The sequence below is a fragment of the Schistocerca cancellata genome, chromosome 4, assembly GCF_023864275.1.
Source record: "Schistocerca cancellata isolate TAMUIC-IGC-003103 chromosome 4, iqSchCanc2.1, whole genome shotgun sequence".
In the NCBI taxonomy this organism is placed as follows: Eukaryota; Metazoa; Arthropoda; class Insecta; order Orthoptera; family Acrididae; genus Schistocerca; species Schistocerca cancellata.
The window spans coordinates 826,455,439-826,743,796 of NC_064629.1; the positions used below are offsets into that span (position 1 = coordinate 826,455,439).

The 288,358-nt window shown below is 43.5% G+C and overlaps 1 protein-coding gene across 1 annotated transcript; it reads left to right on the plus strand.

The window, feature by feature from the left end:
* The first annotated feature begins 1,331 nt into the window (after window positions 1-1,331).
* Window positions 1,332-198,889, plus strand: LOC126183615 (uncharacterized). Its single transcript, XM_049925731.1, has 3 exons — window positions 1,332-1,507; window positions 193,011-193,148; window positions 197,887-198,889. The coding sequence occupies exons 1-3, from the start codon at window positions 1,351-1,353 to the stop codon at window positions 197,913-197,915; spliced, it is 324 nt and encodes a 107-aa protein (XP_049781688.1). The 5' UTR covers window positions 1,332-1,350; the 3' UTR covers window positions 197,916-198,889.
* The last annotated feature ends 89,469 nt before the right edge of the window (window positions 198,890-288,358 follow it).

The following is a 288,358-nucleotide window of genomic DNA, read 5'->3' on the forward strand; positions in this document are numbered from 1 at the left end:
TATGTAGGACGACGTAGAACGTTTACGACTCTTACCGAAAAGTACTCTCTTGTAATTTGAGTAGCAAATCTCGCCGTGATGGACAATGGCTCTCGTGCAGCGCCTACCATTGCAGTCTTTTGAGCATCTCTTTAATGGTCTCCGGCCGACCAAGCGACCCGTGGTGAAACGCGCGTCACTCTTCGTCGCATCTTCTGTATCTCTTCTATGTCCTACCTTGTAAGATTTCCAGATTGATGAACGATACTCAGGAATAGATCGAACAAGCACCTTGTAAACCAATTCTTTTGTGGAAGAATTACGTTTCCTTAAGATTTTTCCTGTGAATCTCCGTCACATATCTGCTTTTCCTACTATATGTTTTATATGGTCATTCCACTTAACGCAGCTCCGGATAGATTCTCCTAGACATTTTACGGTGGTTACTGCTTCCAACAGTTTGTCATCAATAGCATAGTCGTAGAGTAGTTTTTTTCCTGTGTATTCGCAATATGTTACATTTATTTACGTTCAGGGTCAACTGCCAGTTCCTGCACCATTATCTATCCTCTGTAGGTCCTTCCGCAAATCGTTAATGTCTTCTGGCGTTGCTACCTTCTTATAGACAACTGCATCATCTGCGAACAGCCTTAAAGAGCTTCCGACGCTTTCTGCTATATCATTTATATACACTGTAAACAGTATTAGACTCTATAACAAGTATTTACTTTGTTACCAAGGTGGGCCCTCCTAAAAAACATATAAATAACACTAGCAGTATTCTAAAGGTGATGCCGACCGGTGTTAGGCGAGCAGTGGTAGTTCCATCTGGTGACTTCAGTTTCATATTTTGTGGAAAGAACAACCATGAGAGCAGTTTTTTATTTTTTTTATTGGTTGTGACAATGATTTTTATCAGATGGTCTGCCTCATGTGCCATGATGTCCATATGGTTTTATAAATGTTAATCCACGTTTCAGGTATTTGGTTCCATAATAGTTGTATATAGCCCTCCCTCAAACCTGTTATGTTATACTTTCAATGATCCGATGATGGCACCTTCAGAGTGCTGAAACCGGTCATCTAGTAAACGATATTGAAGCGATCGTGGCTTTTCAATTATTTTAACTCCTGCCTGGGCTCATTCGCATAAAGAAATATTCTTTTTGATGGCGAGTGCCATCGTACGTACAGATCGACGTGTCGGTATGGGCTGGCGACTCGATTTGCGCGCTGTGAGAGGCGCTCGACGTGTTTGGTGACGGTGGCCATTATCTCGTCTGGCGCGTAATGCAAGACTTCCTCGTAAGTGGCGCGGGCGTTGTTGCATCAGGCAGGCGGCAGAGCGCGGCCGACCCCCATGCAGGCAACATGAGGCGCGCCTGGCTCGTCGTGTCGGCTGCTCTCTGGCTGTGCCTCTGGGCGCCCGCGCCTGCCCTCTCGCAGGAAGCCGAAGCCGACACCGAAGCTGAAACCGAAGCCGAAGCCGAAGCGGAAGCCGAAGCCGACGCCGAAGTCGACACCACAGGTGAGCCGGCGAAAGCGGCGCACCTGCTCTGTACCCCGTATTATGTTGCTCCATTACTCTGCAGTCAATCTTGTTAACTCTCCATCTGGATCTTTTACCAGCTAACTTCATTTCGGCACAGTTATTCACATCAGTTTATCAATAATAGTAGTGGCTGAACTCCGTGACTGTATTAAATTACGTGAAGAAGTTATTTGACCTCATACACGTGTAGAGGCGTTTTGTTTTCACTCAACTTCAGTTGGTGTAAAACACTTATATCTTCATCATTAGTAAGTTCGTGCCAACAGCATTTTGCACACTGCACCTCTTCTGTAAAAAATAAAAATTTCTTTAGTTGCTACCTTTGTCAAGTAGTATATTTACATCTAATTTACAGCTGGGTGCACTTACTTTTATTCTTCACCTTACAACTGCCTTAAATTGACTAGTATACTACAGCGCCACATTCGCTTTTGTTTGCGTTAGAAAGTACATCCAAACCAGTGATTCCTAACGTTCCTGGGAACATTATCCCTGAGCTCGTAGCCTCCTCTCCCCATCACTAACAATATTAGTACCTAACCAAACTTAACAACGATAAAGAATTTTCTTTGAACACTTCCATTTTTTAAAGTGACGAATGATAAATGATAATTTTTGCGAGGGTTTTTATTAAACTACGAACTAATCAGTCAACGTGACAATTGATACTATTCCTTTCTAATAACCTTCTGTAAAGGATGATGAAGTTGTCCTCAGGGAATCACGAGTCCTCTCTACAACTCCCTCTCAGAAGCTAAGTATCCATACTGAGGGTAGACAAATGGTTCAAATGGCTCTGAGCACTATGGGACTTAACTTCTAAGGTCATCAGTCCCCTAGAACTTAGAACTACTTAAACCTAACTAACCTAAGGACATCACACACATCCATGCCCGAGGCAGGATTCGAACCTGCGACCGTAGCGGTCGCGCGGTTCCAGACTGTAGCGCCTAGAACCGCTCGGCCACTACCGCCGGGAGGGTAGACACTTGTTACAAAATGTGCTTTCTCTGTACCACACCTACCCCTAGCGATACTTGCTTGACCCAATCCCTGCAATCCCGTTTAAAATCAACCAACTTAAAATGGGTGCACTGTAGTTATTGTCTGTAGATCGCTTGATTGCTGGATTACTTAACTGCGAAATGGCTGAAATTGGAAGACTTCAGGCTGACAATGCTTTGTGTCTGACCACTGCCAATAATAACAATAATAATAATGTGTGGGCCATACAGCACTGTAGTACTCATTACTTAGTTACTGTTGTGTAGTGCTGTCAATTTCTTTATTGTTGCGAAATGAGTAATGAAGCAATTTCCAGTCGATTGCGGGAACTACCTCCAACTCTGAGAACACATCTTCATGAGATATTTAATCATATTTGATGTATATGTCTCAGTTTTACTGTCATGGATGCATGGTACAAAGTACAAAGTATGTATGTAGTCGGTGGTCTGTGTGAGGAATATGTTCATCAGTTCGTTTCACAAGCTATTGCTATTATTATTGCTATTAGTTGAAGCCGAATCTAATGACCTCGACGTCGACGGGACATTAAACACTAATCTTCCTTCCTTACTGTTTATTATTTGAAAAACTTGGCTCAAATGGCTCTGAGCACTATGGGACTCAACTGCTGTGGTCATAAGTCCCCTAGAACTTAGAACTACTTAAACCTAACTAACCTAAGGACATCACACACATTCATGCCCGAGGCAGGATTCGAACCTGCGACCGTAGCGGTCGTGCGGTTCCAGACTGTAGCGCCTTTAACCGCTCGGCCACTTCGGCCGGCTTGAAAAACTTAATCAGGTTTACAATCCTACGAAATGTTAATAGTAGTAATGATCTTCCAAAAATAATTCAGTTTCGTTACTGAAGCACAGTTGAATCCTTTTGTTTTTACCCCTCAGAAAATTTCATTTTATCCCTCAGCTGGTAATTACCCTCAGGTTGGGAATCACTGATCTAAAATAAAGATATAATTTTGTTAAAAGAAATCGTACTGCACACCATGAGCTGCATGTAAAAATGTTTAACTGCCACACCGATTACGGGCATATATCCCATCGTCAGTGGCCTCTGATACAGGTGACCAACAAATAAATGTATACACATCGATGTCTACAACACAAGAACATTTTGTATACCTCACAGTAGAAATATAAAGCTACTTACATTTTGTGTTCGTCTGTATCAGACGACGTGTGTGTCAAGTATGAAACAGTTGTGATGTTAAAACTGATGTGGATTTACAGCGCATAGAACCCACTTGATATTTAAAATCTAATTATAACCATTTCTTTGTTATTACGATAGGGTTCCTTATCTGTCTTACCTCTGTGGTGCATAGGCTGTTGTGTATACATGTTTTCGCTCTCAAACGCTAATCGGCCACACTTCTTGGTCGTTCTGGACACTGTAATCACGAGATGAAAACATGGAAATGGTGGTCAGTACAAAGAGTCTTATACTACAGGTCTCATGTTATCTCTGAAATATTATATACCGGGTGATCAAAAAGTCGGTATAAATTTGAAAACTGGATAAATCACGGAATAATGTAGATAGACAGGTACAAATTGACACACATGCTTGGAATGACATGGGTTTTTATTAGAACCAAAAAAATACAAAAGTTCAAAAAATGTCCGACAGATGGCGCTTCATCTGATCAGAATAGCAATAATTAGCATAATAAAGTAAGACAAAGCAAAGATGATGTTCTTTGCAGGATGTGCTCAATATGTCCACCAGCATTCCTCAACAATAGCTGTAGTCGAGGAATAATGTTGTGAACAGCACTGTAAAGCATGTCGGAGTTATGGTGAGGCATTGGCGTCGGATGTTGTCTTTCAACATCCCTAGACATGTGGGTCGATCACGATACACTTGCGACTTCAGGTAACTCCAAAGCCAATAATCGCACGGACTGAGGTCTGGGGATCCGGGAGGCCAAGCATGGCGAAAGTGGCGGGTGAGCACACGATTATCACCAAACGACGCGCGCAAGAAATCTTTCACGCGTCTAGCAATATGGGGTGGAGCCCCATCCTGCGTAGACATCGTACCTTCCAGCAGGTGTTTATCAGCCAGGCTGGGGATGATGCGATTCTGTAGCATATCGGCGTACCTCTCACCCGTCACGGTAGTAGTTTTGCGTCCAGCGCCATCTGTCGGACATTTTGTGAACTTTGTTTTTTTTATGCTTCAAATAAAACCCCATGTCATTCCAAGCATGTGTGTCAATTTTTATCTCTCTATCTACATTATTCCGTGGTTTATCAAGTTTTCAAATTTATACTGACTTTTTGATCACCCAGTATATATACATGTTTTCATCTCGTGACACTAGTGTACAATACGAACAAGAAGTGTCGCCATTTAGCGTCTGACAGAGGTAAGAGACATAACAAACTCTGTCATGATAACAAACACACGGTTATAATTAGAATTTAAATATCGACTGGCTTCTGTATTTCCCAGAGCCACATCAATTTTAACACCATAACGATTCCATACCTGACACGCACGTTATTTGATATACACGTACACAATATGTAAGGAACCTTATATTGCTACTGTGATGTATGAAAAATGCTCTTGTGTTACAGACATCGATTCAATAAATTTATTTGTTTGTTATCTGTATCACATGCCACTGACGATGGTATATGTTCCTGAATACCGGTGTGCCAATTAAATATTTTTACACGTAGCTCATGATGTGCAGGAAGACGTCTTTTAATAATATTTACAAGATATAGACCAATAAGCATACAAGATTTTCTGGTTACAATTTTCGTGTCTATTCGGAAATTACTTTTGAAGCCAGTTACGTCTGTAGATTTAATACTGCCAACTATCGAATCTGATACAAATTTTATAAAAAGTGGCTGGTTGTTGTAAGTCCTCAAGCGATACTTACTGACTCGGCATTATTTGTGGTTTGTTCACAACATAACACTTGGCGTCTTTCTTGTCGTTTCTCTCCTCGAGCTGTAAATTTTAGAATGTTTACGAGGGACGGATTGTGGTGTTTTATTTGACCTATAAAGTCATGTCTTCGTTCGATTGTTTTGCTTAATGTTCCTTCCTCACCAACGTACTAGCGCAATAAGCTAAATCGTTTTAACGCTTAAAACGTTTGAGTCTGTCCACAGCAAGCAGAGGTGTAAACAGAAAATTTAAGGTACTGTCATTCAGTGTCGCCAGTCAACATGATGCACAGAAGGATTTCTATATTTCGGTTTGATGTCAGGAACATAAAGCTTTATCCGCACCAACAATATCTTATACGCATAAGAATTGTGTACCGCAGTTTGCAGAAAAGTTTTTGCTTTAACGTAGCTGAAGACAAATAAATCGTTCATTCCACGAAATGGTACTTCCGCCTTGATACCTTGTCTGTTTACACGTTACAACCAACGACAGAAACTAGTGTGTACATAAAGAACGTGCTCAACGCGAAAATAAGAACAGTAGAAAATCGAAGGGATGTTGGCAGTTGTGGTTGACACGTGAAGTTTGGGCTAAGTAGGAAAGAAATTTGCGTTCAGAAATTGTAATTGCTAATTTATTTCCTGATTCACATATTCGTTATATAATTTTTGCAAGAAATAAAAGAAAGGACATTAGAACTGAACGTTCGGTTATTAGGACAGAGCACCACCTCGAACTAAGAAGCCGTGGAAAAATTTGCAGTGCAATTTTTGATCCATCATTCATGTCAGTGATTAGGAAATCCTAAGTCTGGATGCACAGGCGGGGATTTGAATCACACCAAATACGACGTATCGTCTAAACTACCACACCAACGCGCTGGGTACGAGAGAAGGAAATAAATAAATAGGATTCAGAGATTTTTCACTGTTTTATTCATCCAGGTACCATTTATACTCAGCTATAGCGTAGGAACGTTTATTGATGGAAAGATGAACAGAATTCTGGATCGGCGAAACTAGCCAAGCAAATTGGTTAGAAAAAACACCCATAGCTACACAAGAGTAAAATTTTTAACATATATGTTGCAGCTCTAATTAAAAAACATTCACGGCATGCAATTACAAAAAATAGCTACGTTTAGTAGGGGAGAAAGTTATAATGTAGTCTGATTCACAAAGAAAAAGAATTGAGTAACATTATTTATTATGTTATTTGTCTGTTTGCTGTTTTACTTTAATAAATAGTAAAATACTATTAATCATTTTCTAATGTTGATAATTGAATTTTTCAATTCTACTTCAAAATAGCAGTATAAACGCAACTATGTAAGTTGTGCAAAATAACAACAAAAATCCTGCATCCAGTCACAAGATTGTCAATTTATTTACAGTTGAAGGGATTATCTTAAGATATTTTACGTTAATTTTACATAAAATGCTTGCATATACCTTTCGAGTGCTCAATCTCATATAAGCAGGATATAGGACGATGGAGTTAGCACCATAATAATTCTTTTTGTTTAAAGCAGGAACTTGGCAGTCTACTTGCTGCTTAAATAAGATGTAGCGGAAGAATGACTAGGCAATGACTTTGATACTTTTGAAAATACACTGTATAAGATGAAAAGAGCTGTGGCGTACTGGCGATAGCGAACTTCCCGGGCGGATTTCTTGTGTAGCGCACATTTCTTTTTATTTTACCATATTTATCAGAAACCAATAACAAACGTTTTACTTTTCAGTGTGTTACTCAAGATTAAACTTAATAATACATGTCAATACTTTGTTCAGCATGATAGACACATCTTATCATGAACATGTTGTACATTCAACCGTAACTTAATTTTAGATAGCTACTGCGTGCGTGCGTGTGTGTGTGTGTGTGTGTGTGTGTGTGTGTGTGTGTGAATGAGACAGATAGATAGACAGATAGATAGATAGAGAGAGAGAGAGAGAGAGAGAGAGAGCCTGTCACTACAGTCGAAATGAATAGTTGAGCGTGTAATGTGACTGGGACGTTCTCAGACCTTGTACTAGTCGTCGGCATTACAGCCCAGCACAGCATGAGCAAGACGCACAATACCACCAAACATGATCGTAGCAAGAGCGGGCATGCTCGTACCATGGGGCATTCCCCGTTATAGGTAGGGAGACGCTGGCCATTTCATCTGTCAACGTGTTAAGGATGTACCGTGAGCGCCTTTATTCAGGGGTAACAGCCACTGTCGGGGCCAGCTGACGTGAGAAACAACGTCGACTTCAGCAGATTGTGACAGCGGATAGCCTGTGGTCAGATAGATAGAACATTCGGCGTTAGCAGGGGAAGACCGTGCATGTTGGGTATGCATCCTATAACTGTAACTGATGACACAGTACAGATTCGTGATAGGTGGTTTGAGATAACACCTAGCTTAATGAATCTTATTTTCCTAAGACCTACCAAAAAGCCTATAAATTATTCAGTTAATGATAGGGGAACGTTCCGTGAAATACTGCACACGACTGATGTACATATGATCGCGAAAAGCCTGAGCAACATGAAATATAAAACCAATACTTGATGGCGAAAACACCACCAACAACAACATCAGCAGCAGCAGCGGTGATTGTATTGACATTGAGCATAAAGCAGTGAACAATCGAATCCCGCAGTATATATGCAGGGTTATTACAAATGATTGAAGCGATTTCACAGCTCTACAATAACTTTATTATTTGAGATATTTTCACAATGCTTTGCACACACATACAAAACCTCAAAAAGTTTTTTTAGGCATTCACAAATGTTCGATATGTGCCCCTTTAGTGATTCGGCAGACATCAAGCCGATAATCAAGTTCATCTCACTCTCGGCGCAGCATGTCCCCATCAATGAGTTCGAAAGCATTGTTGATGCGAGCTCGCAGTTCTGGCACGTTTCTTGGTAGAGGAGGTTTAAAGACTGAATCTTTCACATCACTATGCGTGAAACTTCCCCGCACGCGTTCAACCGTTTCTTCGCTCACTGCAGACCGACCCGTTGATTTCCCGTTACAGAGGCAACCAGAAGCTTTAAACTGCGCATACCATCGCCGAATGGAGTTAGCATTTGGTGGACCTTTGTTGAACTTCGTCCTGAAGTGTCGTTGCACTGTTATGACTGACTGATGTGAGTGCATTTCAAGCACGACATACACTTTCTCGGCTCCTGTCGCCATTTTGTCTCACTGCGCTCTCGAGCGCTCTGGCGGCAGAAACCTGAAGTGCGGCTTCAGTCGAACAAAACTTTATGAGTTTTTCTACGTATCTGTAGTGTGTCGTGACCATATGTCAATGAATGGAGCTACAGTGAATTTATGAAATCGCTTCAATCATTTGTAATAGCCCTGTATGTATTATGACGACCCCAACGAGCTAATAGATCGACTATGGCTGCTCACGGCATCAGCTGCTGCGGGTAATTCGAATGAGGCTGCTTCAATAATCTCTGAGTTTAGAGAGAGAGGTATCATCGAATAATTATGGAGACAGTAGTTCGAGAACTGCACATACGAGTACGCAGAACATACCCTCGTAAGCACGTTATGATTAAAGGTTTGGATGACTTATGGCAAGCTGATCTTGTAGATATGAGGGAATATTCACATGAGAATAATGGATTCAAATATATTGTAATGGTTATTGATACATACTCCAAATTTGCCTGGGCATTACCCGTCAAAACAAAAACGGGTAAAAAAGTCGCGGATGTTTTTGAGCGTTTGCTACAGACAGGGACGAATCGATGCCCAGACAACCTCCAAACTGATCACGGCGGGGAGTTACAATAGGTATTTCAAGACCGTGATGCAGTGGTATGGAATTCATCACTACTGAAGATTCACTCACCTGAAGGCAAGTAATGTGGAGCGTCTGAACAGAACAATAAAAGGTAGAATGTGGATGCGTTTTAGCCTTCGCGGCTCATACAAATGGACAGATATCCTCCCAGAAATAATTGCTTAGTGTAATCGAACCAAACATACCACAATAAAAATGAGACCAATCGACGTTCGTGATAATGGAGTCATGGATACGGTGTACTATCGGATTAAAATGCTGAATCCACGCAGACAGAAATTTAATCTAGGTGATTTGGTACGTATCTCAAAACACAAGAGAGCATTTGAGAAATCATACCTACCGAACTGGTCAACAGAGATATTTACAGTTTCAAAGGTGCAAAGAACGAATCCTAGAACTTATATATTGAAGGATAGTAAAGGTGAAGAAACTGCAGGCTGCTTCTAGACCGAGGAGTTGCAGAAAAGCTCAGAACCGGATGTGTTTTTCGTGGAGAGAGTCACAAGACGTAGTGGAAATAAAGCACTAGTCAAATCGCTTGTTTTCCTACTACACAAAACAGTTGAATTGATGCCGACGATTTGCTATATAACGGGGGCGCGCAGTCCACAACCACCGCAGTAGCATAACATGCGTGCTAGGAGACGCATTAGAGGAGGTGGTGGTTTTCTAGACAAACTGCCAGTGGAATTACACATCCCTGGGTATAACTACTGTGGACCTGGGACAAAGCTTCAGAAACGCTTGGCACGAGGTGATAAGGGGGTTAATCTGCTCGACAAAGCGTGTATGGAACATGGCATTGCATACGCTGCAAATAAAGATCTATCAAGTCGCCACATTGCAGATAGGATCTTAGCTGATGAGGGTAAGGCGATATGGAGAAGAAAGGATATTGGTATAGGTCAACGCAATGCAGCATTTGCAGTTGATAAAACCATGCGAGGAAAAATTAAGTTGGGTTTCGGAATGATGAATTTCAAGCGAGTTATGAATGCTGCACGTTGTGCACTAAACAAGAAGAGGGACAAGGGCGGGAAGCAGAGCTGTTGAAGAACTGTATCCTGACAGCGATGTATGCACTTAAAAACGCACTGAAGCAGAAAGGTGCGGGAAGAAGAGGAAGAGGATCGGTTAAAGCACCTCGAGTTCTACCAATACCCAAGACATCTGGCGGTTTTCTTCTATTTCTCATCCCTGCCCTCTCCGCTCTCTCGGCGGTGGGGTCCGTTGCTGGTGGTGCTGCTGCAGCTATTGCTCGAACGGTCAAGAACGCGCAAAACTCCCAATCGCAGTTAGAAGAAGCAAGAAGACATAACCGCCTGATGGAAGCCACAGCCATCGGAAAAGGACTATACTTGAAACGGTACAGGAAAGGGCTTGGTCTATTCATAAATAAAAAAGAAAGCCCATTAGCGGTCCTGCCAGATGGACCACTCACAAATACTGATCTTCTTAAGTTTGTCAGAAAGAAATTCAACGTTCCAAGGTTCCGTGGTGTGTTTATGAGGGATACATTACCGAAGACTATGTGGAAAACTGGTGAATGTGGCATTGTGAATTCAGATGTTGCTGGAGGCTCCGGCACCCACTGAGTATCAGATGTTATGAAAAATGCGGATACAGTCTACTGTTTCGACTCATTTGGTGACCTGCAACCGACAGAAGAATTACAGCCATACTTCACTCACAGAAGACTTGTGTTCTAAAATTATCGGCGGTATCAGGATTTTAATACATACCTGTGTGGATATCTATGCATCATGTTTCTCTTGGCGTTTACATAGAAGAAGAAGCATGCTATAAAGGGAGGAGCGTTAAACATACCTCCATCAGTTGAGGTTCAGATGCAATGTCGTACACTTTGAGGTTAAAAGAACGATCATCTGTATTACGTGCAAATTACTTCCCGCCAATTGATTTGAGCATTGGTGAATGGAGTATTGCATTGATTGGACTGGAGACGTACAACAGCATCCCAAATATCACTGCGAGTAACAACAAACTGCATCTGGATATTAATGGTGAAAAAGACATTGTGGAAATAGAACCGGGTGCATACGAGATCAGTGATTTAAACGAAGTCTTAAAATAGTCTGGAAAAGGTATTGAGCTACGTGCTAACATCAATACACTTAAATCTGAAATAAGGACTGTAAATGCAACGATTGGACTTAACAAGAGAGGTTCAATAGGACGCCTACTGGGTTTCACAAAAGGACAGGTTTTGAAGAAGGATCCAAGTAAATTTTACACGTCAGATCAGACTGTGGACATACTTCCCGTGAGCACGATCCGAGTCGAGTGTAACATTGCAACGAACTCCTATCTCAACGACAGTCTGATTCATACTGTTTACGGATTCTTCCCCTCAGTTGCAAAGGGGTAGAAGATTGTTGAGACCCCTGCCAATGCAATGTACCTTCCAGTGACAGCTCAGACATTGGACTAATTTGGAGCTGCGTATTCTGGATCAGAATAATCAACTTGACTTTCGTGGTGAGGAAATCATTGTACAATTACATCTAAGGCAGAATGGGCGTACAGTATAAAACAAGTGCACGCACTCCACAGCACGCCACTTCGCTACCGAACAACAAAGTGATAACACGTGCGAGCTACGAGTTTCTTAAATCAGTTGGTCTGAAGCCGCGCAATGACGTCCTCACTCAATATAACCAGTCCAGTAGAGTATGATGAGAGAATTATATGTCAGGAATACTTCTCTCATAAACCTTACGCTTCAACCACATTTAACAAGAACGATGAAATTAGGATTGTCATCCAGCACCAAGACGCACTGACGCTTCCGTGCAAGAATTTCATATATCTAGAGGGGTCATTCAAGAAATCCGACGGCAGCTATAAGTGGGATCAAAGCTTACACTTAACGCTTTAGCATTCCTGTTCCAAGAGATACGCAATGAACTCAATGGGTCTGAAAACGACCGTACACGCAATGTCGGCATAACATCAACCCTTAAAACATATGTCTCTGCATCATCACCTGCGGATTTGCATAGTTTAGAAAATGCGGAGTGGTTATTAGACGATCCGGAGGATAGAACAGTTGCAGAGTAAAATCGATTTACCGCATGCATACCTCTAAAAATGCTTATGGCCTAGGAGGTGCATTCAAGTTCTAAGGCCTCCGATTTTTTTTTTCTAATTAACTACTCACCCGAAATCGATGAAACTGGCGTTCTCGACGTAATCGCCCTGCAGACGTACACATTTTTCACAACGCTGACGCCATGATTCCATGGCAGCGGCGAAGGCTTCTTTAGGAGTCTATTTTGACAACTGGAAAATCGCTGAGGCAATAGCAGCACGGCTGGTGAATGTGCGGCCACGGAGTGTCTTTCATTGTTGGAAAAAGCCAAAAGTCACTAGGAGCCAGGTCAGGTGAGTAGGGAGCATGAGGAATCACTTCAAAGTTGTTATCACAAAGAAACTGTTGCGTAACGTTAGCTCGATGTGCGGGTGCGTTGTCTTGGTGAAACAGCACACGCGCAGCCCTTCCCGGGCGTTTTTGTTGCAGTGCAGGAAGGAATTTGTTCTTCAAAACATTTTCGTAGGATGCACCTGTTACCGTAGTGCCCTTTGGAACGCAATGGGTAAGGATTACGCCCTCGCTGTCCCAGAACATGGACACCATCATTTTTTCAGCACTGGCGGTTACCCGAAATTTTTTTGGTGGCGGTGAATCTGTGTGCTTCCATTGAGCTGACTGGCGCTTTGTTTCTGGATTGAAAAATGGCATCCACGTCTCATCCATTGTCACAACCGACGAAAAGAAAGTCCCATTCATGCTGTCGTTGCGCGTCAACATTGCTTGGCAACATGCCACACGGGCAGCCATGTGGTCGTCCGTCAGCATTCGTGGCACCCACCTGGATGATACTTTTCGCATTTTCAGGTCGTCATGCAGGATTGTGTGCACAGAACCCACAGAAATGCCAACTCTGGAGGCGATCTGTTCAACAGTCATTCGGCGATCCCCCAAAACAATTCTCTCCGCTTTCTCGATCATGTCGTCAGACCGACTTGTGCGAGCCCGAGGTTGTTTCGGTTTGTTGTCACACGATGTTCTGCATTCATTAAACTGTCGCACCCACGAACGCACTTTCGACACATCCATAACTCCATCACCACATGTCTCCTTCAACTGTCGATGAATTTCAATTGGTTTCACACCACGCAAATTCAGAAAACGAATGATTGCACGCTGTTCAAGTAAGGAAAACGTCGTCATTTTAAGTATTTAAAACAGTTCTCATTCTCGCTGCTGGCGGTAAAATTCCATCTGCCGTACGGTGCTGCTATCTCTGGGACGTATTGACAATGAACGCGGCCTCATTTTAAAACAATGCGCATGTTTCTATCTCTTTCCAGTCCGGAGAAAAAAAATCGCAGGTCTTAGAACTTGAATGCACCTCGTACTTTGAGGACGTGAGACAGACTATTGTGAAGGCTAAACAAGAACTCATTTTGGTACGGAGTGCGACGGACAATAACTCATACATTCAGGGAGCTCAAGAAGAGAATGTGATCACAATCAGCAATATAATATGAAAATGCCTCACATCAGTGTATCAGATGAGGAGCATTTGAAGCTTTTAAAAGTTCTGAATTCCGATACATTTCTATCGCTGACATTTCGCTTGTAGGAGGTTTTCGAGTACCCAGTGTTACCGACTGCGAGGAGACAAACATGGGCTATTAAAACCTCGTTGCAGCTGGAGACGCCTAGATGGGTCATACTTGCATTTCAGACTAATAGAAGAAGTAACATAGCAAATGAGTCCACCGTGTTCGACAACTGCAAGTTAAGTAATGCCAAAGTCTACCTGAATTCAGAATTCTACCCATATGGCCGGCCGCGGTGGTCTAGCGGTTCTGGCGCTGCAGGCCGGAACCGCGGGACTGCTACGGTCGCAGGTTCGAATCCTGCCTCGGGCATGGGTGTGTGTGATGTCCTTAGGTTAGTTAGGTTTAAGTAGTTCTAAGTTCTAGGGGACTTATGACCTAAGATGTTGAGTCCCATAGTGCTCAGAGCCATTTGAACCATTTCTACCCATATGACAATTTACACCTGCAGTGGAATGAAAATGTATAAAGTCTAGCATATGACATGTATGCAAGATTTCGTGCTTCTTACTATGAAATTGCTGAAGGAGGGGGAGGAGGGTGTCTACTCAGTCCACGGAAGTTCAAGTAGCTTTCACCGATCATCGTAATAGACTACTCGAAACAGAATGAGATAATTAAGTCTGGACCTATAGATGTGCAAATTGAATTTCAATCTTCGACAAATTTCCTAGGACACACTGCTGCATATGCTCTAGTTCTACATGACCGTGTGCTCAACTACTGCCCGCTCACCGGTGTTGTGCAACAAGCTGTATAAATGAACGAGTGCTGCTACATACCTAGTGCATTTCACAATGGAATCTCAAGGCTTGAACATCATTGCAGACGCTCAGGGTTTCTATGGTGGTGACCATAGACAGTTCATATTTAAAGATGTTGCATTCGTAATGTACACACAAGATTTGGGAGCAATAGAGACACTCTCAGCAAACATTGCTTCACCGAGGTCTTTCAAGTATGTGAAGTGTGCTAAGACACGGAACAGTGCAAAGTGGTTAACACATTTCTGCCATGGAATTCCCTGGGATGATCCTGGCATACGCTATAAAGATATGATGACTGAACCTAAATTATTCGTCATCTACGTGAAGGGACAGGAGACGATCTCATGGATATGTCGAATCTTTAAGTTTGCTGCTATTGAAGACCTGGAATTCTACGGGTGTCCTTCTCTCCTTCGACTCAAGAAGAAGAAGAAGAAGAAGTGTGAAAGTAGTGTTGCTGTGTCTGCTTATGAAAATGTAAAATTACTTTTAAGTTGGATGAGAAATTAATGAATTTTTGCCTCGCAACTTCTGTGTTCTTGTTTTCAAACCTGTTCCCGCTTTACAGTGTACAGTTTTAACCACAAGTTATGTCTGTGGTTTTCTTCAAGCACAGGAGATATAATTTTAGACATGTGTATTTCTGAAGCACTTTACTATTTCCGAGAGGTAGACTTGGCTCCTCTTTGCATAGACATGTGACGGCAGTATAACATTGAGTAGCTGTGCCTGTGAGGGTGAGCCATTATGCAGACATCTCGCTGGATGCGCAGATATGAAAGCTATGCGTCATCGCGCTGCAACGGTGCCTAGGTGAACACGCATTTCGACAGGTATTTCTCAAAAAAATGGTTCTGAGCACGATGGGACTTAACATCTATGGTCATCAGTCCCCTAGAACTTAGAACTACTTAAACCAAACTAACCTAAGGACATCACACAACACCCACAGGTATTTCTCAGATGTCAAATAAGAAATGGATGTCGCTGCCTCATGCTTGCAGGACCCTAACTGACACTTGCGCGTGGTTCGGCAGCTGACAGCCATGTCGTCAGATCGCGGGGGCCACCGGTGCATCCTGACCTGATTCTACATCTACATCTACATCCATACTCCGCAAGCCACCTGACGGTGTGTGGCGGAGGGTACCTTCAGTACCTCTATCGGTTCTCCCTTCTATTCCAGTCTCGTATTGTTCGTGGAAAGAAGAATTGTCGGTATGCTTCTGTGTGGGCTCTAATCTCTCTGATTTTATACTCATGGTCTCTTCGCGAGATATACGTAGGAGGGAGCAATATACTGCTTGACTCTTCGGTGAAGGTATGTTCTCGAAACTTCGACAAAAGCCCGTACCGAGCTACTGAGCGTCTCTCCTGCAGAGTCTTCCACTGGAGTTTATCTATCATCTCCGTAACGCTTTCGCGATTACTAAATGATCCTGTAACGAAGCGCGCTGCTCTCCGTTGGATCTTCTCTATGTCTTGTATCAACCCTATCTGGTACGGATCCCACACTGCTGAGCAGTATTCAAGCAGTGGGCGAACAAGCGTACCGTAACCTACTTCCTTTGTTTTCGGATTGCATTTCCTTAGGATTCTTCCAATGAATCTCAGTCTGGCATCTGCTTTACCGACAATCAACATTATATGATCATTCCATTTTAAATCACTCCTAATGCGTACTCCCAGATAATTTATGGTATTAACTGCTTCCAGTTGCTGACCTGCTATTTTGTAGCTAAATGATAAAGGATCTATCTTTCTGTGTATTCCAGCACATTACACTTGTCTACATTGAGATTCAATTGCCATTCCCTGCACCATGCGTCAATTCGCTGCAGATCCTCCTGCATTTCAGTACAATTTTCCATTGTTACAACCTCTCGATACACCACAGCATCATCTGCAAAAAGCCTCAGTGAACTTCCGATGTCATCCACCAGGTCATTTATGTATATTGTGAATAGCAACGGTCCTATGACACTCCCCTGCGGCACACCTGAAATCACTCTTACTTCGGAAGACTTCTCTCCATTGAGAATAACGGTGATTTCGTGAGCGTGCGCAGACATGATGAAGCGGTGAGAACGTTTTACGTTTCTGAGACGTATGTTGACAGCAGGACGAACATTTTGTGATGATGCGTCAGCTACGCTGCGCAGGTAAGCACGCGTGCACGGCTACACGCAGTTCGCATGTCCCATTAGGATCGCTAGGTAGAAAGCAGTCGATGTTATTCTGGAACAGATTTCTATAGCGCGTCCAGAGGGGAGACTTGGCTGTTATTTACATAGATATATGACGCTGGTATAACACCGAGAATATTTTAGCTGCTATGCACACATTTCTCTGCGCTGGACCTGCACCGCAGTTGTCATCGCGCCAGCAATGTTGTTTAGGTGAACACGTATTTCGACAGCTATTTCTCAGGTGTCAAGTACGAAAGGGATGTCGCAGCCTCATGCTTGCGGGACCCGAACCCGACAGCTGACTGTCACGTCGTCACTTCGCAGGGGCCGCTGGTGCATCCAGACTCCTGGGAGCGTGCGCGGTAGCGTCCTGTGCGGCCCAGTGGACAGGGGACGGCGGGAGGTGCGTGCTTCGCGATCGAAAGATTTTTAACTGTGTGTAATTACGTGTGATATGTGTTTCATGACCGTATTCCTTGCGCAATCCGAATAAAAAAGAAATTCGATCGATGTAATTCCTTCTCACAAGACCTGCATCTTTCCAAACAGCATAGACTGATGAGCAAGAGAAATCCAACCCCTGCAAACAGACTTTTTTATATAAATAAACAATATACCCTTGAGTTTCCCCTTCACGAGATCCTTCCTCTCCACCACAGAGCCGCCAATTTACAGGTGGGGGAAGGTGCGAGGGGGGCGGGGGTGGGGTTGGTGATCGATTTCCTGAAAAATTCTTTAGATAAATAAATAAACTGTATTCCATACACTGCCTTGAATCCCCTAAATTGTTTAAATAAACAATATTCCACACATTGTCTAAATTGTTTAAACAACATTCCATACACTACAATCGAATTCCCTCCAAATGACCGATCGACTGAGTCTTTTTCCCGCCAATTTCCGGGAGGGAGAGTAGGAGGGGAGGGGGTTTACGAGAGGGGGATAGGTTAATTAACTGATTAATTTAATTAGGTAGTCAATCAAATTGGTAAGAGTTAGAGGGGCTATTCTAATAACTCAGACCTGAAAGTGTACCTGTAGCAGCGAGGGAGAGGTTTCCTGAGGGGTGGGGGGGGGGAGTAGGAGGGGGGGGGAGAATACATAAGGGCCTGTCAATCAAAAGGAAGGAATCTTTTAGCAGAACAATAGGGTAAGGACCTGTCAATCAAAGGAGAACAATAGGTTTGCCCCTGAGTGCATACCCTTTCCTGATGTAGACAACCTGCACCAAGAAAATGGGCTCGTCATATTTGGTCCACTACTGATCGGATTACATTTTTACCATTTACTGTTAGGTGTGTAAGAAAACATGGTACATCGATCACCGTACTACATGCCAAATGATATGTGGATGCTCCCTCTCAATAGGAATCGTATGTTGTCCATTCGTTAGCGCCCGATAGACGTCGCGCGCCGTTGTAGGTCTGGTTTCCAGCAGAGCCATCTGAATGTTGCTGCACTCGATAAAACAAGCACGTATATGGTGAAGTGACTGGGAAATGTGCTGACTGGACCACCACTGGTGCCATTCGAGAAACTGGCACTAGTTCTTCTATTAAGATTCCTGTCAGATATGTCTGATGTCGTCTCCACAGTTTCAACATCGTGTTGATATACACTGATTAGCCAAAACATTGTGACCGCCTGCTTAACAACTTGGTTCAAATGACTCTGAGCACTATGGGACTTAACATCTGAAGTCATCAGTCCCCTAGAACTTAGAGCTACTTAAACCTAACTAACCTAAGGACATCACACTCATCCATGCCCGAGAAAGGATTCGAACCTGCGACCGTAGCGGTCGCGCGGTTCCAGACTGAATGAACAGCTTGTTTGTCCGTCTTTGGAACGAAATACACCACTGACTTTGTGTATCAGGGATCCGACACTTTGTTGGTAGGTCTGTGGAGATATGTGGCATTAGATGTCTACGCGCAGGTCATCCAATTTGTGTAAATAAAGAGCTGCTGATTTGCGTACGCCGCGATGACTGCAGATAGCGACCCATATGGGTGTCATAGGATTTACATCAGGTGATTTGGTCACCGAGACATCAACGAGAGTTCACAATAATGCTCGTCAAACCACGTTAGCGTGGTTCTGGCTCCGAGATGTAGGCAATTATACTGCTGAAAGATGACATCGCCATCGGGGGAGAAATCAAGTATGAAGGGATACAGGTGATTCGCAGCTGTCAGCGTGTCTTCGATTACTACCACATGTACCATGCAAGAGCTGGACTGCATCTGTGGCGCGCTGCACGCTTCGAGCCGCCGTTCACCTCGATGACGGCATTTGTGGAGACGACCATTGACCTAGTATAGCAAAACTGCGATTCACCCAAAGAGCCGACACGTTTCCAATGATTGACAGTCGAATCCCGACGGTCCCTTGCCCACTGCAATCGTAGTTGACGATATCATTGGATCAACATGTGAACACGTAAGGATGGTCTGCTGCAGCGCTCCACATCCAACAATGTACGATAAATGGTGTGCTCCGAAACACTTGTTCGTGCACCAGCATTGTGCCCTTTCGGCAGAGATGTCACAGATCACATTCATCGTACTTCACGGAGCAGCGGCCTCCGAACCCCCAAGTTCTGTGAAGAGTCGTGGACGACCAACCATTTAGCGCCTAGTGGTAGTTTTACTGTCATTCTACCTCCTCTACCTCTTTCCGTAGCTGCTCACGTCAGTAGCGCGTGAACATTCGACCACGTTCGCAGTTTTCGAGATACTCATGCACAGGCGCTGCGTAATAACAATATGCCCTTTGTGAAAATCGCTTATCTCAATGGATTTTCCCATTTGCAGCCCATATTTTCTCTACGGTGATCCCCCGTCCGTGTTTGCTCCGCTTATATACTTTTGTTACCGCGTCACGTGCCCGCAACGCCACCAGGTATCATCCAATGTCGCGGTGACCAGTGGCCATAATACACTATTGGCCATTAAAATTGCTACACCACGAAGATGACGTGCTACAGACGCGAAATTTAACCGACAGGAAGAAGATGCTGTGATATGCAAATGATTAGCTTTTCAGAACATTCACGCAAGGTCGGCGCCGGTGGCGACACCTACAACGTGCTGACATGAGGAAAGTTTCCAACCGATTTCTCATACACAAACAGAGGCTGACCGGCGTTGCCTGGTGAAACGTTGTTGTGATGCCTCGTGTAAGGAGGAGAAATGCGTTGGTCGAGATCCAATGACTGTTAGCAGAATATGGAATCGGTGGCTTCAGTAGGGTAATACGGAACGCCGTGCTGGATCTCAAAGGCCTCGTATCATTAGCAGTCGAGATGACAGGCATCTTATCCGCATGGCTGTAATGCATCGTGCAGCCACGTCTCGATGCCTGAGTCAACACATGGGGACGTTTGCATGACAACAACCATCTGCACGAACAGTTCGACGACGTTTGCAGCAGCATGGACTATCAGCTCGGATACCATGGCTGCGGTTACCCTTGACGCTGCATCACAGACAGGAGCGCCTGCGATTGTGTGCTCAACGACGAACCTGGGTGCACGAATGGCGAAACGTCATTTTTTTCGGATGAATCCAGGTTCTGTTGTCAGCATCGTGACGGTCGCATCCGTGTTTGGCCGCATCGCGGTGAACGCACATTGGAAGCGTGTATTCGCCATCGCCATACTGGCGTGTCACCCGGCTTGATGGTATGGGGTGCCATTGGTTATACGTCTCGGTCACCTCTTGTTCGCATTGACGGCATTTTGAATAGTGCACGTTACATTTCATATGTGGCTCTACCCTTCATTCGACCCCTGCGAAACTCTACATTTCAGGAGGATAATGCACGACCGCATGTAGATACTGTACGGGCCTTTCTGGATACAGAAAATGTTCGACTGCTGCCCTGGCCAGCACATTCTTCAGATCTCTCACCAACTGAAAACGTCTGGTCAATGGTGGCCGAGCAACTGGCTTGTCACATTATGCCAGTCACTACTCTTGATGAACTGTGGTATCGTGTTGAAGCTGCATGGGCAGCTGTACCTGTACACGCCATCCAAGCTCTGTTTGACTCAATGCCCAGGCGTATCAAGGCCGTTATTACGGCCAGAGGTGGTTGTTCTGGGTACTGATTTCTCAGTATCTATGCACCCAAATTGCGTGAAAATGTAATCACACGTCAGTTCTAGTATAATATATTTGTCCAATGAATACCCGTTTATCATCTGCATTTCTTCTTGGTGTAGCAATTTTAATGGCCAGTAGTGTATTTCGGCTTATCAGTATACAGCGTCGCCGCTCTATCGTCAAGATGCTCAATACCCAGTCCACCCCTATCAAGAGGGAGCGTAAGGGCATTGTATCGTATTTTAAATAGTAGACCTGAACTCACGAAGGAACCGAACGCCGACAGTACCCGTCGTGCTTTCATCACTGGCAACCGGGGTACTTGGGCAAAGTGCGGAATTCGTGTCGCTAGGGAGATGTTCAAATGGTTCAAATGGCTCTGAGCACTATGCGACTTAGCTTCTGAGGTCATCAGTCGCCTAGAACCTAGAACTAATTAAACCTAACTAACCTAAGGACATCACACACATCCATACCCGAGGCAGGATTCGAACCTGCGACCGTAGCGGTCACGCGGTTTCAGACTGAAGCGCCTTGAACCGCACGGCCACACCGGCCTGCTAGGGAGATGTTATCATACGTGACTGGCTGGATCATGTCTGATGTCCGTGTGATGTTCCGTTTGAAGCCCGTCCGGACTTACTTTAGTAGTCTCATAATTGTACGCTGCTGTGCGACGTATGTCGTTGGTAAAAACAATCCCCAGGCATTTTAAGGTATCCATGACCCGTAAAGGTGTTACACATTCTTCCGTTAGTCCAACATCAATATTCATCGCTACAGACTTGTCCACATTTATGCGGCTGCCAGTGGCCGTTCCATATTTGTGGATCCAATCTAAAGCCATATGCATATCATCTTCTTTCCGCTCTCCCAGCATCATGTCATCTGCATAAGCTTTGCACTTAAATGCGTATGCTCGCAAAGTCAATCCTGTCAAATGGTGGCGAAGGCCGCAAAGTAACGAGTAGAGGGCCAGTGCACATAATATCATACATAACGGACGTCATTGTCTGACCGATTTCGCTACGATGAGAGATTTTGTCGTACGATCATTGACTAGCGGAGTAGCCGCATCACGACAGTGACGAATGGTCGTGGAAACTACATGTGTGTCAGGACTTCTGCAAGACGTATGGCTCACATCTATCAAAGGCTTGTTCAAAATCTATTGACGCTAGTGTTCCACAGAGGAGGCACGTCTTTGCTAGAGCAATCCAACAGCGATATCTACCAATTGGTGCAATACTCTTTGGAGGCGTGCTGCTAATAGTCTGGCGAATGTTTTAAACTGGCAGTTACGGAGCGTCAGTAGGCGGTAGTTCCGCATTCGCCATTATGTGACGTTTAAGCGTAACAAATCATACCAAGAATGACGTGTTTTTATAACCCTTGCCATTGGCCTGAAACGGCATACTTCCATAAGTTGGGATACGAAATTGTGGAATCCAGTACGGTGTTTCCCAAGCGCCCAGCATCGAACATTAACGAAAGTCGATAGCAGTTCCTGCCGTCTTCGATCAGGGCCTCTGCTGTTCCTTATCTATGTAAACGATTCAGGAGACAATATGAGCAGCCGTCTTAGGCTGTTTGCAGATGATGCTGTCGTTTATCGTCTAGTAAAGTCATCAGAAGATCAAAACAAATTGCAAAACTATTTAGAAAAGCTATCTATATGGGTCGAAAACTTGGCAATTGGTCCTAAATACTGGAAATTGTGAGGTCATCCGCATGTGTGCTAAAAGCATTCCGTTAAACTTCGGTTACATGATAAATCAGACAAGTCTAAAGACCGTAAATTCAACTAAATACCTTGGAATTACAATTACAAACAACTTAAATTGGAAAGAAAACATAGAAAATGTTGTGGGGAAGGTAAACAAAAGACTGCGTTTTACTGGCAGAACACTTAAAAAATGTAACAGACCTACTAAAGAGACTGCCTACACTATGCTTGTCCGACCTCCTTTGGAGTACTGCAGCGTGGTCTGAGATCTTACCAGATAAGATTAACGGAATACATCGAGAAAGTTCAAAGAAGAGCAGCACGTTTTATATTGTCGCGAAATAGGGCAGAGTGTCTAATATGATACAGGATATTGTGTGGACATAATTGAAACAAAGGCGTTTCTCGATGTTACGGGATCTTCTCACGAAATTTCAAGCGCCAGTTTTCTCCTCCTAATGCGAAAATATTTTGTTGACGCCGACCAACATAGGGAGAAGCAATCAGGCCTCGCACTGAAAGCTATAGGTACTCTACTGGTTTTTTTTCCGCGCGCTGTTCGAGAGTGGAATAATAGAGAATTATTGTGAAGGTGGTTCTATGAACACTCTGGTAGGCATTTAAGTGTGATTTGCGAAGTATCCATGAAGATACAGATGTATATGTAGAGCTTGTGACGTCAAAATTATGTCATGTTTGCAGAAAGTGTTGTGAATTGCAGGTTACCCATGCAAAAGTCGATCAATGTGCCACAGATGAAATAGCAAAGATTGATCGCAAGATGAATATTCATAAAAACAGAACATACGCAAGATGGCCGATTATAATAGATACCTTTCAAGGCGAGCAAGTTGAGTACATAATGGTACCCCACGCCATCACTCCAGGTGCTGGACCCGTCTGACGATGAACAGTGCAATCTGTTGCGAATTGGCAGGAGCCAATTCACGGGGTTTGGAGGAAGCCGAAAGGCACGCGTTTAAGCTCACGCAGGCTGGCGTGAGGTCTGGAACAGGTCAGAGAAATAAGACTAGCAAAACAGGAGGTAACTGGTAGAATACTTAACTTTAATCCAAAATTGGTGAACATCTCTCTTCACTGTACATGCTTCACAAGATAAATAACAAAGGATATGGCGCCTTGCTAGGTCGTAGCAAATGACGTAGCTGAAGGCTATGCTAACTATCGTCTCGGCAAATGAGAGCGTAATTTGTCAGTGAACCATTGCTATGAACGTCGGCTGTACAACTGGGGCGAGTGCTAGGACGTCTCTCTAGACCTGCCGTGTGGCGGCGCTCGGTCTGCAATCACTGACAGTGGCGACACGCGGGTCCGACGTATACTAACGGACCGCGGCCGATTTAAAGGCTACCACCTAGCAAGTGTGGTGTCTGGCGGTGACACCACACAATCTGCCAACATTCACTCTCCTGGGAAACTCCACACACATGTACGTCTTCGTAATGCCGTAGGCAGAACAACGACTCACTCAAAACACGTCGTTCTGGCTCCCCTGCGTGCAGTGTTTTCTGCACTACTGTGGGCGCACCACTCTCTGCAGCCGCGTCAATGAAGACTGCAATAATGGTCGCTGTACTGGAAGTCTGCGGTGCTCAAGATGTGGTCACAGGGTCCTGGTCTTGCTACAGAGAAACCCATTTCTGTGAAGTGCATTTGCATTCGGAAAGGAATTTTTGGTTGTTGTTCGCTAAGGAGAGAGAGAGGTAAACATTTGAGGGAGCAAGAGCGGAAGAATGAGTGCATGAGAGACGACTTGCTAGAAAAAACCTCTTAGAGAGTTTTTTGTGAAATCAGCAGAGTTTAGGATGGGATTATCGTGCTGTAGCAACAATTGTTGCAGTTTTTGGTCGTTTTTCTTACACTGCGACTAAAAGGCATCTCAGCTGTTGGCAACAAATTCCGACACATACCTAGGGAGCAATTCGTAGGGCACAGTATCCTTTTCTGGTGTTACCAGGTGCAAAATATTATCTGTTCAAACTGACCTTTGCTCAAGAAGACGTCTTTCGTTGGGAGCAGGCATTAATTTCGCCTTAAGAAGTTAACACTCGGGCAGCCTAAGTTGTCACCTGTAAAATGAGCGAACTGATACATTCAAACCAAAATGGTGTAATAGTCACCACTCTGATTTCTGTCGCTTTGCACTTCAGCATACAGTACTCCTACCGCGACCTCTGAACCTTTCCTATTGAATACAGATGGAACACGACAGCTATACAAATGTTTCAAGCCCCCTCTGCTGCCTTCATCCATCTATTATACCTTAGACGAATAATATGTCAGAAATGTTAGCCCTTTTTCCACTTGCGACTGCATTTCATAAAACTTAATCCATTTCTTCCCAGTGCGGAGTACACGTAAAACGAAGTTTAACTTCACAAAATATAGCCGAAATTAACTTATTATATAAAACTCATCATGCATGTGTTAAAAGGCAGTCACAAGGTCTCTGATAATTTTTTTTTATATTTCACAATTTCTGAAAAAATAAATAACTGAAAACTTCGTATTAATACGCGCAACACGGGGAATAAATAGGTTAAACAACATTTGTAAAAGTCAAGTATGCAAAATCCAAATCGTAACTGGAAGGCAAGTACTAGAACTTCAAATAAAAAAGTGACAGTAGATATAAAAGTATTATTTTCTGTACCACTAACCAGTTTTCAAACGACTGTATGCTAATAATCAGATGGAAGTGTTACAGGAATATTTTAGATCATGTGCAGCGAACATCACGACATCTAGCTGCAGATGGTCCAGACAGTGTTTCTGTAACACGTCCATCTGACATTGAGCCTGCAGTGGCTTGAAAAGTAGTTAATGGTGCAGAAAATAAATCGCATCAAAATGCAAAAAAAGGGCTTGTCGCATATTATAACTACATAAATAAACTGCAAAACCACATGTGTCCTGTTACTGCGCATTGTTCAATGGATTATCGAAGCTGTTTTACACAGAAAAACAAACCACACCAATAAACAATTTTATGCTGGCCAATGCGAGAGCAGAGATGTGCCCACAGTCGCGTGAGATGGCCGGCGGTCGGAGGACACTGTATGTCGAGGAAACTCCCGAAGATAAACGGTTCTGATCTTGACACAGCCACGAGCCCTTTCGCGGGAGGTTTTGCTTTTACTGGTGGGTTAGATAGTGAAGTAAATTATTGTTGGCGTTCTACTGACCGATACTTTTAGCAGACATCCGAAATGCGATTTAATAAAGTTAAGGAAGGAGAGGGCTACAACTTGCGACTTTGCGCCTACACTGCGCAACGTTTAGCACTAGACCACAAGAAGATACTGCACTACAGCAACTCGAGTGGAAGACAACACTTCACACACTTCTGCACCTTAGTGTTCCCAGCTTATGCAGATGGTTGGACTTAGAATTGTGAGGGGCAGCCAATTTTATTGAGACCTTAAGTGAACGGCTCGGGCTTTGTCTCTGAGGTGGTTGGCCGGTGGCCAGGTTTTACGTCAAAGAGTGTATGTGAGGTCGCATTAGGGCTCTGCACAGTCGAATGAACAATAAATATGTCCTCTCGGGCAAGAGTCGCGAGTAGCCACAGATATCTTGCATGGCATTGAGTATGACTTCCTTAAACGGTGCGAGTTCGGGTAGCACATGTGCTATACTCACCGTGCAGTATCTTTAATATTGAATGCCAGTGCTAGCGAGAAAGCTGTTGGAACAAGGAATATCACGATGTATTTCGTATTATACCCACTTGAGAGAACTGGGGATTTTACTGAGCTCGATTTATAAACTGCAGAAAACCACACAGTGTTTCCATAAATTACACGGCTTATGTACGAATAGTCACGAGTGACAATACCGTTACATAATACGAGTACTTATAGACTAATATTCGGATTGTACAAGAATCAAATGATGTCTCTCATGCTATTCCATACTCAGTGAAGCGTCACTTCACGAATTACCACATGTGCAGACCCACCTTAATGTTAGTGATAGGAATTTCTTACAATGAGTGAGATTTACAACTTGCTGTTGCCCTGAATAGAACGTATTGAATTATCTGAGAGAATTAAAACCCCCGATCCTTTCACAGAATTCGTCCATTACGCCTTTCACAAATAATATTATATGCGAGTAATATTTCGACGTTTTCTTGCTCTCTAGAAGGTCCTAATCTGCTTGGATATTTCTTGAAAAAATAGCGAAACCTGCGATTATAGGTACCGGAAATAAATTCAAGTCCACGTACGTGTGGTGCAGTTAGACGGTCACGCTGCTTTGCTTTCGCACGGAATGCAAATGGGTGTGTCGGCCGCCGGCTTCCCTTTATTAGCTACTGACTGGACTCCGTTGCACAAGATGGAATAGCGTATTCGTGTCGTGTGCCTGCCTTTGACCAGAGATTGGAAATTAACCGTTACCCGCTTTCTGGTTTGCCATCAACCTTTTAACCGTCGTTCGTCTGGAGAGCGATTATACACTAACTGCTTAATGAATTAATCCATTAGAAAAACCACGATTAACGCCGTCAGGCACTGAATGAAAACCTCAAACCTACTGGTGATTAACTGGTTTTTGCGAACAACTTGAGCGAGTGGGTTTTGGGTATTGTGTTTTGTCCCATATTTGTTTGATCGGGAAGATTTGCTTGCTTTAATGCCGATAAAGTGGGACAAATTTGTCACTACCAATTCCGCTGCGCTCGTGACGGCATGCGGATCTATGTGCGGTTCAAACGTCACCTATCGCCCTTGTTATCTAGTACAAAGTGACGTTAAATATCTAATGTATTCAGCAGGAGATAGTTGTCCACATGTTTGAACTTTAAATGACATGTCGAAATATGACCACGTAGTTTTCGTGGCGAAATATTTGAGTAAATGCCTCACGGATGTCTTACCGAGTCAGATGTGTCAGTCTCTAGCATTCGACGACTCCATACTGCGTCATCTTAAGATGATTGGATTTTAGTAGGCCATTAAGTACTTAAGTTGACCGAACTATGTCATGGAGACATGGGACTTCTATATGCTACCACAGATTATGGCGATGACTATGACTGGAAAACATTGATAGCAATGTTGATTTCGTTTGATGGTCGAGACTTGATTGTTTTTCCTATTGCCTTTCAGCATCAAGCGCCTGTTTTCTGTTCTGGGTCAGTATTCAAACGCAACACCTATAGTCATTCCTAGCTAAGCTTAAACAGACATTAAACTTATTATTTTACACCATTACCGACATTTTCAGGTGTCTAAACAGAACGAGACTCGACCACATTACTGACAATGCATAAAGCGACGTGAAGTATCGAACTTTTCACTTGTATCAAAGTGTTAGCAAGTCTGAACCGAGTGACAACGCGTGACAAGTGAATGTGTGATAGCCTCACCACAGAGGTAAGGACAGCAGAGCCATATCGCCTCAAGCAGCCAGATATGTGAAACATGCAAACCGCGGAAACACCGTTGGCAACGTGCCACTCAGTAATTCTTCAAGCGCATCCTAAGTAGCCAGCAATGCACTGCCACAGAATGCGGAAACAAAGCTCAATAAAAATTTGTATTACACGTATTGACGACCTAAAACTCCTACCCTTCATGTAAGGAAGGTGGCTCGTTATAAGTAATAAAGAAATTGAATTATTCGATTTTTTACTCCAGTTACCTCTGTTTCTGTGAAAACGTCTTCACGACCGTTAGGACAACGAAGTGAGGTGCAGCGAGTACAACTACGTTGTTTGCTGCTGAGACACCGTTACACTACCAGGGATCGAAATGGCGCAGCGATTAAGGCAGTGGACCCGCACTTACGAAGAGCGGGGTTCAAACTCCGTCGGGCCATCGGGATTTAGGTTTTCCGTGGTATCATTAAATCGATTAAGGCTGACGCCATGATGACTATTTTGAAAAGAATGGGCCAATTGCCTTCCTCTTCTTTGTCCGAGTTACTGTTCTGTTTCTAATAATCTCGTCGTCATCCACGGGACATCAGTCCTAATCTCCCTTTCTTTGCATTTACCGTTATGCTAACGCTCATCCAGCCAGCCCCTTGGATAGGAGTGACCACATGAAAGATGGTCCAGCTGTACGTGCCCGGATTCCGAGTAACAATTATATTTCTATTGCTTCTGGATAGCGACGCGTGAGCTGTTGGATCGCTTATTTCGTCCGGGCTGGCGTCAGTCCCCCCCTCCCCCTCCCCCTCCCCCAGTCAACGATAACCAACTATTCAAGCTAAAAATTCGCATACCCGTTGGTCTAAGCAACGTTAGCTTCAGCACGGCCCGTTTTCCTTCAGGGAGTTCAGCAGTGAGGCACGGACGAACGTTGTGCAGATAATGAGGTGCTGTAGACGAGTTTATCATTGTTTTGTTACTTTTAAAGCCAAGTCTGAAGGACGTCCTGATACTGATGTTAAGTGACTGACCATTTTATGAACTGGAAGTCCATACGCCTTTTGTTTTTGAATATTTAAGCACGCAGAAGATTTCTCACTCTGTGACGTACGTATGGTCTATCTTTGCTGACCTAATGGCACTGTATGGAAACGTCCATTAATTACGTGAAGCCAACTTTTTAAAATTTGAATCACCCCTTACCACCCTTGGTAAGATTTGGTGAAGTGTGGTGTGACCCTCCTCCCTTCACGTGAGGGTTACCAGGTAGTCGGGTAAAAATATGCTAAAATGAAAAAAAATTTGTATGTTTTAAACGCTGATTGAAACACTTTAATAAAAGCATGCTATATTTAGAAAGTGTATTAAAAAGTGTTGTTAATACTTGATTAAAAACACTATTTCAAACGTGCCAACCCTCAGTAGTATTCAGCTGGACAGACAGACAGAGACAAAAATTGGTTCAAATGTCTCTGAGCACTATGGGACTTAACATCTATGGTCATCAGTCCCCTAGAACTTAGAACTACTTAAACCTAACTAACCTAAGAACATCACACAACACCCAGCCATCACGAGGCAGAGAAAATCCCTGACCCCGCCGGGAATCGAACCCAGGAACCCGGGCGTGGGAAGCGAGAACGCTACCGCACAACCACGAGATGCGGGCAGACAGACGAGACAGACGGACTGAAAGAATCCACAAAAATATTATTAATCCTTTTGATGGATCCGTAGAAAACAGACCTGTCATTGATACACTGATCAGCCAGATTATTATGACCACCGACCTACTGTCGATTAAACCTGTCGCGTGGCGAGGAATGACTGCTAGTCAGGCACACGTATTGTGCTGTCCGTGCGTAGAACGGGGAAGGCGAGCGATCTATCTGAGTTTGGCCGAGGCAAATTGTGATGGCACGGGGCCTCAGCACGAGCGTTTCGGAAACCGCAGGACTTGTCGCGTGTTCGAGGAGTGCTATGGTGAGTGTCTTCAATACATGGCGAAACCAAGTCCAGACGTAGTGGGGTTGGACGTCGTAGGCTGTGCTGACAGGTAAAACAGGACAGGCGGCGAACTGTGGCGGAACTAACATTAGACTTTAATGCTGGGCAGAGTGCAACTGTGTCTGAACACACAGTGCAGAAAACTCTCCTATGGATGGGCCTCCGCAGCCGAAGGCACTTGTATCTGCCAACGTTATCACCACGACTGAAATGGGCACGTGGGCATCGGCACTGGACGTTGGCGATATGGCAGAGCGTTACAGGGTCTGATGAAACCCGATACCTTCTTCATCATGCCGACGGGAGGAGGCGAATCCGTCGTCTTCCAGGACAATAGCTGCTTTACACCTCTACTGCAGGACAGAGAAAAGCTGGCAACGGCTCCATTATGCTCTGAGCAACATTCACTCTCGCATCCACGGGTCCAGTGGAGCTCGTGCAAGGCACCACGACGCCCAAGGAGAATCGTCCACTGGTTGCAGACCACGTACACCTCTTCATGACGATGGTGTTTCCCGACGACAGTGGCATTTTTCAGCAAGATAATGCGGCATGTCACAAGGCCAGGAGTGTGATGGAGTGGTTCGAGGAACACAGTGGCGAGTTTCAGTTGATGTGCTGGCCTCCCAAGTCGCTATATCTGAGCCAGATCGAACACAAGCTCATCTCCCGCCTCCCCGGAATTTATTGGAATTAGGTGAAGTGTGTGCAAATGTGGAGCCAACTCCCTCCAGCGCCCTACCGAGGCCTCATTGCTTCCATCCCATGACGCTTCGTCGCTGTTATCTGTGCCAAAGGTGGACATACCGGCTATTAGATAGATGGTCATAATGTTCTGACTGATCAGTGTATACAGGGTGTCCACCATAAAACCGGTAGACCTCACGCCCTAAATTCAAGTAACATTGAACTAACTAAAAAGGAATAGATAATAGTAACGTTAAAAACACGTAATCATCTGTTTATAAGAGATGCAGGAAGTGGCGACCATGGGCTTCCAGTCATTGCCGCCTTTATGTTACATTACCAGCAACACGGTGTAATTCTGCAGGCATGATGTAATTCCTCTAGTAATGTTTCGTTCAACATCGTCTATTTGTAAGTAGGCTGTTTAGGTTTTTATGTTGGTAACGCCAACTCTGTATGAAAATCACTGGCTGTGCTGTGTGCAGTCTGTGGCTGATTGGCATTGTTGGCATATTCGCTATTGTAGTGTTGGGCAGTTGGATGTGAACAGCGCGTAGCGTTGCGCAGTTGGAGGTGAGCCACCAGCAGTGGTGGATGTGGGGAGAGAGATGGCGGAGTTTTGAGAGAGGATGATCTGGACGTGTGTCCATCAGAGAGAGTAAATTTGTAAGACTGGATGGCATGAACTGATATATATATGTATATATAATTACTTTTGAACGCTATTGAGGTAAATACATTGTTTGTTCTCTATCAAAATCTCTCATTTGCTAAGATGTCTATCAGTAATTAGTGCCTTCAGTAGTTAGAGTCTTTTATTTAGATGGCAGTATTGGCGCTCGCTGTATTGCAGTAGTTCGAGTAACGAAGATTTTTGTGAGGTAAGTGATTCATGAAAGGTATAGGTTATTGTTAGTCAGGGTCATTCTTTTGTAGAGATTGTTGAAAGTCAGATTGCGTTGCGCTAAAAATATTGTGTGTCAGTTTAGTGTTGATCAGAAAAAGTAAAGAGAGAAATGTCTGAGTACGTTCATTTCTGTTCAGCTGTTTGAAAATCAAATAATGTAAGAGGTTTATCAGCACAGTAATTCATAAATATTTCTAAGGGGACGTTTCATATTGTGCGAGAATTGTCAGCATACACTTGACTTTTTTGTGTGCTCCATAAATAAAAATCACACGATGTTAAGTCCAGGGATCTTGAGAGCCAGGGGTCTCTACTTACAAGTCTGTCTTCAGGGAACACATTCGCGATGTGGGCCATACATTGGCTGAATGTGTCAACGGTTGCTCCATCTTGTTGGAATAATGTATACAGCTTCTCCGCGTCTGTTAACTGTGCGTAGAAAGAGACAAAGATCTCTAGATATCTGGCCCTGTTTATGGTGTAATTGAAAAATATGGGGCCAAAAATACACATGCCGGACAACGAACAATAAACACATATCTTCTCTGAGTGGAGAGGTTCTTCCTGCAGAATATGTGGGTTGTCCTGCGCCCAGTATCTGCAGTTCTGGGAATTTACATAATATGACAAATAAAATCAGGACTTATTTGACATGAAGTAATTCAAGAGGTCCAAGTAACCGTTAGCAGTTGATGTTAATATCCAGTTCCAATAATGAACTCTTTTATCCTGTTCCTAAGATTTCAATTCTTGCACCATGCTCACGCGATAGGCTTTTAATTTCATATCTTTCAGTAAGCGATGACGTGATGTACGAGAGACACCAACCTGCTCTGATAACCTCATTCCCGACTTGCGACAACTTCTCGTAAGGTCCATGCGAATTCTGTCTATAGTTTCATGGGTCATCACTGGCGGTTGCCTTCTCCTCAGCACATTCTGAACGGGTCCTACAGCCCTTAATTTCTTGTACAGATCTTGAGTAATGCTGGTCATGGGGAGTTTCCTACCAGGATACTTTGCTCGAAACATTTCTTTACATTCCTTGATGGAACCTGTGCTTATGTAACACTCAACAATATCAATTCGCTGTTCAAATGAAAACTGCCCCATTCCTGTAACAACTCAGCAATACGAGCTTCTCACAACTGACACACGAACACACAGCTACACTCAGATTTCTGAGAAAAAGAAGTGTGGCCAACATTCGAGACAGTGCTGCCACTTCATAAGCAATACGACTGCAGATGAAAAACCGTTACGTGAGGCGTACCGGTTTTATGTGGGACACCCTGTATTATATACAATAAATGTCATTGAACCTTTACTTACTTGGCAAGTGAAAGACTACATTCTCTTCCTTGGAACTGTGTGATTACGTAGAATTCTTGTCAGTGAACTTCAGCTTAACTTCCTTCAACAAACAATTAACTTCTTGCTCGCATATGTGTTTCGACTTGTCGACATGTTGCTTAACATACATATTATAAACGTTTTGATATAACTTCATGTTGAAATCAATAACATTAGCTGCTTTGCAGAATATCAAGAGTGACTCACTGAATGACACGCAGTGATTTGGACCAGCACGGCAGAGAACTCCCGGAATGAAATCTGACACTTACGCGACACTTGCTTCAGATCGGGGAATGCCGGGCATAAACACTTATAAACCATACAGTTCAGTTCAGAGAGGCCCTAGAGATTGGTAGGCACTTTAATGTTCTCTATACTCGAGATTAATTTTATAAAACAATATATTACCCGTTATAATAATATATAATCTGAATTAAAAAGTTGATGTGAGATTTTCATTACCCTTCTCCCCCTCATTAAATGAGATTTGATGAGATTTGGCGAACTCCCTCCCCTCCCCCCTTTTTTTGTGCTCACATAATTAATAGACATCCCCTAACATACTAACGGAGGAGCTGCAAATCTTTAATCTGTCCTTACTTAATTTTCACTTCCACATTTTCAGTAACGAAATAACATTTTTTTAAAGTTATGTATATAGAGTCGATCAAATTGCAATTACTGCGCTGTATAACCGGTTGCTTCTCGGTGTATCCATTTTCCTTAAAAACAGCCATCATGGCTGTTTTTAAGGAAAATGGATACATCGAGAAGCAGATTCGTCGGGCTATGGAGTTTGGACCATCTCCGGAGGTGTATGAAGAGGAACATAGATCTGTGGCCCTTCTTCCTTATGCTGGAGGCTTATCGTTTAAGATTGGACGGATTTTAAGGAATTTTAACATTAAGAGTGTGTTCCGTCCACCTTCTAAGATTAGGGCTCTGCTTGGCTCGGTGAAAGATGATTTGGGGCTTAGGAAACCCGGTGTGTACAAAATTCCGTGTCAATGTGGGAAAGCTTACATTGGCCGTTCGATTCGCACAGTGCATGACAGGTGTGTGGAACATCGCCGTCATACGAGGCTACAACAGCGGTAGCAGAACACTGCCTAAATGAGGGACACAGTATGAAATTTGATGAAACTGTGATAGTTGCCAACATTTCCGGTTTTTGGAATAGTGTCTATAAAGAGGCGATTGAAATTAGGTTGGCTGATAATCTAATCAACAGAGACAATGGGTTTCCTCTTAGCAAGACGTGGAATCCTGTATTATCTCGCATCAAAACTGAACGTTCTTCGGTGCGGCCTTGATTGCGATATATCGTTGCCAGCAGTGTTTCACTAAGGGCGGCGCCACCTCCCTGTCTGTGGAAGGCAGAAACCGTGATGGGCGGCGCATGCGCCGTGTACTGAACGGTGGCCTATATAGGACGTCGATTTGCAACCTGGCGTCAGTTCTCAGCGGGACTCATCAGCAGAAACAGCATTTTCCTGAAGATGGCGACCAGCTGGATCGCCGAAATATCGAGTCAAGTTGATTTTAGGATCCGGCAGCAAACCCGAAGAGACTTTCAAGTTCTAGGCCCTTCAGTCCGCGTTCCTTCGAAAGAATGGACACCGCGCAGATTCCGCAGCTGTGAAACACAGTACGTAAACTGAAGGGAGATCACTGCTATCAGCTGCAGCGGGACATTAAGCGGAATCAGCGGTGACATAGTCCGTGCAGTTACGATAACGCTGTGTCCGAGATGACGCAGTGGCTACAGCACCTGCCTAGTAAGCAGGCGATCCCGGGTTCGAATCCCGGTCCGGTGCACATTTTCGCTCGTTTCCGCTGGTTCCGCTTAATGTCCCGCCGCAGCTGGCACCAGTGATCCTCCTTCAATTTACATACAGAGTTTTACAGCTGCGGGATCTGCGCGGTGTCTGTTCTTTCGAAGGAACAGGCGCCGCGCATTCAAATAAGTTCTGTGAGACACGTGCCGTGTGTGGCTGAGCGCCGTCCTATTGTAAAATGGCACAAAGGCTCTGTCGCATGAGAGGTAACACCTGAGGACGCAGGATGTCTGTGACGCATCGTTGTGCTGTCAGAGTTCCCTCAATAAATATCAACTGTGGCTTGAATTCACAGGCGATGGCTCCCTACACCATGACTTCAGGAGTAACACCGCCGTGCCTCTGCAAAACATTAGAACAGGGGCGGGCAGGAATCCTGCACGTGTGCGGTGCACTTGCACGCGTGCAGTTAACAGGTGTTCTGCGTGCACACAGGGGCAAGCTGGTCACCCGCTTATCTCCCCTCCACACCATACCTTCTGTCCGCTCCTTCCTCTGCAATGCGTTTTGTTTCCTAGCTTGCTTTATTGAATGTAGGAATAAGACTAGTAGTAGTAGTGCTTGAAAGATATCGTGGTTTGAAAGAGTACCTATTACCTAAGATACGTTTTATTTAATTATCACAGGTGGAGTGGAACAAAATAAGGTTAGTAGGAGTGCTTGAAAGATGTCGTGTTTTGAAAGAGTACCTATTACCTACGATACGTTTTATTTAATTATCACAGGTGGAGTGGAACAAAATAAGGTTAGTAGGAATGCTTGAAAGATGTCGAGTGCTTGAAAGATGTCGTGTTTTGAAAGAGTACCTATTACCTACGATACGTTTTATTTAATTATCACAGGTGGAGTGGAACAAAATTTCTACATACAGACAAACGCAAGCAGTTACTTAAATTTTCGTCACTGATGTTTGCTCTTAACCGACACTTACTAATTCAGCAAATGGTTTTCCAGCTCTCGCTATATTAAGCTCGTACCGCTGGGCTATTATTGTTGTCGTCCTGAAAAATTGAAAACGGTGCTCCATAAAATGTTAAATCAGTTGCATGAGAGACATGACGAAAGGAAGTCGCAGATCTCTCGTGACCACAGCAACTACGACAGATTCATCTAGTATCGTCAGATCGCTCTTCTTAAGCTCAGTCAATTTCCCCATCCGCTCAGAATCCGACAATAAATTGTAGTCGTCCTTGTGAAATTTGTTATAATGGCCTTCAATACTAAACTTCCGCTGACCAGCGAGAATACTGCCACATATTAAACATTTTGAATTTTCACGTTTTTACACAAAGAAAAAATGATTCTCCCATTACTTTTTAAAAGATAGCAAATCTCCACTTCTCCATTTCCTTGTTTCACTCTGCATTTTCCGGTTCTTGAAATACAACGTTGACTACGTAGTGGTCGCTACGCATCAACTTAGCCTGGTACTACACTGCCGCAACCTGCCGGCTGTCGCCACTGCCCCAGTCGACGATTGCACGCGAGCAGCACACGTGCAGCGCTGTGTGCTCATGAGCAGCGTGCAACGTTTGCCCGCCCCTGCATTAGAAGAATGTGGCCGTCATATTCGCCGACGATGGTCATCCGGGGTAGTGCAGATCTACGATTCATCGCTAAACACAATGTGAGGCTATTCATCAGAAGTTCGTGCCTACCACTCACGACAGCACTCGAAACGCAGCCGTTCGTGTTGTGATGTTAACAGCAGCGTACATAACGGACGGTACAGGATGACTCAAAATATTTCTGGGAGTCCGTTACTGACTCTCCGATGGCAGGCGCAGATGTGAAGGAATTACGACGTGCTCGATGCACATTACGGCGATCCTCCCTTTTGGCGATCAGACGTGCTCGAGCGAAACCTTGACCACGTGTATGTCCGCCTCCATGTTCCCACGAAGTCCAACATAAGGCCACTGTCACAAAAATCTACATATTGCACATTCGACCAGACGGCCAAATGGAGACTCACAAGTTGGCCCGTTTGAAACTTTTTCAGCTGCTGATAACGCTGCCTTACATGATTACACGGCCATTAACAGTGGTCACACAACATATGTCACTGTTCACGCCCTTTATATACCCTACCAGTCTGGTAACAACATTAAACACGAACAACACCCACACACTTTGGTGGCCGTTCTAATTCTCACAGACAATTGTAGCTCTAATCATCTGAACACCCTCCGACCTCGTGTGTGTGTGTGTGTGTGTGTGTGTGTGTGTGTGTGTGTGTGCGGGTACGAAGTGACACTGACATTCGACCAGGTCTTCTCGGTGCTTCACTTCTTTTGTCGGGCAGCGTATAAACTTCCAAAATATAGCACGTATAAACCTTTTTGGTAGTAGGGATGATATTTATTTCCGTTGATAACAGGTGCACAGTACAAATAAAAATAAGAGTGTCAGTAATGGCAGTTCCCCCTTGTAATGCGATCTACAACTACACTACGGCGCACATTACGAATCTAAATTTGGAGATCTGCTCCATCTACTGATATGTCTGTTTTCTGTACGTCTTGCAGTTTTCGCGCAGTTGTCTTCTGAAACCCAGGAAGTACTTACGAATAACCATGTGTAGATTCTCGAAGTGCAACGCAAAGGTAACCAGTTATAACACTAGCCTCGTTATACGCCACTCTTCCGTAACATCCTAACCTCAAGCCATGTCACTGGAAAAGCCACGTATAACACTCGTTTGCTGTGACACAAACTAGTGTTACCCTCTGGGAGGATTTTGAGTTTTGACCGTGCGTGTTTCTAATGGATGAAGCTATCGGACAATAATTTGGAATATATTGTAATTAACAGAAAAACTTAACAGGCTTTAACTTTGGGGTTCCATGAAAGTAGAAAAGTTCATACGAATGAAACAATAAACGGTCGCCAGTCCAATTAGGCACATTAATTTGAAATATTATGTTCAAGAAAATTGAATATTAGTTGTTGTAGTGAGTTTCATTAAGACTCCTTTGAATAGCGCACTGGATACACACGAATACAAGGCAATCTAAGTCGTGGGTAGCAATAGTTACCATTAACGCACAAACCAGTAATCATAGAAAGTAAATTGTACCCAACTCATAATAATAACAGTTACAATCACTATCATTACGTGACTCAGTATTGAGATGTTACTTCAGGAAGCACCGAACTAAAGTTGGACATGGAGGGGCTTCTGACTTAACTGACATGTAAATACCACAAATAAAATTAAATAATACTACAATTACACTGTTTATACTCCCATCTATAGAAATATGTCAGATTTACTTAGTAGCAATAATATTCCAATTATCTTTCTAATATGAGAAGAATATGGTGGGGATCCATAAACTGATACTGTATCACTAGTCAAACTCTATTATTATTTCAGTAGTAAGATTGAGGTCAACTAAATTTAATTCTTAGCATCACCTGGAATAGATCATGTTTCTATTTTTTTAAAGCAAATTATTCAACACTGAGCTCGATTGACTTCAAAAGAATCGTTCATGATAGTAATCAAGGCTAAATTATGTTTCAAATAAGTTTAACTTATCTGCCTTTTCCATCACCTGTGAAGCAGGTATTTTAGTCAGCAACATTTACACAGTCTGGCACTGAATTATTGCACATTTAATTCACAGAAATAAATTACTAGTTTGTTTGAAACAGAATACTCGGTTTTCTGAACACTTGGGAGGGGATCCTGCATAGGTTCATGATTAGGATAGAAGTTATGGTTCTAAACACAGGTTTATAGCACTTAGATTACTATTGAAAACACTCACACAAATTAACTGGTCCGTACTCTTATACATATCTGTATGCATGAAGTTGGTGGAGCAGTGGCGAAGTACGGTTAGCCGACACATCGCGGCTCTTGATGTCTGAATGCTCTTTACAGTTTCTTCTTGGCGAGGGATTTTTAACGTGTTAGAGACATTCCTGATTGCCGACAGTACCATGCAGCAGCCAAATCCACATCCGAGGCAAAATTCCTTGCAAAACGGCTTCCAATTGCCTCCCTTGGTACCCTCGATGTGTACTGTGCAATGGCTAGCCACTGACTGCGTACCATTGCCACCAAGGAGCCGCCCAGTTCGACGGCCAAAACCACCTTTTTCATCGCTCCAAGCCACTTCCGTTGCGGAGGGACTTCCCTACATCTTTTACGTTATATAATACAAGTGTCCTAAGCATGAACCAGCTTCCAATATACAATGTTTTCTTTAGAAGCATACATATAAAATTTCATTATTTTAAACATTATTTAGTTTTCTCCACACATACATTACAAACTTTAGATTTCCTGTCACAAATCAATGACCTTAAGTACCAAAGAACAAACACTTCATAATTATAGATACACAGTTACATACACTCCTGGAAATTGAAATAAGAACACCGTGAATTCATTGTCCCAGGAAGGGGAAACTTTATTGACACATTCCTGGGGTCAGATACATCACATGATCACACTGACAGAACCACAGGCACATAGACACAGGCAACAGAGCATGCACAATGTCGGCACTAGTACAGTGTATATCCACCTTTCGCAGCAATGCAGGCTGCTATTCTCCCATGGAGACGATCATAGAGATGCTGGATGTAGTCCTGTGGAACGGCTTGCCATGCCATTTCCACCTGGCGCCTCAGTTGGACCAGCGTTCGTGCTGGACGTGCAGACCGCGTGAGACGACGCTTCATCCAGTCCCAAACATACTCAATGGGGGACAGATCCGGAGATCTTGCTGGCCAGGGTAGTTGACTTACACCTTCTAGAGCACGTTGGGTGGCACGGGATACATGCGGACGTGCATTGTCCTGTTGGAACAGCAAGTTCCCTTGCCGGTCTAGGAATGGTAGAACGATGGGTTCGATGACGGTTTGGATGTACCGTGCACTATTCAGTGTCCCCTCGACGATCACCAGTGGTGTACGGCCAGTGTAGGAGATCGCTCCCCACACCATGATGCCGGGTGTTGGCCCTGTGTGCCTCGGTCGTATGCAGTCCTGATTGTGGCGCTCACCTGCACGGCGCCAAACACGCATACGACCATCATTGGCACCAAGGCAGAAGCGACTCTCATCGCTGAAGACGACACGTCTCCATTCGTCCCTCCATTCACGCCTGTCGCGACACCACTGGAGGCGGGCTGCACGATGTTGGGGCGTGAGCGGAAGACGGCCTAACGGTGTGCGGGACCGTAGCCCAGCTTCATGGAGACGGTTGCGAATGGTCCTCGCCGATACCCCAGGAGCAACAGTGTCCCTAATTTGCTGGGAAGTGGCGGTGCGGTCCCCTACGGCACTGCGTAGGATCCTACGGTCTTGGCGTGCATCCGTGCGTCGCTGCGGTCCGGTCCCAGGTCGACGGGCACGTGCACCTTCCGCCGACCACTGGCGACAACATCGATGTACTGTGGAGACCTCACGCCCCACGTGTTGAGCAATTCGGCGGTACGTCCACCCGGCCTCCCGCATGCCCACTATACGCCCTCGCTCAAAGTCCGTCAACTGCACATACGGTTCACGTCCACGCTGTCGCGGCATGTTACCAGTGTTAAAGACTGCGATGGAGCTCCGTATGCCACGGCAAACTGGCTGACACTGACGGCGGCGGTGCACAAATGCTGCGCAGCTAGCGCCATTCGACGGCCAACACCGCGGTTCCTGGTGTGTCCGCTGTGCCGTGCGTGTGATCATTGCTTGTACAGCCCTCTCGCAGTGTCCGGAGCAAGTATGGTGGGTCTGACACACCGGTGTCAATGTGTTCTTTTTTCCATTTCCAGGAGTGTAGTATAAACATACTTCTGATCGATATAGGTGTTACACGGTGTCTGGCCTATACGAGATATTTTTAAGCTGAATAAACACTAACATGTGTCATTTCGTGCTCATTCCCAGATAAAATGCTATAGCCTTTGTTGTTGAACCTGAAGATGCATTAAGCATTGAAACTAATCTCTCACTCAAACTACAGCACAAAACGTTTCGAGAGATACTTGTAAATGCAAGGAAACTGGTACTGTGTGTCATACTAATTCAAGTTCAATGCCCTTACTCCTAGCAGAGGTCGAAGTTCTTTCCCCAGATGAAAATGTCGGCATACTCCCTCAAAAGTTTCTTGCTCACCAATGTAGTGTCCCTTTCATGTTGTTGTGAATGTAAGGGTGGTTACCGGTATTTCGGTTAACAACCTGTGTGAGCTGGGAAATTAACAGTTAACATATATGTGAAGAAAGATGCACCTGGCCATGAGGTGTGAAGACTCGAAATCTATCATACAATAAAACAGCGTAACTGCAGCCTGAGACTATTTCGTTTATTGTTATTTCAATAACTTCTTTTTATATTTTTCCTGCCGGCCGGAGTGGCCGTGTGGTTCTAGGCGCTACAGTCTGTAGCCGAGCGACCGCTACGGTCGCAGGTTCGAATCCTGCCTCGGGCATCGATGTGTGTGATCTCCTTAGGTTAGTTGGGTTTAATTAGTTTTAAGTTCTAGGCGACTGATGACCTCAGAAGTTTAGTCGCATAGTGCTCAGAGCCATTTGAACCATTTATATTTTACCATGCGAGAAGAAGCTGTTGTAATACAATGGATATAGATTTGGAAGGATGTGGTTCAAATCACCGTCCGGCCATGCATATTTAGGTGTCCTTTGGTCTCCCTAAATCTCTATAGTCGAATGAAAATACGGCTCTCTTGAAAAGGAGCATCTGCTCCAACTCTAGTGACCTCATCCACACACATTACGAGGGCGTGCTGAAAAGTAATGCCTCACCAATTTTTTTCTGTATTCAACACCGGTTGAGGTACTACATGTTATGCATATTAATCGGTCGAATTTCTCGCTTTGCTGACGCAAGTTGCAGCCGTTTGCTACTAGAGGGCTCTGAACTGTAGTGTGTAACATGATGGTGTATATCGTATCTATGTCGGTGCGAGAGAAACAACGCCTTGGGTTAACTGTCATCGATCATCCTCTATGCAGTCCCGACTTGGCCCCACCCGAATTTCACATGCTACCAAAACTTAAAGAACACCTTCAAGGACTTTGATAGTGATGAAGCGGTGCAAGTAGAAGTGAGGTTGTGGCTCCGTCAATAAGGTCCAACACTGTACAGTAACGGTAACAACAAACTAGTCTCTCACTATAAGAAATGTGTTCGTCGCCAGGGTGGCTATGTTGAGACATAAATAGGTAAACATGAAGTATAAAGAAGTGGAACGTCAGTAAAGTTTGTTTCATTTTAAAAGCTTTCACATAAAAAATTCGGAGGCATTATTTTTCAGTACACCCTCTCCTGCAGTGGTCCCTGAGTGTATATTTGATCTAATCTCAGGAACTACCACAGAGATTTTGATACAGTTTTCACTAATGTGTGTGTGAAATCTTATGGGACTTAACTGCTATGGTCATCAGTCCCTAAGCTTACACACTACTTAACCTAAATTATCCTAAGGACAAACACACACACCCATGTCCGAGGGAGGACTCGAACCTCCGCCAGAACCAGCCGCACAGTCCATGACTGCAGCGCCCAGACCGCTCGGCTAATCCCGCGCGGCTTTCACTAATAGATAGACTGATTCATGAGGAAGGATTGTGTATATAAGTCAAAAATGTTTCTTGCACAATTGCTAAACTATGAGGAATTAAATTCCTCCACCGCTGTAAAAACGATGCCATTAGCATATAGCGGTGAATGTCAGAAGTACTTGGAATCACGTAAGTGTCAGGCTGGCATAAGCTGGAACTACCGGAAGACTGGCGCGAGCTACCGTCGACTTTATGCACGACCTACGATGCAGGATGTATCAGATATTAACCTGATAAGAATATATTTGTAGGTATAGTGTTAATGTTTAAGGGAGAGAATGGAAATGCTGGAAAAGGTCACACAGAAGATGTAGCTCGCACTCGACTGGTGCTGGGTTGACTGGGTAGCGCCGTAGCTCGCAGCTCCCCGTCATCGCCACGAGATGTCTCCCCAAACGCCAATAAAATTTGAAACAGATAACATTCCTGCCACCTGAGAACTTTCCTGTCGTGCACTGCTTAAATCGTTTGAGTTATATGAAAATGATGATATTAACTTACCTAACGTTCTTTGCTGACTATTAATTATAGCTCTACACAGTGATCCATAACAAAATTACTGCCACACCAGGCAAGTTGTCTGGCCATAGGTACTTAGTGTTACCTGTGCAAATCCGGGGATGACGACTTGACCTGATTCCTTTCCTCCATCTGCTCCTTTTCCTAGAACATATCTGCGTCCTCTACAGCTCCTGCCAACTTGATCCCCCCCCATCTTTTGTTGGTCCTCTCCTCTCCAATCCCTCTTCTGCGCCTTCACCGTTGTGTCCCCCCTACCCTCCACCTCTACACCCTTCATCTCCTTTCCCAAAATGGCTTCCATCGACTCCCCTTCCCGGATGATGCCCTTTCTCCCTCCATTTATCCCTCCTATCTGATCCTCACCTTCCCCTCCCTTCCTCTGTCCTTTTCCCGGGCTGCCTCTCCCCCCTTCCATCCTGTTCTTCCCCTGAATACCTTCTCTCTGACTTCCTTCTCTCCCCCGAGTCCTTTGGCTCTCCCCTCCACTGCCTTACTCACTCCTTCTCGCGTCTGCCCAACCCCCCCCCTTTCTCTATCGGTCCGCCCCCCCCCCCCCCATCTGCCACTGTGTCACCTCTGTAGTGCTGTTTTAAGTGAGTGTTCAGTGTTGTGCGTCCCCTCTCAGTGTTACGAACAGCCACCATACTGTCGCTAGTTGTGTTTTTTATCTCGTGCGAACAGAAACCAGACTGTCGCAGAGTTTTTTAATTGTGCCTGTCTATTTACTATGTTTTTTAATCAGCATCACCGACCATTTGTTTTTATATTTTCTTCGCATCTTTTTCTCCATGTTTCAGCTTTTAACAGTCACCGTTTTATCGCCTGCTTTTAATGTTCTCATATCTCCTCATTCTGTTTTTTAACTTTTCTGTAGGCTGCAGAGCGGCGTATTGTGCTGCTACCAGCCCGCGCTCCTCTGGGGGAGGGGATCGAAATCCAATAAAGAAAGACAAAAACCGGGGCTGAACTCTAGTATTCATATAAAACAGCCAGCGGTCAAACAAAATTTGATTTACTATAACCAGTTACGCTAGTCATATCCGAACATTATTAGATAATCATTGTCCCAATGGCAACACGTTAAGTATTGAAGGTACCCACAGTCAATCACGATGTGACGTGTGTTTGACTGTGCTGCCGAGCGGTATTATTAATCCCCTGACGTGTAGCTACCAGGGCAATAATTATCTGATGCTCGACTCTGACGAGCGAAACTGGTTGCAGTAATCAAACTGTGTGCGACCTACGGCTGCTTTATGTGAACCTCTGTGTCCCCAGCAGGCCCTGACTAGATTTTCTAGTGACCTCATCGTCGACAAGGTATTAAGCTCTTATCTCCCTCTCCTCGTTTTTTATTTTGTTTCCTAAAATGAAGCTTGGCCCATCAACGTGCTTTAATTAACGCAGGAGTAGTAATATCACATTATGTAGGAAATAAGATTCAGTGTTAAACACTGAAATTACACCAAAATCTGCTGTTCGACGATGAAAAAAGGCAGTCTGTCATTTTAACCTTACATGTAATTTTAAATCATTTTCCCCTAGAGCTACAAAGAGGTTCTGGTTCCTACTCGTAGAACCGGAAGTTCATCCAGCCTCAGTCGTCAGTGAAACATCATGAAACTGTTTACTATCACGTCTGTTGTTAGAGAAATATACCATTTAATTGAGAACTTTTAGGTTAGGGCTGAGCGTGACAGTTATGGATATCAGTATAAAATACAAATTACTTTAACCAGTCACATTTGCTGTTCATCCTATAACGAGTTTCGGAGGAATTATCTTTGCTTATTTCAATTTATAGAAAATGTATGTCATGTAAATGATACTGGAAAATCGGCCTGTGACCACAGACCACACTGCCCAAAATAAGTCGTACATACAAATCGTTTACGCTTTATACTTACTTACTTACTTCAAGAATCATAAAAGAAGGTTGTATACCTGGAGGAATCCTGGAGATACTAAAAGGTATCAGATAGATTATATAATGGTAAGACAGAGATTTAGGAACCAGGTTTTAAATTGTAAGACATTTCCAGGGGCAGATGTGGACTCTGACCACAATCTCTTGGTCATAAACTGCAGACTGAAACTGAAGAAACTGCAAAAAGGTGGGAATTTAAGGAGATGGGACCTGGATAAACTGAAAGAACGAGAGGTTGTAGAGAGTTTCAGGGAGAGCATAAGGGAACAATTGACAGGAATGGGGGAAAGAAATACAGTAGAAGAAGAATGGGTAGCTCTGAGGGATGAAGTAGTGAAAGCAGCAGACGATCAAGTAGGTAAAAAGACGAGGGCTAATAGAAATCCTTGGGTAACAGAAGAAATATTGAATTTAATTGATGAAAGGAGAAAATATAAAAATGCAGTAAGTGAAGCAGGCAAAAAGGAATACAAACGTCTCAAAAATGAGATCGACAGGAAGTGCAAAATGGCTAAGCAGGCATGGCTAGAGGACAAATGTAAGGATGTAGAGGCTTGTCTCACTAGGGGTAAGATAGATACTGCCTACAGGAAAATTAAAGAGACCTTTGGAGATAAGAGAACCACTTGTATGAACATCAAGAGCTCAGATGGAAACCCAGTTCTAAGCAAAGAAGGGAAAGCAGAAAGGTGGAAGGAGTATATAGAGGGTCTATACAAGGGCGATGCACTTGAGGACAATATTATGGAAATGGAAGAGGATGTAGATGAAGATGAAATGGGAGATACGATACTGCGTGAAGAGTTTGACAGAGCACTGAAAGACCTGAGTCGAAACAAGGCCCCGGGAGTAGACAACATTCCATTAGAACTACTGACGGCCTTGGGAGAGCCAGTCCTGACAAAACTCTACCATCTGGTGAGCAAGATGTATGAGACAGGTGAAATACCCTCAGACTTCAAGAAGAATATAATAATTCCAATCCCAAAGAAAGCAGGTGTTGACAGATGTGAAAATTACCGAACTATCAGTTTAATAAGTCACAGCTGCAAAATACTAACGCGAATTCTTTACAGACGAATGGAAAAACTGGTAGAAGCGGACCTCGGGGAAGATCAGTTTGGATTCCGTAGAAATGTTGGAACACGTGAGGCAATGCTAACCTTACGACTTATCTTAGAAGAAAGATTAAGAAAAGGCAAACCTACGTTTCTAGCATTTGTAGACTTAGAGAAAGCTTTTGACAATGTTGACTGGAATACTCTCTTCCACATTCTAAAGGTGGCAAGGGTAAAATACAGGGAGCGAAAGGCTATTTACAATTTGTACAGAAACCAGATGGCAGTTATAAGAGTCGAGGGACATGAAAGGGAAGCAGTGGTTGGGAAAGGAGTGAGACAGGGTTGTAGCCTATCCCCGATGTTATTCAATCTGTATATTGAGCAAGCAGTAAAGGAAACAAAAGAAAAATTCGGAGTAGGTATTAAAATTCATGGAGAAGAAGTAAAAACTTTGAGGTTCGCCGATGACATTGTAATTCTGTCAGAGACAGCAAAGGACTTGGAAGAACAGTTGAATGGAATGGACAGTGTCTTGAAAGGAGGATATAAGATGAACATCAACAAAAGTAAAACAAGGATAATGGAATGTAGTCGAATTAAGTCGGGTGATGCTGAGGAAATTAGATTAGGAAATGAGACACTTAAAGTAGTAAAGGAGTTTTGCTATTTAGGGAGCAAAATAACTGATGATGGTCGAAGTAGAGAGGATATAAAATGTAGACTGGCAATGGCAAGGAAATCGTTTCTGAAGAAGAGAAATTTGTTAACATCGAGTATAGACTTAAGTGTCAGGAAGTCGTTTCTGAAAGTATTTGTATGGAGTGTAGCCATGTATGGAAGTGAAACATGGACGATAACTAGTATGGACAAGAAGAGAATAGAAGCTTTCGAAATGTGGTGCTACAGAAGAATGCTGAAGATAAGGTGGGTAGATCACGTAACTAATGAGGAGGTATTGAATAGGATTGGGGAGAAGAGAAGTTTGTGGCACAACTTGACTAGAAGAAGGGATCGGTTGGTAGGACATGTTCTGAGGCATCAAGGGATCACCAATTTAGTATTGGAGGGCAGCGTGGAGGGTAAAAATCGTAGAGGGAGACCAAGAGATGAATACACTAAACAGATTCAGAAGGATGTAGGTTGCAGTAGGTACTGGGAGATGAAGAAGCTTGCACAGGATAGAGTAGCATGGAGAGCTGCATCAAACCAGTCTCAGGACTGAAGACCACAACAACAACAACAACTTACTTACTTCGTCTTACAGGATTCTGTTAGCCTGTTCCGACCTCAATTTTCCTGCCTAGGAATTCTAATATTCTCCATCCTAAAAATTTGGTTTTTCCCACTTTTTCTTATTTTGGGAAAATCAATCACTGAACGATAATATGTTGTTACATGACTACTATTATCACCACAACGCAAATGGCTACGTTTGGAGTAGTGTCTTGATTGGGAAGCACGCACTGCTGATGAATGGCATCGTATTGTGTTTTCTACTATCCCGGATGACCATCTGATCTTTTCATAGCCGTTTCTTTATCTTTTAGGTAGCATCCTTTCGCCGCATTTCAGACGACTGTATTTTGTTTCGATAATGTGTTTTATTCACACAAGTCTCGCTTCCGATCATCAGTGTTGCCACAGCCACAGTCTTATAAGCTTTGAGTCTCTTCTCTCGTCTTACCTCCGACGTTCGCTACATTGTTCCACACATATACTGAAATCGATGAAGTTTTTTCTTCACTTCATCCTCATCGTTAAAAAAAAATCACAACCAGGATCAGCGAAGCTTGATGGTGGAGGTACAGTACTTCGGAACGTGTAGAGGGAAGAATAATAAATGTGGATTGTATTTTCAACTGATGTCAGTATAAACTTCCAAAAAGACGTGCTGTAACATGGTCGTCGACCAAAGCCGACCGAGGTTACAATGGACATGTGAACATTTCAATGGATTTTGGAACAGCAACAAATTGCTTTACTAAACAACTCTTGCCAATTTTTGGTTAACATGATGACTGTATACGCACTAGGTGACAGTTCCTGTGTAAGTATTGGAACACCATTAACCCACAAGGAATGTCATTCGTAGGGGTACAGTATGCTTTGGATGTTATCGGTAATAATGGAAACTACGACTTACATGTGTACCTATCACTATTTTGTGCATTTGGTAAGTTGTAAGGTGTGAAGTTTAGCACCTTTTTCAAATCCTGGATCTATAATTTAATACGAAAACCTCAGATGTATATTTGTAGTGTATATCGCTAAACAATAAATAGCTATCTTTCTATTACATGTCTGTTAGAGTAACATTCGTCCTAAAGGTATCATGTAGGAAATAATATATGTTTTCTTGTCTTGACATGATGAAAGTCTTACGACAGATATCACTGGCATTGCAAAATATCCGCTTTGCATTAGAGTAGGTGTAATCTTAACTTGGCTGCAAGATGTATCACATTGATACACAAGGTGACTTTACTGACGGGCCAAGTACAACAAATTCATACACATATTGAATTCATACACATATTGAATTCAAATGGATATATAGTTGCTCTGGTCTCCTGGAGAGGCCGTGCACTATACGACTATAGTGCACTATACGACTATAGTGTGACAGTTGACTCTTGTAGTCTGCCCTGCAGTCAACTGTTTCCTTGCGTTTGCGGCCTCTGTTACACTCGCGGTTAACTCGAGCAGCTAGAGGTTATGTGTGTTTTAAGTCTTTTTTCTGTGAATATTTGAGCTTGTTTTCTTGTGAGTTTGTGACAACGTCCGACACGAAGGCAGTTGCGGGTTGGTTGGACGAGGAAAGCGATTTCAGTGAGAGTGAGGTCAGTTTTTTTGCCGAATTATCTGACAGCGATGATGCTGAAGACATTTCTGAGAGTTCTGATCGTGATTCCAATTACTCTGATGCAGGCGGGCAGGGAAAAAAACGACCAGCTGTTGTGGAATCAGAAAATGTGCCTCCCAGAGACATCTCCGAAGTTACTTGACATAACGTAACTACAAATATAAATGATTTTACCACAGCCTGTAATGAAGGAATTGCTGATCATGTGAAGACGAAAGTTGCTGGATGATCTGATGAATTGGATTTTTACTAGTTGTTTTTTGATGACCCAGTTTTGGAAATTATTGTCACTGTGACGAATCGTTACGCTGAGCAACGAATTACTGACACTATTTTCAATGAAAAATGTAATGGAGAAATTATACGTTTTTTTTTTTTTCGTTTTGTGAATTCATTTGGATCGAAAACCTAACACACCAAAACTATTAGTCAAAGAATGGAATGTACAAAAATTAAGAAAGGAATTGCCCCACAACGTGGTTGAGGCTCTTGTGAGTACGCTACATTTTTCTGGCGCCGCGCGGGATTAGCCGAGCGATCTAAGGCGCTACGGTCATGGACTGTGCGGCTGGTCCCGGCGGAGGTTCGAGTCCTCCCTCGGGCATGGGTGTGTGTGTTTGTCCTTAGGATAATTTAGGTTAAGTAATGTGTAAGCTTAAGGACTGATGACCTTAGCAGTTAATCCCCATAAGATTTCACACACTTTTTTTCTGACGGTTCTGACACAAACAAAGCCAATCTATACAAAATTTCACGATTAGTTGACCTACTAAACGGTAAATTTTACGAAGTGTATTGTCCTCGTGAGAAAGTTTGCATACTATCACACTGTGTAGAGGAAGGCTGGGGTTTCGTCAGTATGTTCCGCGGAAATGTAAATATGATCTCAAGCTATTCAAACTATTTGTTGAGGGAGGCTGTACCTGGCACATGAAAGAGTATACTGAGAAGGAGATTGCTCCCACAGATCATAAAGTGTCTTTCCGTGTAGTGATGGAGTTGATGGATCCATTGTTGAATTTCGGACTCACTCTGTACGTCGACAAATACTACACAAGTACTGCTTTAGCCCAAAAGTTGAACGAACATTCAACCCCCCTTGTAGGTACATTGAGGAATAACAGGAAGTACAATCTAACGACCCTAATGAAGGGGAAGGCCAAGAAAGATGAACTGTCACGCATGCAAAGTAACGCAAATTTTAGTGTAGGAAAATGGAAGGACAAGAGAGATGTCTCGTTTCTGATCACTAAAAAGTTCCAGAAATGTTAGCAACCACCTCAAGGAAACGAGCAACTAAAAAACGATCCACAACGTTGGAATATAATGCCACAAAATCCTCCATAGACGTGTCAGATCAAATGGCGTCTTATGCCACTATTTTACGAGGAGTGAAGTGATACCGAATGTTGGATTAGAGCTGCTCACAAATACGGCAGCTGTCAATGCTCAGTGGTATCTACAAGCAAATAATTGACAAAAATGTGCGCTGAACCGAATTTCGAGCGTAAGTTGCACTTGCATTAATGAACATTGGACACCCAACAGATGTACCATGATCACCAGGAACGTCAAGTTCACGGAACCATGTCTTGCAAGAAACCTGCAGCAAGAGAAACAGGTGCACATCATGTTATCGAGGATATTCTCATAAGTTTGATCGAGCTGAAGCAATAAAGAAATCAAAGCAATTCATCACAAACTGTAAGGGTTGTCCAAATGTAAAGTTGATGTCCTTGAAATGTTTTTTCATTACTGATACTTGTAAATTAAGGCATACAACCCATTAATTAATTCACATATGTTGTTACATTTGCAGTCAATTTGTAAAGAAACCTACTGAGGCACTGAATATACAAAATTAGCATTATTTTTTCTCTAGTCTTAAAAAAATAAATGTCATTCGTCTGAAATGTCGAAAGAAGTCTTGGTTTGTTATGAAAGGGTGAGCATAATTTGTACACCGGGTGATCAAAAAGTCGGTATAAATTTGAAAACTTAATAAACCACGGAATAATGTAGATAGAGAGGCAAAAATTGACACACATGCTTGGAATGACATGGGGTTTTATTAGAACAAAAAAAACGCCTCATATTGCTAGACGCGTGAAAGATCTCTTGCGCTCGTCGTTTGGTGATGATTGTGTGCTCAGCCGCCACTTTCGTCATGTTTGGCCTCCCAGGTCCCCAGAGCTCAGTCCGTGCGATTATTGGCTTTGGGGTTACCTGAAGTCGCAAGTGTATCGTGATCGACCGACATCTCTAGGGATGCTGAAAGACAGCATCCGGCGCCAATGCCTCACCATAACTCCGGACAAGCTTTACAGTGCTGTTCACAACATTATTCCTCGACTACAGCTATTGTTGAGGAATGATGGTGGACATAGTGAGCATTTCCTGTAAAGAACATCATCTTTGCTTTGTCTTACTTTGTTATGCTAATTATTGCTATTCTGATCAGATGAAGCGCCATCTGTCGGACATTTTTTGAACTTTTGTATTTTTTTGGTTCTAATAAAACCCCATGTCATTCCAAGCATGTGTGTCAATTTGTACCTCTCTATCTACATTATTCCGTGATTTATTCAGTTTTCAAATTTATACTGACTTTTTGATCACCCGGTACACATGGCCTAGCAGGAATTGTATTGAAGAAATCAAGTTCACAGGCCATGTGTCTAACAGTTATGCACACCAGCAGCCAATGTGTTAAACTTCAATCATTTATTTGCATTATCGTCCGTCATTTGTCATATGCAGGGTGTTAAAAACAAAGTATTCCATATTTCCAGGGGTGTTAGTATGGACCAAAACAAGACAAAACTACCCAGTTAATACAGGCTCTAAAATGCATACCTCGAGAGCTTAGCACGTGTTTATCTTCGCTACTGTGAAACACGTCACTCCTGCTGCAAGCTCTTTATTTGTACGAAAGGAATGCAATAAAAGAATGAGGACATGTTCCTCTGATTTTGTCCATTGACACAGCATGCCATAAGCACGTGTTAGTGTTGTTGCTGTAAAAGTTATTCACAATTCTGGACCGTGCGGTCTAGGGCGCCTTGCCACGGTTCGCGCGGCTCACCCCGCCGGGGGTTCGAGTCCTCCCTTGGGCATGGGTGAGTGTGTTGTCCTCAGCGTAAATTAGTTTAAGTTAGATTAAGCAGTGTGTAAGCGTAGAGACCGATGACCATAGCAGTTTGGTCCCATAGAACACACGACAGATTTCTTCTACAATTCTGGCTGAGTGCAGCACATGCATTAATTCCAATGCAATTACGAGGGCGTGCTGAAAACTAATGCCTCAGAATTTTTTATTCTGTTCTCAACACCCGTTGAAGTATTACACGTCACGCATATTAGTTGCTCGACTTTCTCGCTTTGTTGATGTAAGTTGCAACCCTCTGCCGCCAGTGGGTTCCGAATTGTAGCGTGTAACATGGCGGCTTGTAGCGTAACTATGCCGTTGCGCGAGAGAGTCTCACAAAACTGAAGGCACGAAATGGAAGAGTTCGTCCACACAGGGAGCATCCTCTCCTTCAGCACGACAATGCCAGACCACACACGAGCGCTGCGACATCTGCAACAATCCAACGCCTCGGGATCACTGTCATTGATGATGATGATGTTTGGTTTGTGGGGCGCTCAACTGCGCGGTCATCAGCGCCCGTACAAAGTCCCGATTTTTACACAGTCCATTTTTTTTTATCCAATCCAATCTAGCAACTGTCACAAATGATGATGATGTTTAAACAATAAGGACAACACAAACACCCAGTCCCCGGGCAGAGAAAATCCCCAACCCGGCCAGGAATAGAACCCAGGACCCCGTGATCCCGAGGCAGCAACGCTCGCCACTAGACCACGAGCTGCGGACCCTGTCATTGGTCATCCTTCATACAGTCCCGACTCGTCCCCCTCCGATTTTCATCTGTTTCCAAAACTTATACAACACCTTCAAGGAATTCGCTTTGATAGTGATGAAGCGGTGCTAGCAAAGGTAAGGCTGTGGCTCCTTCAACAAAAGTCAAACATTCTGCATCTAAATCTACATGGTTACTCTGCAGTTCACACTTAAGTGCCTGCAGAGGGTTCATCGAACCATTTTCATACTACTTCTCCACTATTCCACTCTCAAATGGCGCGTGGGAAAAAGGAGCACCTAAATCTTTCCGTTCGAGCTCTATTTTCTATTATTTTACTATGATGATCATTTCTCCCTACGCTAGCCGGAGTGGCCGTGCGGTTCTAGGCGCTACAGTCTGGAACCGAGCGACCGCTACGGTCGCAGGTTCGAATCCCGCCTCGGGCATGGATGTGTGTGATGTCCTTAGGTTAGTTAGGTTTAATTAGTTCTAAGTTCTAGGCGACTGATGACCTCAGAAGTTAAGTCGCATAGTGCTCAGAGCCATTTTTCTCCCTACGTAGGTGGGTGCTAACAAAATATTTTCACATTCAGAAGAGAAAGTTGGTGATTGAAATTTCGTAAATACATCTCACCTCAAAGGAAACCGCCTTTGTTTCAGTGACTGCCACCACAACACGCGTATCATATCAGTGACACTCTCACCCCTATTGCGCGATAACACGACACGGGCTGCCCTTCTTTGCACTTTTTCGATGTCCTCCGTCAATCCTACCTGGTAAGGATCCCACACCGCGCAGCAATATTCCAGCAGAGGACGGACAAGTGTAATGTAGGCTGTCTCTTTAGTGGGTTTGTCGTGTCTCCTAAGTGTTCTGCCAACAAATCGCAGTCTTTGTTTCGCCTTCCCCACAATAATATCTTTCTGGTCTTTCCAATTTAAGTTGCTCGTAATTGCAATTCCTAGGTATTTAGTCGAATTGACAGCCCTTAGATTTGTGCGATTTATCTTATACCCAAAATTTATCGGATTTCTTTTAGTACCCATGTGGATGACCTCGCACTTTTCTTTGTTTAGTGCCAATTGCCACTTTTCGCACCGTACAGAAATTCTCTCTAGGTCATTTTGTAATTGGAATTGATCGTCTGATGATTTTACTAGGCTGTAAATTACAGCATCATCTGCAAACAATCTAAGGGGGATGCTCAGATTATGACCTAGATCATTTATGTAAATCAGGAACAACAGAGGACCTATGCACTACCTTGCGGAACGCCAGATATCACTTCCGTTCTACTCGATGATTTACCGTCTATTTACAGTGACGGTACCAATAAACTGGTCTCTCGTTCAGAGAAATGTGTCCGTCGTCAGGGTGACTATGTTGAGAAACAAATATGTAGACACGAAGACTAAGATGCAGAATCTTAATAAAGTTTGTTTTATTGAAAAAGCTTTGAGAGTTTTCATATAAAAAATTCGTGGCGTTACTTTTCAGCATGCGATCATCGTTTGTGTTTTGATAAGTTTGTGAAATGTTTAAACATTATTGTTTAGTGTTTGCACTTGCCAGCATAATCGAAGCCTATTATTACACACGGGAAATTGCTGACGCGATCCTCTGTTATTGTCTGTCAAACGGAACAGCCGTCGAGCCCGTGTCCATATGAAATTAATCCTGTCTGGTAAGGTTCAAAAACAATACTAATGTAACAGTCGAACGAGTGTTTTCTAAGGCATTTCATATGTGAATGAATCTGAGTTTCCTCTTCTTTTCCTACAAATAATTTCATCTGGTCATTCATTTTAGATCGCTCTGCATGGTTACTACGCACTAGGTATTTTACGGTTGTTACAGTTTCCAATGATTTGCCGCCGATAGTGTAATGTAACTGTCATTAAATTTTCACCTATTCATACTCAATACGCTATATGTTCAGAATCAACAGTCAGTTCCTGTACTAATTGAAGATCCTCTGCAGTACCTCCTGCAGGCTGCTAATTTTCTTGTGCTGTTACTTTTCTATAAATATTACTACCGTTCGCGTGCAGCCTTAGGAGCTTTCGTCTTTGTCCATTAGATCATTTATATTGGGTGAAGACTTGGAGGTCGGTATGCGAGTCCTCATCCAGAATCAAGACAAAAGTTTATCTAGCAAAATCACATCGGGTGCATTTTGAAAATACGAAAACGAGGAGGTGACTACACTGTCACCTTATGCTGCCAATTGGAATGTGTAAAGGAACGTGTATCTCTCACACTACCGTACCAGCCATTGTAGCTCACGGAGTAGGCTACTGGGACATCAGACCCACATCCACCATGGAATCCTCGTTAGGTTCCTTTTCTATATTTTAGACGTCTGTTTCCTAGTTCTCGTCGTTTATAAACAGGTCATAATTTTGTCACATGACAATAGCGCATCACATGGCAGTGGGAGCCATTAAACTGCATGTAAGTGTCTACTAATCGCGCACAACGATGGCTGGTCCTGTCAACTTCATGTAGGGCTGCTTCCCATTGGGTACACAAAAGATGAATAACTCGATATGCTTTTGGTGCTGAGTGCATCCGATAATCAAGCAGCTGCCGCTGCTTGTGTGTATGCTGCACGGTACCCCCAAAGGCGCCATTCCGATGAGAATGTTTTTCGTCGACTAGGGCAACGCCTTGGAGAAACCAGTAATCTTGGTCCACCAGTAATGGACAGAGGTCGTCCAAGGACTAGACGTACTCCACAAACAAAGAACACGATTCTTGAAACCGTTCACCAATCACGTCGGCGAAGTACTCGTGGTATTGCACGACAGTTCCAGATAACTTGAAGATTGGTTGTTAAAGTGTTGCGCGATGAAAAACAGCATCCATATCATATCACGTTAATTGAACACCAGCGGCCAGAAGACCGTATTCGACGAGTACAGTTTTGCGGATGGTTTTTTGCACAAAGTGGAAGATAACGAACATTTTACAAATAACGTGATATGGGCTGACGAATCTAGCTTCACTCGTTAGGGTATTTTCAATCCCCACAATATCTGTTACTGGTGGGAACACAATCCTAGTATCACCCGTGAACATGGCTTTCAGGCACGCTTTGGCGTAAACCTGTGGGATTGAATCGAGGGAGGAGTGCTTTTGGACCCTTACCTATTGCCGGACAAGTTGAATGCACCGTTTTATCGTGCGTTTCTTTGCAATACTTTGCCTGACTCATTAGAAAACCTTCCACTTGGTGTTCGGTGATAGCTATGGTTTCAGCACTATTGTGCACAGTCACACTTTGGAAAGAATGTATGTAACTATTTCAGTGAAGCGTTTCCAGGGAATAGGATTGTCTTGGAGATCCAGTGTTCAGTCCTCCACTTTCCCCAGATCTTAATCTACTAGATTTCTACTCGTGGGCCGCGCGGGATTAGCCGAGAGGTCCAAGGACGCTGCAGTCATGGACTGTGTGGCTGGTTCGGCCGAGGTTCGAGTCCTCCCTCGGGCATGGGTGTGTGTGTGTTTGTCCTTAGGATAATTTAGGATAAGTAGTGTGTAAGCTTAGGGACTGATGACCTTAGCAGTTAAGTCCCATAAGATTTCACACACATTTGAACATTTTTTTCTGCTCGTGGGGACATTCAAAGGAAGAAGTTTATAGTACTTCACCAATGGATGCATACGACCTAATAGCTCTCGTCCATAACGCATCGGCAATGGTGGATGCAGGTGTGCTGGGTACGGTCCAGCAAAGTATGATCCAGTGAGAGGTGAAGTGTTTGTAAATGCAAGGCGGTCGCTTTGTACATCTTCTCTAAGGAAATAAGCCTGGATTTCAAATGTACAGAAAGTTATTATAGTGCCTAACATAATGTGCGATCTGGTGTAGCCTACCTATTGTGTTTTCTGTACCTCATTGACTACATATAGACGATGTAACTGTGTCCGCTATTACTTTCTGTGACTTTATTTGTGTCATGGACGAAACAAAGTGGCCGCTACGTGTGTAAGAAGTTAAAGTTATGCCTTTATGTTTAAATAAAGGTAACAGTAAAATAGAAAGAAATACACAAGATACTGCATTGTGGAGTTGTAAATTGGTTACAATTTGACGCTTTAAGTGAAAAAAAGAAACATTTGTTGTGAACGCGACTCTGACATCGGCGAGACTGCATATTCCTTCCCCACACATTGCCTCGTTTCACGATCTAATGGGACAGCTGCGGCACAGCGCAGAGTTTAGGCTATCCGTTCTTGGCCGCACTGCGCGCAGTTACAGCATTGCAAGAGCCTCGTTTTTTAAATCGCAATGCTATTAAATCTATAGGTGGGGCTAGGTTTCGCTAGATACACTTTTGTCTTGAACTGAGATTAGGAACCGCAAGCCGATCGTCAAGTGCGGCATTTTTTCTTCGCCCAGTGTGTGTTGTAAAGAGTAACGCTCTACAACACTGTTTAGGTTACTCCCAACATTACTCGCATAGCTTGCTAATTCGTGCCTTTAAGAACGTGTGTTGAGTTTTATCTGCCAGGAGGTCCTGAATCCAAATCACAAATCTCGCAGGACACTCTGTTCGCTCTTTTCCTGCCGACTCCCGGCGGCATCAACCAAGGCGCTGTCGTTTATAGCACTCAGGATATCAACCAAATACAGAGCTTGGTGCGTTTCAGAAGATAAATGTTTGTGGAATCCATGCTGATTCACACAGAGGAGATATAAGTTTCCCAAAATATCACAATAGACGACCATCAATCGTGTTCCAGTTCTACAGCAGATTTACGTCAGCTGTAAAGGTATATGATTATCATCTTGGTGTTCCATTTGGCAGTATTGTTAGCACTTGGCCGATTTGACCCTGTGTGGCTTGTTACTGCTAGATAGGGAAGTACCAAGTGGTGAGACCTCAAGATGCTGGATAGTATAAATGAAAGTGAAGCCCGGCGTGAAACTCGCTTTTTCTCAGCCGCGGTTCATTTCCATAACAATAAACATGTTTATCTCTAGCATTGTGTGTTCCACGACCTCGATGACTCATCTCCTCTACTGGCTGAGAACGATTCTTGTATGGTAATACTGAAACCGAACAGCGACTTGCGTTTGAAAAATAGGGCTCACATTTCCTCCAGCCACATCAGTTGGCGTCTACGCACAAGCGAGTGAGCAGTTATTTATCATGGCATACAATGTAATCGTGTGTATTCCATACATGAGAATTTTATAAAATTTAGAGGAACTGTGAAATTATAAGGTATTAAAATAGAAATATAGACGAAATGACATGTACATTGGATTAATTATTACTTTTTTGGAATTACTTTTTCGAAATTAAGTAAGTACTATACAGTGGATTTCAGTACGATGTCGAAGAAGACATCACAAGATATCGGAATTTCTCAGACTAAGCTATCAAATGTATTTAGAAAGAAGGGGTCTAAATAGACATATCAGAAAAAGTGTTGCATCACCCCAGTTCCTAGAACTCCTGAAGATAGACGTTGACTTTGGATATTGTTTCACAGACACAGTCCCTTTGACTGTTCAGAGATGTCACTATACCCGCCCAAAGATCTAAAGAACCATGCATGAGCAGCACCTATTAATTGGGCGGGCAAACGTTGCACGCGGCTCATGAGCACACGGCGCTGCACGTGTGCTGCTCGCGTGCAATCGTCAAACGGGACAGTGACGACAGCCGGCAGGTTACGGCAGTGTAGTACCAGGCTAGCTGCGGACGTTGGAGCGAAGCGACCACTACGTAGTGAACGTTGTATTTCAAGAACCGGAAAATGCAGAGTGAATCAAGGAAACGGAGAAGTGGAGATTTGCTATCTTTTAAAAAGGAATGGGAGAATCGTTTTTTCTTTGTGCAAAAACGTGAAAATTCGGAATGTATAGTATGTGACAGTATTCTCGCTGGTCAACGGAAGTTTAATATTGAACGTCATTATAATAAATTTCAATATGTTCCCGTACTAAGTGCAATAAAGAGGAATTTCTCAAGCGATTTGGGGATATATCATACTTATCCCAAGGTTATGAATAGTTCTCGAGACAATTTGCTGTTTCTGTAGATGACATTCATCCCAGTTTGCAAATGGAACTAATAGATCTGCACTGTAGATTCTACAGCATAATTCTCGTTCATCCCAGTTTGCAAATGGAATTAATAGATCTGCACTGTAGATTCTACAGCATAATTCTCGTCTGAGAGAAAAGTTCCTTTCGGCAAGACGTTTAATAGATATTTATCACGACTTTCCACAGCAAAAGTTTCCTCGTCTCCATCGTGAAACCGCGAAGATAATGTCAATGTTTGGCTCGACATACGTTTGTGAGAGATTTTTTCTGTTATGAAAATTAATAAGACTCGGTTAAGAGCAAGCATCAGTAATGAAAATTTACGTAACTGTTTGCGTTTGTCTTATGTAGAAATTTTGTTCCAGACATTAAACGTATTGTAAACTCCACCTGTGATAATTAAATAAAACGTATCGTAGGTAATAGGTACTCTTTCAAATCACGATTTCTTTCAAGCAGCCGGTCGTGGTGGCCGTGCGGTTCTAGGCACTGCAGTCCGGAACCGCGTGACTGCTACGGTCGCAGGTTCGAATCCTGCCTCGGGCATGCATGTATGTGATGTCCTTCGGTTACTTAGGTTTAAGTAGTTCTAAGTTCTAGGGGACTGATGACCTCAGATGTTAAGTCCCATAGTGCTCAGAGCCATTTGAACCATTTCTTTCAAGCACTCCTACTAACCTTATTCCTTCATTCAATAAAGCAGGCCAAGAAACAAAACGCATTACAGAGGAAGAAGCAGAGCGACGGTATGGTGGGGAGTGGAGAGAATCGGGTGCCAACTTGCCCCTGTGTGCACGCAGAACACCTGTTAACTGCACACGTGCAAGTGCATCGCACACGTGCAGGATTCCTGCCCGCCCCTTAGACAGAGGGGGTCCGACAGCCGATCAGTTCTAGTCATTCCACCAGGAAGGAGGGACATGGCTCGTGTTGTCTGTAGTTCAATTATGCGTAGACAGTCAGCCAGGAAGGGCGCTCAACAAGGGAAGTGTCCAGGCGTCTCGGAGTGAACCAAAGCGATGTTGTTCGGATATGGAGGAGACACAGAGAGACAAGAAATATGGATGACATACTCCACTCAGGCCGCCCAAGGGACACTACTGCAGTGGATGACCGCTACCTGCGGATTATGACTCGGAGGAACCCTGACAGCAATGACACCATGTTGAATAATGCTTTTCGTGCAGCTACAGGACGTCGTGTTACAACTCAAACTGAGCGCAATAGGTTGCTTGATGTGCAACTTCACTCCCGACGTTCATGGCGAGGTCCATCTTTGCAACCACGACATCATGCAGCGCGGTACAGATGGACCCAACAACATGACGAATGGACCGCTCAGGATTGGCATCACGTTGTCTTCAACGATGAGTGTCGCATATGCCTTTAACCAGACAATGGTCGGACACATGTTTCGAGGCAATCTGGTCACGCTGAACGCCTTAGACACACTGTCCAGCAAGTGCAGCAAGGCGGAGGCTCCCCGCTGTTTTGGGGTGGCACTAGATGGGGCCGACGTAAGCCGCTGGTGGTCATGGTAGGCGCCGTAGTGGCTGTGCGATACGTGAACGCCATCCTCCGACCGATAGTGCAACTGTATCGGCAGGATATTGGCGAGGCATTCGTCTTCATGGATGACAATTCGCGCCCCCATCGTCTACATCTTGTGAATGACTTCCTTCAGGATAACGACATCGCTCGACTGTAGTGGCCAGCATATTCTCCAGACATGAACCCTATCGAACATGCCAGGGATAGACTCAAAAGGGCTGTTTGTGGACGACGTGACCCACCAACCATTCTGAGGGATCTACGCCGAATCGCCGTTGAGGAGTGGTACAATCTGGACCTACAATGCCTTGATGAACTTCTAGATAGTATGCCACGACGAATACTGGCATGCATCAATGCAAGAGGACGTGCTACTGGGTCTTAGAGGTGCTGGTGTGTTTAGCAGTCTGGACCATCACGTCTGAAGGTCTCACTGTATGGTGGTACAATGTGCAATGTGTGGTTTTCATAAGCAATAAAACGGGCGGAAATGATGTTTATGTTGATCTCTATTCCAATTTTCTATACAGGTTCCGGAACTCTCGCAACCGAGGTGATGCAAAACTTTTTGTAATGTGTGTAGAAGATAAAGTGTCTCGTTGGATCAAAGTTCTCACGACTTTCATTGTGCTTGATACAGGCAAGAACAAAAGGTAAAAACGCGGTACACGCCCCCCAACCCCTCTTTCCCTATGATAGATAGGTAGCCGACACCTCATAACCTCATTGGACAAAATGTTAGTCACTCCCTTAAAAGAGAACACTGCACGCTTTGGAGCACTGTGGCTTTGGAGCCCTGTGTATGGCGTAAATCTGGTACCAGCCCTTCATATAACTCTTCAATACTGATATAGTCAGGGCAGTGAGCCGGCCGCGGTGGTCTCGCGGTTCTAGGCGCGCAGTCCGGAACCGCGCGACTGCTACGGTCGCAGGTTCGAATCCTGCCTCGGGCATGGATGTGTGTGATGTCCTTAGGTTAGTTAGGTTTAAGTAGTTCTAAGTTCTAGGGGACTGATGACCACAGCTGTTAAATCCCATAGTGCTCAGAGCCATTTGAACCAACCAGGGCAGTGAAGGGACCCAAAGGAAATACGGGCCTCACAATGACCTTGTGACGTCATACTAGTTGGATACCCCAACACACATTCCGAACGCTCGGCTACATCTGGGACCACACGGGAAATCAGAATGTCAATGAAAAGGTACACAATAAACTCCTTAAATTTGTCATATGTCATCGAGAGCGTAAGTCTGTTTAAATGCGTAGCTGAAATCGAACCTCGCTCCCCGCTAGAGAAGGTCGCTGATCGCTACAACTCGTAAGACCTGTAGTGTGACGTACTGTGACACAGGGCCCGTATATCTCCGTGGCCCCGGGGCAGTGAAGTGCCATCTGGGGTTGTATGGAATCAACGTAGTAGTGTGGGTCGACGTGGAGTCGTGGCAGGTCGGGAGATAGGGGCAATAATGTTAGGACGTGTCTATGACCACACCGTGAATAAAGTTGCCCGATTCGTTAACCTGTCAAAGCAGACTGTCCAGGGCGTACCACTCGTAGTCATTAACACGGCGTAATAACAGTGGTCGTAAGCAGAATCTCACCGACATGGACCAGAGATGCAGCGAGTGCAGTGGACAGTCGATGTGTGCACGTTCTCGCTCTGTCCTCATGTGTTTGTGTGCGTCCACGTCCCATTAGAGGCGAGTTTGGGGCCTCAACGCTCTTATAGGGAGTAGCCTTCTTCCGCATTCAATGACGTTTTGTTACATTCAGTGGTATTAATCTTACTGGCTTCGGCTCGTTTGTTTTTGAATGCACGTTATAAGATCATCCTTGGTTCCTCAGGTAACGTCTGACAAGCGACGTACACTTAGGTACAGGTCAAAGTAGCGTCTTATTTTATGATAGCCCGATCTACCACAATGGTGTAAAAATCCATACTAGGTCACGTGAGATGTAATTAACACGTTGGTATCCCGCGTTATAAATTTCACGGTCCTTATCCTGGGTGTCATGAAACGTCTTGCACCTAGTAGTAGTACACGGAAGAGCCAAAGAAACTGCTACACATGCGTGATATCGTGTAAGGCCCCCGCGAGCACGCAGAAGTTCCGCAAAACGACGTGGCAAGGACTCAACTAATGTCTGAAGTAATGCTGGAGGGAATTGACACCATGAATCCTGCAGGGTTGTCCATAAATACGTGTATGACGGGGTGGAAATCCCTTCTGAACAGCATGTTGCCGGGCATCCCAGATATACACAATAATGTTCATGTCTGGGGTGTTTGGTGGCCCGCGGAAGTGTTGAAACTCAGAAGAGTGTTCCTGGAGCCACTCTGTAGCAGTTCTGGACTTGTAGGGTGTTCCAACTTCGTCGGGATGCACAATGGACATAAATGGATGTAGGTGATCGGACAGGATGCTTATGTACGTGCCACCTGTCAGAGTCGTATTATCTGGAAGTATCAGGGGTCCCATATCACTCCAACGGCACACACCCCACATCATTTCGGAGCCTCCACCAGCTTGAACAGACCCCTGCTGACATGCAGGATCCAGGAATTCGTGAGGTTGTCTCCATACCCGTACACGTCCATCCGCTCGATACAATTTGAAACGAGACTCGACCGACGGAGCAACATGCTTCCAGTCATCTACAGTCCAATAGCGGTGTTGACGGGCCAATGCGAGACGTAAAGCTTTGTGTCGTGCAATCATCAAGGCTACACGAGTGGGCCTTCGGCTCCGAAAGCCCATATCGATGATGTTTCGTTGAATGGTTCGCACGCTGAGACTTGTTGATGGCCCAGCATTGAAACCTGCAGCAATTTGCGCAAGGGTTGCACTTCTGTCACGCTGAGCGATTCTCTTCAGTCGTCGTTGGTCCCGTTCTTGCAGGATCTTTTACCAGCCGCAGCGATGTCGGAGATTTGATGTTTTACCGGATTCCTGACATTCACGGTACACTCGTGAAATGGTCGTACGGGGAAATCCCCTCTTCATCGCTACCTTGGAGATGCTGTGTCCCAGGGCTCGTCTAGATGTGTGTGTGAGAGAGAGAGAGAGAGAGAGAGAGAGAGAGAGAGAATTTCTAAGGCACCAAACTGCTGAAATGATCGGTCCCTAGACTTACACACAAACTCATTTAAATCTTGATAACCTGCCATTGTTGCAGCAGTAACCGATCTAACAACCGCGCCAGACACTTGTTGTCTTATATAGGCGTTTCCGACCGCAGCGCCGTATTCTGCCTGTTTACGTATCTCTGTATTTGAATACGCATCCCTATACCAGTTTCTTTAGTGCTTCAGTGTGATAGTAGTAGTAGTTGTAGTAGTAGTTGTTGTTGTTGTTTTACTCATGTGTAGATTTTTTTACAAGGATATCGGATATGTCTTGGTCTAAACATTTAAGAACAACAAAAATTAAGTTCTTCACATATACAGACATTTACATACATGCAGGTCTAGTATGACAAGGCTGGGGCAAGTATTCGGCCGTGGCCTTATATTAGGAACAATCCCGTCATTTGCCTGGAGTAATTTAGGGGAACTACGTAAAACCTAAATCAGGGATGGCTAGATTGGAGCCCCAGCCCTCTAACACAAGGCCACTATGTGTAAAATAGTGCTACCTCCATCGGTTTAATCCTAGTGTACAATACTGTTTTACAAATAAGTTCTTTCGTAATATAAAAGCCTAATGCTACACCATTCATTCATTTCTCACTCCCAATCAGTGCGCACATTCCAGACACTATACAGGGTGGTCCATTGATCGTGACCGGGCCAAATATCTCACGAAATAAGCATCAAACGAAAAAAACTACAAAGAACGAAGCTTGTCTAGCACCGAACGAGGTGGCGCAGTGGTTAGACACTGGACTCGCATTCGGGAGGACGACGGTTCAATCCCGTGTCCGGCCATCATGATTTAGGTTTTCCGTGATTTCCCTTAATCACTCCAGGCAAATGCCGGGATGGTTCCTTTCAAAGGGCACGGCTGACTTCCTTCCCCGTCCTTCCCTTATCGGATGAGACCGATGACCTCGCTGTCTGGCCTCCTTCCCCAAAACAACCAACCTTGTCTAGCTTGAAGGGGGAAACCAGATGGCGCTATGGTTGGCCCGCTAGATGGCACTGCCGTAGGTCAAACGGGTATCAACTGCGTTTTTTTATAGGAACCCCCACTTTTTATTTCTTATTCGTGTAGTACGTAAAGAAATATGAATGTTTTAGTTGGACCACTTTTTTCGCTTTGTGACAGATTGCGCCGTAATAGTCACAAACATATAGCTCACAATTTTAGACGAACAGTTGGTAACAGGTAGGTTTTTTTAAAATTACAATACAGAACGTAGGTACGTTTGAAAATTTTATTGCGGTTGTTCCAATGTGATACATGTACCTTTGTGAACTTATCATTTCTGAGAACGCATGCTGTTACAGCGTCATTACCTGTAAATACCACATTAATGCAATAAATGCCCAAAATGATGTCCGTCAACCACAATGCATTTGGCAATACGTGTAACGACATTCCTCTTAACAGCGAAAGGTTCGCCTTCCATAATGTTCGCACATGCATTGACAATGCGCTGATGCATGTTGTCAGGCTTTGTCGGTGGATCACGATAGCAAATATGTTGTGTCTAGACAAGACAGCCTAGACACAATGAGTGGAAGCCGAAAGGCACGCGCTTAAACTCACGCAGGCTGGCGTGAGGTCTGAAACAGGATACATAATGAATGCTATAAAGAAAAGTACGTAGCTTCTGGAATACTTAACTTTAATCCACATTTGTAGAACATCGCTCTTGATGATACATTAATAGAATCTCAATATCTATACTGGTAATGGCGCCTTGCTAGGTCGTAGCAAATGTAGCTGAAGGCTATGCTAACTATCGTCTCGGCAAATGAGAGCGTAATTCTCAGTGAACCATGGCTAGCAACGTCGGCTGTACAACTGGGGAGAGTGCTAGTAAGTGTCTCTCTAGACCTGCCGTGTGGTGGCGCTCGGTCTGCAATTACTGACAGTGGCGACACGCGGGTCAGTCGTATACTAGCGGACCGCGGCCGATTTAAAAGGCTACCACCTAGCAAGTGTGGTGTCTGGCGGTGACACCACAAAATATCCTTCATTTTTCCCCACAGAAAGAAATCCGGGGACGTCAAATCCGGTGAACGTGTGGGCCATGGTATGGTGCTTCGACGACCAATCCACCTGTCATGAAATATGCTGTTCAATACCGCTTCAATCGCACGCGAGCTATGTGCCGGACATCCATCATGTTGGAAGTACATCGCCATTCTGTCATGCAGTGAAACATCTTGTAGTAACATCGGTAGAACATTTCGTAGGAAATTAGCATACATTGCACCATTTAGATTGCCATCGATAAAATGGGGACCAATTATCCATCCTCCCATAACGCCGCACCATACATTAACCCGCCAAGGTTGCTGATGTTCCACTTGTCGCAGCCATCGTGGATTTTCCGTTGCCCAATAGTGCATATTATGCCGGTTTACGTTACCGCTGTTCGTGAATGACGCTTCGTCGCTAAATAGAACGCGTGCAAAAAATCTGTCTTGAGCCCAGTGGCAGAACTGAACACGACGTTCAAAGCCGTCGCCATGCAATTCCTGGTTCATAGAAATATGGTACGGGTGCAATAGATGTTGATGTAGCATTTTCAACACCGACGTATTGAGATACCCGATTCTCGCGCAATTTGTCTGCTACTGATGTGCGGATTAGCCGCGACAGCAGCTAAAACACCTACTTGGGCATCATCATTTGTTACAGGTCGTGGTTGACGTTTCACATGTGGCTGAACACTTCCTGTTTCCTTAAATAACGTAACTATCCGGCGAACGGTCCGGACACTTGGATGATGTCATTCAGGATACCGAGCAGCATACATAGCACACGCCCGTTGGGTAGTTTGATCACAATAGCCATACATCAACTTGATAACGACCTTTTCCGCAATTAGTAAACGGTCCATTTTAACACGGGTAATGTATCACGAAGCAAACACCGTCCGCACTGGCGGAATGTTACGTGATACCACGTACTTATACGTTTGTGACTATTATACAAAGCGAAAAAAGTGGTCCAGCTAAAACATTCGTATTTCTTTTCGTACTGCACGAATGTGTAATACAAACTGGGGGTTCCTATTTTAAAAAGCGCAGTTGGTATCCGTTTGACCGATGGCAACGCTATCTAGCGGGCCAACCATAGCACCATTTGGTTTCCCTCTTCAAGCTAGACGAGTTTTGTTCTTTTTAGTTTTTTCGTTTGATGCTTATTTCGTGAGATATTTGGCCCGGCCACTATGAATGGATCACCCTGTATACACATTGTTTCATAGCGCTACACACACTATTAGCTGATGTCAAGACCATTTTGTGTACCACAAGTTCCGATTTGCCAGCCTGAAAAACTCAGTCAGCATGCTTCTATAATGAGTGAGATGTTGAGCTCAGAAAGAAGATAAGGTGTTAGTAGTATATACTACATAGCTTTGGGAATAGGTATTTTCAGAAAAGGAAAAATAAAGAAAAATATAGTGTTTAAGTGTTATGTGGAATGATAGATATTTTGTGATAGCTATTTTTTTCAGAAAAGAAAGTGAGATTTCGGTAGCAAACCGGTGTCGACATTAAAATAAGCTTTAAAAAAATGTAGCACGTTAATGATCGTAAAGTAATGCTTCCAGCATGCAGAAAAGTGATCCAAATATACCGCAACGAAAGTGTACGGAGAAATGGATACCTAACGTAGAAGCATGTATTCATAAAGTAGACAGTTTAGTGTTACTTCATCATTCAGATATTTTTTTAGTTTTCTCTCGGACTGGGAGTTTCAGAACTGTTCAGTACATATATTTGCAACATTACCGAAATTTTAAAGTTTTTCACAGTCGTAATCATACAATGTAAGCATTCACGGTCGGTATTGTCCTCACTTAAAACTTCCGGGCTGATAAGCCGTGGTCGACGTATAAAACTCTCCCCTGACGTTTCGTCACCGACTGCGGGAGACAACCTCCGAGGTAAAGCGGCGGACTGTTCACCGCTTTACCTTCTAACATCTTTCCCGCAGTCGGAGACGAAATGTCAGGGGAGAGTTTTATACATCGACCACGGCCTATCAGCCCGGTTTTCACAGTCGTGTAAGATCACTGCCTCTGCTGCCAGAAATAGGTACCCTCCGCACTCATGCGCTAGATTTACTGACACAGGGCAGCTCCCCTGTGTTCGGTGCTCGTCTCTACGAGGACTTAGTTCCCTATTAAGAACTCCCTCTGCGCCTGCTGACGAGGAACGTTTCTTCTCCTGCGCTCCAATTGCCTCCTGTTCTTTGTTGATTAGACCTTCACGCTGCTAATAAGCGGAAAGTGCCTCTTGGCCACTGAAATTCCTACCGATATTTCTCGAGGAGTTATATTACGTGGCGTCTGATGGATACTCGAATGTTCATTGGCCGTTAACAAGTAGTGACCAACCGTTCGAGGGACAGTTCCTCCCCTTCTATATTTATGCTTTTTTTCTCAGGGCTGTTCAATCAACTCTAGAGGGCCCCATCAGCATTATATAGGACGCACCTTGCCATCATATCGTTTCAAGCGTCGGCCTCAACCCACATCACTCAGTATCATTTAGTTAAAGTGGTGTTCAGGAGTCTTCTGACGACTATTTCGTCAACTGTTTTATTGGAAGTGTTGTTCAGCCTATTGCACATACATAAAATAAACAATAAACTACAAATATAATCGCGATTGTATCGGAAAATTAAAAAAAGGACAATTTAAGTATTTTTGTAACCTCTATTGCCTCCAGACGATTTCTAAAAATATCATCACACTTTGTAAATGTATGACACTTTTACAGCAAAATGATGATTCTATTAACAATAAACAGGATGTATCAATTATATGAACGCGTGGTGACTGTCCTTTCAGACATGTCCGAAAGAACAGACACCACGCTTTCATGTAATTAATGTAGCTCACAAATGTTTTAAGAAACTGTTTTTGTAAGATAAAGTTGGCAGCATGTTAGCAGACTGGTGAAGTCGAGGACATGAGGGTAAACGGGTCTCAGTGTTTGTTCCACTCTACAGCAGAGTCAACATAGTAAGTAAGTACGTTCAATACTAGACGAAAACATAACTGGAGGTCGAAAACGTTTTGACACAACATTTTAGTCTCCTTTCCTTAAATGTGAACGGTTATCTAGTCCAGACAAATCCAAAGACATTGCTACAGAATTACTCCACCACAGAAACGTAAAGAATGTCCCATGAATTTGGAGGAGGCTGTAAAACATGTTTTCAAAGAAGACAAATGGTTCAAATGGCTCTGAGCACTATGGGACTTAACATCTTAGGTCATCAGTCCCCTAGAACTTAGAACTACTTAAACCTAACTAACCTAAGGACATCACACACATCCATGCCCGAGGCAGGATTCGAACCTGCGACCGTACCAGTCCCGCGGTTCCGGACTGAGCGCCTAGAACCGCTAGACCACCGCGGCCGGCCAAAGAAGACAAAATGCAGGCAGAGGTACTTCTGGAGTATCTAGATATCTGGTGTCTGTTTAGAACAACAATTATAGTATCGGCAGTCACATGAGCAACAAACCACAAGGTCACCACGAAAAATTGCTATTAGAGTCAACAGAATTATTAGAAAACAGTCTGTAGCAGATCTTCGGAACACTGCACGACAAATTATTGATTATATGAAAAATATAGTATAGTAGAAGCTAATGTTTCTGCTGTAAAATGTCAACTTTGCTTGCCAGAGCGCCACCATTACAAGTAACCATTCGTCACTTCGGTAATTAGGAAGAAGAGAATTGTCTTTCCTAAATAACACAGCAAGTTGACAGCAAAAACTTCGTACAAGATGTTATGGGGCGGCGCAAGTAAATTTAATTTGATATTTTCCGACGGGATTAAGTACGTTCGTCATCCTCCAGGTGAATGATACAATCCAAGCTCTCGGATTCCAGTCATCAAGCCTTGAGAAGGAACCAATGTGGTTTGAGAATGCTTCTCCGCCACAAGTGTGGGTCCTTTACTGCACGTGGGGGATATCTTGAAAGCTCCTGACTATAGAATATTTTGAGCAAATATATGCTGCCATATACTAGAATGCATATGCCACGAAGCTGGATTTTGAAACGACAATCCAAATCAAGGTTTAGTATGTATCCAGGAATATCTTAGGAGGAAAAAGATAAAGGTTTTGACATGTGACCAGTCAAAGTATGTATTTAAACCCGAAAGAGCATAATTGGGAAGTACTGGACAGATTCGACAAAGAGATTACCAAAATAAAGCATATTTCTATTATATTTTGCAGTCTGACAGTCTGAAAGTGAAATATTTGCTCAGGGCACACACAATACTACGTCTAACTGCATCTATGCCTGCAAGATGCCAGTTTCCTTAAAGACTCTCCCAATAAGAACTTATTTGAGTTAGTAACACTATCATTCAACTTAATTCCCACAGTAAAGTTCCCCACTAGGATAGCCACTTGCTCACAAACAGCCATTGATAATATCTTTATAGAAAAGTCCAATGAACAAAATTATATTACAAAACCAATAGTCAATGGCCTCTCAGACCATGACATGCAGTTCCTTCTGTTAAATGTTAATACTGAACAGGATATAAAATCTGTTAAATCTGAGCTCAAGAGGGTAATCAGTAAGCCAAAAATTGATTATTTTAGGACACTCCTCAGAGACATTCACTGGACTGATGTTTACAGTGCTCATGGCATGAATGAAAAATATAACATTTTTGCTAATAAAGTGCTTACCTTATTTGAACACTGCTTTCCCCCAAAACTTACCAAGGTTAGAGCAAAGTCTACAAAGAAGCCATGGATTACTCGAGGAATAGGGGTATCTTGTAAAACAAAAAGAAAACTGTATCTGTCAATCCGAAACATTTCCAATGTTGATGCAATAGCACATTATAAGAAATACTGCAAAATATTAAAGACTGTAATACGGATGTCAAAGCAAATATATTACAAGGAAAAGATAGTCATATCAGATAACAAAATAAAGACAATATGGGATATAGTGAAGGAGGAGACCGGTAGAACCAGACATGAAGAGGAACAAATAGCATTAAGAGTAGATGATACATTGGTGACAGATGTGTATAGTGTTGCAGAACTTTTTAACAAACATTTTATAACTGTTACTGAAAAGATGGGGTTGTCAGGTTCGGTAGATGCTGCTATGGATTACCTTAGACCAGACATTTCAAGTAACTTCCATAATATGAATTTGACCCTCACTACTCCAACAGAAATAATGTCCATCATAAAATCTTTAATATCAAAAACATCTAGTGGGTATGATGAAATATCAACAAAGTTAATTAAAGAATGTGATTCTGAGCTAAGTAACATATTAAGCTATCTATGTAACCGGTCGTTTATCAGTGGAATATTTCCTGAATGGCTGAAATATGCTGAAGTTAAGCCACTGTTTGAGAAGGGAGATAAAGAAATAGCATCAAATTTCCGTCCAATTTCACTGTTGCCAGCATTCTCAAAAATTTTCGAAAAAGTAATGTACAGTCGTCTTTATAACCATCTTATCTCAAATAACATACTGTCAAAGTCACAGTTTGGATTTCTAAAAGGTTCTGATATTGAGAAGGCTATCTTCACTTACAGTGAAAATGTGCTTAATTCATTAGACAAAAAATTGCAGGCAACTGGTATATTTTGTGATCTGTCAAAGGCATTTGACTGTGTAAATCACAATATCCTTTTAAGTAAACTAGAATATTATAGTGTAACAGGAAATGCTGCAAAATGGTTCAAATCTTATATCTCTGGCAGGAAACAAAGGGTGTTATTAGGAAAGAGACATGTATCAAGCTATCAGGCATCATCCAACTGGGAACTAATTACATGTGGGGTCCCACAAGGTTCCATTTTGGGCCCCTTACTTTTCCTTGTGTATATCAATGACCTTTCATCAGTAACATTACCAGATGCCAAGTTTGTTTTGCTTGCCGATGATACAAACATTGCAATAAATAGCAAATCAAGTGTAGTCTTAGAAAGATCAGCCAATAAAATATTTGTGGACATTAATCACTGGTTCCTAGCCAATTCTTTGTCACTAAACTTTGAAAAAACACACTACATGCAGTTCAGAACTTGTAAGGGGTGTCCCAAGAGTATATGTCTAACATACGATGACAAGAAGATAGAAGAAGTGGACAGTGTTAAATTCTTGGGATTACAGCTTGATAATAAATTCAACTGGGAGGAGCACACCACAGAACTGCTGAAGCGTCTTAACAAATCTCTGTTTGCAATGCGAATTTTGTCAGACATAGGGGATATAGAAATGAAAAAGCTGGCATACTATGCTTACTTTCATTCCATAATGTCATATGGGATTATTTTTTGGGGTAATTCATCAAGCCAAGCTAAAGTTTTCCAGGCACAAAAACGTGCAGTAAGAATTACATGTGGTGTGAACTCAAGAACATCCTGCAGAAGCCTGTTTAGGGAACTAGGGATACTAACTACAGCTTCCCAATATATTTATTCCTTAATGAAATTTGTCATTAAAAATATATCACTTTTTCAAACCAACAGCTCAATTCATGGAATCAATACTAGAAATAAGAATAATCTTCAAAAGGATTTAAAGTCACTTAGTCTTGTACAAAAAGGTGTGCATTATTCAGGAACACACATTTTCAATAACTTGCCAGCAGCCATAAAAAGCTTAACAACCAATGAAATTCAGTTTAAGAGAAGCCTAAAGGATTTACTGGTGGCCAACTCCTTCTACTCCATTGATGAATTTCTTAGTAAAACCAACTGATTTGTATATAAGTACAACATAACTTCTGCACAATTTCAGTGCAGTAATGTGTTCACTGAAAATTTGTGTGTCTGTGTCTGTGTGTGTGTGTGTGTGGTTGTGTGTAAGTATAATCTAACTTCTGCACCATTTCAGTGCAGTAATGTGTTCATTGTAAATAAGTATTTCAGTAGTTGTATTACATGTTTATTACCTTATAAATAAATAAAAAACTTTTTTATTTTAAATTCAATGCATTAGTATTTGTAAAATGACTCTTAGTGTTCATTAAAAAATGACGATCATTCCACTTGGGACCTGTGGAATGGTACATTAGCTTATTTGTTTTAGTTGTAAATATTTGTCATGTATTGTTGTTTTTCTGACATGTTCCACATCCTGGAGGACCTCCTCATTACGGATCAATTGGAATGAAAGTAAATCTAATCTAAAAAAAAAAAATAATAGCAATAAAGGGTCATGCAACGCAGTATGAACATTACTTATCATAGAAAGGTGTATTTATTTTATTTATTTTCACTGTATGAATGATTTGATTTGCTGTACAGACACTTATCAATTTTTAAACCTTATTTTCTGACACAAAACACAGGGTGTATCAAAAATAATCATCTGCTTTAAAAAAATTTATTTGAAATATGTGCGTGAACAACGTACTGTTGGAAAGAGCAAACCCTCGAGTTTTACATGGTTCCCGCTAGGTAGCAGCAGTGTGCGCCCACTTCAGTTCTAGTAAAATGGTGTCGGGACAACAGAAAGCCTTTTGTGTTCTACGTTTTGCGCAGTGCGGGTCAGTAATAACTGTTCAGCGTGACTTTCATACTAGGTATCGTGTGGATCCTCCTACAGCACAGAGCATTAGACGATCACATGAATATCCGAAAAACAGGTTGTTTGTGTACAGGCAAATCGCCGGGCCATCTCCGAGTGTATGAGACACAGACATCGAACGCATCCGCCGTAGTACCACAAAGAGTCCGCAGAAATCCGTTCGCCATGCAGCTCGACAGCTCAACATGCCCCCAATGTCCATGTGGCATATGTTGCATCGACGTGACACGAAACCATACGAAATTCAGCTACCGCAAGCTCTTCGTAAAGATGATAAACAACAACGTGTGGAGTTCTATAATTTCGTTCTTGGCAAGATGGAGGATGATAGTTTTCTTCCACGCTTAATGTTTAGTGATAAGGCAATATTCCATTTAAATGGAAAGGTGAACCGTCATAAGGTGCGAATATGGGGCACGGACCAAGCGCATGAAGTTGTACAACATGAAAGAGAATCTCAAAAATTTAATGCGTTTTTTGCAGTTTCACGGGAGAAGGGGTACGGTCCATTTTTCTTTGCCGAGAACTCTGTTGCAGGAAGCACATGCCTCGATGTGCTCGAGAATTTTCTTTTCCCACAGTTGGAGACTGATTCGAACGACTTAATTTACTAACAGGATGGGGCACCGTGACACTAGCATCTGGAAGTCCGGGAATTTTTGCACCAAAGGATTACTGAGCGATGGATCGGTCGCTCAGGACCAAATGGTTCAGCCATAAGTTACTGGTCTCTAAGGTCACTAGACCTGACTGTATGTGATTAATTATTCTGGGGTCTATAAAAGACTGTGTTTATGTATCTCCATTATCAACAACAATGAGTGAACAGAGCCGGCCGCTGTTGCCGAGCGGTTCTAGGCGCTTCAGTCCGGAACCGCGCTGCTGCTACAGTCGCAGGTTCGAATCCTGCTTCGGGCATGGATGTGTGTGATGTCCTTAGGTTAGTTAGGTTTAAGTAGTTCTAAGTTCTAGGGGACTGATGACCTCAGAAGTTAAGTCGCATAGTGCTCAGAGCATTTGAACCATTTTTGAATGAACTGAGACATCGCATAACAGCAGCTGTGGAAGCTGTAACTCAAGACATGCTTGCGGCAGCGTGGGAACAATTTGACCATTGAATTGACATACGAGGGTTGGAACTTTAAAAGTGGCAACTATTTATTTACAGCTCGTACAAAATAGATACGTGGTTCAAAGTTTTACTGACCTTCAAAGTAGTCACCAGCATTGTGTATAATCCGTTGTCAGCTATGTGGAAGTCGCAGGATACTGTTAGCAGTGCCAGTTGTGTTGACAGTTCGAGCGATGCTATCTATTGCCCGACGAATTTGTAGCAGTTCTGAAGCGAATGCCGTGAAGTGTTTCCTTCAGTTTAGAAATCGAGTTGAACTTACGAGGGCTTGAGTCAGGGGAGTGCAGTAGGTGGTATAGCACTAGTCATAGCAGCTAGTCGTAGGTTGTATTCCAAAACTGAAGAGCATAGAGACAGAAGTGATGACACTTTCTGCAGGACCTGACCATCATTTTGCAGGACAAGGCTCAAGCACGTATAGTGCAAGCTGTTATTTGTTTGACTGATGGAGCTGCTACGTGCTATACCACCTACTGCACTTCCCTAACTTAAGCTCTCCTGAGCTCAACTCGATTTATAAACTGTAGGAAATACTTCACGGCATTCACTTCCGAACTGCTACAAATTCGACGGGCAATAGACCGCGCCACTCGAGCTGTCAACACAACTGGCACTGCTAAGAGTATCCTACGACTTCCACATCGCTGACAACGGGTTATACACAATGCTGGTGGCTACTTTGAAGGTCAGTAAAACTTTGAAACGCATATCTATTTTGTACGAACTGTAAATAAATAGTTCCCACTGTTAAAGTTCCAACCTTCATATGTCGTGCATCCCAAGGGGGGCATATTGAATACCTATGAAAAGGTATGAAAAAACTTTTTGAGTTTTCTGTTCATCAATCTCAGAGTAGCGAACAGTGAATAAAATGGACGGGGAGTGCGGATAAAGTGGCGCTCGGTGAGAGTGTGGATCGGCCGTGAGGCGAGACGAGATAGTCCGTGCAGTTGTGATAACACTGTGTCCCTGAAGGCGCAGTGATTAACACACCTGCCTTGTACGCAAGAGATCCTGGGTTAGAGTCCCTGTCCGGTACCCATTTTCGCTCGTCGCCGCTAGTTCCGCGTAATGTACCGCTGCAGCTGACAACAGTGATCAGCTTTAATTCACACATTTGTGAGAGTCACTGTAAATCAACAGGCATAAGCGAGATACGAGGATGTATAAAACGGAAAATGATACGGGGAAACATTCTTAAAGCACTAAAATTTTCACACACAGTCGTGAGCAATCGAATTAGACATAGGTGTTCTGTCGGAAAGAGATTGGTATGTCACCGGAGTCGATATTGCCCGCCAACAATAATGTCAAGGCAAGGTTGGTAAGACGAACGATGTATCGATTTCATCGCGACCAAATTGCGGTAACTACAGTTTTTTGTTTATAACAATAAGCACACAAGAGATACAACCGTGGTAAACATGACACCAGAATTAAACAAGCACGTGAGAACATTAACTGAAAGACAGCATTCCACGCCGAGTCCCATAACATGCAGTGTTCGTCATACAAAATCATGGAACAGTCTTTGTCGGTAAGCGGAACCGTCACTAAGGGAAGGCTAACAGATTCGACTCATATTTGGTAGGTTGATTGTGTATAACGTGAAATGAAAGATTCTAGTATATTTTGGCTCAATATTCCCAAGTTTTTGAGAAAACCACCCCTAAAGCTCCTGACACGCAATTGACTCAAAATCGAAGAAGAGACCGATAGATAATTCAAAAATGAGCATTTTTCATCATCATACACACATCAAAAAAGAAGACAGACGTTGACTGTGGATATTGTATCACAGACACAGTTCCTTTGACTGTTCAGAGAGCCAGCCGGAGTGGCAGTGCGGTTCTAGGCGCTACAGTCTGGAACCGAGCGACCGCTCCGGTCGCAGGTTCGAATCCTGCCTCGGGCATCGATGTGTGTGATGTCCTTAGGTTAGTTCGGTTTAATTAGTTCTAAGTTCTAGGCGACTGATGACCTCAGAAGTTAAGTCGCATAGTGCTCAGAGCCATTTGAACCATTTGAACTGTTCAGAGATGTCACTAAACCCGCCCTAAGATGTAAACAATCACGCATGAGCAGCGCCTATTAGACGGAGGGGGTCCGACAGCCGATCAGTTCCAGTCATTCCACCAGGAAGGAAGTACATGGCTCGTGTTGTCTGTAGTTCAACCATGCGTGGAAGACAATACCGCGGTTCGGTCGTCCGCATTGTTACTTTTTGTAAGGAAGGGCTCTCAACAAGGGAAATGTCCAGGCATGTCGGAGTGAACCAAAGCGATGTTGTTCAGACATGTAGGAGATACAGAGAGACAGGAACTGTCGATGATATGCCCCGTTCAGGCCACCCAAGAGCTATTACTGCAGTGGGAGACCCCTACCTGCGGACTATGGCTCGGAGAAACCCTGACAGCAACGCCACCGTGTTGAACAATGTTTTTCGTGCAGCCACAGGACTTCGTGTTACGACTCAAACTGTGCGCATGATGCGCGATTTCACTTCCGATGTCATGGGGAGGTCCATCTTTGCAACCACGACAGCATGAAGCGCGGTACAGATGGGCCCAGCAACATGCCGAATGGACCGCTCAGGAATGACATCACGTTCTCTTCACCGATTAGTGTCGCATATGTTTTCAACCAGACAATCGTCGGAGACGTGTTTGGAGGCAACCCGGTCAGGCTGAACGCCTTAGAGACACTGTCCAGCGAGTGCAGCAAGGTGCTACTGTTTTGGGATGGCATTAGGTGGACACTAGACGACTGAAGACCGTAACGTGGTTAGATGAGTCCTGATTTCAGTTGGTAAGAGCTGCTGGTAGGGTCAGAGTGTGGTGCAGGCGCTACGAAATCACGGAGCCAAGATGTCAACAAGCCACTGTGTAAACTGATGGTAGTTCCATAATGGTGTGGGCTGTGTTAACGTGGAATGGACTAGGTCCTCTGGTCTAACTGAAGCGATCATTGATTGGAAATGGTTATGTTCGGCTACTTGGAGACCATCTGCAGCATTCATGGTCGAAAACCACGCTGTCATGCACCGGGTCACAGTTATTTGCGACTTATTTGGATAATTCGAGTGAAAGACTTGCCCATCCATACCGCTCAACATGAATTCCACTGATCGTTTATGGTATATAATCGAGGCGTCAGTTCTACATCTACATCCATACTTCGCAAGCCACCTGACGCTGTGTGGCGGAGGATACTTTGAGTACCTCTATCGGTTCTCCCTTCTATTGCAGTCTCATAATGTTCGTGGAAAGAAAGATTGTCGGTATGCCTCTGTGTGGGCTCTAACCTCTCTGATTTTATCCTCATGGTCTCTTCGCGAAATATACGTAGGAGGGAGCAATATACTGCTTGACTCCTCGGTGAAGGTATGTTTTCAAAACTTCAACAAAAGCCCGTACCGAGCTACTGAGCGTCTCTCCTGCAGAGTCTTATACTGGAGTTTATGAATCATCTCCGTAACGCTTTCGCGATTACTAAATGATCCTGTAACGAAGCACGCTGTTTCCGTTGGATCTTCTCTATCTCTTCTATCAACCCTATCTGGTACGGATCTCACACTGGTGAGCAGTATTCAAGCAGTGGGCAAACAAGTGTACTGTAACCTACTTCCTTTGTTTTCGGATTGCATTTCCTTAGGATTCTTCCAATGAATCTCAGTCTGGCATCTGCTTTGCCGACAATCAACTTTATATGATCATTCCATTTTAAATCACTCCTAATGCCTACTCCCAGATAATTTATGGAATTAACTGCTTCCAGTAGCTGACCTGCTATATGGAAGCTAAATGATAAGGGATCTTTCTTTCTATGTATTCGCAGCACATTACACTTGTCTACATTGAGATTCAATTGCCATTCCCTGCACCATGTGTCAGTTCACTGCAGATCCTTCTGCATTTCAGTACAATTTTCCGATGTTACAACCTCTCGATATACCGCAGCATCATCTGCAAAAAGCCTCAGTGAACTTCCGATGTTATCCACAAGGTCATTTATGTATATTGTGAATAGCAACGGTCCTACGACACTCCCCTGTGGCACACCTGAAATCATTTTTACTTCGGAAGACTTCTCTCCATTGAGAATGACATGCTGCATTCTGTTATCTAGGAACTCTTCAATCCAATCACACAATTGGTCTGATAGTCCATATGTTCTTACTTTGTTCATTAAACGACTGTGGGGAACTGTATCAAATGCCTTGCGGAAGTTCGTGTAGAAAATAGTGCCCCGGCAACACTTTCACAATTATGGACGGCTGTAGAGGCAGCATGGTTCAATATTTCTGCAGTAGACTTCCAACGATTTGTTGAGTCGATGCCACGTCAAGCTGCTGTACTCCACCGGAGAAAAACGGCCCGACACGATATTACGATGTATCCCATGACTTTTGATACCTCAGATGATGAGAAATGCTCATTTTTCGATTCTCTGTCGATCCTATCAATTTTGAGTCGATTGTGCGTCATGAACTTTAGGGTTGGTTTTCTCAAAAATGGGGAAATTTGAGTCAAAACGTCATAGAGTTTTTCGTGTTACATTGTATACAAGCGACGTGCCAAATATGAGCCCAATCCGTTGGTCGTGGCTGAGACCTTGCACAACTGAAGCGAGGGAGACCGAGGCCCCGGGGTCGGTGACGGCGTCGGCAGCGAGAGAAGCCCGCAGCCTCGTTTCGATCTCCCTGCGGCAACGCCGAATACGAATTCTGCGGTCACAGTGGGAGTGTACGTGGGCGCGCAGCCTCACAGATACTGGCCACCCAGGGCATGTGACATTCCATCTATCTACATCTACATGGATACTCTGCAAATCACATTTAAGTGCCTGACAGAGGGTTCGTCGAACCACCTTCACAATTCTCTATTACACTACTGGCCATTAAAATTGCTACACCACGAATATGACGTGCTGCAGACGCGAAATTTAACCGACAGGAAGAAGATGCTGTGATATGCAATAGCTCTTCAGAGCATTCACACAAGGTTGGCGCCGGTGGCGACACCTACAACGTGCTGACATGAGGAAAGTTTCCAACCGATTTCTCATACACAAACGGCAGTTGACCGGCGTTGCCTGGTGAAACCTTGTTGTGATGCCTCGTGTAAGGAGGAGAAATGCATACCATCACGTTTCCGACTTTGATAAAGGTCGGATTGTAGCCTATCGCGATTGTGGTTTATCGTATCGCGACATTGCTGCTCGCGTTGGTCGAGATGCAATGACTGTTAGCAGAATAAGGAATCGGCGGGTTCAGGAGGGTAATACGGAACGCCGTGCTGGATCCCAACGGCCTCGTATCAACATGCTATGTATGAAACTTGCAGGAAATTTAATGCACTTTACAGCTGATAATGGTATACTTTTACTTAAAATGTACTGGAAGCGTGTTACTGAGCAAAAATGAAAAAAAAGTTTCATCTCTTAATGAATTTTTCATGATGGTGGGTAAGACACAAGGTGAAGAAGGTCTAAAACTTGAATTTTTCACAAGAGGGGTTGTACATACAACATACCTGAAAATCATAATTACTCCACCTTTTGCAGTTCAAAATGCTATCTCTACTGGGTTAATAACACAGCAGCAAGAACTCCATTGACGAATATTAGAGAGCTGTGTATACTTCAGCTGTGTGAACCAGATGCACTGTTGCCACATAAGCCATCTTACCGTTAGGCGTCTATTCAGAAGTAGTAGTTTCTTTATGATGCTATTTGAATGAAATGACAATGTGCGATAACAATCATGTGCCGAAAGAAAACCCTGTTGTCATAGGTATGAGGAGCGTTCGAAAATGATTTACAATTGTGTTGTTTTTTCAAATACCGTTCACACTATGGGCGCGTTCTCTCGTAGGACAATGAACTGATTGTAGTACACCATGCAGACGCTAGATAGCTGTTGTTAACTCTATATACAGTAAAAGCACAGTGCTTGTTTGTTGTTACGTAGAAAAAGCTATGGACGTGATAAAAGGCGACTATCATGCGCAAAGCTGGACCACATAGTTTTTGTGCAGAGAAGGAGTCAAAAGAAGACAGGGAAGGAAGTCCAATCCATGGAGTGGAAACATCCTGGAAGTCCTCGACGCAGGAAATTTCATGCTGCTCCACCTACAGGTTAGCAAATGATCGTCTTTTGGGATGTTTTGGGGTGCTGCTAATGGGCTGGCTTCCAAAAGGAAATACTGTCAACAACAGGGTGCACTGTGGCACCCTTAGAGGACTTAGACGCAGGTTTCAGCAAAAGTGACAGGGAAAGTGGTCGAAAGGAGTGCTCCTTCGGCAAGACAATGGTCATTCCCTTTGCAGCAATGCCACGACTGGAAAGTTGACAGCACTGGGGTTGATAGCCATGCCTCACCCACCATATTCACTGGCTCTCGCTCCAGTCGATTATGCTTTATTCGATAACATAAAGGTGGTAAGAGGTAAGAGGTTTGGCAACAACGAAGAACTACAGGCAGCTGTCCACAAGTGGATGCGTATTAACGGTGGTTCTGTGACGCAATAATGAAGTTTCCAAGAAGGTGGCAGCGGTTTTCTTGACGTTGGGTGCGAGTACGCTGAGGTGACAAAAATCATGGGACAGCGGTGTAGACATATGCAGATGCCGTTAGCAGCACGTATTCAAGGTATAAAAGGACAGTGCATTGGCGAAGCAATTATTTGTACTCAGATTGTTCATGTGAAACGGTTTCCGACATAATTACAGCCGCACGACGAGAATTAACAGACTTTGAACGCAGAATGGTAGTTGGAGCTAGACGCATAGGATATTTCATTTCGGAAATCGTTAGGGAATTCAGTATTCCGACATCCACAGTGTCTAGGTGAGCCGAGAATACCAAATTTCAGGCATTACCTCTCATCGCGGACAACACAGTAGCCAACGGCCTTCACTTAACGACCGAGAGCAGCGGCGTTTGAACAGAGTTGTCATTGCTAACAGACAAGCAACGCTGCGTGAAATGGCAACAGAAATCGATGTGGGACGTACGACGAACGTATCCGTTAGGACAGTGCGGCGAAATATGGCGTTAATGGGCTATGGCAGCAGATGACCGACGTGAGTACCTTTGCTAACAGCACATCAACTGCAGCTCCTCTTCTCATCTCGTGACCGCATCGATTGCATCCTAGACGACTGGAAAACCGTGGCCTGGCCAGATAAGTACCGATTTCATTTGGTAAGAGCAGACGCCACGAAGCTATGGATCCAAGTTGTCAGCAAGGCTCTATGCAAGCTGGTGGTGGTTCTATAATGGTGAGGGCTGTTTTTACATGGAATGGACTGGGACCTCATTTATGTTCAGCTACTTGGAGACCATTTACAGCCATTCGTGGACCTCATGTTCCCAAATAACAGTGGAATTTTGAACGATGACAATGCGCAATGTCATCGGGCCACAATTGTTCGCGATTGGTTTGAAGAACATTCTGGACAATTCAAGGGAATCATTTCGTCACCCAGGTCGCCCGACATGAATCTCATCTAACAATAATGGGACATTATCGAGAGGTCTGTGTGTGCACAAAACCCAGCACCGGCAACACTTTTGCATTTATGGACGGCAGCATGGGTCAATATTTCTGCAGGGGACTTCCATCGACTTGTTGAGTTCATGCCACGTCCAGTTTCTGCACTATGCCAGCAAAAGGAGGTCAGACATGATATTAGCAGGTATTCCGTGACTTTTATCTCCTCAGTGTATACTGAGAAATCCCATGTACATTGACTCACGTTTATTAACAGATGAGATTAAAAAAACTACTATTGTAAACAATTTCCGAACGCCTACGTAGAAGATAGTAAAACGAGGGGTAGGAGAGCTCACATACCTCTCCCAGTTAATTCTTAAACTGTCTAGCTTTTTTGTATTCTGTTTCAAGTCAGTTTTTCTGCCCCCCCCCCCCTCCCCCGCCGCCACACTCATCCCGTGCCTGTGCCCTTGGCGGAGTCCTATCTCTTCACTCCCTCGCTACGGCACTGGGCTTATTAGTTTCAAAGAAGGACCCATGCTTTTTGTCACAGATCTGTTTAATCAGCATGCCTGCGTGACCAAACTGCTCAAATAAATTCTGTGAACGCACGTTACAAGATAAGTCAACCAATGTATTACTTCTGACACGAACATATCAGGAAATGATGAAGACTTTAAAACTGGAAGAATTCGAGCTGATACAGAGATTTACCGGCGAACGTTCTCTTCTGCACATAATTCGTGAATATAATCGGAATTGTGAGGAGCATGGGGATAATCAAGTCACACTAAGTGCCATGTGCGACACATCGGCAGGCGGCTTGTGGAATTACAAATTAGCTGTAGATGAAGACGTAGTCGTCGACACTTTAGTATTAGCACTTCTTCCTAGGAAAGACGTCTCCATAGACGAAAATAATTTGTTTTATTTTATTTTTTGCACTAGGTCCTGCTAGGGAGCAAGTTCCAATTACTTTTTCTTATCTATCACTGTTATTTTCTCTTTTTCCAGTACGGTTTCATTGTTTCACTGTGTTTCTTTTTCATCCCTTCAAATGGTTCAAATGGCTCTGAGCACCATGTGACTTAACATCTGAGGTCATCAGTCCCCTAGTCTTAGAACTACTTAAACCTAACTAACCTAAGGACATCACACACATCCATGCCCGGGGCAGGATTCGAACCTGCTACCGTAGCAGTTACGCGGTTCCGGACTGAAGCGCCTAGAACCTCTCGGCCACAGAGGCCGGCAATCTCTTCATACGACTTTGTGCCTTTCTGTTGTCATTCCTCCCTTGGACAACATTCACTTTTAGAAATTTCCTCCCAACAGCTTCTCTTTTGTTCTTTCTGTCCAACTCTTCCTTAATCTCTTGAACGCAAATGGTTGTTGCCTTTTATTCCTAAGATATTTGAAGATACTTTTGTTTAGCCTTGTCATCCATTCTATAAATTTGTCAAATGCGTTGCAATCTCCTCTTCCTCATCATTTCTTCCATGTTAAGATAAATTTCAGTGTTACTTCCAAATTCTGAATTTTTCATGGGATCTAATATAGGGCAATCAAAAAGTGACGCACAATAAAAAGTAATGGTTATGTGACAAACAACAGCAAATTTCATCTGCCTCAAGAAGTGAAATAAGATGCCTTGGTACACAACACTGTTCACTGTAGTTTCAAATAAAATAGGACCCACTGTTAGACAACACGATCTATATTTTCTGACACTACAAGGTGGTTTCATGAAAGACTTACGGATTTTAAGTTAACCAAATTCTTGTGTTTTGACTATTCGAGTATCTGCTAAGGTGAAGGTACACCTCATCAGTGAAGAAAATGTGGTCCACTTCTGCAAACCCATAGGTTTCAACAAATGACTGAAACAATGTTTTTCATTATCTGACGCCTTCAGATCTTGTACACTACGAACGTGATATGGGCGAAATTTTAACTTGTGTATTCCATAGTGAACACTGGCATTCGAAATCTGAGATTGGGCAGATTTTCTTCTCAAGCTCTTCGATGGTGGACGCAACATCATATCGCTCACCGTGGCCAGTTTCTCGTCCATCAAAATGGTCGGTTCTAGTCTTGTGTGCAACAGATACATATTCTCTAAATTGGGCGATTAATCTCATTGTTTAATTTTTCAGTGCTACGGCATCTAGATATTTCCTATGAAATGCGTCCACAACATGTGCATACGAACAACTGGCAAAATATTGTTCGATATGAAAACTCGTTGGTCATGGGAAAACGACATGTTTACCAAGCAATGAATTGTGTAATACTACAGACTTCATGTGATCTGTACCCATTAAATTGCCATCTCCGTTTGTTGTTTGTTAACGCTTGTGTGGGGTGACCATGCGATTAATCGGGGCTGTCCCGTTCTTGAGCCTCAAAAATTTGTCTCCACTTACTTTTAAACTAACAATTTATCCCGGTATTCAAAAGTTTATTTTCAAAAATTTCCAAACCGGTTAAAATAGTCTCTTGTTATCGCTTTTATAGAATAACAATCGAAATTGGCGATCCTTATGTTGGTACCCCCTGATACGTGTACAGATTAAGCGCTGTAACCGTTGCATAGGGGAACATGGCCTAAAATAACACACCCCAAGCAAAACTGACTCTGTACTCGATATTTATTTATATTTGTTTGTACAAAGTTGCAGACACGAAGATAACTAACAAACACATGTTTTAGTACACAAGATATTTTAAAAAAGAAAATATTTTTTGCAGAAAATTAGCATTGCAAAATTACTTCAGTGTTTCATTTTACCCTAGTTACTGGGGGTTAAATGAAACACGTGTAGGTCATTTTACCGTAGTAAAAATATCTACATCTACATCTACATCTACATGACTACTCTGTATTTCACATTTAAGTGCTTGGCAGAGGGTTCATCGAACCACAATCATACTATCTCTCTACCATTCCACTCCCGAACAGCGCGCGGGAAAAACGAACACCTAAAAATTTCTGTTCGAGCTCTGATTTCTCTTATTTTATTTTGATGATCATTCCTACCTATGTAGGTTGGGCTCAACAAAATATTTTCGCATTCGGAAGAGAAAGTTGGTGACTGAAATTTCGTAAATAGATCTCGCCGCGACGAAAAACGTCTTTGCTTTAATGACTTCCATCCCAATTCGCGTATCATATCTGCCACACTCTCTCCCCTATTACGTGATAATACAAAACGAGCTGCCCTTTGTTGCACCCTTTCGATGTCCTCCGTCAATCCCACCTGGTAAGGATCCCACACCGCGCAGCAATATTCTAACAGAGAACGAACAAGTGTAGTGTAAACTGTCTCTTTAGTGGACTTGTTGCATCTTCTAAGTGTCCTGCCAATGAAACGCAACCTTGGGTCGCCTTCCCCACAATATTATCTATGTGGTCTTTCCAACTGAAGTTGTTCGTAATTTTAACACCCAGGTACTTAGTTGAATTGACAGCCTTGAGAATTGTACTATTTATCGAGTAATCGAATTCCAACGGATTTCTTTTGGAACTCATGTGGATCACCTCACACTTTTCGTTATTTAGCGTCAACTGCCACCTGCCACACCATACAGCAATCTTTTCTAAATCGCTTTGCAACTGATACTGGTCTTCGGATGACCTTACTAGACGGTAACTTACAGCATCATCTGCGAACAACCTAAGAGAACTGCTCAGATTGTCACCCAGGTCATTTATATAGATCAGGAACAGCAGAGGTCCCAGGGCGCTTCCCTGGGGAACACCTGATATCACTTCAGTTTCACTCGATGATTTGTCGTCTATTACTACGAACTGCGACCTTCCTGACAGGAAATCACGAATCCCGTCGAACAACTGAGATGATACCCCATAGGCCCGCAGCTTGATTAGAAGTCGCTTGTGAGGAACGGTGTCAAAAGCTTTCCGGAAATCTAGAAATACGGAATCAACTTGAGATCCCCTGTCGATAGCGGCCATTACTTCGTGCGAATAAAGAGCTAGCTGCGTTGCACAAGAACGATGTTTTCTGAAACCATGCTGATATATCATGTTATAAAGTATTCAGTCTTTGCATATGTCACATACAAATCTCTTAGCTGTCCTACGAAGACCTGCGCATTCAGCATGTGCCCACATGGCACATTTTGCACACCGCAGCCAAGTCTCCCTACGCTTAGAACGACTAAAAAGTAAATACAAGGAGCATCGTCCTCGTCAGCATCTCCACCCAAAATATCTGCTTCGTCTTCACTTTCATCCCTGAATGTCAGCTGTCTTTTTGCATTTCTTTCCGCTTTTCTCTCTTCTAATGCTCTCTTTCCCGCAACCTTTGCTTGTAAATTTAATCGATATGGACTAATGATTAAAATTTGGGAACCATCCCGTTTTCTTTTGCTTCGAACATAAGATCCAGAAGCTGATGGGACTGGTAATATATCCTGTGGTGGAACTCGGATACGTTGGGTCGCGGAACAGTATGTTTCCCTTAGATCTGGTAGAGGGGTATATGGACTATTTTCACTATTTTCATTATAGAACCGTATGGAAGTGTAACGTCTTCTTTTGAATTCGAGTCATTCTGGATATGTTGTTCTTCTGAATGTGTTGGCTCAACTATATTCTCCACTGTAACTTCTCCATTGCCCGTCTCTTCGCGCTCTTCATCAGTGTTTGTTACTAAAGAAGGCAAAAATTCGTGCTCCGAAAATATTTTTGGGTTGAACGGCCAAATTCCGGTTTTCCTGAAACCACTTAAGGCATTTATTATAGTAGCAGCTTTCCCATATGCCTCACAAAATATTTCAGCTACCTGAAATTGAGTTATGACTCTTCCAGGATGATTTTTTAACCACATTGTGGTGGACTGATCATAGTAAGTCTTCAGGGGACCATAGGAACATACGTCTAGAGGTTGCAGCTTTTGTGTGCAATGAAGAGGAAAAGAAATCATAATTATGCCGTTTTCTCTCGCGTAAGTGACTACGTCTAAGCCTTTACGCGTACTATGTCCATCTAATAGTACTAAAACCTTGTTATCTTTGCTTCCATTTGCATACTTTTGAAAATGTTTGAACCAAGTGAGAAATGAATCTCCCGTCATCCAGCCAGACTCACTAGGCAGCCCTAGTGATCCTTTAGGTGCGCCATCTAAACGCTCGTGCTTCCATCTTTTCCTTGGAAAAAGTAGAGTTGGCGGGATAAAGTTTCCTGATGAACTCATGCAGCATACAACAGTAACATGCTGTCCTCTCTCTGCACTGGTGATTGTCCCAACTTGTTTTTTTACCAGTTGCCGCAAACACTTTTTGAGGTTTCTGCACTGTTGAAAGTGCTGATTCGTCAACATTCCGTACTCTAGCGGGCTCAATATTATTTTTCTGTAATGTTTGATCAAGAATGTTAAAAAACTTTTCTACTTGCGGTTTGTTAAAAGACTGGGCTCTAGTTGCTGAAGTGGGCTCTGGTTTTCTGAGAGAAATGTCTGGATTTCTCTTTCGAAATCCCCCAAGCCAATCCCAGCCTACCATTTCAGCTTTTTTGCTCAATCTGTGAGGTATTCTATTTCTCTCTGCTAACTGAAAAGCTAATTTTCGTTTATCGTTACATGTAAGACCAAACATTCGGGATTCTAAATCTTTTATGTGATCGACTAGCAATGTTTCAAGTCTCTTAGAAAATGTAGGGATGAATCGTCCCAAGCCTTTGTCTGCTCCAGTGATACGTTTGTTTTTTCCCATAACTCTTCGACGTAACGTAGCTTTTGGAACACCAAATGTCTTTGAAGCTTTTAGCCATCCCATATCTTTTCTTTTAATAGCTTGAATAGCTTGTTTCATTGAGACTTCGCTGTATGACTGACGATCTGCCTCTCTCTTGTAGGTCCCAACCATTTATGCTGAAAAGAAGCTGAGTATTTCGCATCTATTGTTTTATGACCCTGTATAGACAGCATACTTAAAGTTAGGCATATGATATTATTATATTGCATCAATTACTATCAGCCAGCAGTTATAGCCCAAGCCTACAAATATTTCTGTATATAAAACGTTTACGATGTATAATTTCATTATCTTATTAACACTGTTTTGTTGTTTTTAGTATTATGATTAATTTTAATACGCAAACACAACAATAAACATTCAAAATAAACGATTTATTTGACAGGGTAAAATGGCACACTATATATGGGTAAAATGCCCCACTGTTTCATTATACCCAAGTAACTGGTGCATCATTTTACCCTGGACAGCGATTTTGTACTCGGAACAACAGACGCATGACCAGCTTATGACTATCAACAAAACTTTGTAGTCAACAAAGAAAAGATTACGGTTTCATGACCTTAAGTTACATTTTTTATAACAATATAATAAAGCACGTGTTTAGAGCATTATGTGACTTACCCATATTAGATCAGCACCTGTAGATTACGACTTTGAGCTCTAGCGCGGAAAATAAACACAAGAGGCGCACGCCATTAACACAGTACCACTACTACCGATTCATGAATTGCGCACTACACTAGATTTAAGGCTGAGTATCATAGTACTCGAGAAACAAGTGGTTTGTTATTTTATCCTAGTATTTTATTTTAGACCAGGTTCCCCTACTCGATTTTCTTTGCTTTTGCTTGGAATTTGCGTCAGCATCAATTTCGTGATGTGCTAGCACTCCCTACCCTCACTGAAAATGTTGGAAGAGTATTCACCTTACTATCGCAACAATGAACAGACGAGAGGAAGAGATCTTCTGTGAAGAGTGTTACGTGTATTTTACTGGCGTGTTACATCTTTAGTACATACATTAGTACTGAATTCTATTCATACCTAAAAGGCAAACGTGAACTGATGAATGAAATTTCATCTTCAAATAAATAGCCTATGATTGCAGTATGGAATCCACAAGGACATAAATTTCTTGTGTGCATTAAAAAAAAATTTCTGTCCTCATTCTCACTGTTTGTGTTTCTGCACTCTTTGTTATGATTGTCACATTTCTTAACGAATAAATATTCTTCTTTACAGCTTTTCCAGTGTTTATTTTGTTACATGTATATATACAACCACACCCTGGAATTACCATTACTCACATCAGTAAAGCCTATAAATGAAGAGGAAATGTTGGAATTAAAAGTGATATTTACGAGAGATTAAAAGTTGTCCCACCTTTTGGACAAGGAAAGGTATGAAAAATGCCACTTTTGTCCTGGCACCTATGGTGCCATCTTGCTGTGGCTGAGCTAACGAATGCAGTAGAACTCCAGTTTACGGACACATTTATTTTCTTCATTTTTTTCCCATTTTTTCCCTGTTTCTTAGTATCTTCAAAATTCATGGATATGTGCTTCGTGTTAGCAACCAAATCAAAAACAATTTTTTTTGCCACACGCGTTTCGCTCATTTATTTATGAAGCATCTTCATTGGTGATTTCCAGTGTTGTTAGTCCATGTGTGTCATCCTGGAGATGTGTTTACTCGGGCTTCGTACTCCAGATACCGGTTTTCGGCGTTTTCTCGCCCACTTCATTACAGCACTTCACTTGCACTTTTCACTGTGTGTTGAATGTGTGTGTGTGTTTAGTTTCACCTGCGCTACATTGCGATCGCGCTGTTTTTTATATATTTTTGTATGTAATACTTCTACCTTTTCAAGCCAATAATTCAGTAATAAGAATTCGCTGGCATATACAGTCATGCAAAAAAGTATACTATTGTTGATGTAGAATAACTTTATTTATTGGAACTACAGATCATAACCAGAGATCTTATCTGGTAAACTAACAGTATGGTGTTTCTTTCCTAATCTGTACATATTAAAGGGTTAGCTAAATTGGTCTTCTGCAAAAAGTAAATAAAAATTCTATACCAGCTGCTTTCACACAGTGGAGAAAAATTGTTAATCTAGAAACAGAAACGACTAAAGAAACGCGTGGAGCAAGGAACGCCTTCAGTGGAGAGCTGCAATTCATGAATATTGGTTCTGATACGCGGTGAATACCGTGCAACAGCAAAATGGGAAGGAAACAACTGTAGAGGAAAGGCAAATAGTTATCTCCAAATTTGAAAAGGGAAAATCATTTTCAGGAATAGCTGATATTGTTGGAGGAAGTCAGCCATAAAGTGATGGAGAACATATTGACCAAAATTTCCAGTCTGCAAGTCCACATTACTCTTGATACTCACTGTAAGATAATGTTTTTACTTACTATTTAATCAGCGAGATCAGGAACTGTGACAATAAATAAAAGTTTTGAGTTGTAACTGATTAATATTTTCAGTAAATGTTCACAAGCGTAATAATATTCCTGATAGTAATAATAATGTCCCTATTGCAAACAGCACTGTTAGCAGTTCAGAGGTGACCTCCACGGCAAGTTCCAAGTAGAATGGTCTACCGCGCTGACTTCTAACCGTGAAAAGTTAATTGCTCGCCTTAAAAGTGGAAAATAATCTCTCCACTTGCCACGCGGTTTTGTCAACATTACAGGCGGCACACGAACAGTTACTCCTGTGAAAGATAAGCGATCCAGGATGGTGTACAGTCCTCATGACTTCACTTCATACTTTTACCAAAATCGCTTTTGGTAGCTATCCGGCTGTGACGTCATGCGAGGGACAGCGCTCCTAGCCGTTTGTCTGACATGCACAGATTGCTATATCGGCGCGAAGTATCTCACTCTACTGCCTACTCACTGTATACATGGGCGCAGCGGACTGCCGAACGGAACATATGCTACCAACCGCTCCAGGCACAGGTAGCAGCATCTAAATGGTCCCTTTAATTAATATCTCCTTCCTTTAATAGTTCACAATCTTCATAATGTTTATATGAATGGAGTTAAGTTGGCTTTAGTTACTGAACAAGTCTTAGCTCGGCTGCATTTAAACTTTGCCGGCTAGAATTTTGAGAACGGAACATGACCTCTCAATTGCTTCTTTTATATTCTTTATAATGACTGTTATTTACACTAAAATCTTGAAACTTAGTACAGCTATATAATTTCATCAGTGTAATCGAGTGCTGTGATTAGAACTTCCTATAAAAAATATAAATCGTACTCAATATTATGAATAGAGACGATTTCGAGCCAAACTGGTTTTTAGTAAGTAACTTGCAAATTAATAGATGTAGCGTAATGCAGTCACATAGATAATGTTTGTAAATCAAGTTTTCATCTTTCTGAGTCCAATATTTAGCGCCTTCAGTTTTTCGTAAAAACGCCAGTTGACCAAAATCAAATTGAGACTTGTTACTTTTGATTGTTACATACATTTGCACATTCTGAACAATTTTTGGCTTTCTAACTTCATTATTAAGTGCCACTTTCTTTTTAATAATATATGCAGCAAAACGTATTCATCTGATCATTCTGAGATTTAACAATTTTAACATTAGTATATTGCAGCGTACCCTGACAGAGTTTAGAAAAGTTATTTTGATCTTTAATTTAATTCTTAGATTATGGCGCAATACTTTGTATGCTACGCACCGGCGCGTTATGATGACGTGGCGCAAGTAGTAGTGAACTGGGGTAAGTCCCGGCACAGTCACTCACCTCTGTATCTCTCATTAGATACAGCGCTTGTTTCGCTACATAGTCCATAATATTGTAATTTAGAGAAAGAAATTCTCTAACGCAAAGAGAACGGAATTTGCTAATAAGAATGTTCAAAAAAGATCTTAAATTGACAGCTTCTGTATTGTCTGCGCATGTTAATGATCAGTTCTAAGAGGTAATCACAACAAGGGCTGTTCACTATATTTTAAGTATTGCAGGTTATGGTGCTGGGGCAGCGAGAAGAAAACCATACATTGACAAGAAGAACAAGAAATTGAGACTTGTATTTGCTCGAGAGCGTATGAGCATGAACACAAGTTTCTGGAACAAGGTACTGTTCACAGGTGAAAGTAAATTAAATATATTTGTAAATGAAGGCATAATCTTAGTGCGTAGACGACCAAATACTGAGCTGGATCCCAAACACGTTCAATCCACAACAAAGCACGACGATGGAGGATTTATCGTAGGGGGATGTATGGCTACATCTGGTATTTGACAACTTGTTTTTATTGAAGGTAACATGGATAGATTGCAGTATCTAAATATCCCAAAGGAAAAACTGCAAAAACTGAGTTTATAGCTTGGGTATAGACACAGATTATTACTTTCAACAAGACAATTACCCTGAGCGTACTGCTGAAATTGTTAGCCTGCGATTGTTGCACCATACTCAGCACAGAGCACAGATCGTAATCCGACTGATCATATTTGGAATACGATTGAAAGAATGGGCAGAAAACATTAATTACTAAGTAAGACTGCTCTGAAACAATGTCTACAACAAGAATGGCAAAATATTACCTCAGAGACTATCAAAAGCCGGCCACTGTGGCCGAGCGGTTCTAATTGCTTCAGTCTGGACCCGCGCTGCTGCTACGGTCGCAGGTTCGAATCCTGCCTCGGACATGGATGTGTGTGATGTCCTTACGTTAGTTAGGTTTACGTAGTTCTAAGTCTAGGGGACTGATGACCTCAGATGTTAAGTCCCATAGTGCTTAGAGCCATTTGAACCAGTTTTGACTACCAAAAGATTGGTCCATTCCATGCCAAACAGGTTAATAGAAATGAGACAGACAAGAGGAATGCTTGCAGAGTATTTACATTGTCATTATATTTAAGTACACTGTAATTTTCTTTGTATGTATGAACACTTTTTTCCCCACCGTGTGAAGCCAATTGGTACAGGATTTTTATTCATTTTCTGCAGAAGGCTAATTCAGATAATCACTTTATATGTACAGAATAGGAAGGAAACCCCGTTCTGTAAGTTTACCAATCAACATCTCTGGCTGCGATCTTTCGTTCTAACAAATAAAGTTATTCTGCATGAACAACGATGTATGAATACATCTTGCCATGCCTGTAGGCATTCTTTGTTGTAATGCTTTAAGGTTATTAGACAACATTTTTGTTGTAGCTTTCCTTAAAAATACCGTAAGCTCTTTCCATTTTGTGTATCGTAATGTACAATAATGCTAAAATAGTGAAAACATTAGTTCCCTAAGGATTTACTTCGTACGCTATTATCGTATCAAAACAACAACCGTGGACTACGAAGCATTGTGCTGGTTAGTAGTGTCAAGGCCAGAGCCGTGTGCAAAGTGTGCGGACACGCGCGTTGCTAATGATAACTGAGTCCGGCCCTAACCAGCGCTGTCCGCCTGCCCCAGTCGACAGCCCAATTACACAATTAAATGCCCACAGCGCTGAATTACGGCGATGGAATCATCGCGTAATCTGACCGCAGGCGTGTTTGTGAGACGCGCCGGCAACCTCACCTCTTCTAAAACGTTCCTATGCATTCGCAATTATTCCCATGTTTATTTGGATACCTGGCGTCCACAGGAATCGCTGAGGTCCGTTTGCCACGCAGAGCACTGTGGAAAACGAATTTTTGGTGTTGTTCCGGAATCGAATATGCCGTACAGCTGAAGATTTTATGGGACAGGATTTGCAACAACCACTATCTGTTTACGTTATGAAATTATTTTACTACCCACAAAGGATAAACGGTTTCCATCTATGGGAGTTGTATATTAAATCCATACAAATTATAAAAATGTATGTACGTATGCATGTACGCTCCACATCTCCTAAACCACTGGACCTGTTTCAGCCATCTTGATACACATATCATTTACTGTCTGGAAAGAATCACTGTGGTGTTAAGACTACCCACCTATCAAAGTGGTAGGGGTGGGAGTGGGGGCAGAAAAGCAACATAGCCCACGGCGCGAGAACACCCATAGTTTATCATTCAGTATTTGAGAATGAGAGCACATAGAGACTTGCAGCACAGTTTGAGCATAATTTCAAACCTTTACGGAACTTTTTCACGGTGACAACGCCCACAAAATAATGAAAGGAAAACGTTTATCGCTTACTACATTTTTGTCCTTCATTCAGTAAAACTGGTACATGAAGCATGCCTTTTTAATTTACTACTTCTTTTCTACCAACTGTATTCGTGACACATTTTGCAGACAGTATTTACATATACCACAAAACTTATATCATTGTACGACACTTGGCTCAGAAGATATGGCGTCATAAACACTGAATATGTGAAAAACTATCGCATAATGCAAGATGTTTAAATTTATTATTTCGTGTCTACTAACTCTATTCACAACACGTTTCGCAGACAGCATCCACATTTGCTGCTGAATGTACCTACAAATATATATCATTCCACAACACTTCGTTCAGGAGATATGACGTCATAAACACAGATGCGTGTGAAACGAATCTTGCATGACTCTTTAATTTATTACTTCCTTACCATTAACTCTATCAACAACACATTACGCAGACAGTAGGCACATATACCACTGGATGTAACTGCAAATTATATCACTGTACGGCACATAGTTCACGAGATACGATGCCATAAACATTGAGGTGCGTCAAAATATAACTGCAGGGCGGAATTTGCTAGACATACAGGTGAAATATGTATACAAATGCGCGTTAAATGTGTTAAATATGCGTGAAATATATGCAATAGCGTATGCGAGCAAAGCCACGGCTAAAAAGCTCATCTGAAACTTCTGGAACGATTTCAATCACATTTCACATAATAGTTGCAGTCTGGTAAGAAATACTGTAGGTATAAGAACCACCAGCTTCCTATTGAGTTGTGCATTATAACGTGGACAGCGAAGGGCGGACGAGGAGATGGATGTACAGTGAGGGGAAGGAGGAGACAGATAGGAGGAGGAGGAGATGGACGGAGGTAGGGAAGGGGGAAATAGCCAGAGAGAGGGGTGAGGAGGAGATGAACAGAGACAGGAGGAGGAGGAGATAGGTGGAGAGATGGGGAGGAGATGAACAGACAGAGGAGGTGGAGGAAATGGACAGAGAAAGGGAAGAGGAGAAGATGGACACATAGAGGAGAGAGAATGAGATGGACACAGAAAACAAAGGGGAGGAATGAACAGGGAGAGGAGGACATGGATAGAGAGAGGAAGGAGGAGGAGATAGACAGAGGGAAGAGGGGAGGAGCAGATTGACAGAGAGAGGGGGCAGGAGCAGATTGACAGAGAGAGAGGAGGAGCAAATTGACGGAGAGAAGGGTAGGAGGAAATGGACAGGCATTGGGAGGGGGAGGGGTGGAAGATATGGAATAGAGAGGAAGTGGTGGAGATGGTCAGAGGGAGGGGGAACGAGGAGATGGACTGACAGAAGCTTGGAATAAATACATAGCTGGGCAACGCCGGGTACTCACGCTAGTTCATTACATAAAACAAGTAGCAGGCTAATTTAGTTTTTTAACACACGCACTATCTTCATCTACCGTGGCTACCGAAATAACACAACATATTGTAGACATAGCTTGCATGCCTTTTACGTGGGATGTAGTACAGTAACATGCACCTATCACAAGCCAGAAGGTATTTTTATCTCTAAAGTGAACTGGTTTAGCGCAATATTGTTTCTGGGACTCAGTACCGTTGCAGATTTACCATACGTTAAAATCCACGTATACACTGCCTGACAAAAGAAGTGAATCACCCAGATGGCGAGGAGGAAGCAAAATGAAACATCACAACTTGAAAGGGTTTGTAGTGTTATCGAGTCAAGTTTACAAAGAACTTGTCAATATGGGCCCACTTCTCAGTATGACGCCACCCACACCTCCTCTGGCCAGGAGGTATGCACTGATTCGCTTGGGCATGATGTCGTAAAGCCGCGGTATCCCCTTCTCAGGCAAGCTGCCACACAGCTGTTGTAACTGACACAGGGACGTAGTTGACGTCCGAGCTGGTGCCACACATTTTCTATTGGGGACACTGATAGTCACGGGAATGCCTCAACATCACGCAGACAGTTCACAGAGACACGTACCATGTGTGGACGAACATTGTCCAGTTGCCAAATGGCATCACGATACTGTCGCGTGAGAGGTAACACATGAGAATAGAGGATATTTGTGACATACCGTTGTGCAGTCAGAGTTCCCCCAGTCAATTACCACATGTGACCTTAAGTCATACCCGATGGCCCCACAAACCATGACGACATGAGTAATACCATTGCGCCTCTCCAAAACATTGGGCGAATCAAATCTCTCCCTACACCGCCGCCATACTCACCGACGGTTCTTTTCCTAGGTAGTGCAGAACCGAGATTCATCGCTAAATACAGTACTACTCCTTTTATCAGCAGTTCACGCTTCTTGGTCGCGGTACCAATCCTAAAGCAGCCGTTTATGTTGATTAACTGCAGCCTACGCATAGGACGGTAGTTCCACACTGCGGCTGCTGCTAGTCTCCGGCCAATGGCGCGGGATGACACAGAATCTTGCCTGTTCTCCAATAGCAGGCGCGGATTTGAATGCATTACTTTGTGTCTGGTGCGCAATACGGCGATCCTCTCTTGTGGTGGTCAGACCTGGTCGACCGAAACCTTAACGACGAGTATGCGTACCCTCATGTCCCCATGAGGTCCAACATTGGGCTACTGTCCAATCGGAATGCCCCACAGATCTAAATATTGCTCAACTACATCAGTCGAACATGTGGAGACCCACAATGAGGCCCCTTTCAAACTGTGTCAGGTGCTGATAACGCTGTTCGCAACATCTCTGTGTCTTTCACAGTGATCGTTCAAGATCTGCTGCTGTTCACGCCACTTATATGAAATACCAAGCCTAGTAACAACACTGAACACAGACAACATTAATACACGCGGTGGCAGATGTCGCTGTCACAGAAAACTGTAACTCTTATCATTTACGTACCTCCCGATAGTATGTACGTATACGCAGTCACATTGACAGCCGACCATAACTTCTGGTTGTTTCACTTCTTTTTTTCCTGTCATGCAGCGTACATTGCACATTTTATTTAAATTGGTTTTGGCAAATACTGATATCTTTAATAGCTGTTACGATATTACTGACAGATATCTTCTTTGGGCACTATTTTTGTAAGCCATGGTATATAAAATATTTTAATAGTTATTATATGCTCAATATGCAGATAAACTGCCACAGGCCACTCGTTATTTGATTTATACTTCCGTCTGCTGAGATAAACCAATTAATAAATCAAATTACACGTGGCTGTGGTGGTTTTTCTGTGCATCAATCACAGCAATCGCCGCCGTCCCTGTAGGCAATACCTGCGTTTCCTATTATTGTGAAATCAGGTACCTGTTTATTAGTTTGTATATTTTATATGGGAGTAATAACTATTTTAAATGTGTCAGTCCTTCTACAGAGATATACGACATAGTCACGATGTTCCTTAAACCATTAAATAAAAAGATCATCTAAAGATATTCTCTCCAAATTTTAAGTCAAGATAAATCCGAGGAGACGCTCGTGGCTGTTTTCAAATCCGTATCGCAGATGTGGTAGAGTAGTTTCTTGCAACGAGTGAGTGTTAATTTTATGTTGCTTTTCCCACATTCATAGGTACACGCTTATACACAAAAAAATGGCTCTGAGCACTATGGGACTCAACTGCTGTGGTCATAAGTCCCCTAGAACTTAGAACTACTTAAACCTAACTAACCTAAGGACATCACACACATCCATGCCCGAGGCAGGATTCGAACCTGCGACCGTAGCGGTCGTGCGGTTCCAGACTGTAGCGCCTTTAACCGCTCGGCCACTCCGGCCGGCCGCTTATACACTACTGGCCATTAAAATTGCTACACCAACAAGAAATGCAGATGATAAACGGGTATTCATTGCACAAATATATTATACTAGAACTGACATGTGATTACGTTTTCACTCACTTTGGGTGCTTTCGAATTAGCTGAACTGTACTGAGGGCGACTTGGGTCGGCTGAGGGTGCATTGATGTAAAATGGCTATTTTGTACCGCATAGGAAAATGAATTTTATCTTTATTACAAGGACAAGGTGCGAGTCGGAATATTGTTATCATTGGTCTGTGTTTAAGTATATAATATTAAAGGCCCTATCCTCGGTGAGAGGGGTGTGTATGTAGGTAAAAGTATTTGCTTATTTGACTACATGTATGCGTAATTTAGTACGTTTAATTGTTCACCGATTATTACTATCTGTGGAAAAAGGAATTATTATGTTCTATTGAGCTGGGTTGTATGTGGGGGGCATAATGCTTGTACAAAATTATTATAGTGGGGTGGGTGGCAAATAAGTAGAACAAGTTCTGTAAAAGTGTGTGTTGAAGGGCTGAGCGAGTGGATGACGTGCTCATCTACGACTTTATCATTAGGACATGTAAATAAATGTCAGATAACCTAAATTGAGGTCTTTTTTTCTTTTCAATCATATGTATGACTTCTGCTTGGAGTTATGTTTGTCTATTTGTTCTAAATGCATACTAATATATGCTTAGAAAGGGAGACTGTTTTTTTATTATTAAGTGAGTTTTGGCAGGAGTGAATAGGCTTTTATATATGAGAGTGTTTAAGATTTGTGAGTGGAAATTGTCAGCGCAGCGTGAATGAAGTCGGGTTCGCTGGCTGGGGGAGAGACAGTGTTTACATGTCGAACTGGAGATACAGGGGAGGATAGAATTCTGCGCTATTCAGGAATCCATTTGTGCAGTGTATGTGGTTAGACAATAGCTGGAGAGCAGGTATAGAGAGAGCCCACTTCAGCAGGCTGGTCCTGGGGCTGAGTGGACGACTGTTTAGATGGAGAGCTATGTGACTTTGACATGCCGCCGCCGGTGCTCGGACGCTCGCTTTGTACGGGGCTATGGGATTAGTTTGAGCATTTAGTACTTGTTTCGGTGGTTATTGGATTAAGAACTGTAATATTGAAGGTCATGTCCTCAGCGGGAACGCTGTGTAATTGAGTAAGAGTGTTTACGTATCTGAAGATATGTTTCGCGATTGGTGATGTTAAGTTGATGGCGCAATTTAGCTACCACTGTAAAAAATAGCCGTCTGCTGCTGAAAGAAAGAAAGGGGTGACCTTGCTCCCAGACCTGATGGATGAGTTATTAGATAAGAGCAAGTGATAGTTGTTGAATGATGCTATGTGTTCGGATATAGGAGTCTCTAAACGGCGGCACAAGATTTTTTTTATGTGGAAATTTATGCAATAGTGATGGTGATAGTGATAGTGATAGTGATAGTGATATTCAACCGTTAGTGACAACAGTTAAGAGTGGAAAAATAGGTCCAAATCGAGCGCTGGCAGAATGTTGCGGCAATGGTAATAATATTTAATTCAATGTGGAGGTGGTAAATATGGACCAGGCTTTGAATATTGGTGTGAGTGTCGTATGTGCCTGATGCTCTGTATAAAAGGTTGACTCTTTAATTGCGTTTGGTATTTCGGGGTGTGCGTAAAATTAATTTTTCTGTTGGAAGTGCGAGAAAGATGAGTTGATTGGTGTTTAGATAGAGGCTACGTTTGTAATTGGAAAAGAGGGGATCAGAATAGTAAATTGATTGATGGGCATGGTTTGTAGGGTGGTATATGAGCTAAATTAGATCTTATTTTTTTAAAAAAAATGTTGTAAAGTAAGAATAATTTGAGAAGGTTTTAGATGGCTGGTCACGCGACGAGGCGAGAGCAGGGATGTGTAGTTATGTTTAGTTAAGGGGCTGTCTAATGTCATGTCAGGAGCAATGCACAGTGTACTACTGTGTCGTACGAGGTAAAGACATGTGCTGCTATGATGTGTCTAGCGTATGGAGGCTGCGCTTTGTAATTATGCTATGTTGATATAAAGTTGACTTTCACCCACGTTCGGTGGTTGCGGCTTCGGGTTATGACGGATCGCGGTCCTGGACGGACGTCTGTGTGTGCTTTGACAGCTGACGAGCGCGTCAACCGCAACTCACGCTTGTGGAAGCTGAGCAGGGGATGTGCGAGGTCTGAAATCAGACGGATGCCTGACTTCACGTTCCTGTGGACAGGGTGCGGAGGGGGGTACATGTGCACGTCTGCTGAGTTATTTTGCGAGCGGATCTGTAGGCTCTGCTTTACGTTATTTGGATAGTTTACGAGTACTGAGCGTATCTACACATCTGTGCGAAGAATTATTTAGTAGCAGTTTGCTATAGTGTGTACTGAAATTATGATTCACTAGACACGGCCTGCACCTCAACAGGTATGGGAAGGGGAGGTTGGCAAAGCTTATAGGTGACAGCATAGGTGGGGTTGGTGGGATCACTCATGGGAAAATTCCTGCAGTAGTGGGTGTTAGAGCTGCACCTTTTTTAGATTGAAGTCAGCTGATAGGTATTCCTGCTTAAGGGAAGTCTCTCTAACAAGGGAATCACTTTTGACAAAGCTTAGGTATCCGAGTAATGAAGGAATTAGTATATTTCATCAAAATATACAAGGTATTAGTGATAAAGTTAGTGAACTGCTTATAGATGTTGACTCTGAAATTATTGGTATATCTGAACACTTCTTAAATAAGGAGATAATTCAGAGGCTTCCTTTACCAGGATACAGGTTGGCTGGCTGCTTTTCGAGGAGCTCTTTGCGGTGTGGGGGAGTAGCCATGTATGTGAAAAACGGCATCCCATTTGAGTCAATTGATGTTTCAAAGTACTGCACTGAAAAGGTGTTTGAATGTTGTGCAGGTGTGGTTAAACTTAACGGAGCTAAACTTGTAACTGTTGTTATTTATAGATCCCCAGACTCCGATTTCACAACATTTTTGCTAAAGCTAGAGGAGGTTCTTGGTTCACTTTATAGGAAATACAAAAAGTTAGTTATATGTGGTGACTTCAATATTAATTGTATAAGTGATTGTGCAAGGAAGAGGATGCTGGTAGACCTCTTTAATTCATATAATCTTATGCAAACCGTATTCTTTCCAACGAGAGTGCAAGGGAACAGTAGAACAACCATAGACAACATTTTTGTTCATTCCCCATTACTAGAAGGGCATTCTGTTAGCAAAAAGGTGAATGGCCTTTCAGATCATGATGCGCAAATTTTAACTTTAAAAGATTTTTATGCTGCAACACGTGTTAAATATAGTCATCAGCTGTTCAGGAAAGCTGATCCTGTTGCTGTAGACACCTTTGTAAACCTTATAAAGGAACAAGAGTGGCAAGATGTTTATAGCGCTGATACAGTAGACGATAAATATAATGCTTTTCTCAAGGCTTTTCTCATGCTCTTTGAAAGTCGCTTTCCGTTAGAACGTTTAAAACAGGGTACTAGCACAAACAGGCAGCCTGGGTGGCTGACTAGAGGGATAAGAATATCTTGTAGAACAAAGTGGCAATTATATCAAAACGTTAGAAACAGTCAAAATCTAAATGCAGCAGCCCATTACAAACAGTATTGTAAGGTGCTTAAAAATGTTATTAGGAAGGCAAAAAGTATGTGTTATGCAGATAGAATAGCTAAGTCTCAGGATAAAATTAAAACCATATGGTCAGTCGTAAAGGAAGTGGCTGGTCTGCAGAGACAGGTCGAGGATATAGAATCAGTGCGTAGTGGGAATGTCCGTGTTACTGATAAGTCGCATTTATGTACAGTATTTAATAATCACTTTCTGAATATAGCAGGTGAACTAAATAGAAACCTAGTCCCAACAGGGAATCATATAGCGCTCTTAGAAAAAAGTGTTCCGAGACTGTTACCTGAAATGCTCCTCCATGATACTGACGAGAGGGAGATTGAGTTAATAATTAAATCACTAAAGACCAAGAACTCTCATGGATATGACGGGGTATCTAGCAGAATACTGAAGTATTGTTCTATGTATGTTAGCCCAGTTCTCAGCCATATCTGTAACTTTTCCTTTAGGAGTGGTCGGTTTACTGACCGATTAAAGTACTCGGTAGTGAAGCCACTTTATAAAAAGGGAGACATTGATAATGTTGACAATTTTAGACCTATTTCTATGCCATCGGTGTTTGCTAAAGTTATCGAGAAGGTTGTATATACAAGGCTACTGGAGCATTTAAATTCACATAATTTGCTGTCAAATGTTCAGTTTGGTTTTAGAAATGGTTTAACAACTGAAAATGCTATATTCTCTTTTCTCTGTGAGGTTTTGGACGGATTAAATAAAAGGTTGCGAACGCTAGGTGTTTTCTTTGATTTAACGAAGGCTTTTGACTGTGTTGACCACAAAATATTACTGCAGAAGTTGGACCATTATGGAGTAAGGGGAGTAGCTTACAATTGGTTCGCTTCTTACTTTAAGAACAGAAAGCAGAGGGTAATTCTCCGCAATATTGAGAGTGGTAGTGATGTTCAGTCTCAATGGGGCACTGTTAAGTGGGGCGTTCCCCAAGGGTCGGTGCTGGGGCCACTGCTGTTTCTTATTTATATAAATGATATGCCTTCTAGTATTACAGGTGATTCAAAAATATTTCTGTTTGCTGATGACACCAGCTTGATAGTGAAGGATCTTGTGTGTAATATTGAAACAGTAACAAATAATGTAGTTCATGAAATAAGTTCGTGACTTGTGGAAAATAATTTGATGCTAAATCACAGTAAGACTCAGTTTTTACAGTTTCTAACTCACAATTCAACAAGAACCGATATTTTGATCAGACAGAATGGGCATATTATAAGCGAGACGGAACAGTTCAAATTCCTAGGCGTTCGGATAGATAGTAAGCTGTTGTGGAAAGCCCATGTCCAGGATCTTGTTCAGAAGCTAAATGCTGCTTTATTTACCATTAGAACAGTATCTGAAATAAGTGACACTTCAACACGAAAAGTAGTCTACTTCGCATATTTTCATACGCTTATGTCGTATGGTATTATTTTTTGGGGTAATTCTTCTGATTCAAAAAGGGTATTTTTGACTCAAAAACGGGCTGTTCGAGCTATATGTGGTGTGAGTTAGAGAACCTCTTGTCGACCCCTACTCAAAAATCTGGGAATTCTGACATTGCCCTCACAGTATATATTTTCTTTAATGTCGTTTGTTGTTAGCAGTATTAGCCTATTCCCAAGAGTTAGCAGCTTTCACTCAGTTAATACTAGGCAGAAATCAAATCTGCATGTAGAATGCACTTCCTTGACTCTTGTGCAGAAAGGAGTGCAGTATTCTGCTGCATCCATTTTCAATAAGCTACCACAAGAACTCAAAAATCTTAGCAGTAGCCCAAACTCTTTTAAGTCCAAACTGAAGAGTTTCCTCATGGCTCACTCCTTCTATTCTGTCGAGGAGCTCCTGGAAGAGCTAAAAAATTAAGCAAATTCCAGTGTTACATTGTTGATTGTCTTCATTTAAACTTACGACTTGTCACCTGAATATGTTTTTTTTTATATTTCATTTTATCTGTTTCTAATATCGTGTTATAATTTCATGTATTGACTCATTCCATGACCATGGAGACTTCTCCTTAATTTGGTCCCACGGAACAATAAATAAATAAATAAATGATTGGGTGCATGTCTGTGGGCTGTGCAACATGGCCCAGGGCACATTTGGGTGGGTGTTTTGTGATAGTGTGATAGATATACTGTATGGTTAAATAAGTTGTTTGAAAAAATAAATAAAGTGTTCTCAATCATTACACGCGCCTGCAGCGCAGATCAGAGTGATGGGTTTTCCGTCACCATCTCGGTTGCATGGGAGTAATAAATGTTTTCCCGGCCACGTTAATCATGTGTGTCAACGAGCTATGGGCTGTTCTGACAGTAGACGTGAAGGCAGGTCCAGACCTGGGACGCCAGCGGTATACATGAGAAGAACAATGCAGCTTTCACAGGTGTCAGAGGAGAGTGCCCTTTCTGGTCGGCTGTCACGAGCGCTCGGAAGCTAAACTTGGCTGGAGGATCTGGAACCTCCTCTCCTGCCGACCGCACTGGCGCGTGGCCTGCCTTGGAGCATAATCTAAGGCGCATAGGCGATATCAATTTCTCCGGTGTTAGGCGCGAATGCGACTGTGTTGAGGTCATGTTTTGGGGAAGCCGAGCAGAGACTTTTGGTCAGTTTGGTAGCTGGGGGTGTTTGGGTGCGTCTGTTGCACTATTTTGCGAGCATGTCTGTGCACTGTGCTGTGCTTTATTTGGAGAGTTTAAGAGTACAGAGCTCGTCTGCAGATTTGTGTACTGCATTATTTATGAGCAGTTTGCTATTGTGTGGTGAAATTAGGAGTTGTTTACTTGTTTGTGGCCTGTGTCAGATGACCACTGTCGGATCAGTGTGGGTGTTTTGTGACAAATATACTCCAAGACTAAATAAAAGGCCTCGAAATAAATAGGGTGCAGTCCTTCCTTACTTCCCCGAGCAGCACAGCGCAGTCTGAGCGGTTTTTGCGCAATAATGGCAATCTGGTCAGACTGTGAGTGAGTCGACAAATAAGTGGACAAATTTATCTGTAGAGGAGTTACACGTCTGGATTGGAATGAATATCTTGATGGGTGTGGTTGTGTTGCCAAGTGTAGTGCACTACTGGAGTTCAGAACCTGCCTTAGGTCAGCCTTACATATCGAAACCTATGACAAGCAAAAGTTTCAAAAAGATATGTCCCAAATAAATAAAGTACACTCCTTCCTCCTTCCATCAGTCTCTGCACTGAAATTATTTCCGATAATTAGGAGTTGTTTGGCTATTTGGACGTAAATGTTTTGCATTATTTACGAGCGGTTCGCATGTCTGTAGGCTGTGCTATGCGTTATTTTTAACTGTTTACAATTAGCAAGCGTGTGTCTAGAGCATTATAAATGAGTTATGTAGGAGTGTTTTGCGGGTCTGTATGGTGTGGGACATGTCGGTGTGACACATATACTCCATTTCTAAATAAAGTAAATTCGGCCCGCATCTCGTGGTCGTGCGGTAGCGTTCTCGCTTCCCACGCCCGGGTTCCCAGGTTCGATTCCCGGTGGGGTCAGGGATTTTCTCTGCCTCGTGATGGCTGGGTGTTGTGTGCTGTCCTTAGGTTAGTTAGGTTTAAGTAGTTCTAAGTTCTAGGGGACTGATGACCATAGATGTTAAGTCCCATAGTGCTCAGAGCCATTTGAACCATTTTTGAAAGTAAATTCGTTCCTCCATCCATGGGCCTAGTGCAGGGTGAGTCCTTTTACCTGAAACACGTAGGAATAGGTTGAGTCCTGGTGGCTTAGTTTAGTGGTGATGAGCTTTGTTTGCAACAATTTTCTTAGGTTGGTGGCGGAAGCGCAAGTGAGCTTTGTTTACTGGCAGAATTCAAACTTGGCGCTGGTTCCTAGGAGGAAGTGGCGGTCGGGTGGCTGAGGTTAGTACAAGTGCCCTTTCTTTCCAGCAATTTTCTTAGGTTGGTAGAGAAAGCGGAACTGACCTTTCTTTACAGCCAGAATTCAATCTCGGCGCTGGTTCCTAGGAATAGGTGGCTGTCTGGTCCTCGAAAAGTAGTTGAAATTAGGTAGTTGAACACGTTTACATACGTATATGAAATTGTAAATTGCATTATTTAATATGATTAAAATTGAAATGGAATTAAGTACTTAGGTAATTGATAGGTTAGATGAGCGATGTGGGAGTTAGCATATTTACAGAAGACTATGTCCGTCGCATGTATGGAGGGTGTGTGGCGTAAGTGGGGTGGCGGCGAGGAAAGTGTCCAGTTATAATGCGCGCACGAGAGAGAGTCAACTAGCGAGCGTTCTAGTGCCGACCAAACATGCTGTTATACAGTCATGGCGGATTCCACTGTCGAGAAAACTTTGGCGTCAAAAGTGTAGCACTGCATTCTAGGTCACACAAGGACACGTGGTGGACGGTGAGCGTACCGCATCGACAGGTTTGTACGGGCCCAGGAAAACAACTGTGGCGCCAAAAGTGGGGCAGGGAACAGCCGACCGTTGTGTGATTCAGCTCGGAGAAAAACAATTTTGGCGGGAAATGTGTGGAGGCGACGAATACACGTGGTGAGCGGACAAGGGACCGCTGTGACGTCAAACTCGGCAAGTCCCAACGTGTCCAGCGAAAACATGTTTACGACGAGGGAGCGATCGCCAGTCCATCGGCTAGCGCCGGCCGCCCCAGTGCATAGCCGTAAGCCACAGCACGCACGCCGGCGGGGCCAGAGCTCCCTTATACCCGTGGCGCACGGGGGACGGTGCCAGGCGCGGCGACGATTTCAACTACACTCCTGGAAATGGAAAAAAGAACACATTGACACCGGTGTGTCAGACCCACCATACTTGCTCCGGACACTGCGAGAGGGCTGTACAAGCAATGATCACACGCACGGCACAGCGGACACACCAGGAACCGCGGTGTTGGCCGTCGAATGGCGCTAGCTGCGCAGCATTTGTGCACCGCCGCCGTCAGTGTCAGCCAGTTTGCCGTGAAATACGGAGCTCCATCGCAGTCTTTAACACTGGTAGCATGCCGCGACAGCGTGGACGTGAACTGTATGTGCAGTTGACGGACTTTGAGCGAGGGCGTATAGTGGGCATGCGGGAGGCCGGGTGGACGTACCGCCGAATTGCTCAACACGTGGGGCGTGAGGTCTCCACAGTACATCGATGTTGTCGCCAGTGGTCGGCGGAAGGTGCACGTGCCCGTCGACCTGGGACCGGACCGCAGCGACGCACGGATGCACGCCAAGACCGTAGGATCCTACGCAGTGCCGTAGGGGACCGCACCGCCACTTCCCAGCAAATTAGGGACACTGTTGCTCCTGGGGTATCGGCGAGGACCATTCGCAACCGTCTCCATGAAGCTGGGCTACGGTCCCGCACACCGTTAGGCCGTCTTCCGCTCACGCCCCAACATCGTGCAGCCCGCCTCCAGTGGTGTCGCGACAGGCGTGAATGGAGGGACGAATGGAGACGTGTCGTCTTCAGCGATGAGAGTCGCTTCTGCCTTGGTGCCAATGATGGTCGTATGCGTGTTTGGCTCCGTGCAAGTGAGCGCCACAATCAGGACTGCATACGACCGAGGCACACAGGGCCAACACCCGGCATCATGGTGTGGGGAGCGATCTCCTACACTGGCCGTACACCACTGGTGATCGTCGAGGGGACACTGAATAGTGCACGGTACATCCAAACCGTCATCGAACCCATCGTTCTACCATTCCTAGACCGGCAAGGGAACTTGCTGTTCCAACAGGACAATGCACGTCCGCATGTATCCCGTGCCACCCAACGTGCTCTAGAAGGTGTAAGTCAACTACCCTGGCCAGCAAGATCTCCGGATCTGTCCCCCATTGAGCATGTTTGGGACTGGATGAAGCGTCGTCTCACGCGGTCTGCACGTCCAGCACGAACGCTGGTCCAACTGAGGCGCCAGGTGGAAATGGCATGGCAAGCCGTTCCACAGGACTACATCCAGCATCTCTACGATCGTCTCCATGGGAGAATAGCAGCCTGCATTGCTGCGAAAGGTGGATATACACTGTACTAGTGCCGACATTGTGCATGCTCTGTTGCCTGTGTCTATGTGCCTGTGGTTCTGTCAGTGTGATCATGTGATGTATCTGACCCCAGGAATGTGTCAATAAAGTTTCCCCTTCCTGGGACAATGAATTCACGGTGTTCTTATTTCAATTTCCAGGAGTGTAATTCAGTTGTAGCGCAGACGTCGGGACGACTGCACAAGGATCTCGACGATGTGTACTGATTATGTTGGAGAACAAGTGATGACCGTACTGCTTGAAATAAAGACTTCAGTCCCTTTACCCCCTGCAAAATCAAAGGACGTGACTTAGGTTAGTACAAGTGTACTTTATTATTTGACGCGATTCTGATAGGTTACCAGTGAAAAAAGATAAGTGGCGGCGAAAGTTCGTACCTGTGATCGATTATGGTGTTAGGATTTGAACTTGCGATAGATTTTTGTTATTGATGTAAGGCAAATGGCTTTCTCACCGAGAAAATCGGACATATTGAATAAATAATAAATGATAATAATAAGTAGAAGTACAGTTTTCGAGACATTATCGTGTTGGAATTTGAATTTGGCGCGTACTTTTTCTGGAGGTTTAGGTTAGTGGACGTAGCCCAATAGGTCTGTTTTCCCGCCAAAATTCAAAATTCCCGCCATTTTTCTCGAGGGTTAGGTTAGTGGACGTAGCACAATTGGCCTATTTTCCGGCCAAAATCCGCAATATTGGATGACTCATGCACTGTTGCCAAGTCTACATGCCGCCATCTTGATGACGTCATTGCCGCCACATCTCGATACCTGAGTCAACAGATGGGGACGTTTGCAAGACAACAACCATCTGCACCAACAGTTCGACGACGTTTGCAGCAGCATGGACTATCAGCTCAGAGATCATGGCTGCGGTTACCCTCGACGCTGCATCACAGACAGGAGCGCATGCGATGGTGTACTCAACGAAAAACCAGGGTGCACTAATGGCAAAACGTCATTTTTTCGGATGAATCCAGGTTCTGTTTACAACATCATGATGGTCGCATCCGTGTTTGGCGACATCGCTGGGAACGCACATTGGAAGCGTGTATTCGTCATCCCCATACAGGCATATCACCCTGCGTGATGGTATGAAGTGCCATTAGTTACACGTCTCGGTCACCTCTTGTTCGCATTGACAGCAGTTTGAACAGTGGACGTTACATTTCAGATGTGTTACGACCCGTGGCTCTACCCTTCATTGGATCCCTGCAAAACCCTACATTTCAGCAAGATAATTCACGACCGGATGCTGCAGGTCCTGTACGGGCCTTTCTGGATAGATTAAATGTTCGTCTGCTGCCCTGGCCAGCACATTCTCCTGATCTCTCACCAATTGAAAACGTCTGGTCAATGGTGGCCGAGCAACTGCCTCTTCACAATACGCCAGTCACTACTCTTGATGAACTGTGGTATCGTCTTGAAGCTGGATGGGCAGCTGTACCTGTACACGCCCTCCAAGCTCTGTTTGACTCAATGCCCAGGCGTATCAAGGCCGTTATTTCGGCCACAGGTGGTTGTTCTGGGTAGTGATTTCTCAGGATCTATGCACCCAAATTGCGTGAAAATGCAATCACATGTCAGTTCTAGTATAATATGTTTGTCCAATGAATACCCGTTTATCATCTGCATTTCTTCCTGATGTAGCAATTTTAATGGCCAGTAGTGTAAACAATTAGAGTTGCAATTACCTGTGACAGGTAGAAGGCCACCAAAATGTTTAGTGTTGTTACGAGGTTTGGTAGCGTATACAACAGGCGTGAACAGCGTCAGATATAAATGACGAACATGAAGTACACGGAGCTGCCGTGTACTAGTCATCATCTGATAAAGTTTGAAAGGGACGTCATTGTGGGTCTCCAGTTGACTGGCCGGTCGAATAGTGCAATGTCCATATTTTTGGGGCATTCAGATTCGACTGTGGCCCGATACTGGACTGAATGGGAACGTGAAGCAGGCACACACATCGTGAAGGCTGTGGTCCACTACGTCTAGCCACCACAAGGGAGTATCGCCCTGTTGTGTACCAAACACATCGTACACATCTTAACCCCTTCACATCTACGACTTCCATCCGAGAACAAGTAATGGACTCCGTGCAGTATTCTGTGACATCCCGCGCCACTGGTCGGAGACAAGCAGCAGCCTCACTAGGAAATTACAGCCCCTTGCGTAGCCTGCAGTAACACTACAAAGCAAATAGCTGCGTTTGGAGCGGTGCCGCATCCGGAAACCATGGACTGCTGATGAATGATTTTGCGTTGTGTTCAGCGATGAATCGCTCTTCTGCACTACCCTAAATGACAATCGGCGACGACCTCGGGAGATCTCCCATTCTTCTAGTGTTTCGGAGAGGCACAGCGGTGTTACTTATGGCGTCATGGTATGGGAAGCAACCGGTATACCTTAAGGCCACGGTGGGTAGTGACTGACGCATTTCTAACAGACATCCTGCAGCTTCATGTATTACCCCTCATGCGACAGTATTGTGGTGCCATTTTTCGATTGGACAATGTTCGTCCACACATGGCACTTGTCTGTATGAACTGCCTGGGTGATGTCAAGGTACTGCCATGACCATCAGAATCCTCAGATGTATCCCCCAGAACGTCGTGGGACCAGCTCGGACGTCAGCTCTGTCCCAGGATACCAAGGGTCAGTTACAGCAGATGTGGGGTAGCTTGTATCAGAAAAGGATACAATGGCTTTATGATACCCTTCCCAGGCGAGTCCGTGCACACATCTAGGCCAGAGGGGGAACGATGTCATACTGATAAGTGAGCACATATGCCGTTTTCTTTGTAAATTTGACTCGATTTTGTAATCACTGAAAGAATATCACATACCCTCTCAACCAGTGAGGTTTCATTTCGATTCCTCCTCCCTGTGTGGGTTCTATTTGTCCATCGTCTCTACTAAGAGTGTAACGTTACAAGCCCAGTCTTCTAAGATGCGAAGTATAGTGTCCCATTGGGCTGTGACTTTGACTGTACAGCATGAGAAACTTTCAAGAGTAGTCCCATTTCTTGAATGGACTGACCTAACGAAGTGCAACAGTGGTTAGCACAATGGACTTGAATTCGGAAGGACGACGGTTCAAACCCGCGTCTGGCCATCCAGATTTAGATTTTCCATGATTTCCCAAAATCGGTACAGGAAAAAGCAGTAATAGTTCCTTAGAAAGGGCACGGCCGATTTCCTTCCTCATCTCTGAAATATTCCGAGCAAGTGCTCCGTGTCTACTGACTTCGATGTCGACTGGACGTTAAACCCCAATCGTTCTTCCTATTTTTTTTTAGTGAACCAAAACTCTGCTAGAATAGAAACGCAATGAAAATCTTTCAGATTGCCTGGAACAATACAAAAAACGTCATGAACGCTATTCACGTACTGTAAGCGACCTACATGGATTCCTACTGTAGGAATGGTTCGACACGGATGTCTTCTAAATCCCGTCATCTTGTACATTCCACATTACAACGAACCGCAGATGGTATCAGGGCTCGTGCAGGTATTATTAAGTGCCAGGTGACAACATTTTTGTCCCATGACCTAATCTGCAACGATGAAAAGATGGTGTCCCTGTCTCTCGGATAGTTTGTCATAGCATGTGATCACGTGCCCTCTGACAATGTAACTGATATCTGAGGAATGACCACGCACATGATCGGATAAAAGACAGTTTCTCAGACGCAACTAGAATTTCTACAAAATACAGAGTTGCAGAACCACCACGACTGCCTCAATCTGTATGTAACAGCGGCCGTCGGGGTCAACTGCTGCAATCGAGAACGAATGCATCGTAATGGGTTCCATCTGGTAGTTGGAATAATAACGGTGGTTTGACGGGTCATAGTGCAGCAGGTGATTGTAAGACAGTGCTGGACATTTATACCATGTGGCCACACATGACATCTGGAAATATCAGAAAAGTGGAAAGGTTCTAAGTGCCAAATCTGACATTTGTCAAAATAATGAGAAAAGAGCCGGTTTTGCATCTAAAGAATTGAGAAGGTATTCTGATACCACACCATTATGCAGCTCACCACATTACCGCAAAAATTAATGAGACAAATCAGCAAATATTTACAATATTAAGGAATTTGTAATTGAGATACCTGGAATCTGACTGGTTCTGTGCGTCAATAAGAAAATTTCTACGAACTAGCTCTTCAAAGAAGAAAACAGCAACCAGCCACTGTTAATAATGCTATTTATTTACACAAATAACTGTGGGCTCTTTACTGTGGGCGGCTGATGGCACACTGGCATCTGCTCTTTTTAGACAGTTGTTAATTGTGAACTCCGTCTGAACTGAGTAGCCGATGCACTCTCGGTGAAAGCCGTTGCTGCCCTGCGAAGAACTGCCGCTGACTCGCTGGGTGCCGAGTTATAACGCATCGCAGATTGATGCATCTGATCTGCTTGATTGTCCGAGAGCGTTCGTGATGAACCGCATCCCACTCGTTGGCTGCCCAATACAGATGTCATTGTTTTGCCCGATTTGCGCACGTGACGAGGCCTGGGGAAAAACAGCGACAGCCACGGGCGACTGCTGTGGGCAACCGTCCAAGTGCTCGCCGCTGTTGGACTCGCCTAGATGTAGGCTATGCTGACACGTTACCGTGATGGAAGGGTGGGCTACCCTGAGGGTGTAGTGGCCTGGGACAAAACACAAGGCAATAATGCACGAAAACACCGCCCCTATATAGTAAACAATCTCGTCAGGAGGCAGGAGTGTACCGAATGGACTGAGCACGCTTGGAACTAGTTAAAACTTGCCATGCATGCTCGCAGGAACCTGCCTCGTTGGATGACTTTAGGACAGCAAGCCGTGGTGCGCCAACTATGTTGCAGTGCTTTAGGGGTGGGGAGGATGGGGGAGATTGGGTGAGCAACACGGCACTGCATACACAGCATGAGATTTTGATGACACAGAAGAACGGAGATGTGCACTTTAGAATAGATAGCATTTATTTTGCTTAGTTTTTTCCCTACAGCTTCGCTCACATATGCATCCGACACATATTGAACACACCTCCCCCTCCCCCTCTCTGTGTCGACCTCTTCCTCCCTCCATCTGCCCACCTCTTCCTCTCACCTCTTTCTGCCTATCTTTTCCTCAATACTCACTCTGTATCTTCATCTCCTCCTCCCCTCCGGCCGGCCGCGGTTGTCGTGCGGTTCTAGGCGCTCCAGTCCGGAGCCGCGCTGCTGCTACGGTCGCAGGTTCCAATCCTGCCTCGGGCATGGATGTGTGTGATGTCCTTAGGTTAGTTAGGTTTAATTAGTTCTAAGTTCTAGGGGACTGATGACCACAGCAGTTGAGTCCCATAGTGCTCAGAGCCATTTGAACCATATGAACCTCCTCCCCTCCCTTTATGCATTTCCTCCAACCATTCTGTCTGGTCATTTCTTCCTCTCCCTTCCTTCTGACCATATCTTTCTCCCTCTATCTCTTTCCATCTCCCCCTCCCTCTCTTACTTTTCCACCTGTAACGCAGCAAGTTATTACGAGATACCATTCGTTGCAGTAAGGCACGCAGCCGTCTAGTACGATGGCTGCAGGATGGCTATGGTTTTTTTTTCCGCTCTGCTCACAGCACAGCTGACGCTGCCTGTCGTGAGAACTGCATAGCGTTAACATTCAGTCGATACGAAGATTCTTACACTCTGCAAATCTAATTAATCCATATTAGTTATTATTCGATTTTGTACAAATTTGGTACACAGCTTTTTGTTATTAATGGACTGATGCTGTCAGAATTTCAGATTTTTACTTATTATAGTTCCGGAGATAAAGAGAATTACCTAAAAGTCCTAAAATCTACGCTTGTTTTTTAAAACCAAAGTAGTAACAATAACAAATTGACTTTCATTATCATTTGAAGCCATTACAAAGTTGTCAGTGCATAAAAATCAGTTAATAAGAATTTTCTTTTTAAAACTTTAGTCATGGGAGTACCCAGCGAGATTTAAAATGTTTATTAAAAGCAGTTTTTCACTGGTTTACTGTTTTATTTAATAAGAAGTGCTGTATGTTGTCTCGAGTCCTTGTTTCCTGGGACTAGTATCACCTGCCCCCCCCCCCCCCCCCCCCCCCCCCCTAGTTCAGATCCTGGGTACGCGCTTGACTTGACTTCAGTCACTTTGCATTACGTAATACAAAAAGCAGTCAAAATTATTATTTGATTATATTTTGTTGGGTGAGTGCGTGAGAATGATTGACAGAGTGTATGTGGGACATATGTTAAAATTTAATATTTCATTTGCGTGAAACCTTGTACAAACGAACTGTGGAAAAGCTGTGTTGCAACCACGATTCAGGTGACGTATGTCTGTATGAGTATGCTTTTGTATAAAAGCAGCCAGAATGGAAGTTAGAGTCGAAATAAGTTTATTTATCAATTTGAAGAATATTTCGCACTTCGCTTATTTTGATTAAACATAATACAAGAAATTGAAGTTTTGCTGACATTAATTACTATCAAATTAGTGATTGGATAAGGCAGGATTTGCCGCGAGAATAATCAGGAAGGAACGTTCTGATTGGTCGTTTAGATCAAGAGCCAATCAGGATTAAGCTGTTCCCACATGCATAGAGGAGTGGGCAGAGAGGAGAGTACCTCGAGAGAGTTGCTTGCTAGCCGGATAACACGCCTACGGATAACACGATGTTAGATCGCTCCTTAAAAATACTTTGTAAGATGAGGAAATAATGAGCTAATTTCAGTTCGAACATATCGTGACTGAAGCGACTGGAGTTACGAACATTTTAATGAAAGTTTGGTGTTTCTAAGTTAAATAGTTTGAGAGATAGGAGCGTGTGAACTTTCTGGTCGTAGTAACAACTCCGCATGGCGTGTTTCGTGTTCTGTACGAAATATTTTGGCGAGCGCTTCTTACGAAGAAGACCACTGAAACGACCGAATGTTTAATTCGTGAATAGTTGTGGGACTGTGGCTGGTAGAACGTCTAAAATTCTGGCTGATTTTCGAGTGAATATTTGTTATATAGACAGTGAACTTTCAATGATATCATTTCATCATATTAAATACGGACTTGATAGCCATTTCATGTGTTTCAATATAAATAAATGGCTCTGAGCACTATGGGACTTAACATCTATGGTCATCAGTCCCCTAGAACTTAGAACTACTTAAACCTAACTAACCTAAGGACATCAAACAACACCCAGCCATCACGAGGCAGAGAAAATCTGACCCCACCGGGAATCGAACCCGGGAACCCGGGCGTGGGAAGCGAGAACGCTACCGCACGACCACGAGGTGCGGGCAATATAAATAAAAAACAGAATTAACCTAATTTTAAACGCTTTTCTGCAAGTAAACTGAATATCCCGAACGCCCGATTTTTTAATCATGAACTTTCAGGAACTGACTTTGAACTAGAGTGACACGGCCTCCATGTGGAAGGTATTAGTTAGTGGTTTCATCAACGCTGCTTTACACTGACTAGCACGTATCTGCTACCAGAAAGTGAAGGGACATCGGCTAGAATCCTATCGAGGTAGGTGGACTGAACGACAGCGTTAACAACAACACAGACGACCGACCCCACCCTGCCACACACCTCCGCACTACCCCTCTACGCTTTCCACTTGCCTCATGCATATCTATCTCCTCCCCTCTCTTTGTCCATTTCCTTCTCTCCCTCGCTCTGTCCATCCCCTCGTCTATCCATCTCAATCTTTTACCAGCCATGCTGATCAGCACTTGTAGCCAGGAAATACATCGCAATAAAGCAGGCCATTACTACTCCCCCAACACACCTGCCATGCAGGAAAGGCTACATAGGAGGGGAATCATTTATTTGCCCCTGCTGTACAGGCCACCAACCAAAGAAGGTCGATAAAGCAGGCCAGTACTCCAATGACACAAAACCCTATCATGCAGGATAGCCTACATGTCGGGGCCTGGAAAATTGTTTCTTGCCCCTGACATGTAGTTTGCCTTGCAAAGCAGATTGATTTGGCAGGCCGATATTGTTCCCACACAATATACTTGCTTTGCAAGGCAGCCTATCTGCTAGGAGCTGAAAAAAACACGTTCTTTCTATATCTCTGATCCTACTGAAGCTAGGAGGTAATATACCTGACAGTGCTGGTCCTCATAAGGCCTGCTGTGTTCTGTGCCAAATCTGGCTGAAATCGATCCAGGTGTTTGAGGGTACATCTCAGACACACACACACTCTCTGCTTTAGATCTACATTAAAGGAAAAATTTCTCTACACCACAAAACAATTAAGGAGTAACGAAATTTTGGGAATACATTTGGCTGAGTAACATATTTAAGACATTGTCATTACAATAAACATGCATGCATTGTGTTGTACAGGTGACAAATGTCAGTTTGCAGGATAGGATTCCATGTCTGTTGCACTTGGTCGGTCAAAACAGGGATGGTTAATGATGTTTGTGGATGACACTGGAGTTGTCTTCCAGTGATGTTCCATACATGCTCGACTGGAGAGAGATCTGGTGATCAGGCAGGCCAAGGTAACATGTTGACCGTCTGCAGAGCTTGTTGGTAGCGGTATGTGGGTGAGCATTAGTCTGTTGGAAAACATCCCCTAGAATACTGTTTGTGAATGGTAGCACAACAGGTCGAACCATCAGACTGACGTACAAATCCGCAGTCAGGGTGCATCATATAATCACGAGAGTGCTCTTGCTGTCATACGAAACTTCTGTTCAGACCATAACTCCAGGTATCGGTCCAATGTCTATAGAATGCAGACAGGTTGGTTGCAGGCCCTCAACTGGCCTCCATCTAACCAACACACGCCATCACTGCTACCGAGGCAGAACCAGCTTTCATCAGAAAACATAACAGACCTCCACCCTGCCCTACAATGAGCTCTCACTTGACACCAGTGAAGTCTCAAATGGAGGTGGTTTTGGGACAGTTGATTACACGCTGCAGAGTGTCTGCCTTGAAGCTGTCCTTGGAGTAACCGATTTGTAACAGTTCGTTGTGTCACTGTAGTGCAAACTGCTGCTAAAATTGCTGCTGCAGATGTAGTACGATGCAATGGAGCTATATGCTGTATACGAAGGTCTTACTCTCGGTAGTGCCATACAGTCGTCCAGAGCCCAGTCTTCTTGCGACTGTACATTCTCGTGACCACCGCTGCCAGCAGTCATGTACAGTGGCTATGTTCCTGCAAACTCGTTCCGCAGTATAGTGGAATTAACATCAAGCTTCTCATAACCCTGTTACATGACCTCCTTCAAACTCAGTGAGGTGGTGATAAAGGCATCTTTGTTGCCTTAAAGGCATTCTTGACAAATATCAACTCACCTCTTCCAATCTTAGAGGTAACTAACGCTCATTACATTAATACCTGTTCCGTAGATCATGAATACGACATTTCGTAATGATGTGGAATGTGTAGGTTTAACATACACACACACACACACACACACACACACACACACACACACACACACACACATATATATATATATATATATATATATATATATATATATATATATATATTACAGTTACTACTTGATATCTAAAAATTCATCTATTGAGTGGAAGGAGTTGTCATTCAGAAATCCTTTTAAATTATTTTCAGATGTTGGTTGGCTATCTGTCAGACTTTTAATGCTATTTGGCGAAGACTAAAGATTTTTGTGGCAGCATAATTTATGAAACGTCCCCTTAGAACAATTATACATGACTGTCCTTAAACTGACACACAATATTTTTAGCGCAACGCAATCTGACTTTCAAAAATCCCTACAAAAGAATGGCCCTGACTAACATTAACCTATACATTTCACAAATCACTTACCTCACCAAAAATCTTCGTTACTCGGACTACTGCAATACAGCGAGCGCCACTACTGCCAGCTAAATAAAAGATTCAAACTACTGAAGGCACTAACTACTGATAGGCATAGTTAGCAAATGAAAGATTTTGATAGAGAACAAACAATGTATTTACCTTAAAAGTGTTCAAAAGTCATAATATATATATCAGTTCATGACATACAGTTTTACAAATTTCAAAACTCCGCCATTCCTCTCCCCACATCCACCACTGCTGGCGGCTCACCTCCAACTGCGCAACACTACGCGCTGTTCACATCCAGCTGGCCAACACTACAATGGCAGACAACAATGCAAACTAGCCACAGACTGCACACAGCACAGCCAGTGATTTTCATACAGAGCGCTAGGTGACGTTACTAACATAAAAACCTAAACAGCCTACTTACAAATTCACCCCCTTCTGTGCCAAAGTCTGATTTAACCCAGAATAGTGAAGATCATCCTTTCTTCTGGTGTTGCAGCTATGCACTTCGCTATTATTTTTTAACTGGGATGGGTTATTAATAACAAATTTCTCAAGTGAATATATATACTGTGGAGGTACTGTGAATATCCCGAGTTCCTTAAATAAATGTATCCAAGGTGATCTTAGGTGGGCTCCAGTTATTATTCTGATTACACGTTTTTATGCAATGAATAATTTTTGCTCTTAATGGTGAATTACCCCAAAATATGATGTCATACGAAAGCAGTAAATGAAAACAGGCATATTAGGCTAATTTACTGATATGTATATCACCAACGTTTGCAATAACCCTAAAAACATAAATACCTGAACCTAACCATTTCAGCAGATCATCAATGTGTTTCTTCCTATTCAGTTTCTCATCGATGCACACACCCAGAAATTTTGTATATTCTGCCTTAGCAACAGACTTCTGTTCGACTCTATATCTGTCAATGATGTTATGCCATTTACTTTACAGAATTGTATGTACTGTGTTTTCTCAAAATTTTGTGAAGTCCATTTGCAGAGAACCACTTAATAATTTTCTGAACAACAATTCTCAGCTGATTCTTGCTCGTTGGGTGTGATTACTATACTTGTATCATCATCAGAAAGAACTAGCTTTATATCTTCATGAATATAGAGTGGCACGTCATTAATATATATTAAGAACCATAAGGGACCCAAGACTGAACCCTTTGGGACACCATTCTCGATACCTCCCCATTTAGAGGACTCTGCTGGGTTTTGCAGAATACCTCTACTGGTAATTTCAACCTTCTGCATTCTTACAGTTAAATATTAACCCATTTGTGCACTGTCACACTCATACCACAATACTTAAGCTTATCTAGAACAATTTCATGATTCGCACAGTAAAAAGCCTTTGAAAGATCGCAAAATATCCCAATGGGTGATGTTCGGTTAGTCAGAGTATTTAATATTTGATCAATGAAAACATATATGACATTTTATGTTGATAAGTCTTTCTGAAAACCAAATTGACATTTTGTTAGTCCTTCATTTTTACAAATATGTGATGCTACTCTGGAACACATTACTTTTTGAAGAATTTTGGATAAAGCTGTCAGAAGTGACATTTGGAGGTAGTTGTTAGCAATAGACCTACACATTTTTTATGCAATGGTTTAACAATAGCATGTTTCAGTCTATCTGGAAAAATGCCCTGTTTCAGTGGGCTACTACATATATGGCTGAGAATCCTACTTATCTGTTTGGAACAAGCTTTTAGTACTCTGCTGGGGATGCCATCAATTCCATGCGAGCTTTTACTTTTGAGTGAATTTATTAGTTTCCTATTTTCATTAGGAGAGATGGGTTGAATTTCAGTTTTACCAAATTGCTTAGGTATTACCTCTTCCTTATACAGCCTTGCATTATCTAATGAATGGCTGGATCCTATCTTCTCTACAACGCTTAACACATGGTTATTAAAAATATTGTCTACTTCTGACTTTTTGTTAACAAACTTTTCATTGAGTTTGATAGAAATATACTCTTCCTGTCTCTCGGTTTCCCGGTTTACTTTTTAACAATATTTCAAATTATTTTAAGTTTATTATTGGAGGTGCTAATCTCAGAAATAATGCACATACTTCTGGACTTTTTAATAACTTTTCTTAGTATAGTGCTGTATTTTTATAATATTTGACTGTTTCTGGATCATTACTCGTTCTAGCTATAAGATACATTTCCCTTTTGTGTTTACAAGATATTTTTATCCCTTTAGTAAGCCATGGCTTTGTAGATGGTTTCTTGCAATTATATTTCATCGTTGTCTTAGGGAAATCGTTTTCAAATATACTCACAAGGGTATCATGAAATAGTTTAAATTTTAATTTAGCATCAGGTTGCCTGTAGACCTCATCCCAGTCTAACTGTTGCAAGCTTCCCCTAATACTTTCAATTGTTAAATCGTTAATTGGACGCACTGTTGTGGAGGACTGTTTTGCATTACCGTATGGAGCTACGTCATATACTGTAACTAGCTGTGCATCATGGTCAGACAGACCATTCTCAACAGGACATTTTTTATTTAATTAAATTTATCTTGGTCTATAAAAAAATTAGCTATCAGTGTGCTGCTTTCCTGTACCACCCAAATAGGAAAATCAATAACTGGCGACAAATTGACAGAACCAAGTAATACTTCCAGATCAAGCTTTCCACCGAACTCTTCCCCACAAACAATAATTTGCTTCCATCTGTCCAACGGATAGCACAACAAAGAATCCAAGTTTTTCAGAAATTGCAGACATTTTCCCAATGGGGACATAAACACAGCTACAATTATAAAAGTACCATTATTCAGCTTAATCTCACACGCACATGCTTCTATATGTTTCTCTACACAAATTTTGTCATTTTTGTAAATTTTCCACGCTACTATAAATTTTAACATATACGGCAGCTCCTCCACTGTCCATAATGTCTCTACTTACATGTGCTGAAGGCTTACATTATTTACCTATTCTACAGGGTGTTACAAAAAGGTACGGCCAAACTTTCAGGAAACATTCCTCACACACAAATAAAGAAAAGATGTTATGTGGACATGAGTACGGAAACGCTTAATTTCCATGTTGAGCTCATTTTAGGCGGACCAATTCCATGGCCTCCACGCTCTCGTGACCTCAACCCTCTTGACTTTCATTTATGGGGGCATTTGAAAGCTCTTGTCTACGCAACCCCGGTACCAAATGGAGAGACTCTTCGTGCTCGTATTGTGGGCGGCTGTGATACAATACGCCATTCTCCAGGGCTGCATCAGCGCATCAGGTATTCCATGCGACGGAGGGTGGATGCATGTATCCTCGCTAACGAAGGATATTTTGAACATTTCCTGTAACAAAGTGTTTGAAGTCGCGCTGGTACGTTCTGTTGCTGTGTGTTTCCATTCCATGATTAATGTGATTTAAAGAGAAGTAATAAAATGAGCTCTAACATGGAAAGTAAGCGTTTCCGGACACATGTCCACATAACATATTTTCTTTCTTTGTGTGTGAGGAATGTTTCCTGAAAGTTTGGCCGTACCTTTTTGTAACACCCTGTATGTTGTGGCGTAGCAAGACAGCCACGCCACTCGGAAGTAGCCGAAATGCACGCGTACACACACGCCGGCTGGCGTGAGGTCTGAAACAGGATACTTAATGAATGCTATAAAGAAAAGTACGGAGTTTATGTTTACTTAACTTTAATTCATCCTTGTGGTACATCGCTCTTGATAATACAAGTGAGACTCTCAGATATGGTTAATGGCGCCTTGCTAGGTCGTAGCCATGGACTTAGCTGAAGGCTATTCTAACTATCTCTCGGCAAATGAGAGAAAGGCTTCGTCAGTGTAGTCGCTAGCAACTCGTCGTACAACTGGGGCGAGTGCTAGTCCGTCTCTCTAGACCTGCCGTGTGGTGGCGCTCGGTCTGCAATTACTGACAGTGGCGACACGCGGGTCCGACATGTACTAATGGACCGCGGCCGATTTAAAGGTACCACCTAGCAAGTGTGGTGTCTGGCGGTGACACCACACTGTATATCTGTGACTGTATGATGTTCAGACAGGCGTAGTACATCTCACGACGTTACAACTGTTTTGCATTATAACAGTGGCGCTACTAGCGCCGCTCTTCTGCGATTGGTGCGAAATCGGAGTAAACATTATCTTTCAAACGTAGAAACACGTGTACCAGCTTCCATTTATGTTGCACAGCTCCTAATTGATGCTGCGATTTTCTTCCGTCAGTGTATAACAATTGTTTCTATTTCACACTAAAGTTATCTTGCTAGTTTCATAAGATTATCTTTTATTCTCTGCTCCCCTTGACTCTAAACCTAGCCAAGTCCATAGGTATGCAGACGGTACAAAACTTTGTTTGAACATATTTTATGCCTACGCTAAATAAGTAAATGATGAATTCACGTTCTAGCGTACGTTAAAGTCCAACTAAGGTGGAAGTTTCGACATTGAACTATATATTTTGTTATTTTAATTTCAAGCGTTCTTAGCCTCAAAATGAGTGATTAGAGCTTTTTGTCTTTACTTCAAATTATGAGACGCTTGCTACTTTGATCCTTCTGCTGACACTAGCAATTCACCAGAAGTTACATTTTTACTGGTCACCTGCAAGCATTCTGTCTGTCGAATTTAACATTTACTATTGTGGTTGTAGCAGTGCTAATGCTCTCCGTTTTGTAGAACGATATCTCAAATCTTTTCCACGTTTCCTGAAAATTAACAAGGTTTTTTACTGAAAGCGGACACTGAATCTAAATTTCTTCGTAATAGCAAAATTATCGGTAAGTTGGTCATTGTCGATTTTTTCTTTTGAATTTAACTCCTAAGGTAATCGAACTTAGTTTTAAACTGTTATACTCTGAAATTCCGAACGGTATTCCACTTCATCAAATGTTGTAACTATGTTTCGCAAAGCCAATAACAAACGCGCAGTCACTATGTCTTCCATGTATAGTTTTACTATACATGAATAGTAACTAATATCAGAATTCAGTCGATTTTTAGTTTGTAAGCAAAGCTGCAAATACCTTCCCTCTTTCCTCAAGTAGTTCCGAGTTAATGATAAGCGACAAGGGCATCTATTCCTACAGTCGACAGTTTTTTTCGGGGCACCCGTGTTTAGGGACAAACCAGATTAATGTTCCAACGTCATTCAAACTATTTTTGCTATCATATCACGTGTACATTTCCACTGATATTGTACAGTGCAAGAATTAGGAGAACATTTCATAGAACTGTAGCCCCGAAAAAGTGTGTTCTGTCGCTACGACATTTAACTTTTGACCCAGAGTTTTCGATTTCTGTATGTTACTAAGCTTCCTAAGCTTGTTCCTTCTTTTAATATGTAACACCCTGGTACTAAGCTTTCGTTTTTGTTCCTTCTTTAAATGTCTGATTTTCTCTGCCTCGTGATGACTGGGTGTTGTGTGCTGTCCTTAGGTTAGTTAGGTTTAAGTAATTCTAAGTTCTAGGGGACTGATGACCATAGATGTTAAGTCCCATAGTGCTCAGAACCATTTGAACCATTTTTTTTTAAATATGTAACACCCCGCTGATGGAGAGAGCATTAGAACCGACCAGTACTTCGAGTGGAGGCCGGCCGCGGTGGCCGTGCGGTTCTAGGCGCTCCAGTCCGGAGCCGCGTTGCTGCTACGGTCGCAGGTTCGAATCCTGCCTCGGGCATTGGTGTGTGTGATGTCCTTAGGTTAGTTAGGTTTAAGTAGTTCTAAGTTCTAGGGGACTAATGACCACAGCAGTTGAATCCCATAGTGCTCAGAGCCATTTTGAACTTCTTCCAGCAGATCGGCAGTAGTCTTTATTAAGAAACTAGGTCAGCCTCACCTTGAAGAAATTTTAAGAGAGTACTCAAAGTATTTGCCGGTAATGCTACTCCATGTTTCTAACGTTCACCAACCGAGAGTGATAGCAAGCTAGGTGAGGCAGTATTGATCTTACTTCGTAGAGGAGTGAGTTTAAAATATACCTACTGCCATTCAGGTTTAGGTTTTCCATATTTTCCCATGGTTTCCTTGTGAAAGCCTACTTATAAAGTTTCAGGAACGAGAAGAGCAGCTCAAATGGTCACAGATTTGTTTGAACAACGGGAGAGTGTCTCTGAGATGCTGAAAGGCATACGCTTCAAGACAAACGTCATTCATCTCGATAAATCCTACTTGCAAGGTTTCAGGAAACAGTATTAAGTGAGGAAACTACGAATATACTACAACACCCTAGGTATCGCCCCGTAGGGATTCGAAGAGACGCTATTATGCTACTTACAGCGTGCGCAGAGTTGTTTAAGTAACCATTCTTCCCGCACTCCGCATGTGAATGTAACGGGAAGAGGCTCTAATACATGGCACCGCGAGAAGTGTCCTCTATCATGCGCACTGCAGTACTTCGCAGAGTATAGATCTGGGTATAGAAGTCACTTAACGTGAACGTTGGAAAGCTTCCTTTGAAAAGGCGGCGGCCGATTTCTTTCTACACCCACGTTCAGTGTGGCTTTGTGCTCCATATTTAATGCCCTCGTCGTCTTCGGCTTGGTAAATTCTAATCTGTCTTGCTTCCATATTGAGAGTTCATGCCCTGAAATAGTTCCGTTGGCAGTGAGCGTTAATAAGATCGCTTCTCTGTAACGACAGACTGCATGATTTTGTAGACTGTTAGAGTTAGTGCAGTCAGCTATCAATGGAGGTGCATCAGCGGGGCAGCAAAATAGTTTCTATCTGTACTACGCATCGTCAGATAATTCTGAAATTTATGGGCTGGTTAGAATAGTGCAGAAACGCGCCAGTGTAACTTGTATATTGTGTTGTATCCCAAGTATGCGTAATAATGTCATCTCAACTCTTATGTGAACTTTCGCCTGTCGCTGGTCACCTCCGCTTTAATGACACACCCATGGAAATAGCTGCAGGAGAAACAACCTGTTGACCAAGGAAATGCGGGAGTCGAATGTAATGATAACCCGAGCGCCTAGTAGGCCCTATAGGACGTATATTTCCCACGTGCAGATTTCTGTGATATGCATTCGCCAGAGTTGAATTATTTTCTTTGAATCACTCGCATATTCGAAGCACGAAGAGCTCCGTTACTATACAGATGTCATAGTTCCAGTCTGTGGAGAAACCTTGACGGACTTTCACGGTGATTCCCTTTTCACGCCATGTTTTCCTAAGCTCTAACATTATGGTGTTGCAAGAAGTAGACTAGTGAACCTCTGTAAAAAGGAAAATTAGTTAGCTCTGATTTTGAAAGCACCACTGATGGAAAACACGGCTTGCTCTCTTCAGACAAGATATCGTAAGTCACGGTCGCCAACGAACATGACATTTCGTCTTAGTACATTCCAGTAGGGCGTCGACACGCTGTCGAAATGTCGGATAATCAGAAACGTATGACTATGGAATCAGATGAAGTACACACTGCTCAACGGTGGGTAAATTCATCAGAAGCAAAGGTGAACTAGGACGTGCCCTATGAAAACGTGATAGGATTGTTAATGTTCTCACAAGATGTAAACCGCTTACTCGACAGTGACTATAGTTCCCAGAATATTCGTTATCGGTACTATTATCTAAGGTAAAGAATCATCATTAGCTAACTGTAAGGTAGTTCACAACGACATAGCATTTCTGTTTGGTGTTGTGTATGACTCTTCATGTTCTGCATCTACGTGATTACTTTGCTATTCACAATAAAGTGCCTGGCAGAGGGTTCAATGAACCACCTTCAAGCTGTCTCTCTACCGTTCCACTCTCGAACGGCACGCGGGAAAAACGAGCACTTAAATTTATCCGTGCGAGCCCTGATTTCTCTTATTTTATCGTGATGACCATTTCTCCCTATGTAGGTGGGTGCCAACAGAATGTTTTCGCAATCGGAGGAGAAAACTGGTGATTGAAATTTCATGAGAAGATGCCGTCGCAACGAAAAACGCCTTTGTTTTAATTATTGCCAGTCCAATTCACGTATCATGTCTGTGACACTATCTCCCCTATTTCGCGATAATACCAAACGAGCTGCCCTTCTTTGTACTTTTTCGATGTCATCCGTCAGTCCCACCTGATGCGGATCCTACGCCGCACAGCAATACTCCAGAATAGGGCGGACAAGCATGGTGTAAGCAGTCTCTTTAGTAGACCTGTTGCATCTTCTAAGTGTTCTGCCAATGAATCGCAGTCTTTGGTTTGCTCTACCCACAATATTATTTATGTGATCGTTCCGATTTAGGTTATTTGTAATTTTAATCCCTAAGTATTTAGCTGAATTTACAGCCTTCAGATTTGTGTGACTTCTCGCGTAATCGAAATTTAGCTGATTTCTTTTAGTACTCATGTGAATAATTCACACTTTTCCTTATTCAGGGCCAGCTGCCACTTTTCGCACCATATACTGTAGATATCTTATCTAAATCATTTTGCAAGTCGTTTTGGTCATCTGATGACTTTACAAGACGGTAAATGACAGCATCATCTGCAAACAATCTAAGACGGCTACTCAGATTGTCTCCTATGCCGTTAATATAGATCAGGAACAATAGAGGGCCTACAACACTTCCTTGGGGAACGCCGGATATTACTTCTGTTTTACTCGATGACTTTCCGTCTATTACTACGAACTGTGACCTTTCTGACAGGAAGTCAAGAATCCAGTCGCACAACTGAGGCGGTACGCCGTAGGCACGCAGTTTGGTTAGAAACCGCTTGTGAGGAACTGTGTCTAAAGCCTTCTGGAAATCTAAAAATATGGAATCCATTTGACATCCCCTGTCGATAGCACTTATTACCTCATGAGTATAAAGAGCTAGTTGTGTTTCGCAAGAACAATATTTTCTGAAACCGTGCTGACTATGTGTCAATAAATCGTTTTCTTCGAGTTACTTCATAATGTTCGAATACAGTATATGTTCCAAAACCCTAATTCAAATCGGCGTTAGTGATATAGGCCTGTAATTCAGCGGATTGGTCCTACTTCCCTTTTTTGGTATTGGTGTGACTTGAGCAATTTCCCAGTCTTTAGGTACGTATCTTTCTGTGAGCGAGTGGTTGTATATAATTGCTAGATATGGAGCTATTTTATCATCATACTCTGAGAGGAACCTGAGTGGTATACAATCTAGACCGGAGGCCTTTCTTTTATTAAGTGATTTAAGCTGCTTCGTTACTCCGAGGATATCTACTTCTATGTTTCTCATTTTGGCAGTTGTTCTTGATTGGAATTCAGGAATATTTAATTCGTCTTCGTTGGTGAAGGAGTTTCGGAAAACCGTGTTTAAAAACTCTGCTTTAGTGGCACTGTCATCAGTGACTTCACCGTTGTTATCGCGCAGTGAAGGTATTGATTGTGTCTTGGCACTGGTGTGCTTTATGTATGAACAGAATCTCTTTGGGTTTTCTGCCAGATTTCGAGACAGAATTTCGTTGTGGAAATTATTAAAAGCGTCTCGCATTGAAGTACACGCCACATGTCGAACTTCTATAAAACTTTGCCAATCTTTGGGAAAGGAACAAAAAATATGATAGTAAGCTTATAGAATTCGTCATGATCTCCAGACCCTGCCACAACTATCAAACATGCATTTCAATGATTGTGGAGCATTTTGGAGGGCAAGGATTAAGACGTGGTTCCCACTGAAGCGATACGAACAAAGACAGACGACACGCATTAGTGGAACTCTCGCGTAGTCTTAGGTTTTTCATTATTCGTCAGCGAAGTGCAAAAATGAAGTTTCAGTGTAGTGATTAATTTACTTTATTTAGCTTATGGATACATCACAAAAATAATATTACAATTATCTCAAACTACAAACTAATATCCAGGTCGCGAATATAATCTACTGATCCCTCCATCGCCACCAGGAAATCTGATCACCACGGAAAGCTCTCAGAGAACATTCTTGAAATATATGGCGAACAGTGCGTTTCAGCGCCGCGGTCACAACTTTGTGAAACTATTTTCTTCCACTAGCACAAGGAGTCGGTACACCTTCCAGGGTTGGTTCTTATTCAGTTAAGAACTGACCAGATCCTGCTTGGCAAAATGTTCAAATGTGTGTGAAATCTTATGGGACTTAACTACTAAGGTCATCAGTCCTTAAGCTTACACACTACCTAACCTAAATTATCCTAAGGACAAGCACACACCCATGCCCGAGGGAGGATTAGAACCTCCGCCGGGACCAGCCGCCCGCTTGGCAATTCAAAGCCAGGTGGCTTGGTTGATATGCAGGGCGTCTGAAGTTGTTCTGCGGTAGCATTAATCTGCCGTGTGTGTCCGCTGCAGTCATCAGTATTAAAGCTGTTCCCAATTAACATTCTAGCTGTTTCGAGGAGAGCAGTAGGGAGTGTTGATGCAGTTGATCCCCATGGTGTGCGGCAGAATTTCTGAAGGATGTTATATCGAGTTTTGATTTTGGTGGTTGTTCTTAATAGATGTTGTTTGTAACTGAGCGTTCTATCAAAAGTGACCCTAGATATTTTGGGTTTCTTTTATATCTGAGTGATCTTCCTTCTAGATGGACAGTCAGCTCTTTGTTGGGTGAAATGTTGAGACTTCTGTATTAGCGGCATTTGGCTGCAACCTCCATGTGTGGATCTCCTGGTAAATGTTACATCATATATCAGAATATATCAGAACTGATTAAACTACACTGAAATGGAACAGTATGCGTTCTTGACAAGGGTAATGTATGGGCATGTTATATCAATTTCGGTTTACCTGCACTGCGGTAGTCAAATATCAAAAGACACAGTGACCACCTTATCGAGATCTTTGTCCCGAACTGTACCATTCTGCCGTGTTTTAATCATCTCCTTGAAATTCTAAAAAAGTATATATGCAAGAGAAAACGTTCGACAGCATAGCAACTACTGCTTCGGAGAATATGATTACGTATGTATTGTGTGTATATTCGTATGTTCCAAGCAGATGTTTAGCATTTTTCCCAAATGATCACATTTATGAGTCTTGTGAAACCGCTGTTCACTACTGTCTGTTCCTCTGTATTATTGTCCCAGAGACTTATGTTTCTGTAGCTTCTAGTTTCGTTAATCTTCAAACGTCGATCGTCCTCAAATGCACAGATTTGCAAATAAAAATCCTCGATCTCCTGTAGAAAGAACACATCTCCGTATTATAAACACATTTTTATTCGGTTTTGGTCGTTCGAGCTTGTTCGTTGAAACGATGAAACTGGTTAGCACTGGAACGACAGTAAAACAATACCGTTGCGTGTCACAGTCGTATCGCACGTTGCAACACTCACTACTGCTCGCTCCATTCTGCACGACGCGTTGTGTAATACTCATGCCAATCGCGCAGGGTGACTGCTTCAAGATGATCAGAGTCCCGCACCTCAGTCGGTAAAATCGGAACCGTTGTAGGATCACTTAATTGTCCGTTTGTCTATTCATCTGTTAAGACTACTTTTTCTTAGAAACGGGTAGAGGATCCAGCTATACCGAACGAAAATACATTCGTCGGTACTACAGCGGCTTTCTTGGTTTGCTCCGGGAAGGAGACTGAGTGGAAACGGTAACACATAAAATTGTACACTACTGGCCATTAAAATTGCTACACCAAGAAGAAATGCAGATGGTAAACGGATATTCATTGCACAAATATATTATACTAGAACTGACATGCGAGTACATTTTCACGCAATTTGAGTGCATAGATCCTGAGAAATCAGTACCCAGAACAACCACCTCTGGCCGTAATTACGGCCTTGATACGCCTGGGTATTGAGTCAAACAGAGCTTGGAAGGCGTGTGCAGCTACAGCAGCCCATGCAGCTTCAACACGATACCACAGTTCATCAAGAGTAGTGACTGGCGTATTGTGCCGAGCCAGTTGCTCGGCCACCATTGACCAGACGTATTCAATTGGTGAGAGGTCTGATGAATGTGCTGGCCAGGGCAGCAGTCGAACATTTTCTGTATCCAGAAAGGCCAGTACTGGACCTGCAACATGCGGTGGTGCATTATCCTGCTGAAATGTAGGGTTTCGCAGGTATCGAATGAAGGGTAGAAAAATGGTTCAAATGGTTCTGAGCACTATGGGACTTAACATCTGAGGTCATCAGTCCCCTAGAACTTAGAACTACTTAAAACTAACTAACCTAAGGACATCACACACATCAATGCCCGAGGCAGGATTCGAACATGCGACCGTAGTGGTCACGCGTTTCCAGACTGTAGCGCCTTTAACCGCTTGGCCACACCGGCCGGCTTTCCAGTTACATTGATCACACAGCTGGCCTACTAGAGGACGATGCTGTCGCCTTACTCAATGGTCGCAGACTGGGTTGAGCAGTACTGTACTCGGTTGTAAACAGAAGATCCTTTGCGGTGGCGTACCGAAACGTTTCTGGGCGTGTCTATGGCAGTGTCATTTATCGATGCGATTTGCAGTGCCACCCTTTCTTGTTGTTGTGCTGCGAGGTACCAATCTTGCTCTGTCACCTGCACCTCGCTCTTCGGATGACACAACATTGACCCCCCTCCTCCCCAAACTTCAGCACTGTCGTCATGTAGGAAGGTAGCACGTGACGACGGGGGGAGGGGGTTGGGGGAAAACACGTGAGGAGACAGGGAGTATAACTGTAGCCCCGACGGCAGCTCCCTGCCCGCACACCAGTATCCACTTTACGAATGACTAGGCACACCGGCCGAAGAACCGATCAAATGGTGCAGGGACGCAAATCCAGAGACGAAGACAGTGTTGTCAAGCAAGCAGCAACCGTTTCTTCTGGTCTGGAGCGACGATCATCGGAGCCCGGTGTGTCTACAGACGTCGGTTCAAACTGCAGGACTGACGCAGACGACGGTGACGTCAGCGACAGCGTTGGCGACGGTGGCGGGGCGTCGACCTTCACCAGCATCACCGGCCACGACTGGCCGAGAGGTGGAGGCGACTGCCGCTGTGGACCGAGGCGGTGTGCTTGGTCTACGGACAAACATTCTACAGCGGAATCACAGACATACTCGGAAGCACGATGCTGCGGAACTTTGTAGAAGAGCTTCCAATGGCTTTTGTAATGACACCGTGCTTCCAACGCTGCTTCTTGACACTGTCTCTCAATAGGCGAAACGAAATGTTTAAGCTGCGGCTGCAGAAGATGCAACACAGGGTACGGTGTCTATGACCATGTAATACGCTGAAGAACCAAAGAGAATGGTACACTTGCCTAATATCGTGTAGAGCCCCCGCGAGCACGCAAAAGTGCCGCAACAAGACGTGGCATGGACTCGACTAATATCTGAAGCAGTTCTGGACGGAACTGACACCATGAATCCTGCAGAGCTGTTCATAAGTCCGTAAGAGTACGAGAAGATGGAGATCTCTTCTGAACAGCACGTTGCAAAGCGTCCCTGACATGCTCCGTAATGTTTCTGTCTGGGTAGTTTGGTGGCCAGCGGAAGTGTTTAAACTCAGAAGAGTGTTCCTGGAGCCACTCTGTAGCAATTCTGGACGTATGGGGTGTCGCATTGTCCTGCTGGAATTGCCCAAGTCCGTCGGAATGCACAATGGCCATGAATGGATGCAGATGATCAGACAGGATGCTTACGTATATGTCACCTGTCAGAATCGTATGTAGACGTACCAGGGGTCCCATATCACTCCAACTGCACACGCCCCACACCATTACAGAGCCTACACAAGCTTGAACAGTCTCCTGCTGACATGCAGGGTCGGCCGGCTGCTGTGGTCGAGCGGTTCTAGGTTCTTCAGTCCGGGACCGCGCTGCTGCTACTGTCGCAGGTTCTAATCCTGCCTCGGGCATGGATGTGTGTGATGTCCTTAGGTTAGTTAGGTTTAAGTAGTTCTAAGTCTAGGGGACTGATGACCTCAGATGTTAGGTCCCATAGTGCTTAGAGCCATTAGAACCATGCAGGGTCCATGGATTCGTGAGGTTGTCTCCATACCCGCACATATCCATTCGCTCGATACAATTTGAAACGAGACTCGTCCGACCAGGCAACATATTTCCAGTCATCCACAGTCCGATGTCGGTGTTGACGAGCCCAGACGAGGCGTAAAGCTTTGTGTCGTGCAGTCATCAAGGGTAGACGAGTGGGCTTTCGGCTCCGAAAGTCCACATGGCTGATGTTTCGTGGAATGGTTTGCACGCTGACACGCGCTTCAGTGTAATTCTGGCAGCGACTCAGCGATTTCCTGTCACGTGGCAAGGAGCGGTAGGACAGAAAAATCTATAAGGTTTGCTCCCATGTGTGGGAGAAATGGAGTGTCTCAATATAACTTCGGAACGTTCGGATGAACCGTTCAGATTCAGCGTTAGCCCGAGGGTGAAAAGATGCAGTAGTCACCTGCTAGATGCCGTTGACGGCACAAAACTGTTGAAAAATAGATGTCGAGAATTGTGGTCCACTGTCCGAAATAATGACTTCAGGAAGACCTTCGAGACAAAAAATGTAAGAAAAAGCTGATAGCCGGCCAGGGTGGACGAGCGGTTCTAGGCGCTACAGTCTGGAGCCGCGCGACCGCTGCGGTCGCAGGTTCGAATCCTGCCCCGGGCATGGATGTGTGTGTTGTCCTTAGGTTAGTTAGGTTTAAGTAGTTCTAAGTTCTAGGGGACTGATGACCTCAGGAGTTAAGTCCCATGGTCCTCAGAGCCATTTGAACCATTTGAAAAAGCTGATACCGTACTCGCAGTAGTGGTGGACGTCATGGGAACGAGAAAAGGAAATTTAAAGTATGTGTCTACAATGAATAACCATTGTGTGTTCCAGAACGGACCCGTGAAATCAATATGGATGCGTTGCCATCGTCCGCACGGATGTGGCCATTGAAAAAAGCATTGCGGCGGAACTGTCTGATGTTCCGCACACACTTAGCAACGAGAGGTCATTTGCTCAGTCTGAACGTCTGTGCCCTACCAAGTACAATGTCGTCACGTGAGTTGTTTCGTGCGAACTACACTCCAATGATGTCGGGTTAGTTGTTTTGTGCGAGCTACATCCCAGTGGGCTTCATGCTATAAAGACAAAACTTCCTCCTGAAAGGAGTGAGGAATCACAACGCATGCATCGTCAACCTCTGCCGTACGCGGTACGCAACAGCAGAACACCTGGCCGGGCGGCTAGTGCATTATGATGTGAAAATTAGCTACGCGCCACTGGATGCGGAATTTCTTTCAAACTACCCAGCCACTCGTGGAGCATATTACAGAACAACCTGTAGAGCTGGTCAGAAGCAGTTTGTGCGGAAATATGCTGGAAATAGAGAGGAATATTTTGAAGACTGTCAAAATCCAAAGTACTGGTTTGAAACTGTGACTGCTCAGATGATTCAGACTCTGTTCAGTACCGACCGGTAACCGAAACAGTAAGTCAACATTCGAATGTTAGACAGTGATCCTGTACAACAACTCATTTACATCTGCATCTACACTTACATAGATACTCCGCGAGCCACAGTACGGTGCGTGGCGGAGAATACGCTGTAATAATACAAGTAATTTCCTTTCCTCTTCCACTTGGGAACAGGGCAAGGGAAAAAAGACTATCTATATGCCTCAGTATGAGCCCTAATTTCTTGTTTCTTATCTTCGTGGTCCTTACGCGCAATGCATGTTGGCGGCAGTAGAAGCATTTGGCAACCACATACTGATAATTAGACAATATCAGGGCCCAGCGTTGCAAATTTTGTGCTCCCTATGGTGGGACGGGCTTGGAAGGATTGAACAAGGCTGTTAAAGAATAATGATCTGTACTTCCAACCATACAAATATTGGTGGAACTCTGTAATACGGCCGTGCGGGATTAGCCGTGCGGTCTAGGGCGCTGCGGTCATGGACTGTGCGGCTGGTCCCGGCGGAGGTTCGAGTCCTCCCTCGGGCATGGGTGTGTGTGTTTGTCCTTAGGATAATTTAGGTTACGTAATGTGTAAGCTTAGGGACTGATGACCTTAGGAGTTAAGTCCCATAAGATTTCACACGCACATTTTTCTGTAACACGGTAGATAATGGCGAGCGCAACTTTTTCAAGCTGACTGTAATTACACTCGGCTTACTTAAGAGTTTTCGAGGGAAAGCAGGCAGTTTGTCAGAAGAACGAATTCTATGAAAGAGCACAGCTCCAATGCCAGAAGAAGATACATTCACAACGAAGAAAAATATGTCCTCATACAAAATGAACGTTTTTCCGCTGGAGCCGGTTCAGAGAAGCAGCAATTCGTGCAGCGATTTAATGAATTTGATATAATAGGTAAGATTCTCCATGACATATTGGAGATCCTTAATTATCGCAAACAATTGCGAAGTAGCAGGATGAATTCCCTGTGCATTTATTACGTATCCTAAATAGTCAAGTTCTTCTTGGAAAAAGAAGCACTTTTCCTCGTTGCACTTTAAACCTAGCGCAGAAAGAACTCGAAACAAGCTGTCTAAATTTGCCAAATGTTTAGCAGACGCACGACCTGCGACCAAAATATTATCCAAATAATTTATACAAGAAGGGACTTTCGCTGTTAATTGTTTCAGGAAACACCGAAAAATAGCAGGGGCTGAAGCACTTCTAAATGGTAGTCTGTGAAACCGGAACAAACCTAAATGAGTGTTTATCACAAAATATTCCTTGGACTGCTCGTCCAGCGGTAACTGTAAGTATGGGCCAAGTAAATCAGTCTTGAAAAAGAATCTACGTTGTCCTAGTCTGTCTATTAATTCTTCCAGTCATGGGAGAGGAAAAGAATCCACGGTGGCTTGTGGGTTGACTGTTGCCTTAAAGTCAAAATACAGACATAAATCTCTTGATGGCTTATTGAGAATTACCAACGACGATTCCCATTGACTCGCAGTAATGGGTTGGATAGCCACATTGTCATTCCATCTTGTGCGCTTCAGAATCAATAGCTCCTCCTAAACCTCGTTCATACTGTTCCTTGTACTTATTACCCAAGTCAGAAACATTTTTTTGATGCACTGAAACACTGATTTGTAACGCATCGTCTGTATGCACAGGTTGAACAAATCAAACAAGTCTAAACAAAATATGTTTGCACTATTTCTAGAACTCATCATCATCATCATCGTCATCATCATCATCATCATCATCATCATCATCATCATCATCATCATTTAAGACTGATTATGCCTCTCAGCGTTCAGTCTGGAGCATAGCCCCCCTTATACAGTTCCTCCATGATCCCCTATTCAGTGCTAACTTTGGTGCCTCTTCTGATGTTAAGCCTATTACTTCAAAATCATTCTTAACGGAATCCAGGTACCTTCTCCTCGGTTGAACTGAGTCAATGAAATGAGTAAATGAAATGATACACATTTCGTAACCCCACTAAAAGTTGCTGGGATTTCGTGTCCACTGTATACCGACAAAACAGAAGTAGGCCGCTGAAGCTGTGGGCTGCCGATCCTGTCATAGGTGTCTTTATTCATAAGAGAAATAGATGCACAAGTGCCTAACTGCAATTTAATTGTCTTTTGAGCCACTCTTAATTGAACAAAAATTTAGTTTTCCCGTCTGCGTACTGTATCAGAAGAGTTCATGACGTGGAAGCGCAAGCCGTTGCTTGCTCTGTCTTGGATGCCTTTGCCGATACGGAACGCTGTTGACAGCTTTGCTGCGGCCGTGTGCACACACAGCGTAGGCTGCTGCCCGAGCCTGAGTTGCCTTGTAAACACACTGTCTGAATATGACGTTGCTCTCCACACTGGAAACATTTTGCATAATGTCAAGGACAAGCTTTCCGGCCATGATTCGAAAATCACTGAGGACAAGACTTCCTCACGTTATTCTGTAGTATACATCGTGTACCATGCTACTGAAACTTTTTACTTCTACATTTAGTGTTTGCTGAGCCCTATTTGTATTCACTTTAACACTAGTATTAACTGTGGACTGAGTGCCATGTGCACTTTGACCAACAGAAATAGATCGACCCTCAAAATCTACTTCAGTTGTGTCCACAATAGTTTCAGGATGCTCAACAGAACTGTTTTGATCAGGATCCGACAATTTGAGAACATCTGCGCGAGTACGTGCGTCTGACACATTCTGCGTGACTGCGTCAAGCAGTGTGACATCACTATAACTGAGTCCACAACACATAAGCCTACAATGTAGTGTTAGCCCTCAGAGTTCGGAAATCCACTGTTTGAAAGTTTGTGCGGCTGCTGCTTGAATCGAAAAAATTTAAATCGCACTGCTGCGATATGCGCCTGACTGTCATATGTTCGCTCATCAGTCGAACTAGTTCGTCATAACTAGTAGCCTCAGGACGAGGATCGGGGCACAGTTTTAAACACAGACGACACACGTCAGTTCTGACAGTCGGAAGAAACAATGCTTTGCGCGCCATACTTGTAATGTTGTAGGTGGCGAAGCGGGTCTCCAACTGCGATCGATATTCTGACCATTCCTCGTCCGTACAGTTGTGCCTGTGGCGCCACCGACATGGTTAAGGGGCTCCGGAAAGGCTCAAAATCATGAAAAGTTCAATTCTTACTTTTTTGCGTTTTCTGAATCTGCAGAATATTACCTTTTAATAGATATATAATTTATTCAATTCCGAACACTACAACTATTTTTAAATTTGTTTTGAAATGTGTTCTACATGGGCGTGACCCACTGAGGCGCTGTTAAACTGCTGTCAAATGGTGTTATTATTAACGTCCGTGTTCATCAGGTACATTTTAGTGATGTGAGATAAAGTATGTGTTGTGGCTAACCTGTGATGGTTCAATATATATCGCTGGTGTGATTGTTTCATGTTTATTCGTAATTAATTCTGTTTCTTGACAAAATACAGAACTATTATGGAATGGCTATTAGGCAAAATACACAAAGTGTCGACGAAATGAAGAAGGCTGTTTGGGCTCTTTTTTTTCATACTTCTTCAACCGATGAAAATCCCCAACATAACTTGTGTCCCAAAGAAGAAGACAGTTGGTGTAAATATAACAAAGGATTGCTAACTGGTGAAGTGTACACTCATAAGCATAGTCTGCCTCATGCAATAATGAAGGTGATAAAACCTATTTTCAGAGACTTAGCAGCACCTGAACTGTTGAAAAAGTGTATTCACGGAAAAACTCAAAACCCCAATGAAAGTGTAAATAGTGTTATATGGTCGAGAATCCCCAAGACTGTATTTGTTGGAATTGAAACACTTCACTTTGGTGTGTATGATGCTGTTGCGACTTTCAATGATGGCAACATTGTAAGGTGCAAGGTATTTAGAAATATGGGAAATATGGGAATGAAGATAGGTTCTAACATGGTACGAGCGATGCTTGCTTTAGACAAGGAACGCCTTCGGGCTGCAGACAGGGCTGTAAAGAGTCTAGAAATACAAGCAAGAGTAAACAGGAGGAGGAACAAGAGGAAGCTGGAGGAGGAGTTTGCAGAGGATGAAGATAATCCATCCTATGGACCTGGAATGCACTAAAAAGTTAATCCAATCTTTGTCGCTCGATTCCCAAAACTTTTATTTTCTCATACTAATTACATGTTTTCTAAGGATCTTCCAAACATATTTGTTTCAAACTTTCAGTAAATGTTACACAGTACCTTCTGCATAATTTAACACAGCCTTTTTCCAAAAAACTGTATATTTTTGAATATATAAATAAAAAATTGCAAAAAAATGTTGTGAATTTTCATTACAATTGAAAAAAAATCATCTTTAATAACTGAACTAAAATTTTGTAAAATCCCTGTGTTAAGTTGTAGCCCATATTCCAATAAGTAATCTGTAAAAAGTTCAACTTCCTACCTCAAATACTTCGTGAGGAAAGATGTAATTTATAAGCGTTATTTTAACATTGCAAGTATAGGGCGTTCCGGAGCCCCTTAAACACTTGATACGACACGCAGAAAAAAAAAAACATAATTACAGACAAGACAAACCTCAGGCGGCTAAGACAAATGAACAATGTGCATACATAACACTTGGCAAGCAGGCGAGGCAGGTCTATATAACGACCAGCCCCGGAGTCATTTGTTGTACCGGACGAAAATACACGCGTCAGTAAAACAGTAGGTTCTTTGGTCTGCTCCTGGAGGTGACCGAGAGGGTATTTTAACACATAAAATTTTAGTTCACTTTATTACAACTTAGATAACAACAACCAAAGACTGCGATTCATTGGCAGAACACTTAGAAGGTGCAACAGGTCTACCAAAGAGACTGCTTACACTACGCTTGTCCTCCCTATTCTGGAGTACTGCTGTGCGGTGTGGGATCCACATCAGCTGGGACTGACGGATGACATCGAAAAAGTACAAAGAAGCGTTTTGTATTATCGCGAAATAGGGGACATTGTGTCACAGACATGATACGTGAATTGGACTGGCGATAATTAAAACAAAGGCGTTTTTCGTTGCGACGGGATCTTCTCATGAAATTTCAATCACCAGTTATCTCCTCCGATTGCGAAAACATTCTGTTGGCACCCACCTACATAGGGAGAAATGGTCATCACGATAAAATAAGAGAAATCAGGGCTCGCACGGAAAAATTTAAGTGCTCGTTTTTCCCGCGTGCCGTTCGAGAGTGGAACGGTAGAGAGACAGCATGAGGGTGGTTCATTGAACCATCTTCCAGGCACTTTATTGTGAATAGCAGAGTAATCACGTAGATGTAGATGTAGAATTACTTAAATTTGTACAATCCATTTCTATAGGGATGTGATGAGTATTTACAATTGTCTCTGAACGTTAAGGTATCACGTGATACAGACAAAATACGAGTGCAATTGTCCCAATATGCGTGATTCGTCAGTTTTCAGCCCTCCGCTGTACATTTTCGTTTTCACTTGTGTCGCTCCACTGGGACCACGAGCGATTTGGTGCAGTGGTAAGACATTGAACGTGTATTCGGGAAAGTGGCGGTTCTAATCGGCGTCCGACAATCAAGATTTAGATTTTACACCATTTCCCTAAATCGCGTAAGGCAAATACCAGAATGGTTCCTTTTAAAGGGCAAGGCCGAAATCCTTTCACGTCCTTGCCCAATCCCACTTTCCCCCTCCCTCCCCCCCCCCTCCCCGCCCCCACCCCGACCCCTGTTTATCATGACCTGTTCATTAACGGGACAACCTCCATCTATATAAATCGACACTGGCCAGTGACATTAATGTGACCACATGTCAAAAGCTTGAATATCCACCTTCTGCAGCGCGGACTGCTACGAGACGTAGAGGAAGAGTGTCAATGAGTTTCTGGAATGCACCAACATGGATGTGGAGCCATGCCGACTTCAGTGCCGTGGCCAGCTCGCTGGGTTTCTCGGTTGAGAATCCATGGCGCGAACATCCCGATCGAGGTGGTCCCACAGAGTCTCGACTGGGTTTAATTCTGGGGCGTTTGGTGGCCAGGGGAGTACGGTAAACTCAATATGGTGCTCTTACAGCACGTACACTGTGACCTGTACTCGTACGTCCATTACGTGTATTCTCGTAAAGCCGGCCGCTGTGATCGAGCAGGCGCTTCAGTCTGGAACCGCGCTGCTGCTACGGTCGCAGGTTCGAATCCTGCCTCGGGCATGGATGTGTGTGACGTCCTTAGGTTAGTTAGGTTTAAGTATTTCTAAGTCTAGGGGACTAAAGACCTCAGAAGTTAAGTCCCATGGTGCTCAGAGCCATTTGAACCATTCCCGTAAAGGTAAGACATTGTACTTGAAAGTAGCTTGCACGAAATCGGCAGATAAATACGACATTGCTGTACCCGTCTTATTCTGATTACGATGCGAAGTTCCTCTAGACATGCATGCATGTCCAAAGAAACTTTGCATCGTAATCAGAATAACACAGGCACTGCAACAACGTAGAGTGCATTAGTGTTGTTCGTGTTTAGTGTGTCGCCAGGCGTGGTAGAGTATACACAGTGGTCAGAAACAGTGTTGTGGCGTAACAAGACAGCCACGCCACTCGGAGGTAGCCGAAAGGCACGCGTACACACACGCCGGCTGGCGTGAAGTCTGGAACAAGATAATTAAAGAATGCTAATAAGAAAAGAATGTATCGTCTGTTTACTTAACTTTATTATCCTTGTGGTACATCGCTATTGACGATACAAATGAGACTATCTCCAGATACGGTTAATTACAATCACTGTAAGGCTAATGACGCCTTGCTAGGTCGTAGTCATGGACTTAGCTGAAGGCTATTCTAACTGTCTCTCGGCAAATGAGAGTAAGACTTCGTCAGTGTAGTCGCTAGCAAAGTCGTCGTACAACTGGGGCGAGTGCTAGTCCGTCTTTCTAGACCTGCCATGTGGTGGCGCTAGGTCTGCAAGTACTGACAGTGGCGACACGCGGGTCCGACATGTACTAATGGACCGCGGCCGATTTAAGCTACCACCTAGCAAGTGTGGTGTCTGGCAGTGACACCACAAACAGTCTGAAAAACTTTTAAGGGTGTCGCAGGGCAGGTTGTGCTGAGAAGTAATTGTTAAAAAAAGTACTATGCGTTGCGCCGTTTCAGAGTAAATTAGCAGTTAAGTTAACCAATTAGGCAGTTGCGCGCGCAAATTCAAGCGGCCCACCAGAGGCTGTGTCCCCAAACGTGCTGTTCGTTTGGTTTGCTAAAACCGAACAAGAGAGCGATACAAAAATCACACATCGGACGGTAATAAGGATCGAAGACGAGCCAAAGGCTGAGCAGTCTCGTGAGCTATCATCTACCATATGAGAACAAATGACATTAATTGTGTCTGGCGGGACGTTTGAATTTGCGCGCTACGACCTGATACTTCAATACTAATTATCTGGGAAATAATGCTAATTATCGAATTTTTTCTTAACAATTATTTCTCAGCACAACCTACCTGCAACAGCCTTACAGGCTTCTCAGAATATTTCCGTTCACCCTGTATAATGTGCGTCAACAGCATCAGATGGTAAGTGATCACTCTGAAGGACGCGGAGATACCGCGTACTCGTGTTGAAATGCGTCGGTCAATTCACCTACATTTCATATAATTTTATGATTTTATCAAGTTCTGCAGAGTGTGTATTCTCTCATTTTTTTCATGCCATGGGGAAATATTACGCTGGGAACCGACACTGAATGCGTTTTATTTTGATTTTTATTACACTTGGTATTCAGCACACCGTGTTATTGTGACCACCAGTCCTAAGCATCAATGATCGCTGGCTTAAATGAATCTGGGTGAATTGAGGCTGACTTTCTTGGCTCAGCTCTGCAGCAGACGCCTGACAACGGCAGTTAAGTTTAACTTTCAAAACTGGTTTGAGGCGCCACACAAGCAGTACGTTATATGCGCGGCTTTTCTTAACGGGCGCCCTTGCGATTGGCTCTCTAAGACCCACGCACAAGGGACGTGTTTGTTCAATTTTTAGATGTTCAACCAATGGAAAATTTTGAAGACGAGAAAGCAGGCGTCGTCTCTTTCGTCTTCTAATTGGGGTAGACGTCTGGCATCACTGAAAAATTCGTCTTGTTGATTGGTCAGTTCGCCCCCTCCAAGTTTTTTCGGTCTATATGCAAGAGGCGAGGGGGGTTGGAATTAGAGCAGAATTACTCAGTCGTAAAAAAGTCGTTGAGCTGGTCTATGATGAGTGTTATGCGCCGATTCTGTGACACTTAGAAGGTGATTTTGGATGAGAGTTACCTCAGAGTTTTCGAGTTATGCACTTCCTGCAATCTTAATGTGATTTATTAGAAGTATTACAGTGATCTCGGGAATGATAAATTTGCTCTCAGTTAACTAAATTCAGATAGGGCAGGATTTGTTCTTTATTCGATTGCAATTCACTTCATGCATCATGTTTCCGATTGGATTTCATATTTCTTTCCGCTGCGAGGCACAAACCAGTTTTGACGACTCAAAATGGTGCCGACCCTGTAGACGAGCGGTCCTAGGCGCTTCAGTCCGGAACCGCGCGCCTGCTACGGTCGTAGGTTCGAATCCTGCCTCGGGCATGGATGTGTGTGATGTCTGTAGGTTAGTTAGATTTAAGTAGTTCTAAGTCTAGGGGACTGATGACCTCAGATGTTAAGTCCCATAGTTCTTAGAGCCATTTGAACCATCAAAATTTTGAGTATTATCTTTGATTATCCTGTGGAATGTTTGAGTCTTTCCACGTGATCATATGTGTTTCCATGTTGCGTCCCTGACCCAGCCTAATACCCACTGGATAATGATAATTAATACAGTCTGCGCGTACGGAACCATACTGTTAAGATTTTATACATGTTAAATGTTTAATAAAGTTCAGGAATACGCTCCACTCTGTCAATTAATGCCTCACAAACATCAATTTAGTTCGATAAAATATTCCCCAACGTGCCTATCAGCACGCCATACCTCCTCCTGTGATTACTAACCTCATGCATCCTGCAAGATAAACATACAAAGAAGCACTTAGTAGAGTTCAATCCCTAATTAGTCGATCTGAAGTCCAGTAGGTAGATCTCCGTTTCGCGTTTTCTTGATGATAGGACCCAAGGCTAAATCCAGTTAATATTTCTTGGCCTTCAGACGACTTGGCACCTAAGGGAAAGTAGAGCATATTACAGCATCTTCTTCCTGTCGGTTAAATTTCGCGTCTGTAGCACGTCATCTTCGTGGTCTGGCAATTTTAATGGCAAGTAGTGCATTACATTTATCAATATTAATCACGAAACGTGTTAACTACATTCTACATCATACACTAAAGAGCCAAAGAAACTGGTATACCTGTCTAATATCGTGTAGGGTCGCCGCGAGCCCGCAGAAGTGCCGCAACACGATGTGGCATGGACTCCATTAATGTCTGAAGTAGTGCAAATGGGAACTGACACAATGAATCCTGCGGGGCTTTCCATAAATTCGTAGGAGTACGAGGGGGTGAAGATCTCTTCTGAACACCATGTTGCAAGGCATCCCAGACATGCTCAATAATGTTCATGTCTGGGGAGATTGGTGGCCAGCGGAGGTGTTTAAAGAGTGTTCCTGGAGCCTCTCTGCAGCAATTCTTTACGTATGGGGTGTCGCATTGTCCTGCTTTAATTGCCCGAGTCCGTCGGATGCACAATACCTATGAATGGCTGCAGGTGATCAGACAGGATGCTTACGTATATGTCACCTGTCGGAATCGTATCTGGATGTATCAGTGGTCCAGTATCACTTCAACTGCACACGCTCCACACCATTACAGAGCCTTCACCAGCTTGAACAATCCCCCGCTGACACACAGGGTCCATGGGTTCATGAGGTTCTCGCCATACCTGTACACGTCGATCCGCTCGATACAATCTGAAACGAGACTCGTCCGACCAAGCAACAAGCTTCCAGTCATCAGCAGTCCAGTGTCGGTATTCACGGGCTCAGGCGAGGTATACGTCTTTGTGTCGTGCACTCATCAAGGGTACACGAGTGAGCCTTCGGCTTCGAAAGTCCATATCACTGATTTTTGTTGAATGATGTTGATTTTTGTTGAATGATGTTGATGGCCCAGCACTGAAATCTGGAGCAATTTGCGGAAGGGTTGCACTTCTGTCACTCTGAACGATTCTCTTCAGTCGTCGTTGGTCCCGTTGTTGCAGGATCTTTTTCCGGCCACAGCGATGTTGGAGATTTGATGTTTGATCGGATTCCTGATATTTATAGTACACTCGTGAAGTGGTCGTACGGCAACTTCATCGCTACCTCGGAGATGCTGTGTCCCATCACTGGTGCCCCGGCTATAATACCACTTTCAGACTCACTTAAATCTTGATAACCTGCCATTGTAGCAGCAGTAACCGATCTAACAACTGCGCCAGAAACTTGTTGTCTTATATAGGCGTTGACGACCACAGCGCCGTATTCTGACTGTTTACATATCTCTGTACTTGAATACGCATGCCTATATCAGTTTCTTTGGCGCTTCAGTGTATTATAGTATTGTTACCAAAGATCATACCTCGAACAGCATTCTTGAAGGAAGGCAGTGCTGATCGGAAAAAAATGTGCGACATCTACTCAAGGATATCAGCACAGAATGTCAAGCATTGATCTGTTCAGTAGGAAGCTCGCGAATATTCAAGAAGTAGTGGGCGTCCTTTAGTGTGAGACAGTATTATCAGCACCTGACAGATTTTTATAAAGTCTTGTTGTGAGTCTGCATTTAGCCAGTTGCAATCGTGCAATACCCAGATTTGCGGAGCATTCTGATGTGGCATTGGGTTGATGTTGGAATGCATGGGAAGGTGAGGGCAGGAATACCCGTCGTCAAGGTTCAGGCCGACAAAGTCTGACAACTTCAAGGAAGAATCGCCGTATTGTGCACTAAGCGCATTGCAACGCCTTCACATCTATGCCAGCCATCTGAGTACAGGTAATGGATTACCCGCAACATTACGTGTCGTTCCACACCATCGGTCGGAGCCTGTACTCCGGTCGGATTCCTGACAGCTGGCGCCACTGTTGTCAGCTTTCAATCGCGAAGCTCTGTCCCAGTGCCAGTATCTAGGATATCAGAGACCAGTTACAGAATTGTGGGGTGGCTTGTCTCTGGAGGGGATACTAAGGCTTTATGCTTTATGACTCATACCCCAACCGAAAATGGGCTCATACTTCCAAGTTCTTTGTAAATTTGGTTCGATTTTTGTAGTAACCAAAACCAACTGCAGGAACGCCTTGGTCTGCGGATCGGAGCCGCCAGGCGGGGAAGCCGCCGGCGGTGGAACACGCACCACCGGGTAAACACAGGACGAATCGGACGACAGACCAACGACAACTGACAACAACGGACCACGACCGACTATGAGCAACACAACAAGGAAGAGATGAACAACGGAGGCTTGTGGAAACCACAACACCAAACACCAAACGTAAATCCACTCGGAACCAGAGCCAGGCAAATATCAACAACGAGCAACGATCAGAACGCAGTACCACCGAGATAGAAACGAAATCCAGAGCGAGTACCAGACTGGCTGGACAAGGGTTTTTTTTCCTTTATTGATTTTCAATTCCCCCCGAAGGGAGCGGGCTGGCAGCAGCTTAGTACGCTTCTCTGCAGCCTACAGACTTTTATTTTAAAAAACAGAAGAAGAAAAGAAACAAGAAAAACAGGCGATAAAACGGTGACGTCAAGTGTAAAATGGCGGAAAAATGCGGAAAGTTAAAACAGAAAGCAAAAGGGGTTGGCAACGTTAATAAAAGAGACAGGAAACAGACAAATAACATAGTACACACACAAGTAAAAAAACACGGCGACAGTCTGGTTTCTGTTCGAAAGAGATAAAAGGCACACCCAGCGACAGTATGATGGCCGTTCGCAACACTTCCCAAAAAAAACACAACACTGAACACTCACTGTAAAACACTCACTGTAGAACACTCAATGTAGAACACTGCACGAAAGTGGTGGCACAAAGATGACACTCCCGAGCCAAAGGCAGATGGGGGGGGGGGGACCTGGAGGAGGGGGAAGAACAAGGAGGGAGGAAGGAAAAAAACGAAAAAGGGGGGGGAACCAAGGAGGGAGAGGACTAATATAGGGGGAGAAGGGCAGACGCGAGAGGGAATGAGAGGAGGCAGAGGAGGGAAATGTAAAAGGACTCGGGGGAGAGAAGGGGGCAAAGAGAGGGGAGGTGGGGAAGAAAGAGGATGGAAGGGGGGGAGAGGGAGCCCGGGAAAAGGACAGAGGAAAGGAGGGGGAGTGAGGATCAGAGTTGATAGGAGGGATAAATGGAGGGAGAGAGGGCATCATCCGGGAGGGGGAGTTGATGGAAGCCACCTTGGGAAAGGAGATGTAGGGTGTAGAAATGGAGGGTAGGGAGGACACAACAGTGAAGACGTGGCAGGGGGCGGGGATGAGAGAGGAGAGGAGCAACCAGGGGGTGAGGGGGTTCAAGGCGGCGGGAGGTGTAGAGGATGTGGATATGTTCGAGGAATAGGAGCAGATGGGGGAAAGGAATGAGATCATAGAGGATCCGCGTGGGGGACGGGAGGCGTATACGGAAGGCGAGGCGGAGTGCATGACGCTCAAGGATCTGGAGGGACTTATAGAATTTGGGGGGGGGGGCAGATATTGAGGCAGGACTGGCATAACAGAGGATGGTACGGATTAAGGATTAGTAGGTGTAGAGGATGGTAGAGGGATGCAACCCCCTGTCCGGCCAGAGAGGAGTTTGAGGAGTCGGAGGCGGTTGTGGGCTTTGGATTGAATGAAGCGGAGATGAGGGATCCAGGTGAGGTGATGGTCAATGGTGAGGCCAAGGTAGGTGAGGGTGGGGGTTAGGCGGACAGGACGGGCGCAGACAGTAAGGAAGAAATCCAGGAGCCGGAAGAAGCGAGTGGTATGACCTACGATGATTGCCTGGGTCTTGGAAGGATTGAGTTTCAGGAGCCACTGGTTACACCATGCAGCAAAAAGGTCAAGGTGATTCTGGAGAAGGCGTTGGGACCGTTGGAGGGTAGGAGCGAGGGCGAGGAATGCGGTGTCATCAGCATATTGCAAGAGGTGTACTGGGGGGGGGGGGGGGTTGGGGCATATCCGCCGTGTACAGGAGAGGGGAGAGGACAGAGCCCTGGGGCACACCTGCAGAGGGGTAGAAGGTGTGGGAATTGGCATTATGGATGGTAACATAGGAGGGGCGGTGGGAGACTGTACTAGGGCAGAGCGGGTACCTATATACGAAACCAGAAGAAGCGGCTATTGGGCGCTGTCTGCACGTGGCGTAGAGGTGGCGCCCTCGCTGCGCTAGAGCCGCTGCGCGGAATAGCCGCCGCGGAGGCGGAGCCCTCTATGGGCTGACCACGTCCATTTGTTCTGGCGCGTGTTCGACTTCCGCGGCGGAAGGTACTAGAATTTTATAATCACTGAAACAACATCACATACTCTCTCAACCGTGAAGATTCTTTACTTTTCTGCTTCAGTTCTGGTGCTCCACTTGTTTTGTCAGGCAGTGTATCATTTCAAGATTTTGGTCCAATATCTATCACCTCCTCTTTTCAACCTCTACTTGGAAAATATGATTGACCAATGCTCATTAGATGACAAAGGAGTAGAAATTGGAAAGAAGAGTAGGGTGTTTGAGGTTTGCTGGTGACACGGTCCTTCCAGCCACAGGGGAAAAAGAATTACAGGATTTGGTGGACACCATTGAAGCTAACGGAAAAAATTATGGAATAAAAATTAACACAAAGAAAACAAAAGTATTGGCACTAGAAGGAAATAAAGAAATAAAAATTATGCTGAATGGAGAAATGCTACAACAGGTGCAAAATTTTAAGTATCTTGGCAGCAGAATAGACACGGACTGGAAGAGCACCACAGAAATTAAAACAAGGATAGCAATGGCAAAAGAGGCATTTTATAATAAAAGGAGAATTTTCTGCAGCGGTCTGGACAGAGAACTCAGGAAGAGACTCATAAAATGTCTTGTATGGAGTGTTCTTCTATATGGCGCTGAAACATGGACTTTGAGGAAGATAGACAAAAAATGGGTCAAATGGCTCTGAGCACTATGGGACCTAACTTCTTCGGTCATCAGTCCCCTAGAACTTAGAACACCTAACTAACCTAAGGACGCCACACACATCCATGGCCGAGGCAGGATTCGAACCTGCGACCATAGCGGTCGTGCGGTTCCAGACTGTAGCGCCTAGAACCGCTCGGCCACTCCGGCAGGCGAAGATAGACAGAGAAAGGCTGGAGGCTTTTGAGATGTGGACATGGCGGAGGATGAAAAAATAAGTTGGATGGACAGAGTGAAAAATGAAGAGGTACTGAGAAGCGTGGGAGAGAAAAGACAGTTACTAAATGTAATAAAAAATTGTTCAAATGGCTCTGAGCACTATGGGACTTAACTGCTGAGGTCATCAGTCCCCTAGAACTTAGAACTACTTAAACCTAACTAACCTAAGGACATCACACACATCCATACCCGAGGCAGGATTCGAACATGCGACCGTAGCGGTCGCGCGGTTCCAAACTGTAACGCCTAGAACCGGTCGGCCACCCCGGGCGGCTGTAATAAAAAGAAGAAAAAGAAATTAGATTGGACATATATTAAGAAAGAATGATGGACTGATAAAAACAAAAAAATGGTTCAAATGGCTCTGAGCACTATGGGACTTAACTTCTAAGGTCATCAGTCCCCTAGAACTTAGAACTACTGAAACCTAACTAACCTAAGGACAGCACACACATCCACGCCCGAGGCAGGATTCGAACCTGCGACCATAGCGGTCCCACGGTTCCAGACTGTAGCGCCTAGAACCGCTCGGCCACCCCGGCCGGCATGGAGAGGCAAAGGACCTGCTAATATAGCAGAAAACTGATGATGATGAATACCTAATTTATGACTATTGCGAATCAGCTGGTCATAACTGTTCGCTACACTCTGTTGTTTCTTCAGTGAACTGTGCTTTAGATTCGTTAAATTTCAAACAAAGATTGTGCAAAACTGCTGAATTTTAAAGGAAAATGACTTCGATGGGTGGTTAATCAGACTCATCTACATATTTTAAAACAATTTTTATTCCGTTTAAGCCATTCCAGCTAAGGTACTTCCCTTGTAAGCAAAATCTGTTGCATAATGACGCGTGGAAGCCATGGTGTTTAAGAGCATGCTGAAACAGCACAGTGCATTTGCAAAGGAGATCGCATGCAAGATTTAAGTGCTGCCTATTCGTGTGTGAGCTGAGTTAAATAGATTGAGAGGAAAAGAATGGAGCGATAGAGATGGAAAAAATGAAGATGCTGTGACCTGATATGTCAGGACAGGCCGTTCACAAATGCTGAACCTGGAATGCTGCCCTGGCATATCAGATTGCTGAATCCGCAATGATATCATCCCCAGTGATCTATTCAGTTCATTTCAGTGCATTTCATTCATTACACGGACATCCCTTGTGGCTGGTTATCGCACAGTCCCCCACTACAACCGTTTCCCCTGTGGTGCAGTTCCCACATACCTCGTGAGACAACTTCTGGTTGCCATGTTCAGAAATCGTGGGTGCAAATATCAGTAACACTGAAAGTCTGCGTGAAGTTCAAAAATGGTTCAAATGGCTCTGAGCACTATGGGACTTAACATCTGTGGTCATCAGTCATCTAGAACTTAGAACTACTTAAACCTAACTAACCTAAGGACATCACACACATCCATGCCCGAGGCAGGATTCGAACCTGCGACCGTAGCAGTCGCGCGGTTCCGGACTGCGCGCCTAGAACCGCGAGACCACCGCGGCCGGCTCTGCGTGAAGTCTGGAGGTGTAATCAAATAGTCTCATCGTTAAGTCGACTGCTCGGGAAAAACAATATTCTGGATTCGAATCCCGGTCTCAGATTTTCCTTTGTCACAACATATTAATTATTAAAACTTCCTGACAGATTTAAACTATGTTGGAGACCGAGACTCGAATTTGGGACCTTTGTTTTTCGCGGGCAAGTGCGCTACCCACTGAGCTACCCAAACACGGCTCCCTATCTCTCCCCACAGCTTCAGTTCCGCTCTACCTCTTCTCTTATCCTCCAAACTCCACAGAAGCTCTTCTGCTAAACTTGTAAACTAGCACTCGAGGAAGAATGGATATTGCGGAGACATGGTGGATGTTTCCAGAATGAAAGTTCGCTCTGCAGCGGAGTGTGCCCTGATATGAAATTTCCCGGCAGATTCCTGCTCTGTCGACTTGCCCGCGAAAGGCAAAGGTCCCGAGTTCGAGTATCGGTCCGCAATACAGTTTTAATTTGTCGGGAAGATTCATATCAGGGCACACTCCGCTGCTGAGTGAAAATTTCATTCTGGAAACATTCCCCAGGCGGTGGCTAAGCCAATGTCTCCGCAATATCCTTTCTTCCAGGAGTGCTAGTTCTGTAAGTTTCGCAAAACACTTGCCCGCGAAAGGCAAAGGTCCCGAGTTCGAGTATCGGTCCGCAACACAGTTTTAATTTGTCGGGAAGATTCATATCAGGGCACACTCCGCTGCAGAGTGAAAATTTCATTCTGGAAACATTCCCCAGGCGGTGGCTAAGCCAATGTCTCCCCAATATCCTTTCTTCCAGGAGTGCTAGTTCTGTAAGTTTCGCAAAACACTTGCCCGCGAAAGACAAAGGCCCTGAGTTCGAGTCTCGATCCCCCACACACGTTTAATCTGCCAAGAAGTTTCATATCAGCACACACTCCGCTGCAGAGTGAAAATTTCATTCTGGATATTAATTATTATTCGTATGCATTGTTCTAGTGTTGCAAATACGCATCACGTTGGTCTGGACGAAAAGATCGAAAGCGTCGAAGAAGTCAAGAGACATGATGTCAGTTCTGTACTCGCTTGATTTAGACCACATTAGATACGCTAAGGAAGATTTGACGAGAGTCATTGGAAGGAAGACGTCGTCGCATTCGCGGAACGGTGTTCAGAAACGTAATATCTTACGTTTCACGTCAGCTGTGAGAAAGTAAGGAAGGATAGAACTTAGCTACCACCGGTTTCAAGGTCATTAGAGATCAAACACCAGCTTTGTCCTCTAGTTACTTAAGGAATCACCTGATGCGATTTAAAGAAACCTAAGGAAATCTTACTACGAAATGAAGAGTAATTTGGAACCATTCTGCGTACTCCACGTCTTATTTCCTATAGTATATTAACAAGAATACATGTGAAATGAGATGGTATTCAAAGTCACACAGCAAATCATGTTTTTCTCATTCCTTCCTCACAGTACGCACACAGCGTGTGCTCCACAGAAGTCCATGGTATGGGCAATGTCTCGAGCAGTTGTCGTCCGGTTTTCTTCTACGTGACGAAGGAGGTTCTCATCAAAGTCGAAAATGTGGCTTGTCCGTCGAGCGCCATGGTCAATCCTTCTAGTTGCAGACATACCGGTTTCTCTCAGCCGTTGTTGTTGTCGGACGAAAATGGTATGTGATGTCAAATGTTCAAATGTGTGTGAATTCGTAAGGGACCAAACTGCTGAGGTCATCGGTCCCTAGACTTACACACTACTTAAACTAACTTATGCTAAGAACGATACACACACTCATGCCCGAGGGAGGACTCGAACCTCCGGTGGGAGGGGCCGCGCAATCCGTGACAGGGCACCTCAAACCACGCGGTCAGTCCGCGCGGCATGTGATGTCATGATTACAAAAGGGACTAACGACGGCGCGATCTTCTCAGTTTATGTGCGTACCCTCAAGCGGGAGATTTGAAAGTGATCCAGTATTCAAACTTATTTTGTATCCAAACGGTACGTTTGCCAAAAAGTTATCTACAACCACTAGAAGCCTGTAATAGAGACTGTGGAATATTCTGTATAAACGTAGTTACAATCATTCAGTAATTCCGTGAAACTCCCGAAACATTCAGCTAATAAAAGATAACGCCATGTAAGCACTACAGTGGATATTTGTTTCCAAATATCTAAGCTTGTAGCCCGAGAAAAAAGTAATACGTAAAGAAATAAATCTATGGTCTTGTAATGAATACTTACATTTGTTTCTTGAGATCTTTAATCATAATACTATACAATTTAGCTCATGTCGCTATTCTACACACCAGTTTAAGTATACAATAGAATTAGGTAAAGTTATATTTTAATCTGAACAAAATAAAATGTTTTAAAATCAGGAGAAAAAAGGAAAACCAAGAGAATGGTACGATTTTCTGTCAGGAAACGTGGCGTTATGCTCTAATACTTTTGTTTTTGCTGAAATCCCACTTATGTTGTAGATGTTGTAGTTACTATAGTAATGAAATTAAAAATAACCTTAAAAATGAAGAAAGAAGTAAAACTGATATTTGCCGTTACTTATAATGCAGACCTCACTCACATACCAAATTTTCTTAGTTAGGAAATACCGTATTAGTTCCTTGTTTGTGTATGCTTTAATTACCCAAAATTTTTAAATGCACCTTCGACTGCGTGTGTCGCCTAAATTACATTACAGCCATTTGACTAGCCTCGCAGATGGATTGATCGGCGCACTTGTTGTTGTCTTTCGAGAGTTGTCATTTTGTATATTGGTTCAAATGGCTCTGAGCACTATGAGACTTAACATCTGAGGTCATCAGTCCCCTAGACTTAGAACTACTTAAACCTAAGGACATCATACACATCCATGCCCGAGGCAGGATTCGAACCTGCGACCGTAGCAACAGAGCGGTTCCGGACTGAAGCGCATAGAACCGCTCGGCCACAAAGGCCGGCTTTTTGCATATTCTCGGCGAATTTCCCTTAGAGTGAAGTACCTTCGTTAATGTTTGGGGAACTCCCTACTGTTCCTCCGACGTTGCCTCACCTTTCGGCGAGGCGTTGCTACGCCCTTTGTGGCTACACCTTCATATCGCAATACCCTCGTGACGAAAGCAGCGTGAAAAATGTATCGACCACACAGGTCTCATAGCTTGCCAAGTGTTTTCCTGCGCGTTTTGCTGACGTATTTGCACCTCGTGTGTCACAACACTGCACTGGGCTTTCCCTGATTTACATATTTGACTGAGCGACGGAGGTCGTCATTCTCTTAATAAAAACGTAGCTTCTTGTTGCACTCTGACGGAAGCATTAAGAGCATATTATGTGCCTTGGCGCTATCGAAACGTCCTAATTAACACGCTAAGGCACTGATAAGAGTTTGTCATACGAGGGGTTGCTGAAAAGTAATGCCTCCGAATTTTTGTGTGAAAACACTTAAAGCTTTTTAAACAAAACAAACGCCATTAACATGCAACATCATTATTCTTCATTTCTACGTTTTTGTTTCTCAGCGTAATCACCCTGACGACGAACAAATTTCTCCCAACGAGAGACCAGTGTGTTGATACCGTCACTATAGAACGTTTGACTTTGTTGACTGAGTCACAACCACAATCTCACCTCTGTTTGCACCGCTTCTTCACTATCAACGTGAAATCCTAGATGGTGCTCTTTAAGTTTTGGAAATAAATGAAAATCGAATGGGACCAAGTCGGGGCTCTACTGAGGATAATCGATGACAGTCAGCCCAAGGCGTCAGACTGTTGCAGCCGTCGCAGCGTGGTGTGGCATTGCCACGCTGAAGGAGAGGCTGGGTGCTACATATGGGGACGAGCTCTCCGATTACACCACGCTGTTTCTCACACACTTGTAGAGGTTACACACCCACCATGTTGCAAGCTACAATGCGGACCCTCTAGCGGCAGTGGGCTACAAATATGCATGAAGAACAAATATATAGAATGTTACCAACGTTTGTTTTATTCAAAATGCTTTAAGAGTTTTCACACACAAGAATCGGAAGCATTACTTTACAGCACAGCCTCGTGGATGGTTCACAGTCAAGTGCAAATCAGACAATATCCCGTGTCAATCGTGCATTAACTGGTAATATTTGAACAATGCCGACGGTCGTCATAAAAAAAGGCCTATTTTCGGTTTAAAAAAGTCATTATTCATTTAGCGGTCTTTATTAGCTGCAAGCAACGGGCCGAAACAACCTGCATCGTGTTCAGTTAGCTGTTTGGTCTAACATCAAACACAGCACTAATGGATGTAAAAGAAAATTTCGTTAAAATGAAGTACCGGTGTTTACAGAACAGTGAAGATACGATACTCGCAGCATGGTGCAAAAGCGCATTCTCACAGGCATCTGTACCACACGACTGCTTTCGCATTTACTTGATGTTATTGCGACACACAAAGTGTTATTTTAATTTGAAGAAAGAAGGTTACATTGGTAAATACTTGACAAATAGCCTATTATCTGATTTGATCCATTATAAATGGTTCTGAAAGCCTGCGACAAAATAAGAAATACAACTTTCAGATAACTGACAAAAACACACACACATTTTGCAATAGGGTGGTGAACAACACAGACATAAAATTTGACCAAAGAGAAAAAGATCTGCTCCAAAAAGAACTAAAATACAATGTAAAACCTAATCTCAACAACACTATAGCTGCAACTAAAAATGCAGTAATAGGTCACAAAGTAAGCAGACTTCTTGAGAAGGAAATGATAAAGATAAATTTAGATCTAAATATACAATAAATGATGAAAAAACTCTAAAATCCATAAACAATAAATTGAAAAACAACCAATCCACAGCTGTAAAGTCAGACAAAAGCAATACACTAGTTGTGATGGAAGAAATGGAATACATAGACAAAACACATGAATTTCTTGATGCTAATAATATTCAGCACATTCAAAAAGATCCAACCAAACAATTTCAAAATAAAATAAAGGAACAACTGAAGAACACACATTTCCTACTGACAGAAACTGAAAAGAAATACCTTACATGCATGAATCCAAATGCACCACGCCTAGAAGCACAGCAAAAACACACAAGGATGGAAATCCGATACGTCCTGTGGTCAAGTCTATCAATAGCCCAGCATACAAATTATCACAAAAACTGAATAACATGCTGATGAGAAATTATGCATATGAAGCAACATATTCCATAAAAAACAGGATGATACTAGCTAAGTAACTAATAACCAGAAAGCTCCCCCAAGATGCTCAATTTATATCACTTGACATCACCAACCTTTACTGAAACATACACATACAAGAAGCTGTAACAATAATAGAAAAGAACCTAATGGAACACAAAAAACTTTCATACACAGAAATTGTTGAATTTAATGGCAACATATACAGGGTGTAACAAAAAGGTACGGCCAAACTTTCAGGAAACATTCCTCACACACAAATAAAGAAAAGATGTTATGTGGACATGTGTCCGGAAACGCTTAATTTCCATGTCAGAGCTCATTTTAGTTTCGTCAGTATGTACGCTCAATGGAGCACGTTTCATACGGGATACCCTACCTGCGCTGCTAGAACATGTGCCTTTACAAGTACGACACAACATGTGGTTCATGCACGATGGAGCTCCTGCACATTTCAGTCGAAGTGGTCGTACGCTTCTCAACAACAGATTCGGTGACCGATGGATTGGTAGAGGCGGACTAATTCCATGGCCTCCACGCTCTCCTGACCTCAGCCCTCTTGACTTTCATTTATGGGGGCATTTGAAAGCTCTTGTCTACGCAACCCCGGTACCAAATGTAGAGACTCTTCGTGCTCGTATTGTGGACGGCTGTGATACAATACGCCATTCTCCAGGGCTGCATCAGCGCATCAGGGATTCCATGCGACGGAGGGTGGATGGATGTATCCTCGCTAACGGAGGGCATTTTGAACATTTCCTGTAACAAAGTGTTTGAAGTCACGCTGGTATGTTCTATTGCTGTGTGTTTCCATTCCATGATTAATGTGATTTGAAGAGAAGTAATAAAATGAGCTCTAACATGGAAAGTAAGCGTTTCCGGACACATGTCCACATAACATATTTTCTTTCTTTGTGTGTGAGGAATGTTTCCTGAAAGTTTGGCCATACCTTTTTGAAACACCCTGTATAAACAAGCAGATGACCTATCAATGGGATCATGTATATCTGGTACCAGAGCTGACATATACATAAATCACTTAGAACAAAAATTATTTAACAGCGAAGAACCTTGCCTAAAGAAAATTGAATTTTATAGGAGATATGTAGATGACACACTACTGTTAGTGAAAGGGGATACCAAAGACATCACAGACATTCTAAATCAGTTCAATAATCTACATGAGAAAATCAAATTTACAGCGAAACATGAGTAAAATAAAAGCATCAACTTTCTGGACCTAAATATTCGAAACACAACGACACATGCATATTAAAAATTCACAGGAAAAACACAATGACTGACACCACAATCGCTGCAACCTCACGTCACCCAAATATCCGTAAACAAGCAGCATACAGGTCAATGCTACATGTTGTTGTTGTTGTGGTCTTCAGTCCTGAGACTGGTTTGATGCAGCTCTCCATGCTACTCTATCCTGTGCAAGCTTCTTCATCTCCCAGTACCTACTGCATCCTACATCCTTCTGAATAGGGCAATTAAAATACCACTGAACCAAGAAACCATGCAACAAGAAATAAACACAATGAAAAAGATTGCAGTTGCCAATGGGTACAATGGTACCATGGTTGGCACAATCCTAGGCAAAGTGAAGAAAGACGCAGGTACAAACTGCACCACAGAAGAAAAAGAGAGAAACAATTGTATATCTAGTATCCCATACATTGGCAATGTATCACAGAAGATTGCAAATAGTTTCAAAAATCACAAAGTAAAAACTGGCTTTTTTACATCTAATAAACTACAGCAGAAACTAATACACAATATAAAGTGTAAGCATGATCCATACTCAGACTCTGGAATATACAAGGTCACACGCCAGGAATGCTCCATGTTCTACCTAGGGCAAACAGGCCGAAATTTCAACACCAGGTACACAGAGCACATAAAAGCCTACACATATATTGTAGTAAAGACAACGAAACGAAGCAGAATCTCACACATCGACATCACATAGGAATGACATAACAAACACAATAAACGCACTTGAAAATGGGAATCATTTCCCGAAACGCGTCGTGCGAAAATAAAATAAAGAAAATCGTGACTGTAGCAGATGAGTTATTTATAAACAAACCTATTATAGCCTATTATCATTATTATCACTAATCTTTCTTAATCCATTGGTGGATGAAGATCTATTCCAAGCTTTCCCATAATCTTCTATCTTCATCCGTATTCCTAGCTACTTCCTGAGGTGGTGTACTCATCTTCTATTAGATTGTCCTCTACTTGCTTTTTTATCTACAGGAATTCACCAAAGATTCACTTTAGTGGATCTTTCGTCAGCTGCCTGCATCTCGTGGTCGTGCGGCAGCGTTCTCGCTTCCCACGCCCGGGTTCCCGGGTTCGATTCCCGGCGGGGTCAGGGATTTTCTCTGCCTCGTGATGGTTGGGTGTTGTGTGCTGTCCTTAGGTTAGTTAGGTTTAAGTAGTTCTAAGTTCTAGGGGACTGATGACCATAGATGTTAAGTCCCATAGTGCTGAGAGCCATTTGAACCATTTTTTTTCGTCAGCTCGCCACACCAAATTATTATTACTCAGTCCATCGGGCAATATTCTCTGCTGAACAGCATTTCAGTTTATATGTCTCATGCATAATCAACTCTTGTTTTTCGTTTTACTCATTTATTCGTCTTCCGACCCTCTCTAATTATTCCTAAGGTGCCTCTCCGTGTTGTATATTTACCACTTTATCATCTCGTAGTTTTGTTATGACTTATGTGGTTAAGATCCATTGCTCTTCGATCTGTTGGATGCATCTATTATGTATACTTATGCAGCCAAACGAAAAAAAATTGTCACCAGGAATAATGTAGACGAAGGTAATTTGGAAAGTAATCAACATTCGATCATGGTCCAAGAACCAGATGTTTCGTAGGTGATTGTTCTCAGTTATCAGTTCAGCGCGGAAATTTGGAAATTTGTGATAAGGTCTTATGGGACCAAACTGCTGAGGTCATAGATTCCCAAGCTTACACACTACTTAATCCAACTTAAACTAACTTACTCTAAGGACAACACACACACCCATGCCCGAGGGAGGATTCGAACTTCCCACGGGGGAGGCGGGAGGAGGGGGGGGGGGGTTGCGCGGCGAGAACCGTGAAAGGCGCCCCAGACCACGCGGCTACCCCTCGCGGCCAGTTCAGCGCTGTGTTGGAGGCTCGCCAATTACAATTCGTAACTTGACAGTATGTAACAGGCTGTGATAACAAACGCGTAAGTTGTAGCTCCTGTCTGCTGTAAAGCCAAAACATGACTCGGTATTACCCTGACGTTTATCGCTAATTAGCGGCGCTCTTTGAAGTGTATGTCTGGAGGTGGTGTTTGGTGTTTAAGAATGTACAAATAAACATTCGTGGCCCACAGAAGTTGGGATGCCTTTCTGTCACCACCGATCAGCTGAAAGAAATAAAAGACATCATAATTTCACTTGATTCCTAAAATGAGTGTAGAGATGGCAGTTACATTGCGGTTCACAACGAGCTCGAGGATGATGTCACGAAATGTTCTAGTAGTCATCACGTATTACGAAAGGGAACAACTTAAATTGGTATCGCGTTATTTAAAGTTCATCGGTGTTTAAGGAAACTACACTGCCGGAAAAAATTAGTGCATCCTAAAATGGTTCAAATGGCTCTGAGGACTATGGGACTTAACTTCTGCGGTCATCATTCCCCTAGAACTTAGAACTACTTAAACCTAACTAACCTAAGAACATCACACACATCCGTGCCCGATGCAGGATTCGAACCTCCGAGCGTAGCGGTCGCACGGTTCCAGACTGTAGCGCCTAGAACCGCTCGGCCACCCCGGCCGGCAGTACATTCTATTAGAGGCTTCTAATTCACTCAAGATTCTTTGTTGCAACAGCGTATGTGGAGTACATGAAATGTTTACATTTACAGACCAATCGCACAAGTGGTTCTGATGTACCGGGTATCGACCCATGCTGAAACACCCATATTAGTACGTGGTGTAGCCTCCATGGACGGCAGTGCAGGCGCTGACTTTGGCATCCAGTCGATCGTACAGACGGCGAAACTGTCCTTGGATACGTTATGCTACCCCCGCTCGATCTTGTCATGTAGTTCTGTAAGAATTGTTGGTTGATGAGATGTACGAGTCACTTCTCGTCCCACCACGTCCCACAAGTGCTCGGTTGGAGACAAGTCCGGGGATCGTGCTGGCCAGGGAAGTTGCTGCACGTCTTGCAAAGCAGTTGAGTTTCACGGGCAGTGTGTGGGCGAGCATGAGCCTGTTGGTTCAACACATCACCTTCCTGTTGCAAGAACGGCAAAAGAATGGATCTTACAACAGTCTGCACGTGCCGAGCGCTAGTTAGCGTCCACTCCAGAAACACCGAAGATGAACGAGGGTTGTAACTTATCGCACCTCAGACCATAAGGCCTGTGGTGTGGCCAGTGTGGCTCGACGAAAGCACTCTACAAGACATCGCTAGCCAGGTCTACGTCGGACACGCAAACGACCATCACTTGCGTGCAGGCAGTATCTGCTTTCATTGCTGAAGGCCACAGTGCGCCACTTCATCTTGCAAGTGACGGCACGATTCAGGCCGTGCACGTTGATGCTGTGACGTGAGTGGAAGACGGGCTAGAGGTCTGCGTATCCTTTGTCCCACTGCTAATAACCGTTCAACAGTTCGTGTTGACATGTTTGGGCTCACAGTGCCCCTTATCTGTACCGTGGTAACTGTCCAGTCTGCCTCTGCTGCCCTTACAATACGACGATCCTGTACTGTGTGAACGTCCAGAACCTCGTCTACAGGCGCGCGAATATTCGCACGACCACTGATACGAGCATCGTACGCAGAACGTCCCACTTCTACATCTACATCTACATTTATACTCCGCAAGCCACCCAACGGTGTGTGGCTGAGGGCACTTTACGTGCCACTGTCATTACCTCCCTTTCCTGTTCCACTGGCGTATGGTTCGCGGGAAGAACAATTGCCGGAAAGCCTCCGTGCGCGATCTAATCTCTCTAATTTTGCATTGGTGATCTCCTCGGGAGGTATAAGAAGGGGGAAGCAATATATTCGATATCTCATCCAGAAACGCAACCTCTCGAAACCTGGACAGCAAGCTACACCGCGATGCAGAGCGCCTCCCTTGCAGAGTCTGCCACTTGAGTTTGCTAAACATCTCCGTAACGCTATCACGCTTACCAAATAACCCTGTGACGAGGCGCGCCGCTCTTCTTTGGATCTTCTCTATCTCCTCTGTCAACCCGACCTGGTAAGGATCCCACGCTGATGAGCAATACTCAAGTATAGGCCGAACGAGTGTTTTGTAAGCCACTTCCTTTGTTGATAGACTACATTTTCTAAGGACTCTCCCAATGAATCTCAACCTGGCACCCACCTTACCAACAATTAATTTTATATGATCATTCCACTTCAAATCGTTCCGCACGCATACTCCCAGATATTTTACAGAAGTAACTGCTACCAGTGTTTGCTCCCCTATCATATAATCATACAATAAAGGAGCCTTCTTTCTATGTATCCGCAATACATTACATTTGTCTATGTTAAGGGTCTGTTGCCACTCTGCAATGTCTCTTGCAGCGGTCTCTGCGCGATATTTTCAGAAATTTTATAAATTATATAACTCAGTACATATCTCGAAATATCTCTTCTTATCTTACCGATTCCTAAACTTTAATATACGATGATTATCAATGGAAAGTAGTTTCAAGCCCTATTATTCCTTGGAGCGTCCATTTACTCCATGGAATAGCTTCTCTGCTATCTATGTTTTCTCTTATGAAAAGAATGGAGGTGCTTGCCGATTAGCCGTGAAAGAAAGAGGATGTATATGTATGTATTGTTGAGCTAGTCGCCATCTTGATGAGATTCTGTATGAGAAGGAATTTAATACATGAACTAAACTAAAGTAAGTGTGTTCGCATATTATTTAACTCATTATTATTGACAGTGTCTGCTTACTACGCTGTGTTGCACGGGATCAGTGGGGAACGTCTGATTTACACTGGACGAACCTGCCGTTTTGTATGCTCAAGATATCCAGTTTATTACTACAAATAAACAGGCTAACACGGTCTTACCAGCAGATCTCCGGTCTTCCCCATGTGATCACCGAAAGTTAATAATTATTACAAATGTTTTTAGGAGATCGACTGACAAGTTTCGTCTCACCGAGACTTCGAAATTGCTTCACTGCCTTATGGAATTTAAGTTAAGCTCAATTTAATCAGGATAAAACAGTATTGAACTGTGTGAATGTGTTAAGCCTGCTTTGTGAATGAAAATTCCCTTAATATACGCATGTTTTTTACTATCCTGAGCAGTGAAGCTAAATCAGGCCGGTGTGAGAGAGGCTTTTAAATTTTAGATCCCACAAAAAATATTAAAACTCCCTGCACCAAGTGCCTATCCGCTGCAGATCTTCCTGCATTTCTCTGCAATTTTGTAATGCTGCAACTTCTCTGTATACTACAGCATCATCCGCGAAAAGCTGCATGGAACTTCCCACACTATCTACCATGTCATTTATATATATATATATATATATATATATATATATATATATATATATATATATATATATATATATATATATATATTGTGAAAAGCAACGCTCCCATAACGCTGTACTGTATTGTAATCATTTGTTTGTCAGTTGGGCAATTATACGAAAGGACCATGACGGCACTTGGAAGGCCACAATTTAACTCCTTTCAAACTCGCTCAGTTGGCTGTAAGAAGCATGAGTGGCGTGGTTGCCTGCTTGCTAAACACGTCTGCAACACAGTGAGCCCTCTGGCTGTGAGCATTCCAGACACAGATGGCACTCTGGTAGCATTGCCACTACGCTATCTGCCGGTGGACGACGTTGAAACCATTATCAGTAAATCAGATGGAATACTCCATCATCGGATCAAAATCGACGTCGTCTTTCCAGGAGTATTAATTTTTTTCCAGCAGTATATGTGGAGAAGCAGTTGATAAGTGCATTTTTGAATCAATTTATTTTTATTACAAAAGATCACTAAATACCGAAAAATTTTTATACGCTACTGGTCATTAAAATTGCTACACCACGAAGATGACGTGCTACAGACGCGAAATTTAACCGACAGGAAGAAGATGCTGTGATGTGCAAATGATTAGCTTTTCAGAGCATTCACACAAGGTTAGCGCCGGTGGCGACACCTACAACGTGCTGACGTGAGGAAAGTTTCCAACCGATTTCTCATACACAAACAGCGGTTGACCGGCGTTGCCTGGTGAAACGTTGTTGTGATGCCTCGTGTAAGGAGGAGAAATGTGTACCATCACTTTTCCGACTTTGTTGAAGGTTGGATTGTAGCCCATCGCTATTGCGGTTTATCGTATCGCGAAATTGCAGCTCGCGTTGGTCGAGATCCAATGACTATTAGCAGAATATGGAATCGGTGGCTTCAGGAGGGTAATACGGAACGCCGTGCTCGATCCCAACGGCCTCGTATCACTAGCAGTCGAGATGACAGGCACCTTATCCGCATGGCTGTAACGGATCGTGCAGCCACGTCTCGATCCCTGAGTCAACAGATGGGGACGTTTGCAAGACAACAACAATCTGCACGAACAGTTCGACAACGTTTGCAGCAGCATGGACTATCAGCTCGGAAACCATGGCTGCAGTTACCTTTGACGCTGCATCACCGACAGGAGCGCCTGCGATGGTGTACTCAACGACGAACCTGGGTGCACGAACGGGAAAACGTAATTTTTTGGGATGAATCCAGGTTCTGTTTACAGCATAATGATGGTCGCATCCGTGTTTGATGACATCGCGGTGAACGCACATTGGAAGCGTGTATTCGTCATCGTCACATTGGCACATTGGTATGGGGTGCCATTGGTTACACGTCTCGGTCACGTCTTGTTCGCATTGACGGCGCTTTGAACAGTAGATGTTACATTTCAGATGTGTTACGACCCGTGGCTCTACCCTTCATTCGATCCCTGCGAAACCCTACATTTCAGCTGGATAATGTACGACCGCATGTTGCAGGTCCTGTACAGGCCTTTCTGGATACACAAAATGTTCGAATGCTGCCCTGGCCAGCACATTCTCCAGATCTCTCACCAATTGAAAACGTCTGGTCAATCGTGGCCGAGCAACTGGCTCGTCACAATACTCCAGTCACTACTCTTGATGAACTATGGTATCGTGTTGAAGCTGCATGGGCAGCTGTACCTGTACACGCCATCCAAGCTCTGTTTGACTCAATGCCCAGGCGTATCAAGGCCGTTATTACGGCCACAGGTGGTTGTTCTGGGTACTGATTTCTCAGGATCTATGTACCCAAATTGCGTGAAAATGTAATCACATGTCAGTTGTAGTATAATATATTTGCCCAATGAATACCTGTTTATCATCTGCATTTCTTCTAGGTGTAGCAATTTTAATGGCCAGTAGTGTACATTTTACGACAAAAGAAAAACGATGCACCACAGAGGAATTATCCGAATGGGACGTACATAGGTACATGGGGTGTACATGTGCAGATAAACAAATGAGTAAAATTTCAGAAAAAATTGGAAGATTCAGTGAAGAGAAAGTGTGTCACAAATTGAGCAAGTCAATGACGCTCTAGTCCATCCCTGGCCCCTATGCAAAAATTATTCGGCTTGACATTGTTTGACAGACTTACTGGATGTCCTCCAGAGCGATCTTCCCATAATTCTCTACGGCCTGGAATCCCAGTGAGTGGAGTAGAATTATATTGTCTTCAGTGATGAATCCCGCTTCAACGTGAGCCCCGATGACAAGTGAAGACGAGTCTGGAGACGCCCCGAACAACGGGGGGATACCATCCTGTCTCCCATCATACGGCTTGACAACCAGGAGTGCTGGTCTGGCATGCCATTTCTTTTCATAGCAGGACCTCTTTGGCTGTCATCCGGGCACCCTTACAGCACAGCGGTAAATCGACGACATTCGACTCCACATTTTCTGACTCTTCATGGAAAGCCATCCTGGGCTTCCACTTCAGTAAGATAATGCCCGCCCGCACACGGCAAGAGTTTCTACAGCTTGTTTTCGTGCTTGCCAAACCCTGTCTTGCCCAGCAAGATCGCCGAATCTATACCAATTGAGAATATTTGGAGCATAATAGGCAGGGCCCTCCAATCAGCTCGGGATTTCGACGATCTAACGCACCAGTTGTACAGAATCTGGCGCGGCATCCCTCAGGACGTCAACCAACAACTCTGTCAATTAATGCCAGGCCGAACAACGGCTTGCATAAGTGCCAGAGGTGAACCAACGCCTTATTGACTTGCTCAGTTTGTGAAGCTATATCCCTTGAATAAATCACCAAGTTTTTCTGAAACTGTAATCATTTGTTTGTCTGTACATGTATTAATTATTATTATCTGTTATTATCCACGTATGGTCCCAATAGGACCACGTGAGGTACAATCCATTAATATCGCTTTTGATGGTTAGGCTTCCTTTGGGTCCAAATTTGTTTCATCCTTTCAGAATGAAGTCTCTTGCTTTTATCAGACCACGGTGTTCCACTCCGTTATCTAATTTCCCCCTGACCAACTTTCCAGTCAAATATCTTTTGTCTGAATGTTTTTCTTTCTGTAACGTCTGCTTGTGCTATACCGCTACTTTAAGATCCTCCTTAATCGCAGCATTCCATTTAACTGGCTCTGTTTTAGTCTTACTTCTGTTTTCATGGAATTTTACTGTTTGTTTTGCCAACCTAGTGGGTGCCATTCTTTTAACGTGCCAACAAAATGTAAGTCTTCGTTTTCTCATGTCAGAATGCATGTCTGTGTATTCTTCTATTTCCTTATTACTTCTCAGCCTGTAAGTTTCTCCATCAGTAATTTTTGGGCCCAATATTTTCCTACTAATCTTTCTCTCTTTATTTTGAATTTCTTCAATATCACTCTTGCTATTTAAATTAACATTTCTGCTCCATAAAGACATTCAGGTTTGATTACAGTGCTGTAATGACTTAGTTTACTGAATTTAGATAGTGATTTTTTATTGTAAATATTTTGTGTTAATCTGAATGCAGTTGCCATTTTTCGACAGCGAACTTCGTTTGCAGCTTTTTCCAGGCCGTTTTCTTGTATGATTTTTCCCAAGTATTTAAATTGAGATATCCTTTTTTATTTTTCCATATTTCGTGTTCAAAAACTGTGGTGCTTGTTTGCTGCACGTCATATATTCCGTTTTTTCGAATGATATTTTGTAGTCCTACTTTTCCGCAGCTTCTTTAAGAATTTCAATTTGTTTTTGGGCTGTGGTAATATCCCTAGTTAAAAGTGCCAGATCATGTGCAAAGGCGAGGCACTCTAACATTACTTCTACCTAACGTGTTCGACTGATCTATATTTTGACTCGATTTCTGCTCTCGCCATTCTGTAATTGCCTCTTCCAAAACTCAGTTAAACAGTAGTGGGGAGAGTCCATCTCCCTGTCTAACACCAGTCATTATATCAAATGGTTCAGAAATTTCTCCCATGAATTCAACTTTAGAGCTAGTGTCGGTTAACGTTTCCATAGTCAGTGTTAGAGTTTTATTATCTAGCCCTTCTTCCTTTAAAATTTGGAAAAAAGATTCACAATCAACAGAGTGGTAGGCCTTTTTTAAATCTTCAAATGCAATGTACGTACAATATGGTTACCAGAAGTACTTGGTGCTTAAGGATTAGTTTTAAATTAAGAATTTGTTCCGGTCAGTATCTGTTTGGTCTAAAGCCTGCTTGGTATTCACCAGTTTTAGATTCTAACTGTTCTTGGACTCGATCAAGTAAATATTGCGAGAGAATCTTGTATGTGATCGGGAGAAGAGAGATTCCTCGTTAATAATTAACATCGGTTCTACATGTATTAATATACATTTCCTGTTCTTCGAGAATGTTCATAGTAAGTCCTTTCGGTGTTCTGTGTAATATTTCTAAGTACGTTTCAATTTTTCTCGGCTTTGCGTTGCAAATGTTACACAGGATACCGAAAGGTCTTACTCTGAACATTCTCAAAGAAGTGGAAATACATATTCATGCAAGAAAGTATCCACACGAAATTCTAAGTGAACACGCAGGCTTTAAACATAAAAACTATCTCGAAAAAAGTATTGACATAATAGAACACGAAAAAGTATAGTCATACGGAAAACAAAATGAAGAAAAGTGAAAGCAAATGAAGAAAAATGAAAACAGTGAAATGTAACATCATCTCTGGCGAGCTGTATATCCTTTGTAAACATATAGAATCGTAACAAAGAACTGTCAAAATATCTGTCAAAAATTTATTTTTACGTTTTGTAACTATAAAAAATATTATACATATCACGACTTTCCAGGAAAATTTTATTATAGATGCAATATGGTTGTCATTTCTAACTAGATGTAAGTAACAATACAAATGTAAACATAAAACAGCGACGATTCACGTATAAATGATTTTACCAACGTTATTTTCGAAGGTCACTTGATAACGGCAATTAAGTCGAAGCAGGTCTGTCTTGTAAAATATTAAATATATTGGCTTATTGCCGCTAACTTTGGAGCTTTCATTTTCATTATGTCCGCCCCTGGTAGCTGAGTGGTCAGTGCCACGGAATGCCATAGCTAACGGCCCGGGTTCGATTCCCGGCTGGGCCGGAGACTTTCTCCGCTCAGGGACTGGGTGTTGTGTTGTCCTTATCATCATCATCATCATCATCATTTCATCCCCATCGACACGCAGGTCGCCGAAGTGGCATCAACTAGAAAGACTTGCACCAGGCGAACGGTCTACCCGACGGGAGGCCCTCGCCACACGGCAGAGATTTACATTTTCATTATGTCTTGTAATGACGTAAACTGTGTTGCGGGCCCAACGGAACGTAATACTGTGAATTATTGTTGGTCTCGCGTCGCTACCTATAGCCGATATCAGCTGCCGACGCCCATTACTCCCTTTGAGGCTCTTGTTTTGCAACGCCCTCACTGAAACGCAAATTATTCCAATGTTTTCCACCTCTGAAGAACGGATGGCTGCCTGGGTAACAGTGTATATAGGGAACCAACGCACACTGATCTCTGTCTCCAGGCCTCAAGCCACCACCATCCGTCACAAAGAAATTAGGTGCTAAGGAGTCTGATCTATAGAGCTCGAACACTTTCAGACAAATGGATACTCACTGCCATTGAAGCTGAGTACGAAAACGACGATCCCAAAACAAGTGTTTTAGTGAAAAATTAATCGATTCTTTCTGTCATTATGCTGGGTAGTAAACACTGTAACCGCCGAGGTACAGCCGGTACGGCAGCTCAGCGTGTTCGGTCAGAGGGCCAGCTGCCCTCTGTAATAAAAAAACAGAGTTAATTGATCAACAACGAACTAAAACGGGTGTCTTTCGACGTCCGTCTAGAGCGAATACAACGAACGAAAACGAACAAAATGAGATTAAAAAAAAAAAAAAAGGTGGCGCAATGGTTAGCAGACTGGACTCGCATTCGGGAGGACGACGGTTCAATCTCGCGTCCGGCCATCCTGATTTATGTTTTCCTCGATTTCCGTAAATCGCTCCAGGCAAACATCGGGATGGTTCCTTTGAAAGGGCGCGGCTGACTTCCTTCCCCATCCTTCCCTAATCCGATGAGACCGATGACCTCGCTGTCTGGTCTCCTCGCTCAAACAACCCAACCCAAACATTGTAAACATGTCAGGACTGCGTCAACAAGCACAGTGGATAAGTTTCAGGGTGGTTGTGTTATGACGGGCTGTGGGAGGGACCACGAATTATCCAAAATGTTGCGAGGAGTCAGATGTATGTTGGTGTTGGTGCTAATGGTCCAAGGAACGTAGACATCCTCGTCGTCCGAAATTCTGGATGGTAGCAGAAAATACATTCGTCTCTGGTCTGTAGCATCCGGCGAGGAGCCGCTGCAGATCGCACAGCAACCGCAGCGTAATTTATGATCAATTTTGTAATCATAATGTCAGCATGGCCAACTAAGAATCGTTTTCTGGAATCTAGAGCATCTATCAAGGGTGCTGCACGCCAGGATTTATTTTGGATCTACCTAGGTGCAACCCTCTACCGACGATGACATGCAATTGGATGCAAGGATGACTCAAATTTTTATTTAAGGACGAGAGGAGATTCTGCTTTGATATCAGATCCGGGTGGTTGTAAAGTGTATAGTGACCAGGAGAGCGACAAACTTTGGAATATATCAGGCACCATGATAGATGACCATCTCCGCACATCACATCAAGATGCCTCAATTCTATACTGACAGTGCGTCTCTTTTGTTCGTTCAGCGAATACTGAACAATGCGCGATACATCCAGAACTTCAGCTAACTCTTTCTGTTGCTATTCCTACAGGGAGGTGGACTCTTCCATGGGGGTATGCCTATGCACACACTAATCGCTTTAAAGGAAGAGCTCTTTCTGTTGCTATTCCTACAGGAAAGTGGATTCTTCCACGGGCGTATGCCTATGCACACACTAATCGCTTCAAACAAAGAACTATAAAAGAGGTTTTACAGCGTCAGTGTCCAACAAACCTGTCCATCACTATCCATGTGTGGGAAATTACTGGACAATGTTTGGTTCGTTTTGCAATTCTGGCAACATCATCTGATCAGTTATGACAATAATTGGAAGTAGCGTTGAATGATAGCTTCCAGGATGACGACAGGTATCTCACGGCTCGTCTCTAAGCACAACTGCAGTATATCTAGTGAAGGCTAAATCAGATACTAATATTGCTTTTTATGCCATATTGTAGATAGGTTTGCGACCCTGTATTTATTGCTCTGTAGTGTGAGTGTAACACTTCTTTGAAATTTCATTCATCGTTCGTATTTTTAATTTACATCTGTATACATTGTCTGACGATAGACATACCTTCTCTGAAAATTGTATGGCCCCACCAAGCCACACTCGTAAACAATGTACCAGCAGTGCTCTCTCCAGTATAATCTAGGTCAAGCTCAGAAACCGAGCAAGGTGCCGCAGTGGATAGCTCACTGTACTTGCATTCGGTAGAACGACGGTTTACACCCGCGGCCCGGCATCCAGGTTTAGGTTTTCAGTGATTTCCCTAAATCGCTCCAGGCAAATGCCGGGATGGTTCCTTGGAAAGGGAACAGCCGATTTCTTTCCCCATCCTGAACACAATTCGAGGTTGTGCTTCGTCTCTAATGACCTCGATGTCTCAGGGACGTTAAACCTAATCTTCCTTCCTTCAGTCAGTGAAAAAGCGTTCAGCGAAGTTCACACGTGAAAGCAAGTGCTATTGTGGTCATAATGGACCTTATAACTTCGTCCGCAGTGTTGTATCGACGCAGGAGCATTGCTTCGTTTGTGGATCTGTAGATAGCGAGAGTCCAACTTCTTCCGATGCACTCTGGGCTGATTTAGACGGATGTATGAAAACTGCGCTCTGCGAAATTTGCGCCCATAAAGAAATCTGTGGAATTTGCGCCCAGTATTCCTGGAAACTACCTGTTCACTGAGTTACGGGCTACCTGCACCCTGTGACTCCTCGTCCACCAGAAACGTTCCACATGCACACTGTGAAATGCTATGCCGCTCTGACCGAGCCGCTTCGACGCTGCCATGCAAATAGGCCTAACCAGCAGCGTAAACTTAGCTTTGCCGGAATGCGCCACCAATGGTCGACCTAACGTTCTGCTGTATGCCTTCTTAAATACGCACATTGCACTGGTTTTAGTTGTTTTACTGTTTGAATTCTGCTTTCCCTTCTTTTATGGCCATACTCTGTCCTAATATGAAAATTATGCTACGCATTGTCACCTTAAAAAGTTTTTATAATACATACTGCATCCTTTTAAAGCATTTCTTGCATAACATTCAATTTTATAACGCTCGTGTATTTTCCACTTGGCAATAATGACGGTGATCTGCAGAATAATAATTGTAAAAGAGATTATTTTCTTGCTTTTAAGTCACACACAGAGGACGCACGCAGTCAGCGCTAAGAAAAAAATGGTTCAAATGGCTCTGAGCACTATGGGACTTAACATCTATGGTCATCAGTCCCCTAGAACTTAGAACTACTTAAACCTAACTAACCTAAGGACAGCACACAACACCCAGCCATCACGAGGCAGAGAAAATCCCTGACCCCGCCGGGAATCGAACCCGGGAACCCGGGCGTGGGAAGCGAGAACGCTACCGCACGACCATGAGATGCGGGCTCAGCGCTAAGAGTGAGGGGCTATACATACCGTAAGTACACATGCATAGCCCTGGCCTCTTACTTACAAGGGAAACTCCCCCCCCCCCCCCCCCCTCAGATTTAGTGGTAAGAAGGCTCGGTGGACAACACGCCAATAACTGAACACAGATCAAGAATGAAAACAGGAAGACGATGTACTGAACTGTGAAAAAAAGCAAAACAGAAACAGTGAAAAGTCCAAGGACAAGAAGTGAAATATAGAGCAGCTTGAAGCAAGGGCGTCACCGTTGGACTGCCACGCGGGCGAGTATTGTTCAAACTTTCATCGTGTTTTTTTTCCGCTGTTCACTGTATTCAGATTTGTGTGTGTCGAGGTGTAACGTACGTTTGCAACGGCGAGGTGTAAGGAAGGGACCTATCATGACAACTGAGTCTGCACAACTTCTCGGTTAGCAGCCGAAAGGAAGCGGCTTTCGAGTGGTTACCGCAACCGTTTGATGACAAGGCGACAAGTCAACCAAATCCACCGGAAAACACGTCTGGTGTATCATACGCGGCATTAGTGACAGTACGTGTGTCATATGATAGTAATCGCTTACCGACGTACTTAATTTGTACGCCTGGTAAGTGAGTGACATATGACTCCTTGCACGATTTAGGTGTTCGTATTAATGTGAATGTGGTCACTCTCAAGGAAAGGATGAAACAAAGTAGTTTGTCATATAAGCTGCAACAAATGAACGCGGCAGTTTCACAATCACACAGTTTCTCTGTGCTGTCAAAAGATGTATTTTTACGTTTTTGGATCAAAATGGTTCAAATGGCTCTGAGCACTATGGGACTTAACATCTGAGGTCATCAGCCCCTAGAAGTTAGAACTACTTAAACCTAACTAACCTAAGGACATCAAACACGTCCATGCCCGAGGCAGGATTCGAACCTGCGACCGCAGTGGTATCGCGGTTCCAGACAGGAGCGCATAGAACCGCTCTGCCACAATGGCCGTCTTTTACGTTTTTGAAGGTCCGTTCCGTTTTGGAAGTTTTGACTCTTGAATTCCTTTATTATTAGATAGTTCACACCCGTTTATTTGTTGTTTTCATTTCCGTCAGATTTATATGTGGTATCCCGCCTGCTTTCACTATTCATCACGTTTACTTGCGACGGTAACGTATTCCTACAACGTGACTCATATTCTATCACCAATGACAACTGCAAAGTAAATAAATAAATAAATAAAACTGGCTCGAGGGAGTTTTGAACACGGATCGTCCGAGTTACACTTCAACACGATGACCACTTTTTTCCTTCGTTTTCTTTCATTTTGTTCGTTATTGTTCGCTGTGTTTGGTAGTGTCGAACGTCACATACATTCGTTGAAGTGCGTTGATCTCTTCACTCAGTTTTTTATTACAGAGACCATCCAGCTATATGACAGAACACGATTTCCGTATTGTTCGTTTCTTTTGGTCTGGGCGGACGTCACATGACATCCATTCAAGTTGATTGGTTATTCCTTTACTCAGTTTTTTTAATACAGAGGACAATCAGCCCTCTGACCGGACAGGCTGAACTACGATTCCGGCATACTGCCCTTGTTAAACTTGGACCGTTCAGTGTTTCTAAAAAATGGTTCAAATGGCTCTGAGCACTATGGGACTTAACATCTATGGTCATAAGTCCCCTAGAACTTAGAACTACTTAAACCTAACTAACCTAAGGACAGCACACAACACCCAGCCATCACGAGGCAGAGAAAATCCCTGACCCCGCCGGGAATCGAACCCGGGAACCCGGGCGTGGGAAGCGATCAGTGTTTCTATTTTGATTTTTTTTTCACAGTTCAGTACACCTTCTCCCTGTTTTCATGCCTGATGTGTGTCCAATATTTGACGGACTATCCACTGAGCTATCTTACCACTAAATCTGAGGGGAGGGTGGGGGCGGGGGGGGGGGATGCGATGGGGTAGTATGACAACACATCGTGTAATTTATATACATTACATGTAGCATATTCTGATCAACGGGTATGAACCATATTTTGTATTATGTTTATTTTAAAGTATGCTTTATCAAGTGGAAGAGATACGACTGTTAAATTCCGTGTGAGTAATTTGATTTTCATGTTTGCTATTGCTGTTTCAGAAGGCACAGTCACAGGTTAACGTTTTTTTATTGTGACCGACAGAAAATAAAATAAAGTATGATCACTTCCGACTGTAATTTTTTGTAAATTTGTCGTAAGACCTTATGGGACCAAACTGCTTAGGTCATCGGTCCCTAGGCTCACACACTACTTAATCTAACTTAAACTAACTTACGCCATGGACAATACACACACCCATGCCCGAGGGAGGACTCGAACGAGGGGAGCTGCGCGGACCGTGACAGGACGCCGTAGACCGCGCGGCTACCCCCGCGTGACCCGATTGTAAAAATTTTGCCTTTACACACGAGAAACAATGATAGTAATCCGTCAAGCTTCTATTTAGATCTGAAAACTCAACACCACAAAGCCGAGAAAATTGAAATTGCGTTAGAAATATTACACAAAATACCAAAAGTACTTACTATTAGCATTCTTGAACAGCTGGAAATATATTTTTAGACAAGAAAACATCCGCACAAAATTCTAATTGAACACACAGATTTTAAACATAAATGCTATCTCGAAAACGTTATTGATACAACAGAATAACAAAAATGGTTCAAATGGCTCTGACCACTATGGGACTCAACATCTGAGGTCATCAGTCCCCTAGAACTTAGAACTACTCAAACCTAACTAACCTAGGGACATCACACACATCCATGCCCGAGACAGGATTCGAACCTGCGACCGTAGCGGTCGCGTGGTTCCAGTCTGTAGCGCCTAGAACCGCTCGGCTACATAAGAGAATAAGAAAAGAAATAGTCGTATGGTGAACAAAACATACTCGTACCATAGATAAAATTTATGGGAAATTAAGAGCCACGAAATGTAACATCAACTCCTGGAAGCTGCATATACTTTGTAAACATGTAGAAATCGTAGTAAACAGCTGTCAAAATATTTAACTATCAAAATACCTGTCAAAAACGTATTTTTACTGTAGGTGCAATATGTTCGTCACTTCCAACTAGACTGAAGCACCTATGCAAATGTAAACACAAAACAGTCACGATTTACGTATAGATAACCCTACCAATGTTATTTTTGCAGGTCACTTCATAATGGCAATAAGCCGAAACAGGCCTGTCGTGTAAAATATTAAAAATATATTTTCTCATTGCAGCTAGTTTTGGAGCTTTCATTTTCATTATGCCTTATAGCGACATGTACTATGCTACAGGCCCAGCGGAACGTAAACTGTTTACAGTTAGCCGGCCTCGGTGGCCGAGCGGTTCTAGGCGCTTCAGTCCGGAACCGCGTGACTGCTACGGTCGCAGGTTTGAATCCTGCCCCGGGCATGGATGTGTGTGATATCCTTAGTTTAGTTAGGTTTAAGTAGTTCTAAGTTCTAGCGGACTGATGACCTCAGATGTTAAGTCCCATAGTGCTCATAGCCATTTGAACCAATTTTTTTTTTTTTTTTTTTTGTTTACAGTTATTGTTCGATCATTTCCAGTCCTCTTATCGGTACACCACGTACGAGCCCTTGGCTCTCTTCTACCTGCCGGGCAAATTGCCGAGAGCTGGCAGGGGGATTAGTGGACCTTTCCTCAACCTTTTGTGGGCGCAAATTTCACTGGGCGCAGTTTGCAGGACACCGGCTTGAAATATGCCACTGAATCTGCTTCCGTAAAACACAAACCACACATGCCTCAAACAACAGTGGAAATGTATAGGCCGTCACTGATATGCTAAGTTGCAACGCGTGATATTATCGGATGAATCTCGTTTAAATTGTCTACAGTGATGGCTTCATTAGAGTTAGATAATACTGTGGTGATGCAATATTGCTACTTGTCGAATGGCGTAGTGGACAAACTCCAAGTTTCGTCGTTTGTTTACAACATGCGGTCTCTACTCTTACGTATTCAGGACACCCTGCATAGCATCCACAATGTGAGTCATATTTGGAGTCCGGTGTACTGCCTTTCCTTCAGGCAGCTCCACATACCACATAACAGTAGAATAATATTAAACACGCGAGGAATTGGTGGACCCCGCTGGAAGAAGGATTGGTGCAACCGGCTCCCTTCACTCCGATGTCTCCCGTCTTGACAGAATGTATAATCCTTCTTCGAGGAAGGACTTCAATCCCTGCTGGTGCTTTGTGCAGTCACGCACAAGTCACATGGAGGAAGTTTCCCAGGGAAAATTCTGGGACGACTCCACAGCTTCTTCAAGTAATTAAACCACTGACGACGCATGTTTTGTTTGACGTAAGGAAAGTCTCAAATATTGTTTGTTTCGATGCAGATATCAGTTTCGGGAGCAGAAAAATGTCACAGGGAGTATGATCTGGTGGATAGGATGAATGTTCCAACATGCGGATCCCATGCTTAGCTTATACCGACTTGATAGTGTTCATGTAAAATCGGCAGAACTGTTTTTTGTCGATTCTTACAATTTCAGCAACCACGCGAATACTGATCCGACGGTCCTTACGGATTAAATCTCAATTTTTTTCAATTTTTTGTCCGTTGCTGATGTTGAGAGTCGCCCTAAACGTGACTCATCTTTAATCTCGTCTCGTTCCTTTTTTAACCACCTAAACCCATCAAAAACTTGAGTGCGTCAAAGACATGTATCACCATATGCTTGTTTCAGTCTTTTCAAGTTTCACTTAAAATTTAACATTAATCTGTTGCTCTTTCAATTTATTTTTTTGACGGGCAACATACACATAATCTGACAGAAAAGACTATCAAGGCCTGACTGAGGGGTCTGCGTGTGAATTTGTAGCGGGAATGGGGAGAGGAGCTGGCAAATGACTTGGCAGTATAGCGTTTGGCCTTCAGATCCACGCTGTTTGTCTGTTTAAATATTAGTATGGTTATTTTTTGTCCAGACCTCGTAAATCAGGTGAAGACGTACAATGAGACATTAATTCCGTCAAATGATCGTTGGACTTACTGTGTGGCACTGTCACGGAAAGAAATATGCGAGATTTTCGTTTGTTTCCTTGATTAAATCGATGACTTAAGTCAAACCGCTGTGTACCATAGCATTAACATTTTTTCGATTCAAAGAAGAAAGCGATCGTTTTCTTGGAAGTGTTTCACGAAAGAACCACATTTATTCGTTTCAGTTTATCTTGAAAAACCAAAACAGTTGATTGCTGCTTTGTTTCCAGATCGTACTAATACGCCATCAAATCAAAAGTACCCGGATACGCCTTTTTAATACGGAATTGACCACTAGATGTCATGAGAGGCGGACCGGCCAGCATAAAAGGAAGGTGGGGAGCCCATTGTGTTGTCAGTAGAGAACAGTAATAGCAGAATGGATATGCCAGGAGAGCTCAGTGATTTCGAACGTGAACCAACCATTGGATGACAGTTGTAAAATAAATATTGTGTTGGCAGAAGAGCCAACACCGTGTTGCTAGAGGAGGCCGAAATGCAAGCTTTTAAGCTCACGCAGGCTGGCGTGAGGTCTGGAAAATGACAATGTAATTAATATAGCCAATAAGGTACGTTGCTGCTGGAATATTTAAATTTAATCCATAATTGGTGTACATCGCTCTTGACTGTACAGGTTTTACAATCTCAATATTAACTGGTAATGGCGCCTTGCTAGGTCGTAGCAAATGACGTAGCTGAAGGCTATGCTAACTATCGTCTCGGCAAATGAGAGCGTATTTGTTAGTGTAGCTTCGCTAGCAAAGTCGTCTGTACAACTGGGGCGAGTGCTAGAACGTCTCTAGACCTGCCGTGTGGCGGCGCTCGGTCTGCAGTCACTGACAGTGGCGACACGCGGGTCCGACGTGTACTAGCGGACCGCGGCCGATTTCGACACCACAATAAATCCATCAGGGACATTTTAAGCCTTCTAAAGGTGCCCAAGTCGACTGTTGGTGATGTGACTGTGAGGTAGAAATGCCATAATCGTAGCTAAACCAAGACCAGGCAGATGTCAGGGACTGTCGAACATTAAGGATGATGGTTGTGCAAAATTGCTTGAGATCAGCAGAAGGAATCGCTTTTGAGTTCCAACGTGCTACCGGCAGTCCAGCTAGCACAATGACTGTACATAGGAAATAATGGGGTACAATGGCAACTTAAGCCACACATATCTCTAGTGAATGCTAAGCGATGTTTGAGGTAGTGTAAAGAGAGACGCCATTCGACAGTGGATGACTGGAAACGAGATATTTGGAGTGATGAATCACCTTATAGCCTGTGTCGATCCGATGGAAGTGTTAGGGTTTGGCGATAGCCTGGAGAATGCTACCTGCTATCCTACATTGTGTGAATGTGAAGTACGTACGATGTGATGTTATCATATGGGAGAGTTTTTCGTGGTTAGGGTGTGGTCCTCGTCTTGCTCTTAAGAACACGCTAAATGTTGAAGGATGTTATCACATTATACAGCATTGTAGAAGCGGGACAAGTCCGGCGTCGCCCCACTCTCCATTGTTGCCAGACTTATTCAAGATGGCGGGTCCAAGATGGTGGCGATAGATATGGAAACATCGCAATGACGTCATGGCGGGAAGTTCAAATTTTGGCAGGAAAATGGGTCAATTGGGCTACCTCCACTAAGATAACCCAGTCCCCTCCACCCTCCTCTCCCCATCACCCAGAAAATGTCAGGATGTTCATCATTCAACAGAACAGAACAGAACATTCAACAGAACACCACAGCTACCTCCAATAACCTAAGAAAATGGCAGGAAAATACGTCACTTGGGCTACCTCCACTAACCTAAGTTGTCCGACCGCCACCTCTTACTTGTAATTGGAGAGGATGGACGTAAGTCTTTATTTTGCAGGCAGTCTTTATTTAAACAATTTGAGGCAGTGGCTCCATCCAATGTGTCCACCATGAGGTCTGGTGTCCAAGTGACCTAGTACACAGTACTTCCACCAGAGGGAGCTGTCGTCCATTCCGTGACGTAATCCAAGATGACGGTCTGGGGGGGGGGGGAGGCGGGAAAAGGACTCAGCGATTTTGTATGGCGCAAGATACGAATCGTATGTTTACTACATCGACATGGTACTCTGTGGTATATTTTCCTGTTGGAGATCGGTTTCACACTCTAATATTCAAGCTTCCGTCCGCAGTGGCAGAGCAGTGTAATTGAGTAAGAGTCTTGCCGTATTTGACGATCTGTAGGTCACTTTTGCAGGGCTTAAATGTCAGTGCAATATGGCGATCTGTAAAAAGTAGTTTTGTCGCTGAAATTCTCATCTGCAGAAAAAAAAGGCGGACCATGCTTCCACACCAGTGGCATCAGTAAACTGGCGGGTAAATTCAGTAAGAGCCGATCATAATGCTCCATTCCTACACAAGGCATCGTTTGTTCTGGGACACAGGAGCCTCTACATTGCGGTGAGTGCATTTGCGTTTCGGAGATGTTTGTTGAAAGCAGGACTTAACGCTTTCCAGGAAGGTTAACACATGAAGGATGGCGTGCCATGTTAGAACCATCAGGGGGAATGCATTCGGCGTTATTCTGGGCTATTTTCGTAAACAGGTTGTGTTAGGACAAGAATTTCCATGGGGACAAGCTGAGACATCATGAAAGCTCCTACAAAAGCGACCATTACCTATGTCTGTGGCACTTTAGAATTTCCAAGTGATCAGCTTGGCTCTTATTTACATATTAATGTGGCATCAGTATAACAATGAGAGCCTTTTAGATGCACCTGCAATGGTGAGTCGCTACGATAACATTTCGTAGCGATGTGTCAGCCATGCTGGGAGGGAAATGCGTGCACGGCTAGACGCAACTCACATGGCCTGTTAGGGTCGCTAGGAACAATGCACCCTGTGCTATTCTGGGAAGCATTGGAACAGATTTCTGTAGCACAACCTGTGACTTCAGTATCCACAGGTAGAGAGGTATCGCGCCAGCAACAGTAAACACACATGCGTGGCCCAGGGACGTCTTGCGTATGGGATCCGTGTGATCGGGCTACGCGGTTTGCGCACCTTGGAGTTCTGTAGGGTGGGCAGTTCGCTGATATGTCATGGTTGACAATAGTTCGAAAGCGTTTTTTTACGTGCAATGAGTGTCTGTACACTGCATTATTTTTGTCTGTTTAAGCGATGTGAGCGTGTTTGCATAGCATTACACATGCATTATCTTTTGACAATTTACGATTTGTTTTCGTGTCTGTTGCATTATTTTGTGAACACATGTGCAGGCTGTACAGTGCATGATTTCGACAGTTGACAATTAGCAAGCGTGTTTGCAGACCATTTTACATGCATTATTTTGACAATTTACGAGTTTTTAGCGTCTCTGTATATCAGTGTACTGTATTATTTAGATAATTTACGAGTGGTTTGCAGGTCTGTAGACTATTTACCGCGACCTCAACCACGCAAGGGTGAGTGTTTTGTGTCAGTGTGTCAAATAAACTACGTGAAATCCATCCCTAAACTAATTGTATGCATTATTTCGATAGTTTATAATTAGTGAGTGTGTCTGCACATCTGTGAACTGCATTATTTCGGTGATTTACGAACAGTTTGTAGTTCTGTAGGCTGTTCAATGCATTATTTCGGCAGTTTACAATTAGCAAGCGTGTTTGCAGAGCCTTATACATGCATTATTTTGGCAATTTACGAGTTGTGTGCGTGTCTGTACATCAGTTTACTGCATTATTTAGATAATTTACGAGTAGTTTGCAGGTCTTTAGGCTGTGTATTGTGACCCCCAGCATGTCAGAGCAAGTGTTTTGAATCAGTGTAATAAATAAAACTATATGAAATCCGTCCCTAAATAAACTGTTAAAGAAATAAATAAAGTACACTCCTTCCTCTCAGCAGCCCAGAACAGGCTGAGTCCTTTTCCTGCCATTCCCCACCCCACAGACCGCCATCTTGGATTACGTCACGGAAGAGAGGACAGCACCTTCTGGTGGCAGTACTGTGTACTAGGTCAGTTGGACTCCAGACCTCATGGTGGACACATTAGATGGAGCTACTGCCTTTAATTGTTTAAATAAAGATTTCTTGCAAAATAAAGACTTACATCCACCCTATCCAGCAGCCCAGCACAGACTGAGTCCTTTTCCTGCCAATTCCAAGGAAGAGATGGCGGTCGGACGAGTTACGTTAGTAGAGGTAGCTCAAGTGACCTATTTTCCTGCCATTTTCTTAGGTTGGTAGAGGTAGCCGTGGTGTGTTGCATTGTCCTGCTAGATGTTGAGCTTCGCACCATTTTCTGGGTGATCTGCGGAGGGGGGATGGAGGGGATTTGGTTAGCTTAGTGGAGGTAGCCCAGTTGACCTATTTTCCCACCAAAATTTGAACTTCCCACCATCACCTCATTGCGACATTTCCATATCTATCGCCACCATATTGGATCCGCCATCTTCAATAAATTTGGCAAGAATAGAGAGTGGGGCGACTCTGGCTTTGTCCCACTGTTCACTGTTTATTACATACAGCAGAGGAACAGTTTGAAGATGATAATTGTTTGTATCAGTGTGACAATGCTCCCTCTTATAAAGCAGCGTTTGTGAGGCCATGGTTTGTGAACGATAATATTTCTGATTAAAATTGTCCAGGATTTCGCCTCAAATCCAACGGAATGCATTCAGGATAAGTTAAAATGTTCGCTCAGACCCCAGCATCCTAGATCACTAAATTTTTTGTTTTGGACTTGAGGAAGAATGGTCTGCCATCCCCCACAGACATTCAGACACCTCACTGAAAGTATCCCCAACAGGGTTCAATCTGTCATAAAGGCGAACGGTGGACACATCGCATATTAATGGTTCAAATGGCTCTGAGCACTATGGGACTTAATATCTGAGGTCCTCAGTCCCCTAGAACTTAGAACTACTTAAACCTAATTAATCTAAGGACATCACATATCCATGCCCGAGGCACGATTCGAACCTGCGACCATAGCGGTCGCGCGGTTCCAGCTGTAGCGCCTAGTTTACCTGTACAGAAAATTGTAACAGAGATCAACATAAACATCATTTCCATCCTTCTTATTGCTCATGAAAACCACACATTGCATGTTGTACCACCATACAGCGAGACCTTCAGAGGTGGTGGACCCGCTTGTTGTACACACCGGTACCTCTAATACCCAGTAGCAAGTCCTCTTGCATTGATGCATCCCTGTATTCACCGTGGTATACTATCCACAACTTCATCAAGGCACTGTTGGTCCAGATTGTCCCACTCCTCAACGGTAATTCGGCATAGATCCCTCATAGTGGTTTGATGGATCATGTCGTCCATAAACAGCCCTTTTCAATCCATCCTAGGCATGTTCGATAGTGTTCATGTCTGGAGAACATTCTGGCCACTCTAGCCGAGCGATGTTGTTATCCTGAAGGAAGTCACTGAGAAGATGTGCATGATGAGGGCGCGAATTGTCGAGCATGAAGACGAATGCCTCGCGAATATGCTGCGGTTATGTTGCATTATCGACCGGCGGATCGCATTCACATATCGTACAGCCGTTACGGCACCTTCCATGATCACCAGTGATTACGTCGGCCCCACATAATGCCACCCCAGAACAGCAGGGAACCTCCACCTTGCTGCACTCGCTTGACAGTGTGTCTAAGGCGTTCAGCCTGACCGGTTGCCTCTGCCTCCAAACACGTCTCCGATGATTGTCTGGTTGAAGGCATACGCGACACTCATCGGTGAAGAGAACGTGATGCCACACCTGAGCGGTCCATTCGGCATGTTGGGCCCATCTGAACCGCGCTGCATGGTGTCGTGGTTGCAGAGATGGACCTTGCCTTGGACGTAGGGAATGAAGTTGTCCATTATGCAGCTATTGCGCACAATTTGAGTCGTAACACGACGTCCTGTGGCTGCACGAAAAGCATTATTCAACATGGTGGCGTTGCTGTCAGGATTCCTCCGAGCCATAATCCGCAGGTAGCGGTCATCCATTGCAGTAGTAGCCCTTGGGCAGCCTGAGCGAGGCATGTCATCGACAGTTCCTGCCTCTCTGTATCTCCTCCATATCCGAACAACATCGCTTTGGTTCACTCCGAGACGCCTGGACACTTCCCTTATTGAGAGCCCTTCCTGGCAAAAAGTAACAATGCAGACGCGATCGAACTGCTTTATTGACGGTCTAGGCATGGTTGAACTATAGACAACACGAGCCGTGTCCCTCCTTCCTGGTGGAATGACTGGAACTGATCTGCTGTTGGACCCCCTCCGTCGAATAGGCGCCGCTCATGCATGGTTGTTTACATCTTTGGGCGGGTATAGTGACACCTCTGAACAGTCGAACGGACTGTGTCTGTGAAAGAACATTCACTACGCATTCATATAACCTGCTTGTTTTTAGAAACAATAACCGATATTGGGTGACCTACAGTAAATTCATTGCTGAGGGAAATACTGGAGCTACGTTATTCTGCAAACCAATTGTAAACAATCTTTTCTGAAAGTGACTGGTTACCAAAAGTTAAGGAAGAGATCCGAGGCATTGTTGATGAGTAAGGCCTTTACGAAATTCGAAATAAATTATCTATCGAAACCTCAAAATGAGATTTCCAATTTTTCCCAACATTATTTATTGAAATAAAGACTGAAAAATAACTGCTCAGCCGACTTCTGTTCTGCCATTGTCTTAGCAATAGAAAATGACAAATCTTAGAACAATAGTAATGTCATACCTCAATGTTGTCATTTAGTGGTCATTTGTGAAAACTTAAAAGGTGAAAGCCATTTTCAGAAGTTTGTGCAACAGCTTTTCAAGGCTTCATAAACTGAACTGGACTGAATGGGCTTCTTTCAGGGTAAGCGGAGGTACACTAGAAAACTGGTGCTCAGCAAAATGGTTCAAATTGCTCTGAGCACTATGAGACTTAACATCTGAGGTCATCAGTCCCCTAGAACTGAGAACTAGTTAAACCTAACTAACCGAAGGACATCACACACATCCATGCCTGAGGCAGGATTCGAACCTGCGACCGTAGCGGTCGCGCGGTTCCAGACTGAAGCGCCTAGAACCGCTCGGCCACTCTGGCCGGCGGCGCTCAGGAAGTTCAACATGTTGTATGACTATCACTTTCGATCTAATAATATCTACATCTACATACATACTCCTCAAGCCATCGTACGGTGCGTTGCAGAGGATACACTGTACGATTACCGTATTTTACGGACTATAAGACGCAGATTTTCTTCGAAGAATTACCTCCAAAATTCAGGGGCGTCTTATACTCGATTTAATAAAAAAATGTATAGCGTTTGATTTAAAATTCCTGCAGTCTTAAAAATGGCCGCATATTAGATACCGCGGGAAACCTATCTCTATCTGGTAACATCGGATTCAACTGGCAGCAGCAGTTCACTGATGCGACGAACATGAGCTGCGGGGATTCATAAGCTTGCTAACACTGTCTTCGTCTTCTTCCCGCCCCGCCATCACAAATACACAGTACTGTCTAGCCAATGATGCGTCATTGCAGTCTACGGTGCCAGTGAACTTGAATTGAAAGTGGTTTCTGCTATCGGTATTAGTACAATATTTCTCTTAGTAGCTAGTTTAGTAATAGAAATAAATAAGAGGGATTCATATGATGCCGACTATAGATTGGAAGTTATAGCAAGTGCAGAAGAACGTGGAAGCAGAGGAGCTGAGCGGCAGTTCGGCCCTCCACCAAAAGAAAATTCCATTCGCGTTTGGCGGCTAATAAAGAAGAACTGATAAAATCAGGAAAACTAAATGCGCAACTAGAGAACTGAATGCAAAATGGCCTAAACTAGAAGATGACGATTTTCATGGATTTTAAAGGTCAGTTCGTTTGTATAAACTAAGAATTTTTTAGTCCGGCTTTGCAATCTAATAATAACAAATGTTGATGGTGTAATGACAGCAACCAGCCAAACTCAAATGTGATACATGCCCAAAATTCTACATTGGACAGACAGGCAGAAGTTTTGAAATTAGATACAAAGAACATATATTTGTGGCTGGTTGCTGTCATTACACCATCAACATTTGTCTTCAAAAACAGCCACGGTCTCCAACATGTCATCATATGACAAAATTGCATGAATCTAATAATAAAAATGGTAAAATGTTGCTTGAAAATTAAGGTGCGTCTTATAGTTCGTAGCGTCTTCTAGTCCGTAAAATACGGTGCGCGTCATTTCCTTTCCACTTCCATTCGCAAACAGAGCGAGGGATAAACGACTGTCTATATGCCTCCGTACGAGCCCAAATCTTTCTAACCTTATCTTCATGATCCTTTCGCGAAATGTACGTTGTTAGCAGCAGACTCATTCTGCAGTCACCTGCAAATGCCGTTTCTCTAAATTTTCTCAATAGTGTCTCGCGAAAAGAACTTCATCTTACCTGCAGGGATTCTCCTTTGAGTTCACGAGGCATCTCCGTAATACTCGCGTGTTGATCGAACCTACCGGTAAGAAATTTAGCAGCACGCCTCTGAATTAATTCGGTGTATTCCTATAATCCGACCTGCGGGGATCCAAAACACTTGAGCACTACTCAATAATGGATAATATAAATGTTCTATATGCGGTCTCCTTTGTAGATGAGCTACACTTACCTAGAACTTCCCCAATATATCGAAGTCGATCATTTGCGTTCCCTGCTGTCGACCTTACGTGCTCGTTCCGTTTCTGTCGCTCTGCGACCTTATTCCTAGATATTTAATCGATGTGACTATATCAAGCAGCACAGTAATACTGCATTTGAACAGTGCAGGTTTATTTTTTCTAATGATTTGCATTGACTTACATTTGTCCTCATTTAGTGCAAGCTGCCATTTATCACACCAACTAGAAATTCTGCTCAAGTTATCCTGTATCCTCCAACAAGCACTCAATGACAACGCTTCCTGTACGGTACAGCTCGATTAGGGTACCAACTAACAGTCACAGACCGCGTCCGTCAGATCGTTTATGTGTACAGAGAACAATAACGACTGAAGCTGAATAATAAGAATAATTACTTTCAGTCTTACCGAACTAATGTGAAACCGCACTACGACCGTCTGCAGCGGCATCACTGAAAATATTCGTGTTGCAGACGATGCATTACACGTGCGCGTTTTAACATATTCCGTCAAACTCTGTTTTAAAGTCACTAGTTGTCTTACTAGACCATGATTACACTTTTATCTCAGCATGCTTCAGATATATTTTCAATGGAATATGATAAAATGCGTGTGTTTAATATATCCCACACAGTATGAACATCTGTAATTTTTCTGCTGGAAATGGGCTTCAAACACGGTATTCGTTTGACGAGACTGTAAATAAATTTTAATATTACACAGATTCAGTTAATGAACTCAGTATTACATACAAGTATATAACAATATATAAAAAACATATAAAATTATATAAAAATGGCCTTAATTTCTTTATTGGGCAACCGGTTTGCTGTATATGTTCTTTTTGTGTGACTCATAAAAAGTATATAAAAATGTTTGAGTATAACGGCGTGACATTTGAAATATATTGTGGACACAATAAAAGTATGAATTACATCCTGTATGGCTTCACTGGAGGTCTTCCATGCTACAGCAGCGGAAAAAATAAAGGAATCCTTACGCTACCGAAATTTCCACGTTGGTGAACTTGTTCATTGAACTCTACAGGCTGTATCTGTAACAAAATACTGCGCCTTTATGATGTCATGGGTGACGGTTCTTCACCTCCCCGGATAATACTTGTCATGTCCTGTGCCAGCTGACGCTAACTGGCTACGTCTGGCTAGTCTTCCACAGAGGCCTACATACTCGTTTCGGAACGAACGCAGCGCAAGCTCTCCAAGTTTTTCGTAGTTTACCTGAATCACTTAAGGCTATAACCAGGAACGTTCTTTAAATAATGCAGTGGTCGATTACGTCCATCTTTGTGGTCCAGCTTGATTAGTGTTTTATCTCTAAAAACTGAGCCAAGTGACGCAGTTAAACTTAGAACTCGTCATCAGCTGGACATTAGTTCAAATTCCTGCTCGACCATGCACGTTCGGGTTTTCCATGCTTTCCCTAAAGCGCTTAACGAAAATGCCGAGATGGTCCCTCTGAAAACGAAAGGGCTGATTTCTTCACCATCCTTCCCCAATCGGGGCTTGCGCTCCGTCTGCAATGACTTGGTCGTCGATGGAACCTTAAAACATAATTTCCCTTCTAATTACAAACTCTAAAACTATAATTTTTATTTACGATATAAGATCTGGGCACATTTCCTGATCTGTTCGTATGTCTTTCTGCACGCACCGCACAACGTAACTGATTTATTTATTCATTTATTATGTTGTAACCAGCTACCTATAATTTCAACACAGATTATCAACTGTCAGTTTTTCCGTACACATCGTCAACTATTGGTATACAAAGTGCTATTACAACTAACAAAATACTAATTCTTGATCGTGACCCGTATTCCTATTAAATTCTGCACTTCATGATGTTCTTCATTCTTCCGACAGTACATTGCCGCTTTTTTCCGCATCTGGAGAACGAGTGGACATTTTCTAAGTATTAATTGCAACGCCTCAACTTCCACAGTGCCAAAAACCCCGTCACCTGAAGAAGTGTTCCGCGTTGAATTGGTTTTGTGAACGGGTGCAGCAGCGTTCATAGTAGGGTATTAAAAACACACCATCAGGCAGTAACTGCAATTTATTTATTACCTCTTTTGTCAATTAATAGTAAAAGGTATGCCATTTACTAATGTTTAAGTCATTGTCCATTGCGTGGATTACTTTTTGAATATGCTGTCAAATGATGCCCCCTCTGCACAACGCAATCATCTAGGTGGTGTTGGAAGCTTTCCATAACTGAGTCCTTCTTCTGCCAATTCCAAGGAAGAGGTGGCGGTCGGACGATTTGCGTTAGTGGAGGTAGCCCAAGTGACCTATTTTCCCGCCATTTTCTTAGGTTGGTAGAGGAAGCCGTCCTCCCGTCAAATGATGCCCCCTCTGCACAACGCAATCATCTAGGCGGTGTTGGAAGCTCTCCATAACTCGACGTAACGTATTCCCTGGGACATTGCCGACGGCAATTCTGATGCGATCCTTCAACTCAGGAATGGTGGCACAACGTGTTCGAAACACTTCTTGCTTCAAGTAGCTCCAGAGGAAAAAGTCTGCACATGAAAGGTCAGGTGAGCGAGGCGGCCAGGAAATGTCACCAAACGGGAAATTACTCTACCGGGAAATGTCTGTCGCAAGAAATCCATGCAAATTCTGGCCACCATTCCTGAGTGGAAGGATCGCATCAGAACTGCCGTCGGCAATGTCCCAGGGAATACGTTACGCCAAGTTATGGAAAGTTTCCAACGCCGCCTAGATGATTGCGTTGTGCAGAGGGGGCATTATTTGACAGGAGTCATATTCAAAAAGTAATCCACGCAATGGACAATGACTTACACGTTAGTAAATAGCATACCTTTAACTATTAATTGACATACGATGTAATAAATAAATTACAGTTATTGCCTGATGGTGTGCTTTTAATATCCTGCTATGAACGCTGCCGCACCTGTATATTCGTACTGTTTGCATTGATACTTCTTGAGCATAACAGGCTAGACTAATAAATTTGTTCGTAATGTTTCTGCCTCTATTTCTCATTTCTTCAATATAATTTTGTCTTCATCCAATAAGGCGCCTAGATATATGGTGAGGTACTTTATCTTTATGGACCTGTTGCTTAATTTCATGATCGGGTCTCTTAAAAGATACCATTTTAATAATACATACCTGCTCCCTTCAGGCGCAATAGACAATTTGACATCTTGGCACCACTGCTGTAATTCTTGAAGGGCTGTTTTACGTCCGTCTTAGAGGTTACTTCTGGAGCTTCCCTTCACAAGGACCTACATCTACATCTACATGGATACTCTGCAGATCACACTTAAGTACCTGGGAGAGGGTTCATCGAACCACCTTCACGATAATTCTCTATTATTTCACTCTCGAAAAGCGCGCAGAATGAAACGAACACCTATATATTTCGGTGCGAGGTCTTATTTCCCTTATTTTATTATGGTGATCGTTTCACACTATCTAGGTTCAAAAATGGTTCAATTGGCTCTGAGCACTATGCGACTTAACTTCTAAGGTCATCAGTCACCTAGAACTTAGAACTAATTAAACCTAACTAACCTAAGGACATCACACACATCCATGCCCGAGGCAGGATTCGAACCTGCGACCGTAGCGGTCGCGCGGTTCCAGACTGTAGCGCCTTTAACCGCTTGGCCACCACGGCCGGCACTATCTAGGTCGGCGTCAACAAAATATTTTCGCATTCGGAGGAGAAAACTGGTGATTGAAATTCCGTGAGAAGATCCCGTCGCATCGAGAAGCGCCTTTGTTTCAATTATGTCCATGCCAAATTCCGTATCATGTCCGTGACACTCTCCCCTATTTCTCGATAATTCAAACCGTGCTGCTCTTCTTTGAACTTTCTCAATGTGCTCCTTTAATCCTATCTGGTAAGGATCTCACACCGCGGAGCAGTATTCTAGAAGAGGACGAACAAGCGTAGTGTAGGCAGTCTCTTTAGTAGATATGTTGCATCTTCTAACTGTAAGTGTTCTGCCAATAAATCGCAGTCTTAGGTTCGAGTTCCCCACAACACTTTCTATGTGTTCTTTACAATTTAAGTAGTTCTTAATTGTAATTCCTAGTTATTTAGTTGAATTTACGGCATCTAGATTTGACTGATTTATCGCGTGACGTAAGTTTAACGGATTCCGTTTAGCATTCATGTGGATGACCTCGCACTTCTCATTATTTGGGGTCAACTGCCAATTTTCGCACCATACAGATAGATATCTTTTCTAAATCGTTTTTCAATTTGTTTTGATCTTTTGATGACTTCACGTCGTCGACTCTTACTACCGTTTCGTTCTCTTGCAGCTTCCTTTATATCAGAAGACGGAGCCACTTCGGATTTCTATGGGCAACCTTTCGAAATTTCTCCGGGACACGACAGAATTACTTCTTTGTTTTGGCAAAATTTCTTAAAACATATGTATGACACTTGTGGATAGCCGAAATCCTTCAGTCGGTCAAAAAGTGCTTGCCTGCATAAGTGGTCGAACTCCCCGGCCATACGTACCACTATAGTTACAACATATTTATGCGAAGCACTTTTTGCAAAAGTTAACGCCTCGTTTACAGCGTCTTCTGTTGACTTCCCATTTCTGAACTCATATTGTGTAGAGTTCATTCCATGAAGAAGTCTTTTCTCCTGTAGTCTGCCGCATAGCAACTTCTCAAGCACTTTCCCGAAAGTAGCAAGAAGGAAAATTGGTCTGGAGGACTTCTTTAGGCTGTTTCAAGAGAATAACATTTGCTTTCTTCCAAATATCTAGTACACTACTTTGCAATAAACACGCGCTGTGGACATGGCACAAATAAAAACTAATATGTATATGGGGAGTATGTAGCAGATGATTTATTCCTTTCCAATTTTAGGACTTCTTTCCTCTCTCCCTTTTCTGAAAATGGAAAACTACCCCGTCTACACCGTATGCTTCCCTAATTTTTTCCGCAGTACGCTGATTTCATCAAATTCATTCTCTACAGTGTCGCTTAGAACGAGAGAGTCAATCAGAAATTGAGCAGACCATCGCCAGTTTTCTGTCATGCTACCATCTGCTCGTTTTAGAGTTGATAACATTATCGGAGATTTTATCTTTTTCAGACGATTCGGTAGGACTTACTTTGTGGGTCAAGATGTAGATTCTGTGCCACGAATCTGCTCCAGTTCTCTATTTTTGTTTTTCAATTGCTTCTTAAGGTCTCCGCATCTGCGCAGTCTGCGAGCTCTTTCTTCCGCAGTGTGGCTTTTCTAGTGGAATCTTCTTGCCCTTCCGACTTCCAATGCCAGTCTTTGGAGACTCTCCTTCCGTGGTACTACTGAACTCCAGTCCGGTTACTTTATGACTGGTATTGCGCTTTTCATGGCCTATTGTACTTGTATTGCGGTGACGAGATCTTGGATTTTTGTGTCCACGATGTGATCCACTTCCACCGAGGCTTGACAGCAGAAAATGCTCCTGGTATGACACTAGCCGATTTTCTTTACTTTGTGTCGTGTTTTTAAGGTTTTTAAACATCGTAACCTCTGAGTCCATTTCTACAGGAAATATTATAACGTCGTGATCATTCATGATGAGACCCTTTCAGTTTTCCAGGCTCTGACCTTCCTGACCGCATGTTCGTTAACCGCTGCGACGTCTGTATTGGACTGCGCATATATAGATGGATTTCCCACTTCTATTTGCCAATTCCGTGTTTAATTCCGTTACGGATTCCTGTAGTATAATGCGTCTTTCACGCTGCACTGAACTTCGTGTCTTCGATATAAATTAGTGGCTTTCTTTGACCAAAGTGACTGATGTCTTTAAATTGCTCTAGTTACCCATTTACGGCATCACTGAACTGGAAATATATTGAGATATAAATCAACTTCCCATGAATGTCAGAATCTCCATGCAAGTAACAATATTATGCTGTTGTTATAGCTGAGATGTTCTTCTTAAAAATGATAATGACTGTCATCGGCTTTTTACCGTGTGTGATAATGTGGCTGCTATTGTCATTCCAGGGGTTTTGCCATCTTTTGTGTGTGGTTGACGTAAGCCTAGAATATCGAACTTCATTCCCTCAGCTACTTCGCGAATTTTATACTTTTCATCACGCCTTGTGTCCATCTATGGATGGTATAGAGCGTCCATAAAGTCCCGATATCACTTTAAAGCTTCATAACTTGGAAACTGTTACACATAGAGAATCTCGGTTTATTGTAAAACGTTTAGCAGTTCTCAAAGCTTTTTCCCCCATTGTTCTTTGTTGAAGATTTCACTTGAAGTGCATCAAAGTGGCGACAGACCAGGAGAAGGAGCAATTGTCATCTGCTATGCAGAATCCAAATCTGTGACAACGGCACCGCTGCATTATCTACACTAGTATGGGAGGACACCACCGGAAAAAAACATGCATAATGCAGTGGTTCACAAACTTTAAAGAGGCAAGCAGTGTCGTAACGGTCCCGGGGTAACAGCCCCCGCGCTCTTCCTATGTGACGCCATTAGACTTCTTGTTGTGCGCTTACATGGAGGTTTTCGTGTAAAAACACCACTCTATGACACTGTTACCCGTTGTGCACGAATCACTGAAGCAGTCAGAACTGTTACGCTACAGTGCTGATCCGTACATGAGCAGGACTCGAATGTTGCTTTGATGTCCTACTAGCGACGAGTGGGAGACACGCTGGAATTCTGGCATAACAGAGAAAACTTTGAGAGGCGCTAAATCTTTTACCACAACCATGGTGCTTTATCTCTAATAATTTGCAAGCTATGATTTTTTTCTGAAATGATATCGGGATGATGATGATGTTTGGTTTGTGGGGCGCTCAACAGCGTGGTTATCAGCGCCCGTACAATTACCCAATCTTTGCTCAGTCCAATTGCGCCACTTTCCTGGATGATGATGAAATGATGAGGACAACACAAACACCCAGTCATCTCGAGGCCGGTGAAAATCCCTGAACCCGCCGGGAATCGAACCCGGGACCCCGTGCTCGGGAAGCGAGAACGCTACCGCGAGACCACGAGCGGAATGATATCGGGACATAATGGACACCCTAAATATGTGACAGTAACAGTGTGGCTACCGTTGTTGAGAGTGAAATGCTATTTACTATACGATGTAGATATTACTTATACAGTTTATCAGTACGGTATTGTACACTATATTTCTTCCATGAGCAACTTCAAGTAGTAAGTTCTCCAGAAGCAAGAGGTCAACAGGCAGTTTTTCGATCTGAACTGAATACAGTCTGCAGCATCTGGTAGTGGAAACGTAATAGATTTTCCTTTCGAGTGCTTGGTTCTATGCAGAGTGGCGTTTTCCGCCCTTAGCCTACAACATGTGCTCGATACCTCGTTATACTGAGTTGTGTACCTTCTTTTGGTGGATTATTATTGTACCCTTCTTCAATGTGCAACGTACGTTTGCAGGTTTAGTAGGAGGAGCGTTCAATAAGAACCGCTCGTTTCTGAGCCAAAAAAATGGCCAAACTACAGTATATGGGACTTAATATCTGAGGTCATCAGTCCCCTAGAACTTAGAACTACTTAAACCTAACTAACCTAAAGACATCACACATCCATGCCCGAGGCAGGATTCGAACCTGCGACCGTAGCGGTCGCGCGGTTCCAGACTGAAGCGCCTAGAACCGCTCGACCACTCCGGCCGGCGTTCAAACTCACTTAAATCTTGATAACCTGTCATTGTAGCAGCAGTACCCGATCTAACAACTGCCCCAGACACTTGTTGTCTTATAAAGGCGTTGCCGACCGCAGCGCCGTATTCTGCCTGATTACATGTCTGTATCTGAATACGGCCGGCCGCTGTAGCAGAGCGGTTATAGGCGCTTCAGTCCAGAACCGCGGTGCTGCTACGGTCGCAGGATCCAATCCTGCCTCGGGCATGGATGTGTGTTATGTCGCTAGGTTAGTTAGGTTTAAGTAGTTCTAAGTCTAGGGGATTGATGACCTCAGATGTTGAGTCCCATAGTGCTTAGAGCCATTTGAATCATTTGAATACGCATGCCTATACCAGTTTATTTGGCGCTTCAATGTAGATTCCCCAAGACAGTGAGAGCGGTGAACCGTCTAGAAACTGAGTGGGGTTATATAAAGGTCGCGTAACGTACGAAACATTTTTGCACTACATATTTACCCTTCTGTCTTTTACTTAAAAGTAAACAGTGTGTATAGCAAAATTGAAATTATCAATATTTAATCGAAATTTTGTTTGAAAATTGTTGATTTATAACGTGAAACAGTGGTATGCTGTAGTAAAAATAAAACAAACAGATTTATCATACAAAGCTAGAAAATGCAGTTTTCTCAACAAAAAGGTAAAGTTTAAAAAAAGCCACAAAATAAAAATTTATCAAATATCGCTTTAATACTCCATAGAACTTTCGCACTTATCACTAGTAACAGGAAGTATTTGCCTTTTATCATGATGAAGAATGTTCTACTGAGTACAAAAAAAAGAAACCACAAAAGTAATACAGATTTTTTTTATGTTTCTGCATGTAAATTATGTTTGTAGCACAAGTAATTGCTTCGGTTACATAAAAGTACAGGAGTTACACGATCAGCTAATTTTTATTACTTATAAAACGCAATTTATATTTTTTGAGGATATGGACTAACAATGAACGATGTGCGGCTCTAATTATGTGCAAAACAAACAAGCAAACAAAAGCAAAGATAAGTCGTCGGCTCCCAGTTTCTTTCTTATGTTTGTTTCCTTGCCAATGCTACAAGTACTAACGCTAATCCTACGATTTACTACGTCATTTACGTATTTTACCAAAACTGATCGAACTTTAGCTTTGACAGAGTGCAATTCTACATGGCCCATATCTAACTGGTAGTCAAATTGTGCCCCAGCATATCAAGAGTGACAGTAAGAACTGCTGCTGCGATGCACGGTCGACAGTCTTCGAGATACTGTGGAAGAAATCCCCGCTATCAGTTACCAATTGTGTCTTGTGCCATTGTTGCAGCATGTAGCAATAGGTGACACCATTGACAATTCTCACGGTGGGAAACATGGATCCATAAACGGTCTTCTTGGACACAGCACAGAACATGTTAACTTCCTCAGAATCCCGGATGTATTCGACAGTTGTATATGGATACTACGTTGCTCATATGTGTGTGTTGTGTCACCTGATTTTAACCGAAAGGTGAAAAGCTGCTTCGTCACTAAAGATTAATTGGCTTGTGAAGTCCTCATCTTTAATATGGCTCTGCACATCAATGCAGAACTACAGAAGGCGCAGTTTGTCGTCATGCCTTATGACTCGCAGGAGCTGTAATTTGTACGGCTTCACTCTTAATTGCTTACATAGGATTTTCCACACTGTTGGCTAAGGGATGTTCAATTCTGCACAAGCTCGGTATCAAGAGTTTGTAGGACATAACAACATCACGTGCCTCACATGGTCCACTATCCGTTCTGATACAGCCGGTCGCTCCCAGCGTCTTGGATCGAACAAAAGTCATCCTCCTCGAATTTATTGCACGTCACTATGTTGAATAAAGTGGTGTTGTCTTGTAAAACACTCAGTACCGATTGGCAAGGAGCAAATTGTAGCACACAAAATATTTCCTCTGCTTGGTTCCGCGCCGTCTACAGCTACTAAAGTCGGTGGCGCCCTTGTCGGCGGTTTTCCAAACTAACTTGCCGGAACCACGTTCAAAAAAGTAAAAGTAAAAGTAAAAGTTAGGACTCTGCTCTAGTATAGTGTTTGAGTGTATTGTGTATGGATGGAAATAATACTGTGATTTGTTCTACATTGCTCATAGTACGAATATTAGTTCAGTAATGTAAAAAGCAAGAAGTGATATAAAAAGGCCTGAACTTGAATATATTTTTATGTTTAAACAACTGAATGTAGAATGAATTACAGAAGGTTCTAGAAAATTATTTGAGGAATGATGTTGATGCAGTACCTGTACTTGCAGTTTTTATTGATACAAATGTGTTAATTCTCTCTTCATGCATAAATTTATTATTGCGTAAGACATTCACCCAATCACAGAGTATCACTGTTTTTATTATAAGTAACTCGACACCACGTTTTAGTTGACAGATCTGCTGGCTGAAAGCCAGTATTACAGTAGTTGTATTACATGTTTATTACCTTATAAAAAAATAAAAACATTTTTATTTTAAATTCAGTGCATTAGTATTTGTAAAATGACTCTTAGTGTTCATTAAAAAATGACGATCATTCCACTTGGGACCTGTGGAATGGTACATTAGCTTATTTGTTGTAGTTGTAAATATTTGCCATGTATTGTTGTTTTTCTGACATGTTCCACATCCTGGAGGACCTCCTCACTACGGATCAATTGGAATGAAAGTAAATCTAATCTAATCTAATCTAATCTAAAAAGCCTTGAGAGTTTGTTTTTTACGTACTGGATGGTTTTTTACGTCACTTTTACCCATTTATCTACACCGATTTTTCGAAATGTTTCATGAACTTAATAATTACTGTGTATATTCAATGTTTTGGGCGAACACTGACGAACGTTTGAATGAACAATTGCAATTACGATGCACCAATAGATGGTTTCCAGCTATTGCCGCTTTGCTAAAGTCCTGTAGGAACGTTTCTTTGACGAAGATGAACTACAGATTTCATTCTTGTTGGAATCAATAGAGCCAACATAGTTTGTTCTACATTTTTAATGATTAGTGCTTCAGTAACGTAAGTTTGATGTCTGTTATTCTTTCCATTGACCAGACTTGGATTCTTTTATGTAAGAAGGAATTTTCATGAGGATTTTCTTTTCTAGTGTCGGTCCAAGTCGTTGAAGAAAACTGGACTATTGTTCTTCAACCCAGATGTTGTTCGGACTGCACGTTTGTATCCAGAGGCTTCAAGTGCAAAGTGAAAAGCTGTCTCAGTAACTGTCCTTGGGCGAGAAGTTCAGGTAACACAGTTTCATATTTCGATATACAACAGGGGCAATTCACGTAAGTTTTTTTGCTATGTGATTTTGGAATAGCCAGCTTGACTGTTCAATGGAACAGTGAAAAAAGGTTACAAAACAGACACCAACACCTGTTACATTCCGTACAAGCAAGACGTTGTTAATACATATTGAATCTATTAACGGAAACATTCTTAAGTAAAATAAAAAATTACAGTCAGTGCTACAGCGCTCCCTTGCAACAGAAATGGTCACGAAATGCGTAACACGATAGCTTTCGTCTTAAAGAAGAAATTGTAACACCATGCAGATTGTTACGCGCGTTTCGTCATGATTAATCAAACGTCGTGGACGCGTTAGATTGTTCCATTATATACTGGAAACGACTTTCGTCACTCAATTTGGTTAGCGCTTGCTACTGTACTCAGTTATTACTGTTAATTAATTTACTTGTAAGTGATGACGCTATGTATGGTGCTAAGAAAGCGGTTCGTGATTAATATTCACAAGTGTTGTTTCATAAGTTCACTGTTCGTATAATAGCGCGTAGTTGCCTCGTGAGAGCCCCTCGGGAATGGAAGTGAAAACCGTTGGGAAAGTCGTTTTTAGCACTATTGCCCGAGTTAAATAAAAAAAGTAAACGCCACCCAAGCCTACTGGGGCACTGATATCGACAGGAAAAATTATAAATCCATGACAATCCGACAGCAAACCCGTTCACAAAAGACTAGAGGCAAGCTCTTCATCAGATTCCTCATTGGACACTACATCCAAATTCAAGATGATTAGAGTGCATACTGTCTAAAAATGTGCACAGCACATTTCTGCTGAACCCGACAGTTAACGCACTTTGACAATATCTAAAGAGTGATGAATTTAGTGTTTGTACTTGGAGAGATACAGTTGAAATGTGCCTAGATTACTCTCGAGTGTGAATGTCTTGCATGATCTATCCGGAACACCTGAGGTACTCAAAGGTCCTCAAATACACTCCTGGAAATGGAAAAAAGAACACATTGACACCGGTGTGTCAGACCCACCATACTTGCTCCGGACACTGCGAGAGGGCTGTACAAGCAATGATCACACGCACGGCACAGCGGACACACCAGGAACCGCGGTGTTGGCCGTCGAATGGCGCTAGCTGCGCAGCATTTGTGCACCGCCGCCGTCAGTGTCAGCCAGTTTGCCGTGGCATACGGAGCTCCATCGCAGTCTTTAACACTGGTAGCATGCCGCGACAGCGTCGACGTGAACCGTATGTGCAGTTGACGGACTTTGAGCGAGGGCGTATAGTGGGCATGCGGGAGGCCGGGTGGACGTACCGCCGAATTGCTCAACACGTGGGGCGTGAGGTCTCCACAGTACATCGATGTTGTCGCCAGTGGTCGGCGGAAGATGCACGTGCCCCTCGACCTGGGACCAGACCGCAGCGACGCACGGATGCACGCCAAGACCGTAGGATCCTACGCAGTGCCGTAGGGGACCGCACTGTCACTTCCCAGCAAATTAGGGACACTGTTGCTACTGGGGTATCGGCGAGGACCATTCGCAACCGTCTCCATGAAGCTGGGCTACGGTCCCGCACACCGTTAGGCCGTCTTCCGCTCACGCCCCAACATCGTGCAGCCCGCCTCCAGTGGTGTCGCGACAGGCGTGAATGGAGGGACGAATGGAGACGTGTCGTCTTCAGCGATGAGAGTCGCTTCTGCCTTGGTGCCAATGATGGTCGTATGCGTGTTTGGCGCCGTGCAGGTGAGCGCCACAATCAGGACTGCATACGACCGAGGCACACAGGGCCAACACCCGGCATCATGGTGTGGGAGCGATCTCCTACACTGGCCGTACACCACTGGTGATCGTCGAGGGGACACTGAATAGTGCACGGTACATCCAAACCGTCATCGAACCCATCGTTCTACCATTCCTAGACCGGCAAGGGAACTTGCTGTTCCAACAGGACAATGCACGTCCGCATGTATCCCGTGCCACCCAACGTGCTCTAGAAGGTGTAAGTCAACTACCCTGGCCAGCAAGATCTCCGGATCTGTCCCCCCATTGAGCATATTTGGGACTGGATGAAGCGTCGTCTCACGCGGTCTGCTCGTCCAGCACGAACGCTGGTCCAACTGAGGCGCCAGGTGGAAATGGCATGGCAAGCCGTTCCACAGGACTACATCCAGCATCTCTACGATCGTCTCCATGGGAGAATAGCAGCCTGCATTGCTGCGAAAGGTGGATATACACTGTACTAGTGCCGACATTGTGCATGCTCTGTTGCCTGTGTCTATGTGCCTGTGGTTCTGTCAGTGTGATCATGTGATGTATCTGACCCCAGGAATGTGTCAATAAAGTTTCCCCTTCCTGGGACAATGAATTCACGGTGTTCTTATTTCAATTTCCAGGAGTGTATTATCCACTCACACTAAGGCTGCCTCCTCAAATATTATCCACTCACACTAAGGCTGCCACCTTTTCAGACAAGAGTGGCCTGCAAACTGCCCATTCACTTTACTAAGTGGAGTGTCAATGACAGGATTAGATGCCCTGTACAGAAAAATAAAGGAGAAATCCCAAGGTATTACACTCCTTCCCCCTTACCAAGAAGTATGAAATGCTGACTGGAATTTGTAATGGGATACAAGTGAAAATGAGCCAGTACGACATACTTCTGCTGGCAAGCCTTCAACAGCACGTGTAAGATCAAAACAAGTCGAGGACTTGAGAACAGGGAGGGGCTTCCGTCAGTCGTCGGTAGTTCAGTTGCACAGTGAGTAATGGTATTCATTCATGAGATGGCAGCAAGAGAGCCACGAACACTTAGCGTTGCATGCCCGGAGGACAGGACTGTGCACTACGTTTCTGGAGGCACCTGGGAGAGCTTTTTCGATCCAGACAGTATGTACCAATCTCTAAACGTCAATTACGAACGACAGCACAAGTCTCATAGTACTGTGGTGTCCGAAGAAGGTGGAATTAGGGACAACCAGTATGCAACTTGGGTTAATGGCGCCAGTTCCTCTTGATCTATGAGTACAAGATTTGTCAAACATCTGATGATCGTCGTCAAGTTTGCAGAGGAGCCCAGGTACCTGAGCACGGAATGGGTTTTCCAGTGGCACAACTTATGTAGGGAGATCGATAGGTCATGTTTTGGGCCGGTACCAGGTACGGATGTCTGACACCTGGCGTACCTATCAAGGGTAATATGAGTGCAATGTACTATAGAGGCAAAATCCTCACCCCATGCTAAAGCTTTCCGATCAAAATCTCGGAGGTGTATTTATTTTTTAAGACGAGGCTTCCGAAAATAATTCTCTTAATCAATGTTATTATATTGCCCTGAGATCTAGTGATAAGATCGATTAATTGTTGTTTATTAAATCTAGAAATTTTTTTAATTTGTTTCTTAAATCTATAAAAAAAATTTAATTTTTTTGTTTTACGAGTTTGATGAAATTCTTTTGAAGATTTTTTATTCAATTCATTGTATTATTATTAATATTGTCCTCAGATTTTTTGGCAATATCGATTAACTGTTGTTTATTAAATTTAGAACATTGAAGTTCTTTTAAGGAATTTTTATTCAATTCGTTATCATTATTATTAATATCATCAACAGGATTTAGAATAAGATTGATTAATTTTTCTTTATTAAGTTTAGAAGGATTTTTCAATTTTCTTATTTTACAAATTGTTCTTTTAAATTTTTATATCTTAGTTCCCTCTTCTTCATATCTTTCATATTAAAATAGTCAATAAATTCCCATAGATTTGTCAAGCTACATTTGAATAACATTTTTTGTTAGAATAAGTTTTTCAATCGTCATAATTTAATCCACGTGACTCTTTACAATAATTTTGTAAGTTTTGAAATAGCTCAACTTTTGAGTACATTCTTGATTTGCTTTTTAATGATATACAAAAAATTTAGAATTTAAAAAAAATTAAAGCATTTACAATTCAAATGTTCCTTTGAAAATTTCAATCGATGATATTGCTAGACGAAGTTTGACAGAGCTTATTTATAAAGAGAAAATTTTATTAGCTTTTTATTTTTTATTTAAATGATAGATTGATTTGTGGATATAGATATACATGATCTTAGAGAGCTTATTTATAAAGAAAAATTTATTAGACTTTGATGTTTTAAATAAATGAGATTTTTATTTGTAGATATAGATTCTCACAATCCTAGAGAAAGAATTTATAAAGAAAAACATGTATTAGACTTTTAAAATAATGAAAATTTCGCTTGCAGACATATAAATTTTTGAATAGGGGAAATGGCAAAACTGAAATTTTGGTTTTAAATTGGGAAATTTTTAAAAAACGTGCTCTCTATTCTAGAACTCCCACACATATACTACTTTTACCTGTATACACACCAGACTGCTGCATTTGTATCTTTGCTTGTAAAGATGTTCTGTTAGGAAAGAGACTAACAAACAAGAGTCTGATTCCGATGACACAGAAATTTTGGAGAACATGATCTATAGGACTGTATGTGTCAGTGTATTAATCATGATTTACCTACATTTAAGTAAGTTGAAATTAAATGCTACAATCTTTAGAACACTACAAGTTTCCATCTTGTATGGGGCTGCTGCATTGTGCTCACCATTATAAGAAAATAACTGTAAATTATAATTATAGATAGGTTTGTAATCTAGAGTTAGGAATTTATCATAATATGATCATTTATGATTTCTAATATGTATTCTTTTTGCTATTGCAGCAACACCTTCTGCAGTGCCTTTGTTCTAGTGCATCATGGAGATGGCTTATGGCAAATAATTCGTCGATTCGTTCGATGCAAAACAGCTGAAGAGCTTTTCACATAAAAATGTGAATCTTGCAACACTGTCAGCGGTGTCTGGATATGTAGCAGAGGCATCAGAAATCCATCTGACAGGAAGTTGCAGATACTGCAGCGCTTTGGGATGCAATCCAAATAGTCTTGCTATAATTTCATTGATCTCTCTCATCATTCATGGATGGATGTTACTTCAGTACTGTTATTTTACCACTGACTCTTCAAATCGTTTCATAAAATATTTATTGTTTGTCTAGACATAAAAATCCTAAATCAAAGAGTTAAATTTGTGTGAGAGGCTTTTCTGACTGACAACAGTTCAAAAGAGTCAATGAAAAGTATCCCATACAGGTCACATGTTTTAGTAAAATATTTAGAAACGAATTAAGAACTGCAGTTGAGAATCGTAAGTGGATAATGTTTTAGAGCTATTTAATCTAAAATTGATTAAATGGATCATATTATAAAATGAAAATAATATTTCCAATACTAAAAACTAAGTAAATTCACCATTACGATTCATTGCTGAAGAATATTTTCAAATTCCTGTTTCTCTTTGGTTACACTGCACAGAAGTAAAAAGTGTGACGTTCAGTCGAACGTGCTGAGTATATATAAGAAGTATTCAGAGACATAAGATGAAAGATACTCAGATAACTGAAATATTTATTAATTAATTGAGTGTGTGTGTTGTGCCATATTAATGTAACCATGCAGCTGGTATTTTTAACATCACAGTTTATTTTGCATTTGGAGAACTCATTCTCATAGCACATTTAGTGAAACTTATGACAAAACATATCTTTCAAAGAAGTAGCATAAGTTTAAAATTATTTTGTAGAATGTCGAGGCACATATTTCAATGAAATACTAAACAATTTATTTGCAGAATCAAAAGCTCTAAAGTAAAATTATGCAGATGATACGGTTACAAACTTATTTTGTAACAAATATGTAAATAAATATGTATCTGCTAGTAGCCCAGTGTGTGTTTGTTAACTCTCGCAGTGTGTTATATGATGTAATTGAAAGGAAACAAAACAACTGTAAATGAGAAGCACAAAATTGTCTATGTTCAGTAGTGATATTAAAATTTTGTGCTTTTCGTTTATAACTATGAAATTCTGCTACAAAGAAGCGAAGGAGGAATCAGTTTACAGGAAACGAAATAGCTTGTATAGCCTCATAGATTGGCATATAGATGTAATACATAATGCTTTCTGAGGAGGAATCTGCAGTTTCTATTGTGATGGAAATCTCGAACATTTATCGCGAAACCAAATGCAGGTAAATCGGCTTACAAAATTATTGCCTGTTGCATCAACTGCTATTAAAGAAAACATTACAAACTGTTACATAAAGCACAGCCTTATACAGACTGGATCTATGTGCACGTATGGCCTACACCTATTAAGACCCACACTGCAGAACGTAATTTACTGGAACTCTGAGCAAGTTGCGTAGCATCCACCGTCAAATGCACAAACAAAGCTTACAGGTAGCCAACTCCAGTGGCGTTTATTAAACAAGTTGATAAAATCTAAGAAAAATACAGAAGTTACAGACGTGCAAGGCGAAAAAAATTATGTTAAAGAAAATAATACGCTGTTCCTACAAACTGTCGTGGGAATAATTTCTTTTCAAACTATAGAGTATTTACTGCACTGAAAGAAGACAGTAGGTAATACATTAGTGGTTCAAATGGCTCTGAGCACTATGGGACTTAACAGCTGTGGTCATCAGTCCCCTAGAACTTAGAACTACTTAAACCTAACTAACCTAAAGACATCACACACATCCATGCCTGTGGCAGGATTCGAACCTGCGACCGTAGCAGTCGCGCGGTTCCGGACTGCGCGCCTAGAACCGCGAGACCACCGCGGCCGGCAATACATTAGTGGCAGTAGTACTCTTCATAAGGACAAATCAGATCATGCCCTGATTAAATCGCTTCAGGAATATTCAAATCGAAATTCTCTTCTTATTCTTGCTGTTCATGATCCACAATAGGCAAGTACGCGCTCATCCTCGATGTTTTTTATCTCTGTTGCTCGGTGTCATTCCCTTCGACAGAACTTCACGTTATCATAAAATGAGGGGAAGTCGTGCATGTCATCTGTTAATACATATTCTTCTTTCCTCGTGTTATGACCGGCCATTTTATATTAATGTATCTTTGTACTTTTTTAAATGTTCCAAAAAGACAGCGATTTAGGCATTTTACACAGCTATAGTTTTGTCAAACGGTTTCTGGCGAATTGTCACGTTTCATTTGGTTTTCTGGTTTTTTAAATTTTATTTTAAGACTAGCGACCTGCCTCGCTTAGCACCAATAGGGAGGCCACACGGGAATAGGATTTCTTTTTTTTTAAAATATTTATCCTAGGTTCAGAACTCAAATATCCAATAGGCCAAAGAAGTTCGATATAGCCCTCAAAAATTCACGAGAAATCGACTTTGGTGTTTCTCGACCATCATTAATACCTTGGAACAAGGATACTTTCTTGATGGCGTGCATATCTGCGCGGTAAAATGCTCGCCTGCAACAAAGCAGAAAAGGTTAGTTTACCAATTGTGGTAAACTTTTAAATAAATGTGCGTATTCTACGAACATTTAAGTGAATAATTTACTAAAAGATTGAAAAAATTAATATGTAATGTTTCTTTTAATTTAAGCAGATTTTATCAATAATCTTTTATTAAAGATCAGTAATTGTTTATATTTGCGACGAAAACTGAATCTTCTGTGCAATATGTAACTATACATAAGAATATGTGCGTTTTTCATAAAAATGACAATTATAGAGACGTTACTTAACGTATATTTGATTCGTTTTATAATTAAATGATGTAAGTATTCGATATGAACTAAAAGAAAAAGAAACAAAGGAAAATAACGACTAAAATTAGGTTCGATCCAGTGACACTTTCACGGAAATGCTTGTAGGACACGCACCCACGTTTAAAAATTTGCATTGGTCAGGAATCGAACCCAAGCCTCATACAGGGCAGGTGAGCATTGTACCACAAAACCACGCCGTCTGTCGAACAGCCGACCTTTCTTTGCTGTATTAAAGACGCTCGGAAAACTTCAGAGTCAGTTTTCTTGAGACCTTTTGAGAGTTGCACAGAATTGCTGTGGACTATTGATATTTTAGTTCTGAACTTCACATGCCGTAAATATGTACTGATCAACCAGAACGTTATGGCCACCACCCACCTAATCGCCTGTATGTCCACATATGGCACAGATAATAGCGGCGACGTGTCGTGACATGGAAGCATTGAGACCTTGGTAGGTCGCCAGAGGCAGTTGGCACCACATCTGCACACCCAAGTCACCTAATTCCCGTAAATTCCGGAGAGGGAGCAACAATCTCTGACGACAGGTTCAATGACATTCCAGATGTGTTCGATCGGCTTCAGATCTGGTGAGCTGGGGGCCACCACATCAATCGGAACTCGCCATTGTGTTCATCGAACCACTCCATCACATTCCTGGCTTGTAACATGGCGCATTATCTTCTTGAAAAATATCACTGCCGTCAGGAAACACGATCGTCATGAAGGGGTGTACATGGTCTGCAACCAGTGTACGATACTCCTTGGCCGTCATGGTGCCTTGCATCACCTCCACTGGATACATGAAAGTTCCCCAGAGCATAATGGAGCCGCCGCCATCATGTCTCTGTACCGCAGTACTGGTGTCAAGGAACTGTTCCCCTGGAAAGAAGGTATCGGGTTTCGTCTGACCACGCAACGTCCTGCCACTGCGACAACGAACAGTGCCGATGGTCACGTGCCCATTTCAGTCGTAGTAGAAGTAATTTTGGCGATCCCCAACGAGTGTTATAGACCCTCTGCTGTTCCATAGCTACATAGACGATTTAGGAGGAAATCTGAGCAGCCGTCTTATGTTTTTTGCAGATGATGCTGCCGTTTATTGTCTAGAAAAGTCATCAGAAAATCAAAACCAATTGCAAAACGATTTAGGTAAGATATCTGTATAATGCGAAAATTGGGAATTGACCCTTAATAATGAAAAGTGTGAGGTCATCCACACGTGTCCTAAAACTTTGGTTGCACGTTAAACAATCACATCTAAAGGCCTTAAATTCAGCTAAATTCTTAGGAGTTACAATTACAAACAACTTAAAGTGGAAAGAAAACATAGAAAATGTTGTGGGGGAGACGAATCAAAGACTGCAATTTAATGGCGGAACACTTAGAAGATGTAACGGATTCAGTGTAGAGACTGAATAGATTAGGCTTGTCCTTCTTCACTGCTGCGAGGTGTGGGATCTTTATCAGATAGGATTAATGGAGTATATCGAGAAAATTCAAAGAAGAGCAGCACGTTTTGTATTATCGAGATATAGGGGAGAGAGTGTCACGGACATGATACAGGATTTGGGGTGGACATAATTAAAACAGAGGCCTTTCTCGTTGCGGTGGAAGCTTCTCACGTAATTTTAATCACCGATTTTCTCCTCCGAATGCGAAAATACACTCCTGGAAATGGAAAAAAGAACACATTGACATCGGTGTGTCAGACCAACCATACTTGCTCCGGACACTGCGAGAGGGCTGTACAAGCAATGATCACACACACGGCACAGCGGACACACCAGGAACCGCGGTGTTGGCCGTCGAATGGCGCTAGCTGCGCAGCATTTGTGCACCGCCGCCGTCAGTGTCAGCCAGTTTGCCGTGGCATACGGAGCTCCATCGCAGTCTTTAACACTGGTAGCATGCCGCGACAGCGTCGACGTGAACCGTATGTGCAGTTGACGGACTTTGAGCGAGGGCGTATAGTGGGCATGCGGGAGGCCGGGTGGACGTACCGCCGAATTGCTCAACACGTGGGGCGTGAGGTCTCCACAGTACATCGATGTTGTCGCCAGTGGTCGGCGGAAGGTGCACGTGCCCGTCGACCTGGGACCGGACCGCAGCGACGCACGGATGCACGCCAAGACCGTAGGATCCTACGCAGTGCCGTAGGGGACCGCACCGCCACTTCCCAGCAAATTAGGGACACTGTTGCTCCTGGGGTATCGGCGAGGACCATTCGCAACCGTCTCCATGAAGCTGGGCTACGGTCCCGCACACCGTTAGGCCGTCTTCCGCTCACGCCCCAACATCGTGCAGCCCGCCTCCAGTGGTGTCGCGACAGGCGTGAATGGAGGGACGAATGGAGACGTGTCGTCTTCAGCGATGAGAGTCGCTTCTGCCTTGGTGCCAATGATGGTCGTATGCGTGTTTGGCGCCGTGCAGGTGAGCGCCACAATCAGGACTGCATACGACCGAGGCACACAGGGCCAACACTCGGCATCATGGTGTGGGGAGCGATGTCCTACACTGGCCGTACACCACTGGTGATCGTCGAGGGGACACTGAATAGTGCACGGTACATCCAAACCGTCATCGAACCCATCGTTCTACCATTCCTAGACCGGCAAGGGAACTTGCTGTTCCAACAGGACAATGCACGTCCGCATGTATCCCGTGCTACCCAACGTGCTCTAGAAGGTGTAAGTCAACTACCCTGGCCAGCAAGATCTCCGGATCTGTCCCCCATTGAGCATGTTTGGGACTGGATGAAGCGTCGTCTCACGCGGTCTGCACGTCCAGCACGAACGCTGGTCCAACTGAGGCGCCAGGTGGAAATGGCATCGCAAGCCGTTCCACAGGACTACATGCAGCATCTCTAGGATCGTCTCCATGGGAGAATAGCAGCCTGCATTGCTGCGAAAGGTGGATATACACTGTACTAGTGCCGACATTGTGCATGCTCTGTTGCCTGTCTCTATGTGCCTGTGGTTCTGTCAGTGCGATCATGTGATGTATCTGACCCCAGGAATGTGTCAATAACGTTTCCCCTTCCTGGGACAATGAATTCACGGTGTTCTTATTTCAATTTCCAGGAGTGTATATTGTTGACTCCGATCTACATAGGGAGAAACGATCATCATAATAAAATAAGGGCAATCAGAGATCGTACAGGAACATATAGATGTTGGTTTTCTCTGCACGCTGTTCGAGAGTGCAATAATAGAAAATTATTATGAAGGTGGGTTCGATGAACCCTCTGCCAGGCACTTAAGTGTGATTTACAAAGTATTCATGTAGATGTAGATGTAGTGCCGATGTCGTGGTGTTAAAATTGGCACATGCATCGGTCGTCGGCTGCGGAGGCCCAGCGTCAGGAGTGTTTGGTGCACTGCGTGTTCAGACACACTTGTAGTCTGCCCAACATTGAAGTCTGATGACAGTTCCGCTACAGTTCGCAGCTCGTCCTGTTTCACCAGTCTGCCCAGCCTACGACGTCCGAAATCTGTAACGAGGGATGGACGCCCAACCCCACGACGTCTGGACGTAGTTTCACCTCGTTTTCGCCACATGCCGAAGACACTCACCACAGCATTCCTCGAACACCCGACAAGTCGCGTAGTTTCCGAAACGCTGGTGCTGAGCCTCCGGGCCATCGCAGTCTGCTCTCGGTCAAACTCAGATCGCGTGCCTTACCCATTCTACATATAGGGTGTTTCAAAAATGACCGGTATATTTGAAACGGTAATAAAAACTAAACGAGCAGTGATAGAAATACACCGTTTGTTGCAATATGCTTGGGACAACAGTACATTTTCAGGCAGACAAACTTTCGAAATTACAGTAGTTACAATTGTCAACAACAGATGGCGCTGCGGTCTGGGAAACTCTATAGTACGATATTTTCCACATATCCACCATGCGTAGCAATAATATGGCATAGTCTCTGAATGAAATTACCCGAAACCTTTGACAACGTGTCTGGCGGAATGGCTTCACATGCAGATGAGATGTACTGCTTCAGCTGTTCAATTGTTTCTGGATTCTGGCGGTACACCTGGTCTTTCAAGTGTCCCCACAGAAAGAAGTCACAGGGGTTCATGTCTGGCGAATAGGGAGGCCAATCCACGCCGCCTCCTGTATGTTTCGGATAGCCCAAAGCAATCACACGATCATCGAAATATTCATTCAGGAAATTAAAGACGTCAGCTGTGCGATGTGGCCGGGCACCATCTTGCATAAACCACGAGGTGTTCGCAGTGTCGTCTAAGGCAGTTTGTACCACCACAAATTCACGAAGAATGTCCAGATAGCGTGATGCAGTAATCGTTTCGGATCTGAAAAATGGGCCAATGATTCCTTTGGAAGAAATGGCGGCCCAGACCAGTACTTTTTGAGGATACAGGGACGATGGGACTGCAACATGGGGCTTTTCGGTTCCCCCTATGCGCCAGTTCTGTTTATTGACGAAGCCGTCCAGGTAAAAATAAGCTTCGTCAGTAAACCAAATGCTGCCCACATGCATATCGCCGTCATCAATCCTGTGCACTATATCGTTAGCGAATGTCTCTCATGCAGCAATGGTAGCGGCGCTGAGGGGTTGCCGTGTTTGAATTTTGTATGTATAGAGGTGTAAACTCTGGCGCATGAGACGATACGTGGACGTTGGTGTCATTTGGACCGCAGCTGCAACACGGCGAATGGAAACCCGAGGCCGCTGTTGGATCACCTGCTGCACTAGCTGCGCGTTGCCCTCTGTGGTTGCCGAACGCGGTCGCCCTACCTTTCCAGCACGTTCATCCGTCACGTTCCCAGTCCGTTGAAATTTTTCAAACAGATCCTTTATTGTATCGCTTTTCGGTCCTTTGGTTACATTAAACCTGCGTTGAAAACTTCGTCTTGTTGCAACAACACTGTGTTCTAGGCGGTGGAATTCCAACACCAGAAAAATCCTCTGTTCTAAGGAATAAACCATGTTGTCCACAGCACACTTGCACGTTGTGAACAGCACACGCTTACAGCAGAAAGACGACGTACAGAATGGCGCACCCACAGACTGCGTTGTCTTCTATATCTTTCACATCACTTGCAGTGCCATCTGTTGTTGAAAATTGTAACTATTGTCATTTCGAAAGTTTGTCCGCCTGAAAATGTACTGTTGTCCCAAGCATATTGCAACAAACGGTGTATTTCTATCGCTGCTCGTTTAGTTTTTGTTGCCGTTTCAAATATACCGGTCATTTTTGAAACACCCTGTACACACACCACGATCACTGATGTTACATGCACCGTGCGTGTGTCTGACTAGCAGTCTTTCTTCGGCTGGTGACCCTGCCATCGCCTGGACGGGTCGATGTTGTGGCTGATCACTGTAAAAAAAAAAATACAAAACTCCCATTGCTGTGTGGTTTTCTTGTCAGTATCTACGGCTCGACGACTTGCCTGGCGCAGCTATAGTAAATAATGCACACAGACCTCACTCGTTTTTTTTTTTCTTTATTGTTATTTTAAAACCCGTACAAAACAGGCAGGCTGTCAGCAGCATGGTACGCCGCTCTTCAGCCGTAGAGGAGATAAGAAAGAACAGAAAGAATACACAAATGTGACATAACGGTGTTTAATAAAAAGGAGACACATAAAGACAAACACGGAGCCGTTCACACTCGACGATAATTCACAACAAACTGTTGTCACGACGCACGAACACTGAAGAAGACAATGGCACTGGTGAACAATGGAGTGTGACGACGAAACTGAACACTAAACACGACGGCACACACGATACACTGATGGCGATGACCTCCGGCGCGCGAATGTTCACTCAGCGTGTACGAGTCCGGGGACCTGCCAAGAGTGGAGGTGAAGGAGGAGGAAGGGGAGATGGGAGAAGGGAGAGCAGAGATGCCATGGGCAAAGGAGAGAGGGGGAGGGAGGAAGGGGGAGGGGAAGCCCGGAGGAGAGGGTAGGAGGGAGGGGGGAAAGAAAAGAGAAGGGAGGGGAAAGGGGGGGAGGGAGGGTGCCTAAAGGAAAGGACACAGGAGGTGAGGGGGGAGGATCAAAGTTGATAGGAGGGGTAGATGCAGGGGAGGAGGACATCATCAGGGAGGGGGAGCTGGCGGAAGCCACCTTGGGAGAGGGTAAGGAGGGTGGAGAGATGGAGACCAGGTGGGATGTGGGAATACAGGCGCGGCAGCGGGCGGGGGTGGGAGAGGATCGGGGACACGAGCGGGTGAGGAGGATCAAGTTTACGGTAGGTGTACAGGATCCGTATCCTTTCAAGGAAAAGGAGGAGGTGGGGGAAGGGGAAGAGATCATACAGGATCCGCGTGGGGGAGGGGAGACGGATGCGATAGGCAAGGCGGAGAGCATGGCGTTCAAGGATTTGGAGGGATTTATAAAAGGTAGGGGGCGCGGAGATCCAGGCGGGATGGGCGTAACAAAGTATAGGGCGGATGAGGGATTTATAGGTGTGGAGGATTGTGGAGGCGTCCAAACCCCACGTACGGACAGAAAGGAGCTTGAGGAGACGGAGGCGGGAACGTGCCTTGGCTTGGATTGTCCGGAGATGGGGAGTCCAGGAGAGGCGACGGTCGAGGGTGAGGCCAAGGTACTGAAGGGTGGGAGTGAGGGCGATAGGACGGCCATAGACGGTGAGATAGAAATCAAGGAGGCGGAAGGAAGGGGTGGTTTTGCCTACAATGATCGCCTGGGTTTTGGAGGGATTGACCTTAAGCAACCACTGGTTGCACCAAGCAGTGAAACGGTCAAGTTGGGATTGGAGAAGGCATTGGGAGCGTTGCAGGGTGGGGGCAAGGGCAAGGAAGGCAGTGTCATCGGCAAACTTTAGAAGGTGGACTGGGGGTGACGGCGGCGGCATGTCCGCCGTGTACAAAAGGTACAGAAGGGGGGAGAGGACGGAGCCTTGGGGCACACCGGCGGAGGGGAAAAAGGTGTAGGAATCTGTGTTATGGATGGTGACATAGGAAGGACGGCGGGAGAGAAAGGAGCCGATCAGACGGACGTAGTTAATGGGAAGGGCAAAGGTTTGGAGCTTGAAGAGGAGACCGGAATGCCAGACGCGGTCATAAGCGCGTTCGAGGTCAAGGGAGAGGAAGATTGCGGAGCGACGGGAGTTAAGCTGTTCGGAAAGGAGATGAGTGAGGTGAAGGAGAAGATCGTCAGAAGAGAAGGACGGCCGAAAGCCACACTGGGTGACGGGAAGGAGGCGGTGCTGGCGGAGATGCTGGTGGATGCGGCGGGTGAGGATAGATTCCAGGACCTTGCTGAAGACCGAGGTAAGGCTGATAGGACGGTAAGAGGAGACGGCGGACGGCGGTTTGCCAGGTTTAAGGAACATGAGGATATGGGAGGTTTTCCACAGGTCGGGGTAGTAACCGGTGGACAGGACTACATTGTAGAGCCTGGCCAGGGTGGAGAGGAAAGAGACAGGAGCTTCACGAAGGTGACGGTAGGTGGCACGATCGTGACCAGGAGCAGTGTTGCGTTTTGTGCGGAGTGTATCAATGAGATCCTGTGTAGTGATAGGGGCATTGAGTTCCGTGTGTGTAATGTTGTCCAAGTACTGGAAACCAGGAGCGAGGGGAGGGACAGAGGTGTCAGTTCGATCGCGGATATCCGGGAAGAGGGAGTAATCGAACTGGGGATCATCGGGGATGGAGAAAACATCGGAGAGGTAGGAGGCAAAGTGATTGGCCTTACTAAGGGCGTCAGGGAAGGGGTGATCATCGTGGAGAAGAGGATAGTAGGGGGAGGGTTTAGTTCCGGTAAGGCGACGGAAGGCTGACCAGAACTTGGACGAGTTGATTGGTAGGGTTGCAACCTCACTCGTGAATCTGTCTATTTATGAATGAAAACCGTATCAAAATCTGTACAGTAATCCCTGTGATTACGCTTCGCATACAGACATAAAAACGTGGTGGGGTACTTTAAGGGCTTATGAATCTGTATAGATTCTGGTTAACCTTCACTTCTCTCTGGAGTTGCATCAGATGTTTACCTTGCTGGTTTTCCCGCCACATTCCGCCTCCTCTGTGGCTGACCACATCACAGCTCCCACAACTGCCACCAGATGTCACTCCAAACTACAATTAAACATGGGACATATAACTACACATATCTTACACATAGATCATTCCTATTATTATAAATTATACACACAAACGTATCTCATGAGTCAGTCTGTCTACTTGTGGAAATCTTATCAAAATCCCTACAGTAGTTCCTGAGATTTTTTTAAATATCTGGATATTTAGTGATGTAGATATATGTGTGCGTATGAGTAAATATTTATGCTGCTAGAATATACGTACATAATGAATGTGTTTTTATTTCTTGTCGTATGTCGAATCTTAGTTTTAAAAAATTGTTACAAGATCTTAACACAGTTGTACGAACAGTATTTTTGGTCTTGTCTTCTTCTTGAGGGACTACAAATTTTTTGGGTTCTATACACGTGAGCGCACCACAAACAGTTGTCCAAGAGAAAAACACATTTTTCTTCTAAAAATTCTCCAGAAACTTTGAGTGTGTGTCCTTGGGCTTTATTTGTGGTCATTCCAAAAGCAATTTTTAGCGGGAATTGCAATCTTTTAAACAGAAAAGACAAAGCCGTCGGTATAATTGAAATAGTTGGAATCAAAACATTTTCACCTTTCGCTGAGCCGCTAATTATAGTAGCTCTAATAATACTATATTTTACCCCAGATGTGTAATTTGTAAATGCGTACCTTTAAACAGTCTGCTCGCATCACTAATTCTGATTAATAAGACTGGAACACCAGCCTTTAACCTCAGTTTACGAAAAGACACTCCTGATAATTCCAAAGAGTTATGAAACTCTACTGTATAAGAGGTGACTTGTTCAGTGTCTATAATATTATCGGCAGAGTGGTGCTCTACAATACCTTCTTCTACTTGTGACATAATATTTTCGTTTTTCTGTGCTACAAATTCATTAGTCGGCGCCAAAATTGTCCTTTAGCACAGACATTCTTTTATTTCCCCTATTTTCTTGAGGTTCAGGATAAACTTTGCTCACCAAATTTGCTGTACTGTGAGAAATATTACAGAATTCACGATGATGTAATCATGTCCTTGGCATCTGTATCGACACGATCTTCGCCGATTTTCAGAAGAGCGTCCACATATTATCCAGATTCTGTGTCACTGTGTAGTTGCACGCGTATTTTTCTTGTGAAACTTAGTTTTTCACATGTTGCCATAAGGCTGACGCCTTTAAAGATGCATTATTTCGTCTGCCAGAGCGCCTTTATTTGTCACGGTCAGAGTTTGTCTAAAATCTCCAGCAATAATACGACCTCCACTCCTACGATTGTTTGGTTACTTTTAGAATCTTGCATGGTACAATATAGTGTTTCATTTGCTCTTTTGTAAGACACTGTACATTCGTCTCCAACCAACAGCTTACACTGCTGCAATATTCGTCCACGATCGCTATTATTATTATTATTGGCGTTACAAATAGGTAAGTCTTCGTGAGTTAAGCTCAACGGCAGTCTAAGTACTTAATGCGGCATTCGGCCACCATTGAGTACGTGTACATAAAATGTATCCGCAATTTTGAATATGGACAGCAGTCAGCTATATAATGGAGCGACGGCAATGAAAATCTGTGTCCTCGGAGTCTTTCGCGACGGCATACATGAATAAAACGTTCTCGGTTTTCCAGCCGCGTCAATTCGAATAAAATCCTCGAGCCTTCGATGGCCATCTCCGTCATCGTCGTCAGGAGTTCACTGAAGAGACCAAACGGACTGTATTCCTGCCATACTGTGAAGCAACTAGCAGTAAGTTAGGACGTCTGCTGCAGAAACATGGGCTAAGACCAGTGTTATGGCTTGCCCCCAAGATACGAGATATGTTGCGCCCTGTTAAAGACGACATTGCTCTTCGAGTATCCGGTGTGCATGGTGTACCCTGTGAATGTATATTGGACAAACAATTCGCACGGTTGCGGAGCGTTGTACTGGGCACAAGCGCCATATAAAATAAAGAGAGCTTGACAAGTCGGCCATAGCGGAGAGTTGCCTAGAAAACGGGCATAAAATACAGTTCGAAAATACAAAACTGTTGGCTCATACGTCTACATATTGGGACTCCGTTATAAAGGAAGCGACCGAGATTGGTTTAAACAACAAAAATTTCAATAGAGACCAGGGATACACACTCAGCAAGGCATGGGGACGGGCGTTGGACATCGAAAGAAAGCAGAGACAGAGGCGCGACGCGGGAGCGACTGTTTCAAACGTGGCGCCTGCCCCTGGCGCCACTTGACGTCACCGGTGCTGCCACAGGCAATAGCTCCGCTAGCTGCCCGAGTCGACTAACGCGCGCGCGCCGCATTGGATCGATCTGATTGGCTGATGATGATGTCATCATGCCTATATAACCGAGAAACCGTAGCAGCCTCTGCCGCCTCCCGTCCCCCACGCGGATCCTCTATGATCTCATTCCTTTCCCCTATCTGCTCCTATACCTCGAACATATCCGCATCCTCTACACCTCCCGCCGTCTTGAACTCCTCACCCCCCTGGTTGCTCCTCTCCTCTCCCATCCCCGCCCCCTGCCACGTCTTCACCGTTGTGTCCCCCCTACCCTCCATCTCTACACCCTACATCTCCTTTCCCAAGGTGGCTTCCATCAGCTCCCCCTCCCAGATGATGCCCTCTCTCCCTCCATTTATCCTTCCTATCAACTCTGATCCTCAACCCCCCTGCTTTCCTCTGTCCTTTCCCTGGGCTCCCTCTTCCTCCCCCCTTCCATCCTGTGTTTTCTCCCCGCCTATCATCTCCTTTCTCTCCCCCTCCCCCCCCCCCGAGTCCTTTTCTACTCCCCTCCTCTGCCTTCCCCAATCCCTGGCTCGTCTGCTCAGCACCCCCCACTCCTCTTATGGATCCTCCTCTTCCATTGGCTCATTTCCCCCCTCCCCCTTCACTTTTCCTCTCCTTCCCCCCCCCTTTTTCCCGTCATCTGACCAGTTTCCCCCCACCTGCTCTCAGGTGGTGTATGTCGTATTTGTGCCAACTTTTAGCGCAGTGTTTAAGTGAGTGTTTGGTGTTGTGCGTCCTTCCACAGTGTTGTGAACAGAAATCATGCTGTCGCTGGGTGTGCTTTTTATATCTCTTGCGAACAGAATCCAGACTGTCGCCGTGTTTTTTTAATTGTCTGTCTATTGTTTTTCTGCTTCCTGTGTGTTTTATTAGCTTCATCGACCCTGTGTTTTATGTTTTACGCTCCAGAATTTTCTGCCATTTTTACCTTTAAGTCACCGATTTTATCGCCAACTGTTATTATTTTTTATTATCTTCATCTTTTTAAAACAAATTCTGTAGGCTGAAGAGCGGCGTAATAAGCTGCTGCCAGCCCGCCCCCTTTAGGGGGAATCGAAACCCAATAAAGGGAAAAAAAACAGCCCCTGCAGTCAGTGAGTTCCTGACGACGATGGCAAAGGTGGTCATGGAAAGCTCGAGGATTTTATTCGAATTGATGCGGCTGGAAAACCGAGAACATTTTATTAATGAAAATTTGGGTCGAACCAGAACTCGACCCCGGATTTGCGGAGGTCATCTTACTACTAGGCTATCCGAGCACGACCGACGGCCAGAGCTAAACTCCCAAATGTCGCCAACCACCTCTCTACAACTTGTACTCTTACATCCATTATGTATATTCCCGTGCAAGCGAGATATTTTATTTCAAAGTCGCTTGCCCGGTGTCGGCGGATAAATACGATATTGCAGTGCCTGTGTTATTCCGAATTACGATGCAATGTTCCTTTGGGCATGCATGCCTGTACGGGAATATGATGATGATGATGATGAGGTCCCATACTCCGAGGAGCGTAGGGGACGATGCGGGAGACCCGCACCGCTGTACTAGGCAAGGTCCTAGTGGAGGTGGTTTGCCATTGCCTGCCTCCGACCGTAATGGGGGTGAATGATGATGAAGACGACACAACAACACCCAGTCATCTCGAAGCAGCAAAATTCGCTGACCCCGCCGAGAATCGAACCCGGAACCCTGGCAGCGAGTTTTACCAGGCCAGTCTAATAGTAAGATGACCACTCGCGATAAGCGAGAAATCTGGGTTCGAGTCCCAGTGCAGCACAAATTTTTACTGTCGTCATTCCATTATAGAGCTGATGTTTGTCCGTATTCGCAATTACGAATACATTTCATGTATTTCAGAGCGGCTGTAGTCGCCGCAGTACTTGTTTTTTTGGACATACATGCATGTCCAAAAGAACATTGCATCGTAATTCAGAGTAACGCAGGCACTGCAATAACATTTGTACCACTGAGTAGCGTGACAGCTGTTCTAGAGGAGGCTACTACAAGAGCAACTCTTTTATTTTTCCGAATTTGGACCAAGAGTAAATTTAAAAGAAAATTCTTACCAGTTCCTCGCCGAGCAACTAAAAAGAACAAACCACCTTCATCACAATCAGTTTGTTGCATAACATTGCTGAAAACTGTTGTCTGTTCTGGATTCAATTCGGAGCATATTCGTTGACTTGCTGTTGCAATGACACAGTGTCGTAGCTCATTCCTCGTAGTAAATCACTACTAACTTCCCCAATTCTAGCCGGCCGAAGTGGCCGAGCGGTTCTAGGCGCTACAGTCTGGAACCTTGCGACCGCTACGGTCGCAGGTTCGAATCCTGCCTCGGACATGGATGTGTGTTATGTCGTTAGGTTAGTTAGATTTAAGTAGTTCTAAGTTCCAGAGGACTGATGACCTCAGAAGTTAAGTCCCATAGTGCTCAGAGCCATTTTGAACCGACACTCCTCGAGATAGCGAATGGAATCTGGCACCTGGAAGTAATACTCAAGGCATTTACGGAAGGTGTCATCTTGCCCTTACCGAAAAAGGTAACAGCAGGAAGGGCGAAAACATGCGACCCATCACACTCCTGAATGCCGATTACAAAATCGTTACCAGATCGATAAAGCTATGGATGCAAACCGTTATGTACAAGGTTTTAGGCAGTTACCAGTACAGTGCAGTGCAAGGCCGAAGTGCAATCTCAGCTGCCTGCGATTTGAGGGACATCATCTGTTCATATGCTGAAACCAAAGGACAGGGCGCTCTGATCTTTCTAGATTTTGAGAAGGCTTATGACCGTGTACGTCATGACTTCCTCTTTAAAACCATGAAGAAACTAGGATTTGGACCTCATCGCATAGAATTAATTCCCAAACTTATCACAAATGCCTCTTCACGGATTCTCATTAATGGCCGTTTTACAAAAGAAGTTTTCATTGGGCAATCCATCCGCCAAGGATGTCCTCTGTCAATGATTATGTACGCCATTGCAGTAGAGCCGCTACTGAACAACTTAGCGCATAGCGGGATCGAGCTTAGCGTCGAGTCTATCACTATCCCATGCATTGCGTATGCTGACGATGTATGCGTAACTGTGTCATCATCTCAACAACTTCTGTCCGCAGAAACTCTTTTACAAACATTCACGTTTCATTCAGGAGCAATACTAAATAGAACTAAAACCACAGCTTTGCAGATCGGAGGCGGTATCGGAGACATATCCCATGTTACCTGGTGCAAGGTCAAGGATTATCACACAACTCTCGGTGTTACCTTTGAGGCCAAACCAGACAAATTCCTGACGAGGAACTGGTCACACATGGTTAATAAATTACGTGTTGCTTTGGTACTTCACTCCGACCGTGACTTGAACATACTACAGAAAGTTAAGGCCATAGAGATCGCCATTACAAGCAAGATGAATTATTTGGCGCAAATTCTTCCAATTTCCGACCATCTAGCCAAGAGTATACACAAACCGTTACGTTGGTTTCTTTTTAGAGGGTACGTTTTCAACGTTCAATTCGATACCTTAACTTTACCTTCGCCCAAAGGTGGCTTTAACCTCATTAAGGTACACAAAAAATGTGTCACCCTGCTCCTAAATCGCAGTATCAGGACCAGTATCATCACAAACCTCATTCAGCGGTGAAAGCCTCATAGCCTTGACCCACCCGTTAATATCACCGGCATTCCACTTTCTTACCGACATGTGCGACTATACTACGTGGAAATGAGCTACATTCAACACAACATCGTCGATAACGGAAGCCTGACGAACAGGAAACTTAATGAGCTTCTCAGGACAACAAACCACAGAAATCGTCTCGAAGAACAACACCCACATACACATTGGAGTATAATATGGCGGAATGTGCACAACGACATGTTACCATCACGCGTCGTAGCCGACTGGTATCTAACAGTCAACGATAAAGTAGCAACGAATGAAAAACTACGTAAGATAGGCCTTCATCCAACGCCTAACTGTGACGCATGCGGAAGAGTCGATACGCTTATTCATAGGCTCACGTGCGGACATGCAAAAGAAATTACAACATTTCTTCGTCAACGATTGTCGATGATAGACCGTACGACGCCCAGTGGTGTAGACCTTTCAGAGATCATTCAGCCACAAAAACTGAGATATCCACGAGCATAAAACAACGCTGCAACGTGGATCATGGGCCAAACAGCATCGTTTATTATGCAGAATAGGAATGCTACTTTCCTAGACTATTATTCTTACATAGAAATTGAACACTTTAAAATGAGCCAACATTGTGACTACAGGAGGATATTTGGAAACATGCTGAAAATCATAATTAACGGGTAAATACTTCAAATCCAATATTTCGGATAGCAGAGGTTGCCAGTGATCTGTATGTATGAATCTTAATTGCTTCCTGGGACTTTAGTTCTTGTCGGAATTTTAAGGTAATATCCAGACGCTCACCAATGCAGAAGGAATTTTTTTCTTTCCCATTTTTGTTCTAACATTTTCCTTCTCACACAGAGCAGCGGAGCAACTTCCCTTCAACAATGAAGTGATAGTCCTTTGTGTACCGTAAAATTTTCTGTTTCCAACTCAGCAAAAAAAAAAGTTGGTAGAGCACTTGTCCGCGAAAGGCACAGGCCCCGAGTTCGAGTCTCGGTCTGGCACACAGTTTTAATATGCCAGGAAGTTTCATATCAGCGCACCTTCCGCTGCAGAGTGAAAATCTCAAACTGCAAGCCTGCAAACTGATAGGAAACAGGGGACCAGCCAACTATTACCGACAACAATGTTACTGTTGTTTCGAAGCTTTATCGTTGCTGTCCGACCTCCGTCATCTGGTACTCTTCGTCGGTACAGAGGATATACGTTTGCACTGTGTATATTCTCCTTAATAAAGACTACTTGAAAACTTTTTCGTGCTTTTTCCATCTTTCACGCAAAGTGATTGAGGCTGTTAAAGGCACACGGACCGTAGATCGAACCGCGCGACCGCTACGGTCGCAGGTTCGAATCCTGCCTCGGGCATGGATGTGTGTGACGTCCTTAGGTTAGTTAGGTTTAAGTAGTTCTAAGTTCTAGGGGACTGATGACCTCAGCAGTTAAGTCCCATAGTGCTCAGAGCCATTTGAACTATTTTCGGACCGTGGGTCATATTTTTTATAATAGTTTCGTGTAGAACCTTGTCAATGGTTGAATCAGGTATTTGTGCGCTGATGATGTTATCAGTTTGATTAGGTCTCAATTTGTCTTTTAACCAAAGTAAAATATACACTCCTGGAAATTGAAATAAGAACACCGTGAATTCATTGTCCCAGGAAGGGAAAACTTTATTGACACATTCCTGGGGTCAGATACATCACATGATCACACTGACAGAACCACAGGCACATAGGCACAGGCAACAGAGCATGCACAATGTCGGCACTAGTACAGTGTATATCCACCTTTCGCAGCAATGCAGGCTGCTATTCTCCCATGGAGACGATCGTAGAGATGCTGGATGTAGTCCTGTGGAACGGCTTGCCATGCCATTTCCACCTGGCGCCTCAGTTGGACCAGCGTTCGTGCTGGACGTGCAGACCGCGTGAGACGACGCTTCATCCAGTCCCAAACATGCTCAATGGGGGACAGATCCGGAGATCTTGCTGGCCAGGGTAGTTGACTTACACCTTCTAGAGCACGTTGGGTGGCACGGGATACATGCGGACGTGCATTGTCCTGTTGGAACAGCAAGTTCCCTTGCCGGTCTAGGAATAGTAGAACGATGGGTTCGATGACGGTGTGGATGTACCGTGCACTATTCAGTGGCCCCTCGACGATCACCAGTGGTGTACGCCAGTGTAGGAGATAGCTCCCCACACCATGATGCCGGGTGTTGGCCCTGAGTGCCTCGGTCGTATGCAGTCCTGATTGTGGCGCTCACCTGCACGGCGCCAAACACGCATACGACCATCATTGGCACCAAGGCAGAAGCGACTCTCATCGCTGAAGACGACACGTCTCCATTCGTCCCTCCATTCACGCCTGTCGCGACACCACTGGAGGCGGGCTGCACGATGTTGGGGCGTGAGCGGAAGACGGCCTAACGGTGTGCGGGACCGTAGCCCAGCTTCATGGAGACGGTTGCGAATGGTCCTCGCCGATACCCCAGGAGCAACAGTGTCCCTAATTTGCTGGGAAGTGGCGGTGCGGTCCCCTACGGCACTGCGTAGGATCCTACGGTCTTGGCGTGCATCCGTGCGTCGCTGCGGTCCGGTCCCAGGTCGACGGGCACGTGCACCTTCCGCCGACCACTGGCGACAACATCGATGTACTGTGGAGACCTCACGCCCCACGTGTTGAGCAATTCGGCGGTACGTCCACCCGGCCTCCCGCATGCCCACTATACGCCCTCGCTCAAAGTCCGTCAACTGCACATACGGTTCACGTCCACGCTGTCGCGGCATGCTACCAGTGTTAAAGACTGCGATGGAGCTCCGTATGCCACGGCAAACTGGCTGACACTGACGGCGACGGTGCACAAATGCTGCGCAGCTAGCGCCATTCGACGGCCAACACCGCGGTTCCTGGTGTGTCCGCTGTGCCGTGCGTGTGATCATTGCTTGTACAGCTCTCTCGCAGTGTCCGGAGCAAGTATGGTGGGTCTGACACACCGATGTCAATGTGTTCTTTTTTCCATTTCCAGGAGTGTATATTTGGTAAGCTGCGCTTTTGCCACTAAATGGAATACCTAAAACACAGCATTTCTCAATATATTTCCCCCCTAGCTATAAATGACATTAACTCCTTTATTTTTAATCTAAAACTCTTGTAACTATGTCATGTCTATCAGTAGCAGCCTGTCTTCGTAATAATTCATCGACAGCTTCCTGACATGCGGGTAAAGATGTGAAGGTTATGAATAAACCAGGACAACCATACATGTGCACATAGGCGAATGCCTCTTGAATATACTCATGCAGGTATTGTGGACCATTAACAAATGAAGAGGACAGAATTACCATCTTAGCCATATTATTAGCATTTACGTTTGTACTATTCGCCACAGCATCTTTATGATGAATATAATTCTCTGCTCTCAACTTAGTTTCGCTTAATGATGTGTACCGGAGTCGTTCATTTTCCACCTTAACATCCGAATCTACATTAAAATGATTGGCCATTTGCTTGCATGGTGATATCATATTGAAATAATTTGCTCATATCACCAGCTGATATGCGTAAAAGTCCATACATGAGACTATTTTGTTTGGCAGGGATCAGAAAGTTAAAAGGATGAATTGCGGTATTTGAAAATGATAACTTTCCTGCCCCTTGCTAAAACTCCGCGAACACTGCAATGCATCATAATATTTATATGCGTCAGAAACGCTGGTTAATCTGTCATCGCGGACATACAAAATGTAGCGACGTGCAAACTGTTCGCCTGTAACCAAGGCTGCTACTTAATTTATCAATGGTACGTTATCGTCTCACGTGTTCCCTACGTCCGCAGCTCGTGGTCGTGCGGTTGCGTTCTCGCTTCCCGCCCCCCGGGTTCCCGGGTTCGATTCCCGGCGGGGTCAGGGATTTTCTCTGCCTCGTGATGACTGGGTGTTATGTGATGTCCTTAGGTTAGTTAGGTTTAAGTAGTTCTAAGTTCTAGGGGACTGATGACCATAGATGTTAAGTCCCATAGTGCTCAGAGCCATTTGAACCATTTGTTCCCTACATGGTGTGCGGTCTGGGCGGATCATGAATTTGTAATGTTCTCCTCCCATTTCCTCGAAATCAGTTTTAAAAGTTGTTATTAGATGGCTACGTTCATGCAGCAACCTCTGCATATTCAAAAGCGTCTCTACTTCCACGCTTTGAATATTATTACACGAACATCCTGCTTCAAAAAAATGGTTCAAATGGCTCTGAGCACTATGGGACTTAACTTCTGAGGTCATCAGTACCCTAGAGCTTAGAACTACTTAAACCTAACTAACCTAAGGACATCACAGACATCCATGCCCGAGGCAGGATTCGAAACTGCGACCGTAGCGGTCGCGCGGTTCCAGACTGTAGCGCCTAGAACCGCTCGGCCACTCCGGCCCGCAATCCTGTTTCATTAGTAGTATTTATCTGATGTCAGCAAAGAGAAAATTCTATAGTAAACTTGACGTCGAATCGTTAAAGTAGGCCATAAACCTGCATCTTAATGCATGCATTGTACACTGAATCGCCAAAGAAACTGTTATAGTCATACGTATTCAAATACAGAGATATGTAAAAGGCATAATACGGCGCTACGATCGGGAACGCCTATATAAGAAAACAAGTGTCTGGTGCAGTTGTTAGATCGGTTACTGCTGCTACAATGGCAGATTATCAAGTGTTAAAGTGAGTTTGAACGTGGTGTTGTAGCCGGCGCACGAGCGATGGAACACAGAATCTCTGAGGTAGCGATGAAGTGGGGATTTTCCCGTACGACCATTTCACGAGTGTACCGTGAATATCAGGACTCCGATAAAACATCAAATCTCCAACATCGCTGCGGCCGGAAAAAGATCCTGCAACAACGGGACCAACGACGACTGAAGAGAATCGTTCAACGTGACAGGAGTGCAACCCATCCACAAACTGCTGCAAATTTCAATGCTGGGCCGTCAACGAAACATCATCGATATGGGCTTTCGGAGCCTGGTCGGATGAGTCTCGTTTCAAATTGTATCTAGCGGATGGACGTGTACGGGCACGCAGACAACCTCATGAATCCATGGACCCTGCATGTCAGCTGTGGACTGTTCAAGCAGGTGGAGCCTCTGTAATGGTGTTGAGCGTGTGCAGTTGGAGTGATATGGGACCCCTGATACGTCCAGATACGACCCTGACAGGTGACACGTACGTAAGCATCCTGTCTGATCACCTGCATCCATTCATGTCCATTGTGCATTCCGACGGACTTGGACAATTCCAGCAGGACAATGCGACACCCCACAAGGCCAGAATTGCTAAAGAGTGGCTCAAGGAACACTCTTCTGAGTTTAAACACTTCCCCTGGCCGTCAAACTCTCCAGATATGAACATTATTGAGCACATCTGGGATGCCTTGCAACGTGCTGTTCAGAAGAGATCCCCACCCTCTCGTACTCTTACGGATTTATGGACAGCCCCGCAAGATCCATAGCCTCATTTCCCTCCAGCACTACTTTAGCCATTAGGTGCGTCCATGCCACGTCGTGTTGCGGCGTTACTGCGAGCTCGCGCGGGCCCTACACCATACTAGGCAGGTGTATCAGTTTCTTTGCCTCTTCAGTGTGTTTTGCAATTACAGTTTTTAAAAAAAACCTCGACTCATTACATCAGAACAGAAGTAGAGTTCACGAGGGTTTTTCTGGCCCACCTAGTGCGAACGGCCTTGGACCATTAACAACAGCGGTTTCCGTCAGATCATTGACGTTTAGTGCTGCGGGTCTTGGCTATACTTGGATGGGTGGCTGTGCGGGTCTACGGGGCGCTTTTCTTAATCCGGGTGCACTAAGACCTTTTGAGGCCAACTGAGGAGCTACTTGACTAAGAAGTTTCTTGGCATATGCTGACGTCATTTGATTGGCGATGGCTGGGAGAGCGGACTGCCAACCAAATGCTCCTCCATACCCTCATCCAGTGACGCCTGTCGGCTGAAGATTACACGGTTGTCAATCGTTACCGCTGGGTCTTCCGAGGCCTCTTCGGACGGAGTTTGGTTTTCCTGGCACACCTAGTGCTCGAAGTGAGATTTTGGCACCAGAGCAAAACATACCAACCGTTTCTTCCTTTCATTTCAACCTATTACAACGCCCAATGCGAATCACGTCTTCCACAAACCAAGAGGCCGGCCGGATTGGCCATGAGGTTTCTAGGCGCTACAGTCTGGAACCGAGCGATCGCTACGGTCGCAGATTCGAATCCTGCCTCGGGCATGGATGTGTGTGCTGTCCTTAGGTTAGTTAGGTTTAATTAGTTCTCAGTTCTAGGGGACTGATGACCTTAGATGTAAAGTCTCATAGTGCTCAGAGCGATTTGAACCATTTTGCTGAGCACCAGTTCTAGGCGACTGATGACCTCAGCAGTTAAGTCGCATAGTGCTAAGAGCCATTTGAACCATTTTTGAACAAACCAAGAGAAACTAGATACTCTACTTCGTTACGGAGAACGCAGAAAGACCGTGAAAAGAACAGTTGTGTTTTATGCACAAAGATACCCCAACAAACAGTGTCTAACAAGATCGGCAATTTAGTGAATGTGCAAAACAGTGTTATTGGAAAGGTACTAAAATACCATGCACAAGGTTAGGACAGCACCTGCAACGAGTGGAGCAAACGAAATAGATGTTACGGCAGCTTTTACTCATAATCTAAGGCGCGGTTCACACTGAGGCGAAATTATATGCGATGCGTTATGCGATTCATGATACCATGCAGAAGTAACGCACAATGGCGCATAGAAACACGGCTGAAGCGAATAATCTGGTTCAAACGGGGACATGATACGACACCGACACGTATCTCCGTCGTATCGCCCTGTGCAACACGGACTGCGGGTTGCTCGACACAACTTGTGTCGTTCGATACCCGGTAACGACAATTTCAGGTTAGCCGCTGTGACTCAAAAACAATTTTTATGTAAACAAGGTGTTTCCGTAATAGCGTGCAAAAATGTAACAGGAGATAGAGAATACTCCACTGAACAATTTGAGGTAGGGTACCTGGGGTACGAGAAGCCAGCTTAAGGAGATATGGAAGTAATCTTTTCTACCTCTTCGCCTAACATTACTGTTTTCTAGCTTATTTGCAACTAACATGCGTACAATTTTACACGTACTGTGCTTGTTATTTACATGCACATTCTTTATTTCCTGCAAGGAAACAAGGAGGCCGAGCCTGATTACTAGGAAGTCATGATGGAGGTTTTGTTTTCTGTACTTTACTTACTTTGAGGTTTGACAACGACATTGTAATTCTGTCAGAGACAGCAAAGGACCTGGAAGAGCAGTTGAACGATATGAGATGAACATCAACAAAAGAAAAACGAGGAAAATGGAATGTAGTCGAATTAAATCAGGTGATGCAGAGGGATTTAGACTAGGAAATGAGGCACTTAAAGTAGTAAATGCGTTTTGCTTTTTGGGGAGCAAAATAACTGATGACGGTCAAAGTAGAGAGGATATAAAATGTAGACTGGCTATGGCAAGGAAAGCGTTTCTCCTCAAGAAGGGAAATTTGTTAACATCGAGTATAGATTTAAGTGTCAGGAAGTCTTTTTTGAGAGTATTTGTATGGAGTGTAACCTTGTATGGAAGTGAAACATGGACGATGACGAGTTTAGAAAAGAAGGGAACAGAAGCTTTCGAAATGTGGTGTTACAGAAGAATGCTGAAGATTAGATGGGCAGATCACTAACTAATGAGGTGGCACTGAAGAGAACTGGGGAGAAGAGGAATTTGTGGCACAACTAGACTAGAAGAAGGGATCGGTTGGTAGGACACATTCTGAGGCATCAAGGGATTACCAATTTAGTATTGTAGGGAATCGTGAAGGGTAAAAATCGTAGAGGGAGACCAAGAGATGAATGCACTAAGCAGATTCAGAAGGATGTAGGTTGCAGTAATTACTGGGAGATGAAGAAGCTTGCGCAGGATAGAGTAGCATGGAGAGCTGCATCAAACCAGTCTCTGGACTGATGACCACAACAACAACTTGTCCATGAGGTGGCTCTATTGTATCGTATTTACATTGTCCCATGACAGAACGTGCTATAAATCAACGACAGACCCATTCATTTCTCAGTGCGATTCAGAGATGTACAGTACAATACGATGGAACAGTACCGGTACAGTCTCACAGAGCTCACTGACATGCACCATGTGTATGTGTAAGTACGTAAAAGGCTGTACAGGGAACGATTTCCTAACAGACACGACAAGTGTCCATTTCTCTCGATCGACAAATGCGGAAGACTGGTTCACTGGTAAGAAGTGACGAGGGACCTGGCAACATGAGGACCACTCGCACAAACGATTTTGAAGAGGAGATGCTGGAACGTGTTGCAGCGGACCCCACTACAAGTACTCGTCGTATTGCACGTGAAATGGTTGGTTGGTTGATGTGGGGGAGGGGACCAAACAGCGAGGTCATCGGTCTCATCGGATTAGGGAAGGATGGGGAAGGAAGTCGGCCGTGCCCTTTCAAAGGAACCATACCGGCATTTCCCTGAAGCGACTTGGGAAAATCACGGGAATTCTAAATCAGGATGTCCGGACGCTTGTTTGAACCGTCGTCCACCCGAATGCGAGTCCAGTGTGCCAAGTACTGCGCCATCTCGCTCGGTCACGTGAAATTGGTGCTGCACGACCTAGCGTGTGGCGAGTGCTCCACGAACAAAAATTCTACTCATATTACCCACAACGATTCCATGCGGTGCTTCTGACTGACTTTACACCGAGGGTCGCATTGTGTCAGTGGTTACTCCAACAATTGCTTGATCGACCAGATTTCCTCCATATCGTGCAGTTTATTGACGAGGCCTCATTTGATCGTCATGGTATTTCGAATAGCAGGAATAGCTTTGTGTGGGATGTGGAAAACCCTCACGCTCTAGTAGAGTCACACCATCAAGTGCATTTTGCTGCGGCTATCTGGGCTGGCATTATGGGCGACAATCTCATTGGGCCATATCTTCTATCTGGACGTCTGAATGGCCACCTGTACTGGAGGCTGGTGCAAAGAGTTCTACCTGTGTTGTTGGAGAACGTATCCTTGGCTGTTCGTGAGAGCATGTGTCTATAACATGACGGTGCACCGCCTCACTTCAGTCTGGATGTCCGCAGCCATCTTATTGCTGTATTTCCTGGTCGCTGGATTGGAAGGGGACGTACTATTCCATGGCCTGCAAGGTCACCTAAGCTGAATCCCCTTGATTATTTCCTATTGGGATATCTAAAGTCAATGTATGAGACCCCAGTGGATACGGAGATGGAATTAGTTCCCAGAATTATAACTGCCTGTGATGTGATTCGAAACACATCAGAGATACTTGTCAGGGTGCGTCAGAATCTTGTTCTCCAATGTCACGCTTGCATTGAGGTTGATGGCCGTCAGTTTCAGCACATTTTGCAAGATACAGTACAAATGGCACGTTCATTGTGTCAATGATAGTATTTGCTGTTAACTGTAACTAATGTACATAAAAAAGTACACAGTAATGCGAATTTATTCCTAGTATCTCCTTAAGCTGGCTATTCCGACCCCTGGTTCACTGCCACGAATTGTTCAGTAGAGCATCCTCTATGTCCCGTTAAATTTTTGCATGCTGTTGCGGAAACACGCCGTATAAAGTAAAGCTATATATCCGCCTCTGTAGTTAGTGTCTCGGTAAAACTTTTACTTCTCACAAAAAAAAAATTAAAAGTCACTGTTTTGGGATCCGCGCATGTTCTCCACTCTGCAGTCTTTGTCATTCGGTTTTGAGACTGTTTGGGAAAAAAAAGTTTTTTTAATCACATTTTCTTCAATCCGTATCGACAGAGGCAGACTGAAGATTAGAAGTCGTGGAGTGTGAATGTTTCGTTCGTGATTACTGGAGACTGCATAATTGGTCCTTACTTCATTGAAGCGGCCTTAACAGGTAAAAGATAAGCACAATGTCTTACTGAAGTGCTACCGGCTCTCCTAGAGGAAGTACCACTTGAAATGCATATATGTATGCATATGGGTACCTGACTCACTACTTGCCTGTGGTTACGAAAGCAGTCGCCGAGCTCTTTTCTGGTCACTAAATAGATTGTAAAGGCGTTACAAGTTGGCCCGCATGTTCGTCTCATTTTGCACCACTAATATTTTTTCTTTTTTTGTGATAAACTCAAATGACTTTTCTGGAGACTAGAAATCTACTCTGTAGGAATCAGCATGGGTTTCGAAAAAGACGGTCATGTGAAACCCAGCTCGCGCTATTCGTCCACAAGACTCAGAGGGCCATAAACACGGGTTCACAGGTAGATGCCGTGTTTCTTGACTTCCGCAAGGCGTTCGATACAGTTCCCCACAGTCGTTTAATGAACAAAGTAAGAGCATATGGACTATCAGACCAATTGTGTGATTGGATTGAGGAGTTCCTAGATAACAAGCATGTTATTCTCAATGGAGAGAAGTCTTCCGAAGTAAGAGTGATTTCAGGTGTGCCGCAGGGGAGTGTCATAGGACCGTTGCTATTCACAATATAATAAATATAATAAATGACCTGGTGGATGACATCGGAAGTTCACTGAGGCTTTTTGCAGATGATGCTGTGGTGTATCGAGAGGTTGTAACAATGGAAAATTGTACTGAAATGCAGGAGGATCTGCAGCGAATTGCCGCATTGTGCAGGGAATGGCAATTGAATCTCAATGTAGGCAAGTGTAATGTGCTGCGAATACACAGAAAGATAGATCCTTTATCATTTAGCTACAAAATAGCAGGTCAGCAACTGGAAGCAGTTAATACCATAAATTATCTGGGAGTACGCATTAGGAGTGATTTAAAATGGAATGATCATATAATGTTGATCGTCGGTAAAACAGATGCCAGACTGAGATTCATTGGAAGAATCCTAAGGAAATGCAATCCGAAAACAAAGGAAGTAGGGTACAGTACTCTTGTTCGCCCACTGCTTGAATACTGCTCAGCAGTGTGGGATCCGTACCAGATAGGGTTGATACAAGACATAGAGAAGATCCAACGGAGAGCAGCGCGCTTCGTTACAGGATCATTTAGTAATCGCGAAAGCGTTACGGAGATGATAGATAAACTCCAGTGGAAGACTCTGCAGGAGAGACGCTCAGTAGCTCGGTACGGGCTTTTGTCAAAGTTTCGAGAACATACCTTCACCGAAGAGTCAAGCAGTATATTGCTCCCTCCTACGTATATCTCGCGAAGAGACCATGAGGATAAAATCAGAGAGATTAGAGCCCACACAGAGGCATATCGACAATCCTTCTTTCCACGAACAATACGAGACTGGAATAGAAGGGAGAACCGATAGAGGTACTGAAGGTACCCTCCGCCACACACCGTCAGGTGGCTTGCGGAGTATGGATGTACATGTAGATGTAGATAGATGAAATCGATGCATAAGTTCAAACGGCCCAAGAAGATTTAAAACATCCCATTGTTGCAGAGGTGCAACAACGCCCAAGGAATCTCTCTAGTCTGTCCAGAAGTCCTTGAACCGGCGACAGTGGATAGCATAAATGGAATTTAAAGCGAGCGTTTATGACCAAATTTCCAACGGCCTCGCCACAGTGGGAACACCGGTTCCCGTCAGACCACCGATACTAAGAGCTGTCGGGTTTGGATGCGTGGCCGTCCAGTCCGCCGAGTGCTGTTGGCAAGCGGGGTGCACTTAGTCCTTGTGAGGTCAATTGAGGAGCTACTTGGTGGGGAACTGCCGGGAGAGCGGCATGCTGACCACATGCCGCTTCATATCCGCACCCAGTGACGCCTGTGGGCTGAGGATGACATGGCGGCCGGTCGGTACGGTTGGGCTTTCAAGGCCTGCTCGGACGGAGTGTTTGTGATCAAACTCTTTTGTGACTTACTTTTTGTGGCTGTTGAGATTTTACACCGCAACTGTCTACCTTGACATTAATCTGATGACAAGAAGTTATTATTTAGCAATATTTGTACCTCAGTACTCTATTTTACGGATTCATTCTATTTTTGCCGTGCATCTTTCTTTCAATGCTCTGGCAGAAACAAGAACAGAACTGTTATTGTTACTGGTGAATCATCTGTAGATGCTACATCTTTTGCCTTCCAGTAGGTGTGTTGGGTCCAGAAACATGTAGCCAAGTATGATTAGCACCACTTTTAAATTAATATTTTGTCCACTATTTCGCTTTTATAAGTAGATTCCCTTAGCTGTGTCAAGCTAGAGAAGCCCATCAGCCCAACACGACTGTTCCATTTAATAACATAAACGTCTGAACAAGACAATAATTGGTGTTATGTTCAAAACATATAAATCATAGGTTATAAATATTGTAACTTCCCCTCTAATACTAATCGGATTCTGAAAAGTGAAATGCTGTAAGGTGTCAGTCAAAAAATGGTTCAAATGGCTCTGAGCACTATGGGACTCAACTGCTGTGGTCATAAGTCCCCTAGAACTTGGAACTACTTAAACCTAACTAACCTAAGGACATCACACACATCCATGCCCGAGGCAGGATTCGAACCTGCGACCGTAGCGGTCGTGCGGTTCCAGACTGTAGCGCCTTTAACTGCTCGGCCACTCCGGCCGGCTGGGTGTCAGTCAAATCCAACACATTCCATGAAAACCCTGACATGATAAGCAAATCCAGTAGTATGTCACATAGCTCCGAATAAATCGTGACATTAAATTAACCAAAGTAATACGAGTAACGAGTGAGCAAATGGAATACCACAGACTAACACAAGAATGCCTAAATGCATGTCATACCTTCCCACCGTGAGACAGACGCAGTTCCGAAGGGAGAAACGAGAACAGAAGCCGAGAGCAGAACCGTGTTAAGCTGGAAGGCCCTACGATAAGGGACGGACGGACACCCACGTCGCCAGCTAACTGCTAGGACCACACCACCCGCAAGTTTTAGGGTGAGACTTTTTCGCGTCTCTGTTACGTTAGGACCACCCCCAGCCCATATTAAAAGCTAGAGCCCTCCAGAAGAACAGTGTAGATCTTACGATAACACAAAAAGGGCTACACCACCCGCAAGTTTTAGCGTGAGACTTTTTCGCGTCTCTGTTACGTTAAATATTTTAAAAACATTGCCCCACCACGAAAAGTATAAGGTTTCTCATTGGATAGACAGAATTTTTGTAGGCGGAGCTTAAGGTTAACATTGAGACCCTGATTGGTCAGATGAAAACACAGCCAGATAGTTTTTTTTAACCAACTTCGGTAAATTGTAGTAAGGAGAAGTTAGAGGGAGTTGCTTCCGAGACAGCGAGGTGAGCGGAGCTGTGCTGTCCGCCGCCCCCTAACGAACACCGACAAGGTAATGAACGCACGCGATGCCACATTTTTGAGCGCATAAGGCTTCACTCAGAACTGCAGAAGTCTCATCTGTTACATCCCCTTTACGTAATACTAGTGTCGATCGTCAATTAAAGCTCATGGTGTTCACATTTGCCACTTGAAGTAAAAATCTGAAACGCGATGATTTTTCTGTTATATAGTTATTGAGAAGCCACATCAGCCACTGTAATTTACGACAAGTTAGATAAGTAATTAAAGATAATTGAGGGTCACTGTAGACCATTTTGATAGTTTTCTCTTTTGTGAAACTTAATTTAAACCTAGATTATAGATGTGATATGGCATAGGTCATCCTTCGATCCATTGTAGAACTTGGAAACCCATTCAGGGAATATTCGTTCACATTTTTGTTGAACGCAGTTGGTTTTTACCATCCTGTATTAAAACATTTCCTTTTATCAATAGTACAATTTATAAACGATGTTTTGTGAGTAGAATAAAATTTCCAGTGGTAAACTTAACTGCTTTTTCGACGTTATTTTACCAGCTAACTAAAAATAGGAAAGCCTTGAACCCCTTCCACTAAATTTAGTTAGTATTAAGATTCTTTTACAGGGAGTGCAGTGGAGCTGAAGCTGAAATCATTAAGTATTTGGTTATATCATCGCTAGTCTCACTGAACTCTTCTGAATTCTACATGTCATGTGTAGTCTGGCGTCTCCTTACCAGCAACAGGTCCCAGTTTCAAACTATTCAATTCCCTAAAAAACACCCTCAGAGCGTCGTTGTGCGAAAGTGGTAGGGAGACACGATATAGAACAAACAGAAACCACGCAGAATGTTTAGAACGCTATTGAATTTGGCTCTTTTATAACTACGATACTAGCAGAAATTACAATAGTTCCATTCGAAAAAGCTATGTTGATACCGATATTTCTGTAATTAATACAGCTATGAAATGAAACTATAGTTAAGCTTTTTTCACAATTCATTTAGGTGAAAACAGAATTACGCTATATTAAACGGTTCAGGAAATATGTTAATCAAAAAGCTTAGCTAAGTCACCTTCAATTACTCGCATGCCTGTCAACATTTATGGTTAACACTAATTGCGCAACACTCCTGTTTTCACATCGTAATGACACACCAGGATCTACACACGCCAGATACTTTACTCAATATATTCTTTGTAAATGGTGAATAATCTTTCCTGGTCCATTTTTTGTAACATGATAATTGTATCTCGTACTCGCGGGTACACTAGTGCAGATGTTGCAGAAGGTCCTGGTGATCAATCGAGATTTCATGATATTACTTTATTAATACATCCTTCTTTTTATTCCTTGGTGGACAGTTCATTTGTATAATGCTTAGATTCTATGTCAGCGCAAGCATGTGGATATGGTGAGAGGCACCCACATGCCTTGCTCATACTGTAGCATCAAGCAGTCAGGCCTGCAAAATGAGTGGTCTGCCAAGCGAGTGGATTCATTCTTATTTATCGAGTAACACGAGCTCTAGTACTCACAATTAAATTACAAATTATTCTCCTGTATGAATATTACGCAACGGAAACGGATAACGCACATCTGACTACTAGTAATTTACACAACTCTGACTGTTTACTACGCACTGGCAATACCACATTTTCTTTCTTACCCAACGGCTTTGATCAACACGTGGCCATCGCACTGAATATGAATGGCGCACACATTATAAATTCTGGATATCATGACAACATACTACTCGAAGGAAAAGGCCACCAATCTCTTTCTTTTCACTATCTTTTTTATTCCGATAAATTCTATAACCTAAACACACCATTACATTTTCTACAACAATTGCACATGAGAAACTCCGCCCAGTGGGCATGGCTTTACATTCGTGATTCTCTATCTTATGGTCTCGTAATTATCTAATACTACAGCGCACTTTCTGGATAGGATGGTGGATCTTTTGCTATATCTCACACTTCGACTCTCACACCCATCATCACGAAAATTTCCTCCAGACGGAGCGGTACAAAAGGAACATGCATAACCCACTACCTCTGAACCTATCTTGCTACTCTCCCATGCAAACCACACATACTTAATTTACATGAAATACACCACACTGGCAACATGGATTACAACACAAGGAATAGTCACAACGTTATAATCATATCACTTTCAGCTTTCCCACTTCAATTAGTATTCATCCCAGTTTCACACGACACTGCCCCACTTTGTAGCTTTTCTTTCCTACTATGAACTCTGGAGGATACATGCACGTCTTCCTGTGCAATGCAAGCCAAGTGGCGTTGCTGGATAGACGGCTGACTCGCCTTGCTTCATTCTCAGAGTATTATAGTTTGAAACAAGCGTCACACGGAAACATAACACGCAAAGTAATATTAAGAACATATTCGTCACACATGCGAGTCCTTAACTGATACCATGGACAAGTACTTCTCTTTATCCTTTGTCTCATACACAGATTGAGTCTCACACAGTACTCACCACGTGGAAGTACTCGTCTCTAATTTCAAGTCCTGCACACGCCATTTCTTAAATATTTCCAACTTATAGTACACACGCCAGTAATTCAGCTTAACTTTAGCACTCGGAAGTATTTCAACTTATTTCTCCACGTGGTTTCATTGTGACCGTTGGTCACTTCCGAAGATTACTACGATCCCCTTAATATTACCTGCCTGACATTTAATTCTCCCCACAAAAGTTCCTGAAATAGAGAAATTATTATTCTAAACTACTCTTAAGTATTCCACATGCATACCATTCTCTCCACTGTTTTGTCTTTACGGAGCACACCTAAGACAGGTCTTACCAACACAAGATCCAGCGGCAGAGTGCTGAAAACATGGCCGTTCTTCAGGTCATCTCGCACCTCTGTCGAAGTGGGGGAGCACCTTGCTACCGTATTGGTCAGCCACATTTCAGGCGCTCAAAGCTCAGGTAAATTTCATCTCTTTGGTTCCACCAAAGGTGACCAAAGGACCGTCTCAAAGATGATCATATATTGAACATTCACTATCTGCGGTTAGCAGGCGACCATACATTCATTCATTTCACAGATCTCACCAAATTGGATGTAGAGATTTATTTTGTGGGAGTTCACATGTGATCAATTAAATATATAAATTGTCATTCTTTCCTGCACTGGTATCCGGCTTTGGTGTATTAAGTGAAATTGAGTTATTATTACAAAAAATATGTTGCCCTGACAAGAATAACGAAGAATGTTGTACCTATTTTCAATGTCGGGCGGTACTGTACCCTTTCAATGGTTGTTCTACAGTGTCAATCTGCAGAACTTGTCTTAGCTAGGATGATCTGTCAGCAAATAGATTGCTTTTGCCGTAGTATAACTATAACCTTAAAAGAAGGATGTATACATGGAAGAATCCTAGAGATACTAGAAGATATCAGATAGATTATATGATTGTAAGACAGAGATTTAGGAACCAGGTTTTAAATTGTAAGACATTTCCAGGGGCAGATGTGGACTCCGACCACAATCTATTGGTTATGAACTGTAGATTAAAACTGAAGAAACTGCAAAAAGGTGGGAATTTAAGGAGATGGGACCTACATAAACTGACTAAACCAGAGGTTGTACACAGTTTAAGGGGAGCATAAGGGAGCAATTGACAGGAATGGGGGAAAGAATTACAGTAGAAGAAGAATGCGTAGCTCTGAGGGATGAAGTAGTGAAGGCAGCAGAGGATCAAGTAGGGAAAAAGACGAGGGCTAGGAGAAATCGTTGGGTAACAGAAGAAGTATTGAATTTAATTGATGAAAGGACAAAATATAAAAATGCAGTAAATGAAGCAGGCAGAAAGGAATACAAACGTCTCAAAAATGAGATCGACAGGAAGTGCAAAATGGCTAAGCAGGGATAGCTAGAGGACAAATGTAAGGATGTAGAGGCTTATCTCATTATGGGTAAGATAGATACTGCCTACAGGAAAATTAAAGAGACCTTTGGAGAAAAGAGAGCCACTTGTATGAATATCAAGAGCTCAGATGGAAACCCAGTTATAAGCAAAGAAGGGAAAGCAGACAGGTGGAAGGAGTATATAGAGGGTCTATACAAGGACGATGTATTTGAGGACAATATTATGAAAATGGAAGAGGATGTAGATGAAGATGAAATGAGAGATACGATATTGCGTGAAGAGTTTGACAGAGCACTGAAAGACCTGACTCGAAACAAGGCCCCAGGAGTAGACAACATTCCATTAGAACTATTGACGGCCTTGGGAGAGCCAGTCCTGACTAAACTCTACCATCTAGTGAGCAAGATGTATGAGACAGGCGAAATACCCTCAGACTTCAAGAAGAATATAATAATTCCAATCCCAAAGAAAGCAGATGTGAAAATTGCCGAACTATCAGTTTAATAAGCCACAACTGCAAAATACTAACGCGAATTCTTTACCGACGAATGAAAAAACTTGCAGAAGCCGCCCTCGGGGAAGGTCAGTTTGGATTCCATAGAAATGTTGGAACACGTGAGGCAATACTGACGTCACGACTTACCTTAGAAGAAAGATTAAGGAAAGGCAAACGTACGTTTCTAGCATTTGTAGACATAGAGATAGCTTTTGACAATGTTGTCTGGAATACTCTCTTTCAAATTCTAAAGGTGGCAGGGGTAAAGTACAGGGAGCGAAAGGCTATTTACAATTTGTACAGAAACCAGATGGCAGTTATAAGAGTCGAGGGGCATAAAAGGGAAGCAGTGGTTGGGAAGGGAGTGAGACAGGGTTGTAGCCTCTCCCCAATGTTATTCAATCTGTATATTGAGCAAGCAGTAAAGGAAACAAAACAAAAATTCGGAGTAGGTATTAAAATCCATGGAGAAGAAATAAAAACTTTGAGGTTCGCCGATGACATTGTAATTCTGTCAGAGACAGCAAAGGACTTGGAACAGCAGTTGAACGGAATGGATAGTGTCTTGAAAGGAGGATATAAGATGAACATCAACAAAAGCAAATCGATGATAATGGAATGTAGTCGAATTAAGTCAGGTTGTAACCTCCCCATCACTTATCGACCTTAATGACAGTGAAAAATTAAACCGCGTGTACCTAATGGAAATTTTGGAAAAGCAATCGTCACCGAAGTTAATCTGTCGGTAAAGAGGGAGGAAAGGGTTACATCTAAATGAAGGGAAAAATGCAAATGAAACTGGTGGAAATTAATTTTGAAAAGGGGTAAAGTTAATAAAGAAAGTAAATGTGCGGCCGTCACGTTAACAATTAACGAGCGGTAATTAGGTATTTGAGATTTGGGGGAAATTACGGGCGCCAGTCCTAAGGACAATAACTATAGTAACTGAAAAAGAAAGGTTATTACACATATAATTAGCACTAGAAACGTGGCAACTGAAGGTTGACACGTGTAGTGTGAAAACTGAAAGTTTGTCAAAAGTAATAAATTTCGCTACACTCTGACTTAATTTAGCAAAAGAATTAATAAAACCGGAAAATCGAAAGTTAATTTAGTGACTGAAGTTAATAGTGAGCTTTCTTTCTGAAGCACATCGAAATTCAGTAAAATACGGTTAGTCTTGGACTACCTCAACAATCATTTCAAAAGCTACTTGAATCTACGCAATTTAGAAAGAAGAGATTTAACTTTGAACTTGAATTAAATGATTCTGAACAATTAACAATAGTAAAATTTAGTACGTACCAAGCAGAGCTGCAGTCACAGGTAAGCTAAAATACGGTAACAAAACTCGCACTCTTAATTCGTGCTTGTGTAATCTAAATATTGTAGCCAGCTATGAATACTTTAACTGAACTTTGAAATAAAAGCAGTGAAATGCTGTAATATTACTTTAATGCTGGCGTTTGAATTTCAACGACACTCGGGTTCATTCCGGAAAAGGAAGGGACCCTGCTTGGTAATGCAATTGGGACAATGAGCAACAAATGTTCATGCTACGTTGCTGTAATTTAGTTATGAAAATGGAACAGTTTGAAAAGCTGAGGTCTGCCATATAGTTCTAAAACTTTACGTGCTTCCAGTCTTCCTTGTTGGTTGATTGAAGGTTTGAAGCCGTCGATCGAGGAGATGGCGACAGTCACTCATTGTCGGCCGTCGCTGTTGCAGAAGATGGATGTTGGCGCGCCTTCTTCTCGACACGGTCACCAGGCGAAACGGGCTCTTGATGTGCGCCAGCTAATGCTTCCCGTCCGCGACACCACGTCAGAAACTGCTCCACTGCACCACCCCAGCCAGACTCCCTCTGCCCGCGCTCCACGCGACAGAGTTCACACTACCAAAGACCCCACTCTGATCCTCCACACGATCTATCGACGTATTCGTTCGATAGCAGAGTTTTCCCTAGGCAAGACCCAGCGTAAAAATACAAATAATATTTATAAAACAACCAATTATACATCGACATCAATGCATAAATATATATATATACAAACAGTAAAACAATTACAATATATAAAGAGACAGAAATGTGACATCTTGAGGTAACAAAACAAGGAAAAAAATTATAGTACAATAGATGGAAATAGGAGTATATGCATTTCCGGCGTTACAAGGTGATGCTGAGGGAATTAGATTAGGAAATGAGACACTTAAAGTAGTAAAGGAGTTTTGCTATTTGGGGAGCAAAATAACTGATGATGGTCGAAGTAGAGAGGATATAAAATGTAGACTGGCTATGGCAAGGAAAGCGTTTCTAAAGAAGGGAAATTTGTTAACATCGAGTATAGATTTAAGTGTCAGTAAGTCGTTTCTGAAAGTATTTGTATGGAGTGTAGCCATGTATGGAAGTGAAACATAGACGATAAATAGTCTGTGGTGCTACAGAAGAATGCTGAAGATTAGATGGGTAGATCACATAACTAATGAGGAGGTATTGAGTAGAATTGGGGAGAAGAGGAGTTTGTGGCACAACTTGACTAGAAGAAGGGACCGGTTGGTAGGACATGTTCTGAGGTATCAAGGGATCACAAATTTAGCATTGGAGGGCAGCGTGGAGGGTAAAAATCGTAGAGGGAGACCAAGAGATGAATGCACTAAGCAGATTCAGAAGGATGTAGGTTGCAGTAAGTACTGGGAGATGAAGAAGCTTGTACAGGATAGGGTAGCATGGACAGCTGCATCAAACCAGTCTCAGGACCGAAGACCACAGCAACAACAACAGCTATGATGGTCCTGCCAAAGCCTCCATTGTTGCCAGATTTCTCATTACTCCTCCCACGTCTCCCTATGATATAGCCCATTATAATAAAATGGTGGAAAATTCAAAAAATGATGGGAAACGCAAAAGTAGCCCAATTTATCTAAGTGTAAAATGCTGGAAAACCAAGATGGTGCATTGTTCTACTGGTTGAAAATTCAAGATAGCTGATGAGGGATACTGTGTAGTGTCGCAGCTATTACGCGACTGCAGATTTTTGCAGTAAGTTTGTTACGTTATGGCAAGCTGTTTTGGAAGCCTACGGTATAGCAGCGCTTGATAGCGGCCGGTATGTGGCCTGCCGTATGCGTCATAGCCCCACCTGTCGCTAAAGCGGACCTTGAGAATGCTCACTGTGGCGCGTACTAAAGTCACTTATTCACCTCACCTAAGAAACTAAATCACTACGTTAAATATTAGCTGTTTTATTCCAAATTTGGTACATGACCTTTTGTTATTCAGACGAGCTTTGTGTCGAAATTTGATACCGTTACCTATAACAGTTTCAGAGATATAAAAACCTATTAAAAAGGTACTTAACCGACACTTAAGAAAATAAATTCCGATAGTAATAATAGTAGTTTATGTTTATATTGTTGTTTTAATACAGTAATATCACTCTTAGTGAGCTGATTTATTTTATAAAGATTTTCAATTCTAAACGTTCGATAATTTTTCATTCATAATGAAAATAATGAGGACAATATTATGGAAATGGAAGAGGATGTAGATGAAGATGAAATGGAAGATACGATACTGCGTGAAGAGTTTGACAGAGCACTGAAAGACCTGAGTCGAAACAAGGCCCCAGGAGTAGACAACATTCCATTAGAACTACTGACAGCCTTGGGAGAGCCAGTCCTGACTAATCTCTACCATCTGGTGAGCAAGATGTATGAGACAGGCGAAATACCCTCAGACTTCAAGAAGAATATAATAATTCCAATCCCAAAGAAAGCAGGTGTTGGAAGATGTGAAAATTACCGAACAATCAGTTTAATAAGCCACAGCTTCAAAATACTAACACGAATTCTTTACAGACGAATGGAAAAACTAGTAGAAGCCGACCTCGGGGAAGATCAGTTTGGATTCCGTAGAAATACTGGAACACGTGAGGTAATACTAACCTTACGGCTTACCTTAGAAGAAAGATTAAGGAAAGGCAAACGTACGTTTCTAGCATTTTTACACATAGAAAAAGCTTTTGACAATCTTCACTGGAATACTCTCTTTCAAATTCTGAAGGAGGCAGGGGTAAAATACAGGGAGCGAAAGGCTATTTACAATTTGTACAGAAACCAGATGGCAGTGATAAGAGTCGAGGGACATGAAAGGGAAGCAGTGGTTGGGAAGGGAGTAAGACAGGGTTGTAGCCTCTCCCCGATGTTATTCAATCTGTATATTGAGCAAGCAGTAAAGGAAACAAAACAAAAATTCAGAGTAGGAATTAAAATCCATGGAGAAGAAATAAAAACTTTGAGGTTCGCCGACGACATCGTAATTCTGTCAGAGACAGCAAAGGACTTGGAAGAGCAGTTGAATGGAATGGACAGTGTCTTGAAAGGAGGATATAAGATGAACATCAACAAAAGCAAAACGAGGATAATGGAATGTAGTCGAATTAAGTCGGGTGATGCTGAGGGAATTAGATTAGGAAATGAGACACTTAAAGTAGTAAAGGAGTTTTGCTATTTGGGGAGCAAAATAACTGATGATGGTCGAAGTAGAGAGGATATAAAATGTAGACTGGCAATGGCAAGGAAAGCGTTTCTGAAGAAGAGAAATTTGTTAACATCGAGTATAGATTTAAATGTCAGGAAGTCGTTTCTGAAAGTATTTGCATGGAGTGTAGCCATGTATGGAAGTGAAACATGGACGATAAATAGTTTGGACAAGAAGAGAATAGAAGCTTTCGAAATGTGGTGCTACAGAAGAATGCTGAAGATTAGAAGGGTAGATCACAGAACTAATGAGGAAGTATTGAATAGGATTGTGGAGAAGAGAAGTTTGTGGCACAACTTGACCAGAAGAAGGGATCGGTTGGTAGGACATGTTCTGAGGCATCAAGGGATCACCAATTTAGTATTGGAGGGCAGTGTGGAGGGTAAAAATCGTAGAGGGAGACCAAGAGATGAATACACTAAGCAGATTCAGAAGGATGCAGGTTGCAGTAGGTACTGGGAGATGAAGCAGCTTGCACAGGATAGAGTAGCATGGAGAGCTGCATCAAAGCAGTCTCAGGACTGAAGACTACAACAACAACAACAATGAAAATAACAGTTTAAAAGTTAATATTTATATTTTGTGTTACGGTGAGAGTAAATGAGAGTGAATGTGAGTGTGGGACATACGTCAAATTTCAGTTGTATATTGTATTACACCTTACGTAAAACATGGAAATGAAGTCCCATGCTTCTTTACAGAGCGTAGGGGAACGATGCGGGAGACCCGCACCGCCTTACTAGGCAAGGTCCTAATGGAGGTGGTTTGCCGTTGCCTTCCTCCGACCGTAATGGGGATGAATGATGATGATGAAGAAGACGACACAACAACACCCAGTCAACTCGAGGCAGGAAAAATCCCTGACCCCAGCGGGAATCGAACCCGGGACCTCGTGCTCGGGAAGCGAGAACGCTACCGCGAGACCACGAGGGGCGGACCTGTAACTAACAAGTATTACGTCACCAGGATGTCATGAAAAACTGTGAATCCCCCTAACTGGCGGATGACGTATGTCTATGAGCGTTTGCTTTGGTAATAAGGCAGCCAGAAAGGTATTAAGAGGATAATCAGTTCTAAAGTATATTCCAAGCATAGTTTTCTCTTAGTTTTCGTTTCGTTTGGTTCGGTGGAACATTTTGTTAATACTTGCAGAATGAAATGACGTAGATGCATCTGCGAATGTTGACTGGAGTAAAGCAGTTTGAGTGCAAATATAATCATGAAAGATTAATCTGATTGGCTATTCATTTTGATCAACCAATGAGAGTGAAGTCTTTCCCTCGCATTGGGATGAGTTATATGCACTGAAAGCAATGGCATTCAGTCAGTCGTGGACTAGCTGCCGGAGGAGAAGGTCAGTTACACGTGTCCGAAAAAATTATTTGTAAAATGAAGAAAAGACTGTTATATCGCGTTCGGTTTGTATCGCTGTACAAGCAGATGCAGTTATGGACAGTTCTGTGAAGTTTGGGAGATTTTGGATTGTTTGTTGTAGAGAAAACCGTGTGTGAAAATCTCGGCCTTTGTAAAGAATTCTGCGTGGCGTGTTCCGTATGCATTTACAGAACATTTTTGGCGAGCATCTTCATTTGAAGAATCCACTGAAAAGGACCGAGTAGAAAGCCATTTCATAGCAGAGTATTGACTTTATTAATCTCGTAATATTTCGGGTTGGACACATTTCTGGCTGTCTTGCGTGTGACATTAGCTGCATGAACTAGTAGTGGATGTGCTATCGACGTAAATGTGGGCTTGTTGACACAATAGCTAAAAGACAATAAAAAACATTAGTATCGATAAGCGCACATTTTCACTGAAGGAAGGAAGCATCCCCTTATGCACGTTATTACTACAGATTTGCAGGTTTATTTTGTTACCTGAATTACGCGGACTATGCAGTCGTAAGAATGGACGATGGTTTTCTTCAACGCTGCTTTTAACATCGTCTGCATAGTACCTACGAATGCAGAGCAACGGATGGTGAACGAACGCTATACTGAGGTAGGTGGACGTTACTTTTGCAGCTTGCTTCACTCGTTGCTAGCCATCAAGAGTCGAACCGCCCCGCCGCTAATGGTGAAGCTCTATGACGTCAGGATCCACGATGACGATCCAAGATGACTGTGAAAGGTCTCTGTTGGATTCCTTTCATGTTAATTTCTTAAATCTGTTGTCATTTACGGCATAAATTCCTCTTCTAAAATTTACTGTGGCGTTTCTGACTATCTGGGAGGAGACTGAGTAGTGGAACGTGTTACTTTTACACATAAACAAGAACGATCTGTCACACTACTACACTTTAAAACACAGTTTATATGTAATTCATGTCACACAGTCTCATACGGAACCTACATCCGCTTTCTTTTATATACTGTATATGATAAGATACTGTCATCCCCCTTCCCTTCTGTGTGAGAGGATGAATGATCGAATGTATTTCTAGTTGCATGCTTGAGGGTAGCAGACAAGCCTGTCTGCTAGAGAACAGTAGGACCAACGTCGGAACAGGTAGCTACGCTTTCTAAAAGCAAAGAGGTTTCTATCCTTAGTATGGTCCTGTCCGTCTCTTGTCATGATGGTATAGGAAGCTGCTCCTCTGGCCACTTCCGTTTGTATTTGTGAGCCACCCTCAGAAAGGGACCAAGGGAGTCTGTCCGTGGCGAGCGTTTGAAGTGGTAAGATCTCTGGCTAAGCGCGTGTCTGCTAGGTCCGTAGGACAATGGATTTCTTAAGTTCAGCCTAACTGAAAATTTAATCACCATTATTTCAGGTTTAGCTCTAAAATATCTAATGTTATCTTAAATTGCAATGCAGTGTAATTCGCGTGTGAAGTTCAGAATATCTTCCGGTAGTTGCTTTGTTACTACTTTGTGAGTAAAGTGGAACCACGTGTTGATCAGTAACTCTAACTAGCATCATCAATCTTCAATGCAAATGTGCGTGAGATTATAACGTCTCGTCTTGACAATATTTTTCAATATAGCAACTTTTCTTTATGTTCAACCCACGTGGGGTGTACTTTCTGAGACCAGTACCACGTGCTCATACAATGGTTTGACCCATCAGGTTAATAGTAAGACGATAGTAATCAGTTTGAGGTTTTTCTTTTGTAAATTGCTTTTAGATCTAATTTATTTTAATTATCAAAATTATTGTGGAGTTACACTCTTTGTGTAAACCAAGTTGACCACGTGAAGCATGTGGTGTAATCATCAAAGTAGCCCTCAGCTATTCTTTTCGGGAAGATTTCACAGAGAGTTAGTATGAATTTAGTATACCAGTGTGTGGTAATTACATGACGGACAGGATTGTGCTACGAACGTAACTTCTTTGGGTGAAAATTGAATTGGTTGGTTGTGGTAAATTTCCTCTTGCATATGTTTCAACGTTCTTCGTGTGTTATTCTATGAATGCAGTGTTGTATGCAGTCTCCCAATCTTGGCTCCATATTTGATGTGTTCCGTAAGATTAAAAACTCACATTTTCACAGTCCTAAATAAGGCACCAGCTTAGTTATGACTCACGTTTAATATGCTGAAATATCAATGATCAATGTTAAAATAAATTTCCAAATATAAACTGATTTATTTCTTTTTATTTAAATTCTCTTATATATATATATATATATATATATATATATATATATATATATCACCGGTTGTCGTATGACTATTAAAAGATTATAATTAATGTTAGTCTGGTTGGGAATTTGGTAAGCTAGACTGGATACCTGGTGAAACATTTGCGCAGTAATGCAAGGTTAACTTCCCCAGACAGCTCACAGCTTTTAACCCGCTTTTATTGTCTATCACCACCGCTTACACCACAAAATAAAGCAACAACGTTACAACTGACCAGGAATATTGGTGCAGCCCAAATTTCATGTGTTATAAGTTTAGAAGCCTGCTTTAAGTATAAAATCACCCCTATGACGTTTCAGTTCACTTCCCCTAAGTTTAAGTCCACTTGTGCTATATTTAACTATTCCCTCACCACTCTTTCAACACTGCAGTTTAAACAATTGCTACCTAAGTAAGAAACCCAAAAGTAGACTTGTCCTAACTTTAAAACTGTACACATCAATGGTGCAACACGTATGGTTGTCAAACACTTGTCACAGCTGTGTGTAGTAGGATAGGACTGGGAGGTGCATCTCGTACTGAGGCGTTCAGATAGTCGTTTTTCCTTCGCGCGATCCGCGAGTGGAACAGAGGGGAGGAAATATGACTCTGGCGCGAATAGTGCCCTCCGCCACACACCGCTTGGTGGCTAGCGGAGTATATATATATATATATAGATGTTTATTTAGATACTATGGACCCCATGGCACACTGTACCATCCCAAATGTCAAGTCGTGGGTATTATTCCCATGCTGAAAATCTTCTTTTGTGTGTCATTTCTTCCTCCTTTTAGCCTGATTTCTGTGTTTTTCTCTTGCACGAAATTAACAGGGTCCCAAGGGGCGTCCTTTAGTTTTCCTAACCATTTCGTATATTTTCTGTTCTCCTGTTCTCAAATTGTCTGTTGTTCCTTCCCACAGTTTACCTCTCTGCCAAAGTACCTTATTTTAATTTCTATTTCTGTCATTCCAATAGCTCTCCGTCCAATTAATACCATCCTGAATATCATTTTTATAATTTCCTGACTCTCTTCTCCTATGAGATACCTCATGATAATCTTGAGACCATCCCCCATTCTGGTGACGATCATTTTTCTTTGTCTGTCTCTATGTCTTCGATTCCTCTCCCATGGTCTGTGTAATTTGTCTACGTGTCTCAGAAATCGAATCATCAGGTGCATATACTAATCTGCACTGTATTTTATTTTGTAAACTCCTGTTTAAGGCACCAATCTGAATCAATTCATGTAGTGGTTTATCCAGGCATGTTAATGTTTTTATCTCTTCCACACAGAAATATTTCATTTTACCACTAGCTTCCCTGGAATTAGGTCAATTTAGGAATTCACTTATTATTCTACCGTGATTAGTCTCTGACCAAAACTTGTTTAAGGAACACTGTTCAAACTCATTGAAAGTCATATCTCTGCTAATATTTTGATTGGCCTAAGATAATTCCTCCCCATCCAAAAAGATTTTACATATTTAATTTTAAGGGCTTCAAACACTCCAGAAAGAAAATTGTCTTTACACTGGTAAATGAAATCAATAGGGTGTAACTTTTTTCTCCTGGAAAATTTGTCACGTTTACATTTTTAACTCATTGCCACAACTGGTACCAACGCTCTTAGCAACAAAACTTCCCTGTAGCTGAAGTAGTTTGTTACTAAGATAAGATATGCTACTTTGACATGCATCAATATTACTGCTTACAAATGTGACTTTGTGGCGAATTTGGTTAAATTTCCCTCCTGTTCTACCAGCTACATCTGCCAACTTGCTATCAACAGACTCTTTACTTTTAATTAATTCTTTCACACACATTTTCCTCTCATTGTTAGTCATGTTACGCATTATCTTCAAATTTTTATGCTTCCTTTCCATTTCGTCCAACAAATCGTTCTCTTGCGTTATTTCCTACTGTGATAATACGTGTGCCAATCAGCTGGTGTGCGGGATTGATAGACTATTTGAAGCTACTTAGTTCCTTTTTCAAGTTATTAACCTACGTGATTCTATTGGTTAACTGGTTTTTTCTTCTTTTAGTTTTTTGCTTACGCTGTCTATGTTATCTCCTATCGTTTAAAGAACGTTGCCCTATTTGTCCAACTTTTCTCCTATGAATTTTGTAAGCTGTTCAAATAAGTTGCTGTTACTGTCTAACGGCTTCCAGTAGTCAAATTCATGAAAAGGGGAGCAGAAACTACTGAAATATCCGCCTACAGCTCCCTCTTTGCGTCTTACGGCATGTGAATAGTCATTGTTCACTAAAGATTGCATGTTCAAATGGCTCTGAGCACTATGGGACTTAACATCTATGGTCATCAGTCCCCTAGAACTTAGAACTACTTAAACCCAACTAACCGAAGGACATCACACAACGCCCAGTCATCAAAATATTGCATGTCACCACTGTCTTGTTCTGAGCCTAATTCTCATCTACCTCCTGTTCCTGATCAACAACTTCATCTAGATCACTCATTGTTAATAAGTTACTAACGAAAAAATCTAAACAAATAATTCTTCACTCGACCTAAACACACGAAGCTAAACAAAGTAGATAATATTTATTTTTTAAAAGTACTTACCGTGCTTATTGGATTGAAGACGACGATGCTGATCGTCACGCGTCTAATTTCTCTCCTCTTACTTTGGCTCCAACATTTCGCTTCACAGTCCTGGTTCATGTTTATAGGTCCCCACATTAATTTTATTTTCTCGTTTTTGTATCATCGGGTTACCTGAAACTCAAAACAGTATTATCACGTTACCCTGTATTACCTTTTATCCCAGTTCATTCCACTACATTGTGATGTAACTTCTTTGCTTAGATGTATTTTATTTCTTGATAGTTCAAATGATATAAGCTTGTTGCAATTAGGACTCGATGTTGATAAGCGGTTCACATGAGTTGTACTCAGAACTTAACTTCTTCTCATTCAATGTCCTGGAATTCTTCACAAGAGCAAGATTTGGATGTACATCATTCTGTATAGCAATACACTGATATAAGTTTCACGACCTTTTATTATTCATACCAACACAGGCGAACTATCACGAATATCAGAAACATCATTAAGTGTACATTCAAACATTTACTTCATCGTTGGTATTAAAATTTTTTAGATATTGCACTTCAAAGAATATCACATCAAATTAATTTGACACAAGTACAGAAATATTACACTCGCCATTGTCAGGAAATAACATTATCACTTGAATTTATATCAAATATACAGAACGAACAATGACATTAACAATTTCACAATAACAAGATTAAGCACAGTCATTGTTCCATGTTTTCGAGACTCATTTGATTAGAGCTTCTCGTCAGTATCAACAGCAATTCTGTCTTTTACACAGAAAATATTTTTGACGATTTGTTTAAATGTGGAATTTCATTACTTCGCATAGTCTCATAATTATTATGAAAAATTAGTAAATTTTGTTACATAAATTAGCTAAAATGATGAATAACAGCAGTTCTCATGTTATTCCAAACATTGCTTCAGGTATTTTGGCCAATAAAACGAAAATGAGCGATATAGTATAAGACAATTTTATCATATATTAATTAAAACAGACTCCGACAATTTATGATGTTCGTACCAATTGACCGAGTTTCATGAGTTTGATATGTTGGTGTTTCAAAGTCATTTATATATTAACTCATTCACAAGGTAGAGAGTACTGATTTTGACATTACAAATATGCTGTTAATTGGAATCTGGGCAATGACTTGCCCTCGATGAATTTGGAGTTGTGGTACAGATCTGTTCAACATGCTTTCCAAACTGGTTTGTAAAGTTTAATATCGTTACGAATAAAACGATTTTACGGCGGAATTTTATGTTGTCATTCGATACAAATATTTATTGGTCCAGTTAGATATTCGTTTAATCGGTATAATTATATTAACAGCGACATTAAAAAACATGAAAAATAGCCAGTACCTCCAATACAGCAAAGCACTAATCTTTATATGACAGCTTCCCAGTTCGATCTTCCTCGTACAGGACCACCATACGCGTACTCCTCGTATATAGCTTTTGTATTTCTTAGTATAACACGATACAATGTTCTGCAGAAGCAGCTAAAGTATTGCTATTAGACATTAATATTGGGAGTGTCTTCGAGTCGAAATGCAGATCTTATTTAAAAACGAAAATTATAACTGATAAGGCTGGGACATTTCTGCAGCATTTGCGAGCGTTTGTCTGTTTCATAGATCGCAGATATGCATATCTAATCTCTTGTCTTGTTCCTCATCTCTGCAGTTAAACAGGGTTCCTTGGAAGAGTGACAACATAGTTCTCACGAAAGTCTGCTGGACAATTTTAGAGTACGTGCATTTAAGGTGGGCAGCCCGATAATTCTACACCAGCCATTGGATATCTCGCATGGAGGCCATAGGAGTAAGATGAGAGGGACAAATGGGGCAAAAAGTAGATTTCATAATTCGAGGTCCGCGTACCTTAACAGCATTACAAGCAGAATAGCGAGATGTGTAAAGATTTAACGCATTGCTCATTTTTTTCCACATCCTCTTCGAGAGTGGAATGACTTAGGTATTGGATTTAGAGTACAGCAGCATATACCTCTTACGTCTGCTGCAGTAACCTTGAGATAATTTCGTTAATACTTATCAGCCTAAGTCTAATCAATACATCGTCACACCTATGGAGTAACAAGACACACGTTTAGGTACGATATAACTATCCCCTTTAAGCAAATACAAACAGGTGTTTCGTAATATTATTGACAAGAATTCTATACCAAGTAACCTCAGCCCTATTGAACGATTTCCATATTGTTATATAACAATTATAGTAACATAATTGCTGACGGCATAAGGTAATAGCATTTCTAAATCAGGAACAGAAATTTCCTGTATATCTAAAAGAAAACAGTTTTTTTTAATGGCCGTAATGCAGGCGGAAGTAGTTTTATAGTTCCTCAGAGCAATGACCAAAGACCTCTTGTTAGTGCACCTTTAACTACATTGTGCTTAGCATAGTATCTGTACCCGGAACTGTGGCCGAGCGGTTCTAGGCACATCAGTCCGGAACCGCGCGAATGCTGCGGTCGCAGTTTCGAATCCTGCCTCGGGCATGGATGTGTGTGATGTCCTTAGGTTAGTTAGGTTTAAGTAGTTCTACAGTAAGTTCTAGGGGACTGATGACCTTAGATGTTAAGTCCCATAGTGCTCATAGCCATTTGAACCATAGTATCTGCATGACAAACAAAAATTACGTGAAGCGAAATGTAGTGCGAGGAGGGCTATGCGAGAGGCGTTCAATGAATTCGAAAGTAAAGTTCTGTGCACTGACTTGGCAGAAAATCCTAAGAAATTTTGGTGTTATGTCAAAGAGGTAGGTGGATCAAAACAAAATGTCCAGACACTGTGACAAAATGGTACTGAAACAGAGGATGACAGACTAAAGGCCGAAATACTAAATGTCTTTTTCCAGAACTGTTTCGCAGAGGAAGACTGCACTGTAGTTCCTTCTCTAGATTGTCGCACAGATGACAAAATGGTAGATATCGAAATAGATGATAGAGGGATAGAAAAACAATTAAAATCGCTCAAAAGAGAAAAGGCCGCTGGACCTGATGGGATACCAGTTCGATTTTACACAGAGTACGCGAAGGAACTTGCCCCCCTTCTTGCAGCGGTGTACCGTAGGTCTCTAGAAGAGCGCAGCGTTCCAAAAGATTAGAAAAGGGCACAGGTAATCCCCATTTTTAAGAAGGGATGTCGAACAGCTGTGCAGAACTATAGAGCTATATCTCTAACGTCGACCAGTTGTAGAATTTTGGAACACGTATTATGTTCGAGTATAATGAGTTTACTGGAGACTAGAAATCTACTCTGTAGGAATCAGCATGGGCTTCGAAAAAGACGATCGTGTGAAATCCAGCTCGCGCTATTCGTCCACGAGACTCAGAGGGCCATAGACACGGATTCTCAGGTAGATGCCGTGTTTCTTGACTTCCGCAATGCGTTCGATACAGTTCCCCACAGTCGTTTAATGAACAAATTAAGAGCATACGGACTATCAGACCAATTGTGTGATTGGATTGAAGAGTTCCTAGATAACAGAACGCAGCATGTCATTCTCAATGGAGAGAAGTCTTCCGAAGAAAGAGTGATTTCAGGTGTGCTGCAGGGGACTGTCGTAGGACCGTTGCTATTCAAAATATACGTAAATGACCTTGTGGATAACATAGGAAGTTCACTGAGGCTTTTTGCAGATGATGCTGTAGCATATCGAGAGGTTGTAACAATGGAAAATTGTACTGAAATGCAGGAGGATCTGCAACGAATTGACGCATGGTGCAGAGAATGGCAATGAATCTCAATGTAGACAAGTGTAATGTGCTGTGAATACATAGAAAGAAAGATCCTTTATCATTTAGCTACAATATAGCAGGTCAGCAACTGGAAGCAGTTAATTCCATAAATTATCTGGGAGTAGGCATTAGGAGTGATTTAAAATTGAATGATTATATAAAGTTGACCGTCGGTAAAGCAGATGCCAAACTGAGATTCATTGGAAGAATCCAAAGTAAATGCAATCCGAAAACAAAGGAAGTACGTTACAGTACACTTGTTCACCCACTGCTTGAATATTGCTCACCAGTGTGGGATCCGTACCAGATAGGGTTGGTAGAAGAGATAGAGAAGATCCAACAGAGAGCAGCGCGCTTCGTTACAGGATCATTTACTAATCACGAAAGCGTTACGGAGATGATAATAAACTCCAATGGAAGACTCTGCAGGAGATACGCTCAGTAGCTCGGTACGGGCTTTTGTTGAAGTTTCGAGAACATACCAGCACCGAGGAGTCAAGCAGTATATTGCTCCCTCCTACGTATATCTCGCGAAGAGACCATAAGGATAAAATCAGACAGATTAGAGCCCACACAGAGGCATACCGACAGTCTTTCTTTCCACGAACAATACGAGACTGGAATAGAAGGGAGAACCGATAGAGGTACTCAAAGTACCCTCTGCCACACACCGTCAAGCGGCTTGGGGAATATGGATGTAGACGTAGATGTAGACATCAGATTTCGGCCAGAGAAGAGTATCTCCTTCCCGCCATCATGAACACCATGCAAGCTCATGCCATTTAGTTGCCTGACAGTGTGCTGTGAGACCTATATATGCTTTTTTTTTTTTTTTTTTTTTTTAGAAATTTAAGTAGCATTCGAATTACAACAGCCTTCTGATATGACCCTAGTGTCTGTATTGGGACTGGGCCGAAAAATCAGTTTGTAACACCAGCATTCCACCTTACGGTGTGTGGCAGAGCGTAATTAATACCATTCTGCAACCTCCACGTGGAAAGATTGCCTATTGATATACATCTGTAGTTCCTCATTGTAGTCATTTTGCGAGACATAATAGAGAGGAAGTAACACTTGTATATTGCTCACAGCATACTCTGTCCCTTTTTTGCGACAATAAACTTCTCTGTGATCCAGAAGACCTCTAATGCAGAGATAAAATTTAGAGGTCTGTAGTGTATTCAAGTGACGCTTATATCATACCTTGACACGTATTTTGAACTTCGCCCTGTAAAACAATCCATACTGCAAAACCCAACGATATCTGTAACGTGTTTGACGACTGTGATCTCACTCAGGAATTACTAACTAACTGGTGAAGCATTCCAATGGATGTTTAGAGAAGAATACTCCCACATAATCCACGCTTGCGCTCCATTATGTGCTGCCATTTTCCTATTATATATAATGTTTCCATCAATAAACACCACAACTACCAATTACTTCCTGCATGTATAGCCTTTCCCAGTTTCCTATGAATCCGTCCAATATTACTAAAGTGAGAATTGCAAAATTATTCTTGCATGTGTGTGTATGCAACGAATTTTAATTGTTGTGATACGAAGGGTTATTGTAATGGTGGAACAAGATATTTATTTTCTCCATGCTATACTTCCAACTGTAGCGACAGGTTGTTACTAGGTTAGTGAAGTATACAAGTTGCCTCAGGCATGCTGATCCCACATCACAAAACACATGTTCATGGACACTATGCAAATGAACACAATAACAGTAGTGGAGTGATGGCGACACAAGCGTATTTGTTAGAGCAGGGGGCATGCATCAGGGGCAATCATAAATTCAGGGGCAATCCTATAGTTATGCTAGTTGATTCATGACCCTTGGGATAATCTATCCTTAAACTATTGTTCAGTTAAGTGGCTTTCCACGTCACTCCCTCCCCCTCACCCATCCCCTTAACATATTGCTCTGTTCCATGTCACATCCCCTTAACCTATTGTTTCCCTTAATCTGTTGTTCATTTCTGAGCCAATTTTCTGTCACCTTCTCCCCCGTCCCCTCCCCTTAACCTATTGTGTCACTTCCCCCTCCTCTGGAAAATCCTCCAGTCTCTCTCCCCTGCCAGAAAAAAATTGGTTGGAAAATCACTTAGCCTGTGCTGATCTGTTGGTGTGGAAGGACATATCCTGTATGTTTCGAGGATATGGTTGTTGTCCTGTCGGAAAATTTTCTCGAAATTGGCATGAAAGAACTCAGTGGGTGCTCACCTCGGCATGCAGGGATCAACTGAGCTACAGCTCAATGCCACCACCAGAGGACGTCTCTCCCACCCCCACTCCTCGTCCTCTCACCGCATCCCTAAACCCCCCCCCCCCCCACAGAAATTGGCAGGAAAAGTCGGTGAGCTGGTGGAGTGGAAGGATGCCAGGACAGGAAATTCAATTATATTTTAGAGGACATAATAATAATATACTGTTTACTTAAAAATTCGATTTGCAGACCAATTTTCAGGGGTTGGATTTCTCTTTTATTTGGCGGGAACAGCTCATCATTCTCTGCTGTTCATTTAATTTTGAAAATTTGAGGTCTTGTGGAATACGTAGGAAAAAGTAATTAAGTACGAAAATAGATGGCTTTTTTTTCCGATGGCGCAGGGAATACCGTCATGAAATCGGCAAAAAACACTCATCGCACGTAATTACAGCGGTCACTTTCTTCCGCTAAAAAACACTTGCACTGCATCTGCGGCGTAAGGCTCGAAGCGCCCTGCTTCCTTTGTAGCATCTGCACCACCAGCGCACGTCACAATAGAGATCGGGGTCTGCGCCGCGTGTCGAAACCGCTGTTGGGGCCTCGTTGCCGAAACCGCGCGCTGGGCTCGCGCCACAGCAGCAGCCGCCAGACAGCGCTAATCCCTCTAACAAAAGTATCAGGTGCCGGCGCCCCTTTGATACCAGACTCATTTTCTGTTTTGCTCCCAAACACACACCTTGGATACCAGATCAGTGGAAGCATCTGCTCTATGTGCTCGCAATGCTGTGCAGATATGGACTGAGTTAGTTCACAATATCACTGGCAGAGGACACTGCGAGAAGCAACCTCCCCATCCCTCCTCCCTCCAATATTCTCCTCCCCCCTCCCTCACCCCACCGGTTACTTCCTGTCAGACAGAGCATCTTTGATACTGATACCTGGGAAATCCCTGTTGTAACACGTTTTCCCTTTCTTTCTCTCTCTCTCTCTCTCTCTCTCTCTCTCTCTCTGTCTCTCTCAAGCGCCTACTTCCTGCCCAGTGAGCATCTATTCTGTACCACAGTAACTCCTCGTTTGTACTGACCAAAGTAGTGGATGTCTGGAAAATCCCCAGCTGTGGATGCCTAGCAAATAGCCTATTCCCACTATCCCCACTCTATCAAATTGTTTATCAAATTAATTAAATCGATACCCTCTGTGTGGGACAGTTTTTCGTTGGTTTCAGAGGCTATCCAGGATTTGATCCCATTACCGCCCAGTTCCCAAACCCTACTGTTCCCCCCTTCTGGATTTTCCTTACATTTTGTTGACGGATACTGGCACAGCTAGGTCGTTAGGCAGAAAATCCATTATGCAGAAGGTAGCTGAAAATTTCAAATTTCAGCTCAGTTGCATGCAGTGTCCTTCAACAATTTGCAGGATTCAGGGCATGGTGTTGGACTGGTTGTGTGCTAGCAGTCCCACTCTCAGAATGAATAAATTGATCAATCGAGAATTTGACATTGCTGTTGGTTTTTAAAGCACTATATAATCCCTTAGCTGGTCCTCTCAGCTACACCAAGACGAGGAATGAGGAGGAGGAGGATGAGGAGGAGGTGTACACCACATGATAGGACAGCAACAACAACGAATACCATTCCCACCTTTCTGGTGCAAGGCAGAATCCACTGGACTGTAATTAGAAGCAGTAAACACCGCACACTGAAACCACGTTCCATTCTATAGTAATAGTTGTCAGGGATCACTGAAGCACTCGTACATCCCATCCGCTCATGTCCGAACACCCACACACAGTGCCCCAGGCCAGGGGTCTTGCAGTACTAGTTACCGCCGTGGATGCATGTCTCAATGATCGTGCCAGGTCTGCAGCAAGACTCTACCTGCTGGAGAGTACTGCCCGGCCATGGAGGGTGTGTATGTTATCAATATATCCAGTGCCAACATGTGTCAGTGGTCGATATTGAATCTTCTCAAGTATCCACCTAAAACTCAGAGAATACTCGCAACTCATGCTATCACGAAGGCTGCCCAACACATACTGAGAATTAGTTCGCTATTACCGGCCCAGAGAGCGACACAGCGAGGTCAACTGCATCCCTATAACCCACCTGACTGGTTCAGAAGGCGCAGTGGCAGCTCTCACCTTAAGCCAGAAAAGTCCATTTGTTCTGGTCACCAGAACCCTCCACCATACACACAGACACCAAGCGGTGTTGGTCTAGGAAACGAGCAACATATTCACCAGTTTAATTACAATTAAATATTACAATTGCAGCACCAATCTGGTGACATTCGAATATGAGTGAAGTATTGGAAATACCTCCTCCTGATGACTGTGGTTCTGGAAATATCAATTTCCACATAAATCTATATCCTCCTTATGATTGGACATAATTTTTCATGTAAAGTCTTTCATACCCCTTATGGCTATCAAAGCACTGAAATCGTAGTTTTCCACGTCAGACCTATACCTCCCTTATGAACGGACATACTCCTACCCACATCATTCTCTTTACACATGTCGGAACACTGAACACAGTAACTTTACTCTCTAACGCACACACATTTCAGACAAGCAGTGTAACTATTGTCTATATGTGTATAACACGCCGGCCGGTGTGGCCGTGCGTTGAAAGGCGCTTCAGTCTGGAACCGCGTGACCGCTACGGTCGCAGGTTCGAATCCTGCCTCGGGCATGGATGTGTGTGATGTCCTTAGGTTAGTTAGGTTTAATTAGTTCTAAGTTCTAGGCGACTGATGACCCCAGAAGTTAAGTCGAATAGTGCTCAGAGACATTTGAACCATTTTTTTGTGTATAACATCCAAAAAACTTATGGTATGTCCACACTCACACCAGCTAGGTTCCTTGATTCTCCTCAGCTCTAGGAAATTATTTGACATTTAAGTCCCCCAGCCAACCAGATTCCAGAACAGACTGAAGGTATTGTCAGTTACCACTTCCAGAAGGTGCTGCATCCTACCAAGACCCTCTCAAACAAGTGCTGTAAAGCACAGGCGTCTGGCACTGATAATCAACAGCGCTCCTGCAGACGAAAGGGTTGGAAAGACTTCACCGATATAGGTTGGTGTACTGTAATAAACATCACAGTCAATAGTGCGGCAAAGGACATAAGGGGATGTGCTTAAGGGAGCTGTTGAGAGAACTTCTGTGTATCGATGATATTACAGCCGTATTGCCTGCCCTGTTTGTACACTATAGCAGATCCAGTTGAACCCTGGATACTGTGCAGCTGTTTATGAAGTGAATCTATCACCCGTTATGTTCGCATATACTCGTCAGTGTGTTGAAATCATAATTACCCACGCCAAATCTATTCCTCCTCCCTTATGGCTAGACATGCGTAATTTTGTACAGGAATAATGGTTTGATCACTTCCCACGCATGTCTGGTGATATGCCAGAACAGTTCAAATGGTTCTGAGCACTATGGGACTTAACATCTGTGGTCATCAGTCCCCTAGAACTTAGAACTACTTAAACCTAACTAACCTAAGGACATCACACACATCCATGCCCGAGGCAGGATTCGAACCTGCGACCGTAGCAGTCACGCGGTTCCGGACTGAGTGCCTAGAGCCGTTAGACCACCGCGGCCGGCGCCAGAACAGTAACCACAGTAAATTCACCTTCCAGCAACACAACTTTCCCGACAAGTAGCGCGATTATCATTTATAGGTGTTTGGCGTTCGAAAAATTATGGTATGTCCACACTCACACGGCCTACCATAACTTCCCAGTAGCAAAACCCTCCAGCCACTTTGTCGTTATCACATATTCATCAAGGAATAAGAGACGTAATTACAATTAAAAAGCCTTTGTGTCTTTTATTTATGTCACACATTCTTTGCAACAACAGGAAGAACTCGTACCCCAAGCCAAGTCACAGACCTCTGCTAATTCTCCCGAAATCCCATCACGTTCTAACAGCAATGTTCCATAGTTAGAAGGCTTTCTAGTCCTCCATCCATCACTGAACAGATTTAGAGCTATCACTACGAGAAAAATAGCACATCAATTTACAGGAGAAAATTCACCATGCAGAATATAAGCGGACTGCACAAAGAAATTCAGAAGCGCAACACCTACAACTCGTCGATACTGAATGACAGTCTATAAATATCCCTCTGTACATTTTCTGATTCCATTTATTGTATTCCTATGAGTACCACGCTAGAAATACGACAGTTTAAGGTGTCAGTCTTCGTTGACAGCACTGTTCTCTCTCACTCTCTCCCTCCCTCCCTCCGCTCGTCCATTTTGTAACATCCAACAAAGCAAAACTGCAAACTGTAATAACTTCGCTAACGTCGCATAGTAGAGAACTGAATAAGATTATTTTACCGCATCTCCCTCTTCCAATACATTGGAAACAAATACTGTCTCGGTATTGGCAACGACCATATGTTGTGATCCCATTAAATATACACGTATTAGTCCACTGGAGCAGGCAGCCAGTCATCGAAGTCGCTTCCACAGACCTGTGTAAAGTTTTGTCATCTGTACTGGAAGAATACCATATGTCTCAGACTATCAATCACAATAAAAGGTCCTTGAGTTGCTGTTTCATAAGCAGGTGGATACATTGTTTTTTGCTGTAACACATCAAAGCAGTGTATTACTGCAGCTGTGTACACTGCCACACATTTTGTTTTTCTACCATAACTTTGAGGTCTATATCAGGTGCTAAACCGACATTAGCACGTTTCTATCCATTGGATCTCACATAAAGTTGAACATCCAATGATGTAAACTAAACTGCCCCACAACACACGAGATGACTGAAATAAAAGACAGAGGTGATGTTTCTTATTGACAAAGTTATGGAAGACATCGCAACAAACAGAAACTGGAACAGTTTGCCACATTGTGGAGCGTTTTCAAACAGCTGTCGAAAGATGATGACATCTACATTTAATATCATCTTCGGCAGTGATGGGGTAAAGATGCCTATGTGTTCCATTTTCAAAGAGATCCAGAGCATTGATTCCTCATGTTGGTGCTACATACACTACTGGCCGTTAAAATTGCTACACCACGAAGATGACGTGCTACAGACGCGAAATTTAACCGACAGGAAGAAGATGCTGTGATATGCAAATGATTAGCTTTTCAGAGCATTCACCCTAGGTTGGCGCCTGTGGCGACACCTACAACGTGCTGACATGAGGAAATTTTCCAACCGATTCCTCATACACAAACAGCAGTTGACCGGCGATGCCTGGTGAAACGTTGTTGTGATGCCTCGTGTAAGGAGGAGAAATGGCTACCATCACGTTTCCGACTTTGATAAAGGTCGAATTGTAGCCTATCGCGATTGCGGCTTATCGTATCACGACATTGCTGCTCGCGTTGGTCGAGATCCAATGACTGTTAGCAGAATATGGGAACGGTGGGTTCGGCACGTCTCGAGCCCTGAGTCAACAGATGGGGACGTTTGCAGGACAACATCCATCTGCACGAACAGTTCGACGACATTTGCAGCACCATGGACTATCAGCTCGGAGACCGTGGCTGCTGTTACCCTTGACGCTGCATCACAGACAGGAGCGCCTGCGATGGGGTACTCAACGACGAACCTGGGTGCACGAATGGCAAAACGTCATTTTTTCGGATGAATTCAGGTTCTGTTTACAGCATCATGATGGTCGCATCCGTGTTTGGCGACATCGCGGTCAACGCACATTGGAAGCGTGTATTCGTCATCGCCATACTGGCGTATCACCTGGCGTGATGGTATGGGGTGCCGTTGGTTACACGTCTCAGTCACCTCTTGTTCGCATTGACGGCACTTTGAACAGTGGACGTCACATTTCAGATGTGTTACGACCCGTGGCTCTACCCTTCATTCGATCCCTGCGAAACCCTACATTTCAGCAGGATAATGCATGACCGCTTGTTTCAGGTCCTGTACGGGCCTTTCTGTATACAGAAAACGTTCGACTGTTGCCCTGACCAGCACATTCTCCAGGTCTCTCGCCAATTGAAAACGTCTGGTCTATGGTTGCCGAGCAACTGGCTCGTCACAATACGCCAGTCACTACTCTTGATGAACTGTGGTATCGTGTTGAAGCTGCATGGGCAGATGTATCTGTACACTCCATCCAAGCTCTGTTTGACTCAATGCCCAGGCGTATCAAGGCCGTTATTACGGCCAGTGGCGGTTGTTCTGGGTACTGCTTTCTCAGGATCTATTCACCCAAATTGCGTGAAAATGTAGTCACATGTCAGTTCTAGTATAATATGTTTGTCCAATGAATACCCATTTATCATCTGCATATCTTCTTGGTGTAGCAATTTTAATGGCCAGTAGTGTACTTCACCAGGGTGGAGTGTCCTAGGTGACAATCATCCTGACCTTCACACCTTTCGACTCTCCATCATTTATTTTTGTGACTTACAATGTATAACCACATGCAGAACAAGGGGACATTCTGCAGACATGGTGCGATCGCTGACAAGCGCGTCCACGGCGGCAAGTAGCCCTGCATCACCTCTGGCCTGGGGCACTGCATGTGGATATCGGGACACGAGTGTGCCGAATGTACGAGTGTTTCAGTGATCTCCGACATCTAACTGCTACTATGGAATGGAATGTGGCTTAAGTGTGCAGTGTTTACTGCTTATCAGTACAGTCCAGTGGACTCTGTCTTGCACCTGAAAGATGAGAGTGGTATTCATTGTTGTTACTCTCCTATCATGTGGTACACCCTTCCTCCTCCTCCTCCTCATTCTTCTTCTTGGTGTAGCTGAGAGAACCACCTGAGGGATTACATAGTGCTTTGTTTCTGATAGAAGCACTGCAAGTACACAGACCAGACCAACGCAATGCCCTGTCTTCCACAATTGTTTAAGGACATTGCATGCAACTGAGCTGAAATTTGAAATTTTCAGCTACCTGCCGCGTAATGGATTTTCTGCGAAACGACCTGCCTGTGCCAATATCTGCAAACAGAATGCCAGGAAAATCGAGAAGGGGGAAAGAGCAAGGTTTGGAAACCAGGAGGCTATAGGATCGAATCCCAGAAAGCCCCAAACTTCCCACCAAATGTACCAGTGTTAGTATCCAACAATAGGAAGCGATGAAAAACTGTCCCACACTGAGGATGACGATTTAATTAATTAGTCAGTCAATTTGATAGAATGGGAGTAGTGTGAATGGACTATTTCCAAGACATCCACAGCTGAAGATTTACCAGGTATCCACCACTTTCTTCAGGACAAAAGAGGGGTTGCTGCAGCACATAAGAAATGATCGCTGGACAGGAAGTAGCCCCTTGAGAGAGAGAGAGAGAGAGAGAGAGAGAGCATGTGTTTCGACGGAAAATTTCCAGGTATCAATATCAAAGACTTGCCATCACCTGATGCTTTGTCCGACAGGAAGTAACTGGAGGGGTGAGGGGGAGGGGAGGAGGGGATTGGAGGGAGGAGGAGTGGGGAGGCTGCTTCTCCCAATGTCCTCTGACGGTGATATTGTGAACTAATTACGTCAGTATCTGCAGAGCATTGCAGGCACAGCTGCTTCCTCTCTGATATGGTATCAAAGGTGTGTGTTTGGGAGCGAAACAGGAAGTGAGTCTGGTGTCAAAGGGACACTGGCACCTGACGCTTTTGTTCGGAGGATTAGCGCGGTCCGGCGCCTGCCGCAGTGGCACGAGCCTAGAACATGGCTCCAGCGACGACGCCTCGACAGCGGTTTCGACGCACGGTCACCGAAGCGGGTTTCGACGCGCACGGTGCGGTGTGGTCGCTGACTGTGAGGCTACTACAAAGGAAGCAGGGCGCTTCCGGTCTTACGCCGCCGCTGTAATGAAAGTGTCTTTTGTGCAGTGTGCGATTTGCAGGGGGGATGGGGAGGGATTTCCCCCTCTCTGCATCAGACCATCCCCTTCTCTGGTTTTAGTTTATGCATCCCAAACTGGGATGTTTATTTCCCACGCACTGGAGTAAAACTTTACGTATAATTTAAATTTGTGGAGCCGAACACTGAAAGTTTTTAATACAGTCTTACTATTAATACTATTAATATGTTTGCTTATTAATTTTGAAAAAATGTTATCTAGTAGTTATTGTTGTTGTCTTCAGTCCACAGACTGATTTGATGCAGCTCTCCATGCATGTAGTAGTTAAGCATTTCATAACGTTTAGAACTAAATCATCATTATCATGTTGTCCTTGTTGCTTTCGTCTAAGGCGCGTCATCCGTTTACTTGCGAGCTTGCGAGGGAATTAGTGTGGCAGTCATACCGCGGCAGGCGTACCACAGAGTTGGGTGAGCTGGGGGCTGAAATTCCCACCCCGGGCTCTGACACAGGGTGGTGACCGGCTCGGTACCTGAGCGAACATTTACTGTTAGGCCACCTTTTGGCAACGGTATGGCGCGGACTAACACTCCTGGTACGAAAGCACAAAGTAGTGCGAAGTGAGCAACGGTACTGGTCAGACGGGATCGGACAGTCTGACCTCGCTAGCCGTGGACCACGCGGGTGGAGCTTAACACAGGCTCCCCAGCATCGCGTACTCCAAATTAATTGGTGCCGTTCGTTCGTTGCCTCGCGTCGGCCAAACACACGGCGATCTTCACGCGTTCCCGCTTCAGTAGCTTCATTAGTGAGTTGAGTGCGTTCGGGCCTGTAAGAACTACGGAATTTCAGGATGTCATTCAAACAAAGCAAAATTTCTGATTTTCTTAAGAGCAGTGCATTACCTGATACGTGTACAAACTCTGACAGTCAGGATACTAACAGTGGTGCTAAAAGAGTTAAAATAGACAGTGAATGTAAAAAATAAAACGGTAATGATGGTACTAGTACAAGGGAAGAGACTGAATCTTCGGTGACTGAAAACTGTGACACATCTCAAGGTAGGAATGGGAGTAACAATACTCTTGAGATTATAGTAGGAAATTGTGTTGCCTTATCACGTTTTCAAAACTGGCAAAAGACTAAGCCGTGGCTGTCCGTAAATGACAAAAACTTAGTAATATGCACAGTGTGTTCACAAGTTCGTGAACTTAAGGTGGAAAGCAGTGAACGTGTACGTATCAATAACGCGTTTTTAGCTGGTGTTTCTGCTAAAAACGCCAAAAAACTAAATGATAAAATCGTGGATCATGCAAAGTGCAAATCACACATGAAGTGCGTAGAAATCATGAGTATAAAAGAAAAGAAAAGTTTAGAAAAATACGTCATTGAAGTGCAAAGTTGTGGGGAAAGCGGCATCAAGAAAAAGTAATCGCAACTGCTTCGTTGTTCAGATCTGCATATGTAATAGCTAAACAGAAATTATCATTCAAATCGTATCCTGCAGTAATCGAACTACAAAAGCTTAATGGTTTGTCAGTCGGTAAAATGCTTCATTCTGACCATGCATGCCGAAATATCATTATGTTTGTAGGAGAAGAAATGAAAAAGAATCTTGCTCACTTCCTTGTAGAATCGGGTACAAACTTAGTATCACGATGGACGAAAGTACAATGGTTTCCAATGAAACTTGTTTAATAATATATATACGTTTGTCCTTTGAGAGAGTTGCTTGCGATTGTTTTTTTGACATTGTTGAATTAGAAAGTGAGACAGGAGAATGCATTTTCAGTACACTTTTAGCAGCTCTTGAAAAGTATGGCATTACAAATGATGAATTAAAAAACCACCTTGTAGGTATCGCAACAGATGGTGGCTCAACAATGCTTGCACCTTGCAAAGGCGTAGCCGCTCTACTGCGTAGTCATTTACATAAGGATTTAACTGTCGTTCATTGTATGAACCACAAAATGAAATTAGCTGTCCACGACGTTATGAATGATGTAGCAGATGTATACCACATACAGGTTTTTTTAGATTCCTTGTATTCTGTGTTTTCTCGAAGTCCCAAAAATCAGAGACTACTACAAAGTGTTTCACAAGAATTATCCTCGCAGCTATTAAAACTAAGCCGTATTTTTCGCGTACGTTGGGTTGCTTCCTCATTTAATGCTGTTCGAGCTTTTCTTGATAGTCACAGTTCTCTTGTCTATCTTTTTGAAAAACTGAGACATGATGGTTCCTGATCAACTCAGGAGAGATCTAAATTTGAAGGTTTACTAAAACATCTCACAAAGTGGCTTTTCTGATAGTGCATACGCGTGAACAGTGAATTTCGGCATTAACATCTATTTATAAATAACTGTTTAACCATGGGTAACGCCACAGTCCAAGCTAGTAACATGTATAATTATACTAACCCCCTAAGACATCCCCCCCCCCCCCCACTGGTAAAAGCACAAATCGCACACTGCTTTTGTGGAAGAAAGTGTCGCTGTAACTACGTGTGGTGAGTGTTATTTGCCGATTTCCCGCCAGCTTAGCCTAGCGCGCTAACGCACTGCTTCCTGGACTCGGGTAGGCGCGTCGGCCCCAGATCGAATCTGCCGTATTAACGACGAGGGCCAGTGTGCCGACCAGCCTGGATGTGGTTTTTAGGCGGTTTTCCACATCCCCCTAGGTGAATACCGGGCTGGTCCCCACGTCCCGCCTCAGTTACACGGCTCGCAGACACCTGAACAATTTCGGACTACTCCATGGATTACACTAGTCGCAGACAGTTGGGGTACACTAATTCCTTCCCGGGTGGTACAGGGTGGCGGCAGGAAGTGCATCCGGCCACCCCTTCAACTAACATTGCCACATCCAATTAACCATGCCGACCTTGTGTATCTGCAGGAAAAACGGCACAAGCAAAAGAAAAAAAAAGGTGTTATTTGCCGATTTCATTATGATATTCCTTGTCTGGTTGGAAAAAGCGATCTACTTGCGTATTTAATTACTTTTTCTCGATGTATTTTAAATAAACAGCAGAGGGTGACGAGCTTTTCCCACCAAATAAAAGAGACAACCAACCCCTGAAAATTGGTCTGCAAATTAAAATTTATAACCAACAGTATATTATTATCATGTCCTCTTCAATATAATTGAATTCCCTGTCATGGGATCCATCCATCCCACCAGCTCAGCGACTTTTCCAGCAATTTTTTTCTGGTAGGAATTTGGAAGTGTGGGAGTGGTAGGGACGTCCTCTGTTGGTGGCACTGTGCTCTAGCTCAGTTGATTCCACACATCAAGGTGAGCCTCCACTGAGCTTCTTCCTACCAAATTTCGAGGAAATTTTTTACCAGGATAACACCCATAATTTCCTAAACTAAAGAATATGTTCTTCCATGCCAACAGCTCGGTATAGACTGTACGATTTTCCTGTCAATTTTTTTCTGGCAAGGGAGGAAGACTGGAGGATTTCCCAAAGGGGGAGGGAGGAAAGGGATGCAAAAGGTTAAGGGGAAGGGAGGGGAGGAGATGACAGAGAAGTGGCTCGGAAATGAACAATACATTACATTAAGGGGAATGGGCTGTGACATAGAACTGAACAATAAGTTAAAGGGAGATGTGAGGCAGAGGGCGAGGTAGTGACATGGAAAACCACTTATCAGAACAGTAGGTTAAGGATTCTTTATCCCCAGGGATCATAAATCAATTAGCATAGCAATAGGTTTACCCCTAAATGTATGCTTACCCCTGATGTATGCAGTCCACACTGACAAAATGTTTTTGTGCCGCCATTAACCCATAACTAATAATCACGCTACAACATCATATCTGTCGTTCCATGAAAGCTGTAGGAAGGGTCTACATTACTTCTGCTGTGCTGATGAACAAATCGTACTGATCCATGACTATTAATTGCTCCCAGGCACAGCAGAATATGCAGCTGTGTTAGACTAAGAATGAAAAGGTTGTTGTTTCGATTCCACATAATTCAGTCATAAGATTTGTTTCTGTCACTTATTTCAACTCTATTAATGTTTCCTTTTGTGTAGGATGAAACAGTGTAGATATAAATGGACACCTAATACTGTCTTCTTCTTTAGCCAGGACATTTTATATAAATTTAGTTAGTTGTCTGCTGAAGCGTTATAAATGTTTATGTGCATCTACTCGATTTCCATGTACTTTACCTCTCTACTAAAACAAATGTTCCTAAACAATAATTATTCCACAGGTTAAAAAAACTCATCAACAAATGTAAACAGTGGTTTTCAGTAAACGTACATAGTAGCTCTTATTTCCCAGATTATCCTGTTGCAGTCATGTCCTAACAAATATGTGAGAGGACGTAATATGTTGTAGCTGTACAGACAATTAGCTTCCGGCTGCTGTCCATACTTGGCCTGTCTTGCATGGCTAAATTACCAAGAAACAGTCCCTTAACTAATCTCACTCCATTAGCGCCGAAATTATCCACACTAATGGGAACTGCTCTTGCACCCTTTCACCATTTATATCTTGTATGTGTTCAATGCATCTACATACAAAACATCATGCTCTCCTACAGTATCCCCACACTCACTGAAAGTCATTTCTTGTGGTACTTTATCATTCTTATTGAGCCTTCTTGATTTTTCCTGCAGTTTCACTGGATTTTCGTCCACCAAGGAAGAACCTTGATATATTTGGTTCAAATGGCTCTGAGCACTATGGGACTTAACAGCTATGGTCATCAGTCCCCTAGAACTTAGAACTACTTAAACCTAACTAACCTAAGGACATCACACAACACCCAGTCATCACGAGGCAGAGAAAATCCCTGAACCCCCCGCGAATCGAACCCGGGAACCCGGGCGCGGGAAGCGAGAACGCTACCGCACGACCACGAGCTGCGGACTTGATATATTTGGTTGTGTTGTGGAGAAGACTGATATAATTGAGGAAGTAGGTGTCTGCAGCTTTCATGCAGCACTTGTGTATAATAGCTATATCGTCTTCGTTGGAGTTTACATTAATAATCTCCACATAGTTTACATGCAAATAACTAACACTATAGGCAGACAGAGTATAGTTTACATTCTCTCCTCAGTCATGATTGTCTGGAAGGTGTACTTCTACGCCAGCCAACCTTTGTGTTTATTATTACTGCAGGACAACAGTAGTACCACATATAATTAAGCTTTATACTCGTAATCTTTACTGGGGTACGGTTTAAGTTGATTGGCACATTGGTTCATTTAGATATTATTCATCTTAATACAGAATTTCGATGCATGGTATATCGTTTTCGCATGGTCCTGGAGCGAGGGGAAAATGTATTTTCCCAGCTTTAGTGTAGTACTTACGTCATCTGTGTTGGAGTCTGCATTAACAAAGATCAGCTACGATAGCACTGTTTTTAGCAGAGCGTTGTACAAGTCTTCTTATGTACAGCTGTCAGTTCCATTCTTTTGAGTACTGCTGTGTGTGGTACTGATTCCAGCCATTAACAAATATTCCATTAAAACTACAGTCTTGTACAGCATTTACACCCCACTGTGATTTTGAAATACAGTTTCCGTAAGTAGAATAACCTATACTTCAGCAGAGCAATGGAATCGAATTCATAACAAAGATTACCACTAAAAGATAGTTTATGATACACCTTTCGGTACTTTTTTTTAGTACTCTGCCTACCCTAGTAGCCGCTTCCTATTTGTAGTGCAGTCCTAACCTATTAAGGGGAACCCTCCAGTTCTCTCTCTGATAGCGCAGTTCGAAAAATTCGCATCCGACACTTTCGCAGAATCGTTCGAGTTAGTTGGTTTAGACTAGGGCTTAACAACTGGCCGGTTTTGAGCGCGAGTACTCGCGTCTGCTCAGGCACGGCCTCACGAGCAGGTGCAAGGTCGCGGAGTAGGGAGGGAGGGGAAATGCGCGCGCACGTTTGAATAGGGCCGCAGCGTGTCTATTGAATTCGCGCCGACTGTGTAACGTTTAAAGTACTACGATCAGCTCTAACAGTCACTTCGCTGGTTAAGAATCATGTCAAGTCGCCGTTGTGTAACCCCAACCATGCTATCGCAGTTCAACCCCCATTGGGAGGAATTGTATCTGTTTACAGAAAAAGATGGTGTTGCAGAATGTTTAGTATGTCACAAAACGCTGAATTCTTTTGGGAAATTTAATTTGCAGCGACATTATATGTTGTACCACGCGAAATACTACGGAAGTGGAAAATGTGATGGACCAGACCGTGCACAGGAAGTTATTAAACTTAAAAGGAAGCTATCCGAAGAAGATCTGGACGACAAAGAAAAATCAACTGAGGCAGCTCGCAGAGTGAGTTACAAAATTGCTTTGCTTTTAGCAAAATCCTTGCGCCCCTTCACTGATGGCGATTTAATAAAAGAATGTTTGGTAGTTGCAGCGGAACATTTGTGTCCATCTCAAGTCGAACAGTTTCGGATTGTGCCATTATCTAACATGACCATTATGCGTCGCATTCAGGACATGGCAGACGACGTCCAGAGCCAGCTTGCAAATATCTGTAAAGATTTTATGGCGTATTCTCTAGCTCTGGACGAAAGTGTTGATATCACTGGAACAGCGCAGCTTGCCATATTTATTAGAGGTGTTAATAGAGATCTTCAGGTGAGAGAGGAGCTCCTCGATGTAGTAGCCATGAAGAACACTACAACCGGAGGTGATATTTTAAGTAGTGTTGAAGAAAGTGTTGAAAATATAGGATTGTCGTGGAATTCTTTAGTTTCAGTGTCTACAGACGGCGCACCAGCGATGACAGAGAAAAAACCAGGTTTCGTTGCGATGTTGAAGGAGAAAATGCAAAAACTGACCGTGCCGAATGAAATAAGGGGCGTTCACTGTGTGATCCACCAGGAAAACTTATGTGCAAAGAGTATCACTCTAAAAAATGTGATGAGTGTTGTTGTTCGTACAACCAATTATATAAGGAACCATGGGCTACAACACAGGCAATTTAAAAGCTTTCTTGAGGATGTAGAAAGCCAGTATGGTAGCCTGCCTTATTACAGCGAGGTCCGCTGGCTTAGTCGTGGCGAATTATTAAATCGATTTTTCTGCCTATTAGATGAGATAAATATGTTCATGGAAATAAATAACACGTGTGTTCCTGAATTGAAAGAGCCTTCATGGAAATGTGATCTCGCGCTCTTAGCAGATTTAACTAGCCATCTGAATGCTTTGAACATTTCACTACAATGTAAGGATCTGCTAATTACTCATTTCATAGATCGAATACGAGCTTTTAAAATGAAATTGACACTTATGGTGAGTCAGCTGGAAACAGGAAATCTAGCTCATTTTCCTAAATTATCATCCATGCAAGATGTTCACAAAGACTGTGAACGTTATTCACATAGTTTAGTTGATCAGCGCTTTCAAGATCTGACAGCACTAGACAGTGATTTTGATCTGTTCTCCTCCCCATATTCAGCGAATATTGAAGAGATTCGTCCTGAGCTGCAACTAGAAATTATTGACCTGCAGTGTGGCAGAGAATACAGAGACAAATTTCAGAACAAGAAAAACATTTCGGAATTCTGCAGACACTTCCCTCAGGATAGATTTCCTCGTTTGCACAAACTGGCGGCTACAATAATATCAATGTTCGGTTCCACGTATGTTTGTGAACAACTGTTCTCTGCAATGAAATGTAACAAGATGCGCCTGAGAAACGCATTGTCTGATCGAAATTGAAACTGCACGCTGCGCCTACAATGCACAAGAACAATTACTCCGAACATAGACGCAAATGTAAAGGGCAAAAAGTACAAGATAACCGAGAATCCCACACTTCAGTGACACCTTTTATTGTGTAACAGTTCATAAATTAATACGAATGTAGAGGCATACACTAAACTAATAAAATTATGTGGCACGTGTACATTCTCCTTTATTTGTTTCATTTGTCGCAGTAATAATTCGTGAGTGATATCCCTGCAGGTGGCCGCGGATTTACATTGACTGGCGGCAGCTGTTGTGTGCCCCACGTGACTCTCCCCACTCTCCGCTCTGGTCCGGTAGTGGGGGTAGCGTGCTCGCGCTGCTCCGTGCTCGCGCTGCTCCGTGCTCGCGCCTTCCTGCTCACAGCTTGCTCCGCGAGCACGTATGTTGTGAAGCCCTGGTTTAGACATTTCACTTTGCTCCAAACCAGAGGATCGTGATCGTAGCCTGCACCCTGCATGCGGTGTTAGTTGCCTTTACCAAATCAATCATCCGCCGAAAGGAACTGTGGATAGCCTTAGAACCCAAGGGGCAGTCGTCATTCATACCGACATGTGCCGGTTGCACCCAGTGTAAACAATAGCCGCTGGCAGGGACTTCTCAACATCTCGCCTGAGACCCCTCCCTGTAAACACAGAGCATACACTGGCATTCTGTTCCGCCCTGCCTGCTGTTTCCCTCAAGAGCTCCATTACCCACCTAACGTTGGAGCTCCCAAACACTAGCATAGCCGCCTTCTGCACTTGTCCAGACTGACCAGTAAAACAGCCCACTGGCCCAAAAGGAGAGGCATCCCGTGCTGGCTCAGAAGTATTATCAACACTGGGTAGCATCTTGTTCCCGTTGCTAAGGCGAAAGGAGCCAGTCATGTGGCTCATTCGCTTTCTTATCTTCCGCCCAGTAACGCGGGGACCGACCACTGTCTGCCCCTCACTCTCAAGTGAAGGCAGACCAGTCAGATATTGCATATCTAAAGCGGCACTGACAACAGGGTCACCAAGAGATTTCAAAGGCATCAAGCGTGTCGCAGGTATCGTTACCTGAGCCCCGATGTCGCCACAGCTTTGAGGAGTAGCCATAAATCTGTCGACAGTGGCTAACGCAACTTCCATCTGTTTATAAACAACAGCCAATTCTCCTCGTGTCCACTCATAACAAGCACAGACACTGTCTACATCGTACTGTGTAAAAAAACTGAATGAGATTTCAAAAAATTCAATAAAGCAGTCAGGAGTAACTGAGAAAGTATACATAGACTAGAATGCTGCAGAGCAGTCTGGCGAAATTGGCACCCGAATTTCGAGAAATTTACGTTTTTCTTCAGAGCTCTTGATACGTAAGCCATAGTTCTAGAGTGGAAAATTTGTTATTCTTCGCCCGCATCTCGTGGTCGTGCGGTAGCGTTCTCGCTTCCCACGCCCGGGTTCCCGGGTTCGATTCCCGGCGCGGTCAGGGATTTTCTCTGCCTCGTGATGGCTGGGTGTTGTGTACTGTCCTTAGGTTAGTTAGGTTTAAGTAGTTCTAAGTTCTAGGGGACTGATGACCATAGATGTTAAGTCCCATAGTGCTCAGAGCCATTTTTTTGTTATTCTTCCAGTTCTTGAAACGGTATATCTCTTTCTAGCTGGTGTTGACACTATACTTGAAGGCTCTATGTTAATAAACAACGGAGGGAAGAATACAGAACTGTATGAAGTTGTACCGTGAAAAAATGTGTTTGACATTGATAAAATATTGTACGAATTATAATACTTCCGTTTGGCTAAAAGATACTATGCACTAATTATACGAAAATGATTCCGTGAGTGATTGCATGTAGTACCAGCAAAACTAGAACACTTTTTTCAGTTATGTCAAGCATAATGCCATCACGAGAAGACGACCAAAAGCAAGTAACAACTTTATGATTCGTAGTAATTACAACCTTTTCACGTATAAAAGTCAGATATGACTTTTAATCCTTTGTACCTCTTATTAAAAATACGTTTCTATTAGTATACATCATTTAATTATAATCTTTCCTTTCCTCCTATCATAATGAAACAGTACTTGTAACTGCAGCAATTTAACTCATCTCACCGTCATTTTAATTTATGTTGCAGACACGTTAAGAAACCAAAGAAAAACTAACTAGACTGGAGGTTCTTTTTAGCCTTATAATTCATCGCTTCCCTCTTTAAATGGTTTCAGGAAATCCACAAGACTACGTACTACACTAAAAAGTAAACTGACTCAACACAAACGGTCGAAAAATACGCCAACTCTTACAACAAGAATAAATAGCACTACTGAAAATAGCTAAATAATCAGCTACTGTTCAAGTTACTCTGAGGTAAGTTAGGATATCGGTACCACTAAACTAAACGGTGTATAAGCCCTTCCGGCTAGCCGCGCGATCTAACGCGCTGCTTCCCGGATGGGAAGGCGTGCCGTTTCACGGCACAAATCCGCCTGGCGGATTGGTATCAAGATCAGGTGTGCCGGCCAGCCTGTAGATGGTTTTTAAGGCGGTTTTCCATCTGCCTCGGCGAATGCTGGCTGGTTCTCCTTATTCCACCTCAGTTACACTATGTCAGCGATTGCTGCGCAAACACTGCCTCTATGTTCACGTACACCATAATTACTCTACCACGCAAACATTTGGGGTTACACTCGTCTGGTATGAGACGTTCCCGAGAGGGGCCCACTGGTGGCTGAACCGCACAATAACCCTGGGTTCGTCGTGGGGCGGCGGTAGGGTGGGTGGACTGCTGTGGCCTGTTGTGGGTTTGTGGACCACTGAGGACTACAACAGGACGAAGCATCTCCGTCGTTTCTAGGTCCTTGGTTTAATACACAATACAGAGTACACACAAACTATGTATACAAACAGATAAGCAGCAGCTGCTGCTACTGATCTCCGCTCCACTTGGAAGCTAGAGCTCTACTCGGACACTTTCAACTGTGTCAGTTTTCGCGCCGGCCAGGGTGGCCGAGCGGTTATAGGCGCTACAGTCTGGAACCGCGAGACCGCTACAGTCGCAGGTTCGCATCCTGCCTCGGGCATGGATGTGTGTGATGTCTTTAGGTTAGTTAGGTTTAAGCAGTTCTGAGTTCTAGGGGACTGATGACCTGAGAAGTTAAGTCCCATAGTGCTCAGAGCCATTTGAAGCATCAGTTTTCGCTACTAAGTTCGCACTGACACTCCTCTCAGCTTGGCATCCCAAGTGGTAGCTTGTGTCGGTGGGGTCTTAGACCGGCCCTGTCATGGCCCCTATTCAATATTCGCCCAAGCGTAACTACAGTTCCGTTTGTAGAAAATAGTCCCTCCCGAGCAACATATTAAATAGCAACAAGATATTACTCACAATCAAATACACTGACGCAAGATAACATGTTAATGTAAGAGCGAGATACGCCATTGCAAACGAGAAATGCTGGTACATTAATAACCGGTGTAACCGCCAGAATGTTGAGTGCAAGAAAACAAGCGTGCATGAATTGTGTTGTGCAGGTGCCGGATGTCAATTTGTGGGATGGAGTACCATTCCTGTTGCACACGGACGATTAATGCTGTTTATGGATCACGCTGGAGTTGTCATCCGATGATTCCCCTATGTGATCTGGTGATCGAGCAGGCCAAGGCAACACGTCGACACTCTTCAAGAGCATGTTGGGTAACAACAGCGGTATATGGGCGAGCGTTATCCTGTTGGAAAACACCCCCTGGAATGCTCTTCATGAATGGCAGCACAGCAGGTCGAACTACCACATTGACGAACAATTTTCGAATCATGGTGCATGGGATAACCACGAGAGTGCTCCCGCTGTCATACGAAATCGCACCCATACACTTGCAGTCTGCAGTCTGCATAGGGCAACTGGCCTGCAGTCTGCATAGGGCAGTTGGCCTTAGTCAGATGGGGTGGCGTTAGGAGTGGGGAAATCCCATGACTCATCGATAATGTCATCGCTGACACACAGTGTGCTCATTCTCTCCTTGCATACCTACAACAAGCAGATTCCATATTACTAGATTTCAGAAAAGCATCTGATGCAGTGCCACACTGTAGACTGATAATGAAGGTACGATCATACAGATTAGATTCCTAGGTATGTGAGTGGCGCAAAGACTTCTTAAGTAATAGAACCCAGTACGTTGTCCTTGGTGGTGAGTGTTCATCAGAGACAAACGTATCATAAAGAGTGCCCAAGGTAAGTGCGATATGACTGGTGTTATTCTCTGTATACATAAATGACTTGACGAACAGGGTGAGCAGCGATCTGTGGCTGTTTGCTGATGCTGCTGTGGTCTACAGGGAGGTGTTGTCATTGAGTGGCTGTACAAATGGTACAATTGGCTCTAAACACTATGGGACTTAACATCTGAGGTCATCAGTCCCCTATAACTTACAAATACTTAAACCTAACTAACCTAAGGACATCACACACATCCATGCCTGAGGCAGGATTCGAACCTGCGACCGTAGCGGTCGTGCGGTTCCAGACTGTAGCGCCTAGAAGCGCTCGGCCACCTCGGCCGGCCACGACCTCTCCCAAAATGTGACTACGAACTGTGTACACTACCCCTACACCCCAGCTAGCTTTCGTTCCCCAGGACGAATCTGTGTACTTATGTTTGTATTTAGCATAGTTAGTCATGTAATAGTCATTCCTTCGCATTTATTGGCTGTTAAAAATTCTTGATCATGTAAAAAAACATTCGTACTTAATTTATTGATGACATAGTCGAATGCTCCTCTGCTCATTCACGTGTATTCGAAGAACTTGTCTGGTGATCTTTGTAGTTGACGATACTTATGAAATTCTCCATCGAGATTCCTCCCTTTGTAAATTTCATGCACAGCATTCCTTTTCGCTTTATTTTCTTAAGTAAACCTAATTCTGTAGCCCTACTCTCCAGCTACAGTATTCTACAGGTTAAGGACGCCGTTTTATAGAAACAGCTGGTTGGCTCCAAGCAGCCATCTTGTAGTGCAACATGGTCGCTCGCACGCAGGACACCCGTGGTTTTCGCCCGCTGTTGCTGCTTGTCGCTGGAGTGTCTCGTATCCAGAAGTCGCTCGCTTCTGTCGCTCACGTAGGACGTGGGAAAGTGCCCCAGGGCCCCCAAGCTCAACGGGACCCTTGCCCACCACGAACGACGTTCGAAAAAGTTATATAATATCTTGGTTTAACCAAGAATTTTCGATTTTTAACTTCTTGGATCCTGACCAACAAACCTCGAACGGCACGAGCGAAACCACAAAAATTTCTCCCACCTCCAGAAAACAAACATAACATAGTGTGTTGCTTGTCCGCTAAGCCGTGGGCCCTGCCGTCGTTCGTATGTTATCGGTTGAAGTTGGAGTTGCCACAGCTGCTTAATCTTTGCGAGCTAACAGTGAGTGGCGCTGAATTATTAGCAGTATTTTTGACAATACAGTGTGTGACCACATCTGAATATGAAGTCTCTACTACGCATTATTGTGGAACACTGTGGCAGCCGCGTGTCATTTCTAGCCTCGAAAACAATAGATATCGCGCGCGAAATTGCAGGCCCTACAAAGCACCTACCGTTTCTGCCCGCGTCTGCCAAGGCCTTGCGCCGCACGGTCCCAGAGTTGTCCACGGCAGCAAGGGACCACGTCGTAGTGAACAAGCAATAATACGGCATTAAGCAATTCAACTGTTTGTAAAGACAATTTCCCTAAGCGAATGATCCTTAATCGTAGATCCCGATTGCGAGCTAACATCCCATAGATGTTCGAGCTCACATGCAATTCCTCTCCGTCGATATGTCTTGGCTCAAACTCGTCTAGGGGTTGAACCGCACATGTCGCATTACACGCCCTAAATTAGACACTTGTGACCCTTTGGTTAAATTGTAAGGCTGATTTCAAGTTTGCGAAATACAAAGTTCAAAAATGGTTCAAATGGCTCTGAGCACTATGGGACTTAACTTCTGAGGTCATCAGTCCCCTAGAACTTAGAACTACTTAAACCTAGCTGACCTAAGGACATGACACACATCCATGCCCGAGGCAGGATTCGAACCTGCGACCGTAGCGGTCACGCGGTTCCAGACTGAAGCGCGTAGAACCGCACGGCCACACCGGCCGGCGAAATACAAAGCTAACATAACATACAGGGCTATTACAAATGATTGAAGCGATTTCATAAATTCACTGTAGCTCCATTCATTGACATATGGTCACGACACACTACAGATACGTAGAAAAACTCATAAAGTTTTGTTCGGCTGAAGCCGCACTTCAGGTTTCTGTCGTCAGAGCGCTCGAGAGCGCAGTGAGACAAAATGGCGACAGGAGCCGAGAAAGCGTATGTCGTGCTTGAAATGCACTCACATCAGTCATTCATAACAGTGCAACGACACTTCAGGACGAAGTTCAACAAAGATCCACCAACTGCTAACTCCATACGGCGATGGTATGCGCAGTTTAAAGCTTCTGGATGCCTCTGTAAGGGGAAATCAACGGGTCGGCCTGCAGTGAGCGAAGAAACGGTTGAACGCGTGCGGGCAAGTTTCACGCGTAGCCAGCGGAAAATTGGCTCATGCCACAGCTGGAGACCGACAGCGCCGACTTCATCTTTCAACAGGATGGTGCTCCACCGCACTTCCACCATGATGTTCGGCATTTCTTAAACAGGAGATTGGAGAACCGATGGATCGGTCGTGGTGGAGATCATGATCAGCAATTCATGTCATGGCCTCCACGCTCTCCCAACTTCACCCCATGCGATTTCTTTCTGTGGGGTTATGTGAAATATTCAGTGTTTAAACCTCCTCTACCAAGAAACGTGCCAGAACTGCGAGCTCGCATCAACGATGCTTTCGAACTCATTGATGGGGACATGCTGCGCCGAGTGTGGGAGGAACTTGATTATCGGCTTGATGTCTGCCGAATCACTAAAGGGGCGCATATCGAACATTTGTGAATGCCTAAAAAAACTATTTGAGTTTTTGTATGTGTGTACACAGCATTTAGAAAATATCTCAAATAATAAAGTTATTGTAGAGCTGTGAAATTGCTTCAATCATTTGTAGTAACCCTGTATAATAACAGTGATAATAATATCGGGAACTAAATTAACGACCCATAAATGATGTGGGCCACACAGTTGCGATTTGGTTAGAATAATGTTTATTCAGAAAGGAAGCTAATAGCAAAAGTGGTCGTATTTAGAGTTACTGTTACATTCGAGTGCATATTCATTTGGCACAGTTCGATTATTCACAATCTCATCGCGTATTACAAGTTATCTACACGAAAAGTTGGAGTTCACATCAGGCGCGCGGCTGCACACCGCTCAGAGACTAAGCCCCGCAATACCACACAACGCGAAATTTTCTAAGTCGTTTCACTTCCTAGCGACCTAAACACAGACCATCCGCTTCCGCGTCTCCTCCAGCAATGTCCTCTGCCCGTCCCCGGCCGCGTTTCCCAGGCGCCGAATATCCTCGCTCAACTGACTAGGGCATTTCCATTTCCTGAAGCAATCCATCTGATTGGCTACTGCTTATTCTACATTATTTTACATTTTAGCATATTTAAATAATCAAAGCCTGATCACTTTCACGTTCTAAAGAATGTAACAATAATATTCATTACACAATAAACGTTAATTTTTTTTTTTACATAAGACCAATACAATTACCTTCTTAGCTTTGAGTGCCACGGTCAGTAGCCTTGCACCAATTTGCTTTCTGATAAATAAATAAGGAACAAAAGTAACTATTATGTGCTAAACTTTACAACAAATATTCTGTTACCTAATAATTCAATAAGGTGTCATTTTATCATCGTTCAATGTGTTTTGTGTGAAGGAAATGATGATTTGATGCTTAACTGAAAATACTGGTAATTTATTTTACTATATCTTTTAAACAAATAAAGTTACAGAGTTATATTTACAATGTTTGTCATTTTAATGATGCGATTCTATATGAAATGTCGATCGTTAAGGTCGACTAAACCTTTCAGATTTTAGCATTCAGGTCTTTGTTACAAAACTTGTTAATTTCACTTTAACAGTAAATCCTAAACTATTATAGATATGATCAATATTCATGTTTTATTGCGATCACCGTGAGAATTTATGGAGGATGGAAGATTAAAATTACTATGGCTTGATTCCGTGCATTACTACATAATAAAAATAGTTTTCATAAATGTTTCCCTTTATGGCCGATATTAGGTCCGTCATATTTAACACTGCTATGTCTCCTTGGCCACAAATGGCTTCTACTGGGTTTCGCTACAGTGTAGGTTCTCGTCTGTCTCATTCGCACACTACAGAGCTTAGGCTTCAATAGACAATAGACGCCTGTGAGTTTCCCCATCTCGTGGTGAATCTGCGCCCTTCTGGGGCACGCGGTCCTGGACGACAGGGTTCGTTTCACAATTCCTGTAGGCTGACTCTTTCGGCCATATATTTAAGTGAGAACGCAATGCTCGTTAACTCACGCGATAAAGTGTTATTACCCGCTGCACTCTGAGTTTCATAAAAGAAGAAGAGAAAATGTGGATCTTGGTCATGGATGGTTTTGTGGATTGTGTTAGTGATGGTCTCGTTATCAGTGTAACAAATAACAGCTCAAGTGGTGACCTGTATGGCTGTATCCTTCGGATTCAGATATCGAGGGACTTAAAAGATTACCAGGTGAGTTAATGAGGTAAGTACTGCCTTCAGTGGTTTCACTTTGTTTACCTGCTCTTTTCTGGACTGGCATATGCTTTAAACCTGGCTGTTAACGTGCGTATTTCTGAATTTGTGCCGTATTTTAATTCATTGTCTTAAAATCAATTAGCATTTGCTGTTTTGTTGGTTCTCTGTCAGTCTTCGTTTCTACAAATTAACTGCAAGTGTTCACATAACTATGAATTTGCTGGCACGGCTGGCACGTCAGTAACAAATGTAACGGTAATATTCGTGCAGTTGTGAGATTTTTTTCCGGTCTTACCGGCGACATTAGAGCGCAACTTGTCTTATTGTAATCTTCCTTGAGTGTACTCCCCGAGAGCGTGCATTAGGCTAACCATAAACGACAGGCCAATGAGGTAACAGCAAACGCGGAAGTATAGATAGCGCAATGTTTACATCAGGTTTATTCTCAACAACGTATAAAGTCAATGCATTGACTATTCGACTCGAGCACATCCTGGTAATCAAGCATTAGGACTGTTCGTTTAGTTTGCAAAATTTTTGTTGAAGTGAACTAAAATCATGGATTAAAATAAGAAAGTCAGTGATGCGTTTAAGCGAAAATAACGACAGGAAAAATAAGAGAGTAAACAAAAACTGAGCAAAATTGAAAAAAGGTTTTACTCAGACTTCTGGAAATACTTTCGGCCCAAACATTTGTGTTGATTGTAACTGAGATAATGTGGTATCTGTTGAGAAGCCTATTAAGACGACCCGAAAATAATTGCAGTTAAAAGTACCACCGGCCACGGCGACGCCACCGATCATGAAGACGACATCTGCATGGCATACGAAACAGGAAAAGTATTGCCGACCTATACACCTACAGGTAAATAAAACTTCCTATGACTTGTAGAAGTCCACGAAAAAGACATTGAGTGATAAAGAGAAACGCCTAATTCTTGTTATTGGACCCTTACAGCCTTCAGGACCATTTCCTAAAGATCCCACCAAAACAATAGGTGATTTTCAACATTGTACTATGTTTCAGTTTCTAAGTATGGCCCAGTTAATCGTTTTTGGCCGTGCTATTCCAAAATTCTAGATGCTGCCTATTGTCAACCTTGCTGGTAGTTTGCTTCGCAAAGGAACAATGTACGGTGAACACGTTATTGGGACTGGAAGCAATTATCAGAAGGAATTAAAGAACTCAGTTTCTCGAGTGGCCATACGAAGGCATGTGCAGTGTACAAACTTTGGAAAAAGAATAATACTACAGACAAGGACGTTGAATATGAAATTCTTAAAGAAGCGTCATTTTGGAAAAATGCTTATTACAAGCTTATTCGATATCCTACTTAGCTAACAAAAAGTTCATTGGCTTTCAGAGGACATCGAGAGAACTTAGGCCAGCAGGAGGAATACCACAGCAATTTCCTGAGCGTTGTAGAGCTTGTCGCCCTGTATGATCACATTTTGCGGCAAGTTTTGCATATGCCCACTTCTCACCAATTTTTTAGCATTTAGTTTTTTGTTTGTTTTTTCAGTTTCTTACATTAGAAAATATTTTTAAAATCACGCATTTTTGCTTTTAGGATCTACAAGGTATCTAAGTCCAACAATTAAAAATGAAATTACTTGAGTGCTTAGGGAACAAACTTTAAAATAAGCTGCTAGAAAAAATTAGAGCATCACAGTTTTTCACCATCATAATGGACATATATCGAGGGTAGATCAGCTGAGCATTGTTCTGTGATATGCAGTAATAATCAAATCGGAAAATGGACAACCAGTCGATACAGAAATAATATAATTATTTCTAGGCTTTTATGCAGGCATCAAACAAGGCGCAGCGGATTTATTCAAGCAGGTGTCTAAATTATATTTTATTGATAAAAATACTGAATTAAAAAAGTGATTGGATCAAGCTTATGATGGAGCTAGTGTGATGACTGACGTTTATAATGTTGTATAAAACAGATTAAGAATATTCAGCGAAGTGCGGAGTATGTACATTGCACCAGTTATAGTTTGAATTTAGTGATAAATGATGCCTTTAGCAGTTGTGTGGAAGTACGGATTGTTTTCGCAACAATGCAAGACTTATGTAATTTTTTCGAGAATAGCATTAAGCTTTGGAATCTGCTGTCGAAATTCACTGGTGAATCAGATATCACTCTAAAGAAATTAAATCCGACCACATGGTCTTGTCGAGTTAATACGATATCTGCAATAAAATTTTGTGTTTTTGATATAATCAAGGCATTATTAGAAATCAAGGCATTATTAGAAATAGTATTGAAGAGTTCCAAAAGATGAGTGTAGCGAAGCACAAATATTAAAACAAAAATGCACTAAATATTGAATGACATCAATTGTGCATCTAAAATTTTACAAAAACGCGATAACGATTTGGACAAGGCAAGTGGAGCATTAGCAGATGTTAAAACAAAACTGATATTTTATAGAAATGATTACGAATCATTCAGGAAGAAATATTTAAAGTTATTGTCTTCAAAAATGTACTAGACACAGTAAAACACGCTTTACTGGCGTGAGTGCAGTCTGTCAAATATCAAATTTCCTAACACCATCATTTTTGCTCATTGTAGATGAAACAAATATATTACAAAAATGTGATCAATTAATATTTAATACTTATCACCTTGTGCATGATACTTGCTTTCAGCAATTTGAAAATGGCATCTGTGGAAATTTAATGAAAAACGCCTACAACTGTTTGCATGAGCAAACATCACTACACAACATTTCTTCTTATTGGTTAACTTTAAGCTGAAAGTTTGAATAACTTAATTAGTGTGGTAACGGAAATTTGGAGTTGCTGTGAGAAACCAAGTTAAGAATTTTATATAACAACAACATTTATTTAATAAAAATCATGAAAAATACTCCTTGATCACTCACTTTACTTAATAGCACCATTATATAGAATGCTGGCGCATTATTACTAATATAAAATAAAAATAGCAGTTTTACCCAACCTGGCTATCTCTCCTAAGATGACTATAGGAGCCATCATACAGAGCGTCTTTACTCACCAGTCTCAGCAGGGAATGCTAACCGTCTCCCCTCGTCCGGGGTCCACATACGGTGGCCGGAAGGGCTCAGAGAGTCTGCACAGCGGCTATTTGCCAACCTAACGGGGCCTCCTAATGTGTGGGCACTTATGTCTCTCTGGTCCAGTGCAGTCGCACTCTACTTAATACAATGGTTCGTTAAACTGCATCTTCACAATCACAGAACCCATAGCAGACAGCCCACACATACGTCATCAGACGACCCACATTCACATTTGCAGGCTATACTAAGAATGGTAATGTAACATAATTTCGAATAATAAATCTTATGTTGCTCTTCCCTGAGTGTCGGAAGGGCACCTAGGTGTGTTCCAAGTATAAAACTATTGTGTCAAGCCATTACATAACCTTCCCCTTCTGAGAAAAAAATTAGCGGTAATTTTCCTTGCTTTGGAAGGGCACTCTCAAACATTTTTTAATTATTGCGGCAAGAGCTGCGTCATATAAATATATGATTAACCACTAATTTAAAATACACAAAATTCTAATCATCTGCTATATAGAACATAATATGTGGAAATTATTAACCATTAACAAATCATTCTCCTTCAGTGAATATCAACATAACCCTAAGACATTAACATATAGGCCCATGCCCTTCTCAAACATCATTATACAAAACATACATGATTTGACTTAGCATTTAAGCTGAACACAAGTCATTTTATCTGTTACTGAGGCCAAGCATTCTGTTTTAAATGTTATGTAAGTGAGCGCAATTTTGAAATTGTTACCAAAGGCATAATCATTTTCTACATTTTAAACATTCGAAATCTCAAGAATCTTTCACATACTCGTGTACAAATACACACTTCTCATAAAACATGTATACAATCGATAATCGACTTTTGGATACTCAAATTATTAATACCTTTCCGTAAGTGTGTCTACAAGAGAGAGGAAAATATATAAAATCTTTAAACTTGAAAAATTTAAGCAAATTACATGAGTAATTTAACCCAAATTACATGAGAAATTTAACCAAGTTCAGTTAATACAACATTCCCAAGCTTATTTTGGCACTTCATAAATATTTTCCCTTTTTTTCAAATTGGCAAACTGGCAAATAAATATGACTGAAATTTGTGAGTTTATCACATAAAGTCGTTAAAACTCTTTTAAGTTTCATTACTGAACTTTCAATTAATGTGGTAAAGTCCTTTCTTTAACATTGGTCCATATTTTCCTCAGTTAGAAAACAAAAGTTCAGTTTGAAAGTGGCCGCGTGGGATTAGCCGAGCGGTCTAAGGCGCTGCAGTCATGGACTGTGTGGCTGGGTGTGTGTGTGTGTGTGTGTGTGTGTTTGCCCTTAGGATAATTTAGGTTAAGTAGTGTGTAAGCTTAGGGACTGATGGAAATGAGCGTTTGGCGTCATTGGCCGCGAGGCCCCTCGCGGGGCAGGTCCGGCCGCCTTGGCGCAGGTCTTATTACATTCGGCGCCACATTGGGCGACCTGCACGCCGGATGGGGATGAAATGATGATGAACACAACACAACACCCAGTCCCTGAGCGGAGAAAATCTCCGACCCAGCCGGGAATCGAACCCGGGCCCGGAGGACGGCAATCCGTCACGCTGACCACTCAGCTACTGGGGCGGACTTAGGGACTGATGACCCTAGCAGTTAAGTCCCATAAGATTTCACACACATTTGAACATTTTTTTGAACACAGTTTGAAAGTCGAATTTTCTTATCGCTACAACAATCACAGATTTTAAGAAATCAGTCTCAATCATTAACATACGAACATTTCTGAAGAATTACGTAAAGATAATATGCGTATAAAATCAGGTCTGCTGTAAAAAAAAACACATGCCTTACCTTTGTTAAATATGTGGCAGTTTCGATCACTTTTATACTCTTCACTATTGGGCTTGGGGCATTCGGAGGACATCCGTGTTGGGCTACTTGGTGGGTGAGGGGAGGAAACTTGTTTTGCAGGTGTTAGGGACTGTAGACTGTTCCTCTGTCCTGCAGATCAACTCCTCGCCTCTGGCCTGTACCTCACGATGTGGCAGCACGTCAACACGACCTGTGGTGCCCCGTGTTTACAGCCGCATCAGGACATGGCTGTACGCGTTTCCGCGTCAGGTGAGCATCGACCCCCGGGGCAGGATGAAGTCACCCCAGCTTTCATCACCTCTTGCCACGTCGCGAGTGCCTGGACCCGCCTGGCTGACATCTCATAGTAGTGTGGCCTTATCAGCAAGTGTTGTGCTGACAGCCACTACTCATGGTGTCACCCCCTGGGTAGCGTCATTCCCCTTCTTCCCCTGCAGTCCCGCCATGCCCGACTCTGGTGGTGAGCCTGACATGTCTCTTGACTCGGTACTGCAGACGTTGTGGGTATGGTGGTGTTGCTGACACGTCACCACTGGTGCCACGCCCCTTGTGTGCACCCGTCTTTCTTCTCTCATCCATCCTGTCGCATTGCAACGTCTGATCTAGGGTAAGCCAAGCTCGCCTCTTGCGGGTGCTGCAGTTTCCAATTTTGTATTTGGCAACGGCTGCCAACCTGGCAGCACGTGGCCTTACGGACTGCTCGTGACCATTTGATGTTTCTGTGAGACTCCCTCAGTGTTGAGAGGCTTGTTGCCTGTCAGTGTGGGCGCTCAGCAGTTATGGGTCACTACTGTGGTATCGATAGCTACGATGCCACGGCGTAAGTTGTCACTACGACAGACGACGACTGCTCACTCTAGCAGGCGCTGTTCAGCTCTACGAGCACCACTGTGGACTCAGCCCAGTTTTTTTCTCTGCCTCGTGATGACTGGGTGTTGTGTGATGTCCTTAGGTTAGTTAGGTTTAACTAGTTCTAACTTCTGGGGGACAGATGACCATAGATGTTAAGTCCCATAGTGCTCAGAGTCATTTGAACCAACTCAGCCCATTTTGATCAAGAGCAGACGGCCGGGACACTTAGCTTCAGCTTGAGGCTGTGCTCATCTGTACAAAGTTATGTATGCCTCTGTATAAATATTCAGGCTCCAGTAAACCACTTTTACTTACGTGTAGTACCGACGTATTTTTCCTGCTCCTGCTCCTACCCACTCGCCGACTTCCAGGCGTGACACAAAAGTTGGCGACGAGGACTCCCCTTTCCCTTCCTATCATTTCCTGTTTTGCTCGGTACTGCTTTAGCTTTTTTGTGATACCCCCGTGTAATTGAGTGACTGTAGCTGCGTACTCCTAACTTTCGCTATATACACTCCTGGAAATGGAAAAAAGAACACATTGACACCGGTGTGTCAGACCCACCATACTTGCTCCGGACACTGCGAGAGGGCTGTACAAGCAATGATCACACGCACGGCACAGCGGACACACCAGGAACCGCGGTGTTGGCCGTCGAATGGCGCTAGCTGCGCAGCATTTGTGCACCGCCGCCGTCAGTGTCAGCCAGTTTGCCGTGGCATACGAAGCTCCATCGCAGTCTTTAACACTGGTAGCATGCCGCGACAGCGTGGACGTGAACCGTATGTGCAGTTGACGGACTTTGAGCGAGGGCGTATAGAGGGCATGCGGGAGGCCGGGTGGACGTACCGCCGAATTTCTCAACACGTGGGGCGTGAGGTCTCCACAGTACATCGATGTTGTCGCCAGTGGTCGGCGGAAGATGCACGTGCCCGTCGACCTGGGACCGGACCGCAGCGACGCACGGATGCACGCCAAGACCGTAGGATCCTACGCAGTGCCGTAGGGGACCGCACCGCCACTTCCCAGCAAATTAGGGACACTGTTGCTCCTGGGGTATCGGCGAGGACCATTCGCAACCGTCTCCATGAAGCTGGGCTACGGTCCCGCACACCGTTAGGCCGTCTTCCGCTCACGCCCCAACATCGTGCAGCCCGCCTCCTGTGGTGTCGCGACAGGCGTGAATGGAGGGACGAATGGAGACGTGTCGTCTTCAGCGATGAGAGTCGCTTCTGCCTTGGTGCCGATGGTGGTCGTATGCGTGTTTGGCGCCGTGCAGGTGAGCGCCACAATCAGGACTGCATACGACCGAGGCACACAGGGCCAACACCCGGCATCATGGTGTGGGGAGCGATCTCCTACACTGGCCGTACACCACTGGTGATCGTCGAGGGGACACTGAATAGAGCACGGTACATCCAAACCGTCATCGAACCCATCGTTCTACCATTCCTAGACCGGCAAGGGAACTTGCTGTTCCAACAGGACAATGCACGTCCGCATGTATCCCGTGCCACCCAACGTGCTCTAGAAGGTGTAAGTCAACTACCCTGGCCAGCAAGATCTCCGGATCTGTCCCCCATTGAGCATGTTTGGGACTGGATGAAGCGTCGTCTCACGCGGTCTGCACGTCCAGCACGAACGCTGGTCCAACTCAGGCGCCAGGTGGAAATGGCATGGCACGCCGTTCCACAGGACTACATCCAGCATCTCTACGATCGTCTCCATGGGAGAATAGCAGCCTGCATTGCTGCGAAAGGTGGATATACACTGTACTAGTGCCGACATTGTGCATGCTCTGTTGCCTGTGTCTATGTGCCTGTGGTTCTGTCAGTGTGATCATGTGATGTATCTGACCCCAGGAATGTGTCAATAAAGTTTCCCCTTCCTGGGACAATGAATTCACGGTGTTCTTATTTCAATTTCCAGGAGTGTAGATTTAAATTTGTGTAATCCCTGGCTTCGCCACAGGAACAGGCTTCGCTGTCCGATCTTGTATGTTTTCAGGCTCAGAGAATGACGCAGCTGCTTGCTGCCATAAATGGTCACATTACACACTGCAGCTACTTTGTCGCCTCCGACGCCACCGCCTGTAGTGACGCCGTCGCCGACGGCGCCGCCATTTCGTGCCTTAATCCTGATATTGAACGCTGGCCAGAATACATCGCCCAGCACGAGGCACACTTCGCAGCTTACAACATACCAGGTACAGACAGACTTGCCTTTTTCATTGCCAAATGGTTCAAATGGCTCTGAGCATTATGGGACTTAACTTCTAAGGTCATCAGTCCCCTAGAAGTTAGAACTAATTAAACCTAACTAACCTAAGGACATCATACACATCCATTCCCGAGGCAGGATTCGAACCTGCGAGGCCGGCCGGAGTGGCCGTGAGGTTCTGGGCTCTACAGTCTGGAGCCGGGCGACCGCTATGGTCTGATTGTGACTTCAATTGCTCGTGTGGACGCTCATATGCGGATATAATGATTAAAGACGCTATTGTGCAGAATGTAGCGGATCACCGCATCCGCGAACAAATCCTCAAATTTAAAAACCCGTCTTTGCAGGAAGTAGTGGACTTGCTGGACAGTCAAGATACTTTAGACATGGCTACTTCCGCGTTCGACGTGACCCCGGGTGTGTGTCCTGTTAGAGCGGCACAACACGTGCCCTCCTGGGCCCCGGCCCAGCCAGCCACGCCTCGCCGCTCGAGCGCACGTAAACATGGTTCAAACCAGGCACCCTCTAAGAAACTGAAATCATGTCCGAACTGCTTTCGTGCCCACCCACGCGACAGTTGCCCATCCTGTCGAGCACAGCGTTATTTTTATAATAAGAAAGGACATGTGCAAGCTGTGTGTAGTAAGATAAACTCTAATTCACAACTTGTCTCCCGTTCGCGTGACTCGCGTGGGCGTCACTGCAACGGCAACCGCCATGATCACGATTTCCTTCAGCCTATGGACGTTCATGGCATATATTCAAAGCCTTCTGCTTCACGTGCGTCTACAGCTCGTCGTGTGAATCAAGTTTTGCCAGACACTTCCCCTCGCATTCAGCGCAATGCAAGGAAACTTTTTGCGACTTTGAACATTTGTGGAAGTTCTGTTCGCCTGCAGCTGGACACTGGTGCGTCAGTTTTTGTACTGAATAACTCAACGTATGACTTGCTTGGTTCGCCCCCGCTTCGTCGTTCACATTCCACACTGACTGCATTTACTGGACAGGAAATCTCAGTGCTCGGCGTGTATAGTTTGCTAGCCACATATGCTGCAACGACCCGGACATGTGCAACGACCCGGACATGGTGCAACGACCCTTTCCATGTGCTCCGCTCTAGTGATGCTACGAACGTTTTTGTCATGGATGTGTTTGAACTTTTTGGCCTCGCAATTCAGGAAAATGTACTTTGTATCAACGCTAGTGACCATGCAGACAGTGTTGCCGCACTATGCGATGGTTTTGCTGAACTCTTTTCTGCTGGACTTGGTTGTGCCACAGACTTTGCAGCGCATGTTGTAGTTAAAGACAATGCAATGCCTATTTTCCGGCGCGCACGCGCGGTACCGCACGCACTGCGCGACGCCGTAGCTTCTGAACTTCGGAGCCCGCATCTCGTGGTCGTGCGGTAGCGTTCTCGCTTCCAACGCTCGGGTTCCCGGGTTCGATTCCCGGCGGGGTCAGGGATTTTCTCTGCCTCGTGATGGCTGGGTGTTGTGTGCTGTCCTTAGGTTAGTTAGGTTCAAGTAGTTCTAAGTTCTAGGGGACTTATGACCACAGCAGTTGAGTCCCATAGTGCTCAGAGCCATTTGAGCCATCTGAACTTCGGAATGTGCAAGACAGTGGTGTCATTGAACCTGTTTCTGCTTCGCCATGGGCTTCGCGTATAGTGTGTGTGTAAAAAACCAAACGGTCGTCTCCGTATTTGTGCTGACTTTAACTCTACAGTAAATCCGCAGACAGTGGTAGCTACGTTTCCCTTACCGCGTCCTGAAGACATTTTTGATAAGCTTGGTGCGGGAAAATTCTTTTCCACGATTGACTTGCGGGACGCATACTTTCAGATTCCGCTCGACGAACAGTCGCAGCGCTATTTTGTGATCGACACCCACCTTGGATTGTTAAGAGTTTCGCCACCTTCCGTTCGGTTGTGCTTCGGCTCCTGCTATTTTTCAGTCTTACTTGCACCAGTTGTGTGCCACCTTCCCTGGTTGTTCCTGTTATCTGGACGATATAGTCGTATCAGATCGCACCCCTGACGAACATTTGCAGAATTTGCGTGCCTTATTTACTGTACTTTTGCAGGCAGGACTAAAGTGTAACAGAGACAAGTGCAATTTTTTTCAAACTGAGATTCATTATTTAGGACATATGATTAACGGACAGGGTATCCACCCGTCGCTGTCACATCTCAGTGCGATTAGAGACTTACCAGCACCCAGGAACTTGAAAGAACTTTAGAATGTGTTGGGCAAGATTACATATTATATTCGGTTTATACCAAATGCAGCACAGATTGCAGCGCCTTTGTATCGCCTTCGGCGTAAGAACGTTCCCTTTGTTTGGTCTTCGGAATGTGATGCTGCTTTCCACAAGCTCAAATCTGCTTTGTTGAGTGATCGCTGTTTGATTCCTTACGATCCCTTCAAACCAGTTGTTTTGGCTGTCGATGCATCTTCTAAACGGCATCGGAGCGGTTCTCTCACACCGCATTAATTCTGTCGATCGCCCGATCGCTTTTGCGTCTAAGTTGCTCAATTCTGCCCAGCAGAAATTTTCTCAAATCGAGAAAGAAGCTTTAGCTATTGTCTGTGAAGTAACTAAGTTTCATGATTTTTTGTACGGTCCTAAGTTCTATTTGGTCACCGACCATAAGCCTTTGACGTCGTTTTCCCACCCGTCAAAGCCAGTTCCGGCCCCTACTGCCCAAAAGTTGCAACGTTGGTCTTTGTTTTTGTCTGACTACAATTACGAAATTTTTTGTTTGTCATGCATGTTTATTGATTCGCAAGATAAGGAATTAGCTGATGGTTTTTCGGTGGATTTTCGTCGCGTTGCTTCTACGATAGCAGCCGATGCTTCTTTGCAGATTCTTGTGCCGTATATTCGTACTCAATGGCCTCAATGTGCTACGCAGATTCGTGATCCACTTGTTCGACGTTACTTTGCGCAACGTCACAACTTGTCTGTACACCACGGTGTTATCTCGTTACGAACTCACAATGATCAGTCTGATGTGGTTGTACCTCGTTCGTTGCAGTCGGAAATCCTCCGTTTACTGCACGCTGGTCATTGGGGTATAGTGCGGACGAAGCAATTATCGCGTCGTCACTGCACTTGGGTTGGCATTGATAAACATATTGAGAATTTGCTTGCTAACTGTCGCTCTTGCGTGGAGCATCAATCTGCTCCTCGCCAGCGCTTCTTTGCGTGGCCGACTCCTACTGTGCCTCGGCAGCGTGTTCACATTGATTTTACAGGTCCTTTCTGGGACACCCGCTGGTTGATAGTTATTGATGCGTACAGTAACTTTCCTTTTGTTGTACCTATGTCTTCTACTACATCTGCCAGTACTATTCGGGCTTTGACGTCTATTTTTTGCATTAAGGGCCTTCCTGAAGTTATTGTCTCCGACAATGGCCCCCAATTCGTGTCCTCAGAGTTAGAAGCGTTCTCTGCTGCTAATGGCATTCGCCATCTGACCTCAGCCCCATTCCACCCCCAGTCGAACGGTGAGGCTGAACGCTTTGTGCGTACGTTTAAGTCGCAGATGAGCAAGTTGCACATCACGCACTCTGGACTTTCCTTGCTTCATATCGCTCCCAGCCGTGCGGTACCCGTTCCCCAGCGGAATTGCTACATGGCTGCGCCCACCGGTCGCTACTGCAGCTATTGCACCCGCCGCCACGTGCTCCCGCTGCTTCGCCTCGTTCTGGCTCGGTGTCGCATGATTTGGTATTCTATCGCGTTTTCTCTGGCAGGAAGCGCTGGGATTTATCATTTCTGTTGCCTCTGGCACTGTCAAGCGACACCGGAACCAGATTCGTTTGTGCCGTCCTCGGTTTTCTGCCGCTGGTTGTTTTCTGGCAGAATTGCTTCCGCCGCCTCGGCCCACACTCCGCCGACAGCGCCTCCGCCGTTCGCGCCTCCGCGGGCGAGCCTGCCATCGTCGCTGCTGCCGGTCCGGTTATCTGCACCCGACGGACGCCTCTCGCCGCCGCCACAGCCCCACCTCTGGCCGCCGACGCCGCCGTGTTCTTCCACAGTGCCGGAACCGATGGACGCTGAGGCTGCCGTCGCGCCGCCGTCGTCGATGGAGGTCGTTGCTCCGCCTCCGCATCTGAGAATACCCAGTAGTGGTGCGCGGCCTGGGCAGGTTTTCCACAGGGCGTTTTCCTCTCCCACTCGCGAACAATTTGGAGTCGCGGGTGGACAGCACGCCTTGGGAGTTCTGCTGTCAGCCCCTTCAGCTGCGCCACCCCTGGGTCCCTCCGCCCACCGTCGGAAGCCATACTCAACGACGGTGCGTCGTTTCAGGGGGGAGGGATGTGGTACCGATAGCTACGATGCCACGGCGTAAGTTGGCACTACGACAGACGACGACTGCACCCTCTAGCAGGTGCTGTTCATCTCTACGAGCACCACTGTAGATTTCGCCCATTTTGATCAAGAGCAGACGGCCGGGAAACTTACCTTCAGCTTGAGACTGTGCTCATCTGTACAATGTTATGTATGCCTCTGTATACAGGGTGTTACAAAAAGGTATGGCCAAACTTTCAGGAAACATACCTCACACACAAAGAAAGAAAATATGTTATGTGGACATGTGTCCGGAAATGCTTACTTTCCATGTTAGAGCTCATTTTATTACTTCTCTTCAAATCACATTAATCATGGAATGGAAACACACAGCAACTGAACGTACCAGCGTGACTTCAAACACTTTGTTCCAGGAAATGTTCAAAATGTCCTCCGTTAGCGAGGATACATGCATCCACCCTCCGTCGCATGGAATCCCTGATGCGCTGATGCAGCCCTGGAGAATGGCGTATTGTATCAAATGGTTCAAATGCCTCTGAGCACTATGGGACTTAACATCTGAGGTCATCAGTCCCCTAGAACTTAGAACTACCTAAACCTAACTAACCTAAGGACATCACACACATCCATGCCCGAGGCAGGATTCGAACCTAGAAGTCACGCGGTTCCGGACTGAAGCGCCTAGAACCGCTCGGCCACCGTGGCCGGCCGTATTGTATCACAGCCGTCCACAATACGAGCACGAAGAGTCTCTACATTTGGTACCGGGGTTGCGGAGACGAGAGCTTTCAAATGGCCCCATAAATGAAAGTCAAGAGGATTGAGGTCAGAAGAGCGTGGAGGCCATGGAATTGGTCCGCCTCTAACAATCCATCGGTCACCGAATTTGTTGTTGTGAAGCATACGAACACTTTGACTGAAATGTGCAGGAGCTCCATCGTGCATGAACCACATGTTGTGTCATACTTGTAACACATGTTCTAGCAGCACAGGTAGAGTATCCCGTATGAAATCATGATAAAGTGCTCCATTGAGCGTAGGTGGAAGAACATGGGGCCAAATCGAGACATCACCAACAATGCCTGCCCAAACGTTCACAGAAAATCTGTGTTGATGACATGATTGCACAATTGCGTGCGGATTCTCGTCAGCCCACACATGCTGATTGTGAAAATTTAAAATTTGTTTACGCTAGAATGAAGCCTCATCCGTAAAGAGAACATTTGCACTGAAATGAGGATTGACACATTGTTGGATGAACCATTCGCAGAAGTGTACCCGTGGAGGCCAATCAGCTGTTGATAGTGTCTTCACACGTTGTACATTGTACGGAAACAACTGGTTCTCCCGTAACACTCTCCATACAGTGACGTGGTCAACGTTACCTTGTACAGCAGCAACTTCTCTGACGCTGACATTAGGGTTATCGTCAACTGCACGAAGAATTGCCTCGTCCATTGCAGGTGTCCTCGTCGTTCTAGGTCTTCCCCAGTCGCGAGTCATAGGCTGGAATGTTCCGTGCTCCCTAAGACGCCGATCAATTGCTTCGAACGTCTTCCTGTCGGGACACCTTCGTTCTGGAAATCTGTCTCGATACAAACGTACCGCGCCACGGCTATTGCTCCGTGCTAATCCGTACATCAAATGGGCATCTGCCAACTCCGCATTTTTAAACATTGCACTGACCGCAAAACCACGTTCGTGATGAACACTAACCTGTTGATGCTACGTACTGATGTGCTTGAAGCTAGTACTGTAGAGCAATGAGTCGCATGTCAACACAAGCACCAAAGTCAACATTACCTTCCTTCAATTGGGTCAACTGGCGGTGAATCGAGGAAGTAAAGTACATACTGATAAAACTAAAATGAGCTCTAACATGGAAATTAAGCGTTTCCGGACACATGTCCACATAATATCTTTTCTTTATTTGTGTGTGAGGAATGTTTGTAACCTCCCCCTCACTTATCGACCTTAATTACAGTGAAAAATTAAACCGCGTGTACCTAATGGAAATTTGGGAAAAGCAATCGGCACCGAAGTTAATCTGTTGGTAAAGAGGGAGGATTGGGTTACATCTAAATAAAAGGAAAAATGCAAATGAAACTGGTGGAAATTAATTTTGAAAAGGGGTAAAGTTAATAAAGAAAGTAAATGTGCAGCCGTTACGTTAACAATTAACTAGCAGTAATTAGATATTTGAGATTTGGGGGAAATTACGGTCGCCAGTCCGAAGGACAATTACTATAGTAACTGAAAAAGAAAGGTTATTACACATATAATTAGCACTAGAAGCGTGGAAACTGAAGGTTGACACGTGTAGTGTGAAAACTGAAAGTTTGTCAGAAGTAATAAATTTCGCTACGCTCTGACTTAATTTAGCAAAAGAATTAATAAAACCGGAAAATCGAAAGTTAATTTAGTGACTGAAGTTAATAGTGAGCTTTCTTTCTGAAGCACATCGAAATTCAGTAAAATACGGTTAGTCTTGGACTATCTCAACAATCATTTCAAAAGCTACTTGAATCTACG

What these genes read in the sequence shown, in the direction of transcription:
- LOC126183615 (XM_049925731.1), top strand. Translation starts at nt 1,351, where the DNA reads ATGAGGCGCGCCTGGCTCGTCGTGTCGGCTGCTCTCTGGCTGTGCCTC. An exon ending in CGCCGAAGTCGACACCACAG is followed by an intron (nt 1,508 to 193,010) that starts GTGAGCCGGCGA and finishes TTTCTTTTCTAG; the next exon opens with TGTCGGTCCAAGTCGTTGAA. An exon ending in TCCTTGGGCGAGAAGTTCAG is followed by an intron (nt 193,149 to 197,886) that starts GTAACACAGTTT and finishes TTGCTATTGCAG; the next exon opens with CAACACCTTCTGCAGTGCCT.